Source organism: Cynocephalus volans, chromosome 13 (genome assembly GCF_027409185.1).
Source record: "Cynocephalus volans isolate mCynVol1 chromosome 13, mCynVol1.pri, whole genome shotgun sequence".
Classification (NCBI taxonomy): Eukaryota; Metazoa; Chordata; class Mammalia; order Dermoptera; family Cynocephalidae; genus Cynocephalus; species Cynocephalus volans.
Genome location: NC_084472.1, coordinates 57,607,393 through 57,810,393, shown reverse-complemented (window position 1 = coordinate 57,810,393; position 203,001 = coordinate 57,607,393). Strand labels below are relative to the sequence as shown.

Here is a 203,001-nt window from a genome sequence, read left to right as displayed (position 1 = left end):
TGTACAACTTGTTTTTCTGCTCAGGGGAAGAAAAAATGAAAAAAAAAAACCCTGAGTCTAATTGTTAAAGGAAACTATCAAATCTTTTTTTTTTTTAAGGATTACATTGATTCAACACTTACTGTACCCAAAAGGGGGTAAATCTTACCTATGGCTGTAGAAGTTTAATTATAATTCTGTTAAAATGTAGTATTTCTGTATATGACCAACAACAGCTTATTATATGAACTTCAGTTCTGAAGTGTCTGCTCTTTGTTTTAGTTGTACTATTTTATTATAAGGTATTTGTGAGTATATTTATTTAAAAATTAATGTCATTCAGCCATAGAAATTCCAAAATATGTTCAAGGACCCTTCATAACTGAAAAATGTATAGAAAACAATCCTCATTGCTTTTACAAAAACAAAATCACGGAATTGTTCTTTCGAATATATTTTTTAATTTAATAATTTGCATAGTTGAAAAGAAGAAAATTTTAAATGCAATTATGAACTCTTTACATTAATACATATATTTAGTTATAAATCTTTATCTGGATCTGTTAAACTATATATTACTGATACTTGCAAGTGAAACTTTGAGAGACTGTTTCTAATATTTAGGTGATAAAAGCATTTTGGTAATAGTTGCTTTAATTCAAAGAATTGTATGTCTTTGTCTTACCAGAAGAAGGCAATACCATAACTTTTTTTGCTGAATTATATCAACAGATTTAATTTTATTGCATCATGTTCTAATTTAAACATGTATTACTCACTTGTGGCCACTTTTAAATATTCATACTTTTTGACATAAAATGCTTTGTATCTTTCTCATTTCCTTTAGTTCTTAGTAATTCAGCTTTAAAAAGTACCTGCTAACCATAACCTTCCATATTCTGGACTAAGTTTCACTGTTCAGATTACAGTTCAGTTCAGTGACTGGATTTGAAATTTGGAAGAGGAGATAGTAGTTATTATATTTTACACTTCCTTGATGTGACAATTCTAAAGACATTTTTAAATTGATAAAAGTGCACATGGCTATTTTGATACCTATTAGAACTTGTGTTTGCTACTTTAGAAGCTTTTGTGGCAGAATTGTAACTGAATTTTCCTACCTTGTATTTCTGAATCACAACAAAAAATAAATGGGGAACGGACTTTATGATTTGAAAACTTATCTTTCCGGGAATTTGTATTTTTTAAGGGACCACTTAAGCAAAGCACAAACGTCTATACTGTTATCTTGACTTTGCATCCTAAGCATTTCAGAAGGCCTGATTTTTATTGTTTTTTAGAAAGTAATATTTTCAAAGTAAATACTTGCCTTGGTATTCTGAGCTGTTGTTTCGAATATGTTCTGTTTGTTCGACTCTGATATGGATATATGAGTAAAAGTTTAAGAAATGTTGAATTTAGTAAAATTTCTTAATTATGTTTTGTATACAAATAAATAGATTTTCCATACTTTAAATTAAACCTTCGTATTCCAACAATGAAGAATCTCCTAGACTCTGAATGGCAGCAAATTATACAAGATTGACATGTAAAAGAACATTTATTAGTTCTTTTGAGGGGGGGAGCAGCTGGCCTGGTGTGGTGAGCCCTTGACCTTGGTGTTACCAACACCCCGCCCTAAACAAGTGAGCTAATGGGCCAGCCCTCTTAGTTCCTAAATATAAAAATTTTGACCACACTGAGAAGAGAATTCTTGGGCATCTTGGTTTGCAAGCTTAAACTTTTTTAAAAATTGAGCAATTTATATATGTAAATGGCATGTGATAGCACTTCTATAATTTTTATGTTTGGACATTAAAAAGAAAAAAAATTATTTCTTGATTTATGTTCCATTCCTAACCTCCATTTTTCCTCATTCAGCAAATACTTTTGAGTACCAGTGAGGAGCTCAGTGTCTAGGTGCTGGGTGCACAGTTCTGCACAATCTGTCCCTCCCTTGTGGCAGTTACATTTCTTGTTTCTTCCCATCTTCGTCATCCCTCTGATGACCCCGTTGTATTCTTACAAGTCTTCCTGGAGAAAGACTTACAAGAACGGGAATCACTCCCCCGTTCCCTTCTTTGGCTTGGGGGCCTCTGAATTTTTTGCCACAAATATTTGAATGCCAGGCACTGGTCTAGGCTGAGAATTTACCAAGAATAAATATGGTTCCTGTCCTCAAATAGTACAGTCTAGTGAGAAAAACATATGTCAGAAATTACAGTGTGATCTGACAATAGCTATGATTAAGATATTATAACTAACATTGAAAATGTAACAAGTGCCAGTGCCTGTTGAGGGCTCTTTACATGTTTAACTCACTAAAATTCTACACTAACCCTGTGAGTAGCACTACTTATATCTGTGTTATAAATGAAGGAACAGACACAGAGAGGTTAAATTACTAGCTCAAGGATACAGCTACTGAGCAATGGAGCCAGGATTTTCTGGTTTCTGATTTCTAAACTCCTATCCTCTGTACTAAGCCTCTTCTAGCAGCGCAGATGGATTCCTAAGACTGCTTGGGCAAGTCAGGGATGGTTTCGCAGAGAAAGAAGTTCTGGAGTTGAGACTTGAGGAATGAGAATGAATTTGCCAGGTGAAAAGGTTGGGTGCATTTTGGGGAGACAAGCACATGTGCAAAGGCAAAAGGCGTGAGAGGTCTTGGCATATTGCAGAAACCACAAAAAGTTATTATACCTGCAAGAAGGGAAAGTGGAAGGGAAGGGTGGGCGCCGAGGTGGCAGGCTTGGGCTAATTGTGCTGTGCAAAGAGTTGAGATTTTAGCCTTTGAAGAACTTTGAGCAGAAATATGAAATAGCCAGATTTTAGCTTTAGAAAGTTCATGGGACCCATGAAATTCAGTTCTAATGTTGAATTTTTAATGTCTAAGGTGGACTTGGAGTAAACAATCCTTATTAAGTACATACTGTTATGGGTTGAATTGTGTCACCCCCAAAGGTGCTGAGTCCCTAACTCATAGTACCTGTGAATGTGACCTTATTAGGAAATAGGGTCTGTAGAGACGTAATCAAGTGAAGATGAGGTTCTCAGGACAGGCCATAATACAATATGACTGGTGACCCTTTAAATTAGGAGAAAATAATACTTACCTGGCAGGGGAGATACCATGATCATAAATTAGGAGAAAATAGAGATACTCAGGGAGAATACCATTTTATGACAGAGGCAGAGACGGGAGGGGTGCAGCTGAAAGCCAAGGGACATGCAAGTATTGCTGCTGCCACCAGAAGCTGGAAGAGACAAGGAAGGATTCTACCTACAGTCTCAGAGGGATCATGGCCCTGCTGGCATCTTGATTTTGGACCTCTAGTCTCCAGAACTGTGAGATAATAAATTTCTGTTGTTTTAAGCCACCTAGTTTATGGTACTTTGTCACAGCAGCCTTTGGAAACAAACACATAACCTTGAATTTTCTAATTGTGTCCATTAGCAATCAATATCAGGGAGAAAGTGTGCTCTGTGCTAAATAGTATAAGAGAATAAAATTTAGTTACTGCACATAAGAAAATTAATTCTTCACCTACTCCTCTTGATACCATAGTGTTAGACTTTGCTATGGATTGAATTGTGTCCCCCAAAGTTCCAGGTATTGAAAACTTAAAAACCCCCACTGTGACAGTGTTAAGAGGGTGGGAAATCCTATTATGGTAATAGAAAGGCGGGGTCTTGAAGAGGTGATTAGATTGTGAGGAGCATGCCCCAGTGAATGGATTAATCCATTGATCGTTTAATGGTGGTCATGGGCGTGGTTCTGAGGGATTTAAATGGAGAACCAGTGAGGAGGTTTAGTCTGTCTCTCTGCTTCTGCCATTTCGCCATGTGATACCCTATGGCACTGTAGAGTTACCATCAAGAAAACAAGGCCCTCCTCAGATGGGATCCTTGGACTTCAGACTTCCCAGCCTCCAAAATGGTAAGAAACAAATTTTATTTCTTTGTACATTACCCAGTTTCAGGTATTTTGTCATAAGCAACAGTAACGGACTAATACAGACCTTGTTTTGTTCTATTACTGCAGTTTCAATCCAACCAGAGCAGTAGGCATTTGTATAAGACAAGTTCCTACCTTTAGTTTATTTCACTTTAAATGCCAAGTCAATTTGAAAGGGGAAAAAAGTAGCCACAAGTTAATTTCCTATGCTGTCCTTTGAAAACCAAAACTAAACATTATCTGCCTATCACATTTGCACAACAGAGTTATTTGTAGTACATTGCCTAGTTTCAAAGGTTGTTGCCTAATTACTCTGAACATTTTTTGAGGTTTAGGACCTACAGCAGATTAGTCAGGTAAGTTTCTAAGTTGAACCAAAACTTGTTAGTTTAGATATGACAAAAGACTTTCCTGGTTATGACAAGACTGGTTTGCAAGCACAAAGCAGACAACTTGGATGGACCACTTACAGCAGAAGAAAGGCTCTGAAGCATAGATGAATTGGCAGCGGTATTCATGGGGCTTACATAATGTTTGCCTACAAAGTATTCAAACTATGTGAAAGAGTTTGGCACTATTCAGCATAAAAGTTTATAATGTATAAGATACTTGAAATTGGAAACTAGTATTTTTGATTGCTTATCTAGGTTTGTGAGATGTTATTTTTAAAGTAGTTCCTTTTCTGTTTTTTGTTTTTATGTAGGCTAAATGGACTACTTGTTTTTACTGTCTCTAGTCAGTTCATTCAATTAATGGATTTATTTCTGCTTCAGTCGGGTCATGGTTTATATTTTTAGCCTAAAATAACCTAAATGGTTTGGGGTCATCTTTTACATTTTTAACTCTTTTATCTTACTGTTATCAAATCTCTCTCAGTTAATGGTCTCTTTCTCCCCTCATTTTAAATAAAAAGTTTAATATCTGGGAAGATTTGATACATACCTTTTATTAAACATCAGTATCTTCAGATTAGAAAAATGTTCTTTTCGAACTTCATAAACTTAGGGAACAATATATTGATGATGGATGAAGAGAACTTACTGAATTATGCTGTTAAACATCAACCAGCAGGTGGCGAAAACTGGCAATAAAAAGCTTTTTGTTTAGCAGACTGGAGAATGAAGAACACAGGCCTTTCAGACTCTTGATACAGTCTCCATTACCTGCATCTCGTTCTTTTCTCTTCCTGGTTGGCACTCGTAGCATGCCAACTACTTGTAGAATCCAACTAGGCAAAGTTGGCAAAAGGGCCGCTCATTGCGTTGAAGAAGTGGAAGACATCTTGAAAAGTGAAAAGTCCGCTGTGCACACATTTGGAAGGTTGTTGGAAGGTGTCAAGCACAGATCTGGGATTGAAATCCAGGACTTCTGACTCAAGCCACTGTTTCACCACTACCTTCCCATTTCCTAAAGACAAACAGCTAATGTCACATACTTTCTACAAACACTCGCCCTTGTGCTTTAAAATGGAATCTAGTAAACATGGAATCTCAACAGAGGAATGATTTCATTCTTTAGACTGAAAGAGTATCCAGAACATTTTCAGGGAATGTATAATCTTAGTCAAAGACTGTAACATAGACCTCTCCTGAGGCTGGTTACGGCCAAAAAGCCACACAAGGAATTGGTCTGGGAAAATCCATAAAGTGAGGTTTTCTGGGAGCAGAAGAAGAGAAAAAATCAGGAAGCTTTTCTTTTTCTGGGAATAGAGGATCCGTTCTGGGTATTAGAAGCGCCTAAGGCTTTCAACTCCTCTTAAGTAATTTTGGGGTTTTAGGACAAGGTTCTGGGAAGATTCCTAAACTACAATGTTTTGGAATTAGTATAGATTTCTACTATTTCTTTTTTTATATATGTATAAAAGATGACCGGTGAGGGGATCTTAACCCTTGACTTGGTGGTGTCAGCACCACGCTCACCCAGTGAGCCAACCGGCCATCCCTATATAGGGATCCGAACCCGTGGCCTTGGTGTTATCAAAACTGCACTCTCCCGAGTGAGCCATGGGCTGACCCAGATTTCTACCATTTCTATGAGAACATATATCCCAGGTCAATCTACGCCTAGGGTCTATGCCAGAACACCTCCTCACTACTGTCCACGGATAAAAGGGGACTCTCGCAGCCATAAGATGGGCAGGAAGGGGCATGGAGCATCTTCCTTCATTCCCTCTTGCGTGGATAAGAAATTTGCATCTCGGCACCCATTCCTGCACGAGAGCGGTTGGCATGTTGGCTGATTGGATATGATAAATGAAGAAATAAAAGTAACTGGGTGTGCTTTTTTTTTTGCTTAAGAATAAATGCTTTGATTTTAGCCTAGGAATGAGACCAAATAAAGATGGTGTCAGAACATACTTGCCCACACTGCAGTATTCATTAGTTATGTTTCTGTGACCACAATAATCCAGCGTCCCTATATATTTGTCTTTGAGTCCTACTAAGTAAGCTGCTGTGCTTTTCAGTAAACTTTATTTTTTCTTGGCGCTTTGTCAAAGACTGTTAGACATAAAAATAAACACGTGCAACTTGTTTGTCCTCCTGTCTTTTTCTCCTAGGGACTGTTCCTGCTGATGAATTATAAAATATGTCTGCTTGTGTGTGCGTGTGTGTATGTATGATTTGAGAAAGTGCGGCCATCTAGGATTGGCTGCTGGGCAAAGGTGGAGACCTATCGAAGCCTACCCACCCCAGCGTTGGGACTGTGGGCCGCGAAGTTGCCATGTAGCACTCAGCGTCTAGCCCTAAGCCGTGTCGAAAGTGGCAGGGGCAGAGAAAGAACATTCGCTTGACTATTGCAAAAAGCCCGTGAGACCCCCTCGGCCCGCCCCTTCCCCGGCCCGCTGAGCTTTAGTGGGTCTGGCCTCGGTCACTGACTGGACGTTCAGGTTGCAACGGGCGGGGGGTTGTGCGCGCGCGTGTCCTGCGTGGACACCTAGGAAGCAACTTGAAAGTAAACACGGCGCTTGGGGCTTCCCTCGACATTTCCTAATGAATGTGCGCGGTCGCCTCCCTTCACGGCAGGGCCGCGCTGAGGTCCGCTGCTGGGGGTCAGCCTCGGCGGGGTCCTTCCCCCCGGCGGCCGAGCGCGCCGGCCACACACGCGCACACCCGGTTAGAAAGGGTCGAGGCGACTCCCGGCGCGCTTCCAGCCCTTGTTTTCATGGCGCACCACCCAGCGGCCGCCCCCCGCCCTGCGCTCGGCCGCTCGCCGGGCCGTGCCGCGTGCGGTTCCCCGGGCGCCGTCGGCCCCTCGCGGGCCCCGGCGACCCCCGAGCGCGCGCCGGGCCCACCGCAGGCCCGAGGAGGCCCCTCGCACACCCACCGCGCCGCGGCCGCGCGGGAGGCCTACGCGGCCCGCGCCACCCACCGGCGGGCCCCGCCGCGGGCGGAGCGGACCCGGCGGGTGGCCGCCCCGGGCGCGCCCTCCCCAGCCGCGGCCCTGCGCGCCATGTGTCCCCGGCGGGGTGCGCCGCTCCCGGACCGGCCGCGGCGCCTTTAACCGGGGAAGGGGAGCGGGGCGGAGGGGGCGCTCGGGCGGCTCAGAGGAGGGCTCTTTCTTTCTTCTTTTTTTGAATGAACGGTGTGACGTCGTACAGGAAATCAGTCGGTTTGAGAGGAGAATGAAGAGGCCAGACCCCCCCCCGCCCCGCGCCCGCCCCCTTCCTCCCCGCCCCCTTTTCCCCCGCTGCCCGCCCGCCCTCCGCGCTCCCGCCCGCCGCTCTCGGTGTCCCCGCCGAGCCGCCGCCGCCGCCGCCGCCGTTGCCGCTGCCGGAGAAGGTGCCTGGGCGCCGGGCCCTCCCCGCCGGCGGCAATCACCGCTCGGAGCGGGCTGCGCGGCGGGAGCTCGGGGAGGCGGCCGCCGCCAGCGCCGCCCGCTCAGGAGCAGGAGGAGGAGAAAGGGTGCGCAGCCCGGAGGCGGGGTGCGCCGGTGGGGTGCAGCGGAAGAGGGGGTCCAGGGGGGAGAACTTCGTAGCAGTCATCCTTTTTAGGAAAAGAGGGAAAAAATAAAACCCTCCCCCACCACCTCCTTCTCCCCACCCCTTGCCGCACCACACACAGCGCGGGCTTCTCGCGCGCGGCACCGGCGGGCCGGGCGCGTCCTGCCTTCATTTGTCAAGCTGCTTTTCGGAAAATGCATTTGCCGTTCGGAGTTTAATCAGAAGAGGATTCCTGCCCCCGTCCCCGGCTCTTCCATCGCGCCCCCGCCCCTGTCTCTCTCCCGTGGAGGCGTGAAGCGGTCTCGGGGATAGAGATCCATGTCTGTGCCCGCGCGTGTGTGTGCGTGTGTAAACTGCCGAGAGGGGGAGATCACAGGACTTCTGCAAATATTGGACTGAGAATTGTAATTCATCTGCCGCCGCCGCTGCCTTTTTTTTCCTCGTGCTCTTGAGATCTCCGGTTGGGATTCCTACGGATTGACATTTCTGGGAAGCAGAAGTCTGGGAATCGATCTGGAAATCCTCCTAATTTTTTACCCCCTCCGACCCCCAACTCCTGATTCATTTGGAAGTTTCAAAGCAGTTATAACCGGGGAGTTCTGAAGATTGACGGGATCGTCGCCTTATGCATTTGTTTTGGTTTTGCAAAAAAGGAAACTTGACAGAGGATCATGCTGTCCTTAAAAAATACAAGTAAGTTCTTTGCACAGCAGATTGGTTTAATGTAACTTTCAGTGGAAACATTTGAAATTTTAACTTTAAGTGCATTCGAGTAAATTTAATTTCCACGTAGTTTGATACGTTCTTTTTTAGCCGTGTAACTTGTAGTGTGTAATCCCTGCTTTCACCCAGTGTATAAAGGAAAATGCACCTGATTTTGACTTAGTTATTTTTTCTAACCTTTCAGCATCCCGGAGGAAGTAGACGGATATTAACGATACTTATTAATAATAATGTGCCTCATGAAATAAGAATCCGAAAGGAATTTGAGTAAAAATTTCCTGCATCCCATGCCAAGGGGGAGACACCGGAATCAAGTGTTCCGCGAGACTGAAGACACCCCCTCATCCAAGAATGCAAAGCACATCCAATAAAATCGCTGGATTATAACTATTCTTCTTTCTTTCGGGGCCGTGGGGTGGGAGCGGGGGCGAGAGGTGCTGTTGGTACCCGGCTGCTTTTCCTCGGGAGAAGGATGGCGCACGCTGGGAGAACAGGGTATGATAACCGGGAGATAGTGATGAAGTACATCCACTATAAGCTGTCGCAGAGGGGCTACGAGTGGGATGCCGGAGACGTGGGCGCCGCGTCCCCGGAGACCGCCCCCGCGCCGGGCATCTCCTCCTCCCAGCCCGGGCGCACGCCCCAGCCCGCTGCGCCCGCGGACCCGGCGGCCAGGACCTCTCCGCCGCCGCCCCCGGCCGCCCCTGCCGCCGCCGCCGCCGCCGCGGGGCCTGCGCTCAGCCCGGTGCCACCTGTGGTCCACCTGACCCTTCGCCAGGCCGGCGATGACTTCTCCCGTCGCTACCGCCGCGACTTCGCCGAGATGTCTAGCCAGCTGCACCTGACGCCCTTCACCGCGAGGGGACGCTTTGCCACGGTGGTGGAGGAGCTCTTCAGGGATGGGGTGAACTGGGGGAGGATTGTGGCCTTCTTTGAGTTCGGTGGGGTCATGTGTGTGGAGAGCGTCAACCGGGAGATGTCACCCCTGGTGGACAACATCGCCCTGTGGATGACTGAGTACCTGAACCGGCACCTGCATACCTGGATCCAGGATAACGGAGGCTGGGTAGGTGCATGTCTGGTTGAATGTGAGTCTGAGCTTGAGGTATCAGGTCTGAGGTGCGGTGGTTGGAGTGTGGCTGGACTCCTGGGGCAAGGGGAGGGAGGCTGTTGGGCCAGTGAAATAAAAGCAGGTTTGTGGACTCCCTACTTCCCTCCCTCTTCTTCGGACAAAGCGCTCCCTGCCAACCCGACTGTGATAACTCCTTCCCGCCAAAAGTGTTCAATTTGCTTGCCAGCCCTTGAGGTTCAAAGATCCAGCATTTTCGATCTGGTAGGATTTTGTGATAAATGGTATTCCTTCAGTATTTCTCAAACTTGGGGTCCAGGGGTTCCCAGTGTCACAGTTACCTGGCCTGAGTAGCTTCTTGAGATCGGAGGTTTCAGAGACTACTTATGAGCCAGACCCCTAAGGATTGGGTCCTGACAATTCTGCATCTTAAACAAGCTCCCCTGGGGGATTCTTCTGTATACTAAAATTTGAGAACCACCCACTTAGAAGAAGAGACTCCACCAGAGGACCATAGGGCATGCTTTTTCTGACTCTGTTGGTAGAATTTTCCCAAAGAGGAAAACCAATATAACTCCCTTCCCTAGAAAACTTAGCTGTGTTTTTAAAGAGGTAAGTTGACTTTCCAAAAGTTCATGGCCTTGAATCTACAGTGTGTGCCATATTCCCAGTGGCATGACTGTGTGTCTTGATGAACACTGGGCTATGGATGCTTTATCTTATCGGTGACAGAATTTGCATTGGCTGCATACTTTGTGTTCTGTAACTTGTGTATGATTTAAAAGTTTACTGGAATTTTAGTATCTTTTACTTTTCACCACTTAGAATCTGCATAATTTTATGGCCTCTGCTGAAAAAACTTGCATCTAGCATATCTACTGAAAGTGCAGAAGAATTTATTCTTAACTGTGGATTCTCTCATGCCCTGACTTTAGTTGCAGTGATTGATACCTGTAGCTTTGAAGAACACCTGTGAGATGATTTTGTCTGGTACTGTGCATTTCCATCATTTTACCATTCAGTTCTATTTTTCCGTGATTCTCTGGGGGAGGGGTGCAAATCCTAAGACTCAAGTATTATAATTAAGACCTACATCTTTTATCTAAAGTGATTAATTTATGAAAAAGTAGTAATTCTTATCTGGAGTCTTTTTTTAGACTTTTTGTTTTAATCTAAAGAGTTATCTTTGAAAAAAGGTGCAGTTCGGTGTTTCCTTTTATAGTCTCTTGGGAGAATGACTAATGTTATTATTTTATAGGACTTAACAGGAGCAAAAAGCCTAGAAATGACTGTAAGTGGATTAGCTGTCAAGAAGCACATTACATGTTTTTACTACAGTTTACAAAGTATGCTAATATTAAGAAGCCAAAAACAGAAAAGGCCAAGAAAAGTAGATGATTGACATGAACATCTGATCTTATTTGACCAAAGATGGCAAAATATTGATACCACTGTTCAATATTTAAAAGTAAAATGAACTAAAATATCCCAATTTAAATCTCTAAAATTTAAATGCTCTTTGTGAATTGTTTGTTGAGATCCCACATTATGAGATCTTTGATAATTCTGGAAGAATTTGCTAAAGAGTGAAAAGAATATTTTTGTTAAGTGTTTGGTTAAGTAGGTGGTTTGATTTTTAACCCCATAACCAAAGAGGTGGAGACTTCCAGATTCCATAAAGATCATTTTAAAGCCAGAGTAAAACTAATTTGATAATTTTGCTATTTTATATTTTTATGAAAAAAGGTCATATTTAAGTTTTTTCTTTCTATTTGAAAGAAATCTAAGGAGGTAATTGTCATCTATCAAGTAAGTTAATAAAAAGGTGGGAAACAGAGACACTTTTATGATAGAAATTGAGATATAACCTTGGTCTTTGTTGTTAAGTTGCAGTATGTTAATGGCTCATACAACTGAGGTTTCTTATTAAGTGAAGGTTCACTTTTTTTCTCCTTTTAAAACAGAGTTTTCATAGTAGAGCCTATCTTTGTGGTCAACAGGTATCTGAGGTTGATAAATGTAGAGGCTACGTTTTATGATGCCAAACCACAAGGCATACTGTAGAACATGATAACATGTTTTTTGACTAAATCTCTTATAGTAAAAATAAATCATATAGAAGCACAAATGGCTGATAGTAAAATGTGTAATAGTTTTCAGTACACACATAGAATGACTATATAAGAAAACAAAGGAATTTGAATTTGGCCAAAAAAAATCTCTCTATATATAGAGAGAGAGAAAGAGAGAGATACACACCAAGAAATGCAATCATATGTGGACACTTTGGAATAAAAGTGGTACTACTTCAGAGTTATAAATGATTTGCCTATCATTTCAAATGTACATTGTTAATCTAAATTTTTATTTTAGCTATTTGGCACAGACAGATTTTTCTTTAAGTTTGTTCCAGTCAGGGTTTCATCTCTAATAACATGTTGCATCTTACAGCGTGAAGTAGTTTTAATAGCAATGGTAAAGTTTCAGAAGAGAGCTAGCATATTTTCTTGATATGCGACAATAATCTGCACTGTTGCCAGGGCTCAGTGGATCAGCTCATCTACTGAATGCTATACTGAACATTCCAGGCTTTAGATTTGAAGTCACTTATTTTTCTTTGCTGCTGCTGTGAAATCAGAACCTTCTGAGGCTGAGGAACACTGTTTGCATTTCATGTTCCATGACATGGAGAAAGCAAGACCTTGGAATGATCAGCCTCTGATAGATGGTCCCAGAAGCCAACAAATTAAATAAAGACTAAAGAATTCATTGGGTGTAGAGTGGAATATGGCTTTATTTCTGCGTCTGATAAATGGTATCTGAATAAGGCAGTGTGTGGCATCCAGAGAAAGGCAGGACAGAGAGAACAGCAAGAAAGCAACAGTTCTAGAAAATGTCAAAGGCCTTGTGCTCAAAGTGGAGCTCACAGACCAGCTGCATGTGCGTCACCTGAGAGCTTCTTAGAGATGCAGACTTCCACCCCAGAGCTACAGAGTCAGAATCTGTGGTTTGTGTGCACATTAAAGCTAGAGTCGTTGGTTACCATGCTTGATTCTTGGGGGCATCTTTTAGGAAGAATCATAACCTGGGATGGATTTTGCCATGTGCCTTTCCAGTGGTCTTCCAGATGCATAGTATTACCTGGAGTACTGAATATTTCCCGGATGTCCACTAAAGTGATCTGACCCTAGGAAGAAATAGATTGGAGTGAAATAGAGATGGTAGGTAAATTACTATATGCCCAGTCTTCCTAAGAATGTTTCTCATGGTAATTTTACAATTGTATTAGCATCACTGGTCCCATTAAAGTAAGTTAGCTTTTCTACTTCAATTAAGGGAAGAGAGTTAGTTCGTTTAATAGCTCTATTCATTATTATTTTATCCCCTTGTAATGCACAGTTTAAATTCTTTAAATGAGTTCAGTGACCTTGTGACTGCTTTGAGACAAGTGGACTCTTGCAAGGAAAGGGCTGAGATATGGGCAAGGTGTTGGTGAGTGAGAATTGTTAGTGCCCTCTCAAACTGAGAAATGTGATGACACTCAGCTTCATGTCTTAGGAGAGAATGCAATGTGGACCACTAGAAGAATGAGATGATTCAAATGAGAGATTGTAGGAGATCGTTTGGCTTTATTCTGTTGGTGAGATGGTGGGCCGACTTTTTTTTTTTTTTTTTTTTTTTGTGGTGATGGTTTAGGAAGATAGGAACTTACTTCTCCACACTCAGTAGAGGTCAGCTTCCTTTTTATTAGTCGCCAAGCAGTTTCTTTTCTGAATGCTGTTCACATCCAGCACAACATTTGATTAGCTGGAAAGCAATACCGTTCTCATGCCAGTGTACAAATTATGTGAAAGAGCGTCGTTTTTCTAGTGGCTTAGTATCAGCTGTGTATGGCCAATTTTGGCAGCAAAATGATAAGATTAAAAATAGTATGAAGATGATCCAGTCTTAAATAATATATTTAATGATGAACTTTCCTTTGGAAAGTGAATCTTTCTGCCTGCTAGGAATCACATGACCCCTTTCAATAATTTATTTGGTAGGAAAAGAATACATTATTGCTCCTGGAGTTTTCAACCATGTGCTGTTGAGTGATTCTATTTCTGGACCTTCATTAAATGTTATAATTCACTCAGTTCTCTTTTCTGTTTTAGGGCCTTTGTTGCTGTTTAATGTCGTTGAAAACATGGCTTTCTTTTGTGCATCCTGTTACTTTTAGTTGTGCTTTCTAGTGAGAACTGATTGCTCTTTTTAGCAATCCTTGGTTGAACTGGTGCATTTCAGATTGCTTAAATGTCATTAGGCCACGCAGCATACCAGGTAACAGAAAGCCACAGATTAAAAAAAAAAAAAAAAAAAGCAAGCCAGATTCTTACAGTATAGTTTTAACTTATCTAGGCTCCCAGTCCCATTTTGCTTTTTGGAGGGATGATAAGCCAGCTCATAAGCAAGTGTGTGGGTGCTGCGTGTGTTAACAGTGGTGTCTCACACTCAGCACACCTACCCATCCGTTTCTAAGGTCACTCATCATGTTTTAGTAGTTTACCAAAGCAGTATTTCAGCAGAAGTGCATTTGTGCTAGAAAACAGCACAGTCTTTGTAGTGTACAAGTAGAAAGTTTTCTTTTTCCCCCAGAGATATATTATGTTTGAGGTTCAAAGGTTCTGTTACACCGTTTTAAGGTAATCTAATATCACCTTATTCAGGTATAACAGTAACCTCTCAATCTGGTCACCCTTTCCCCCAACTACATATAGGAGACCACTCAGGGAATTTACTTCACTACGAAGTTTCTTTTTCATTCCTCATGGTTTGGTCCAAGCAGCATTAGTGTTTGATGCCTAAGTAGGATTTATAATGAAAATCAGCCAGGGACTGGGGCAGTTATTTGACATGTGATTGCAAATCTTACGTGCATCGGCCCTGGGTTAGGTTGGGGGCACAAGAAGGAGATCTTTGCCCCTGTCCTGGCGAACAGGCTAGTGTTGTAGGTGTCTTAATAAACTTATGGTTACCGTGTGGCCCAATAAGTGTGATTGTAGACTCTGAGACTTAGAGGGGAAAAGAAAATAACTAAGTATGTGTTACCTTGCATAGACTTCAGTCTTTGTCTTAAAAAGTTGTTTCTCACCATATGGCTGTTCATGTATGCATTAGGCCTAATTTAAATAGGGGGTAAAATGTAGATCATTTTAAAAACGCTGTATAACACACATCTGCTTAAGATAACTGAAAGGCAGGGGCATTCCGTGTGTCAAATATTAACCCACTAAACACTCTTTATGCACATTAAGAGAACTTTACACCAAGTCTACAGTTCTTAAAGTATTTTATTATTTCTTTCAGAGTAAAAGACAATCAAGGCTCTGATTAGAATTATTGGAACAGGGTAATCTGAAGAACTATCTTCCTTAAATAACTCATACTTGTGTACAGAAAAATACAAGTAGGTTTTGAACCAGAACAGGGATTATTCCTTTGGGAGAAAAAAAAAAAAAGATTTTGTTTTGTTTTGTTTTTCGGTTATACTACCATTCTATTCGTCAAGATACTTCTCTTCTAAAATGCTGTTAACAGAAATTCATAGTCCACTGTCACATTTATGTTTCTAAAGAGCAGGTGTTTGCCTTCTGACTTCTTGAGCTTGTCCTTTTTCTTTACATGGAGACTGTAAAACTTCAACAAAGTTGTTTTCATTTTAAAAAGTATTTTTGTAGGTTGCCACTTGTTCTGATATATGCCCAATTTTATAGTGCTAGGACTATTTCTCTGCTCTTTTATTTGTCAGACAAAAGATAAACCCACCTGTCTTTCAGTGAGAATGAGGATTAAATGATTATTCCTGTCTTTCCAAAGCCAAACCAGGCTTTGTTGTAGGTAGCACCACCCCCCTGACCATCCCCTACCTGCCTGTCATTCCACCAAAGAAAGACCTCACAAGCCTAGCTAGCTCCTTGCTACATTCCAACACGTGAAAGTTAGGATTCACCTAGAGAAAATAGCAATATGCCTAAATACCGGTGAGAGGGAGCAGAAATGGGGATCTAACCAGAGCTAGAGTATAACCCCCTCTCTAATCTTGCTTTAGGCAGCTGGGCAAGTAAAAATTCTCTCCAGAGATCATAAATTCCAACCCTGTGCAGAGAAAAGATAGTATCTGCTGGCAAAATTTTTACTTACTCCAGTCCCTGTGGTGCAAAATTGTAGTGGGGTTATACTCGAGCCTTAGACAAATTTTGACAAAATGAACTAAAATAGCTTATGTAAAGACTACTTCCCCAAACACCCTCTTAAGCATGGTAGAAAGGGAATCTCCCTGACATGCTGATGTGGCTATTTGTAGCAATATGCTGTGAGCTACTTGGGTGATTTCTTGGCGACCAATCACATTCTGTGAGGTGGTTAACTATGGAAGGCACCTTCCCTTCCGCACTGCACATGGAGCACACACTTCGATGGGAAACTCTATACTGGGAAAATCTGCGTTTCCGTTCTGCTGCTTGTTTTGCCTTCAGAGTTTCAGGGATAGAACCATATTCCATTTTTAGTTAATAATCAGCTCTCTGGGGCTTCAACATAATGAGTCAGAAGCTTATGACTGACTCCACTCTGCTCTTTATTATGTCTCCCCAAAACAACTCGAGTGTCCATGTGTCAAGTGAAGTTTTAATTTTTCAAGGGAGATTTTTTTCCATTGAGACTAATACATCTTTTCTTGTGACAGTTCCAATTACTATGTTTCTCTATTTTTTACTATAGAAAAGACAGTTAAGCTGTAAAAGAGTATGGAGAGTTTACACATTTTAATGCATGATGCACCAAACAAGGGATCAATGTTGCAGGTTGTCTTGACTTCTTCCAGCTCTCCTTAGCAGATAACTAAGATTTCTTCTGCTTTGCAACACAATGAATGTTCTATCTATGTATTAACTCTGAAATTGAATTGTAGCCAAATATTCCTCTCAGCTGCGTTAGCATTTTCTGAGACTTTGGGACAAATACTCAGTCCTCTTAATTCACTGCCTGTCTGATACATACATTTATATATATATTTATGTATATATGAGTGTGTGTATGTGTATATATATCCTTCTTACACTTAGGATAGGGATACGATTAATTACAGATTATATCAGCATTAAATATTGATTTATTCTCTCTTTGAAAGAAAAAAGCAAGTCCATAAAGGATGGTAGTACTGGCACTTCTGGTCTAAAATTCCAGGGCTATCTTCTAGTCATTTCCTTTATGGATTCTGCCAGCATTTTTTTTTTTCTTTTAAACACTGAAAACACAGGAAGTTTTGAGGTATTTTATGACAAAATTATAAGTACAGTAAGACAGATGAACTTTCTAAATGTTGAAGTGACGGTACAAGAAGAAAATGATTTGAAGAAATCTTAACTGAGGAAAATGAGCAATTATCCACAAAATTTAACCCTGAGTTCCTAGTAACCAGGGCAGCGATGGAAATGGAAAGGGTTATAAGGATCGGGTTATTTAGGAAAACATTCACACTAACTTTTTTTGTTGAAAAAAACATTTATTAAGGCCCTACTATGTGCGAAGCTCTATGCTAGGTGTTTTAGTTAAGGGAAAAACCTTTGCCTTCAAGGGGTCTACCAACCCATAGGGGACTAAGACAAGTATGTAAGTTGCTGTAATCCTTGACAATCTTTAGCAGACAGAGAGCTCTGATCCAGCTAGACGGGTACCCGGAATAGTTTCAATAGGAGATAATTTTGAGACAAGCTTTGGAGAACAGTTAGGAGATGTGGGGGAAGGGCATTTCAGGTAGCAGGAATCGGAGGAGTCAAAGCAGTTGGGGATATATGAGGAGTGTTTGGGGAATTGTGAAGAGTCTGACTTGACTGGGCATAGGGGACTCTTATGAGGTAAGACTGTGGTTCAAGAATTTATCACTAGATCCTAAACTAAGAGGTTTGTGTCTAACTTGGTAGGTGTTAAACTGATATTGAAAGGATTCTGCGACACAGTGGGATGTGTGGGTTTGAGGAAGGTTGCCGATGATTGAGGCTGGACAGGGGGAGACCACGTAGGAGGGCTGACCCCCAGTGGAGGAGTGGGGGAAGGAGAAGCTGAGACAGGTGTGGGGAACACTGCAGAAGGAGAACCGAAGGCCTGACAGCAGACTGAATGTGACGATGAGGGAGGGAAAGAATCAGAGGACTCAAGTTTCATCCCAGCTGGCTCAAAAACTGATACTGCCTTTCAGACAGAAAGGAAAAGATAAGAACAGTTACTGTTTTGTGAGGTAAAAGTGATGAATTTAACTTTGGACATTTTCAACTTCAGCTTCCAATAGAATGTCCAAATGGAAATGCTCAGCCAGCAGGTGGACATCAGGATCTGGAGTTCAAGAGAGAAACTGAGTCTGCAATGTAAATAATATGCTTTTTCCCAAACCATGTGGATTTCCCTTTTTCTTTTATTTCCCAAAGTTGTCCTAACTGCTACTGCAGATTCTACCTTCTTTTATTATTGCTGTTTGCACACCACCTGTCCTCAGAAGTCTTCTGTGGACTTCTATGGATTGGGTTAAGGTAATTAACTTGAAGGTTTACTGTTCACAGCTTGGCTTCCCACTACCAGTTTGCCAATGTAAAAAATAACCCAACTTGAGTCAAATTTGTGTTGTTCCAAGTATCTTAATAGTACTCTCCATTTGTGGCTCTGTGTCTTACAAAATCAAGGTGTCCTCCTTCACCCAAACTTCCTCATTTAATGAAATATTTCTCCTATTAAATTCAACCCGGAGCATCACTCTCTCCCACAATCAACCAATTTACAACTATTAAAAAGCAACGACAGCCAAGCTGGGGCTGCTATAGCTCAGGGGAAGAAGAGAAGAGACCTACAGCATTCATGAAGGCAGGAGAAGCCATGATGAGAGAAAGAAAGGTCCATTCTGACCGTTTCAAGCCCTGAACACATCAAGCACATGGAGCAAGAGCTGGCAAAAGCCACAGTTGTGCCCTTCATATGAAGTTGCTTGGAGACTGCAGGGGAGAGCAGGGCCTTAGTAGCAAAACCACTGACAGTGTTCCTATGGACCCACATAGGAGTGAGAGGCCACAGGTGACTGAAAAAGGAGCCACTCAGAGGCCAGTGAGTCATCACAAGGGACTAGCACATGGCCTGCCCCATGGGAAGTGTTTGGAGGGTGGGCAGTGGGGGTGACAGGCCCACCAGGGGAACACTGGGGCACAGCAAGGACAGCTGATCTGCTCCCCAGTCAGCACAGGCCTGCTCAGTGGAGACTGGTCAGGAATATAGAACTGCAGTGGGTACAGTTTGCTGAAAAGACTCAGGCCGAGACCAGAGTTTCCACACAACCTGGGTGTACTGGACCTCACAAGACCTGGAAGTGCTTACAAGGTCAACAACAATTAAAACCTGAGCTGCACAAAAAGCCTTCCCCAGAGAATCAGCAGCAACACAGCAATTTAGCTCAACCACAGGGCTCCAGTGCTAGTTCCCACAGGAAGTTCCCCCATTTTAGAATAAGCAAAGAACAGCAAATTAGTTCCAGTGCAGAGTTTAAGTGGTGGGAATAGTGAAAAATCCAACACAGAACTGAAAGAAAAAACAAAACCCCCACAGATCAGAAATATTAACCAGTAAAGGTCTCAGTTCACCAAAGAACACCAGTAAAACCTAGAAGGACCAGAAGCCCCCAGGCTCCCAAGCCAGGGTGAGGGGAGGGCTGGGGGCCTCAACCATGTACCCCTGACGTCCACATCAGCCCAGCAATGACCACCAAGAGGCCACCAGAGGTGCCCCGGGATCCCAAGCTAGGGTGGTGTGGGGCCAAGGGCCTTAGCCATGCCGCTCATAATTCACATCTAGCCCAGCCACGACCTAGCTGCCACTGGAAGCCCTCTGGGCTCCCCAGCTGGAATGAGGGGGATGCCATGGGTCTCAACTGTGCCCCCCCTTCTTCCTCCTTCCACCCTATCCCACTCCTCTTCCCCCCTCTCAACTGTTCCACAACATCTTAGAATGTGAGGAAAAAAAAAAAAAAAAGGGGAGGATATCATTCTAAAAAAAAAGTTCAGCCTGACACCTAGCATAGTAGGTAGTGGGCACACACAGTGATTGCTTATTGAGTGAACTAATTAATAAAATGATTATATTTAGAGACACTTTGGGCATCTAATTCATCCTAACCAGCTAATGTTTTCCCACTTCTCTAATTATAGTATTTGTGTGTGTGTCCCAAATGTCTCATCCTATAAGTTCATTAATATTTAATATAAATAAAAAAGGAAAAATACCTATTAAGTGCTTTGATTTCATCCTTTTCATTGAATTGAAAAAATGTCATTCGTACCTAAAGAGAAATCTTCTACATTTTGCTTTATATTAAAGATTCAACATTTACTGGTCCTTACTGCTAATATTAGATACCAGCCTGCTGGTTGTCACATTATGTCTGCTTATACAAAGGTTGTATACACACAGTCTACATATATGTGCCTAGTTGTTCTCATTCTTTGTGTTTCATATCTCAAGCCTACCCCAGACTGTGAAGGACTTGAAGTCTGAGATTATTCATCACCTTATCATTAAAAAAAGTAGCACTTGGCCATGGTTCTCAGTGGCAGCAAGGTGGATTTTAATACTGGTCAGTGTTGTAACTCAATATAAAAAGAACTACAGTATAAAACTCACAAGGACAGATGATCCTAAGTTTTTCTTTCACAAAAACAAGCAGCTGGGCCAACCCCGTGGCGCACTCGGGAGAGTGTGGCGCTGGGAGCGCAGCGATGCTCCCGCCGCGGGTTCGGATCCTATATAGGAATGGCTGGGGCGCTCACTGGCTGAGCGCGGTGCGGACAGCACCAACGGTCACGAAAAAGACAAAAAAAAAAAAAAAAAAACAAGCAGCCAATTAAAGGTGGAAGTCAGTACAACTCAGCATCCCCAGGGGTGAGAGAATCTAAGATTTCATTTCTAAAGACACCAACCATCAAGACCACCAGGACTGTCTCAGATCAAACTATTGGTCTGGCAGCGTTTGGCTAAGTCTTCTGTTCTGGTTCAAGCAGCATCACAGGCTATCTGTGGTTTTAAGAACTGGTGGAATTTATATTTCGAGAAACCTCATCCTTTGGCATGAAGCAAATTCAAAGCATTGTTGCTCATCACTCGTCATCTGTTTGAGAAAGATTGTATGATTTGTTTACTTGTAATGAAGCTTGACCATACTTCTCCAGGGGCTTTTTAAATGATGGATGTGTCATCTTACAGATTTGTCCCCATGAATGAAACCACAAGCCAGTTCTCTTCTCTCTCCCATCCTCCTTTCCTCCCTCTTGTTTCTTCGGTGGCCATCTGCACATCATGTTCCCACTGCCAGCCGCTCTTCAAGTGGCTTATCTATGAGTGAATTCAGAAACTTCAAATTATAAAGGACACCCAGATAATTGGCCTGTTCTCCAAAGTATCTGTCCCCTGTGCTGCTGCCAGATTCCTTCTTAATGAATACATCCAGTGACAGTGGGATTCTTGAGCTTGTCCATATCCGTGAGAAAATGAGCTCCCCTGCTTTGTAACAGCTTGCGGCTCCGGGGAAAAAAATGACAGCCATTGCACAAGTTTTCTTTGAATGTAGTTTTCTTTCCCATAAATGATACTTTGAGAATATAGTTAAGGGGTTATTAGTTTTCTATTTCATGCTTGGCCTGTGTGTGAGAATAACACAAGCTGTCACTGCAAATCAGTAGCTAAATACGCTTTGTCTGGTTAATGTGAGCGTTTAATATTTGGCACAATTAAAAATTCACTGATGGAAGTACATGTCATTGGAATTCAAAGATACCTTTTGTAGGGGAATATTTAAAGGTCATGATCCATGAGTAAATTAGTAGTTTTAAAATATGAAGAATTTAGGGGAAATATAATATCAGTTGGGTCACTTGACTCTTCCTTAAAACCTCTCTACCTGTTTGGCATGGCAGGATATTGAAATGGAATGTTCTCGTTGTTACTGTTAAGGACCCATTTGCATCTCTGTGTTTTTTTTTGCTGTCCATCGTATGATTAAAACAGACAGAACAAGAGATCAGTTATTTGTTCATAACACATATTTTTGGGATTGACCCTGGCCCTGGAGAAGTGGGAATGGGGGCAAGATAGGCATGGCTTACGGTCTAAGGGCAGTGGGGGTCATTCAACAGCAACTGCAGTAGAGCATGCTTGGAGCTCTGAGAGAAGGAAGGCAACAGCAGGGGCATTTATTAGCATCAAGAAAGTCTTCCCATGGGCTGGCAGGTTAACTCAGTTGGTTAGAGTGCAGTCTTGCAATGCCAAGGTCAAAGATTCGGATCCTCATACCAGTCAGCCAAAAAAAAAAAAAAAAAAAAGACAGTCTTCCCAGGAAGTGGACTGAAGCCTGAAGGATGGGCAGGAGTTAACCTAGTGAAGTGGTGGGAGGAGCAAAGTGTGGCCAGCAGACAGAACTTCTGGAACAAAGGCCAGAGGCAAGAGACCACACGGTGGGTTGCGGGAACTGGAGTCCAGCCTGGCTGCAGTGGGGAGTACACGTGGGTGGGTCAGAAAGATGATGCTGGCGATGTGCCACTCTGGAAGGGCTAATTCCAGATAGGTCACTCTGACTCCACTTCAGACAATTAATGAGACTGGGGAGAAGTCCATGACCAGGTAGGAGGGTCTTTCAGTAAATGAGCAGGAGACCACGTGCCTGACCTAGAGGGACGGTAGTGGGAACGGCAAGAGATTGATAGCTCTGTGCAATGATGAGGACTGGAAGGAAGAGATTTTTAGGAAGATTTATTGACTGACTGAATGCTTCAAAACGTCACTTCTTTTTTCTTCCACTACAGTGGGTTTTTTTTCCTGTAATCATTTAAAAAGAATGTGGTCTTTATTCTGGTTATATATGAGTATTTTTTGTTTTCTTATTTCACATTCTCTTAAAATTAACACTGCCTGATTGAAAACATTATTTTGTTAGAATAGACATTGTAATAAATCTTCACTAACAACCGGTTAATGAAAGTGTGTTTGAAGGAAGAATTCAATTATCAGAGGCAGTTTTCATAGAATTTTCCTCCAGGTGAAAGAAATTACGGTGGTATGTTGCCTTTCTGTAGGATTTTAAAGTTTCCAAAGGAATTCCCTATGTGTTGGCCCATTTGATCTACACAACAACCCTAAGCAAGGCAGATTTCATGTTCCAGCTTCTCCCTGCCTTCCTCTCCCCACACGCTTTCTGTTATTTGTTTATTCCCCTGTGAAGAGAAAACTTTGGCTAACAAAGCTTCATGAGAGCCAGTAAGCAAAGGAGGAGCTTGTATTCATTCCCAGGCTTTGGAGACCAGGAGATATTTCTTCACACTGTACTGCTTCTTTGGGTATGTTTTTCATAAAGACACTAGACTGTCAATAGAACCTGTATCAAATATCCTTAATTTTGAAAAATAGTATGCTGTACTGCTTTCTATTCAAAAGTTTTCAGGAAAATTAAAATGTAGTCATTTGTTTCTGGTTATTGTCCCTCCTTTGATTCAGCTTTTGAAGAGTTTTTTAGGCTGGCAGCAGAGGGGTGTTTGATGCCCATGCATTAGCGTAAGACCCTGTGAGGATGTGCCTGTGAGCTGGTGGGCTTGGATGTGCACCTGCCACTAAAGGGACTGTGGTGAGGTTGATGCAAGAGTTCTCTATCTCTCATCGATGACATAGTTCTGTGACACAGCCCCTTTCAACAGGGGGAAAGTAGAATTACATGGACATAGATGATTGGTTTTGATTATAGGTATCTAAGTAGCAACTGTGTTATAATTTATTTTGAAAATTGGGCGCTTCTATTTGGGTGACCAAATGAAAGTTTGGTGAGTGTTTATTGAATTTAGAAAATGGAAAAAAATGGTGGAGTCTTTGTCAGTAGGTTTCCACAGTGTTAAAGGGCATGTTGTTCAACTTCATTCATTCAACAAATATTTATAAAGAACTTACTATGTGCCAAGGACAAGTCTAGAGGGCTGGAGCAGTAACTGAAAACGTGATGTCAAGTACTGTCACTCATATATGGTGAATCCAATGTCGTGGGTAAGTCAGAACAGTAAAAGGTAAACAAATAACAATATGATAGAAAGGCTACAAAGTAAAGGAAATGGCAATGTGATACTGGGGTGCTGATAGGGCAATATTAACTTCTTAACATTAGGCTTTGAGGTTCTTCTAGCAGTATTGCGATTTATACAGAGGAGATTTAATGGCTTTTCTGCATTAGCAGCTGAAAATAGTGTTCTACCTGAAAATTAATATATTAGTATAGTGTAGCCCTTTGATCAGTTTAAAATGAGTTACTATGCACAATATTGAATTAAAGAGACTTCTACTCTTTTGGGCTAACATGTTTGGAACATTTTTTTCCTTATGTACTTCCTTCTCATTTCCCCCATTTCCATTTATCACAACATTGGTTATTGGCCTTAGTCACCGAAAGCCAGGGGGAAGGAAGAAAACTAGCATTTATTAAATCCCAATATGTGCCAGACCCTGGGTACACTTTTATGGACAGGAGATTATTTAACCCCAATAACCTCCCCCTGAGGGTAGGAAGTGGAATTATAGATGAGGAAACAGATTCTGCAAAGTCAAGTAACTTCACCTAGTTAGAGGCAAAAGCCAGATCCTTTATTTAAGCAACCAAAATGATAATAAATGTCCTCTGGAATTTAAAGAAATTTTAAAAAATTAAAACATTAAAAAAATGAAAAAAAAAAAAAAGAAAACAGAAAGCTATTAAAAAGAACAACTTGATACATGTGACTCTTTGGTTTCTGTAGAACACCAATTAGTTATCTTTGTTTTAGTAACTAGGAAATCTTTTTCATGACCTAGATTTTTTGAAGTTCTTTTATAGTTGAAAAAATGAAACTTTTCTCTCTCTCCCCTTTGACTCCAAGAGTCTGTATAAATAGCCTTTGAAAAATAAGTAGTTATCACTGCTTCATACCAAGACCAGACACCTGATTCAGAAGCTCTCTCAGGGGTCAGAGTGTGTGTTGGAATAACAAACCCACAGTGCTTTCCTGGTTCCAGAGGAATGATCTCACTGTCAAATTGTAACCTGCCTAATGCCTTAATAAAAAGGTGGGAAAACTCTGTGGTTTTACCTCTGGTGTGATCTTCATCCCTTCACCGTTCTTATTTTAGGAATGACCTTAGTGTTTTTTCCAGAATCCAGAGGCGGAATGACATGTTACTCAAGTTTACAAGATGATGATGTATCTGTTTTTATATTTAGCTGTAAATTTTAATCTACTCATAAACAAACCCACCTTGAGCAACCACTGTGTATCAAGGGAGAGTTATTTCCATCCGCCTCGTTTAATTTGGATACATTTGGCCTAGAACAGCACAGTGTTTCCATAATAACATTTGAACAGGATGCCTTTGTGTTGATTTGCAAGGCTAAGGGAGTTTCAGCGTGGGCCAGGAAACTACTTTCTTAAAAGAAACTTAAACATTAAAATTCTGACAAGATAGGAAACTCTTATGCTTCCTTATTAAACCTTTTTTCCTGCTTTCGTGTTAATGTCTCTCTCTCTTTGTATTATTAAACACATATAGATGGAATATTTAACTAACTTTAAGTTCATGTGCAAAATCTGTAGCTAATTCAGAGGGAAAATAAAAGCTAGTGTTTTAAGTGGTTTGTTTAATAAAGCATATATAAATAAAAAAACATTTTTCCCAGGCACAACATGTTGTTATGGCTTTTTTAGAGTAGAACTTCATGGTATTTCATAAAGAAGCAAAAAAGGAAGGGAAATTATATTCGGGCAAGGGGACAATAGTAACCTTTCATTAAGTGAGGCAGAGTTCAATACCAGGCTTCCCAAACTCTGGGCTCTGTGTTAGTTGAACAAGCCACCAACTATTTCCTCTTTCTTTTATGGACCAGACTGCTTTAAAAATGTTGGTCCAATGTAATCTAAGATGTTTAGTTTATAAACTATAACCCAACAGTGTAATGTTTAAAAGGCTGCTTTATGTATTTTTGCAAATCCTTCAAATCCTAATGAATTCAGATAATCAGTATCTTTGTTCTTTTAACAGCTTTATATGTGACCTCCTAGTTAGAGAGCTGGATCTCAGGACAAGGCAAGAGGAGATCTGGATCCTGTGCTCTGGACAGGCTCCCTAGTTTCCCATTGAAAAGGAAAAAGCCCTGTCCTTCCCATGCCTCAGTTTTCTTTGCTATTATCCATAATGTCCACCAAAAAGTAAGGAGAGCATGTTTGTTACCAGTACTGTAATTTGGGAGTAAAAGACCTTTATGACTGCAAAGTGCATTACCTGCTTCAGATCATGTTTGGGGATGATGACCCTAAACACAGCTAGGAACTAGGAAGGAATTTCAACCCCTTCTGTGCAGAAGGATGTCACAAAGTTCACATGCTAACGTTCACACCCATTACTCATAAGAGCTCAGCCTTCATTCTTAACTTGTTTGCTTTAAAAAAATACATACCTATGTATGCAGTATGTGTGTGTGGTAAAATTTATGTCAAATAAAATTTACCATTTTTAAATGTGCACATTGTTATTGTGGTGCAGACATTATCACCATCTATATCCAGAACCTTTTCATCACACCAGACTGAAACTCTACCCACTAAACACTAACCCCCCTCCTTCCCTCCCCCAGCCCCAGGTAACCACTATTCTACTTTCTGTCCTTATGAATTTGACTCTTCTAGGTACCATATAAAGTGGAATCATACATTTATCCTTTCGTGTCTAGTTTATTTTGCCTAACATAACATTTTCAAAGCTCACCCTCGTAGCATGTGTCAGAATTTCATTCCTTTTTTTTTTTTTTAGAATGTCATTCCTTTTTAAGGCTGAATAATATCCCATTCAATTTGCTTTTGTTTTTTCTTTAAAAGACATTTTCTCACAAGATATTGTTTTTTTCCCCAGCCAATAAAAACAGCAACTATATTAAATTAGAATTCAGTCGGCAATAGAGGTAATGGAGGCCTGCAAATTATTAGAAAAATTATTTTAGAGTCTGACAACAAGGAAGGAGACAAAAATGTTATTAAAACCAGCTCAGGAACTAAAAAATAGCCATCTGGGGCTCTTCTGTGTGGGGCAGGCAGTAACGAGATCTCAGCAGCCCTTGAGGTTATCGCTGGATTGTAGCACATGACAATCTTAGTTACTCCTAATGATTCTGCTTAGTCATCAAGACAGGGTTATTTTCCATAGGAACAGTTGAAGAGTTCAAGGTAAGTGGGTAATAAGTTGCAGAAATATCTTCATTCCAAATGGTTAAAGTTTCTTAAAAGTTTAGGCTTCAGTCATCTGAAAAATTCACTTTATGTGAAATGATTCATTCCACAATGTAGTGAAAGAGAGGAAGTAGAGCAATAGCAATGTAAAAAAAACCCAAATCAACTAAGAGACCTTAACATGGCATTTGCTTACCCCTTACGTTCTTTTTCTTCTCCTACCTCACTTTTTTAGAGAGAATTAGTAACAACTTGACTCAAGTGGGTATGGATGTTGTTATTTCGGCGGGAGTTTTTGCTGTATCACTGTCTCTGAATGACTCTGTGCATAAATGAAATGGTGTGCTTCTTTGGACTAGCTGGCCTCCCCTGCTGCAGGATGCGTAGTGTGGCTTGTGTAGGAGCTGCTTTGCAACGCCTTCACTCAGAGGGGCTGCCTCATGACTTCATTTTGAAACCACCGTACAGTAGAATGTGGTCATTCAACATTCTCGTGCCTATTAGGTTTCTAGACATGATCTCTGGCCCTGTGGATGGCAGTCTCTTGGGGGAGATAGATACACAATCAGATATATCCAGCCCAGTGATTTTTTTCCTGGGAAAGTTAAGGATGGCATCACAGAGGCCATTTGGCCTGAGTCTTGAAGGATAAGTAAGAGCTTGCTTAAAAAGAAAAAAAGGAAAAGAGATCGCCTTGTGGAAAATGTGAAAGGGTACCATATTGCAAATAAACAGAGTAATCGAAGAGCCAGGCAAGCTTGGGAATGGCAAAAAGGTCAGAGTGACCAGAATGTAGGGGCTTGGGGTGGACAGGAAGGAGATGACGCTGGGAAGACAGTGAGGCTGACTCTCCACGGCTCTGTGTGCCACACTGAGGAGTTCAGATTCAATCTGTCATGCAGTGGAAAGCCAGTGACGGTTCCTTGCAGGGTAGTGAGTCATATGACCAGTTTTTTGATGAAGAGAATACTGCTGGCAGCAGCATGTTGGTGGGTAGAGAGGGCAGCAGGGAGGCCAGATGGGAAGATGGGGCAGGTGTCCAAGTGAAGACATGGGCAGTGGAGACAGCCAGGATGGGGCAACTTTACAAGGCATTTCTAAGGTAGAATCAACAAGGTTGTGCACAGGAGTTGAGGAATATGGATGTAATTTGATCATCACTGAATAGCACAAGACAGGCCTATAGTAGGTGCTCAATAAATATTGACTGAGTGACTGAATTAATGGACAGCTGGCTGTGAAGACATTACAAGTAGCCCTAGCAAGTGTTAAAGGGACACCCCAGTTATACTCATGACAATAATAAAGCGGGTATTTCTATGGTGTGTACTCCATGCTTGATGTCTTCTACACATTCTGCCTACGTTAAGGCATTTCTGCCTTACAATAGTCCGGGGAGGTTTTTGTGTGCGGTTTTTATCCTTGTCTTGCAGATGAGGACGCTACGGCTTAGAGAGGTGACTAATTACAGCTGCTTTGGTTGTGCTAAAATTCGAGCCCACGCAGTCTCAGAGTACTTGGTGTTCTTAATTACTGAGCTCTGTTGCCTCTCTACTTTTGGACTTTCCAGGATGCTGTTGGTATCAAGGCCCCAGAAGTGATGACTCGGGGCAAACATACCCAGCGGCAGGATGCAGAGAAGCCTGTTTAGGAAACCATTTATCTCATGCAGACATACCATCAGAGATGACCTCAGGAGAAACAACAATGGCAGTGATAACAGCACCACAGCCTTTTCCCTGGCATCAGAAACCAGTTTTGTAATGAAAATGGAATTTCTATGAGGAATAGTGCTAGAAAGAGCAAGGCAGTTGAGATAAAAATAACAAGATGTAAAATAATATTAAATTGTTTTCTGTGTGTTTTTCCTTCCACCCTTGGCCTTGTCCCATGTGTAATTTACCTTGTTCATTTGCCCTTTGGAGGTTGGGCCTTGCTGCAGTTTAACTCGCTTATCCCTTGGTCCAGAGCAAGAGACGAGTGTGTGTGTTTAGAGGCAGTTAGCTGCACCTACTTGGAGTCTGCCCTCAACATACCTGGCTAAACGGACAGGGGATCCTCTAGGGTAAACATTGCCTTAGGAATGGAAGCCTATGGCTTTCTGGAATGAAGGGTGGCAAATGTGGTTTCCCAGATGGCCCATGGGCCGGAATCTGAGCTCCTCAGCATTCAGGTGTGTGTGCTGTCACGGATCATTACAACCTCAACTGGAGCTGTGTTTTCATGCCATAGGTCAGAGTCATGTAAAATAAACTCTTGTCATAACAAAGGATGCAGCAGCCAGATTACATCTCAAAAGTTCCTTCACACATATACCCCAGAGGACACTGATTTTCAAGTCAGTAGAGGGAAGAGATTCCATTTTTATGCTGATTCTAATTGGGGTTCTGTCTTGCTCTACCATCCTCGTAAATGATGATTAATAGTGGTGGCCATAGCAGCATGGAGGAAGAGTGCCGGCCTGGAAACCCAGCCAAGCTATCTTGGCTCCAATTTTATGCAAATTTGCTCAACAGAATGCAAATGATTTTGCAGTAATATGGGTCCCAGGGACACGTGCTCATCTGTTTTCAGCAGTGTCCCTGGGCTTTTAGAAGCAAATACTTAAGAGGCAGGGCAAGTCTGCAGTGAGGCAGGTTAGAGGGTTTGGGAAGGGATGGCTCACACCACCAACAGACACGTGATGGAATTTCATCATGAGCAGTAGCTTTCCCTCGGCAGCCCACAAAGCCAAGACTAAGGTTTTGGGAACAGGAAAAGGTCAACACAGATTAATGCTTTTTCAAAGTCCTTTATTTCTCCTCTTATCCTAATGATTTTTCGTGATCACAGTATACGTATATCCAAACATTTATTCATTCCATGCGTGTTGATAATACAGTCCATCGAGAAGTATTTATGTGTGCATGTGTATATAACTGTACACAAACATCTCCTGCATCTGGCTAATATAACACATTAATCAAAGGTTGTAGGTGATATTCAATCTAAAGGTACAATTCCTGTTGAATTTTTAGGCCCACCAGGGTCAGGGTGGCAGGCATGTCGCCGCCACAATGGATGCTTTCTTCTGTTAGAAGTCAGCTGTTGCCATGTCAAATCTCTGGCAGCATGACGCAGGTTGGTGGATCCCACTGGTTGGAAAGTCCTGAGACTGGTTTTAGTCATTGACGGGATGGAAAGACAAGGCAGGTCTCCTGGACTAAAGGAGAAAGGGATCAGATCCAGGAAGTCACCCAATATGGGGCATGGCTTAGGACAAAGGGTGGGGAGGCACAGTTCTAGGGAATAGGAGAGAAGCTGTCAAGGCCAAGGATAGGAGGCAGATGTGGCAGGTGAGATCTGTGTCATAGTTGAGGGCACTTAGGGAAAGGGCCTTCGGTTGTGTCCTCCTCCTTGCTGTTTGGGCATGTCACATACTTTTCTTCTTTTATTGTGGTAAGCCATGTATAGCACAAGAATTTCCATTTTAAGCATATTAGGACAGACAATTGCATGGAATTAATTACATTCACCATGCTGTGTAACTACTATCTCTATTTCCAAAACTTTTTCATTATCCTGAACATAAACTCTGTACCCATTAAGCAATAACTTCCATTATTCTTTCTCCCCTACTTCTGGTAACCTCTAACCTACTGCTGTCTCTGAAATTTTTTTTTCTTTTAAATTTATTTTAATTGACCCATGATAATTGTATATATTTATGGAGTGCAATGTGATATTTGGGTACATTTATACAGTGTGCAATGATCATATCAGGGTGGTTAGTGTATCCATCACCTTCAACATTTGTCACCTCGTTTTGTTGAGAACATGTCACATACTTTTCTGAACTTCCGTTTCTTGATCTGCAGATGACGGGGGTAGGTGAGAGGGTCTCTCACTAACATTTTGTGATTCTATGGGTTTTGAAGGCCACAGAATCAGCAAGGATAGTTGTAATAAGCTATCAATTACAGCATTGAGGTTTTGGGCTTACTGCTGTTCTTTCTGTTGTCTAACATACTTGGGACACTGAGATCCCCGGTAAATGAGATCATTTGCCTGGACCATCCATTTGGCCTTGCCTGAGACACAGGTTGGGTCTGAGATTACTTTACAGCTGTAGCTGGTGCCCACAGGTTGTAATGTAATATCTAAAAACATGTATACCTACAGGTCTTTCTTGGTTCCCTTGTTCTTCTTATCCCTACACTTTCTATGAGTTATAATCATTTCTTATCTCCTGTATTTAGAGTCTCATTTTATGCAGGTAATAATTTCCCCACACTGATCCTATGCCTTAGTAAATCACTGCTTGTTCTCTGTCTAGAACTATTTTCTCAGTCTTACACTTGCTATGAATTAAAAAATCTTTGGGGCCCTGGATGAATGACATAAGATTTTAACTACTTGTTCTTTTTAAAGACATTATTTTAATTGGTTTTCATAAATACAGGGAGTCAAAAACCATTGGATCTTGAATAGCTTTGTATTTTTAGGTAACCATCCCTAGAGCACACCCCTTGCTGAGGGTTCCAGCCGCCTCTTCCGCCTCATTATACTTTGCTTAGCACTGAGGAGCCTGGCGCCGTTTCTGTCGGAATGAAAAGATTGGCAGAGCCGCCCTAGACAACAGCATTGCAAAACTCTGTGGCAGAAGGTTTGGTCTACATACCAAGGCAGCCAAAGTATTAATTGCATTCTCTGTGATCACAAAAAAGGTGCTGAATTATTCTCTTCATGTTTTAAGAATGACAGGCTTTTGCTTTGCCAGCTCTAAGCATAGTGCATCACGTGGAAAGGAGATGCTAGATTTGAAAAAAAAAAAAAAAAAGAAAAAGAAAAGGCATAGAAGTGAAGATCTCTGGTAGCCAGCTAGTTCTTAAACAAGGCCTAAAGATGAATTGTTTCGTGATTGGTACCTGTAAAAGATCAGGAGCAGGGTGAGGAGGTGTTTTCAGAAATTTACATGATCTATTAAAGCATTTTCCATTTTGAAATCTTGCTTTAAATTTTGAAATGGACTTTTCAAAGTCCAGCTACAGTTTGATCCTACTTCTCTCTGTGTTGGTGTGTGTACTGGAGAAAAACTGGTTACAATATTCCTATACGTACCTATCTTCCTCTAGCCCCTGAACACACACCCATGCATATCCCAAATGTCCAGGGTCCTCCTGACACAACATGCTCTTTTGGGGGCCTGTTGTTCCCTTGTCCAGGAATATACCCCTTCCAACCCACACTCACACATACACCACCCCAACACATACACATTTTCTTGCTGGTCATTCCTTTAATGTCTGTGAACCTGCAGAAGACAGTTCATAAAGACCTGTTTGTGATTATTTAACTTGCTAGGGAGGAGAACAGATAAAGCAGGTGTCAGGCTGTGTATTGGGGATTTTCCTATGCTGAAAATTGTTATTCTGTGCAGCACCTCACCCTCCCTTCACAACCCCCAAAAAAGAGAAGTACAAGCAGTGCTGATGTTCAGGGTTTGAGTATGTTTTGGTTTAAAATGTTCAGTGGATCAGAGAGAATTTCATTCTGGGCAGTGCAGTCAGGCTGGAGGAGTATTTTGATTTCATATGGTTAAACCTCATTTCCCCATCCCTGCTGCTTGTGCACTATCTTGCGGCGACTGGGGTGGCCACTGAGGACCTGTTTAGGCCAGCTGGGCAGGAGGACGTCTGTGTCGTAGAAGGGCTGAGTCCAGCTAGGGGTGAGGTGGTCTTGGTGTACCTCTTGCATGTTGCATGAGGCTTTGAGCCCATCTGAACTTCCCCTGCCAGAGCACACCCTCCAGCCATAGTGAGGGTCCAGCAGCCACCAGATCATGGTTATGGGAGTCATTGCTGAGATTACTTGTTGCCTGCAACAGGAGGAAGAGTGCCCAGCCATAAAAATCTTTTGTCTTTGGGCCTGTTTGCCTAGTGCAACCAGTAGAGAGCTTCCATGCTCCTTTTCTAATGCTTGGTGTGGAAGAGCTCTTTATTCAACACATTTTCTGCAGCAGAAACCTTTTCTGACACCCCTGCCCCCACATATGCCCTTTGCACCTCTTTTACCCACAGAATCAGGGAGAACTGCTCAACTATTCCTCAGTATTGCACCTCCCGGCTGAAGATCCATTCATTCAAGACATTGGTGATAATGGTTCTTTCATTGCCTTGAGACCATTTTATTTGTTATCCATTTACCCAGCACCCGGTTGATGTCACCAGCTAACCCATTTCCTTCTGTGCACAAACCCCCCTCTTTAGTCTTAGGATACAACTCCCCACCTAGAATTGTATACGTAAGTGCGTTATATAAACTCCAGAATATGTGTTAAACATATGGCACAGTTCAGAAGGAAAGCCTTTCTAAGAGTATTTTGTTTTGATGTTTACCTTATTCTGTTAGATTGCCGTTCTTTCATACTAAGATGACCATAAAATTTATTGTCCAAGCTGGGATACTTGTGAGAGTGAAAAGAGCTATTATTCATTATTATACAGGGACATCAGGGTAAACCATGATGGTCCCAGGCAAGCTGGCTGCTAAGGAAATAATCCTGAACATATCAATCTTTTTAAGGATTGCGCATAATTTTTTCGGGGGGGGGAGGATTTAGTGATGAGTCCTTCTAGTATTTTTCTGAAAGCCAATGAACTACTTTGTAGATTACTGTGTCATTATAAAAATATAGACATATCCACTAGAGCCACTTTAGTTGATTTATTAGGTCCCTTGCTAGGTCTTATCCAGACTCTCTTCAGTGACACCCGCATGATCTAGCCACATCGCTGGCCCTTTTTCTTATTATGGAGCTCTCCTGTGAGCTCAGCACTGCTTTAAAGTGGTTTCTAGCCTTCTTGGACTCTAATTGAACTTCTAATTCTTTCCTGTGGGATTTTTCTAACTATTTCCCTAAGCCACCTTCTAGACATTCATTTCTTTGTTTAGGATTCTAAGAACAGGAAGAAGAGACAGAAGCTAGATTCTGTGCCTGTTTCAGTGAGGTTGTCTTCCACCTTTCCAACATGAGAAAGTAATGTGTCTAAAAAATTCTTTCAACAAATTTTTCCATTTTATTCAGAGAAAAAACAAAAAAACAAAAAACACTCACGAGTACCCCAGGGCTCTGTTTGATAGTGTGACAAAAATAGTTGCTGCTGAACTAAATAAGTCAAGGCTATTTGTTTTACTTTTATCCCCTCTAATGTGCCCTTGCATGTGCTTTTACAGATTGGGATAGCACACCCTGGTTTAAATTGCAAACTCCAAGAGAGTGGCAGCTCTGTTAAACTTTCTCTGAATGATCCCTAGGAGCAGGGCTGAGGACCAGTTGACACTTGATGACGATTGATTTCCAGCTCTAATAATGATCTGTTGAAGAGCATCAAGCCAGATGGGGGTGGTAGCTCTCCAACTAGGGAATGTTCCTACCAACACTGTATTGTGACTTTTTGGTAAGAAGGGTGGTAACTTTTTGCAAAAGGTAGGTTTTTTATTTTTTATTTTTAATAACCATGAACTTCAAACTCTCCAGTCAAAATAATAATCTATTTTAGGAACAATTTAGGGATTCTTTCAACAAATACAGAAGAATGAAAACCAAGCATATGCGCTTTAAGAATTCGATATTGGAAAAAAATCAGCTTCATCTCACTAAGTAACTCTTGTGAAAACCTTATCCACTTTTTGCTTTTTTGCACTTTTCAATCTGCAGCTAAATTAGGCCACAGGAAAAGCATGGCATACCTTCAAAGAGCCCGTTGGGTTGGCTGTGTTCTTTCTATTCGTGGAAAACAGCTGTGGGTGCTGAGTGTAGAAGTCAGGCTTTTTGTTCCACGCAAAGGTGGGAAGGTGTCTTGAGACGCGTCACTCGACTGTGGAGGAGGAGTTCGCAGCTGTTGAGCTGCTCCACCAACCTCTCAGAGGCTTTTGAAATGTGTTGATAATGACCTGGGAAAGAAGCCGGGTGGGATGAGGGTGGGAGTAGGAAAGAAACATTCATCCCACACAGCCCTTGTATCTTCTCCTGTTTTTGTATCTGGGGTGACTGCAGATTAAATGAATTAGGTTATTCTTTTCCGTCGCCTTCTACCAAATAGAAGGACTTATTTAAGCCCTTGGTTGTTTTATTCTTTTCCTGCTGAGTGAAGCATGGACTCAGTCTTTGACAGAAGATCTGTACAAAGCAAGGGGTTGTGCTCACATTTCCTTCCTTCCATCATGTGTCTCTCTCAAGTGAGATTCCTGCAATGGAGTTTATTCTTAGCTCTGTCGTAAAGGATTACTGCTGTTGCCCTTGTTCTAAATGAGGTGTTGAGGTGTTTTCTTTAGCTCAAGTTGAAGACCAGTTTTGGAAATGCTCTTTTGCTATGAAAAAAATGTGTTCTGAGGGAACGGCGCTGGTCCTCATTTCGGTTTTTATGTTGAGTAAATGGTTTGGAAGGTCCTTTACACTGCTTGTCTTAACTCATCCTCTTTCCTTCCCTTTTTTCCTAGCTCTCTTGCAAGTGACCTTCTCCATCTCCACAGCTTCAACATCACCTGTGCGCAGCTGATTCTCGAATGGGTATTTCCACAGATTTTAGTTCTGCTCATATACTGTTTCCTGATGACCGTTTCTATCTGGATTTCCTGTGGACAACTCAAATTAAACCTATAATCAAAATATTTAATTCAGGACTGAACTTACATCAGCCCTCCAAAACCTTTCTTGGACTCAAAATTTTCTCTTCATGTCACCATCATTATCCTGATCATCCAGGCTGAAAATCTGCTTCTGCTCAGTGATCTGTCCTGGGACTCGTGAGGCCCTGTCAGGTGTTCCTTGATACTTCTCTGCCATGCATTCCTTCGTCCTTCATCTTGTGGCCACCATTCTTCTTAATTAAGTCTTGCCTCGGCGATGGCGTTAACCTGCTCCAGTTTCTCCTCACTCATTTACCTTATGCTTTGTAGCAGACTTGACTAAAATTCTCTGATAAAAAAAAAAAAGACTCCTCTTCTCCTACAAGGTGAAGTCTTCATTTTCTTTTAGCCACTGTTCAAGTTCCTCTCTGATCTTTCATTTCAACCCACAGGACCTTTTCAGCGTCATTCTTTAGCAAGATTGTTATTCCTTAAACACACCCTGTCTTCTCTGCTTTGGGGATCTTTTTCCTGCTATTTTGACATCCTGAATCACTCTCGTTCCATCCAAATTTTCCAAAATTCTCCATCCCTTACGGCTCAGATCTGGTCTCATCTCCTAGCTGAAAGTATCCCTTTTGGGAGTGACCCCGCTGACCTCTAAATCTTTATCACCCTTCCAGCTTCTTCTGTGCCACCCTTCCAAGCTTTGTCACATGCTCTCTGATATTGCTTTGATATACAAATGTTTGCTATATTTTTCTTTCTTCCTCTCCTAGAGTATAAAAATGTTGAGGCCCAGGGCCGTGTCTTCTGCATTTGTATATCCACCACTGTTTCTAAAAAAAGGTTTCACACTAGTAAGTGCTCAGTGTCATTTGCTGAGTGAGCAAATGAATGAATGAATGAATGAATGAATGAATGAATGAATGAAGTATAGTGGCTTTGCCATCCTTACTTTAAGTTCACTTGTTCACTTCTCTGACAGCTTCATTCATTTATTTGACAAGTATATATTGGGAGCCTATTGCGCGCTCACACTGTGCTAAGCAAAGGATTCATCATTGAGCAAAACAAGACCCCAGTCTAAAGGTGCTGACATTCTAGCTTCTTCCTAAGACTCGCCATCTTTGCATTCACCCTAGGCAGCTCTTGAGAAATAGTAGGCAATTATTTTAAATGTTATTAGCCTTATATTCTGTTATTCTGTGATTCAACTTTGCTTCCAAAACCATATGCCTTCTTGGTAGTTTGCAACTTAGAGGTTCTGGTTCTTAAAATTGGTTACATATCCCAGTGGCCATGAGGGTTTTAAAAACTCTTCTCCTTTTTCCTCCCTGACTAGTAAATCAAGTCATTTTCCTAACTGCTCAGAGATATTGACAAGTCTCCTTGAGTTCAACCCTACCTGCAGCACTGAAACTTTCACTAGGCTGGTGCCTGTTGACTAATAGCAAGTCAGTGCCCATCTTCCCTTGCTTATTTGCTACATATTATAAAACTAAAACAACAACAACAGCAAAAAAAAAAAAAAAAAAAAAAAAAACAGCAAAGAATATAACCTAGCATCAATAAGAATGGAAAACAACTGTTTTTCAAAGTTTGGTTTGTATTGTTATGGATAAGGAAGAAAAAGCTTTGCTGTATAGATCCTTGAAAATATGATAGTGTTAATGGCAATTGCATTAATGGAAAATGTGCCTAAAATCTTTATTGGATCAGTATCATTCCCTCTCCTTCTTTCTGATTTTGAGTGACATAAACAAAACAAGGTCATAAACAAAAACAACTCAGAATAATCTAATGTGCCATCTTCATGTAGGAATATATAGCCACAGTTCTTTTTTATTGTAGCTGCAATGAAACAGTATTTGTGGAAAGATATTGCATTCAATGCCAAAACTCAACAATTTTGTTTTCAAATTCCTGAAAACTGAAAAAAGGAATCTTGGTGACATAAATGTTCCAAATTCAGAATATCCAAAAGTGAACTCATCGACTTCCTCCTTAAACCCTCTCTTCCATGTCTGCTTTGTCTGGTTAATGACATCACCGTCCACCCAGACAGAGCCTCAAACTCTTAAATCATTTGCAACTCAGTTTTCTCATCTCTGAGATAGAGCTTTCCTGGATGCTCTCCTAAGGTGCTTTCCAGCCCTGAAAATCTGTGTGTCTGAAGTTCTTTACCCTCATTCCCAACATGCCTGAATCCCACTTCTAAACTCTGTCTCCCCTCGGTCCCTGATGATTATTTTTTTTAATCCTGCTACTTCTCTAACTCCACCTCTCATTACTTCTTCACTGTTCTGTAACTTCCCAGCTATGGTCTGCCTGACAGTTTCTAAAATTTATCTGTAAATTTATATACAGTAAAATATGCCATTTTTGTGCACAGTTTTGTGAGTTTTGATAGATGCATAGAGAATAACCTCCACCATAATCAGGATGCAGATCAGGTTCCTCACCTCTAATAAAATTCCCTTATGCTGCCCTTTGTACTCAGCCTCTCCCCACAACCTTAGTCCTTGGCAACTGCTAACTTCTACTCCATCCCTAGAGTTTGCATTTTCCAAAATGTAATAAGTTAGTCTCCCTCTTTTTAGCACCTGTCCCCAGCTCATCCACCCTCTTCATCAGTGCCATAATTTCCTCCTACAGCATATCTCTCTTGTGGACCTTGGAAATAATTTGTTTCTCTGAGCTTCAGTTTCCTTGTTAGCACATGACTTGGGAAGAGTATAAAGTTATGAGCATAAATAATTCTAATACTTTCTAAGGAGGTTAGTTCCTGAGGAGGACTCTTTGTCTTGCTCATTGGGATGACTGATAGGGAGACCAGAAGAGCAGTTAGTCACTCTGAGTAAGAAATGGTGGCCTGGAGCTACTGTGAAGAAAAAAGATCCAAGAAGGGGGTAGAAGAGAATGACAGGAGAGATGAGTATAACTACCACCAGGAGCAAACGGTTGGGGAGAGGGACAGATGTCTATAGAACATGTTTAAGGAGAGTTTTGCTATGGAATGTGCCAGTCATCCTTCCTTGATGGCCTCAGGAAATCTGCAACAGAGACCTACGTTGTACAGAGTGCCTTTTGAATGGGTCTTCATATTGAGAAGGGAGTCAGGAGCTCTATATCTGCAATGGGCATAATAACATCTACTCCATGGGGTTATCCTGAAGGTATCATGAGGAGCAAGCTGGTACAGAGCCTGGCAGAGTTTGGGTATGAAGGAAATGTTAACCCCCTTGCCACCATTCTATGCCATCTCCAACCTGTCTGTTTACATATGCTCCTCACCTGAAAACTGCCCCAAATCCCAACTCTTTAGCTTGGTATACAGGGGCTTTCAGGGCTGACCTTCAAAGCTGGCACCGCTCCAGCTTACCCCCACTAACACTCTTTGTCCTCTTTACTTCCTGCTCCCCATCCCACCCCTACCCCCACCCCAATCTCTTGTTCTGGTTACAATCAACATCTTTGTTGAATCCTCTTGTCTCCCCTTCAATCAAAATGAAAAAAACTTTTTCTGAGTTCTTTTTGCTTTTACATAGAGCACAATAGTTTCCGTATCACAATGATCTATACCTGTCTGTATCTCCTCCAACAGGTGTAATGTAAAAGGTGTTCAATTTATATTTGATGAAATGAAGTTAATTCCTAAATAATCATAGCAAGTTTGAGAACAGTAAAGGGAACATTAAGCCACCTCTTTTACATTGTGCTCCCATCTTTATATACAAGTAGCTTGCGGGCTCTGGGGCAGGTTGTACTCTACAGATTTCCTGCAGTTGCAAATGCATCAGGCAGTCTGTTTCCAAAGAGCTGTCGTATGGCCAGACTTCTTTAGGTGACCCTTAAATGTGCACAAGAATCGAACTCAGTCCAGATAGACCCAGGAGAAGGAAGGTTATCAAAAGCCAGGTAGGCTGCTGTTAGAGGAAGCAGGGGGAGAATGCCCCCTTCTGGAGGCAGGACCTGGGTGCCACCACACCCCACTTCTGCATCACCACCAAAAGGTTTGGGTGCTGTCAGGTGTAAGTTGCCAACAGAAAGCACCGAATGCAAAGACATGTTTGCTAAAACAAGTTGAGTGAGATGCCCTTCCACTTCCTTCCAAACCCATAAACCCATGCCGAGATGCAGAGCCCCCCACCCCTGCGCAAATGTGTTTGCCCTGCAGGTAAACTCAGTCACTTCACAGACCCATCTCTCCCTGGACACACTCGGAGACCAGAGGAGAGGAGCCTGTTGTGAAAGCCAGGCTCAGGATTGTGCTCTTGTGTAAGAGCCGTCCCACATGGCTGACATATGTTCACTGTGCGGCCCACACACGCCTCTAGAGCACGTCTCCCCTCCAGTACCTCACCAGCCATGACCCGTCTTGTATTTGCATATGTTAGCCTTTCGCAAGATTGTGGGAGGATGCAATCTGCAGCTGTCTCCTTCCCCAGATACGGCTCCAACGGTGGCTGTGCATCCTTGGGGCGATGTCACAGGGGCCCCTTCCTCTCCCTGGAACTGGGTCCCAGAGGTCAACCAGAGAGAGAAGGCATCAAGGACAGAGCCCCACTGACATTTTCCTTCCCCACCCTCAGCCCATCTCCAGGGCAGTGGTCTCCAGCAGGGAACAACAAGGCCTCCTCACTTGCCAGGGGAGCTGAGTGCACAGACTGTTGGACCAGTGAGAAGTTCATCAATGACTGTTACTTTTGCATTTAAAAAGAACCCCTGTTGCAGTCCCCTTCACTCCAGCTGCTGCCCGTAAGCCCTTCTCTGTCCCTCGGGTGGACAGCAGCAGGTGAGCAGCCCACGGGCACCCTGGAGGACAGCAAGGTGTGGAGCCCGGGTTGTGAGACCTCTGCTCCCTGGAGATGCTGTGCAGACCTTTGCCAGCAGGAAGGCTGAAACCTTCTATGCCTGACCCCCGCTCCTTTCCCTTTTTTTCCTGGCATCTACACTGGTTGGAGTGGAGCCTGGTGGGAGCCAGCCCTTGTGGCCTTCCAGGATTCTCAGTCTGGAGCCAGAGCTGCATTGGCCTGACCTGGGCCTGGGGGAGGGTGGTTTTGAGTAAAAACCACCAGTTTCTCTGTCTCCACTCCCCTGGAACACACTGCAACCAAAACTTTACTTGAGATGCCCCCATGCCATTTAAAATAAGATGCTCCTACTGCTGGTAAAGCCCAGAGTTCTCTGCTCTGAAATTTTGTCCTCTTGAATCACCAATTTGAAGGTTTATTTTTTCATTTGGATTTAAAATTTCAAAATAATGAACTTGATTAAAGTTCCTTGTTGAGCACTGGGATCCATCTGAGAATTGTTGCGTAAGTGTTGTAGAGGCTGAATGTGAAACACGTGTCCTGAACTCTCACATTGGGGAAGATGGGCTCAGGGAACACCCAGGTGAAGCCCATCTTGTCGTGAATGCTTCTCAGGAGGAATCTGTCCACCTTGGAGGCAACTCAGATCCTGGGAATATCGACTCATGGGGCCTTTAAATATGGGAGACTGTGCTTAGCACAACACTGGGATCCTTCCTTGCATGAGAGTGAGAAAAACTATCTGTGACCTTGCTTGGGTGATTCTTAGACTTCCTTATGGGGAGGAAGAGTAGCTGATCATGTGCTCAAATTCAGTTCTGTCTTCACTCTTCTATCTCATAGGGCTTCCATGAAAATCACCCAGGCAATGGTTATAAATCCTGATGGCCAGGCCACACAGACCAATTTAATTCGAATATCTGGGGGGCAGAAGGTGGGATCCAGGAATTGGTATTTTTTAAAGCTTCACAGAAGCTCTCCCAGGCCAAGGCTGCCAATACCATGCTCATCAGAACACTTAACAGCACACTGGTACCCTTGTGTTGACCTGTTGCAATTAGGGTGACAGAGGTTGGATTCTGATTGCCCAGAAAAGCAAATCTTCTTTTGTCACTGTAGAGTCTGAAGTCAGATTTTCCACTGGAATAGGAAACACACGCCAAGTTTATTTTACAAGTGCTCTTGATCTACCTAAAACTAGTAAGTATAAAGAATCCTCTGGGAGCAGTTTATTCTTACATTTGAATGTGTCTTTGCTTCCTTCGAACCACACCTTACGGCTGTGTGCATTACCAAAGGGGCCCTGTGACTTATGAGGAATATAATTGAACTGAGAATTCTGGGGTCATTCATGGGGTGACTGGGAAAGTGATTTAACCAGTTTCTCACCACACAGTGAAAAGTGATTTGGTGAGACAACAAATCTCCATAAATTGCACTCTTCTGTGTTATGGTTCTGGATTTTGATACGAATCTCACCCGCAGAGGATTATTCCTGGCTGATTATGTTAAATGATTATGTGTTTAAAATTGTAAAAGAAGAATAGCAGATACAGAACATTTGCACTCAGTTAATCACACAAATGTTGTTAGGCTAAGAAAATAAACAACTAAATTGGTGGTTTGTTTTATTACCAAACTGGTAGAACTTCCCAGACAGGAAGGAGTCTACTTCCCAGACTGGAAAAGGTTAAGTATCTTTGTCAAGGAAGATTAAAAACTCTAAAAGCTTTATTACTGGCTGAATTTTACTGAAATCAGAAAGTTATCCATTTAACAACTAGCCATCAAAGAGGTGACATGGAATGTTTTTAATTCTAAGAAATGGGCTTTTTAGAAGTCCACAAATGACATTTGTTTTGGCGTTTGGTATTTTTGTAGCCATATTTGTTGCCTTTAGTTCCTAGTGGGAGTAGTTTTCTGCTCCTAATTACCCAAAAGGCAAGAAAAAAAAAACCCTAGAATTTTAAAAAAGGAGAGGGGAAATATGTCTTGAAAGTTTCATTAATTGTAAAATGAAGTTAAATAGAGCATTCAGGAAAAGTACTTCTCAGAACCCATGTAGGATTTCTCAGAAAGGAGCCCATTAAAGCTGGATTCTCTAAAGCAGTGGAAATCCCAGGAACAAAAGCCAAATGCCTGGGAATTGAGTTTCAGAAGAATTTTTGAATTGGTACAGCTCAGTAATTTACAAAAGGGAATGAAATCATTGAATGTTCTAAAATCTGTTCAGCTAAAAAGAGATAATAAATTTAGCTTACATGGACCATGCACATTCAGCTCTTGTTGTTATTATATATTTTTTACTACCATTTATTAAGCATTTTCTGTGAGCTAGGGCCTGTGTTTTGACATTCATGATCTCACTTTAGATAATTACAAAGATTCAGGGCCTTTCACAGAAGACATTAGTTGATTGTGGAAGGGTCATAATCCTGACTCTTTGGTGTTTCGAGGAAGTAAAATCTGTAATGACATTTGAAATATTATTTAGATGTATGTTAAAGCTAACCTTGAAAATAAGATTTCCGTCTCATTGACTTTACAAATTGGACCTCCGTTCAGGAGGAAAAAGAAAAGTAAATGAAGTCAGCTTTCTTTATTGCTTAAACCATGGGCCAAATTGGGTCATTGGGCAGATCATTTTCAAGGCCACTGTAGACTAATGCTTGCAAATATGAGCTTTTGAAACTTGGAAGGAATTCTGATAAGCTTTCGGGGTAAATTCTGATCCTTTGGCACATGAGAGAAATAACTGCTAATTGGAACTCATGGATTAGAATTGCAGTTTAAACATAATCAGAATTGCAGCTTACATATCATCAAAGCGTGATGTGTAGCTTAACTTTTGTAATTGCGTATGTCAAGAACTACAGATAACAACCCTAACTGAAATGAGTTATTGAGTTAGGTAATATTATGCCCTTTTAATCAACTATAATCTTTAATTTACCTGATCATCATTAAGCTCTCACCTTAGCTAACAAGGACTATGGGCGACAGTCAAACAACAAGTAGAATACTCAATAAATTTGATAATGTTAAGACTAATTTTACCATGGAATTTTACAGGAATTACCATAAATTCCTGTTGGTATTTATGTTGAAAGATAAAATAGCTTTGGGAAATTGTTAATGGAATATTGGATAGGGTAATAAAAAAACCCCAAAAAACAACGACCAAAAGCCAAACAAATAAACAAACAGTCAGAATAAACAAACCATCAAACTGTGGTGGATGTGTTGTCTTCTCTCTATTCTGAACATGTTAAAATTAACTTCTCCAGTTTGCGGATGTATCTTACAATAACAGTTGCTACTATTTCTTTTCTTAAAGCATTTTTTAAAATTGTGGTAAAATACACATAACATATAAGTTACCATTTTAACCGTTTTTAAGTGTACAGTTCAGTGGCATTAAGTACATTCACATTGTTGTACAGCTGTCACCTCCATCCAGCTCCAGATATTTTGCATCTTCCCAAACAGAAACTTGGTCTGCATTGAACACTAGCTCCCCATTTCCCCCTGCCCCAGCCCCTGGAAACCACCATTCTACTTTCTGTCTCTATGCATCGGACTACTCTAGGGACCTCATATAAGTGGAATCACACTCATGACTGACTTGTTTCATTTAGCATTTGTCTTTAAGTTTAATCCATCTGTGGCATGTGTCAGAATTTCCTTCCTTTTTAAGGCCGAATAATATTCCATTGTATGTATATATCATGTACTGTTTATCTACTTATGCATTGATGGACACTTGAGTTGCTTCCACCTTTTCGCTACTGTGTATAACGCTGCTATGAATGGTGTACAAATATCTGTTCGAGTCCCTGCTTTCAGTTCTTTTGGGTATATACCCAGAACTGGAATTTCTGGACCATATGGTGATTCTATTTTTAATTTTTTGAGGAACTGCCATACTGTTTTCCATAGCAGCTGCACCATTTTATGTCCCCACCAGCAGTGGACAAATGTTTCAATTTCTCTGTTTCCTTACCAATCCTTATTATTTTCTGTTTTTTGATAGCAGCCATCCTAATGGGTGTGAAGTGGTAACTCATTGTGGTTTTGATTTGCATTTCCCTAATAATTAGTGATGTTGAGCATGGTTTTTATTGGCTTATTGGCCATTTGTTTAATCTTTTTAGGAGAAATATCTATTCAGTTTCTTTGCTCACTTTTTAATCAGGTTGTTTACTTGTTGTTGAGTTGTAGGAGTTCTTTGCATATTCCGGATATTAAGCCTTTATGATACATGATTTGCAAATGCCACCATTTCTTGGGCCTTATAATATGCCAGATGTTCTGCTAAGTGCTTTATATACAGGACCTAATCCATTCTATAACCCTGAGAGATAGATATTATCACCTTCATTCAATAGATGTAGAAAATGAGGCTTTGAGAGTTTAAGTAATTTATTCAGCATTGTATAGTTTAGTAAGTGATGGAGCCAGGATTGGAACTCAGATGTGTCTTTCCCCAAAACCTGTGATCTCATGCAATTTGGTGTGCATGCTCTTCTACTTCTTAGATTTATGATTTTCCTTCATTTAAAAAATCTTTTTTATTTAGAAATAAAATAAATATATCAAAATGTACATAAAATATAAATGTGCAGCCTAGTGGATAATTTTAAAGTAAACATTCTGTAACCATCATTCAGGTAAAAGAAATAGAGCATTGCCAGCACCCCAGAAGCTGTGCTGATGTCCCCAGACAATCACAGCCCCTTGCTTCTCACCAAGGGTAAAAATTGTGTTAACTTTCATAGCAGTCAATTCCTTGCTTTTCCTTATACTTTTGCCACCTAAGTATGTATCCCTAAATGATATAAATTAGTTGTTCTTGTTATTTAACTTTATGTATGTTAAATTATAGTATATATATTTTGTGTTTTTCATTTCTTTTGCTCATAGTTATGTTTGTGAGATTTAGTGAAACTAAAGTTTGTTTTTTTCCTTGTTGTATTCTGTTGTAAAAATTTCCCACTATTGTTTTATCCATTCTGTTGCTTTAGCTTTCATATATAAGGCTGCTATAAACACTACTGTACCTGCCATTTGGTGCATAATGCATACCTTTCTGTTGAGTACATATCAAGTAGCAAAATTGTCGCGTAGATGTAAGGCTGTGTATGAGAGTTTCTGTTGTTTTGCATATGGTCCAAACTTAGAATTGCCAGTCGCTTTAATTTTAGCCATTCTGGTGTGTTCATAGTAGTATCACATTGTGGGTTTAATTTACATTTCCCTGTTTACTAATAATCTTTGCATGTGTTTATTGGTTATCCTCTTTTACGACAGGCCTGTTCAAGTCTCTTGCCCACTTTTCAGCTGTATTGTCTGTCTTTTTCTATTGGATTTGTAAGAGTGCTTTACAGCTTCTGGCTATCAGCTCTTCATTAGTTATCTTTGTTACAAGTATCTTCTCCTGCTCTGTGAGTCTCCTCTTTACTCTCTTAACAGAATCTTGGAGGAAAAAAACTCTTGTTTTTAATGTAGTCTTATTTATCACTCTTGGATAGTGTTTTTTGTGTCTTGTTTGGAATTTTTCCTACCTTGAGGTTATGAAGACTTTCTCTTATGTTAACTTTTAAAAGGTGTATCATTTGTCTTTCACATTTACATCTAGATAATGCACCTGGAATTGAGTTATGTGAATGGTGTGATTTGGGGGGGAGGGGGTCAACTTGTTCTTTTTCCCCCACATGGATATCCAGTAGATTCAGCCACAATTATTGGGGAAAGTTTTTCAAATATTAGGTGTCTGTATGTGTGTGGGTCTGTTTATGGGCTCTCTATTCTATTGCACTGGTCTACTTGCTTTTACTTGTACCAATGCCACATTATCTTATTTATAGCTTTATAATAAGTCTTGATATCTTTAAAGAAGAAATTCTTTATAAAATTTGTTAAAAATGGCAAGGAAGACTTTATTCAAGGGGGTACCATACTGATTGGTCTAGGGGCCACTGCAATGGGGTCTTGCAGTGGAGGAGAGAGATTGAGCTAGAATCTAAATCCTAGAAGGACAAGTGGGGATTTATAGCCAAGGAGCAGGATGGGGTTCAGAGGGTGGAAAATTACTAAAAGGAAACCTTAGGGGTAAAGGGGATTCTTGCTAGACCAATTCAACCGAATTCTTGTTGAAGGCAGGCCAGGGTGATAAGATATCAAGGGTGGGGGATTTTTGCTAAATTGACTTAGTAGGATTTCTGCTTAAACTGGATTCTATTAGGACAGAGAAATAATCCCAAGGTCAGGGCTTAGTCGGAAAGAGACCTGACTCAAGTCTGGTCAAGATCTTTGTCAACATCCGGTAGAGTAAGTCATTCACCTCATTTTCCTCTTTTCCTCAAGTATATGCTTTGCTGTACTTGGCCCCTCAGGCTTCCATATGACTTTTAGAGTCAGTTTATCAAGATCCACAAGAATACCTATTGGGATTTTGATTTGAATAGGATTTCTTCCTGATAATTGCTGAATAAAATTTATTTCAAGGAAGCAAGTGGGGCAGTAGCATGATAAAAAACAAAAATGAAGCAAAGAATAAGGAAAGATACACTTTTGCCATCACCTGCCAGTACTTTAGCGATCTTAAAATGTCTGTTTTAGGTATTGATATTTAGCACTATACCCCACTGATATGTACAATCAATTATGTTTCAATAAAAAATAAATAAAGTATCGTTTTTGTTTTTTGAGTAGTATTTGTTGGGTATGGAATTGTAGACGTTGGTAATTTTTTATGGTCTTTGCCTTCAAGAATCTAATATTTGCTTCTATGGTGTGTTTCTGTATCGTGTAGAGAAGAAAGGTCGGGTGTCCTGAAGACTAGAGAAGTTCCCGTGTTAGAGCGTATCCCACACAGAGCTTGTCGTGAAAATATGGTTATTTATTTATTTTTTTAATTATCCCCCTGTTTTTCACTGGGCTTTTTCCCTTTTACTGCTCTTTTACCTGGCAAGGGTGGGCGCGAGAAGCATGGTCAGTGGAAGAAAGAGCACGTTTTGTAACATGGTTCTGGAAGTGAGGGTGGAATTTTCTGCTTCCCAGGGAAATCAAGCCCTTTTGTAGGACCAAATTTCAGTTTGTTGGTTTTCTCCTTTATTCATCAACTAATGTTCTTAAGTGCCTTTTATTTGTCAGGCTCTGTTCCTGGTGCTGTGAACAAGATAGAGTCCATCGTTTCACAGAGCTTAATTCTAGTAGTAGAGACAGTCAACAAACAAGTAAGTATAAAATGTAATGCCTGGCAATGATAAATTCTATAGAAAGAAAATGGAGGGGCAGGAGACAGTGGGAGGGAAACAAGGAAGGGACCTTGTGGGGGTCTGAGAGATGTGCCTTCTAGACAGAGGGCAAGTTGAAGGTCCTGGGGTAAGAGGCATGTTGAAAGAGTAGCAAAGAAATGTCACAGAGAGAGGGAGGGAAAGTGGTAGGAAATGAGATGGAGAGGAGTAGGCCTGGCCAGACCCAAAGCTCACTTTTTAAAATAGATATTTAGTAACACTCCTTTTACTCTTCTGCAATGAAATTTGTAGAAAATATAAAATACCTACTCACTTAATTACAAACTAAATATGATGTCTTAACTGTAACAGGAAGTACAAAAGAAGAGAAATTTGTAATAAAATTATAAGTACAGTATTTCAACATGCCAGTGTAGGCGTGGTGCTATGTTTTGCATCCACATGTAGAATCACTGCGAACGTGGCAGCTATAAACACAGACGGCTGCAGATGTGTTGATGACTCAGATGACATAATCACTGTCGCCTTTAGTGATGTGATATTTCTGAAGTGGCGAAGCCTTCTTAGTAAAGTTATAAACAAAACAAAGTACATTATTCCCTATGGCATTCCTAGAAATTCTGTGTTTATGAAAATAGTGAGAAGATCTGTGTGTTGACATAAAATGGTGTTAGATTTTTCACTCAAAGCCATGCCCAAAGGGCGCTGGAAAGTTACAGGGACATGGAACATTTCTGGCTTGTGCTGGACCATCATTTCAGTTGTTCAGACTGCTTGCCACTGCTCCCCAAATGCCACAAATGACCCCCCATTTGTCGCATGACAGCCAAATCAGCCCCTGCAGATTTCCAGAATGCTTTCAGGGGTTGTTCTGTTCCCATCCAGAACCACTGTAGGGACTGGTAGACCCTTGCTAGAATTTTGGATTGTACTTTGGGTGTGATAGGAAGCCAGTGGATAGTTTGGAGCAGGGATGTGATCTGACTTAGGTTTTAAAGGCATCTGCTGTCTATAAACAGAATGCAGCCGAGAATGAGGTTTCTTGTCCCTCAGCGAGGCCCAGGCCCCTGAGTGTGAGCTGCAGAGGTTCTAGGCTGGCCTCAGTCTTCCCCTGTCTCAAGCTGAGACTCACCCGGAAGTCTGTCGGTCTTCCCCAGAGCTGTCTAAATCACCTATGAGAGGGCTTCCTTCTGAAGTGGGGCATCCCCGTGGTGTCCTTTGACTGTGACCCAAACCATTTACAAGCACAGGTATGGCTGTCACCTCAAGCAAGTTTCAGCCATCACTCCCTTCCTACCTTACACACTCCCAATCCGTTTTTACTCCCTTTCCTACAATAAATAACAGATCCATGCACAGCGGTTAGAAGTTGTTTTGTAGTTAGACCTCACACTTGGGTTATTTTGCCAGGCGGCCTCCCTCTCTGACATCACCCCTTCCAACATGCAGGCACCCTGGTTGGATCTGCTGCCATCTGCTCCAGGGTTTGCTTTGGGCTTGCAGGGCCTGCAATCACAGAAGCATTTCCTGTAACTAGAATCCCCCATGCCAGGCCTTCCAGACAATAGATGGATAATGGGATAAACCCTAAACTGGAAACTGCAAACAATAACAAAACTATACGTAATGTAGTGTGCATGCTACTCGGAGCTGGTTTACATATGAAACTACTTAAGCAAGTCTTTTATTTTTTGACAACAATGAAGCTCCTTGAGTTGTGAAACTCAAGAGCACTCTCAAATTAAGAAAATGGTCGGGGGGTAGAATATTAAGCACCAGAATGGAAATTCACGTTCCAAGTTCTCTTCCACTCCGTGGCCACTGACAGGTTAAGGGGTATCGAGGAGGACAATAAGGGTCGTGCCACTGTAACTTGCCATGATTGGGTGAAGGTGTGGCAGGAGTGAAAAGCATTATTAAGCGTGTGTGTATGTTTGAATGAAATCTAACCTTAGTTAACACGGCCTCAGTAACTCAGTGGGTTTCAGGTCACACAAACTTTGTTGATCTCCCTTTTCTTTAATTTCCCAATTTTTTTGTATAAAAGGATATTAGAGCAAAATAGTGCATATGTATACCACACTGGCCAAATAAATACTTTCTTGGGGTCACACACAAAATGATGAAGGTGGAATCTTTTTCTGTCCTTAGATGTGTTGGTGAACCAATGTTTTGAGTCCCAGGACATAATAACAGCAGCCCTGTACTCCACAGCATGGACATAGCTGGGCCTAGAATTTTCTGTTAAAAAATGAAGCTTTTATTTATATTTACTAATTAGGTTGACAAGTACCTGTGTTCAGGCAAGTGATTGAAACTTTTTCTGTTGGGGGCAGTTGGGTTGGAGGCAGAAATCCTGGTACGTTCCCCGCTTGGTGACTTATCTCCTGAGTGGCAGGTTGAAGAAAACCTTGTTGTCCCATAGTCCATATGCTTCAAAAGAAAAAGTGGGAAAGAGTTCAGATATTGACCTTTGTGTATAGCCAGTGTAGGAAGGGTGTTATTTAAAGTATCTTTATAAAAGGTTGACTCCCATGGTAGATGGGTCTAATGAAAGTTTACCAGGAAGTCTCAGAAATCAGCATATGAAATTACAGTCATGCAGGAGTGATCCAAATCTGGCCAAATACAAGGTTAGACAGAAAAAAAAAATCTTTCCCTCCTTCTTAATCTCAAGGGAGATGGAAAATAAGAAGAATCAGAGCCTCAAGAACGAGGATGGAGGAAGTAGGGTATAAAAATGGCTTCCTAGATCCTTGTTTAAAAACTAAAGTCCGGAGAGTTTCCAAAAGTGGCTTTTTTCTTCTTTTTGAGGAATATGTGTTTTTCTTCCTTTTTGAGGAATATCATCTCAATAGTCTTAGTTTATTCTTTTATTCCCCTCTTTACTGTTTATTTGATCTGAGCTGCTTGTAAAATCAAGAAACAGGGAGCATCTTGATGACAAAGATCTCATGTCTTCTTTTGCTCTCGTTATCAGATAGGTCCAGAAAACACAGTGTAGACAGAGTCTTAGAAGAGGAGTCAGGTGCAAGGCTTTGAGGATCAGAGTCAGGGGCGTAGCCAGAGCTTTTGATCATAAACCGTGGATGGTTAGAGCTAGAAGGAACCTCAGAGTCGCCTTGTTCAACCCCTCATTTCATAGTTAGAAAAAGTAAGGTTTAAAGAGTTTAAGAGACTACCAGAAGTTGTGTAGCTAATTGGTCGCTGAGCTAGCAATCAAAGGAGGGATTTTTGATGAGGAACTTTCTGGAGTTCTTCAGATAAGCTCACATAACTGACACAAAGCGTAGACAGGACTCGAGTATGTTATTTTTTTGAAAGCATAGGGTGTTTTAATTCTCTATCATTGGTAATTAACTTTTTTTTTGCCTTTGAATTTTACCACCCTAGCTTGTAAGGATAATTTGTAGCTGTTAATTTGCTTTCCTTGACTTTTGCGTGAAGGACCTTCTTTAAAAGAGTCGGCAGGGTTTGGAGAGGGGAACATTTGTTTTACGTTGTATCCCTCTACTCTGAGATGCAGTTCAGAACGGCCTTGGAAGTTCTTAGTAGACTGACACAATACAAAGCACAGGCTCTGATCTGAAAGAGTTTGCATGATGCATTTTCCATGAGCATTGGTTGATTGGTCTTGCTGGGAAATCTAACCAAGAGAAAGCATTCTGACTCTGGAATTAACCTCTCTCTTCATGCATCTACTTTATACTTTCTACATTTTTTCTATCAAATTTGCCACTTAAGAACTATCCTTTCATAGAAAATGGACTTGATTTATATATCTCAATACGGAACTGTTAGTACATTACCAAGCCCTCCTAAAAGGTTAGGAAGCTTATTTTTATTTGATTCCTGTCTTTCCTGTGATTGTAGACTAGCTTGTAAACAAGCTTTAATGCAAAGGGGCTACCAAGAGATGTACAACAGAAGCAGCTTTAGAAATAGAAATTGAATTTACAGGCAGTGAGATAGGGTAATTAGTTTTTATATTTAAAAATATCCTCAAACCAGAGGAGTCTGCTATCTCAGATAGAGAATGGAATTGAGTTTGAATCCCAATACCTCAAATAATTTACTAGAAACTGCCTGCTTTGTATAAAATACATACATAAATCTGCTGTGGGGTGTGTGTATATATACACACACACACACAAAACATATGTACACACACAGCATATATATATATATATACATATATACATATGTACATATATATACAGAAATATATGTATATATATTTCTCTCTAAGCACATGAGTTATTTTATGTCAGTTTTTAAAGGTCCAAAATTTTCAAGTGCACAAATCATTTGTACTTATAATTCTTGGTCTTAAACGTTGTTGATATAGCTAAAGATAATCTGATTGGCTGACTATCTACCTTTTCCCTTTGAGTAGTTATTTGGAGTTCAAAATGAAACCAATTTAAAAACTTTTCTGCTTTTTACGTGGAGAGCAAGAACTGTATCTGATGTTTACCCTAACTTTTTGTTTTTTTATCCAACTGTTATTCACAACAGCGCATACATTTAAAACACTCTGTGGGTAAAACAATAAGAGGCATGAGAATATTAAGTGTCTGCTGTTGCTAAATATGTGTAAATTCAACCCACCTCCAGTAATGGCCAGTGTTTTGGCCACTGATCCCTGTCATTCTGAACTGGCAGAAACCAGATCCTGGTTTTGGATCTGGAACAGATTTTTTTTTCTGGGTTGCATCACGACTCTTGGGAGGGCATCCTGTCTAAAATGTGCTGTCTCCCCAGCCTGGGTCAATGGGGACAGAGAGAAATAGCATCTGTCAGCTGTGCTGAAGTCTCCCACATGTGGAATCAGTCACTGGTTCTTTGACGAGGGTTCAACTAATGAAACTGTCTCTGCTGTGGCATCCTTGTTTCCACAGAGAAAAGCCTAAGAATGGATGAACTTGAAAACATGAGAAAACCATGTTGTTCCTCCCTACTGCTTGCTCCTTAGATTGCTCAAAGTGAGGAGGAGCCAGAAGCTCGAACTCCTTAGTACCTGCTCTGGGAACCATACGAGGGTTTCATCAACCCTGGGATCTTTGCCCCTTACTCTGCCTCCTGTCATAAATCTCTGTTTCAAAGGAGAGAAAAGAGATGGTTGTTAAAGCATAAACCTCCAGGTCAGCTCTTGTTACATCAAACTCCAAGATGATGTCCAAAACCTTTTGTTGAGCTGAAATGCTAGATTGGTTTGAAATAACTGAGCCATTCATTGCCTGGGGATAGGAAATCTTTCTGTTGTAAAAAGGTGGCTGGTTGGTTGGTTTGGTGTGAGGGTGTGCTTGCATGTGTAGAAAGTGGGATGGGGTTTGGAATAGCATTTGCCTTGTGGGGACTGAACACAGAAAGCAACAATACTCAGAGCACCTAAAGGCTAGAGAAAGTTGGGGAAGTGAGTTCATCTGCACTTTTAGAGCCATTTCCATTCAGGTACAGTTTTCTTCAGCGGCTTGAAGTTTTCAGTGTTAGATCAAGATTTCTTTCTTGCTCCTTTAAGCCTGTTTGCCATCTGTTCATTTCCATTGCAAACTGCTCTTTACACAATGTTACTCGGTGTTAATTAGAACATGTGTCTCTTTGTCATTCATCTGGGGAAGGGGTTAATGATGATTTATGTCCCTTTAATTGGTTTTCCTCCAAGCAGTTATATTTATTATTTTATAAGAACTTCAAGAGACTAGGAAAGAGGAAGAGTACCTCATTTTTATCCTTCAGAGCTTTAATCACATGGCTTTTTTAAAAAACAACAATCTTGGACTAAATGTTTTATTAAATCTATATTAATGTTTTATTAAATGTTTAATTTAACAACAACAATAATAATAGTTTAAATGTTAAATTTAATGTTTTATTAAAATGATTTATTAGTTGTTTTATTAAATGGTAATACATGTGAGTATGTATTTACTGCTTGCCAGTGAGCAATTTATTAGTCACATTTGTTAATTTATGTTAATTTATTTTTGGATAAGTAATGTGTTCACATGGTTCAAAATGTCCAAAAAGGTAAGTGGTTCTTACCCTTATTACTATCTTAAGACACGTGGTTTCCTTTCCCAGAATCTGTGTTATCAGGGTCTTGTGTGTCTGTGTGTGTATTTGTACTTGTGTGTACACATATGTATATAGACAGGTATATGCAAATGTATGGGTATGTATGTGTATATGCTTACTTTCCCCTTTTTATGCAGAATGTAGCAAACACATATGTTGTTCTGCATATGCATTTTAAATACATTTTGGAACTCAGTGCATATCAGTAAGTTAAGAGCTTCCTCTTTCTTTGTGAAGGTGACATTGTATTACTGTACTGACTTGTTAACTAGACCCTTACTGATAGTCATTTAGGCTGTTTCCAGTTTTTGCTGAGACAAACAGTGATATAGAAAATAGCTTTGTGTTACATTATTTTGTATATTTTTAGAAAAATAGATCCTAGAAATATAAGTGCTGCAGCCAAAAGTGAGTATATACATCATTTTGAATGATTCTGTCAGATTGCCTCCACAGACGTTAACAGTTCACAGTTCCACCAGCAGTATGAATGGTCTTCAGTCTTTTTCATAATTCTGAAAATAACAGGTGAAATAACTATCTCAGCTTGTGATTTAATTTGTCTTTTCTCTAACTTTGAGTAATGTTGAGTATGATGAACACTTTAAAGTGAAAAGATAAATTATTGTAGTTAGATGTACATATACAAATTTCAAAGATGGAAACCTATTTGTACATTTTCCCCTTTACCCACTCAAACACTAGTCAATTATATGTGGATTCTAGTAAATTGGTCAGCTAATTTCTATACTGCTATGTTATTAATAGTAAGCACGCTACGAATATTAGAAGAAACCTAATATTCTCCTTCATACGATTATCAAAAACATTGCTGAAATCTGATTTCAACTGAAATTGTTTTTCAAAATAATGCATTTCAAACTAATCTAATCAGGTGTTTATTTATAAGGGTACATTACATGATATCTTTTACGATACAATATTTTAAATCAATTAAACTTTGACATATGTTGCTTTTTATTAAAAGTACACAGATTCTAGAGAAATCACAGTTTGACTGATATGGGAAAAAAAGTTTTTAGATAAAAATGGCCACCTTCTCCTTTATATATTTCTTTTGTTGAGCTTTAGATGAAAATCCCTTGTGGCTATTTTTAATGACCTGCTTTGCTATAATAACTGAATTCATCTGGATGATCCCATGGTCCCATCAGAGAAAAAAGTCAATGGGTCTGTTATTTGTGTGTGTTCTCTTTGTTCATATTCTCTACAAGTGGGAAAATACACTGCCCATATTTTACTGAACGTTTTGTCTCATTTTATTTTTTAACTTTATTTTAAAAACATTTTTTTTTGGTGGCTGGCCAGTACAGGGATTGAACCCCAGACCTTGGTGTTATCAGTACCACGCTCTAACCAACTGAGTAACAGGCCAGCTTTCTCTCCTATTTTAAAACTGTTAAGTCTATGCCTTACATAGTTAAAGACTGAATAATAATTCCATGGCGTGGATGCCGTTTTCTCCCTTTGTGAGTTCCCACCTGTGTTTTTTTCAGGCCATGAAAAGAGATAGCTTCTTTGGCAAACACAAAATTTGAATACTGAACATCTGCTGAATTATAATAGTAGGGATTTCCCTCTGGGATAAATATACTTCTCATTGCAACAAAGTTTGTGAATAGTAAAAATGATCATATTTCTATTGCCCAGTCAAGAAATCAACCAACCTCCAAAATAAAATTGCCTTGAATGTATCATGGTAGTTTCGAATTGTTGAAATATTCCACATTGTTGTGAAACCAATTTAAATCCTTTCTCACATCTAGACTCAAAATTTTAGAGCCAGAAGGAGATGGTCCAGCAGTTAATTCCAATTTTATAGGTGAGGAAACCGAAGCTGAGAGAGAGAGTTAGGATTACCTGAGTGAGTGACAAACTGGCATCCTTGAATCCTAGCCCCAGACCCTGCCTAGCTAAATTGTCCCAGAAATCTTGGTTAACCATGATTTTTTTTTTCTGGTATAAAAATACATGTCTTTTAGAAGTCAGTTCTAAGGTCTCTTAGTAAAACTCTTTGGTAAGTCATCCTTACATAGAGGTGGCTTTTGCTGGAGACCCTCAGCAGAAGAGAAAACCACTTAAGAGTCACAACGATTGATTATGGTTTGGAATCATGAATATACTAATTATCCTGATTTGATCACCATATATTGTACACATGTATTGATATTTGATTCTGTACCCCCCAAATATATAATCAATTATCTTTCAATAAAAAAACTGTCAAAAAAAAAGAAGGAATGATCTCGACAGCACACGAGGCAGGCACATGGTGTTCCTTCTCTCTCTTTTTAATTGGTAGCCAGTAAGTTACTTCCCTGCTGTAAAAATAAGGTCTTTGGGACCCTTCATGATGGTGTGGAGATGTGCTTACACAGCTTTAACAACTTCCAGTGACTTCTGCCATGCAAGAAGAGAGACGCAAAAGGAATGCAGTCATGTTGGAAAAACTAGAGGCGTTGACGCTGATTAACTGGGACTGGTCAGAAATGGGTTACTTCATGTGAAGCATTTAAGGAAACTTCTTGCAAAGACTTTTGTTTTATTTTTAGGAAGGCAGGGAAAGAAAAAGAGAGAGAAATGGAAAAAAGAAGGGACAGAGGGAAGCAGAGAAGGACAGAGGGAGGGAGAAAGGGAGCGGGGGTCTACCTGTGACACAGGTAATATACCTTCTCCAAAGTCTCTTGATTGGACCAGAGGGACCATTGGTGGCAGCTGTCTTAAACACAGTCTAGGACTCTAAGTATTAAAAACTTGTCTGATACCTCCCAAAGCTCTATTTCTAGCTCACATCTTTCATCGGAAATTTAGACTCCTATAGCTAACTATGGATTATCTATGAGACATTTGAATCTCTGTAAATTCAGGACTTGACCCATCATCTTATCCCTTCCCCTAACCAGGTCCCTTTTCTGAACTCCTTATCTCAGTCCTTCAAATTGGCCAAGTCAGAACTCTGGGAATTGTCCTCGATTCCATCTTCTTTGCCACCCCAACCCCCGTCCAGGTCAGCAAGCCCAGCTGATTCCACATCTCCTGAATCCTTCCTCTTGAACTTGCCCACTGCTGCTGGCTTAGGTCACAGCCTCATCATTTCTTGAGTTGCTATGATGATTTCCAACTGGTCTCTCTGGCCCCCTGTTTTTGCTTCTCTTCAACTTCTACAGACTGTAGCCAGAGAAATCTTTCTAGGAAAGCCTGTCCAACCATGGAATTCCCCTGTCTAAAATGCTCCATTGGCTGTCCACCCCCCGCAGAGGAACTGTCCTGACACGCCCCTGCTTGCTTTTTTGGCCACATCTCTTACTGTTCCCCACCCTCACAGGCTGCACTCCAGCCACCTCAGGCTTTCCTCAGCACCGGAGCATTTCCCAACCCTTGACCTTTTCACATGCGTCCCTCTTCCTAGTCTAATTCCTACTCATCTTTCTGATCTGACCTTAAATGGCACTTTTCAGAGACGTGTTTCTTGACCAACTGAGTAACCTTATTAAACAAACACCTGCATGTGTTTACTGTGTGCCAGGTACTGATGTCAGGGCTTTACGTATATTCACCCACTTACTCCCCAAAACCTTAGGAGCAAGGAAGGATTACTATCCCCACTGCATGGATGAGGAAACTGAGACCTTGTATGAGTGGTGAAGCCACTTGCCCAAGGTCACACAGCCTTGTGGGCCAGAGCCACTTTTGCCATTGTTTGGCATTTGATTTTGACTTGTATGTGGGATATATATTTATATAATACTTTGAATATATATGTAAATTTTATTTTTTGAATAGGTAATAGAAGCACATATAAAAACTCAGAAGATAGAAAGAGTGTACAGTGACAAGTGACAAGAAGTCACCTGCCTAACCTTGCATGCCTGCCACCTACTTCTCCCTAGAAGCATCTACGGTCACCAGTCTCTTGTGTGTCTTTTCAGAGGGTACATGCAGATATATATGTAGACACCATATGATTTTGTTTTTACATTTGTGATGGCATATTCTGCTTGCCGTTTTAAATTTGCTTTGTTTGCTTCACAGTACACCTCGGGGCTTGTTCCATATCAATATCTTAAGAGCTTCCTCTTCTCTGTTATGTTTAAATGATAGGCTATTATAGGGACATACCATAATTTATTTAATTGGTCTCCTTTTGTTGGATGTTTAGGTTGTTTTCAACAAGCTTTTGCTAGTATAAACAATGCTGCAAAGATTGGCTTCCTACAGACATCATTTTGTACACATAGGAGTTTATCTGCAGGATAAAATCCTGGAGTTGGAATTTTGGGTCAGAGAGGAAGTACATTTATAATTTTGATAGATAGTGCCATATTGTCTCTCATAGCGGATGTATCCATTTATTCTCTCATTAGTAATTTATGAGAGTGCCTCTGTCCACAGAGCCTCACCATTGTGCGTAATAATAAAACATTGTGATGTTTGCCATCCTAACGTGTTTAACCTGCATTTCTCTCACAATGAGTAAAGTTGAAAGTTGTCTTTTAATGTGTTTGTAAACTATTTCGATTTTCTTTTCTATTAGCTGACTGTTCATTGGGCTTTGTTGGATTTTTTCTTATTGATTAGTAGGCATTCTCTTTATATTAAGGAAATTAGCCTTTTGTGTGTGATTTATATTCCAAATAGTTTCCCAGTTTGTCATTTGTCTTTCGTCTTTGTTGATGGTGTTTTTTTCCCATGCAGAAAATTTTTATTTTCCTTCCTGTAATCAGATTTGTCAGTTTTCTCTTTTATGGCCTCCGGGGCTTGAATCATAGTTAGGCTGACCTTCTCCATGCCTAGATTATAAAATTCTCCTCTATGTGCATGCATGTATGTGTGACGTTGTTTCAGATAGGGAGTCAGTAGAGGGTAAGAGCTTAGAAAACAGATTCTGGAGTCAGGCTGACCTAACTGCCCTGACTTCATCTCTAACTGGTTCTATAATCTTGGCTGAAATTTTTGAATGGTTCTTTATATCAACATCCTAGAATTACAGGTTACTATGAAGATCAAACGTGACAATATAGGAAGGTGTCCAGTATTCAATTACCGATAGCTGTTTTTATTTCTCTGCAAACTTACTGATAATTCCACGAGAACAGAAGCCCTTTCTTCTATTTCTTTTGCATTCCTCTTGCCACGTTGGCCCTTCCCTTCCCCGGCCCCACTCCCAACAAGACCTCGGCCCGGTGCTCTGCTGGGAGCACTTGAGCACTCACTCGCTGCTTCACTGTTTATTTTAGTTTGAGACGGAAAGGCCTGGCCTTCTGGCTGGAGCCACCTGGAGTGCCACAAGTGCTTCTCCACCTGCCATGTGTCTGTTCTCCAAGTGCCTTGAGGACCCTGGTGCCTTGATACTTTGTTTCTTGCCATGGGTGGTCAGTGAGAGTCTGGGATCTTCCCTGGGAGCCATGCTGCAGCCCCTGGCCCCAGAGGTCCCCTTGCTTCCATGTGTTCTGCTCTGTGGACATTGTTGCTCTTGTCATTGCTGTGTCTCGAGGGACTGGTGCCTTCCCTTGCTCTCCGTCACATCCTGCGAGGGCTTGAGACAGTGCACTTGCACGTCGGTGTCCTGTGACACCGTCTTTACAGAGTTTGGGGCATAGGATTGACTGTATGATCCACGCATCACGTGGCTCTATCTTCATTCCCATTGACCACGTAGGGAGGAATTGTCCAAATTTCTACCACGTCAGCTTCTGTTCATATTTGTTAAAGTTTTAGTTGCCGTAGATGTTAACTCCTTAAAGATGTTTAATATTATGCAAGCTGTTCAGAAACACCAGTAATTTGGAGATAGCTGAGAATTAAGCCTTAATTTCCTCATCTTTATCTCTGTTACTCCCTCCTGGTCTCCTTTGCCTCTTTAAGTATTTCCTTTGTACACTTAATTGTCACAAAGGCCCCTTCAAATTCCAGGGGTAGGATATGCAATGGAGCAGTAAGTAAGGTCATCTCATATTTAATTTTGCCACTATCCCAGCCGTTAATTAAAATAATGCTTGGTCATAAGTGTGAAGTTTTACGGGAGATGTATAAAATGTTTATCATGACTAATCTGAAGCACACTAGTACCGTGCCAGGGTGAGAGTTTAGGGGCAAAGGCAGAGGACGTATTATCAGGGAAAAAAAAGTAGAGAAATAAAACATTTTACTATTTTGTTAAACTTAACATAAGCCCCTCCTCTGTGCAAGTACATTAGAGGTTGCAGACGGGAAGGCATGGTCCCTGAGCTCAGAGGCAGGAGCTCCTGTGTGCCGAGCATTTTCCTTATATTACTACGTTTAAAATTTGCAATAGTCCTGAAAGGTGGGCCCCTTTGTTCCAGTGCTCTGGGTGAGGAGACTGCATTGAAGAGAAGGTGAGGAACTTGGCATTGATCTCACAATGTAGGGGCGCCAGGATTAGCAGTGAACCTCATTTCAAAATCCCTGGGTCTTGGGCCATATTGCTTTGCCTTCAAGAAACTTACAGTCCAGGAAAGGTGAGAGGGTGTTAAATAGCAATGTGACTGTTTTCAGTGGAAAAGTAAAAATAATGGAATAAAAATAAGAGAAGTGTATTGATACCCTTGAGTTTTTTTTTTTCTGGTTTGGGCTTTCGGCTCTACATTCTGTAGTTCAGTTCAGTATTCAAGAGACAAAGGCCACTCATCGGCCGTTCTGCTCCCTCAGCCCCCGCCTGGATCAAAGAAGGCTCCTTATGACCTGACACACCTGCAGGTAACAGAACAGGTTCTTAAAATATGCAGTAAAGGAGCACTGCTTGTTCCTTCCTGGCAGTAATCCCAGGGGAAGCAGAACTATACCAGACTGCTGGAACCTTGGGCCCAAGGGGTTAATTTTTTAAAAATACTTGAGGTTTCTGAATTCCCATGGTGTTACCAGAATGTTCTGTAGCTTTAAAAATGCTCAGTCTTCGTTTCCCCGACTCCATACCTCTTCCACGTATTTGGGGATGGTTGGCTGACCATCCACCCTGGCTTTTCCCATGTGCTGATGCTCACTTATGAGCGTGAAGTTTTCTTGGAAGGATTTCAGCCCCTCTGAAAGACTTCAGTTATCTCCTCTCTTGTTTCCAGAAGTAGCTTCTTTACCCCAACTTGAAATCTTGCTGTACTCCTTAGTGTTTTGGAAACAAAATGTGCAGTGGGAGAATTCTGGCTTTGTGAATATGGGATCACTTTGTTCCCTGGCACAACAATCTCTCCTTTGTATTAAACATCTGAGAACAGAAGTTCTAAATAACATTTTTATATTCCCTGTTGAGATGAGTTCTTTATTTGGGGACAACAGTTTGGAGCTTGTTCCTCTGTCAAATTCTGATGTATTTACTCCTTCCTCTGTGACAAGGATGCCACTCATCTATAGCCTGGAAGTGTTCTCATATAGTAGTGGTGAGTGTTTGCTTACACCCTGGAACCTTCTGGTTGGGTCCCTCCAGTGGTCTGCAGTGGGTGGCCCATGTCACAGTGGGATGGCTGGACTGGTCAGAGCAAATGTACCTAATCCACTGGCCTGACCATGAGCTGAGTGGTTAAACTAGCCAGCCACAAAGAGACCAGATGGGTAGACAGACCAAAATAGCTACCTATCCACCTCCTTCCTGGAAATGCAGAAGGGCTGTTCTAGAGGTCCAAGAAGACCTAATATGGTTAGCAACCCAGCACTTACTCTGAACAGGAGGTTAGTTGTGACCCCAGTATGAGTTCCCTGCCTCCAGTTTTTGATTTCCACCAACCACATTTGCATATTCTCAGGAGGTGTTGCTGATGTTATCAGGCACATCAGCAACAACTAATTGGTAACAAATACCCTTAACATTAAAGCACTTCTGATTATTTTTCCTTACTTTGTGCTTATATTTTTACTCCAAAGAAAATAAGTGTATGTGCTGTCATCTGTAAACGAACCCAATATTATACAAATCCACTTTTATAAGACAAAGCAGGACATTTTTATTTATTTTTCAGAAAACCTATCCCCACATTTTTAAAATGTCAAAGTAGTATAATAAAAATATGATTTATCCCCCAAGAGTGTTTTTATGTCTATGCAAATTTCACAGCTATTCCTTTTTCTTTTTCATTCAACAAACACATGTTGCGTTGTCCTACAAAAAGCAAGGCTGCCCTGCATGGCTCTCTTATGGCTGAGCAAAGGAGCTTGTTGCCTGTAGTGTTTTATCACTTGGTGTCAGAGGTATATTTTTTGCTCCTCATTCCTTCAGTGAATGTTTATTTCGTGCTGGTTTTCTCCCTATCTGCCTTGTTCTCTCCAGGAGCAGCTGGATTGGTGTAGGAAGGGGCAATGCTCTGTCTCACTCACAACCAAGCAGCTGGTCCTTGGTTCTTTGAAAGCTGGTGCACCAACGGGAGGCCCAGTGAGCCTCAGGCACTGGGATCAATTGGATTATTTCCAAGCAGAATAACATTCTACTCCTATTTAACCTTTCCTTGCAAACCAAAATGGGAAAATCACTCTACAAACAGATAAGCTCAAGTGATGATAAAAAATACCCTCTACGGAGGCTGCCTAACAGTACCTGCATGAGTCAGCCAGTGTTTGGATAAGAAGCAGCCCCGCGGGGGCGGATGGAGCTCATCTCTGGACCTTAATTGATTTCTGTGTTCGTTCTGCTTCTTTTAATTCTTTGCGGAAAAGTGATTTGTAGTACAAAGTGGCTTTACATGTTACAGGGGTGCTGTATTATGTAATACCATTCTTATCAGAAGATCATTTCTCCTTGTTTTGCCCTTTTTTTTTCCTGATCCAGCTCATGTTTGTTTTTCTTTTTCATTTTATTTCTTCTTGTTTAGGCAGTTATTGTTCCTATTATTTCGCCCACTTCATCAAACCCCCGTCCTCTGCCAGAGGATGGAAGGAGATGGGAGCACTTTGTCCATTTTTTTTTTTTTTCATTTTTAAAATCAATTGGCTGGATATATTTGGAAATAGACACCTTTTCCCTAGTGAGTTTGTTTCATAATGCAGAGCCATATTAATTATAAATATGACCCTTAAGAAGTTGGGTTATGTTCATCCTAGGGATTAAGGAACTGTCCTGACCTGGTTGTCCCTTTGTGGTCTGTGCCATCTACCCCTGCTGACCAGGGCTACCCTAGCTCAGGAAGGGACAGCTGCTTACAGAGGTGTCCGGCAGTGTGAGAAAGGGCTGTAGACTAGTAGCTACTAAAATCTCTTTTGGTAAAATGAAGTCTTGAAGCCTTCAGTCGTATGACAAATAATTTACGTAATAAATCCAGAACTTGGAGATGCGAAGGATATTGCCATGTTTTCAGTTATGTTGCTAGAGAACTCTGTCTCTGTGCTCAAATGATACATTGCTGTGTATGAGTGCATGTGCGTGTGTGCATGCGTATGTGTATGTATGCAATGAGAAAAAGTATGAGATGTTTCATGTTTATGTACTATAGTGAAGGATTTGTTAGGCTGATATGATGATACCCTAACAAAAAATACAGGATTTGTTTAAAGCAATGTTAATGTGACCAAGAAAAAAAGCAGATGAGAAGTAGCCAGGCATGTTCAAAGCACAACTAATATATCAAGTTTCTGGAACATCTGAATCTTAGGGTTTGGTCTTCATCACAATATGTTGAGAGGTGATGTTTTAAAAACAACAAAGGAAGAGAGGCCAGTGGTGCAGAACAGTGACTGAGACAATTAGAAAGCAGATGTGCACAACTGAATGCAGTCAGCTTTAAATGAAGCCATGCTGTCCTCTGTATCAGGGGCTGGAAGGGAGAGTTCTGTGAAGATTACATAATGAAAATGGAGTCACTTTCTTCTTTCTGTTTGCTGTAGATTTACACATGCAGTGGGTTTTTCTAGTTGTGACTTGGTTTTTTATTAGCATAATTCCCACCTGCCTTTGGGAGTTCATTCTGGAGTGACCTTGCCCCCTGCAACGTGGGGCGGGAAAACACTGGCTGAGTCTAGACAGCTGATAACCAAGCAGGCAGGTAAGGTAATCATCTGGGTGTCTGGAAGGTTTTACCCAGGGAAGCTGAAGGCGAGGACGAAAATAAAAGCAAACAGTTTCCCCCTGGGCAAAGACTGCAATCAGGATTCTGCTGCTGATAAAATGCCGCTTCTTTGTTCCGCTTCCTGCGTGCTGTCCACATGATAGCTGTTAGACATTTCATTCAGGCTTCACTCACCTGGCACTGCATCAGCGCCGACACATGGCGAGGTGCTCCCCAGCTGCCACGGGGAGCCTGTACAGACAGACCTCGCCAAAGCCCTTCATGCACAGCAACCGTGCTCGCCTTTCACATCTCACTAGGAACCCTGTCACACTGCCCGAGCTCTTTCCGGGATGGGGGCTGGTGCCCTCACACTAGGTCCCTGTCGTCATCAATAGGCCTGTTCATGTGGGAGGTGACAACAACATTTTGCCACATTACAGGCTGCCGGACTCAATGTGAGCATTCTTCTTTGCATGAGCCAAGGGCATGGGACTTCTGACAGCTAGGAGAGTCACAGCTTGTAGCACACACTGAAAATGCTTGATCCAGGCCATGGGGGAGCACTTAGGATCTCTTTTTGTGGGTTCAGTAAAATGTGATGAGCAAACGTTGTGATGAAGCTCCATTGTGAGGTTTTCTAATAATGTACAACCTAATTGCCGAAATCTTTGTCAAGCATTGTCTCACATTTTTAATGTACAAAGAAAGCCAGTGACGAGCTCTTCTCCATTCTCTGTTTTCATTATAGTTAATTCTTAATCATCCAAGTCAATAGGAAAAATCATCATCATCGATGATACAAACCCACAGAAAGTCCAAAAATAATCTGTTTGATTACGAGATGGAGACAGCAGGCATGTGAGCGTGCACGTGCCTACTAAAAGTCTGGCCCTCCCAGCTCGGCTCTGCTCTGCCTGGAGATGGTGACAGTGTCTAGGGAACTGGGGCGCAGAGGGGCAAAGCCAGGGGACAGGTGGAGGAGGTGACCATCAGTCCTCAGAGTACATCATCAGATAGGGAGAAAGCTGACCAGTTTTTGCTCTGGTAACATCACATGGGTATTTTACTTATCCTTTTTTAAAAAGATTAACACATGGGTCTGGTTAAAAAGCCAAATAGTATGGAAGGCTCTCAATAAAAAATAACAGCCCTGCCCGGCTCCTCTCCTCCCTTCGGCCCACTTCCCAGAGGCAACACCTTTTAACCCTCCCACCCTTGTTTAAAGTCGTTTGGTGGTCGCCTTCATCTCTTCAAATAATGTATGTGTATCATTTGTACTAGTCTCCAGGGCTGCTGTAACAAAGTGCCACAAATGGGGTGGCTAAAAACAAGAGGAATTTGTTGTCTCACAGTTCTGGAGACTGGAAGTCGGAGCTCAAGTGTCAGCAGGACCTCGCTCCCTCTGAAGGCATGAGGAAAGATCCTTCCTGCCTCGTCCCAGCTTCTCGTGGTGGTCGTCGATCCTTGGTCTTCGTTAGCTATCCCTGTGTGTCTCCTCTGTCTTCACATGGAGTTTCCTTCTTCTTATATGGGCACAATTGTATTGGATTAGTGCCCACCCTAATGATCTCATCTTAACTTGATTACATCTGCAAAGATCCTCTTTCCAAATAAAGTCACATTCACAGGTACCGGGGACTTGACATCTTTGGAGGGGACACAATTCAACCCACTACACTACTGTTTCTCTGTTTATAAACATTTGACTTTGTTGGCTTACTTTTATGGAAAATGTGGTTTCTCTCCCTTATTAAGCCCATCTCTTCTCCCAAGCCTCTTCCCTTCATGGTATGTGCCTCCAGTTAAAGGACATTGCTTAAATCTTGAAGACATTCTTGAAACTGTGTTTCCTATCCTATTAACCGTAGAGAGCATCACTTAATTCCTATTAAAAAATGAGAACCTCATCTCTTTTAACTACCCTCTTCCACCTCCCAGCCCCTGTCAACTAATGCCGAGGTTGATGGCACCTGTGTTTCTTTTGGTTCCCTGAACTATTAAATCCTCTGTTATTTGTCTTCAGATGTAGAATCTACATTTTGTCTATAGCTTCTATAGATAGGATCTAAAAGTCGAAACCCAACAGTGGTTTTATTGTTTATTATTATGACTGTGTATACTGATTATAGTGCCTTTGCATGCCCTCTGGATTTTAATTAAAGTGCATTATACCATTTGAAGGATGATATAATTTCTGTTTGTATAGTACTTTAGAATCTTTCCAGCTCTGAATGTGGAAACTTTGTTTATTCATGCATCCTGAAATCCTTTTGCATTGCATATCAAAATGAGGCTTTGTGTCTTATCATAAACCATTTGATCACATAAAACAATAGCCACATGCTCTCTATCAGTTTTCAGCATCAGGTAACTCATTCTAAGGTAATGCTAGACTTATTTTTGGATGTAAAATCTTTTTTTCGGGCCGAGCCTGTGGCGCACTCGGGAGAGTGTGGCGCTAGGAGCGCGGCGACGCTCCCGCTGCGGGTTCGGATCCTATATAGGACTGGCCGGTGCACTCACTGGCTGAGTGCCGGTCACGAAAAAGACAAAAACAAACAAACAAATAAAATCTTTTTTTCTTTTTTTTTAATTTAAAGACCAATCTAGAGATGCTGACTTATTTTGCCAAATTGGGATATTAATAAATCAGCTATTATTTACTCTCACTGGTAAAATAAAGAACATTTAACATCCCCCCCCCCAAAAAAAAATAGGAAGGACATAATCGTGGAATAAATTGCACAATTTAAAAATTGAATGAATTTAACTTTCAAAAAAAAAAAAAAAACACTACTTTTCCTATTTTTTTGCATTTGGTATAGATTGGTGAAAATAGCCTGGATGGAGGTTGTCCTGGATTACCCTTATTTAATGGACATGTATTTGGTTTTAATAGATGTGAAACACAACTGTTAATTACTCTGCTAATTCTTGGATGGTTAAGTTGATTCATTAGAACCTGGTGTGGAAGATGCTGCGGACAAGGGATAGGTTTCATGTGGAGTAGGAGGATTGCTTCATCCTACTTTGTGACCCCAAGCTATAAAGAGACCTCTGTACCCGCTAACTATATACCCCTAGTCCATGCCAGCTGAGCTGGCTCACGAATATGTGGTGTTAGGTGTGAGTTTAAGTAGATACTTACAGACCTATCACTTTTATGTATGTAGCCCTTAAGTAAGTCACCCTTTAACTCTGTGTTAATTTTTCTTTCCATACAGTGGTCTGCCCATGTGTATTTTACCAGGGTCATTTTGTAACGCGCTAATATAACTGGCAAAACTTAAGCATTCAACCAATGCACAATGACAGTGTTTTCAATCTTCTCAAACTAAACTAAATCTAAAACGGAATGAGATTACTGACTATGTTTGTCCCATCAAATGTATTTGATTAATTAACGATATGGTTAAGTTCTTTCTGTCTTTGAAGAGCTTGTGATTAGGATATTACCATTTCTAAGTGTAGTATGTTCCCTTGCCACATTCAATTAAATGTAGTTTTTAGAATGTTTATGTTTTTAATATGACATCTTGGAAATCTCCCCAAATAAAAACAAAATTAATTTACCTTTTTCTTTTTTTTTGGTAAGAAATGTTGGTATATGTGCCTGCCCACAACCACAGATGATTGTAATGATGGTAATACATAGTGCATTGAACTTCCCTAGGACCATGTGGTTTAAAACATTAATTAGGAAATCTGTACAACACCCCTGAGAGGTAATTAGATTTGTCTACCCATGTTTTTTATACAGGGGAAATCTAAGACAGACGAAAGTTAAAAAGTGAGTAGTCCAGATTTACTCAGCAAGTCAATTGCAAAGTGAGAAAAAGAAGTCCAGGCTCTGAAAACCACACCACCAATCCCGGCTGATAAATGGCATCTTTCTGAGTCCATAGTCTCACCTTTTAGGATTTCACACTAGGCCACTTTGGTTTTTGAAGACATGAACATGAAGACATGATTCGAATGAATCAGATGTGGCTCTTCAGTTAGAGGCATAGACAGGAATGTCCCGCATGGTTTCAGTGCGCTGAAAATGAAGGTAGCCCCTGGGACACAGGCCAGCCTCCGTAGAAGAGGAAGGGGACTCTGAACTGGCAGCGTCACCGAGCTTGGTCTGTTTATCAGAAGTAATGTTTTGTATCAAGTTATCCACACTGCCATCCCATTTTATTGGTGACCAAGAAAATGTACTACAGAAAAGGTCAGGTTATAATTTATGGAACTGGGGAAGGTGGCATGTGCTGGCCTTATACCGCTCTAGCGTGTGGTGTCACTTAGCTCCTTCGGACCTCAGCTTGCCATCAGTAAAATGGAGATAATGATCTTAACCGCCAGACCCTTCTTACTGTATGCACTTTGATTCTTCTAACTGCCCTTAGTAGGGATCATACGCACAACCTTACGCTCTTTAGGTCTATGCACTCAGCTCCTGGGGTCCACAACCCAAGGACTAGATCCAGGTACAGGCAGGGCTCATGTTTTGCAGCTTTGCATTTTTTCTCCTCTACATTTCATCTCTGTCTGCATTCCACATGACCTTTGGAGGACCTCAGGCCTCACTGTCTTTATGTTCTCATGGAATGATTTTGCAAGACTCAGGGAGTACATTACGCATGTGCTGCCAGGGTGGTGGCTTGTGGGGATCCACCTGAAGATATGACCTTCCTTTAAGCTGAAATCTAATACTCAGTGTGAAGAACGAGGTCAGTACAGTTTAAAGGTTTGGACTGCTGCATATCTCTTCCATAGTCCATATTTTGAATTACATGTATTAATTTATAACACAAACACTTGCAAGTTTCAAATAACATTGGAATATAAAAAACCGGCATTGGTAACCATGACCCCAATAATGAGGAACACTCATCAAAAGAAGATGGAATTCAGTCCAAGCACATTTTAGTTTTTGTCCAGTCATGTTATACATGGTTATTGTTATAAAGTAGAAAAATCACCAGGCATCCCTTTATCTCCTGAGCAAACATTCTAAATAGTTGGGAGTTTGCTGTACATAAAAGGAAGCTTTCTCTCATGCTGAAGCTTTCCAAACAAATTGTCCCTCCTGAAAGTAAAGACCAAAGAAAGAATAACTTGAACAAGCTTTCGGTGGGTGGAAAACAAACACTAACTGTATGTATTTCAAGAATGTAAAAGACACAGGTGGGAAATGAATCCTCCTCGATAAGAGAAATGCTTAGTAGTGTGGAAAGAAAAAGAAAACATTCAGCAGTTTTTGGAACTGTGCAAGTCCAGAAAGTTTATTTTTTAAAAAAATTTTCCTGGTTAGCTGCTCATAGCCACAAATATGTATATTATTTCCTTCTTGCCCACAATTTACTGAGAATCATCTTTCTAACATACTGGGGAATCCCAAATAAAAATCTCATTTTCCTAAAAACAGACAAGTCTTTTAACTCTAGCAATTAAATTATTCAGTTATTCATATCCAGACTGTAAAAGAAATAATCGAATTGTTGTAATAGAAGTCTCTAATGTCCATCTCAAATAGTTTCCTCCCCAGATTTATACTGTAAATTGCTTCGGTTCTTTAGGGAGAAGCTTTGCCCTGGTCACTGTTTTAAAATAGGAGTCTCATGAAGCCTTTCCAGTGATTAGGTTGCCCTAGGTAAGCAATATAGAGATAGGATCACAGAACATTTTAACCCTTTTCTGAATGTTGTAATAGATTCTTTTATGGAAAATGATTATTAACCACTTTGAATAAGCTTCTTCTCTAAGCATGTCCGAATAGTAAGAATAGCTAACTTCATAATTGGTCAGTATAGTGTCAGGTGGGAGCAGTATGGACTCCAGCTAGCCAGCCCACCTGGGTTTCAAAGCTCTACCCTGCCCTTTTCTCTTCCTGAGGTGTTCCATGGTTCCTTTTCCTCATCTGCAAAGTGCCAAGTATACTAGCATCTTCCTCACAGGGTTGTTGTGAGCTTTAAACGAGTTAATATGACTCAGGTGCTCAGGACAGTGCCTGGAACATAATAAACTAGGTACGTGGCAGCTAGATAATGAGGAAACACAACCAAGGTGCAGGTACCCAGGGAATAATTTTAGTTACCATCAAAATATGTTTTTGTTTATGGAGTTGGTGTTTGTCATCTGCGCATTCACTTTTTAAAAACTCAGGTCTGAAGCAGCAGATGCTAGGAGCTGTTTCCTTTGCCCGTTCTTCCTCCTTACTTTTTGCCTGCGGACCGTTCTATTCTAGATCTAGATTCGATGTATTCTCTATGCAGAACTTCTATGCAGAAATGACCCTAACAAATTTACTTGGGTATGGGAGGAAGTAAAAGTTTTGTTTTGTTTTTTTGTTAAATAAGTGCTCTCCCACTAAGACATGAGGACATAGGCAGAAAGTGAGTAAATAAGGGGGTTTGGAATGTTAATAAAGCAAGTGATAAAGTCAAGTATGTGTTCACTCCTAATTTGCTTTTAATTAACTTGAAAGCAAATTGTCGATAAGTCATGACATGAATGTTCAAGATTTAGCAAATTCTGTTTCCTTATATTCACTTTATTTTATCTAATAATATTAGTGAATGAAAATCTCACTGATATCTGTTTTTGAGGTCTTAGAAAAATTCACATTACTTATATTTGAGGAATAAAAGATTGGTAGAGACATAAATTCACCCTTGTGACTTGTTTTTGTTTTTATTTTCCAGATGGTAAACCTAATGCTGAAGTAGTTCACTACTTAACACTGACTAGAACTTTTGTCTTGACAATCAAATGTAAAATACCCTTCTAAAAAGAGTGTTAGTCACTGTTTTTCTTAAGGTTATGCAGTTGTGGTTGACTTTTAAATACTAAAATTTTAAATTTCCCTTTTCACAACTATTGAAACTCCATGGTATCCATAAGCTGGTTTGCACATTAATTATTAATGAGAAATATAAATCCTCCCATGCCAGTATTCTACTTAATTTTATTATTCATGGATTTATGACCATTATGTTTGCTGTTTATTGGCTTATTGTCAACGTTTTTAATATTTTACTTGGACTTATGGACCACATGTTTGCTTCATAAATTCTCCAAAAGACCACAATTTTAATAGTAAGTGGAAGAAATCACTTACTAGTGTTCAAAGTACTTCAAAACATGCAAATAAAGAACTTTGACTTTCTAAATTTGAATTACAGACGGGTGGATGTGGATACGGTAAATAATACTCTCAGAGTTTATTGTTCGATTATCCCTGGAGAAAGTTTTTATTCCCCATTAGGACTACAGCAGTTTTGAACAGTACGTGTTTTTGTGTATAAAATGGAAAATACACTACCCCCACCACCACCACCACCACCACCACCACCATCATCATATTCACTGGTTAATTTCATGAAAAATAACCGAAGTGAGTTAACACGTGACAGAAGAAGCCAATAAACTCTAACATTAAATATATTATTTGTGATATTCATTAATACCATAATTTAGTTCTCATTATTTCATTAACTTGATTCATCTTTTGTGAATAGTAGAAAGTCACTATCTTCGCCCATTCACAAATGATAGAATATTTTGATGGAAAAACAAAGGCTCGCTTTGTATTCTTCTTTGCAACAGTGGTAGTAGTTGCTGCCCCCACTTCAGATATGCAGAATCCTAGTTTAATATGTAATATAACATGCTTTTATATCGAAGGTCTCTTTGTTGAGAGGGAGTATAAGACACTAGCAGGAGTATATGTTTTGGAGTCAAACTGTTTTTGGCTCAGATCCTGGCACAGCTACTTGCTTACTGTGTGGTCTTGAGCTTCCTGGTCTGTAAAATTACTGACCTGCAGAGTTGTTGAAGATTTAGATGGGAGGATGTATATGCCAGGGTATGGGACCGCATTTGGTGGTCTCCATTAGCATCGGCTTCCCTTCCCTTCCCCACTGGGGGCCTACTTTGGTAACCCCTGTTCACAGGTGGGGAGGCAAAGAGTAGGTGCTTGAGCCAGACGTATCATATTGTGACTTCTTAGGCAGTCCCTTCACATTGGGGGCCTTGGCTAACTCCTCTGTTAAGTTCAGGGGTTGACCTTTACTCTGTGATTATCTCTAAGATCACTTCGAGATCTGACCTTCTGAGAATCTATGATATTACAAAGCAATAAATGAAAGAATAGGAGACCAACAATAGGGTGTTAAGTGGGTCATACCGACCACAATAGTATATCATGAAGGAAGAATCAATTGGATTTAGTGACACATTGGATAAGATTAGACATGAATTAGAAACCATTCTAAAGTAGCAATCCCCAGTATGCCTTCTACAAAACGCTAATCTTGAGGATGGTAATAGTGTTAATTGAAAAAAAGGTTTCTGAAAATCATTTGGGAAGTGCTGACTTAAACAGGTTTCTTTTCTGCAGGACTTCTCAGGGCCTTTAACATGCTCACATGCATTATAAGTCTGAAACTGGGGTATGTAGTAATAGCATGAAGCATTTCCAAAACTTATTTTATCATGGAATTGGAATTATTTTGCATCCAAGTAGCATCTTGCAGGACCATTGTTTCATGGGAGGTGTTTTGTGAAATGCTGCTCTACAGTTTTAAACCAGGAATGAAGTAGAATATGGGTGCCATTGACTCAACCCACTGAATATACTGAGCACCAACCACTTGCAAGGTCCCATGGAAACCAGAGATGAATAAGATCCCGTCTTTGCAACAAGTCTGGCAACAAGTCGTCAAGTATGATGTTGTCCACGTGGCTAATGGCAGGGATGCTTTGGGGGAGACAATATCCCATCAGATTACTGATTCAGAATCGGTATAGGCAGTATCCTGAGGCTGCAGTACTGGTTTCTGCCTTAGATGTGTCTGTTCTCTGTCTTTCTATAAAGCTCTTATAATGGAATTAGCAACCTGTTCACCTCAGAGAAATTCTGCAGATAAAATGAACTTGCAGTGCCCAACCCCAGGTGGTTGGAGTTAAACCACTTGGAAGTCTCATCCAGGAGGAGACTTTACAAAATGGACTCTTTAAACTTGGCTTTGTAGCAGTATATGGTTATTTGACCATCATTTTTATACATGACCTTAAAGTCAAAATATCTAAGGAGAGGAGTCTGAAAAAACAAACTGCATGCATAGGCCACCTTCTTCTTTATGAGGGATGTGGTATCTCAGTGCTGTTGAGCATAGCAGTGTAATATATATTTTATTTCTCATTGATGACATATGAGCTAGAAGCCTGATGGCAGATTTCACTGGAAAGGACCTTCTCTTCTCACCGTTCAGATTTGTGGACTATGTAACCACTGGATTTTTCTGCCCGTTAGGCCTTCAGAAACGATTTGGCAGGTTGAGCAGTTATTTTGCTCATGTTGTGAGTAGCATTTCTCTGACCTTTTGTTATTTACTGAAATGGTCCAGGCTGTTTTCTTTTAAGAGAAGCGTGAAATGAAGGGGAGTCAGTCAGCACATGCTGAATTTGGTATCAGAAGACTAACTTTTGGGCTGCTTGGCTCCATGTATACTTTTAAAGTTAAGGGGTCATTAGCCTCCTTGTTTTTTATTCCCATGATTTTTAAGGAGTCTTTTGGGGGAATTTTTTTTCCTTGCTAAACAGATGCATGCAAGGTCAGTGATTTATTTAAAACATTTCACCAAATCTTAAAAACACAGCCTTCTAAGAGTTTTCTTAGGACATCTTGGATTTGGTGGGTTATCCGAAGCTTCACCTGTTTTGAGCAGTGATGTGAGGTGTGCCAGGGGAAGACTGGTCGGCAGTGGACTGGTCACCTGGTGACAGGGGAGCCCTCCCTTCTGACCTCTCATGACCTTCTGAGTCTGGACAGGGGAGGCGATGACACATTCAGGACACTCTCCACAAGCCACTAAAGCATGTCAGGGGGGCTCCTTTTCCCCCACTGTCTGCCTACCTGTGCCCAGAAAATCTGTCTCCCTGGTGATTTTTGCCTCTCCTCCTGGTAGAGGATTCCTCATTCATTGCAGGCTGACCTACAAGGGCAAAGGAAGCATCAAGATCTGATTACTGTTTGAAGATGAGAAGATCTGCATGTGTGTTTATATTTAGATATGTTTGTTCCTGTCTCCCATCTATCTACTTACCTACTGATCTCTTTCTATCTCACACATAAAATTCAACAGGAATCATGTCTTTTTGTTGGGATCACCATAGCACTTGAAGTCAGCTGCTAGCATTGAAGACATTACTCAAATTCGTCATGTATATTCTCTTAGCCAAACATAAAATGATCATCACATACATAAGCGAGCCTGGATGATCATTAATTAAGGCTATGCATGATTTAATAGTGATCTGTGTGTTTGAGGATTACCATAGCCAAATCATGGGCCGTGGTTTTGGACATATTTCATTCATTTCTTCAGTCATTCAGTCAACAAATACTTAACCATGTTGTCCTCAGCATTGGGAATACAATGATGAACAAAAGTCAAGCTTCTCATGGTGCTCATTTGTGAACACAGAGATACAGGCAATAAATAAGTAAACCCCAAAATAAGTAGAGGTAGACAACAAAAAGGTAGTGTAGGGAGTGACTAGTGAAGAGGAAGATCAGTTTGGATTGGACTGTCTATCTCTGATGTTGCTTTGGCACAAGACCTGGAAGATGAGGAGTCAGCCATGAGATGTCTTGGGGGAAACTTCTGGAGATGGAAGGAAGAGGGAAATTCCTGAACTAAGTTAGACTTCTTTCTCCTCCCTGTTCCTTACTGAATGACCTCATGTGTACGTTTGCCACTTGAAGCTATGACATGATTTCTCTTTAAACCTCTAAGTTATTGCAAATACTCAAGGAACAACAGAAAGATGCTGTTTGGTTAGAATGCTGGTTTTAATGCAGGATGCTGGTGATCTCAGTATGAACTTTTCACAGGCTTAGGTATCCCTCTGCACCCTATCACCATAGCTCTCAAAGTCAGAGAAGCTACATTTTACAGATCAGAAGTTATGTTGACTTCTCTTCTCAGAGGAAGGTTGTAGGAAATATTTTTAAATACTGTGAGTAAAAGAAAGAAACTGTGTAAAGCTTCAAACACAATCAGGCTAAGTTGGACAGGCCACTGCCAGACAGGCAGTAACTTTCTCATGCACTTTTCAAGCACCTTTCAAACTTTTTATTTTTTATTGTATTTTTTTTTTATTTTTATTGAATCAAAATTGATTATACAAATTTTGGGGGTTCAACATTGAGATATGTTGATCAAATCAATATTACTAGAATATATATTGTTACGAATCGTAATTATTATTTATGCCCCTTGTCTAATCCCTCCCCATCCCCTTTTCCCTTCCCCCTTCTAATCACCCTAGATTTCTTCTCACCCTCTGAAAGAATAATGGTTACTCTGTTGATTTGCTGCCCAAAAGATCTGTCTAATGCTGAGAGGTGTGTTCAGATCCCCCCATACTATCATAGAGCAGATGCGTCTTCCATCACTCTGAAATGGTCTCTGTGGAGACAGACATTCTCCTCTTTTCTTTATCTCTGCTGGTGACCCTCCTTGTGTTCAGGCACTCCAGTGGCTGGTGGACCATCTGTGTGGTGGTTGTGGCATTTAGCCGCCTTCATGGCAGCCATGGTTATCGTGGTGGCTGTAGTGGGCCACCCACATGGAGAAGATATTTTTGGCCTGCTCCATGGTGCTGGTGGTGTGCCTGGTTGTGGAGAATGTCCGATCCCCAGCTCCATACCCTAGGTACCCGAGTGGGTCCTGAGGCACTGGCACAGTGTGCCTGGTTGTGGGAGAGGGGTCCGGTCCCCTTCTCCATGTAAACTTTTTATTTTGAAATAGTTATAGACTCACAGGAAGAGGCAAAAATAGTACAGAGAAGTCCCATGTACTCTTCATCCAACTTCCCCCAGTGGTAACATCTTATATAACTAGAGTGTATAGTATCACATGTATGGCATATACATTATCAACACCCGGAAATTAACATTAGTTTAATCTCCAGACCTCATTCAGATTTCACCAGTTTTTACGTGCACTCTTTGTGTGTGTTTGTATATTTTCCTCCATGTCTAGATTCCTGTAACCACTTGTGCCATCAGTACACAGAGCTAGTCCATCACTACCAAGAAACTCCCTTGGCTCAGAGCACTTTTGTATATGAGAAATAGCAGCAGATACTATCCTGCTTCTAGTCTGGATCATGTTCTGGATGAATCTGTAGTGACAGAGGTTGGACAAGTGTCTGAAATTTATTGCTAGGTTTGGCCACCATGGAATCACCTCCATTGACATACAAATGGAGTTCCTTGGTCTGACTTATATGAAGACCATTTAGAGGCCCAGAACAAAAAAACACATGTTTGTATTAATAACCCTAACTATATCATGGGGGCCCATCAGTTGATACCCAGTTGATTTAAGAGGCTAATACCAGTTTTGTGGCCTCAGAAGTTTACTTCTAAGAAGAACAAAACCCTTTCTGGTGCCACAGAACATGAGGGCTTAATCATTTAAGTGGAGCATTTACTACGGTGTTTCTTGAAGATGGCTGAGAAAGCAAACACACCAGTAATGGCTTACGTTACATTGTTAAGAATGGGTGCCTTCCTTATAGAAAGCACGATAAATGATAGAAAAATACCCCTTTGTGGAGGTAAGAAACCTTTAGGACATGCCGTTAGCAGTGAGAACTCAAGGTGCAGGCTGAAATGGAAACACACTATAAACAGATTGAGAGAGAGACAACAGATTTAAGAGAAAACATCTGTCTGCTGGATCTGACATCCAAAAGCTGCATCTGTGGCCTAGGATCAATCTTGTAATGCTTAAAAAAGGAATGTGGAGGGGCCCAAAGCAGGCTCTGAACATTTCTTTTTTTTTTTTCCTCGAGATTTTCTGTTTGCTCTGCCCAGAATGCTGCCAGGGACTGATGAAATGAACTCATATGGTCCTATTTCTCAATGCTGAAATAGCATTCCTTAGAAGTTAACTTGAGAATGATTGATTGGAGAGACATTTTACCTGTATTGTTCTAGACACAGTAATCAGAGGGGCTCATTTACTTTGCCAAACAAAACCTCTGGAAATCTCAAGATGGACTCTTCGAATATTTCGTATTTCAAGTAGAAGTTTGCAGTAGTAAGGAAGTTGGAAGCCAGAAGAAAGGAGTAGATAACGTTCTCTTGAAGCCTAGGTGGAGATTAAGAGCATCTATCTCGATGTTAGGTTGAACTTAAAATTTGTTGCTTTAGTCCCTTTTCTCTTAGGCCATTTGTTTGTAGCCTGTAGACACAGCCTGAGAGGCTAATTTAAAGGAAGTAAGAGATCAAGTGTTCTCCATAGATATGCCAGTTCTCGATTTCTCTCAGTGGAAACAAAAGAGGATTATCAGTGAGGAGTTTTACCCTTCACCTTGGACTTCATCCTTCCTCCTCACGCAGTTCACAGCAGGAACTGGCATATCTATGGAGAAATCATTTTCAGTGATTTTTTTCCCTTGAAGAAGAACTTAAATGATCCAACCCCTGTTACCTATCTGAAGACCACCATAACCGAGATGTAGGAAGTTGTCCTAAATTACTGTAAACAACCTTTTGGGGATAATAATAATACTTCATAGCCTCAGAATTCCCTCTTACTGTCCTCACCACGTGAGCCCTCTTTTTAACTCTTGTCTTTATTTTTATATATCTTACCGCAAACCAAGATTGTAATAAGATTCCTAAGTGCCATTGCCGCATGTGTTTTAAGCAACGTGAAATTATATCTAACGTGAATTAAGCTTGTATAAATAATCACACGTTGTGTCCGCTGTGTTGTTTGTAGAACGCTGTTATGAATGACGGTGAAAATGCCCTCCTTGTTTTGTGGCAGGGGGGAGAAGGGGATGTTTCAATGAGGAGTGACTGATAATAAGGGATTGTGGTAAGACTAGAAGGGCAGGGCATTCAGTAAACAGAAGAGAGGAACCGAGGATGGTTGGGCACTGGAGTGCTGTAAAAAAAAACAAGGCCGCGCGTGATGATCTGCTAAGGAAATGCTCACCTGCTGTCTGTGCTCAAAATCTGAGGCACAGTGACTTTCCCCTCTCCAATGCAAGCACAAGATAGGCTCTCAGCATTTGTTGAAATAAATTGGGCCATATATCATGTGTGCTCTGTTTTCCTGATAATGTGTATATCCTAGCCCAGTGGTGAAAATTAGGACATCAAGTTACATTAAAGTCAGATAATTTGCCTCAAGTCTCATAGGTTGAATATGGCAGAGGTGAACTCAGGACTTTTGGCTCTCTAATGGTACCTTCCGTTTACAAGCCAGTGGCTTCTCATTGTCTTAAGGCACAGAATCTTTATAAGTTTTTTAACCTGGCCTGGTGTTGAGAAGCTTGGCATAAAGGAAAGCCTCAAATTTTATTTTTTTTCACAGAAGACATCTCTCCAACTGTTTCATTGCTCCTGATTTGAGCATCATATATTGCACACAGGTATTGATATTCAACTCTGTACCCCACAGATATGTACAATCAACTATGTTTCAATTAAAAATATATATATATCTAAAAAAAAAAACCAAACAACAAAAAAACTGTTTCATCACAACCTGGGGATGGTCGATGCAGTTTAAAGATCCCCATCTTAGAGTAGTTGTCGCAGAAAACATCAGCTCGGGTTGCTCATTGGTATGTTGTTTTGCTACATGCTTCCTCATACTCAGAAGGACTAGTTGGATTTTTCCAAACCAAGCAATTGACCTTAGGAGTTTGCATCCTTTTAGTGTCAACCACAATTAAAATCCAACTCCTTTTTTATGTTGTATTTTATACAAAAGGTGACCTGATAGTAAAGCAAGGAGTAATGACGGGTGAGGTGCTCTCAAATCAGGCCAGCAGGCTGGGACATCTTGTTTTCATCAGATTCTCACAGTTATCGTGTACTTCTCTGTCTGTTTGCTGAACTCTTGATATTTTGTTGTGCTCTTTGTAGCTGGATGTTTTCCAGAGAATCATCAAGAGAAAGGAGTATCTGCTGCATTAACAACATTGGGAAGGATTTTAGCAGTAAAATCAGAGAGCGAATGATCTGATGGAGATAGGGGAACATTTATTCCCCTTTCCCAGGAGAGTGTCCAGTTCAGCATGACCTCGCACCAGGTCCTTCACCCAATAACGCTGAAATCTTATCATATCCCATTATCTCAGTAATGATGATATAAATGGCAAAACTACTACCCTTATTTTTTTGGATATGAATTGTTCCTTTTAAAGGCATATGGTGCACAAAACAAGGGACCATGAAATATGCTTGATGGAACAGCTAATTTCATGTGTGCTTTTCTTCCTTTTTTAATGAATTCATTACTATGGAGTTCCAAAACAACTCTTTAATGCTTATATTTTCTGCATTTTATCTAATTACTGAAAAACATAAGTGTCACATGAAAATCTAAAGAATATACTGAGGTTTATGGCAAAGACAGATACCATAGATCAGAGGTCAGAAAGCCACTGTGGCCTCTGGGACAAGTCTTGCACACCACTTATTTTTGTAAATAAAGTTTTATTGGAGCATAGCTGTGCCCATTTACATATTGTCTATGTCTGCTTTCACATGACAACAGCAGAGTTGAGGAATTGTGATAGAGACCATAGGGCTTAAAATATTTACTATCTAGTCCTTCACTAAAAAATTTTCCAAGCCCTGCTGTAGATATTTGCATGATATTTCTTTACTCACTCATTCATTTATTCATTCTTTTAGTGGACACCACATCTGTTAATGACATTGGGGAATATAAAGATCAATAAAGCAGTCTCTAATGTCCAAAGACTTATAATTTAACAGAAACAAGTCATGTACTCTAATAACCATCTGACAAGGCAGAATACAACACAAACTGTAGACAAGGAATAACTAAATTGCTGATAGTTCAGAGATGGTGAGGGCCCTGACAGGGGGAAGGAATTGGGAAATGCACAAAGATATCGCTTTCATAACCATGGGTCACAGTGATTTCCCAGTAGGAACTTCATGAAAAATAAGAGTCATTTCCTTCATGGAATTTTATAAATTGTAGCATCCAAAGGGTGGAAATGATTTAGGATATTACTTTGTGTACAGATTTCTTTATCTGGAAGTGTATTTCCCCTGTAACTATGGGGATAATCATATTTATAGAAAATTTTTAAAGATTCGAAAGAAGGCTTTCTTCTTCAGGGTGGGCAGACAGAAGGAATTTCTTTTCTTTTTTACTGACTATTCACTGAAAAAGTAATATTAAATGCTATGGGCCTTAAAGAAAGAACCTTAAGAGAGAACCCCTCAAATATCAAATGGATTGTAAAAACAAGGTAAAATTATAGAACCCTGGCCATATAATAACATGACTCAATGACAGTTATATCTATTTTTTCTCCAGATTGCCATAGAGTTTAAGTGTGCACTGAGCTTTTGGTAAGTTCCTATTGGCGTATTGAAACCCTTTCAGAGTATATCCCCTAACCCTGAGAAAATTCCATGCATGCAGCCTGCCTGAATTCTCCCAGTTGGGATTAATTTCTATCTCTTCACTGTGACCTATTTGAGGGCTCATACCTTTTCAATTTTTGTATCACCAGTAGTGCCTAGTCCATTATGTTTTCCAAATATCTATTTTATTAACTTGAATTGGATGCAGACAGACACAGTGAATTCAAAATCTAGGTGGCTGATTGGGTAAAGAATTCAAGAATTTCGGGTTAGTTTAAGAGGGATATGAGTGAGACTCCTTTTCTACATCACCAGGGCATCAAAATTGTTGCCTAAATTCCAGACATCCATTCTTTATATTCGTAACAATAAAGGCACCAGAGTTAATGCAGTGTACTTTTGTTTTAAAATACGATCCTGTGGAGTTTTACCCACTGAAAGTATAATATTTTGACTGACAAAGTGAGTGTGTTAGGTGAGAAAGCTACTGAAAGAAAATAATACTGGACCCTCCAATTGGGTAATTTAAATGTTTTAGGGAACACAGAGCCCAAATATTTCACATTTCCTCCCTCTGAGTAGGAGAGCCCTGCAGTTAGACATGCGACAGTGTCCACTGGTCTTTGGTCTCTTGTTAACAGCCTGTCCCTCTGGGTACTGTCATGATGGACAGGGGGATGCCCAGATAGAGACCAGAAGAGGAAGGGAGGCTCAGTCTGGAAGCTCATCTTGCTGGTCTCCTTCCCTCCCTGAGCCAGAAGAAGAAAATCCAGCCCTCTGTGTGTGAAGAGCTCATTTCAGGGCATTTACTGACAAGTAGGTATAGTTACTGCCTTCGCATGTGAGGGCTGTATTATATCAAAACTGTCTAAATAAACATAGACTGTGCTGTCTCCTTCAAGCCCCACCATGTATTTATGAATGGGATTGCTTCATCATTTTCTTTTAATGTCAGTAGCAGGGAAGTCAGAAAGCATTACCCCTAAAATGGGGAGAACCTTGCAAATACCTACATTTCCAGCCAGCTGGAACAAAATTACTTCACCCGGTCGTCGTGGGCCCCATCCCGATGGGATTTTTCCCGAGTTCCTGATTTACAACGACCACTTTTAAAGGCCTAGAAACGCTGAGGTGAGAGTGAATGACTGATTATCCTAAAGTTCTGTTTTCACTGGAGTCTTTCTGGACGGCTGCTGATCCGGTCCCATTTAAAGCATTTGGTGGCATGAACTCACTCGGTTTCTGCCCACATCACTGCATTCCTGGGATGCCGTTCACAGGCCTTAGCAAGATCATCTGACAGCCGCCTGTGAGGTCAACGAACTTTATACATAATTAAACAGGCCCAGTTAGGAGAACTCATTTCTTTCTCCCCGAGAGGTGGAGGAAGACTACAGGTTCTGGTGCCCTCCATTACCAGATGAGCGTTCTGTCGGGTAATGGGGCAAGTTTCACATGATTTAATGCTGAACCGAATACGAAAGTGATTGCGTCCTGTGCTGGGCCTCACAGAACAGTCACCACCCACACTGTTTATTCAGACTGGGATCGTGGCCATTTGGGGTTTAAGCCAGAAAAGGGGGGGGGGGGAAGAGTCCAACCCTGGAATGAACGCTTTTGAAACTCTGTATTCTCGATGAAATGCTGCCAAGGATTTTTTCTTTTTTTAAATCTATTTAAAATCAATTACTGGGATCGTATTTTCATTTACAATGGATTGTTAGCAACAGCTAATTTTCAGCTTTCATCCAGATTTGGGGTTGAGGCTTCCATGTACGGGAATTGGAGTCATCGGTCTGGGTATCTGATGCCACCACCCAACTATGTGTGGGTAATTGGGCACCTCTGACCTCTGACCAGCTTTCCATAAAATGACAAGGAAAGGTGTGAGGAGGCGAGGGATTGAAGGAAAACAAGCCTGCGAGACTGCAGTAAGTGCGCGTCACAGGGGGAAGAGAACACAGCAGAGGCCCCGAGGATGTCCTGAAGGGTAAGAGACAGCAGGAGGCAGAATCCCAGGCCCGGGAGGAGGGTCGGTAAAACGCCTCCTCCGTCTCTAGTCAGGACTGCAAAAAATCATCTCAGACGTGTAAGATTGTCCCGCAGTTTTTAAAGAGCTGTCCAGGAGATTCCGGAACCTCCCTTGGTTACCCACCCTACTATTTAGCAATCTCTATAGCCAGGAAATGCTTTCTTATTTTCAGCCAGAAATGTGCATGTGGTGCTGCTTCAGGGATAACTTCAGGGGATAACTCCCACCTCCCCACAGCATGTTTGCTCCTGAGATGGCTGGAGAATATTCCTTGCTTCTACTTTAAAGCTGCAATCACTTGGACCTCCATACGGAAGAGTCCCCGGGCCACAGGAGAGGGAAGGCGGCGGGGGTGGGGTTGGGGGCTGGCAGGGTGGCATTTATGGAGATTAGCAGATACCAGGTAAGGTTGCTAGGCATTTCATGTATGTTACCACAGGGGGAAAGGACATCGCTGTGACATGTCCAGGAGTGAGCCTCAAAACCCTGCTCAAATGTTAAATGCAGAAGCTCCTGTTTCAGATTTTAAACGAAAAGAAAAAAAATCCTGAAAAACAGGAGAGTGTAGAATTCACTGGCCCTGAGATGGTAGTCTGCCTTCTCAGTTTTAAATAAGAGCTCAAAACCAGCGAGGAGGGTTAAGGGACCAGTCCCAGCCAGGATCTCAGGTCTAATGCCCCCAAACGCAGCGCCCTGTCCTTAACTTGGATAGTGTGCTCTGAAGACTGAATGGTGCTGGAACCGAGACCGCTTTTCTCACTTCCTCTGGCCCCTTCCTCCTCCTCAGCAGATGCAGAGAATGGCCAGACCCCCACCAGTGAATCACAGATTCACTGAAAAGCTGTCAGATGACCCGAGCAGCCTGGCTTCTTCCCTTTTTTTATCAAGTTATGTCATTGCCCTTCCTTGGGCTGGGGTTTGTTCCAGAGGGGAAGAGGTTGTCTTCTCCTTCACCCGACTGCCCTAGGTTTCGTCAAGCTCCAGTTCCCTGTGTTAAGTAAATGACTGAATGAGTAGAGTGGACATCTGCATGTGACCAGTAGGGCTTTGAGCCCTGTGACAATAAACCGTGGGCCCACTGTGCCTGCTCCCTGTCCCTCTGCTTCATCATCTGTCACATGATAATCTTAACACTGCCCTACCTACTTTAGGGGGTTCTTGAAAACACATGAGAGTATTTGTTGACATCTTCTAGGTGTTTTTTGCTATGAATTATTTCAAGCAACAGGAAACATAGAGAATAGTGAACGCATGTGCGTCCACCACTGCTTTGTGATATCATTATCTCTATTTGCTTCAGATCTTTCCACCGAGCTTTCTTCTGTAAAAAAAGGGAAACACACTTTCCAATTCCTGTCCCCTTCTTCCCAGAGCTTCACAGGAATCAATTAAATGTGGTGCTCATTACCACCTTGCATGATTTCATCTTTTGCCCATGTGTATCCATAAACAATATGTATATTGTGAAAGGTCTTTAAATTTTCTCTAAATGATGTCATGGGATTTGTGTTCTACATTCTATTTGTAAGATTTGTCTGTTGTGAAACATGGACCTCTGTCCATGTTCCATATTGTATCATTTTCTATTGTGTGAAGGGCATAACAGTAATTTCTAACTTTTAGAATGTCTTTTTGAAGGACATTGTAGTATCCTTAGATTAGAGACAGTGCTACAACATGTACATATTCTTTGTACACCATGTGTGGTCATTTCTCTTGGGCATGTAGCCAGTAGCAAAGTGATAAAGTTAGCACATCTTCAACTTTCCTGCATGTCACCAAATTGCTCTCCTTAGTGAAAGTAGCAATTCACCTTTCCACCGGTGGGGCTTGATAATCCACGTTGCTCCATTCCTATTCTCTCCAATACTTGTTCTAGTCGTATTTTCAAATTTTTTCTTTTGCCAATCTGATAGTCATTTAGGGTTTAGATTATAATATATCCTGATTACCAGTGAGGTTGAGCATCTTTTGTTTGTTTACTGAACAGTCAGGATTCCTCCTCCATGACTTATCTCTTTTTATCCTTTGCCCATTTTTCTTTTGGTTCATTTGTTTCCTTATTGGTTTATTGGAGTCTGTAATGTATGCTTGATGCCAGTCTCTTGTCCATTATGTGCATGGCACTTATCTTTTCCTGGTTTTGTAATCTTTGTTGATGGTGGCGTGTGAAGAGTTTTTCATTCTTCATTTTGTTTTATTCTCATAACAAGTCTGTGAGCTACATACTATCTCTCCAGTTTTACAGATGAAGATATTGCATCTTAGAAAGTGTAAGTAAATTGACTAAGGACTCAGAGCTGGTAAGTAGTGGGGCTGGGGATCAAGTCCGGATCGAATTCCAGAGCCCATGCTCTTAACTGCTATGCTCTCTGAGACATAAGCACTATAACTATCCCCATTTTACAGGTGGGCACAATGAGACCCAATTTTTTCTTTTTCTGCTTTATAGTTTATACGTTTGTGCCATTCCCTAGCCTGAAATCATAAAAATAATGTCTAAAAACATTTTTTAGTGTTTTAAAGTTAACTGTATTTCTCTTGGAATTCCTTTTGGGATTTAGTATGAGTTAGAGATGTTTTTTCCCCATATGGATAACAATCGTCCCAGAACCACCTATTAAATAGTTCAGTATTTCCCATTGTTTTGTAATGTTACCTTTGTTACATACCAAGTTCCCATACACTGGAGGGCTCGCTCTATTTCATTGGTTGAGTTATCTATACCTGCACTGGTACTATAGTGTCTTAGTTATACAGCTTTTGTATATATCAATGTCTTGATGTCCAGTAGAGCAAGACCCCATCTTATTCTTTTTCAAAATTATCTTGGCTGTTTTTGACCTTATTCTTCTATATGAATTTTAAAATCAGCTAAAAGTGTCCATGAAAAAACTTTCTGGGATTTTAATATGAATTTCATTCAATTTATATATTAACTTAATAGCAATTGATGTTGTTGGATCTTCTCACCCCTGAGCATGAAATATATGTGTTTATTTAGGTCTTATCTTATGACTTTAAGTGAAGTTTTACAGTTTTAAAAATACATCTTACACCTCTTTCTTTAGATTTACTACTAGGTACTTCACAGTTTATTGCTATTGCTAATGGGATCTTCCAAAAATTACATTTTCTAATTGGTTGTTGCTGATGTATAGGGATACCATGGATGTTTATGTATTAATCTTGTTTCCAGCATCATTGCCAAACTTTCTTATTACTTGTAATTGTTCATAGTTTTTCTATGTAGACAATCTTATAATCTGCAGATAATGTCACCTTTTTCTCTTCATTTCTAATCCTTATTCTCTGACTCCTTTCTCTTGTTTTTTTGCATCAGCTAGATATCCCACACAATAATGAATGAAGTGATGAGAGAGAAGGCATATTTGTATAGTTCCTGACTTAAAGGAAATATTCCGAAGTATACTGTAGATTCTTAGGAGAAACTACTTCTTGGTAAAAACTTCCTCTCTTGCTGGTTGGCTGGGCATTTTATTGTATTTTTAAATTGTGAATGCAGGTTAAGTTTTATTAAATCCTTTTTCTGAATCTAATAAATGATTATATGGTTTTTCCTTCCTAATCTGTCAATATGGTGAATTATGTTAAGATTTTCTAATGTCAAATCTTCCTTGAGCTTCTGGGTTGAACCCTACTGAATTATCTTTCATATACACACCGCATATATTAATTATGTGATAAATATGATATTTATGATATGTGTATCTATCACATCAAATATATATACTAAAGACACACTGTACATTTATGCACACACTACACTGCTGGAATGTTTGCTAATACAGTCGGCCCTCTGCTGTATTAGTAGATTCAACCAACTGTGGATTAAGAAAAATTTTTTTTAATTATAAAAAATAACAGTACAATAAAAAAAAGCAGATTAAAGAACCAATATAGTATAACAACTATTTACATAGCATTTACATTGTATTAGGTATTTTAAGTAATGTAGAGATGATTTAAACTATATAGGAGGATGTGTATAGGTTATATGCAAATACTATGCCGTTTATTTATTTATTTATTTAATTTTTTTATTTTTATTTTTATTTTTTTAAAGATGACCAGTAAGGGGATCTTAACCCTTGGCTTGATGTTGTCAGCACCATGCTCAGCCATTGAGGTGACCGGCCATCCCTATATAGGATCCAAACCCGTGGCCTTGGTGTTATCAGTACCACACTCTCCCAAGTGAGCCAAGGGCCGACCCTAAAATACTATGCCATTTATATAAGGGACTTGGGTATCCATGGATTTTGGTATTCATGGGAGGTACTGGAACCAATCCCCCATGGATACTGAGAGACTAATGTATTTAGGATTTTTGCACTGATATTTTTAACTGAGATTGCCCCATTGCTTTTCTTTTATGTTCTGTTTTAGTCTATTTCTAAAATCTAGGTTTAGACTGAACTCATAAAAATACACTCAGGAGCTTTTGTTCTTTTTCTATTTTTTGTGTGTCAGTTTTGGTAACATATTTTTCCAAGAGATTTTCCATTTCATCTGGTTTTAGATTTATTGCTTTAAGGTAGAGAATAGGATTCTCATACTTCAAAATCTTTACTATATTTAGTTCTGGCCTCTTTTCCTGCCTATAGTGTTTATTTGTGCCTTCTTTCTTTTTTCTTGTTCGATCTTGTTAAATATTTACCTATTTTATTCATGTTTTTAAAGAATCACCCTTTGTTTTGTTTCTACTCTCTATTATTTCTTTGTTTCTATTTTATTATTTGTTGAGTTTATTATTGCCTTACTACTACTTTATCTTTATTCATGTGGGGGAAAAAATGTTCTTTTATTGTTTTTGAATTTACTTTGTTCCTCTTCCTCTAACTTCTTATTTTCTGATATTGCATTTAATGCTGAACATTTTCTTCTACTGAAATCTAGGGCTTCAACTAATGTTCAATTCTAAATGTTTTTTACTTTCATTTTTATTTCATATTAATAATTTAGCAGTATGTTTCTGAAATTTCAAAATGTTCTTGGGTTTGGGGGTTGTGGTTTTCTTATTGATTTCAGATTTTATCGTATTTTGGTTAAGAATGTGGTCTGTATGATAGCTCTTTTTTGAAATTTGTTGAACCTTGTTCTGTGGCCTAGAACCTGGTCACTTTGTATAAACATTTCATGTGCATTCTCTATTTATGGGTGCAGAGTTCTCTTTCCATTTCCATTAGACGAAGCTTGTAATATTCTTTATTTAAATTTTCTATTTTTTTTGACTTGGTCTACTGATTTCATAGAAATGTGTGCTAAAATCTTCCACTATAATCTTGAATTTGTTACCTTCTAATAGTTAAATCGATTTTTGGTTTATAACATATTTGACACCATATTGTGAGGAAAACAAAAGAATTCTGGCAAATGTATCTTCTTATCATTAACTAATAATCCTCTTTATCCCCAAAATGCTTTAGGCTGTAAAGTCTATTTTATAAGATTAATTCATTTATTCATTCACTGATTGAATTAAAGCAAACGTTATTGAAGACATTGTAGAGAGTGTTCTAAACACAGGAGATTCAATAGTGAACAAAATGAGAAAGTATCTACTTGCTTAGATCTGACAGATCTTATATTTTATTTGGAGATCACAGACAATAAAGAAAAAAATGTAAAATTGGTTAGGTGGTATAGTGCTATAAAGAAAAACAAAGCAGGGTAAGGTGGAGAGAGTTATTATGCTGAGAGATGTTGTTATATTATATAAAGTCATCATGGGGCAGATCCTGGACTAGATGACATAAACAGAGGCCTGAAGGAAGTGAGCCACCTGATGTTAATGTTACTGTCATGGACTTCCCCAAGTTCATATGTAAAACTTCTAACCATCGATGCGAGGGTGTTTGGAGATGAGGCCTTTGGGAGGTAATCAGGGTTAGATAATGTCATAGGGTGGGGCCCTCAGTTAGTTGCCTTTTAAGAAAAGGAAGAGAGAGTTATCTCTCCCCACGTGCACCTGAAGAAAGACCACGTGAAGACAGTGAGAAGGCGGACATCTGCAAGCCAACAAGAGAACCCTCACCAGAAACCACATCTGCCGGCACCTTGATCTTGGACTTCCCAGTCACCAGAATTGTGAGAAATAAATTTCTGTTGTGTAAGCCACCCAGTCTGTGTTAGTTTGGTCTGGAGCCTGAGCTGATCAGTACACTTCTATATTCAGGTTCTTCTGGGTCTTTCCCCAGAGTGTTGCTTTCTTCCCCTTACATTTATCCTTGTTGTGACATTGTGTTTTATGCTTCTTTCTTGTAAACAGTTGGAGTTTGAAAAATCCAATCTGAGGATTTTAACAGGTTAGGTTAAGCCATTTACATTTATTATGAGTACTCATATGTATGTGTGTGTGTGTGTGTGTGTGTATATATATATATATTTTTTTTTTGTCTTTTTGTGACCAGTAAGGGGATAGCAACCCTTGGCTTGGTGTCGCCCGCACCACGCTCAGCCAGTGAGCACACCGGCCATTCCTATATAGGATCCAAACCTGCAGCGGGAGCGCCAGTGCGCTCCCAAGCGCTGCATTCTCCCGAGTGTGCCACGGGGCCGGCCCATATATTTGGAATTCACTAAGAATTCAGATGTTTTCTACATAACATGCTTCTTCTTGTTTTTTCTTATTTTTCTGTCTTCTATTAAATTATTTGAGTTTTCTTTATGCTGTGTACTATTGATTTGTAGTGTATATGCTTTGTCTTATTATTTTAGTTATTACCCTTAAACCTTAAGAATTATATCTGAATTAACAAAGCCTAAAATTAAGGTTTATCAGTATCTCTAATCACTTCCCAAACAATACAATGCAGATTCCTTGGAATACTTTAACCCAGATTTTCTCCTTCTCATATTCCATGATATGAGACTGTTGAGTATTTTGTTACCATCTATTATTTATTTCTATCTTCTACTTATTTCTATTTTGTCCCCATTCATTTTATTTGCATTGTGGTATCGAATCCAAAACCAGACTGCCTTGATTTGAATTTCACCTCTACCACTTACTAGCTGAGTGACTTTTAGACTAATAGAAAATCTTCTTTGTGCCCCAGTTTCCTTATCTGTAAAATACAGATAATAGTAGTATCTACCTCATAGGGTAGCCATGGAGTCTATATGAATTAATAATTATAAATCACTTAGAATAGTGGCTGATATGCAGTAATACACAGAGTAAACCCTCAATAAATGTTACTGATGTTGCTTCTTGGATTCTGTCCCTCTTTTCCTTCTTATTGAAGTACATCCTTGAGTAGGTATTTCATCAAGGATTTGGGAATGTTAAACTATCTCAGTGTATTAATCTGTTTCTGTTGCTTATAACAAAATACTTAAAAATGTGGAAGTGGCTTTGGAACTAGGTTTTGAGGAGAGGCTGGAGAAATTTGGAGGAACAGCCTAGAAAAGCCCTAGATACTTGTGAAAGTTTAGAAGACAAGAAAACCAGGGAAAGTTTGGAACATTTTAGAGACTGCTTAAATGGTCGTCATGGGCATGGTTCTGAGGGTTTTTGAAAAAGAGAGTGAATGAGGAGGTTAGTCTCTGTTCTCTCTGCTCTGCCATTTTGCAATGTGACACCCTGCCGTCACTGAAGTCACCATCAAAGAAAGCTTTCACCAGATGTGTTCTCTGGACTTTGGACTTCCCAGCCTTTGAAACTGTAAGCAATAAATTTCATTTTCCTTATAAATCACCCAGTTCTGTATATTTTGTAATAAGCAACAGAAATGGACTAATACACTCAGTCTCTGACTGAAGGTATCTTTAACTCTCACTCTTAATATTTTTTCTAGGGTATAGAATTCTGCATAGTTATTTTCCTTCAGCATTTGAAAGTGTTATTTTATTGCCTTTTGATGTCTATATTTGACAAGGTGTAGTCTGCTTCAGTCTGTCATTCATCTAGAGGTATTTTTTTTTTCTGTCTAATTGCTTTAAAGTTTTGTTTTGTCTTTGATGATCTGCAGTTTCGCCACAGTCCTGCTTGGGATTCAGTATGCCTGTTGACTGTAAGGATTCCCAACATTTATCAGTTCTGAAAAATTCTGTCCTAATCTCTAAATATTGTCTCTTCTCTTCATATATCTTTCTGAGCCGTCTGTTATATGTATATTGCACCTTGTTATTCTCTTCTTCATGTCTGTTAACCTGTTTTTCAGATTTCTCACGTCTCTAATTTTCTGTGTTCTAATTTTTTTCTTAATCTCCCCCTATCCTTCTCATTCCCATTCCTCCAAGGCAACCAGTGTTAACATTTGGTATGCATCTTTTCACATGTTTCTCCAAGCTCATTAAACACACCCACATGTGCATTTCTATAAATTAGAGTGTTTTGTTGTTGTTTGCAAAAAAAAAAAAAAAAGAAATCAATCATACTGAATGCATTTCTTTACAACTCATTTTTCTCTCTTAGTAGACCACATTAAGAGTATCCTTTCAGATAAGTGGATACAAACAACTCATTTTTTAAAAAGCTAAGTAAATTCCATAGTATGGCTATATACTACAATTTATTCAACCATCCTACTATTGATGAGCATTCAGGTTGATTTCAGTCTATGTCACCATACACTTTGTATCTAAAAACATCCTTGTGCATATCTACTTGAGTGGTAGTTCCTTAATTTCTAAGGAAGTCAGTTCTATCCTACCCTACTTCCCATATTTTACCCGTATCTTCTGGAATATATACATTGCCACACTCTAAATAATGGGTATACTGTTATCTTTTGTCTTACCAATTTTATTTATATTTTAACCTTCTATTATAGTAAGTAAAGATTTAGCTCCCTTACGTGACCACGTCCACTGCTTCCCTCCCTCTTTCCTCCAATATAGTTATGTTACAATTTGGGGGTAAATCAGTCATCAGTATTTTCACTATAAATAGCATTACCAGCTGAACCTTTTATTTTTATGACTGAAATTAATATCTGTCTTGTTTTTTTCATTTCTTTAGTGTTCTTTGTACCTGCTGTACATTTTTCCTATATCTTCTATAGTCTTACGGTAAACTTTTCTACAAGGCTGAGCACATCCATAATCTGTTAATTCTACTTCTTTTCTTAGTGATATCTCTCCTGGAAACTTCCATTTTCCTTCTATCTGGACTTCTTTCTAGGCCTACTACACAGCTGTCACCCTGGAATTTGTCTTCCCTGTTACTCCAGAAATTTCCTTATCCTTTTTTCTGAGTTAGACCCCCTTTTCTGAGTTACTCCATTTTTCGGGGAGCACACTGTCCAGCAGCCTATCAGAATTAAAACCGAGTGCAGCAGTGACAGCCCTCAGTGTTTCTTTCTTGGTTCACTGGCTGGGTCTGGATGACTGCTGTCCGTGCTCAGAGCCCGCTGTCGTCTGGGGTCTCACTTCAGTACCATTATCCCTCTGCTTTAGTCCTGTGTTGGATCTCATAAAATTCCCTTTTTTCACTCTTATTTTTGTGGCTTCCAGCTTGCAGTAGCCAAGTGAAAATGGATTTATGAGAGACACATTCACACTTTGAGTGTCTGAAAATGTCTTCATTCTATCTTTGCATTTAATGGCTTGCTCGTCTTCTTGTGCAAGAAAATCTAGGTCAAAAATCAGTTCTCTTCAGGACTTTGAAGACATTGCTCTATTGTGTGCTATCTCCCAGTGTTGCTGTTAGATTAAAATTGTTCTGATTTTTGATGCTTCATATCTGACCTTTGCTTTCTTTCTCCCTAAAACTTGTAGAATCTTTCCTTTTCTCCTGGATTCTAAATTTCTCAATGATTGTCCTAATTTGTGTGTGTTTTCTTTCTTTTTTTTTTTCGTGGCCGGCACTCAGCCAGTGAGTGCACAGGTCATTCCTATTAGGATCCGAACCCGCGGCGGGAGCGTCGCCGCGCTCCCAGCGCAGCACTCTACCGAATGCGCCACGGGCTCGGCCCTGTGTGTGTTTTCATCTATTGTGCTGAGCAATCACTGTGTTCTTTCAATCCGTCAAAATTTGCTTCTCTCCGTAAGCTCTAGTCTTTCTTTCCAGAACTTCTATTATTTGGGTGTTGTACTTCCTGGACCAGTCTTCAAATTTTCTCATATTTCTTCTCCTGTTTTCCATCTCTTTTTCTTTTGGCACTCTTTTCAGACTGTTTCTTTAACTTCAATTTGCAACCCATCTATTGGGTTTTCATTTCTGTCATTGTTTTAAATTCCCTCTTTTCTTCTAGAAATAGGGGATTTTTTTTGTTGGTTCTTTTGTTTGTTTGTTTTTAAGTATTCTGTTCCGTTTTCAGAATGTGTGACATTGTCTTGCTTTCTGAAATTTTATTTTTCTCTTTTGAAATTTTCTTCTCCCTCTGTGGTCTCTGTTTCCTCCCTGTTACCTTTTTCAAACTGTCTGTTTGAAATTCTGTCTTTCATGTAAAGGCTTTCCTTGCATGTCTGGCAATCTTGGCTCTCTGATCATACTTAAGAACAAAGAACTGTGAGGGGCTTGTCCATTTGGGGCATCACTGTGGATTAATATGTTGATGCTATTTGTTGGGGGAAGTTCTAATGTCAGCCCCTGAACTTTCCTAATGGTGAATCCAGGGATGGTCAGATTCTCCAGGGAATATTCTTCCAAACACCCACCTGCACAGTGAAGACCTACCTTTCCCAGTACTGGGCGCTGAGATGAGGAACAAGACTGGGGGTTCAGCCTTCAGTATGCATATTTTCTATTTTATCTGATGTATGACTTCTCTCAATCCAGGAATCCTCTCTCCAGAGACCAAATCTCTGGTATCACCATAGAGCAGAGGAGGAGAGGAAGAGGAGATCTAGGGATCTAGGGATCTATGGATCTAACTGGCACTTAAACAGCTTTCATCCCATTCTTATTTTAGTGACTCCTCCCTTCACCCCAGTCTGCAGTTCCAGAGGTAGCTGGTGCTATCTGGTCCTGAGCCTTTTGAATATCTGCTGGATGTTTCTAACTTTCCCTACTCCTAGCTTAAGGATTCAGCTTCCTTTAATCTGCCTGTTCTATTACCACTTGTCCAAAATCATCTTTCTATTATCCCCTCACCTGTTCTCCTTGAGCTTGTGGGTTTATATCTTTTAAAAGGTCAGTTTCCCTAGTTTTAGTGAAGTTTCAGGTGAAACCAATATTAGATTTGGTGTGTTCATTCTCCATTTTTACTTGGAAGTCCTATGTTACATTTTGGTTTAATTTCCACAAATCTGTCCTCCAGTTCACTGATTGTCTATTTTGTGCTACTCTACTGTCTCACCTTTCCATTGAATTATTTCTGGAAGTTCTATTCTGTTCTTTTTCACATCTGCTTATTTTTTTTTCTTTTTTATTTAATCCTGTTTTTTTTCCATTATGGTGTTTATTTTTTCTTTTATCATTTTAACAATTTTATAGTCCATTTAAGATTGCTATATTTTTCCAGTTCCTAGGATTTAATTTTTAAAATTTTTCCCTCTATGACCATCCCTCATGGCAGTTTATTCCGTGTGTGTGTGTGTGTGTGTGTGTGTGTGTGTGTGTGTGTGTTAGCAAGTTCAATTTCACAGAGATTTCTTTTCTTTGGGAATATGTGAGTCCTGAGTTGTGAAATTGTCCCTACAAAGGAACCACATATTTGTCTTTTCTGAAGATCTAAGGACTTTCAGTGGTCCTGAAATTATGTTTATGTTAATTTCCTGTCATGGAATTCCCATACCCAGATACACAGGTAATGTAAGTTCTGATCCCACAACTAAATGTGGTTCATACTTAGAGTTTTGATTTCACAAAGGTGTCCTGAGCTCTGGATATAGGGGAAGTTTCTGCTCTTCATCACTGGGCCAGGGGGCAGGGTGTTTTGAGTCCCCTTTTCATGGATAAGGTGATTTTTTTGAGGCTTTGCAATTAATAAAGAGGCTTAATTCTGACCCCCCTGCCTCATGCAGGACCTAGGTTATGTCCCTGCATGGGCATTAGAATCTAATCACTGTCCCCAGATCCCCAAACATCTGTGTGGGTCTGAAACTCCCTTGGACACCATGGAGTCCACTTTTTGCTAAAGTTCTATCTTCATTTTCTGTCTTCATTTCTGCGGCCTATGCTTCCCTCCCTCCCTTTTTTCCTTCCTTCTTTCTTTTCTTCCTTCTTTCCTGTCCTTCCTTCCTTCTTCTTTTCCGAGCTCGCTTCTCTTTTATTTTCCTGAGAATTTTGCATCTTTGTAGGGTGAAGGGATCTGTAGTATCAACCCATCATTTGCCATTTTGCTGGAAATGAACACTCACATCTACTTTTGAGCTAAACCTAGAATATTCTAAATAAAACCTGGAATTGATTGGAAAGGGTCATGGATTACCAGACATCAAAAGGTTCTTCGATATCACTTCGTCCAATCCTAGCATTTTCTTTAGGGAAACTGAAGCTCGAAATTGATGAAGCTGCTTGCCCACAGACACATGGCCAGTTAGTGGGAAAGCTGGGGTAGAATTCAAAGGGTGGCCACTTTTTTCTCACCACATCACAAGGAGGAGCCTGACACCTACCACCTGCACTTGTGGGTTGTCAGGCACCTAGATTCGATGCCTGTTGAGACTTTAATCATTGTGATATTTTGGGAAAGGCACACAGGCCACTCATTTTTTTGTTTTTCTCCCCTGGAATATAGAGTTAATAATGCTTGTAGAGTCACTTAAATGGTTTATTCCTGTCCCAGTTGTGTTTGTTTTCTACTTTTGTTTTTTCGTAGAAAAATACCTTTTTCTCTCCTTTCTGCCTTTTTCTTCCTTTAAGACCTAGTTCAGGATCCTTCATCTCCTGGAAACTTTCCCTAAAGTCTGAAGCCCATAGAGTTTTTCTTTTTTACCTTCCCTACCTCCTTTTGAGATTGTCATATGAACTACGTAATTAGCACCATATGATGAATTTATCTGACCCCCTTCAGTTATTGCATGTGCATGTGCTTTATCCCCCCAACAAGATTGTAAGTGCTAGTTTGCAGGAACTGTAGCTTATATATCTTTACCATTTCCCAACATGTTTTTCTGTTGATTAGTCGGTAAAGAAACAACCTAAAGGAAATATGTTCTTTTAGACAGAGCCTGGACTTGGTATCAGGAAGCCTGGATTCTGCCCTTTTTCTCTGGTGTTCATGAGCAAACCATCACACCTTGGATGAAGAGACTGCTGATGTCTGACAGTAGCACTCATAGTGTGGTCGCATCATTTATTATTCAAATTGGGACAGTTTTGAGAGTGAAGGGAGGGCACTATTAATATTTTTTCAGCGACAACAGGTGTAAACTGGGACTTTCCCTGACAAGCTGGGACGTATGGTTACCTTATGTTATAGATCACCTTGAGCTTTTCAGAAAAAATTTGCACAGCTGCTTTCAAGATACCAGTCTTTCAAGCAAAAAATTATCATCCCTTACAAAAGTTTTCACCCACCAGCCTGACGTTACAGGTAATATAATTTTTAGTTTTTCCTGACATTCTTGTTTTCTCAACTATTTTCAGGGTTTTAAATGCTCATTATACCCAAAGTTAAAGCAGATTATAGACTTGAGGATTAGTGCTGCTGAGCGACGAATGCCTTCATTTTATCTGTATCAACCTCCTCTCTGTCCTGGAAGGAAAAAAAATAATCCCAGATTTCTAGAGTTCTGAGCCCTCTTCTCCTGGGTGCTTTTTGAAACACAGGGATCTTATCCTTACAGTGAGGAGGGAAAATCTGTGAGTGATTGATGATCCACAAGACTGGATTTTGTCTTCTTAATAATGGTGTGTTTGGTGGCTTAGCATAGTAAGGTGAGGTAGGTCCTTAAACACCATCTCTTCCTAGTTTACTTGCCTCTGCAACTCCTGCCAGAGTGCTCTGTACATAGTAGGCACTTCATAAATGTTCATTAACTTTAAATTCCAAGGCATACTTGGAAGACAATGATGGCTGGCATTCACTGTCACTGCTAGTGACTTCGTTTCTGCTTACATTTATGGAGTGCTACCATGGTCAAGACATGTTGCTGGATTGCAGGAAAAAAAAGAGACTCTCTCTGCCCTCCAGGATTTTGTGATCTAGAGACAGCATTAAGACTGTCAACAACTAAGGCTTAGAACATTCAGGAGAAAGAGCAATCAGTTTGGGGGGAGTTGGTTGGCATTTGAGCTAGGTATGAAAGGAGGACTTTTCTTCAGGACAGGTGAGTGGCCATTACACAGTGGGAATGGCATGAACAAAAACCCACAGGAGTAAAATTGTGTGGCATGTTTGAAGAATCAGAAGAAGTTCCATATGTTGGGAAGATATGATTTAATAGGTGGTGGGATGGGAAGGTAGAAGTTCTTTAATGTCAAGTTAAGGAACTTGGGCTATATTATGTAGACAATGGGAATCCCATAAGTTTTGGATGAGTTCCGAGATATCACGCAACTCGTGCTTTAGAACAATAACCTGGTTGCAGGGAGACCAGTTATGAAGAGAGTTTAGTGTTCAGGAGGAATATAAAGGCAGGGGGTGAATAAAAAGGAGGAGCCAGATGTGAGATTCCAAAGTGGCAGTTGATTGGCTATAGGATGAGGTGGAGAGAAGAATCCCACATGTCACTGATGGACTGACCAGAAAGTGCTGAACAACTGTTTCAGTTGTTAATTCTTCGCCAAGAGAAATGTTCTTCAAATGAACACCTCTGATTTCAAAAACAATAAATAATTGTCAGCTTGTTTTTTGGACAGAAGTACCTTGGAATTTATCTTTTTCCTTCTGTGCATAAAGGTAAAGTAAAACTGACTTTTGTGCTCCTATGTTATCTTTTATAGTCTTCTATTATGATACTTAACCCAACAAAATGAAATTATGTGTTTATATGTTTCCCCGACTAGTATATGAATTCTTCCTGGATAAGGACCTGGTTTCATTCATCTTCACTTAGACTTTTTGAAATCGTAGCTTATGTTCAATAAATTTGGCTGAGTCAAAAAAAAAAAGAAAAAAGAAAGTGCTGAACAGATGGCAGTGCTGTGACATACGGAGAGGATCCGGATGTGATTGGCTGAAAATCCCATTTGTGGAGGGAGAAAATGAAATAGTATGCGAGGGAGCCTTGAACAGTGCTTCACATAAAGTAGGTGTTCAATAAAAAATAAATTGAAAGAAAGAGGAAAGGAAGAAAAGAAAGAAAGAAAAAAGAAGGGGAGAAAGGAGCTTTCCCCATTTCCCCACTGGGTTTCCCCAGGGGGAGATATTGAGGGTTTTAGAAGATCCAGTGGGAATTGTTCACAGGCTGTTCCTGTCAACAGACTTGCTAATGATGTCATGTTAAGTGAGTGTACAAACTAGGAGAGGACTGAGAAAGAAGGAACAATCAGAACTTGCTGGTGTCAGAGAGAGAAAAGGTGAGCTTGGAGCCACATCTGAAGGTTTGATGGAGGGGCCACACCAAGACCGTGGGAGTAGCAGTGGCGAAAGTCAGAAGGCAGAGCCAGCTGACATTGCAGGAACGTCGTGGGGACCCATGGGGTCATCTGGGGGAGGACGTCGCATACTTTCTGACCAGCCTATCCTGAAACTCTATCAGGAAAATCCTATCTCTCTAAGAAAACCAACCCAATTTGTCCTCATTTTTTTCTGACAACAGAGAATAATAGCAGAACAGCCTTCTTTGTACTTAGAAACCAAGTCACTTTCAATTTTTCTGATGAGCCACTTCAGGATGACCCTCCCTATATTCTTTTATTGGAAGTACTAGCCAGCACCTTGTCTTACAAAATGCCTTTTGGTTTCTTTGTCTCAGTGTTTGCTTATTTAGTAAACATTTTAGTTCTGTGATTATGTCTCATGAATTGTATTACTAAAATTGTTTTCCTTCAGTTATACCACATCTGCTTCAGGAATGCCAGAAAACATAAACATGGTTTATTTAGTAAACTGCCTCAGTTGGAGCATCTGAGAGAGAGAAGGCGTAAAATCTGGCGGTTGGCATGGCGTCTCGTCTTCAATCAGAGAACCCTGAAGCTGGGAGGTTCTTCAGAAGCCTTCCAGTGTCACTGTCTGCAGCTCGGTGTCACCATGCTCTCCCTGAATATTTCTAATGAAAGAGAGTTCTCAGAATGTGAAAACTTTTGGAGAAAGGCAAACCACAACTGAAGAGAAACAAATTAATATCTCCTAACACTGATCATGAACTTGTTATGTTGACTACAACGTAGAATGAATCAAGCCAGACGTTATCTTGGAATATTTTTATCTGATCTGCAAAATCCCAGTTGTGCGAGGCAATATTTCTCAATGATGCACATCTTTCCCATGTGGAGGAAAGAATTTTACAACATCTTATCACATAATTTCTGTCCATCTTCTATGGTTTTTTTTCCCACTTATTTTGTCTTTTCCTTTGGATATTTCACCTTTCCTTGATATGGGTTCCAAGATGTTGCTGTATTTACTGACTTACTATTTAAAGCGGGCCAATCTCTAAAACAATGATAATTCTCTGTAATTTTTTGATCAAATCATCTGATTTTAACATTTGGCTGAGTGTGTTGAGACTTAGCTGTTCTCCCTTGCAATGTTTCACTCTTCATCCCTTTATTTAGAAAATGTTTCGGGCCTACTATGTTCCTTTCATTTTCACTGTTTCTTCTTTATTTGGGGCCCTTATCAACTCACATTGATACCACTATTTCATAAATGTTTACCCACTCCCATTTAAAAAGCTTCACTGCATTGGTTTTTGCATAACACTTATGCTCTGATTACAAAAGCAAGATGTGTTTTTTATGGAAAATCTGAAAAATAGAGAAGAGCAAAAAGAAGGAAAAAACCACTCATAACCCACCACCAAAAAACCCCCCAAAACACAACCCTATTGTTACTGTGCTGATACCCATCCTACCAGCGGTTTTTCTCTTCTCTCTCCCTTGCACTTAGAACCTTCCCAGCTTCCCAGCCTGGTTCTAATTTGACTTTATAACGTCATCTTCCTGATCACTTCTGCTCTGGGTACCTATGTTCCCTTGCATAGCACTTTTCGTATTTCCCCCTGAATGATTTTTTTTTCTTATATAAGTGATACATGTGGTTGTAAATATTTCAAAAAATATTAAAAAGGATAAAGAAATAAAGTAAAAATTATCTTTAAAAATATCTCACCATCCTGAAATGAAAACCGCTTACATTTTGGAAACCATCCCATCATCTGTTTATACATGTGCACATAGGTCCACACACATATGATTTCTCCTAAGTGAGACTGTAGCACCCACATGGTTTTTATGGTTGATACTATCTTTCATTTTTCACTTCATTCTTTCTTTCCTCTCACTCCCTTCCCTCCCTCTACTCTAATCTCTCTCCCCCAGATTGCTAGTGTTAGCAACCTTATGTGTGTCCTTCCATGCCTTACTCCATGCTCATACAAATATACTAAACATTTTTAGTTAGATAGATAGTTAGATAGATAGATAGATAGATAGATAGATAGATAGATAGATAGATAGATAGACAGACAGACAGACAGACAGACAGGTATATAATCACACATATGTGTCATGATTTTGTCATCATTTTATAAAAACCAGATCACATCACATGTTCCTTTCTGCATCTTTCTTCTGTCTCACTTGGTGATAATATGTTGTTGATATCCCTCTATTTTTCTTTTTCATGACTGCATACTATTCCTTGGTTGACTGTAGCATGATTTATTGAACAGGTTTACTACAAACAATGTTGTAGTAAACATCCCTGTGCTAATATGGGCATGAGATGGCTTGATCAAGGACAATATGTATTTGTAAATTGGGATAGATATTTCTAGATTGGTTTCTAAATAGTATGGCAATTTATATTTTCACCAGCAGTGTATGCAAGTTCCTCTTTCTGCATCCTGACAGGGGGTGGTGCCTGCGCATTGTAGGAGAGGACAGGATGCCTTGTGCCTTTGAAATCCAGAACATGGAGACAAGTATGAAGACAAATAATCAGTCCATTGCAGTAACACATGTAAGATAACTCATTAAGAGATAATTATGCTTACTAGAGTTGGGTTCTGGGGAAGTATTGTTTATAGAAATGAGCCCTAGGACCTGAAGTGCTATTTTATTTTTAGGACTATTTTTTAATAACCCGTCATTATTCAGTTAGTGTGGCAGCTAGAAATTTCCCTCTTGGCTTTAATTTGCTTCTTGACATTTTTTGTCAAAAGCTCAGAAGGTAAAACACATCACACTTGACTTTTGAACGTGCAAGACCATCTTGAAAAAACGCAGATGGATGGATGGTCAAGGGGCGAGCCGACAGAGTTCCCATGAACATGGTTTGCATTTTAAACGCTTTAAAAATAACTGCATACGTGGTGTTAGAAGTCCCGAACAGGTGGAAGGGTTGGACCTTACAGGCTATCCTCTTCTGAGTTGTGCAGGGATGTTTGTGTCACCTCTTGTCCTCCTGTGATGGCAGCACGATCCCACTCCTTTCTCCTCGTTGCTGTGTGTCTTCCTTTCCATCCCGGACTGTCTGACACTTTCTGCGCCCATCCTTGCTGCCGATATCAGCCACCATTCATGCTGTCTTCATGCTTTCCCTCTCCCTTCCATTTCTCTCCCACCCTCAGCTGCCCTCTCGGGGGACTTGGCTTCACAGCCATCGCCTGCCATCGAGACTGCAGTTTGGGGCCAGCCAGCTCGCCTGTCCACATCATGTTGGCTGCAACCTCAAGGTCATTGGCCTGTCTTAGCTATTTTCATCCCTAATGTTTCTGTTGACAAGCTTTCTACCTGACAGAAATGCTTGTCCCAGCCCCCTTTTAATTTTTTTATCTGACACCATTTTGGGACCTTGAGGTCCCTGAGGGCCCAAGGCTTCCCTGTACTTTGAGGTAGGCCAAATAGATTCTGTCACTTAGGGAACTCTGACCAGCCTGTTCTGTGAAAGAATGTTGTGGGCAGTCAGTATCCCACCAAGTAAAGAACCTCTGCCTTGTAATGGGTCCCTAGAGCTGTAAGGAGAGCAAAGGGGGTAATCTGGGATGCTACTTCACCATGCTTCAGTATTTCTCAGTGTCAGGGAAGGTCACAAGTAGGATTCTGGCCTTAACTCCTTCATTCTGAACTTACTCACATTTGTGGGTGAGACAAAGCCTCAACTTCATTTTGGGAGAGAGAGAGAGAGAGAGAGGTTTAATGTGTACAACCCATCTGAACGCAGTAGCTCTGTGGTTTATCTTTTACTGAGAACTGCTTTTTTTTTCTTCCTTTTCTAAGAAAATGCTAGTTTCCTAAACTAAAATCTTTCTTGTGAGTTCATCAGCAGTGAGGGCTGTTGTGTGAGGCCCTGCTGGTGATGATAAGATCAAAAAATCACCCCCTTCAGGTAACTTTAACACAAATTATTTTGACTAAAAGAGTATTAACCACATGATGCTGATGTGATATTTGAATATTTGCCAGGAAATGCATGTAAGTGGTTGCGATTGGCTGCAAGTCTAAGAGATTTGCTTTGTTGTTTTTACAGTTTGTACATACATATTTATTTGAGACTCTGAAACCAACGTTTATAGTTTGGGGAGAGAAAGTACCATTTACAGCCAGCACAAATCTGTTTACCTCCTTTTCACTTTCACTCTTTGTAAGAATTCAGGTCCCTTCTAGCTTCAGCACTGAGCCCTAATCAAGAGCAATGCATAAATTAGGGGGCAGGTGTATTAGCAAATTTGGAATTTCTGTATGTTCTTTCTCTTGCATACTCCCTTCTTGCAATCCCTGCCCTACTTTTTCATTCTTCATGTAAAGGTAACAACTTTTATTTGAAAAAGCTTGGAATTCCAACCTAAGCGGTCTGGGTCCCAGTTGTGGCTTGCGGCCACTTATTACGATAAGGGTCACTCTCTAGCCTTGGTTTCCTAATCTTTAAAACAGACACCCTACTTCATGTGGCTGTTAAAATCATCATAACTTCCTTTCTTTCCTCTTTTCTTTTGGAGAAACTCAGAATTTTCAAAACTATTAAATGCAGTATTTTGGGAGCCACCTGGAAATTGCAACTGGAAATGCCATATTCTACTAATGTGGTCATTGAGCAAACAGGAGTCACATGATTACACTTCTGATAAAACCTGACTGCATTCTGATAAAACCTGTGCGAGCATCAGGAAAATCATAGATGATGTGTTCCCTGATTTTCATGACTGAAGAGTTTCACTCCGGTACCACTGTAGAGGGGCCTTTGCTTGGTGTGGCTCTGCTGTGTTGGCACGTGTCATTAGCTGTGCAGAGACAGAGACTGGAGCCAAGTTAGAACAATGCCGAATGCCATGCTATTTAACAGGCAGGAGAAGAAAGAACGACATACCAGCAGCATATATTTTCGTTAAGTACCTATTTCACTGTACATATCGGAAGGACTGACTTGAGGCCAGACACCCACGCCACCAAATAAAATGCAGAAAGTAAGGGGTACCAGAACTATACTGCTCCATCTAAGGGAATTTTAGTCATGGCTTAAAGGTAAAGACTTTAAAAATGTTGATGGCTTAAAACTGGAAATAAAGGATGCCGCACAGAGACTTTTGTGGGCTCAGAAAAAACCAGGAGAAGATTTGCGTTAAGAAGAAACAAGACCAGCCTCTCTCAAGTGGCAGTTTTCTGCGGGCTTTAGAAAGATGTGAAGAAATGAAAGCCGCGAAATGATGAATGGACAGATTCAGGGCAGAGCATGAGAACAGAGCAGTGTTTGAGCCTACGACTTGATATTTGGGATCGGGTGAAATGAAGTAAAGAACTGGAGCAGTCAGAAGTGGGTCAGAGAGCAACAAGGTCGTGAGTGAGGATGCAAAGTGTGGGTCCCCAGGACTGCCAGAAGAAGTGAATCTTCAGAGCAGGGCCGAACACAAAGCACCCAGAGGTATTCAGCAGAGTCCTACAGAAGTGGAAGGAAAGAAAATGAAAAACCTAGACCACCGTAGGAATGGCAGAAGGAAAAAAAGAACTGAGAGGAAAGCAGAAGGCTTATGAGCAGATAAGCTCGTTCTTAGACATGTGACTGAACTGAAACTCAGATAAAATATTATCTTTTAAGCCAGTGTCTTTCATTAGTTCAGTTTCTTGGAACTCCATTCATAAAAGCAATATCAATTTAAATTAGTACATTTGCTCATAGAATTGTGATAGAAACTCATCGCTGATTAGAATATTATGAACTAAGGAAATTTGAACAAAACGTACTTGGAAAGTGTCATTTGGGGATGAAATCTTAAGCCATTGATAAGATCATCAAGACTCAATGCAAATCTTACATTCACTATTTTGTTAAGAATAAAAGACTGCTCTTTATTTTGTTTTTTTTTTGTTGTTTGTTTGTTTGTTTGTTTTTTAACTTTTTATTTTGAAATGAATTTTGGCTCAGAAAAGATGCAAAAAAAGTAGAGTGCTCATGTACCCGTTGCTTGGCTTCCCTGAATGTTAATGTAAACATCTTAGATAAACATAGTATAGTGATCAAAACCATGAAATTGACATTTGTACAATTAATGTTATTATTACTGCCATTAATTACTATTAATTAAACTACAGGCCTAATCTGAATTTCATCCATGTTTTCACTAATGTGGATCTCATATTGCATTTAGTTGCCAAGTCCCCTACTCTCCTCAAATCTGTGACATTTCCTCAGTCTCCTTGTCTTTTGTGACCTTGCCACTTTTAAAGAATACTAGTCAGTTATATTGAGAGTAACTGTCAATTGGGATTTGTTTGATGAAAGACTATTCTTTCTCGAGCCTGAAGTCCACAGTACCCGCCTGACCAAGATGAAGTCACAGGGCTGAGCCCTGAAGTCTCCGTCCTCCCTCTCCCCAAGGCCTCCATGAAATGCCTTCTGCACCTTTGCTTTCCGTCTTCCTACCTCCAGGCCCTTCCAGCACCTTCAACGTCTCTCCTTCGCTGTCCACAGCATCCTCTCCTCCCCATGTTTTTAAGCTTCTTCAAGCTGGATCGTTTCTTTCTGACTCCACGTCTTCCCTCCCTCCTTCACCCTGCCTCCCCTCAACCACACCAGGGGGTCCTCTGTTTCCAGCCCATCATAGATGGGGATTACACCCCAGAGCCATGTTGTTTAACTTTTCTGTAGCAGTTGGAACCAGGGGGAATGTCTCTCTTTTCATATGAGACCTCCTTGCTTCTATTACACAAGCCTAATGCTTCCTCCAATCTCGCTGACCCACCCTTCTTGTCCAGCACATCAGCTTCTCTCTCTTCTCCCACTCAGATGAATTCAGACATTTGCCCCAGCCCAGGCCTTATGTTCTTCACTCTGTTTCTCTCTCGGAAATCTCACCTACTCCCCCTATTCCTTTCAGATTTTTTGCAGGTTGTTCCAAAACCCATATTTCCAGACCTCACATTCCTCCCATTTCCATCCCCATTTCCAACTTTCTGCTGGCCAAATCAACCTGGACAGTCCACCATCATTTCAAACCAAGCTCTGCCTCTTTCTCCCCAAACTAGCCCCTCCCTTAATGTTGCTAGTCAATGTGACCACCTGGTAATGGGAACATGTAGTCCTTGACCCTTGCATCTCAGCCATCTATCGTTCCGTTGTCTCACTTATGCATGTATCCAAACACTCACTAACACTTCATTTCCTCTGTTTCAAACTCTGTCCACATGGCATTCCTAGAAGTGTACTAGATGGGCAGTCTACTAAACTCTTACTTGACCTGTTTAAGTGAAAGACTTCTAGGTCAAGTGAACAAAAGTCTAACTTGAACCATAAAAAGAGAGAGTCACAGCCCCTCATCAATTCCCAGACCTGAGCCAGTTTGCAGACCTAGAACCCCTTGAATGATCGGGAGACCAGGTCCCCTTGAGGAAGATCCCCACTAGTCTCCCCAAAATTTATACTGTTAATCCTTCTCCCAGCCTTCCCCCAAAGGGACCTGTGGCCTATTACCAGGGTGACAGTACATTGAGGAAAAGAAAATAATCAGACCTTTTGGGGACTATGGACCCTGGCTCTGAACTGACATTAATTCCAGGAGAGCCGAAACCTCATGTGGCCCACCAGTCAGAACAGGGGCTTATGGAGGTCAAGGGATCGCTGAAGTTTTAGCTCCATTCTCCTGTCCATTCCCTAGCACTTGGCGCAGGCCAGTGTGGCTGTGTTCCCATGCTGCGGCAGCGGCTTCCTGCGGGTTTCCCTCTCCTCGGTGCTGCCTACAGCAGGGGTATTACTCTGTCCAAATCACCTCTGAGACGTTTGTATTCTCCAGCTCAAAGCTTCCTCTGGCACCTGGCTATCGGAAAAAGGCAGCCTTCCTTAGCCTGATAGCTAAAGCCCTCCACAAAGTATTCCTACCCTCTTTTTCCAGCCCTCTTGGCTATAAATCCTCAACCCAATACTGTGTCTCCCACCCCTGCTCCCCCCCAGATATACGATCCCCCAAACATGACACAGTTTCCCTCTTCCCAGTTCTGCTTTTACTCACTGTTCCCTGTGCCTGGTGCTTCTTTTTGTCGCCTTTCTCTGGATTTGTGTGCTGCCTGTTTGTAGCACAAATATATCATGTCCCCTTGTAAAACTTCATTTCTTCACGTGAGCCTGTAACAGCCAGGAAAATAAGCAAAAAACGTGTGGATAAATTAATTCACTGGCGGTGGAGAAGCGGGGGGTGGGGACGGAGGAGGTGTCTCTCACTAGGCAGGTCACTGACTATTTTCATAAACAAAAGATTGCCGTGTTTATACCTGTTCATCAGAGTCAGCATTTCTTAAATCTGCTTAGGGTGAAAGTGAATGCTTTGTGTTTTTTTAAAAATCATATGAAATGTTCACTTTGTTTAATGTGTACATATATTCCACGACAGGTGGCCTCTCAACTTGCACAAATAAAACAAAATTGTTTGGCTAAAACCCATCAGAGAAGAAGGAATAATGGCCAGGTGGTGGGACCAGGAGCAGATGGGAATATTTACTTAGATCTTCAGTTCTTCTTGTTAAGTGTCCCTCTAATTAAGTACCTTCCCTCGGATGTTAAATAAACTTCCAGTGTCTTTGAATGGCCTTTTTAAAAAGAAGGTGTGTTCCTGTGCCAGCTTCTCCTTTTTCCAAAGTCAAGGGTAGAATCCCCATACAGTGCCAATGGAGACTGTGCAAGCTTAAATATTCCAAGTTTCCTTTCAGACTTTTATTTGAAGTTTCCAAATTCCACAGTCAAAATAAAACCGTACAGATACTTCACTGAAAATATTACAAATCTTAGGGTTTTTTTTTTTCATACCAAATAAGACAGTGCCAGCCCTGGTGGTCCGTGTGGACTTATCACAGAACTTGCAGAGGCAGAACTTCCAGGTGGACTGTCCCCCGCCAAGCCAGCCCTCTGGTGCACCCAGGCAGTCTGAACCTTGTCTTTGGTCTTCAGGAAATCCTGTAATTCTCTATGCCACATTAGCCCTTGACCGTCTTTGGATTCTTCTCTTTTGACTTACATGACCTGCCTCTGTTGCTGGTTTCCTCCCACTGCTCTGGCAGTAGTGTGTGGTGGCATCTCCACTTCCTTCAGCAAACATTTTATGAAGCATTTATGGAGCATCTACTGGGGACCAGAGCCACACTCAGTCCCGTGGATTAGTACAAAGGTGAATTAGATGTGCCTGTGTCATTAGGGACTGGTGGGCCAATGCTCACCCTGCTCCCTGCACGGCGCATCTCCTGCCACCCCCACCTGTAACTCGAGTGGTCCCCAAGCCTCTTCTCTAGTCCTCTTCTCCCCTGTGCTCCTTCCGAAAGGCTATTTTATCAGATTGATTCATTTATTCATTCAGATTCAGTTAAAAGGGTTTTTTTCCTCATGGCTTCATTCATAAAACTGTATTCCCAGTTCTGCTTTCTCATCTGAAGTCAAGTAGTAAATCGCATCTTGTGTTCTCTGAAATTCAACGTGTCCCCATCCAACCAGCTCACCACGAGCCCTCTCTGCCTCTGTCAGCAGCCACACAAGCTTCCTTTTTTCCCCTACATTGCTGAATCTGGAAACCACCTTTAAGTCATCCTCCCTGTTTTTCTCTGTGTCTAAGAATCTGCTTCCGGGCTTCCTCTGCCTGCTCGTCATTCTTTCCTTCTTCCCCATTCCCACGGCCTCCGTCCTTCCCTGCTCCTAAGGCCACTCCCCGGGCTCACCTCATACAACATGCTCTTCATACCCAAGCCAGAATTCTCTTCTTTAAATCCCATCTGATCAATGTCACTCTCCTAATGTGACAGAGATGCTTCTCTTAACCTTTTATGTCTTCGGAAGCATCTAATCCAGCACTTTACACATAGAAGGCATATAGACAGTGCTTGTTGGTCTGTCACGGCAAATGCATACCTGCGTTTTAGATCATCAGTCCCTTTTTCCTACCATCTTTACCCTGCAGAACCTCCAGATGGTGAGCTCCACAGTGACAGAGTCTTCACTGTCTCCATTGTGGGAGGAATGCAGCATTGTAGGAAACAGTGAAACTGGTCAAACATTGGGAAATGGAATCTAAGAGGGAAATTAAAGAGTTGGAATTGTTTGATTTGGGAAAAAGAGACAAAGATGGTGAGAGCTTATAGGGAGAAGACTTAGTGCCCTGTCTCTGGGACAATTGCATGCAAATCCTGTTTCCACTCTTTCTTATACATCCTTGACATGTGCTTTACCACTAGCTATTGCCCGTGGCTTCTACCTTGAGTTGTGTTAATCTGTACATGGCATCAAGGCTGTGATGCTATTTGACGGTGCGGTCCAGGATGCACAGGGGTTAAGATGACTTTGCTCACTGAATGAGCGCATCCTCGAGGGAGAGATGTAGACATGACCATGAAGGTGACCCAGATTTCCTTCTCAAAGGGTTTGCAGTTTCATGGGAATCAGGCATGGAGCTAGTGACTTCTAGCTTAAGAGGAAGAGGCATTAAGGCACAGGAGGAAAGGTTCAAAGTGAGGGAAGATTTCCAGTGAGAGTTGTCAAACCCTCGAAATGGGTTACAGAGAAAGCTTGTGGTCTCCTCTTTCCTAGAAATGCTAAAGCCATAACAGACAAACTCCCCGCAATGGCTTGAGTGTCAGCTTCTTCAGAGGCCAGAGGCTGGGGCTGGGAGCCTCCTGGCGCTTCGTTCCCATAGTTCACTCATCTGGATTGCCTGGTTTCTCTGCAGGGGGACTGCTTCTTCCAACCATGTGTTACTTATGAGAAATAATAAAAGATCTTTCTTCCTTTCTTTTTCTAGACTCCCTCTGGTCAAATGTTGTTTTTAAATAGAAGAGCTTGTTTTGCATTTTTCCTTTTGTAGCATTCAAATTTAGCTTTCATATGTACTCTTCCTAGTAGTTCGGAGTGCATTTATGAAAAAAGCAAGCCCTAGATTCTATGAATGTTCACCGTTTTCCTGAAAGATGGTGTGTGGAGTGTGTGTATAGACGAAATTAGGCAGTTGAAGATTTTATAGAACTCAGCATAGGCGATGGGCACTTAGTGATGTCAGAATGCTTCTATTCATTTCTCTGACTCACAAGCATTTACTGAGCATTTACTCTGTGCCCTGACCATGCTTGCCAGTTGCTGAACAAGAAAAGATGCATGAGATGCAGTCCCTGTTTTTAAGGCACTTAGACCTGTAGGGGAGGTAAATATGCTCACAACCAACCATCTGTATTACAAAGGAAGGATTATTCTGGTTCAGAGGAAGGCTCTTGGTGATGAAGGATGGCTTCATAGTAGAATTATAATCATCACTATGACAATCAACTTTTTCAAGCTTTGTCATTTCTGTCTTGTATTAGCCTTGTTTTTCACTTTTTAAGAATTATTTCTGAGTAGGGAATATATTCACATGGTTCATATGCTGAAACAATTTAGAGAGGTATTTACTGATAAGTCTCACTTCCACTCCTGTTCCCGCCTGCCCAACTCACTACCCCTTCCACCAATGACACAAATAATCATGTTTATTAATTTCTGGAGTATATGTCCAGTATCTCTTCATGCAAAATGAAAAGTATGTATTTTAAATTTTTCCCTCTTTCTTACACAAAAGGCAGCATACTGTTTGCCCCGTTCTTCACTTGGCTGTGAGTGGAACGGTGCATTGTGAGATCTTACCACCATGTCAGTACACGGAATGCATCCTCTTCCTTTCTTTGTAGGTAGTGGACCACCTTCACAGTATTTAATTGTTTTGGAGATATCATGGTGTACCAGTTATCTATTGCTGCAGAACAAACTACTGCATAACATGGTGGCTTCAAACAACAATTGTTTCATTAGTTTGCAAGAAGGGTGAGCTGTTTGGACTGGGGACGGCCAGGTGGTTTTTCTGCTGGTTTTGCCTGGATTTACTCACACAGATGCAGTCATCTCGGGCTAGATGGATTAAGATGGCCACACTCACAGGTTGGGGGTAAGTTCTGACCAGAGCTGGAGTGTGTGTCTTCACCAGGCAGCCCAGTTGCTTCACATGGTGACTGGGTCCCAAAAGCAGAGAGGGGTTATGCCCCAGTGTAGAAGTATTTATTCAGCTTATGCTTGCATCACATTTTCTACTGTTCCATTGGCGAAAGCAAGCAATGGGGCCAAGCCCAGAGTCAATGTGGGAAGGAACGTCAGGAGGAGCAATTCACTGGAGGTCATTATGTAACTCCCTACTTACACATGGTGTAATTAACCAGCCCCTGCTGATGGATGGCTCGTTATTTCCAGTCTCTTGCTATTACAAATAATGCTTCAATAGATAACCTTGTCTATAAGTCAGTTCATATGTGAGCAGTGTAGATTACTGAAAGTAGGTTGCTGAATCAAAGGGTAAATGATTTTAAAATTATCTACCTATTCTATTTCTGTGGTGCTGTTGCTCTGGTTATTTTAAGCTGGTGTTTTTCTGTCATTTGTGCAGGAGCTTTGAAAATGTGAGAAGAGTTTAGATAGGAAATGCATATAAACTGAATTAATTAGAAACTCCTAAAATAAGAAAGAAGATGAAAGTGAGAATAGAAATTAAATAATTTTGAATAAGGTAACGTGTATATTACTTGAACAAATATGTCTGTTGTAACAATGCCTTACATTTCTATTGTTTACGGCATAGAAACACGTAATTTGTTTATAGTATCTCACTTAGTTCTCAGAACAATTCTGAGTTGAAGGTATAATTGGCCCCATTATATATACATGAATGAATTTAAAGACATAGAGAAGTTGCATGACTTGCCCCAACCAGCAAGTTATAGCCAGGTTATGTACAGAGCCCTGTGACAACAAACTTGACCTCGTCCCACCAATCGCATCTCATTGACAGGGATTTGTGTCTTGTGTTTGGCTTAGTTTCAAATACATAAATTTGATCATCTTGCTAGTTGCCATACTAATACATCACAATCACATGTGATATCTTCTCAGGAATCCCTTTTTTAAAAAATTAAAATTTATTTCTAATTTTTGAATACTTAGGGATCTTCTCTAAGATCTGCACATGACCTCTTCGTCCAAGTTGAGATCTCCAACTCCTGATCTTCATCACTAGTACATCTTGACAGAGAATTCTCTTTAAGCTCATATGCTTGCTTTCAGCATTCAGGAGAAAGGAATTCATTTTATATAAAACCTTGGACATAGAAAGTAGACTGTTTTCTTTTTTGTTGTTGTTCACACTGAGATGTTTTCAGAGGGGCTTGGTCCCAGCCAAGTGGCCTCCGAGTACAAAGCACCCACTTCATGGAGGCATGATTGATTAGCAAGGCTGTCCTGCCCAAGGGCAGCTTGTTTTCTTGAGTCTGGATGTTGACAGGTCCAACATGCACAGATTTTAAAACAGGTTGCCAGTCCCTGGGCTTCAGTCTGCGGACCAGGACTCTTATTCTTGAAGGAAGAGAATCCTCTTCAGGGAGCTGGGGAACTTACAGGGATCAGGAATCACCCCACATTCTAGAATTCCCAAAACATGGTGGCTCAGGCCAGCATCGTCCTTGCTGAGAGAGCTCCTGATCATGCCGGGTGCCAGGAAAACCATGGCTGCAGAAAACATGCAAAGTGAAGGTGAGTATAAAGATGTTTGGGCTAAGCCTGTGCAAATAGGAGTGAGCCCCATTTGACTAAGAGTCTCTAAACATCAAAGAAAGGCATAAATGTAAAGAAAGGTAGAAATATGATGCCTAATCAAAGTAGCCTGTGATGGAAGTTTGGAAATACAGCCAAGCAATGGCACTGTAAACAGGACGAGGTACCGATCATGTCTTTGCATGTTCGTCTCCTTCTTCTGGCAGAGTGTCTTTTACAGGGTAGAAGCTGCATAAATACAAAGTTACAAATGTTAGGGCTGAAAGTAACCTTAGAAACCATCTCGTCCAGGCCTATTTTAAAAATAAGTAAACTGAGGCACAGGCAGCTTAGTTTAATGGCCTTAGGTTGTTTTCCTGAGGCAGAACCAGGTCTTCTAAATCTTAGTAAAGTTAGTTGCCATAAAAGTGCGCTGCCAATATTCTAACAAATGTTAAGTGAATCAATGAATAAATTGATTTCCTTTTTAAAGAAACTGACTTGAAAACAACTCACACAGTAAAATCATGTATAATCATCTACTTAATTTACTTATATATTAACCACAGGCCATCAGCCTAGGTACATTCTGTTGGGGATGATGGGAAAAGAGGGGTTTATAAGGATGAATTGACTAGTGTCTTTTGAAGGACTTTCAGGCATCTGGGTCTTAAGACATTCTGGCCATCTTACAGAAAGTCTAAATGTCAGAGTGGGATGAAAAAATTGGACTTTTCTTACAATGATTTGTTATATGTTCTAATGCAGAAAGCCTGGTAGGGAAAATTCACCCCAAGGTGGAGAGTGGTCTTAAGTACACTTTGGTAAATTGGATCTCAATGTAGCAGGAGAAGCAGAAATCATTAAGGAGGGCCCAGCCTTTCACTTGACTTCTCTGTAGAGCAGCCTGCACATTGTCCAGTTAATACAGAAGGTGGCCAGCTTGTATTAAACATACCCTGCTTGATGGAGCTCAGGGAACAGCAGACCCAGTAGCTTCATAGGTATGCCACCCTTTCTTTCAAAGCTTGATTTTTTTTCCCAATCACGTGGTCTGACTGTCTTACTACCTGGAAGGTCAGGGAGAAATTTTTGCCAGTCAAATGCAAAGATACATGTGACAGAATCTATTGTCATGAATAAATTCAGACACCTGACAAAAGAGTATCTAGAATCTTACTTTCCTCTACGAGGGGTCAGGGGTCAGATGTTATCACCCCTTTCGGGATATAAATCAGTTATTGTTCAGCCAACCACTGAGAATATTTTAGAAGTCCATTTATCAGTATCTAGAACAGTGCCTTATATTTGGTTTCCTGTGTCATAAAGAAAAATCTGCAAATAACTAAAAGTAGGGATTCCAGTGAAATGTGGGTTCTACTTCGCCGTATCTGGTGTAGGAGGCTGTGTAACTCTAAGAATACCGGTAGTGGTATCTGTCTACATTCTAAGAATTTAGGGAGGCGAGGTTTGTACAGAACGAAATCACCTTGTCATATCTGTGAGGCTTCCTGCAGAATGAAGGCAAAAATTAACCCAAACAAACAAAACAGGAACGTGTCTGCAAACAGTAAGGTGTGTGCTTCTGGAACAGCTAAGAGCATGAACTGATCCTTGATAAGTTCATTAGAGACCTACTAGCTCAAAAAGATCCTTCTCTTGTTTGTTTTTTTGTTTTTAGTCCTTACTACCATATTTATCCCATGTGTGGGAGGAAATGTCAGGGTTTTCTTGATAAGAGTGGGGGAGGAGATAAGAGATTCTGCTACCCACACCACAGGAGAAGTGGGACGAGCCTGGCTATGATGTGTGTGTGTGGTGTGTGTGTGTGTCTGTGCATGTGTGTGTCTGTCTATCTTTGGGTGTATGTTGTTGTGTGTGTGTGTGTCTGTGTGTATCTTTGTGTGTGTCTGTACATGTGTGCCTGTGTGTGTGTTGTATGTATGTCTATGTCTGTGGGCATGAGTGTCTGTGTGTGTGTTGTGTGTCTGTATGTGTGTTTTGTGTGTCTCTGTGTCTGTGGATATGTGTGTCTTTGTGTGTCTATGTGTATGTCTCTGTATGTGTCTGTGTGTGTTGTGTGCGTCTGTATGTGTGTCTTCTGTGTCTCTGTGTCTGTGGGTATGTGTGTCTTTGTGTATCTGTGTATGTCTCCGTGTGTGTCTATGTGTGTCTGTCTCTGTGTGTGACTGGGTGTGTGACTGTGTGTCCGTGCATATGTTGTATATGTCTTTGTGTGTCTGTGTCTGTCTGTGTGTCTATGCGTGTGTTGTGTGAGTGTCTCTGTGTGAATGCCTGTACACATGTTGTGTGTGTCTGTGTCTGTGTGTGTGAAGGTACGTAGGACAGTCATGCTAAACCACTTCTTTTAGCATCACAGTTCTCTCCTTCCTCAACCTGAAGCTACTTTGCTTTGTTGGGGAAGCAAACATAACTACTTTCTTGCAAAATAAAGACCAAATAACCTGAAAAGCTCAAATGAAATCCACCTTGTGACACAATATTAGAAAACATAGAAATTTTCCATGGAGAAAATCCCCCACCAGACTGAGGAAGACAGACCAATGTAACTCGGGTTTTTTGTTTGTTTTGTGTTTCTTTTCTTCCCTCCACCCCACTTGCCAACAAAAGAATGCTCCCTCAGCCTACACTCTTCACCTCTCATAGCTGACAGATAATGGTTATCATTTGAATTTGAGATATTTGGTAATGATTGGAGAAGGATGAGGACAAGAGAACGAATAATTACATTGCCTTATGCAAGCCTCCTTCCTTCCTTCCTCCCTCCCTCCTTTCCTTTCCTTTTTTTCTCTTTTTCTCTGTTCCTGTTTGTGGGATTTCCCCTGATTTACCAGATGTGACCATGCAAAAAGCCAGCTGTAGAAGGGATTGACACCTCCCAGATAGTCTTCCCTTAAGGAACACCCGTTTGGTGTTCAATTGCATCCTGCACATCTCAAGCAGGACAACTGCAGCAGAAGACGGTGACAGAAACAGCCACCATGCAGTGAGTTCTCAATGCATGACAGACCCGCGCTGAGCTCTTGCTTGCACTGAGTCCTGCAAATCTCTGGCGAGTATGAGCATTTCCCCATTTTCAGAGGAGGAAGCAGAAGGCCAGAAGAGGTGAATGAACCATCAAGGATGAACCAGCTAGGAAGTGACAGGGTGGCCTTGAGCCAAGGCTGGACTCTGAAGGCCATGCTGCTGGTCACTTCAGATCCCAACAAGGACCCAAGCCCTGTGGTCCACATTAAAACCTATTTCAACCCATATGTGTCTGGCAGCCAATGTGAACAAGCCGTAACTTTCCTACCTATTTTCTCTCACCTGTGTTTGTAATCATCCCATTTTCTGTTTCAAGAAATTGAAACATATGAAGGAGATGCATTTGAAGAAGAATTTCTTGCCACATCTGGTGGTGAGATGCAGTCGGGGAGATGGAGTTTAGATGGTGAAATATTGAGATTTCTGATACATATTCATGGGTAGAGGAAAGTATGCGGATACTTTCATTAAAATTCATGTAAAAATATAATTAAAAGATAATATGAATCTTTCCATGAACTTTTTAAGGACCCCTCATAAGCTGCAATGTGGAATTAAGAAATCCAATAAATTCAGGAAATCTAAGCTGAGAAAAACCCATAGCTGTGATTCTTCCAGGTATAAGAAACTTCAGGTCCTTCTCTGCTTCCAGCCTTTCCGGAAGGCTTTCTTTTTAAAATTAAATATATTTTTTAATTTTTATTTATTTATTTATAATTGACAAACAAAAATTGCATATATGAGGGCTATTATATTTTATCCTGTGTGAAAGGGCCACATAACTGCCTGAGTTAAATAAGCCTGTTAACTGCATGCACTGTTCAGCTCTTGTTAATTTTCCATAGGCTCATTGGGCTTTGATCTTTAAATTTCAAAGCAAAAAAAAGACTGTATATAGAGAGAAACGTTCACATTTTATCTCCTCCTCCAATATGGGTAGTTCAACCTCTAATAACGCCTTTCAATGAGAAGAAAAATGCCTCTCAATTTTAGTAACCAAGTGACTAAATCACACAACTAAACTTCTTCCCGCCTTCTTTATCAGTACTTAATTAATATTGACTCTTTTCTTGGCTTAATCTCATTTCAGAACCTGCACAAATGAACTTTTTCTGCAAATGAACCTTTTAATGTATGTATTTGAAATATCTTTAAGCCTAAGAGAAGAGTTTTTAAACAAGTTATGCATTGATTTCCTCTTAGTATGAAGTATTTCTCAAGTGATTTTCCTGAAAGATTCTTTGTGGTTCATTGAACACAAGAAACAAATATGTTCCTTCCAGGTTTGGTAGAGGTTACAGGGATAGAGGAAACACAGCGTTTGTTCTCAGGGAGCTTAGATCTACCAGAGGCAATAAGACACTTCAACAAACAGCCATAAGGTAAAATAGGAAATTGTTCAGTGCTGTGATTTTAATGCTGATCACTACATACCTAAAAGCTGGTTAAATTATAGTTTTATTGAACGATAATGAACTCTTATTCTCTCCTGCACAGAATTTTTAAAACCTTTTATTTTCTCTAGGTTATAATTATGGTGACCACATTTTCCATACCAAAAATGAAGACACATGGTTTGACAAAGGACTCTTGTGCCACTTCTAGGTGTGAGACCACCCATAGTTAGTTTTTTTTAAAACAGGCTTTTTTAGGCAGGCCCTATAAAAATAAAGGTTCATTAAATAGGTGTGTTTTTAGACTTTTCATTAAAATCTACAATACAAACAGTATTTTATTCTGTATCTGAATCAACATGTTAAATCCTAAAGCACTATTTTACAGCCCACGGGTATGTGTTAGCCTATTCATAAAAACATACTGCTGCAGAGAGCAATAATACCCGCCATTATCCAGGTGTAATAAAAAGGTCCCAAGTGGTCTTCTCCAAGTCTTTAATTTTCCTTTTGAAGATAAAGCTCCTTATTTCACTTTCAAGGTTCAAGGTTTTTGAACCTTGCAAATGATTACCATTGAGGCGTGCCAGATGTGAGCAATCGTGAGTGGTAGTTCTTGAAAAGAGGGTGAAGGAGTGACTTTTTCTTTTTTATTTTCTCCTGCTGCTGTCATCTGCAGTTTCTACACATGTAATTTTTCAAAATTGCAAGGCCATAGGGATGGATACCAGCCAGGGCTGCCATAGTCCAGGCATGGGACTTTTGAGCTAAGGGGACCTTAGAGATAAAATAGGTCAGTGTTGATAATTTACAGATGATTAAATGAAGGCCTGCTTGACCAAAGATTAAATGACCTACCCAAAGCCATGCGACTCGTCAGTGGCAGAGCCAGCTGCTCCCCAGCTTTCTGACTGGGTAGGTTTCTATACCCTAGCCACGATGTTTCCTGTTCTGAGTCACTCTGGTTGATTCCCAACCACTCTGATGTTGCAGATAGCACCTAAATGTGATTATATCATTTTAGAACCATATTATTTGATATATGGACCTCCACACTATCATGAAAAAATTAGTTGGGAAACCTGGAGAAGTGGTGACAGCCACTGATGACTCCTTGGCAGAGGTGACATGCAGGCACCAGGACCTCCCCAGGCTGACTCAGCTAGCCCAAAGTTGAGTTCAAGGCAAGTGTTACGCTCTGGGGTTCCTGCTCTCCTGGGATCACTGACCTACTTACTACTGATAGATGAGACCTTGGGACCAGACCGTTCCCATTAGTGCTTTTTCTCGAGTTTGCTGTAGATTTGACGCCCCCCCCCACCCCACCCTCATTGAGGCTTAATCCCCACTGTTTCCCCAGAGTGGGAAATCCTATTATGGTAATTGAAAGGTGGGGCCTTGAAAAGGTGATTAGATTGTAGGACCATGCAGTAGTGAATGGATTAATAATGGTGGTCAGGGTTCTGAGGTTCTGAGGGCTTTAAAAAGGAGAGCACATGAGAAGTTAGTCTCTCTTCGCTCTGCCATTTTCTGCCATGTGAGACCCCTGGGTCATTGTTGCCACCACCAAGACCCTCACCAGATGTGTGACTGGACTTTGGACTTCCTAGCCTCTGAAATTGTAAGCAATAAATTTTGTTTTGTTTATAAATTACCCAGTTTCAGGTATTTTGTTATAAGCAACAGAAACTGACTAATACAGGATTGAAATATCACAGTATATAGTTGTACTACTGCTCTCTTTACAAATGGTTTTGATACTAAATTATTTTGTAAAATGGCTACATTTATAAATTGGTTATCTGAATGCACTTTCAGAATGTATCTCTTCCATCAAAAACATACCAAATAATTCAGCTAAGATTTTAAAATTCAACCTAATCTAACTATAACTTACCATTCATAAGTTCATTCATTCATTCAACAACTATCGAGCACCTACTTTATGGCAGGCACTTTTCTGCATGCTGAAGATACAGCAGTGAACAAACAGATAAAAATTCCAGCCCTTTTGTGGATTATATGTCATTGAATATATATAATTGTATCAAAAAAATAAAAACTATTAGCTTGTCAAAAATTTGGATTACCATGGGAGCAGAGAGCTAAAGGAAAAGAGAAATCACATTAACTGAATGACTGTGACTTGGTCATGTGCTGTGTTGGGTGCTTTATCTCATTTAATTGTCACTACAGCCCTGTGAACGATGAATATGATTATCTTTGTTTTTTACAGATGAGGAACCAAGGTTTAGGAATGTAAAATATCTCACTCAAAGTCATACTAGTAAGGAAATAAACCTACATCAGTCTTTTCAGTACTGTGCTAGATGTGATTATAACATCTTAGAACCATGTATGTGATATGTGGACCACCATATTATCACAGAAAATCAGTTGAAAAACATTAGGGCACATTTTTGCTAGTAACATATATCAAGAAATGTCATTTCATAGATGAATGGAGAAAATGTGGTATGTACATACGATGGAATATTTTTTAACCTTAAAAAAGAAGGGAATCCTGCCATATGCAACAACGTGGATGAACTTTTAGGGCATTATGCTAAGTGAAATAGGCCACTCACAGAAGGATGAATACTAATGATTTCACTTACTTGAGGTATCTATAACAGCCAAATTCGTAGACACAGAGAATAGGACAGTGGTTGCCAGTGGCTGCAGGGAGAGAAAATGTGGAGTTGCTATTCAACAGGTAGATCTAGTGTCAAATGTTCTTATCACACACACACAAATGTCATTTCATTGGACTTGTTTGAAACATCATTTGAAATTTAGTTATTAAGTTTGTGTTCCCTTTACCATTTATGTAGATTTATCTAAATTTCTGAATAGCAGTGATCACAATGGTACACTCTAGTTTCAGAACAAGCAACCTCCATAGGATACCTCGCCCCAGATTAGCTTCTTGATGACCATAATAACATGTGCTTCTCAAATAACACATGACCTTTCATTTGGCTCAGAACTTAGTGGTTGACTTCGCTAAAAATAGGTCTTTAATGGTTGAGTATGATGGGGTGCTGGTATTTGGGAGTTTTTCTCTTCATAACCTGAAACAAAGTATGGCTGCAGAATTGATTACTCCAGTTTCTTTGATGAGACACATTAAGAATTTCAAAGACATTGAAAATTCTGTCCCCAAAATTAGTTACACAAAAGAAGTATGGAATCTGCCTTTGCTTGGGGACCAGAACCCTCCTGTGTACCTAAAACATAGAGAGTAGACTGGGGCAGTGTTTCTGGAGGGAAGGGAGAGGCTGGATTAAGTCTGGATTAAAGGCATGTGCCATTGCCATCACTATGTGGTGATGTGATTCCAAGAATCCATCTACCATCAGCACTTCCCAGAGACTTGCTCATTGGGTGAGGGGGGCCAACCGAGGCATGCATGTGTATCCCAGCTAAACCTACCCACTCTCTTTGGTCATCTCTCTAGTTTGAGGTTTTTGCAGAGGGGTTGTGCAAGCCCTGCTTTTCAGTTTGCCTTACCAGTCCAAATACTTCCCATCACCCTTAGAATAATATCCAAACTCCTTGGTCTGATCCCCAGTCTTACATGGCCTTGACACCCTCTTCTCAAGCCTCATCTCTTACCACTTGCTCCTCACCCATTGCTCATGGGCCACTCAGACTGAATTCCATATCATCGAAATGCATCAGGTTTCTCCCTCCTTGGGGCCTTCTGCTACTTGTGACCTCTGCCTGCATTGCAGTGCCCCTAATTTCCCCAGAGCTGGCTCTTCTTAACTTTCAAATCTCAGCTTAGATGTCACTTCCTCAGAAAGGTTCCCTCTGACCACCTAGTCATTCTCTCTCCTATCACCCCACTTTATTTTCATATTATACAGTCAATGCATTGCTTGTTTATTCTTTCAGCATCATAACATGCTTGTGTTATTCTCCACAACAGCCCCAGTACCTAGAAGGGCACCAAGCACATGGTAGTTGAATGAATAGCTGTCAGATGAGGGAAGGAGGCACGCAAATTGTAGGTGATTTAAATGCAACAAATTTATTTGTAGGTTATTTTTTAATAATGCAAAGGAAATAAAGGCCAGGCCAATTTTGTTTTTGTTTTTTAATTTCACATTCCACCTCAATGTTTAGCTACTTCTGATTATTCAGAGATTAATCAATCACATATAACAGCCTGTCCTAAGGGGTTCCAAAAGCACCACTCTTTCCAGTGCTTTGCAAATGCACTGGCCTAAAACCTTACTCTCTGGCACTGATTTCAGAATCTTCACGCATCAGAGACTTTTAAGGCTCATCCTGAACTCCAAGTCTTGCTTTACTTCCTCCATACGCAGCTGCTGAATGGATACCCATAGTGAGTGATTTCCCCAGAAAGCCACCTCAGATACTTAAATAGAGTTTGATGTATGTCTCACACACAAAAAGCACTTTTTCACTTGAGAAGGTTAGTGACACTATTGAATACAAATGACTTGTTCTTGAGTATACTGGAAACTCACAAAATTTTTTCTGGCTAGAAAGTGGAATTCAGTTGAAGATAAATCTGTTTAGACAGACCAAGGGGATTTATAGTTACTAAAATAAAGACTCTCAAAAGTGGTGTCACTTGCTGGGGCAGCCCCAAGGTTTCTAGGGCTTCAGGACCATCTCCAGGAGTTTGGCCTTTAGAAAGGGAGATGGGAGAATCCCTCCTTCCCTCGTGGGCAGCAGGAAACAGGTGGCGGTTGAGTTCTGCTCTCTGACAGTAAGATGTGGCCTCTAAGTGTTGACTCAAATCTCACAATACTGTTGGTGTCCAGCTTCTGATGCTTTATGGGATGTGCCTTTATACTTGGGGATCTAACCTTATTAATTTTGGGGGAAAACATAGACTTGAGTTTCAAAAACCTGACTTTAGAAAAGATTTTTTTTTTAAATTAGGGGCTATCTTTATATTAGCAAATCACAGAGGATATACTGTAGCGTAAAATCATTGAGTCAAGCAGTGCATTCCAAATCAATTACTTATTTGCTCTAATCTCAATGACGTAACTGTTAAACTTGGAGATTATTATTAAGGGTGGATTTAACGGTCTCACACTGGATTCTTTCTAAGGAGAATGATGGGTGATACCTCTTTTTTCGGTTTTTACCCTGGGAAGGGGACATCTATTCTTTTGCTCAGTTTGACAGTAAGACTGAAATGAAGAGAGAGAACTGTTGATGGTGAGATCAGAGCTGAGTAATATGGAAAATCCCAGTTTATCTTAGTATAGGAAATTCTCAGTTAGCTAGAAGAAGTGAGGTATTCTGGTGAATTCAACATTCTGCTTTATCTAGAGATATCCAACAGACCACTTCTCTATGACCAATTTTAATAGAATTTAAACACAAGATATACTTGACACCAAAACTATACCAAGCACATGTTTATTTCTTTTAATGATGCAGAAGATATCTGAAGATCTCACTCAGCCTCAGGGTCATCAGAAAGAACATCAGCGATCTCAGAAATGGCAGTTAGGAGGGATTTGCAGAGAGTTAGTAGGGATGGGCGTCGTGTCGCTGATCGTAGCACTTCATTGGGTGCGGTGGGTGCGGGTCGGACACCAGTTCATATTTTCCCAGATATCATCGGGCAATCTGTGAGGCTTACTCAAGAATATACAGGCCTTAAAGTGAGATAATGTATGTGAAGCACTCAGCCTAACACGCAGAGAAACATCCAGTAAATACAAGGTAATTTTAATATGTTTATCTGTGATCGGTTTGCTTTATTTTCTTTGGTGGTGAGGGGGCTCTTCCTACAGCATTATGGGCTCCTCAGCTGGAGGAACTTGATATATCTAACCCAGGTTGAGCAGAAACTTTTTGACTTACAGTGTTGTTTACATTTAAAAAAATTTTTTTTCTTTATTATTAGCATATTCAGTCTTATAAATCATATTTCTTTATGCCCTTTGCCCAACCAATCACTTTCCCAAACCCCTCCCTTCCCCCATCTCTAGTGTCCTTAGGTTTGTTCTCTCCTTCTGAAAGTTCAACGTATTGTTGTGGTCTTTTCTTTCTTTCTTTCCTTCACTCCTTCCTTCCTCCCTCCTTCCCTCCATGCCTCCCTTCCTTCCTAGCAGCCAGCTATGAGTGAGAACATGTGGTATTTCTGTTTCTTTGTCTGGCTTATTTTACTTAAAATAATTTTCTCCAGACTCATCCATGTTGCTGCAAATAAGCAACTACAGAAAATAACTATAAGGAACTATCATTAATTAAATGTTGAAGGGTGAATACTTAAATCGATTATTACCGTGACTTCAGATTTCACTTTCTCCTCTGGGACGAGTCTGGAAAGAGAGTTAGGAGAAGCAAGAGTGGAAAAGTCTTTTCTAAGAGTTTTTCCTATATATGTGTAAGGACATTTATTGCAGCACTGTTTATTTTGTTTTTGCAGCAAAAACAAAAAATAAACAAGCTGGGAGAAAAAAGAAATGTCTTGTAAGGAACTGGCTAATTGGTAAATTGCTATTATGAAATAAAATGCAACTATTAAGAAACATGATACATATGAACTCACATTGAAAGATGCACAAGATCTATTGTAGAGTGAAAAAGTGAAGTCTGTGTGGATAATATGATCTCACTGATGAGAAAAAATTAGATACACATAGATGCATGTATATGCATAGCATTTTCTGGAAGGATATATAATATTCTGTTCAGTTAATATAATATAATATGTAATAATTGAGTATTATAAGCTAAGGTTAATAATTACAAATTAATAATTAAGATTAGTTGATATAAACATTGTTTATAGTAAAATGGGTATAATTAGATTATTTAAAATTTTGCTGCCTTACATTTGTTAAATATTTTCTAGTTTACATTCTAATTTGCTTATTCAAATCTTTATTCCTACCACTTATATAGTTAAATTTCAGTTCAGCTTAAAGTGGTTCATAATTTCCAAACTGATGATTTATTGTTCTCCAATAGTGTTGAAGATAATGGCGATCTCACTAGTCATTACTTATGAAACCCCTGTTATGTGCTAAATACTTGTACTTATGTTTTCTCTGAACCTCACAAATTCCTGAAACGTGATGAGGAAACAGAGGCTCTACCATCTTAAGGAACTTGCCAAAGTCATGCAGCCAGGAAGTTTTGATGCTAGCACTCAAACTCAGGTCTCACTCCAAAGACCACACTATTTCCATAAGTCATTCTGCCTGAGATAGGAGTTGCTGAATTAATTTCTCAGTCTGTTTTGCAGTTAAAACAGTTGTCTTAGTCTGTTTTCTGTTGCTATAACAGAATATCACAGGCAGGATAACTGATAAAGAGCAGTTTATTTAGCTCACAGTTCTAGAGGCTGGGGAGTCCAAGAGCATGCTGAAGGCATCTAGCGAGGGTCATCCCATGGCAGAAGGGCAGAAGCCAGAAGCAAGCACACAAGATAGAGAGGGAAGTGGGCTGAACTCATCCTTTTTATCAAGAACCTACTCCAGCATTAACTAACCCACTCCCACAATAATGGCATTAATCCATTCATGAGGGCAGAGCCCTCATGACCTAATCACCTCCTAAAGATCCCACCTCTCAAGGCTGTTACAATGGCAATCAAATTTCAACATGAATTTTGATGGGAACATTTAAACCATAGCAACAGATAATTTCAAAAAGAAGATATAACAGAAAACATGCTTTGGTTGGTTTGCTATTATTACTGCTTTCTAGCACTTTCCACTTATCAGTGTTATTAGTTATTCTGTGCTTCACATTTGTCTGAACTGTGATCATATACTTACAAAAGTTTATGGAAACTTCCCAAGCTTATTTGATTCTGCTGATATTTCCATAGTGCAAATGCCAACCCTATTAGCAGGGGCCAAGTGGAGTGTGCCATCTGAGAACTGCTCCACATTTCAAGACTGGACCTGATTCAGATGAGAACACCATACCATTGTTTATTTTCATGAGATAAAGAACAAAGAAAAATAAAAGAGAAAAATCTGCTTTTGAAAACATTCAAGTAATGTAAAATGTTATTAGCTGAACTAATTCTAGGCTTGGCCTCGTTTTGATTGAACAGATTTCCACAGTTCCATTGGGTACCCCCAGGGTGGCCATGGAGAAGTAACAATAACAATAATAGGACGTCCCTTCCAAGCCCCTATCTCTTTTCTTGCTTTTCTGGCATCCATTCATTCTTTCACTCAGCTCTCTACTGAGACATGGTCTTTATATGGAGTTGTTACTGGTGTTTTTAATCCTTTGGGATAAGTGGGGTGGGTATAGGGGGCTGTGACCTCAAAATAGATATTCGACCCAGCTTTAGGAAAAGCTTTTTAGAAGAAATGATAGCTAAACTGAGTCCTGAGAGATAATAGAGGTGCCCAGTTATCTAGGAAGAGAGAACAGCATGTGCAGAAGCCAGAAGTAAAAGAGAACACGGTACATCTGTACAGCTGTGAGTCTCCAAGTATCTGACCTTCTCTTTTGAATGAGAATATTGACTACAGATTAGTTACTTGACCTTGTTAAAGGCTCATCATATCAGTACTACTAGGATACAAAAACATTCCTAGAATAAATGACTTTGTTACTAAACACTATCCCAACACCATTATTGACATTCTGGGTATTTAAGACTTTTTTATTAGTCTCCTGTTCCTGGTTATACCTGTCCCATCTTTCTAAATTCACACTGGCAAATGACATACCTGGGCAAGTTGAAAACCTTAGGGACTCATGTAGAATGAAATGATAACTGTCTATTCTTAAAAAGGACTGTTGGTACACCATACCTTTTTGCAAAAACAGGGAAATGCTTAAGTCTGGAGAGTTTCTGTTTTCAATAATGAAGATGGATATTCACATGAGAGGAGGACAAAAGAAAACAGAATGCCCCAGCTGTAGGCTAAGCAGTTGGCTGTTTTTATTTGTTACTGACAGATACATCAAATGACGACTCTTTTTTTATTTCTCTTTATGCATCCAGCACCAAGGCATACTACTAAATCTTAAGTTCTGTTAACTCCTGACAATGTATAAAATTAGTTTACCAGTTTTTATCCACCATAGTTTTAGATTCTCATCTCCCTTCCAGCTAGTCAAGGAAGCCCTTCTTTGGAGTTCTTTTCCTTCTACTATTTCATTACCTAAATTAATTTTTTGCCTATGAAAACCAAAAAAAATGAAGATCAAATTTGGAAATTTATGTGTGCCAATGCACATAACCTGAAAAAAATAAAAATGTATGTATTGGACTTGGGAAAGTAAAATAACAGATCTATTTTGATTCAAGGTTGGCCATAAATGGAATTATGAAGACAGGATAAAAAATAATATATGGTTAATATTCAGGAACAAGAATGGTCATGTCATATACAAATGAATTTAGCTAAAAGATTAACAGTAATATGCTACCATTTTAATTGTCAGTAAACTTCCACTAGTTATAAATTAAAGGCAATCAGTAATACCCATAGATTAAAAAGCTAGTAGAAAACTGAGAATCCTGTAGTAAATATTAAGCATTGTAGTGTACATTACTCACATGTGTATAATAAAGACAATAAATCTACATAAGAATAGCTATGATGAAATGTGTATAAAGCACTTTGAACTCCACAGGAGTAAGCAAAGTATAAATAGATAGCGTGCTCAGGCACAGAGAAAATCAAGTGCTATTTTAGCACTTGGGCTAGTGATAATTTATTGTTCAGGCTCTCCAGTTGAGTCAATGTTTATATCATGCTGTATATTAACTTAGACAAAAATAGTCTGTGCACATTGCTGTCTTGGATAGATTACTGAGTGATCAGCAGAAATTTGTTTCAAACAGCCACTCCCCTACGAGAGAGGGATTTATAATATTTAAGATATTCATCCTAAAACTCCAAGCTGTTTTGACAGTTTTCTCTGTTAATAAACATGATTCAAAGAGAGGCAGCGTGGCATATGTAGTGGGAAAAGACAGTAAAGTGGCTGACACTCCAAACTCAGGACCCAAATTGTCTGGGATCAAATCCTGACTCTGTCACTTACTAGCTGTTTTGACCTCAGACAAGTTACTTAACCTCTCTGTACCTTGTTTTCCTCATCAGTAAATGGGGTTAATGATAGTCCCTACCTCCTAAGGTCATTGTGAAGCTGAAATGAATTAATGCAACAAAGCATTTAGATTAGTGTCTGACACAAAGTGAGGGTTAACTACCTAGACTGCCATGGATCCACGCAGTGACTTTAGACAAGCTGCTTAACCTTCTTAATCTTTGGTTTCTTCTTCATAAAATGCAAAGAATAATAAACACCTCACGGTGTGACTATGAGACTCAAATAAGATAGCATATGGAAAGCAGCCAGCCTTGAACTTGAAGGAATCATGCAAGGTTTTCTTCTTCCTGTCTTTCCTCAGCCTTTTCCCTGGCATGGATATTTTCTAATGGCGAGGACCCGTGCTTCCACCTGCTTAGCCTTGCCTATACCTTATCAAGTCACAGGAAGGCATTTGAACCCAAGCCTATTTGACTTTAAGACCTGTCCTCTTTATATGACACTAAGCTGCTTTTGCTTTGAAATACTTCTTTCAGAAAGCCTTTCGAGATGAACTCCACCCAATTCTGACTCACGCCTTTATCAGTTTGGCTATATTTTTATTTGTGACATTGAATATGTTTAACCATTCCATGTATATATTATGTCTCCTCAACCAAGCCTATGTTCTTTGAGGGCAAGCATCTCTCATAACTCCTTCTGGTAAACCTTTTTTGACTGGCTTTCAGCCTGATTACATCAAAATCAGCCGTGAACCTGGCCGTGTGTAGAGATGGACTCATAGGTGTACAGAGGAACAGAGATGCCCTCTGCTCCTGGGTCCTGCTGGTCATGCACAGGCATCCAAACCCAGGAAAACACAAGTCATTTCTGAGTCTACAGTCTTCATTCACAAAGGGTAGAAATTCAAGAAGTGAGCAGGGAAGACTTTCAACAATTTGTTGGAGGTGTTACCAGGGGAAAACTAAGAGCGTGATCTCCAAGAGGCCTCCAGGGGTGGCATTACTTGCAGAATTCACCATGGCCCAGGGTCTGCGTTTCACCCTGGCAGGCTTGAAATCCTGATTTGTCCACTCCCCGAACCCCCGAAGGACAGATCTTTCTCTTAGGGGCTGACTCTCATTAAGAGCCCACAGACTCTCTGTGGGCAGTTTTTCCTGGGAAGCCAGATGTGCTGCAGTGGCAGATTGGTGAGCACAGAATCTGAATAGAGGAAGTTAGAAGACAGAGTCAGTGTCAAGATGGTGTCACACACATACTCCTAAGATTGCCTTGGTGAGTTGGCCAAGGCCAACCGTGACCCACCCAGCCGACTGACCAACAGCCAACATGTCTCTGTTCTGATGAGCACAGCTCCCACCTGCTAACTGCGTTCAGCTTGGTTGTAATCAAACATTTCAGGATTGGGATCCGCTCTGTTTCTTTACAGTGCCCTTTTTCCCCTGTGCTGACCATCATGTGTCTGTGCCTGTGTGGTCCTGGATAGCGTGGGCGTTTGAGGGGACAGGGGATGGAGTGTCAGTGCTCCATGGCAAGCTGCCTCCCAAAGCAGTTCAAAGCAGGGTGGTGAGAAAGGAGTTCAGTTATTCTTGCTAAAATAAATTACACAGCTTAATGTACACAAGAGATAGGAAAGAGAAGAGAGCAAAGGAATTCTCTCCAGGCAAATGTTTACTGTTGAAACTGCATGGTTACAGAGGGCCATATCCAGTTCTCAGACACATTTACTCAGTCCCCTCCCCCCAGGGTGATGTCATGATTTCCCTTTCGTCTGAGCTCCTGCCACACATGTGATGATTCCGTTGCCACCCCGTGTCTTCAGTCACCTTTTTCAGAGTTGGTTTACTTCTTGATGTCTTTGAAACTTCTGTCATTTAGAAGCTGCTTCAGTTCTCTGAGGTACCCACAGGCACAGCTGAGCTGGTGGCCAGGCGTGGGGCCCCATTTGCAGCTGTCTCTCATGAGGAGCAGCTGTCCCGAGCCCCGCGAGCTAGCAAGGCCCGGGTCCCCGAACAACTCTGTGCCCAGCATCACCAGCCTTGCGTACTGGCTTGGCTAATGCGAGGCCTTGTGCAATCTGGGGCATGCCCCACGACACCAGCTTCTGCAGAAGCCTGTTTTCCTCACCTGGGGCAATGGGGGAGCCGACACCTTGCCTCTGCCCTTCTTCATTCTTTCTCTTCCTCATTCTCGGCCCACAGCCAAGGGGGGTGTCCAGAGGGGTCATTTCCTGCCCTGTAAGGTGGCTTGCCCTGGGGGGGTGCTGTTACCCTCTGCCCTCTCATCTGCCAGCTGTCTGCACCATGTGGAAAGCCTCGTATCTTTTACCCTTGCCCAGCATTTCCCTGTCCGTGGCGAGTCTTGGGCCTAAGCCCCACCATCATCATGACATGTGTTTGCTCATTTACGCATCAGCAGATTCACCGGTGACCTACCCGGGCCAGGCTCTGTGCTGAGCGTTCTAGGCAGTACCATGACTTCAGCAGGTTGCAGAAGCCTTCACATAGTTTAGTAAGAATCCGCTTCCATTCTGCTCTTCTCTAGTGGGCTACAGTCTGTATCATACATGGCATCCCTTTGCAGTGAGTCATTCTTGTGTTCAGGCGAATGCCCCAGGTAGGGACATGTGGTTTCATTACAGTCTGTAGTATTTCCTTAAGGAGATTGGTGCAAAGCAGAGCTCTATGCAAAATATTCTACGCAAGGTATGTGTGTTTGTGTGGGTAATAAAACTGGGGAGCTGGTTTGCAGAATGGGCCAATGAAGCCGGTTTTATGGTCTAGTTTATGGCATGGATCTCACTAGGGGAATGGAGTTTGCACGGCCACCCCTTGTTTCAGGCTGTTTAATATGCAGGGCAGCTGTGGTAGCTGCTCTTCCTCCTGTCACCCACCCATGGACATCCCCTGGTCCCAAGAGAGCAGTATGTGCTTCCTCAGAGTCCTCTGCAGATGCCGGCCCATCAGTGTTAGGTTCCTGACTCCATGAAGTCAGCTGGTGGTGGACCCGTGTTTTCTCAGCATGTGGCTGGTGTGGCTAGACTGTTGCTGGAACTGCCTGGTACTTCCCCATGGTGCTGTACTTAAAACAATAGCCTGGTGGCCAGCCACCTTTTCACCCTGAGTGTGTCTAGGTGGATCTCCTGATTCTGCAGGCTATGGCTGACAGGTCTCCATGAGGCATGGCTCCCAACTGTGGCTGTACACTAAAACCACCCTGGAGTATTTAAAAATTCTAATGCCCAGGCCATATTCCAAACCAATTCTGCTGCACTCCCTGGGGATGCAACCCAGCACTCCCTGAGTGTGTTCACTTAGCAAGAGTGAGAATAACTGCTCTAAGGGAAAGGGGAAAGGGTGAAGGCAAAGAGGAAAAGAGGAAAAGAATGGAACAGGAAGAAAGAAGAAACAAAGGGCTGCCCGGGTGTGTTGGAGTGGAGTGGTGCCATCAGCAGGGGCCGGACACTTCCCAGCAAAGGGCTACATGCTAGCCCAGCCCCTGCCCCCTGGTCTTGAACATGAGGAATGGCAGTGGTACTGGAAGGGGAAGGCAGGATTTCTGTTGTGGAATCTACATGCGTCTGGTCTTTCCATCCAATGAACTGCTTCCTTGCTGTGCATCCCTAGACTTAGAGTTCACTCACACCTCTCTGAGCTTCTGGTTCCTCATCGACCAAACAGGGATGCCAAATCCTACTTGCAGGTTGTTGTGTGGATTTAATAGGACGACAGTGAAGCTGGCACATGCCAGGCATTCTGCAAATGGAACCTTAATAATAATAAGCACTAGAAGAAGTTTACATCTCTGTTTCAGTAAAATGTTACCAACTTTTCTCATCAGTTATTTCTCTCAGAGGTCCTGAGAGGCAGTGGTTCTGAAATGTTGGTTTAAGAGTGCTAATAAAAAAACCCTGAGGCCTGGGCTCGTGGAAGGGCCCAGGCATCTGTCTTTTTCCCAAGCTCCCTGGGTGATTTGGAAACAGCCAAACACCTTAGATCCTCTCTACAGGTGAGACTTGGGCGGGCCAAACAGTGGTGGGACTGCCAAGCCCAGAGAGGAGTCTATGCAGCTGACGGAGCTCCCCACCTGCCACTGTCCCACCTCGACATGGGACAGAGGACTCTGCGAGGCGTGTTGGGGCCAGCAGCCACACAGCGGGGTACTTTTGGCTCCGTTCCACCTTTCATTACAAGTCAAACAGATAAACTCTAAAACTGGCACCCTCCAAATCAGTAACCCCTAGCCAAACAAGGCAAAACCTTTCCATTTCTGATGGCAGAAGCAAAAAATGAGTTATCTCTCTCTATTTCTACATGATTGCCCTGACAGCTTTTCATTTGCAGCCTCCATCATCAGCTATGAGAGTGCATAGTGAAACAAAGCACCTTCTCCACATTAATACTCGTATTTATTTTTAAAGGCATGAAAAGCCCCTTGGATCACAATGAATCAAAGGGTCTGCGCGTTGACACGTTTCCACTGGGCATTGTGAGAATGTTGGTCTGTGGGAGCCCACAGGACCCTTGGTGGATTTACTGCTTATTGTTTTGTTGGAACTATAATAGGAAAAAGGATGTGTCTGCCCATAGGATCAGCTACGGTAGGAGTCCTGCTCTAAAGGCTGGGAGCTGGAGAGTTGAGGTTCCTTGATGATAGAGGTTTGAGAGTCCCATTGCTAGAAGGGGTCTAGGAATGTTGGTTGGAGACCTACCCACCCTACACGGTGGCTTCGGCCCCACTGCTTCTCCAAGGCAGAGTCTCACTCCGTTGGCTGGCAGCGAATCGTTCACGTTGCCGGGGTGTGCCTGGGAAAGTGGAAAACGCCTTGGAGACTAAGCCTGGAGTGCAGCGGGCGGGCAGTCCCTGCCTCCCCCTTCTCACTCTGGGGGGAGGAATGCTGCCCAAGGAGCCCCTACAGAGTAAGGGAGCTGGAGCAAGCCATTTATTTTCCATTCACAAAAGGGGAGAGGGGATTCCTGTTGCAATTTTTGCTTAAGAACAAGAATTCCTAGCAACACCAAGGGCTTTTGCTTTATCACGGGATTTAAACCTCTCTCTTCCCTGCTCTTCACGATTTGTCTAGGATGCTGGTGTTTGACTCAGAAAAGTAACTTTACTAAGTGACCTTTATCTCCACACTACTAAAACTAACTTTCCCAGATATTACTAAATCTCATTTTAACCTGTCAGGGGTTAATAAAATATCTGCCAGGAATCTTTAGTGGATTTGGAAGAGAGAAAAAGGTAGAAAGGAGAAAGGAGATAAGGAATGCAGAAATATAAGATGTTTTAAAAAATCATGTCAAGCATTGTGCTTCATTGGTAGATAGCATAGGTTTGATAGGCTTATTTAACTGGGGACCCTGGAGTCTTTCATAAATGAAAGGACATGTGTTAAACATTCAACCATACCAATTTGACATGTCAAAATACAGAAATCTCCTGGAGTGAGAAAACAGAAAGTTAAATGAATGATCAATGAGAGAATAAGGACACTTAACGGTGATGACATCTAACATCTATTGAGCACCCACTGTACACATCGACTCATCTCATTGTCACAAGAACCTAACCTGTGAGTTGGGAACTATTATTATCCCCAACTTAGAAATGAGGATAAGCTGGCTTGATAAGACTCTCTTGACTTATCAGGACTATTCCTTCAATATGATTGTCCATTCCAAAGACTGGGTTAAGATCAGCCCCTAGCAGAGAAGTGCTGCCTCCCTAAGGGGAATTAAGGGGACTTTGCCTCCTGATCTCCCTCCCACACCCCAACATCTGGCTGTCTAGGAACAAAGGACATGGGATTAGAACTCCTTTGGTATCACCATCTTTCCTCACCTTTACAAATGGCACCGGGAGAAAACATGTGAAGGGGATCCTGTAGATAGCAGGCACAGTCCATTCCAAAGATATAGAACCAGATGAGAGACCCAGGGGCTCTGGAAGGATCCAGGGCTGTCTTTTGGAAAGCTGGTGTATACCATGTGTCTGAGAATCTGGCAATGCTGCCAACCCTGAGAAGCTTTTTACAGCCCATTTCAAACTCTAGACTTTTCTGCCCATTCCTCAAGAACTCACATAACTTTTCTTCTACCCCTACTCCAACAACTTTGCTGAGCACCTTACCGACTCTTGGGAACGTTCAGGGGGGTGTGGACCATTCATTCCTCTCTCATTGCAGAATGTTTGTGTGTTAATGGCAGGAAAGTAGGTACAACAGCCACTGAGCACCCATGCTGTGCTTCAGGAAGTCTGCTCTGAGATTCCCAAGCAGGCTCAAGAATGGAAGCAGAGGACAAGCCAGAATATCCTTGCCACTTTATTTCATTATTTTTTTTTAAATTGCTTATTGGTACTTTTCCAATAATTTTAATTGAGTCAAGTCCCATGACTTTTGTGATCCCCAAATCCTCCATTAATTCACTGCAACTGATTTTTTTCCCTTGAACCCTTTTCCCTTCCCCGCCTGGGAACCTGCCCTTTAAATTTGACATGGCTGGGATTTTAATCACTCCTCAAAGGCACAGTGACAATTTCACAACAAAGCAGGGAGGTTGGGTGGTGGGGAGGGGCAGGGAGTTTTGTTTTCTGGGTCGATTAAGAGAGCAACTGTTCTCTCTTTGTCCCTGGGGGCCACTTCTTGGCACCAGACAGGGGAGACCTTAAACTTGGTGTTGCAACATCCAGCAGGCCCTAGTGAGACTGGGGCTCCTCGAAGGTGAACTGCAGCTGTTTGGATAAAATTCTAAAATCTTGTTTGGGAGATTCTCAGCCCTTGTTTTACAATCGCTGTTTCTGGCAGAGAAACCAGGAAGTTTTACTTTCCCAGGATCTCGGGCAGGTAATTGTTTTCCCAAACTGTATTTTAATCTGATGGAAATGGACATTCTTCACCCTGAGAACCTTCGCCACATTTACAAACCGTCTGTATCCGCCTTGTGCATTGGAGACTTGGTTACAGAACGTGCCGCCTTCCCCCCAGACACATTTCCATCTCTGGTTATAATTTAGGGCCATTTTCATTTCTAAACAACAGTTATGAGCCTTTTGGTCTCTTGGCATCTTGGAGTGCTTTCCTGTTAAGTGGCTGGCCATGTCCAGGTGGTGGGTGATCTCTTGAGGATGAGAATTGGCAAAACCCCTTAGTGTCATTTTTAAGCAAATTAGCGTAAACTGTGACTAGCTGGTAGTTTCTGCCACAGCCAAGTCTCCTATTGATTTATTATGAGGCCTCTTGCTCAGGGGAGTGGACTCACCGTTAGAACCCCAGGGGCCCCCACGCTAGTCCCTACACTCATGCTGAGACTGTGAGTTTAGGGGAGTGCACATGACCACATGCTCTTTAGAGGTGCACACGTGGTCCACACATGCAAGGGCTGACTGGACCGTGCTGTTCTCGGGAGGTGGAGGGGTGAGTTAATTTCCACCACTGTGTCTTCCTGGAGATGGGGAGGGTGTACTCCAGAGAGCTGTAATCAGCCCCTTCCCCAGTTAACTCAGTGAATCTGCAAACAGAGTCAGCGTGGAAGCCTGAGATGGGTCCTGTCACCCACCCCTCCAGCCCCTCTGAGATTCCACCATTACTTACCTCTTGCTTGGACAGAATGATAGTCACTAAAAACATAAAAGGCAAAACATTTGAAGGGCAAAGTTTTATTTGCCAAAATGTCTTTGTTATTCATCAACAAATATTGATCTGTCAAGCCTTGGGCTAGGTTTGTAGACAATTTAAAACGTGAGCGAAGATTGCAGTCCGAGGCAGGAGGGGAACAATGAGACACCGCACAAGGGTGGCCAGGCGGAGGATTTGCCCCAAGTCAGGAAACTCACGTGGGTATTCCGACCGCAGTGGGACCCTCAGCATGTTGTCAGATAGCAGACCTGCCCCTGGAATCAGAGGCCCTGGGTCAGCTTTGGTTCTTTAAATGTTCTTTGTGCTGTTCTTCATTTTATGGGCAGGCATTTTTGGTGAAGGCGAATTTATAAACTATGAAAAGGTATGGCTGAATATTTAACCCTTTCCCTGCCTTTAGGAAAGACACATTTGGTGCATTCTGCCAGAGGGGTTCCAGCAATTGACTAAAGACTAAGGATCATGGCCCTTGTCCACTTACCAACATGCCTGCCCCTGAATCACTCATTTACTCACTTATTCACTAATTCATTCATTCATCACTTCATTTACTCATTCATCCACTCACTCACTCATTCACTCACTCGCTTATTCAATCAACAGACATTTCCTACACAAGCACTGACTATGCACTGGACGCTATGCTAGACAGACAAACATCCTATCCTGAGGTGACAGCAGGAAGAACCCTGGCCACCAGGTACCTGTCCACCCGCATCAGCCCCCAAGCTTCTCTCCACGCCCAGTGAATCTCTAGTCCCAGAAAGGTGTTGAGAGAGGAGAGAGACAGACCAGTTCCTGAGGCCGGGTCTCATCATTATAGAAAATACTGACTAGTCTGCAAGTGATTTTATCTCAAGCGTTCTCCAAACACTCATATTCCATCCTGCCACCGCTCCCCGTCCCAATCAAGTAATATCCTGTCGGTGGACCGTGCAGAATGCTGACCAAACAGGATAGCTCATCCGGGAAAGTACACAACCAAACAACGGCAGGAGTTCCAGCCGAGATCATTTTTTAGATTTACTTTTGCTTGGAAATGCTGTCCCCAATTTTCACCTACCTTACCCTCATCCTGAGTCAAATCTCTTTGTGTGAGTGCCTCCCGCAGCGCTGGCTGCCGAGAGTACAGTGAAGCTGTTCTGAGAGGTGCAAGTCCCACCAGAAGCTCGAGATCAGAGATCACCTGTCCTGCAGGCTCCTGGCACTCGTAAAAAGGTATCTAAATTGATCCTTTCCCTGAGTAGTCCCAATAGCTTCACTGTCTAAGGTGGCATGGGACTTGAAACAACCTAGCCTACCTGAAAACATTTTTGGGCACCTGCATAGTTGCAGAAGGATAGAGAAGGGGTCAGAAAATGTGGATTTGGTCCAGAACAACTGTTAACTTCCCTGAACCCAGGTTTCTTCACCTTTGGGTTTCTTCTTAAACCCATTATTAAAACAGTTTTAGCACCAATAGAGACATTAAGGGAAATAACCAGGGCTGAAATTCACCTGAGATGGCCCAGCACAGCTGTGCCAGTTGTTTACACCCAGCTGAAGCCTAGTCTGATTGGCTTGGGTGTGTGCCATGCTGGTTGTTAAATATTTTGAATATGACTCTTGCAAATAATTCATATGAAAGAGTTTATAGGCAGTATAATACACTCTTAGCTAATTTGACTATGGCATTTGGGTGGTTGTCACTTCCAAGTCTAACTTACAATACATTTCCTATATACATTTTTTTTTCATTAGCTGACAAATGTATGGTCTTCAGATTTGCTTGTATCTTTTTGTTGTTGTTGTTGTCGTCTTTTTTGTGACCGGCACTCAGCCAGTGAGTGCACCGGCCATTCCTATATAGGATCAGAACCCGCGGCGGGAGCGTCGCTGCACTCCCAGCGCCGCACTCTCCCGAGCGTGCCACGGGCTCGGCCCAGATTTGCTTGTATCTTTTGAGGCTCAACAAAAAAGAAGTGCTGCATTGTTTAGTTTTAAATCTTCTTTCCCTGTATTTTTTCATGACTGCTAATGAGTTGCCTCTCTGAGTTTTCAGGGATTGAAACTGTATCTGAGCCTTGGAAAGTGACTGAAAGACCACACATGGTGGTCTTGTGAATGAAGATAACATTTGAGGATGGTGATTTTGACAAAATATGATATCAAGTCAGATACCCTCAACTTTGATTTGTAGGTCAATATGACATCATAGGTGAAAATAGCGGACAATAAATGTTTTTAAAAGAGGATATGCTCTATGGTTTTTAATGGGATTCCATGAAATTCAGTGTTTAGGTGGAGATGACAGAGTGATGAAGTTACATTGAGGGAGGGTCCTAGAAACTCTTCAGGCTGCTTATAATGGAAAATGGATGTCCCATCTTTTAGTTGGGTCTCAGAAAAGTATGACTTGTGTTTAACTTTAGACTAGGATGTGAATTGACAGGAGACTCAGCCACATGCATCAGGAAAAAAGAAGAGTAGGGAGACAAAAACAAAAACAACCCCAAACATCCACTCATTCACCCATCTGTGCTCACTATGCACCTGCTGGAAATTCTAACTTGTAGTTTTCTCAGTGAGGAATGTTTTGGGTTCATAGTCTTGGCTGGGTCCCTAGTGTTTAGTGAAACAACTGCTAACCTGGAAAATAGGTAATATGGGTTCTAGAATGGACAATGCTACAAACTGACATATGACTCAGGACAAGTCATTTACCTTTTCTAGGCCTCAATTTATTATCTGCAAAATGGGGATCAAAATATTACTTATTTCATAAAGTTCTTAAAGAATTAAATATATGTGAATATATACGTATATGTGTATATATATATTTATATATATGTATAATATTATAGGGGTGTGTGTGTGTGTGTATCATTTGAGAATTAAGTTAAACCTATTACCTTCTCTCCAGAAAAATTCACAAACACAAGAAACAGCCTAAATTGTCAGGAACTTTATGGATTCCCCAAAGCCATATGCCTCCTAATAAAGGATTCTATTATCCAAGGTGGGGGGACAGCCCTTTCTATGATAAAATTATTATGTTTTCTTCACTTAACAGGAAAATACTAGTCAAATTGACTATAGTCAGTATTCTACAATAAATATTTCTTTATGATCACCACCCCTTTAGATTTCTAAGCTCAGTCATGTCAAGAATATACCAGGTGATAGAAAGCCTGGCACAAATAAGAGGTCTTATATAATTAGTTCATAGTAACAGGGTTTGATCTATAAGAACAAGAAAAATTATTATATGAACATACATTAATTTATTTCTAAGCTTAATTCCATATGAGGAATTTTCATTGCTCACTCGTACAGGGTGGAGATGTACTTTCTTCTTTCAATTTGTTTTTCCACATCTATTTAAAGCAACAAAAATAGGAAAACTACTACACAGGTCCCAAAATTCACTTCCTCCAATCATTTTCTGTACTCTGTTCCAGGTCTGATGACCATAACTTTTTAAACATATCATTTATTTTTATTTTTATTTTAGTCTAAATGTCCCTTCAGAAACACCAGGGAAAAACATTTTTAGCTTTGCTAAGAAAACAAACATGTTTAAACAAATAACACTCAAAATGTTCAGGTAGAGTTGGTGTTTTGGTGTGTGTGTGCACTTGGACAGGGAGCCCAGTAAAATATATGCTGAAAACAAAATTTTTCTTCATCTTAGATGTGCCAGTATCTTTCTGGAATAAAACAAAGAGGATAATTGATCACAAATTTTATATTGGAGCTCAACTTTTTGTTGTTTTGAAAGGTTATTTCAAGCTAGACAATATGATGCCTTTTTTTTCCCAGTTTTTAATCACTATTTACAGACATCCTGTGCAGGGTCAGTGGCAGTGCAGATGATGGTGCAAGTGAAGAAAAAGATGACCTACAAGAGGAATGAATGCTCAGTGGGGACCCATTTGTGCACCATAAACACACACTTTTCTGCCTTCATGACCTCAGAGCATATTTTGTAAATTTTCAGGTAGAATTGCAGTTTAAAACTCATCACTTCCCATTTCGATCCTTACTCACAGGGTATGATCCTTGATTCCCCAGAGACCTAAGATGGGAAAATAATTATGTCTTGATTACAAAGCAAGATCTGTCTCACCAGTTCTTCAGGGCCAAGCAGTCCCAGGACTTTCAGTGTCTGCATTGTTCTTAAACAGATAAACAGATAAGTAAGGAATAATACTCGTGAGTGAATAAATGTGTGAAAGGTGTATGAAGTAATTACCTGGTGGAGCGTTCCATCCATCTTTAGAAATTGTTCTTTGGGATTGTGTTCATTTACTGGGCTTTTAACTACGTAAGGTGTGGTAAACCAAAGACACTCTGTATTATGGGAGTCAGAATAATCTGTGCCTTGTATGTATTACCCAACTATATAGGTCAGAGTTTAAATCTCTCTTCTATCAAATACATTTATTATTTTTATCTCCGATAACTTAAAACATCTTCACCATATGTAATTGACTAGCTTTGTCCAAAAGGTTTTTCAATTTCATTTTACGCATGGTGTTGTATAGCTATTTTGTGAGTGCACTTAACCAGACTTTTACAAGAATAAATGCCGTTATCAACCTGTTAGTTATTGTCGGTAATCTTCCTTCTCATCTCATGATTATAAGTGCTTTGCTCTTGCAAGCCTTCTGAACACTGCTGGGCCACCAGTTGCTAAACGTTTTTATTACACTTTATCTGACTTTATCAGGATCTCCTAACCTCCCGAACTCTAGCAGTGAATCAGGCTCATTCACACCGTGCTAATAGAATTGCAGGGTAGACTAGGAAATGTATCAGCAGGCTATTTAAATCCTTTCATTTCCTAAAAGGTTAAAAGGCCAAATCTTAGAAATTAAGATGTTGGGTTTTTATCCATTAAGCTTGAACAGAAACTAAAACTTGAAAAGTATACAGTAAACTCTGACCACTATCAGGTGTTGGATACACTTCACACATGGCTTATGAATACTCAGGCAAAGCATGCATGGTTTTAGGACTCACACAAAAGAGTTCACTTTGAATTCAGAATAGAAGAAAACATTAATTATAACAGTGGGAAAATCCCATAGAAGCTCAATTTATAATATTTCACTAACATTATTTCAAAAATAAATTAATCCTTTTCCAATCTTCTCAAAAAAATCTGTTTATTAAGAATACCTAATGAAAGGATTATCTTCCATCTGATTCTAAGTTTTTGGAAGAAGGCACCAATGGGCGTAATTCTTTGTACTAATGCTCAGCCAGCTGTCAACAGCAACACGTGTGCGATGTGTGTCTTTGTAAGCACAGTGGACGTCTGTGACTAGCCCGATTGACTTCATTCTCCCTTTTCACGTTATCATTTGTGTTTCTTTATGTGCAAAATAGAAGTACTAGAGAATGAAGGTTTTAAGGCCCCAAGATTTGAAGACTCCAGTATAAAGAGAAGAATTGAGAGAAAACTTGTAGAAGGATGGTGAAACGGGAGAGGAACTCCAAAATGGGACCCATCTTACTGCATAGGCACGTGTCAGCATAGGACTCTGCATCTGTCAGTGTCAGCAGAGACTTCCCTCTGACCTAGGGCTAGGTCTGGGCCTTTTCTCTCTGAACACCGGAGATGAGAGAGAGGAAGTAAAAAGTAATGTGGTACCATAGAGCTTTGGAAGGGTAAAATCAAGGTCATAAAAAACAATTTGAAGTAAAAGTGGGGCCCAGGTGCTCAAGTTATTACTTGCTACCACTGAATGCTTACCATGCATGAGGCACTGTTCCAAGCTCTTTGCTGTACCATTGTATCCTATTTAACACCCAGGTTCCTAGATGCTGCCTCATCTGCTTGGTGTTGATTAGTTCAATGATTTATTCATTCGTCATTGTAATTGCTAACAGAGAGTGCTTACCACATACCTGTCACTGTTTTAAGCATGTTACATACAATAACTCCTTTAATACTTATAAGAACCTAATGAGGTACATATTATCATTATCCCCATTTTACAGATGAAGAAACTGAGGGACAGAGACATTTAGCAGCTTGCCCAAGATCATGCAGTAGTAAGTGTCTGAGCCAGAATTAAACCCATGTTTGAACGCTTAGCTGCCATGTGAGGCTTCCTCTCATATACTGATCACTGATTACAATCATAAGATAGCTATTGGTTATTTTCATTTGGCTGTTATAATTACAAAGAAAATATCAAAAAATGTAAAAGAATGTAATTAGATCATCTCTGTTCTTCCAAAAAGAGAAAAATTTAAAATAGCATTAAAATTACCTTGATGATAACCATTAGTATTTACCCCTTTAAAAAATGCAAAGAGAAAAAACTATTTTGTCTGCATTTAATTTAGAAAACCAGGACTGGTTGCTTCTGACAGTCCAAAAGTAGCCCTCGATGGAATCAATCAGGGAATGAATATCACCGGACATTATCAGGCGCCTACCTGCACCTGTAGACCTGTGAAGCCCTTGTTAGACTTTAAGAATCAGGGACTGGAGATTCTCCAAGAAAGTAAACCAGAATCTCAGAATTAGTCCTATTTATTCCATGCTGTTAGACCAATTAGCAACTTTTATCAAAAGTCAGTGAAGACCCCAAGATGAAGACGATGAACACTGAGTCTGGTAATATGTAGGACTTGGGTTGTTGCTGTTCATCTGCAGAGCTTGGCTGGCCCCATTGGTCTGGATTCTGGTAGGGAAAGTGTAGTAACCATTGGTCAGCAAAGCCTCCAGATACCACCCTCCGATTGCCTTTCCTCATCCCTCAACATGCAGATCACCCCAAAAGCTCTGGCATTCCAGGAGGACTTCATACCTAACAGAAGATGAGAGAACCTTTGGAAATTTGTGCTGCTGAGACTAAATTTACCAGTAAAGGAGCAGTCCACATTTCCCTCTGATTAGAAACCGATCAGAAGTTTTTGGACATTAGAAAATGACTATCTGACAAAATTCTGAGCTCATGTGTTTCATGAATTTGGGGCTCTTGACATCAGCTACGGCTGGTTAGAAGCCTGCTGTGGCTATGGTGTAGAGCTGGCAGTCTGTTAGGGCTGCAGCCAGCAGCAACGGTGACCTCTAAGACCAGGGGAATGTGCCCTCCAGGACCGTCGTTCCTCACCTCAGCTTTTGGCCTGGGCAGTCAGTACCAGTATCGACGGAGTAGCAGTTGCTTATGGTCCAGGGGGACTTACGGGTTCTTGACAATGGAGGAAACAAGGATGTATGTGAAAAGCCATCTAATAGCCCCACTGCTTTAGGCAGGACCACCCCACCATCTCAGCCAGATGAGAACAGTCTTGCTTTTAAAGATCTCCATGGAAGGCTGTCCACCCTACTTTGTCAGCTTTATACTTCGGCAAAATGATCTTTGGTAGCTAGGCTTTCCCTATAGCAAGAAGAGAAACCTGTCTTAGAAAGGAAAGTTAACATGTTTAACCTGTTTTAGATAGATAAATAGATAGACAGATAAAAAGGTAAATAGACAAGTTGATGATAGAGGAAGAGAGAGAGAGATGAGGTAGCTATAAGAGACAGCTAACCCCTTGCAATGAGACATATTCGTTAGAGAATTATATGCCAGAGGAGGCCTCTAAAACCCATTCCAAACAGAAGCCACCTGCCGTCATGCTCCCGTGCATTTTCCACATGCCTCTATCATGACACCTTATTATGTTGCAGCATTAGGATTTGTTAGCTGCGGGTCTCCCGGGCTGGAATGTGAGCTCATAAGGCAGGAATTGTGTCTTACTCTTCTGTATGTCTCAGCAATGAGCCCAGCGCCTAGCACCCGGTAAGTGCTCCATGGAAGGAAAGATGGGAGGAAAGAAGGGTGGAGGGAAGTCGACCAACATGATAAATGAACTCATGTAAGATGATAATGTCCCTTTTCAGGAGTGCTTCATTCCCAGTGCTGCAATTGTTAATGTTTTCCTACCAAAACTTAACCTATCTGATATCCCATTTCCCCTCGGTAAGCTGTCACACTCAAAGTCAATATGATTACGTAATCGACCTAGTGTAAAAGAAATTTGTTAATGCTTACCCCCATTTAACACCATTCTAAGGAGCAGCAATTTGTTATAATGCTATTTGTCATTAAAATAATTCCTAGACAATGTATTTCATTAGGGTTCATTTTTAATACATATGCATTTCCATGATCTGAGTACTGTTGTGTGGTCTGGGCTAGTGAGAGCCGGTGTGGAAAACCATAGGTACCTGCTCAGCCCAGGACAGGGGTGCACCTTATACAGACACCCCCATTTGGCAATAAGGATACACATGTATTATCCCTGCCCTTCCAGAGCACCTGCCAGCTTCTTTTGTCTGCAATGAGTCTCACCTTGCAAATCCAAATCCTCACCTCTTTGAAGGCCCACATCAAGTTGGCCAGGCTTCTCCCCCTCCACGGCATGTGCCTGCCTCTCCCTCCCTTGGTGCTGTCCTCCTCATTGCACCTCCTGGTGTCCCTCTTTTCCCTGATAACAAGCTCTCTCTGGGGCTTTGAATTGGGCAATCTATAAGGCCCTGAGCACCTGCCACACCCACAGTCCCCTTCCAAGCAGGACGGCCAACAGTTGTTCCCCATCCTGAGGGGTCTGCATCCCTGACCATAACCAACGTCGGATAAGGACCATGGTTTAACAAAAAGGCAACGGACTTGCTCTAAGGTTGACGGCACAGATTTAAGGCGATCTGGCACAAGAACTCTGCCTGTTTGGGGCATGTGATTTTCAACAATAACTGTCTGGCTCAATAAGACCCTCCCTGAGCGTTGTCTCTGTTTTCAACATTGTCATATAGCTTGTTTGTTATTTGGATGTTCCCTTGGGCTAAGATCTTTTTTTCCCTTTTCCTTCTCTAGCTCCTAAGGCCCTGGAAGACAGAGTTGTGCCTAATTCTCTTTGTCTTCCCTTCTGTATCTGGGTCCTTCACATTCAGTAAATGTCTGTTGTGCAAGTGAATGGAAAACACCTAGGCCTGATGCCTTAACCCAAAGGAGTGAAATTTCCCCTGTGGCTCCTTTTCAGGTTGTGCAGCCAAGTAGCATGGGAGAGATTTGGGATGGGAGCAATTTCTCCACCATGACCATGAGCATGGATTAGCTGCTGAGCAGGGCAGTGGAGGCTGAGCAGCCGTTGGCCCAGGATGTGGTTGGAAGGATAAACACAGAAGATGCCTGCGGGCTCCCCGGGCCAGGGAGGTCTGAGGCCAGGGCCCTGGCAGACAGGGATAAAACGGTCTGAGAACAATGAAGACAGAGCCAGAGACATGAAAAGGGACAGCAGCAAGCCCAAGGAGAGAGACGGACACACAGAGACAGAGTTACACCAAACAGTGCTCGTCCAAACCAAAACACTTCTCCCAGAGCTAGTCCGCCCCGAGCGCCTGTTTCCTCCCTGGGTTTTAAATTCTTCCTGAGCAGGGCCTCTGTTTTGTTCATCTTGGTGTCCTTGGGGCCTTGCAGGGAGCCACATGGAGGCTGGCACAAAGTAGGATCCCCATGATGGTTTCTAACCTGAACTGAACTAATAGATGAGGATTCCACAGCCTTCCTTGACGATCTCGCTAAAGGGCTACCTAGGTTTCAGTTATCCTGAGCATTGTGAAGTTCTCTCCCTGAAATCTAACTGTGCTTTCTTGACACAGATTAAGTCTATTTCTCCTCGAATGGTTTCAACTACATGGGATAATTTTTCAGCCATTCAGGAAGAAGGAATGCTGTGTATAAAGCCTGGATTCAATAAAACCAGATTTTAAAAAAAAACCAGCTCTTAGCATCTTCTACTACAGACACTGGTCTGGGCAGGGCTTTTTATTTTATTGAATCCAGCTGAAAGGCTTGACTACATTAATAATGGGGCTTCATTTCCAACCACTGCCTTCCAGTCTTTTTCCCCTAAAAGCCTTATGGTACTTAAGCAACTGCTAATACATGAATAATTGTTGTTGGCATCATTTCCTGCTGTGATTTGACCACCAGGATGAGGTTTTTCTTCTTGTACATAATCTGGAGTTCTCAAGCATGCCATGTGTGGGTCTGCAGATCATATTCAAAATATACTAAACAAATCTAACTACAGCTATGAATTAGGTTGTATTAAGTTTCTTTATGTTGAGAAGTTAAGGATTTGGGAAGATTCCGTTGGGTGCATAGTAATATTTGTCTGGAGTGAGCCTACCTAAAGATTGCCCAGAGGATCAAATCTGGAATTTCTATAGAGAGTGTATGGATAATGCCATTTTGCAGGGTCCTGAGGGTGGACTGGCACATTTTGCCCCCAGCATTTCAAAGAAAACTATTTAATTAGCTCCCATACTGTCATACTTCTTTCTGAAGCTTCCCTGGAAGACTATATCTCACTGTCAGTTTTCTACACTGGACTTGAGTGATGTGGGTTTAAGATACATAACTGTGACAAGATGTCCATGTGTAAGACAGGCTCCTCCTTGCTGCCGTGAAAGAAGTCATATAAAAATACATACCTGTGAACAGGAATGTAGCGTGGCCTCTAAGAGCACAGTCTCTGGAGCCAGATTGCCTGAGTTTGAATCCGGTTCAGCCACTTTCTACCTATGTGACTTTGGACAAGTCACCTACTATAGTTCAGTCTCCTCTTAAGTGAGGATAATAATAGTACCTTCTGTGTTGGGTCGAATGAAGTTTAGATGAGTTGATATTAGTTAAACACTTAGATCAATGCATGTACGTGGTGCTACATTAGTGACTATTATTGCCTGTTTTGTCATTTTGTTGAATATTCATTCAATGCATTTATTCCTCTCTACATAGCCTCCTACTAGGATAAAAAATAAAGTTTATCTTTCAGGTCATGTGCAATCAAACTTAACAGAAGGCTAAAAGTTTGGTAAGACCTTGCATATTACATCTTTTTGGCAAAAATAAGATATTTCATTTACTCTGAAACTTGACTTGCCCATTGCTGTGGGTCTATACGGGAGTAAAATATGTGAATAGCCCTCCTGAAAGGACTTGCCATCAAACATGATTCTCACATATCAAGTAGCAAAACAAAACTAGAGAGCAGAGACCGTGAGGTCTTGGAGAAGCTTAGGAGATGTAGACATTAAAGACAGCTTGAGTGGATGGGAAGGAAGGCTTCTTGGAAGATTTTCAGGTGGGATGAGCTGGGTTGGAGGAACGGGTTAAGATTTGGGTGATGAAGGTAGGAGGCCCCAGGAAGGTAAGATACGGAGAGTGGCAGAGAAGGGGGTGGGGGTTTCAGAGAAAATGTATAAAAAGTTCTGGGATGGGAATGAAGGCTCTGGTGTCTTATGTGGAGGGGACAGGGCAGTGGAGACGCTGCCCTGGTGGTTGCCAAGGATAAACTGCACAATGCACATAGTACTAGAAAATAAGGTGAGAGAGGCCAGATGATGATAGTCTTCACCCAGGAGGCAAATGAGTTCAGCTTTGGTTTAATAGAAAATGGGAAGTGAGAAAGAAGTAGGAAACACTATCTAGAGTGTTTGGCAGCGATGTCACCCTCGTGCCGTCCTGCAAAAGCAGTCTCAGCGAGCTGGGACTGACACCACCATTCTCTAGTGATGGAGGAATAAAGACAAGTTGGAGAAATAGACCCATCTGAACATGTGTGAGTTATACCAAGTCAGACCACAGCAGACCCCAGAAATGTGCTTCTGATTTAGAAATGAAGAAACATTCGTGGGGTTTTGGTTGGTGTGGGTGTCATCTCTTCTGCATTAGGTCTGAGTATCTAGACCAGGGGGCAGAAAGAGACAGAACTCAGAGTCATTTTTTTGTTTATATGGATCCTCCCTGTATTAGCTTTTTGTGGGTTTTTCTCAGAGCTTCCTGATGGCCTAAAGCTGAAATAAGTGTATTAGGCCTTTCGCTCGTCTCTTACTTTCTGTCGCTGGGTGCCCTGCTTTGTTTTTCCTCGCGGGCACATTCCAGGGCTGCGCGGGAGCAGGCGTCCCCCGCAGCTCATCTCTCTCATTGCTCCCTCCCTGCGAAGTGAAGGGAAATAAACAGCACGTGGGCGGGGGATTCTGTGTTCTAAGAACTGCTTTGGTTTACACATCTATAGATACACTCAACCAGCACTGTCGGGTCACATGTACCGGCTGGTGAAGCTGAGGATGAGTCACTTTTAAATTACTCATAGAGAAAGAAATATGTTTCTGAAAGCCAGCACCGTTGGCTGACACATGAGCCAGGGGAGTGTGCAGGCAGCTTGTTGCGCACTCAGGCCTCCCGTGACAGCTGGCAGGCACCAGGCTTCAGGTGGGAAGAAGGGGCCCTGGGGCCTGGGCACTCTTTGCTGTGTGGTCTGTTTGGAGGTGAGGCTCTCCACCAGTGGGAACCCCACACTGGGAATTGGGTGCTTGGGATGAATTTCCCATCTAGCCAGTGTTTCTCTAACAGTCTCATTTTGTGCTTGGCACTAGAACTCTTAAGACCTTCTATAACACAGTCCAGTGGTGAAGACCAAACCATCTAAGCATGAAATATGGTGAAGGATGTCAGTTCAAAAGGAGGTCAGGTAGGAAAGGCCGAGGGAGCGAGTTCTCAGCATCTTGCAGTATAAGGACTTCAGCTGAGCCTGGAAGGTCTTAGCTTACTGCAAAGGAGATGGAATTCCATCCCAAGAGAGAAGAAAAGATCGTCTGAGCAAAAGGAAAGCATAGATGACAAAGTCTGCAACTTCATTTCATTGGTTTGGAGTCTAAAATTTTTTGACAGAAAAAGAAAAATACATAGAAGTCAAGAGAACAATCACCAAGGAAGCCCAAGGCTCTTCTTACTAAATTGGTCCAAGGGAGGGATTTCACCAAATGCAAATGAACAAAGAACAATACATGTGACTCAAAATATCCGTTATGCTCGTACTGTGGAGGGTGTGAGGCAGGGAGGTGACCTTTTCAAGGGCTGAAATTTGTAAACTTTTCAACCACATTGTTTTGGTTGCTGGGAGATTTAAGAAAGGATCACCTCAGGGTACCATTTTGGAAAAGTGATTTTAAAAAAAAAACTACTTCCTGCATAATATTTTGGGACATTTTTCATTTTGTTTTGAAGATACGTAACTCAGATGTCCACAAAGTATTTCAACCTTGTATGAGAAACTAATGCCCTGAAGTCTAGAGGTGCCTGGCTCCTGCCCCTTCCAGAGTTCCACTTCCGGATGGTGAGGAGTCTAGGCCCCCTGGAGCAGCGGTGTCCTCACCCCCACCCCAAAGGAAGCACATATGGCCACGGTTTTCCTCCCAGCCTTGCCCCCTCCGGTTTGACAGGCCACTAGGCAACATAGGGCCAAAGTGGAGACACGGTTACGTGCAGCTGCAGGGGACCCAAAAGTAACCTTTTTCCCTCATCCAGAATGCGCTACCCTGGGCCAGACATTCCCTGAAGGGCTCCTCTAAAATCTGGAAAACATAAATGCCAAGAAAATTTCTAAATAGCCCAGTCATGTGAACTCCTCTTTCAGTGTTGCAACAGAACTTTGCAAAAGACGACTCTGAGCTATAGTTGAACCCAAATAATCAGACAGCATTTGCTCCTATGAGAATATGGTAGATTTGACTATTCGGCCTCAACTTCCCTCTTTCTAAACATGTACACCCTGATGCCTAAAGAACAAAACCTACTTAAAAAGAAAACTTAATTTTGGGCTGGCCGGTTAGTTCAGTTGGTTAGAGTACAGTGCTATAACACGAAGGTCAAGGGTTCCGTACTGGCTAGCCACCAAAAAAAAAAAGAAAAGAAAACTTAGTCTTGAGGGGCCTGTGTGCCTGTCCCTAAAAATCCCCGTTGGCGTTTCATAAAAGGACCTATCCCTGCAGACCTGTCTGTGCAGGCTTATGTACAAGCTTCAAAACCTTAACTACCTGTGTTTGTAGTAAATGATGAATGATTAGGCTTTCTTCCCACACGTTTGGCTTTTGATAATCTCCTCTCAAAAACATGCAGATACAAATAATTTAAAAACAAAGTGGCTTCCAGGGATCTTTCTGAGAGGATGGAAATGCTCCCTATCTTGATAGAGGGGTGGGTGACCGGGGCGTGTGCACTGGCTAGTATTCGTCAAACTGTGCACATGAGATCCATTCATTTTGTTGCATGTAAATGATACCTCCTTGAAAAATTTTAACATAATAAAGTGAGTTGAGTTTAAAGGGATTTAGAAACATAAGAGTTGGCCAGCAGAATCTAAGAAATGTGTACATATGCCCATGGTACAGAAAATCTTCATAAGGAGAGCAGATTCAGCCCAGCTCATAGAAACTACAGCTGGTTCTACACATTCACCTGTGGTTTTGTAGGTGTTTTTGTATCTTTATTTTCGTTTGACTCATTTTTCCATTTAATTGGATTTTGACTTCTAGTTCCTTAAAACAACTCCCCCACAGAATATTCCAGTCCTGTAAAAAGTGAACAACCAATAAATGTCCACTCATCCCCGGAGATGGAGGGTTTCCCCTCTCTCTGGAACATTCTATTGAAATTAGCTGGTGCATATTGGCCTTAAATGCATACATAAAAATGGAAAGTGAAAGGAGAAACATACATACTTTCACTTGTTTTGAGAAAATTCCCAGATATCTCTTCTTTTAAAAAATCCATTTCAGAACCTTTACTTTGGAAAAACTATTTTTGCCCAACAGGAAAAATAAAAACATGTATGCAGTATGTAGTGATATTCACTATAAAGTAAGAAAACAGAGTTGGAGATTATGCCTTTGTGGGGGCAAGTGGGAGCAGAAGTCCCCTTCCTTTCTTGCTCTTTCTTTACTCCCATTCAAGGCAAATCAGAAGAGCAGGTGCGGAAATTCCCACCAGTTTCTGTGTGTCATTTGCACGTTTGTATATGGAGTTTCATGTTTTTTCTGACAAGTCAGTCTTTTCGTCATCATCTCATCTTGAAACCAGAGAGGAAGGGAATGGAAGGGCGAACTACTAATATCAGAAGCTTCTGGAAATTCCCCTTTTATGGTACATGAATCTTTAAGAATAGTTCTCTTTCAGTTGTGTTTTTGTGATTTGGGTGACAGTCAGCGTGCCCAGCCCTACCTCTGGTTGGGCCCCAGTTTGCTTAAGCACAACCCCAGCTCTCTTTAGGGCATAAGGTGGAGCAGGTGGGAAGGGAGGATAACTTGAATTGCACGGTTTGGCAGAAAACAGCTCAATATAGAGCCTTTTTCATAAGTAGATAACCTGAGCATAAATCTACACTCGCATGATTTTAAATAATTAACTTATCCAGTATCTTTCATAAACTGATAAATCTCACATGAATTAATGACTCACTGCTGCCTATATGGTGGGCAGACAGGCAGCTCTATAAATTTTTATTGGTGTTTTGTGTGTTAATATATATGATCAGTTCCAGTAATCACCTGGCTTCTTGGAAGCTGTTTTCAAGTCAGTACTGTGCAAGGCTATTTGAAAGAAAAAAGCTTTTGTCCCACACAGTTTCAAGAGATGCCTTATTGAAGATGAACATAGGCCTTGGATTCTGGTGCTAGGACAGGTTTGTGATCGCTGTGCGTGCAGGTAGACAGGTAAATAGGTAGACAGGGCCAGCACGGCTTGGGCAGGCACCCCTGAAGGAGGAGGCTCCTGGAGGAAGGCAGGTCTTGCTGCTCACTGGCTGGCAGGCTGCGGGGGGGTCTCCAAGGGCCCAGCAAGGACCGACGGCTGGAATGTAGGAGCATACGACAGCCAGTCCCAAGGCTGGGCTATGAGGGGCTAGGCTAATTAGCAAAGTCCCTGCAAGGGTCAAGTCACTTGGTGGCCAGGTGAACATTGTCAGGGCATTTCTATGTTGGCAGAGGTAGACGGTGGGCTGAATGCCTCCCCTGCGGAGTTGCCCTGGGCAGCGACTTATTAATTCCACCTCGAGGCATCACTCAGACAAAAAACGATACCTTCTTCATCCCCTCTCCCTATTACTTCCTCACTCCCCACAACATGCTCACATCTACTCCTCCAGCTTGGGAAACTGGGAGAATCTCCTACTTGGGGACACCCCTCAGGAATGTGTAGCCCCCCCAGGCCTCTGGGGTCCAGTCTGTGCCCGTCTGCAACCAAAGAAATCACGGGTTCTAGGCCAGGTGAGTTTGACCTAGTCGGAGCTTTTCTTTTGAAATGTCTTAACTTTTGAGTTTCTTTTTCCTGCTACATTGAGTCCTGTATGTGTTTGTTTTCGTTCTAATTTTGGCTTAAGAAAAAAAAAAAAAAGAAAGAAAGAAAAGAAAAAGAATGTTTGGGTACAGTGTAAAAGTTTTCTCATATCCAGACTGGAAACTCCCTAGTCACCCTGAAACCGGACAGGTGCTGAGCTGAATTTGTTTTTCTGTCAATACATAGTACGTGCTTGGAAGTCAACGCCACAGCCGCAGCAGTAGACACGGCACATTTCGTGTTTGGGAAGCACTGAGAGGCCCGGAGTTAGGAGGAAGGCCTGCCTCTCACCCCTTCTTTTTTGATCTCCTGATAGAGACCACATAGTGTTCTCTTCATGGTATTTTGATGGCATATGGCGTATAAACACAGGTGTGACCTTTACACGGTGCACTGCGTTACAATTATAATAAGTGAGAGAAGATAAAGCCAGCTGGAGTTTAAGGTTAAAGCTGAAAACAGCTAATGCTAATTTTCACTGAAAACAATGTCACAGAGCAATGCCCGGTGCCCCTTTCGGGGACTCTTTTCAATTGCTGTTTGCATAGTTTTATGAACTAGCCCCAAGTGAAGGGTTTCATGAAAGAAGTCATCTCTTGAGGTACAGAAATGTTTGGTGACACATGCTCTGAGGACATGCTTCAGGCTGCCCTCCTAGGTGGCACGTCCTTCATCTCTGCTGGATGGGAGGGGAGGATTAGGTAATTTCACTTAGAACAGGGAATCCTGATATGTCTGGTCCTGGCTGGCATTTCACTGCTCTGGGACTCAGAATCCTTGTTTAAAATAAGGGACTTTGACCATATTCCTGCAACTTCTTGCATTCTGGTTTTTCCAAGCTCAGCCTGGAAGCCTAACCCCAAATGGGTACTTAATTCCTCAGGAAAAAAAATATTTGTCAGACCCACAATTAACCTTAATTGTTTATTTGTGCAAAGGCTTTCTTGTTTAGCTCCAGGACCTGCTGTCTAAATTTGAGGGAGGGTGGCCCCAGATTCATGTTCACATGAATAGCTGCTGTGGCTTTTACTACTGAACGCCAGCTCCAGGGGAGAAAAAGGAGGAGAAAATGAGGGAAGGAAATGGACAGCAAGTTCTCCAAGGTTTCTCCCTCAGCCTATGAGTCGCCTTCTGGGCAGTGCTTCTACCTGAATCTCTGGCTGCCAGGAAACTGGGGAGTCAGGGCTCTGGGGGTGGAGCCCCTCAGTGGTTTTGCAGTTGATTGGGTTGCAGTCACTGAGCAAGAGATGGCCACCCAAATCTGGACTTGGAAAGAGATTCCTGGGCTTCTGAAAGATGCTTCTGTTTGTGTTGACGTGAACATCCAGTGGATGGGGATGAGGAGGCCAGCACACGCCTTCTTGTAGTGTTCAGGTAAGGGCGAGATTGGAGGGGGACGCCAGCTGTGGGCATTTAGGTAGACCTGACAATAATCCAAAGCAGTGGTTCTCAACAGGTGCTATTTTGCCTCCCAGGGGACATTAGGCAAGGTCTGGAGATGTTTTTGGTTGTCACAACGAGACAAGGGCTCCGACTGGCATTTCGTGAGTGGAGGCCAGGGGTGCTGCTAAACATCCTACAGCGCACAGGACAGCCCTCCCTCCCCGCACCCCAACAAAGAATTATCTGACCTAAAATGTCAATTGATCTAAGTTCTAAAGACTGTAATATTTTATAAGTTGAAAGCACTGGGCTGACACAAATGGGAAAAGTTATTTGCAATTTTATTTTTCTCCCCTGGGGGACAGTCCACTGCCACCCTATTCCCACCCCATTGCTGGATAAGACTTTGTGTCAACTTTTGCTTCCTTTGCCCCCTTAGCCATTTTTTTTTTTTTTTTTTTTTTTTTGGCTTCTCAACAAACCATGAATATTAACTGAGGCGTTCAGGGCTAAAATGGTTTCTGACCTTACTTGATAAATGCCCTCGAGCGAGAAAAAGAACAAGAGTCCCAAGAAGGTTAAGGGCACCTCATCTGGGTCACATCCAGATGAGCCTCTGACCTGCGAAGAGAGATGGGGGAGGAGGGACGTGTGAGGGAGAGAGTGTGACAAGCGTTTCAGGGAAAGAAAGGAGGGAGGGCTCAAGGTGACCCTGGGCTCTGGACTAGGCTTGCAGGCCTGCAGCTGGCGAAGTGCCCAGCATCTGGCCAAGAAGCCCTCCCCAGCCGACCCGCCTCCACACCTGCCTGGCTGCGCTCTGGCTCCTCTGCCTGCCCCTTCCCTACCTGCACCTGCTTTCCCTCCGCCGCAGCCAGCAGTCCTGCCCTTCCCTCCCCAAGCCCCCAGGGGACGGCAGAGAGCAGCAGACCAGTCTTCGCACCACTGAATTACCTGTGCTCCAGGGCTCCCTGTGGCCTCCACCCCAGTAGGGTGACCCTCTGAGACCCTCCTTTTCCACCAAGCCCACCCCCCGTGGCAGAGAGACCTCCCCACTCAATGCATAGCTCATCTCCCACCGACCTGGCTGTGGTCATGTTCTGCCTCGTGACTCATCTGATATTGTTGACTTGCTGTATGGTTCCTCATGTTTTCAGGTGAGGATATGACTGTCATCCTTTGAGGCAGCAGCTTTCTGTACCCTGCTGTGTCCTGGTCCAGCGCCTTTCCCAGAGTCTATGTTCAGCTCAGTTCTGTTGACTTAGGGAGGACGACACTGCCTCCCACCCTGCCGTTTGCAGCCTACCCACTCTGTGCCAACCCCCACTGGACACTGGCACACAGTCGTGCATGCAACGCTCACCCCAGCCTTTGTGGTGGATGCTGTATTAGCTTCCTATTTTTATAGATGAATAATCTGAGGCTCAGAGATGTTAGATATCTTGGTCCAGGTAAAGCTATGAGATAGTAGACTTGGGAACCTAACTCAGCATTCTAGACTCTAACCCACACTGTGTTGCCATCCCAGTCCCAGACAGTCCTGAGGTTCTTTTAAAGTGTGTTATGAGTCCATCCGCCTCGCATAACACAGCCTTTATGGACCAGTTCAGATAGTTTTCATTTCAATTCATTTATTCATTCATTCTGCAAACACTTGCACAGCTTTTACCGGATGCCACTGTTAGAACCTAAAAAGACAGAGGTAAATAAAATTGCCGGTGCTTCCCTCAAGGAGGAGAAAGATGGGTAGTAGTGAGCTCAAAAGCAGGCCAAGACAGGGCAGAGTAAGCAAAGGGTGTAGGGAGGAGGTAGGGATTGGTCAAGAAAGGCTTCACAGGGAAGGCGGTGGTTGAGCTGAGTCTTGAGAGGCGTACAAAAGGCAGAATGGCATGCCAGCTCAGGGGCGCGGCGTGGTGGAGGGATGATGTTTCAGGATGGTGCTTAAGGCTTGGGGTGGGTGTGGGGAGAGGTGAGGCTGGAGGCTTGGGCTAGGGCCAGCTTGCCCTGTGGATGACGGGGCCACTCAGGGTGTTTGGATAAGAGAGAGGGATGCAATTGCTTTGTAGTTTCAGGGGAACGCCCTGGGAGCAGCATGGAAGGAGCTGTTGGGCAAGATGAGGGAAGACCAGTTAGGAGCTTCCTGCCATCATCTAGGTGAGTGAGGCAGTGGGGTGAACAGAGCTGGCATCAGTAGGACTGGAAAGAGGAGACATCCATTCGAGACATTCTGGAGGGAGGGGTGACAGCGATGTGGCGTGTCTGTGGGAAGGAACGAGGGAGGAGTCGGGGATTGCTCTCGGTTTTCCAGCTAAGCTGTAGGCTGTCAAAGGGGCTGATTGGACTCTTAGAGGCAGCTTTTGGGAAAGCCTAATGAGTTTCTTTTGGAGTGTGTTGGGTTTGAGTTACCTGATGTATATGCAGATATATGAGGGTACTTCCAAAAGTTCATAGAGAAACAGAATTGAAAGACAATACGAATCTTTCCATGAACTTTTTGAAATACCTTCGTATTTGGTTGCAAACTACGGCTTGAGGCTTGTAAGAAATTTGGGAGCTATCAGCCTAAAGATCTCATAACTAGGTTTCAGCTGAAGTCAGGGAATGGTGTGAGGACCCTACTTCATGGAGTGTAACAGTTTCCGTAAATCTCTCCCCCTGTGTGGAATAGTATTCCCTCTACCTTTGTCCCTAAACTACCTACTCCAGGTTGACTGAAGTGGCCTAGATTTGGAAGGTTCAGGTATGTGATGAATAAATGATGTTGATCCTATATCATTAAGAGTTCATGAATATCCCCAACATCCACATTCAGGCTTCCCCTTTCCAGGGCCACACCCGATTTTTAATATCATTGTCTTATGGAGCCTCCTTTCCCCTCAATGATTGCGGCTGTCCATCATCCCCTAGACCTGCCACTGGCTTTTTGGAGTAGCCAGCTCTGCATAGCACATTCCAGGTGGAGACCTCATGGCTTAGTGCAAGGTCCGATGTTCTTTCTGTTGGGTTGGAAACCCATTCCTGATGAAGTGTAGGATTTGTCTGGCCTTGCTGCACTGAAGTCTTTAAGAAATCCTTTCTATTGATTCCACAATTCTTCTTCCAGGCTCATAGCTGATAGCTCACAGGTACCTAGTTCAAATTTTCTTTAAGAACTTACCTTGACTAATGATGTGGGAAATAAGATCCTAAGAGCTTTACCAGCTTCGAACATTTCACATTGCTCTTTTTATGTATGCATTCCCTATAACCTCCTTGTAAATAAAGGAGGTCCCCAGGAAAGGGAAATTGAGAGCTCTGACAGATCAATGGAAAAATAAAAGGGAAATGGGAAGGAATCGCAGTTAACAAATGCCGGTCCCTGTGCTAGACACTTCACAGCCCTGGTTTTTGTTTTTGATTTTGTTTTTTGGTTGTTTTTGTGGGGTTTTTTTAACCAGACAAATTGAATGGGAAATATTTTCCGTTTCATGAATTAAGAACTTGAAGCTCAGAGATGTTAAAGAACTCTTCTCACATGAGTTAGATTTAAGCATTCCAGGGAAGGAAAGAACAGATGACTCCACCAACTCACTGACACAGCTGGTAATCTGCAGAGTCGAGGTTCAAGCTCAGATCTGCCTGATTCTGACATCTGTGCTTTCTTCTTCATCCTGCTGCCTCCTGGCAGTGAACCGAGTGCTCTGGAGAGGGTGGAAGTGGAGATGCAGAGTCTAAGGCCAAGTCTGATAGTTTCTCAGATCAGAGGCAGCAGGCAGCAGGTACTCATGCCAGCGAACCGGATGCCATCTGAAATCTGAACTCAAGTTGTATGGGTACACGACCCTCTTGTAGCCTCTGCTGAAGGAGCCATTATCACATAGGTAGAAAATAACTAAAGTTAAAGGAATGGTGAAGGGTTATCACCTGACCAATACACCATCCTGTGATAGTGGGTATCCTACAGTTTCACCAAACCCAAGTAATTACATCTTACAGGAAGAAAGGAACATCTAGGCTAGTAGGCACTGAGGATGGGCACATGATTTTGTTTTCCTGCTGGGAATACTTGGCACTTTATTTTTTAGTCATAAGAACATTTAAGGGTAGCACTGTAGGTAGGTTGGTAGGTTAGTTTTGTGCACAAACATTAGAAAATTAAAGAACAGAGTTATCATTGCCATGTCTTTTTGCCCTCATTTTTGACTTGACTTAGGAATAGTCTGGTAAAATCTCAACCATTTTAGACTAACATTGGGGAAGGTTTTTACGAATTAATGAGAAAATTTTTTCATTTTAGAATTATCTTAAAAGAGATATGTTTTTTAAATGTATAGTACCTAGAATTGGGCAAACAAGGTGTTGCCAAGCAGAGGCTCATAGTGCAAATAGTGACCACATCAAAACACCAGCCTCTGTGAGCTGAGCTCCCGTGCCGCGCTCACAGCAGGCACATCAGTTTGGTTTCAAATGCACATTTCTAAAGAACTCGAACATTTGTTTGCTCTTAGCTAGATAAACAAACTCCTTGATGTCTATTTGTGACAATTTGTTAGTGAGTCTCTCGTAAGCTGTGCAAAGCAGTAAGAACGTGAAGGAGGTGTCTTGCAAGTTGGCTGTTGATAAAAGACTGTCCGTTTTGATCAGGGTCTCGGTATCCCCTACCCAAGCCCCTACTTGAAGTTCTGAATTAGTATTTCTTTGATTGGCATCCAAAGTTGCCCTGCCAACCACTGTAGATTATATACATAGGGAGCAGCAACAAAGTTTGCTCCTTCCTGTGAAGTGGCCCAGCCTTGAGAATTAGCCAATAGACCCATTTACCTCCTATTTTCTAGCTCCTTTATCCAAGGGCTCAATGCATCACCGAAAACCTCCATATAACAGAAAGCCAGTGTTTGGGGGGCATTTGGTTTCAACTTGCTTGTGTTTGAACATTTATATTTATAATAGTGCTAATCTCTAAGGGATTCAAATCACATTAAGAGCTTTATCTTAGGCTGCCAAGGAAATTAGCATGTATCCACATGACTGGGAACTATGAGAAATTGGGTTGGGCCGGCCTACAGAAATCTAATAAGCGCCGGTTTTCATTTCAATTATCTTTTCCATGAGATTTTGTTTTGAAACCCACAAAGTCAGGCCAGGCCCTTAGCATTCACTCTGCACACATAACCCCCCACCCCCTCCAGCCTGTGCTATGCCCCTGCTTGGCTGCCCTCCCTCGCCCCAGCCCCTCACGCATTTTCACCCCCTTGCATGAATGAACTGGCCCTTCTCTGAACCCTCATGGCCGTGTGTCTCTGCCTCCTGTTCAGCCAGTAAGACGTTCCTTCTTGTATTGCTCCCTCCTGACTTCACACGTATTTGTGTCCAACTAGAGGGGGAAGAATGGTTTTGTTACTCTCTGAGTTCATCCCAGAGCCTTGTGGGTCCTGCTGGGATGGGTGTTAGTCGGGGGTGGATTGGTGTGGGCAGAGGAAGATGGGCCTTAGGCAAAAGTAGTGTAGGGTCATGACAGCCACTGTCAGTGTGAGGAAGGGAATTTTGGGGGGAAATCTGAACAGGTTAATTGGACCAATCTATATGACTAATTTACAGAAAAAGCGCAAGAAGGGGAAAAATCCCTTTTGGCAATTAGAGAGATGAAAGACTCACAGGGAATGCCCCTGATTGCATTACAGGAGAGGAAACCAAAATGACTTAAGTAATTTGGTTAAGGTACAATGAGAGCTCACCAAAGTCAGGATGAAACGAGGCCCATTTGCCTGCTCGGTAAGGCACAGTTTCTTATTCTTTGAGGAGTGTTGCCATTCAAACTAGAAAAATATGACAGGAGTTGCCCTGTGGAGGTTGGAGATCCAACACCCCTCCCACCCCCAACTTGGATAACTCTTAAGCATCAAATTGTATGTTGCAGTCCAACATTCCTAGAAATTTTACTGCCAGAAGGTCTCCAAAATGTGTTAGCTAAGCTTCAGCATTTTTAGGAATTCATATTTAAATCTACTTCCTTGTCCCTACACGGAGACTGCTGGCGTATCAGACTGAAACAGCTTGTCAGAAGGCTGAGCACAAAGAGCCTAGTTCTGGGATTGGTAGCAGGTTTGTGGGGCACAGGGAAGACGTGGTGGGGATGGTTTTACAGGGTAGAGAGAATGTAACTCGAGAAAAGTCTGATGGCAGCGAAGAAAAATGCTAAGAGAAGGTGGGCATGGAAGACTAAGAGGGATGAGGAAAGAAAAAAAAAGAATAGCTACACATAGCAACAGAAGAGTAAAAATCATTACAATGCCGAACGGGCAGAAAAGTGATTTTTCTGTTTTTCTTCGGGCCCTGCTGGGCCCACAACTGTTGCTGCAAGGTGAAGGCGAGTGCTTTCTCTGCAGTTCATTCTTGAAGTGGGTGTTCCTGAAGGGAGGGGAGAGAAACCTTAGCAATCTTTCTACCAGATCTCCATTTCTTTCATTTTCAGGCTGACCCAAGCAACATGGGGAAAAATTGCATCTGGACAAAGGAAACTTCTCTTCCCAAATCTAAAAGCCTTATGTCAAGAGAACCCTTTCTGAAAAAGCCATATAGCTAGCTGTTGCACTTGATTCCAAACAAAAACTAGATAAAGGGTTAGAAATCAATATTATTAGTGACATCTCCTCTCTTCTTCACTTCACTATCACAACAGTGTTATTTTTCATGCCTGAAAGGAAAATTGGAGATTCCATCAAGAAAAGGCTTTTAAGGGAAGGCTGAGTTATTGCATTATTATTTGGAATTTCACTGTAAATATATAAATGATTTCAATTTCTTTTATCATGAAGTGAAGGTGACAGAATTACATCTCCTGGGCTAGAAGGGGGACATGGGCAGAAACAAGTCAAAGTCCTCTAATATCAGCCAACGTTTAATATAAATGAGCCTGATGTTTTTCTCATAATTTGAACTTTATTGAAGAGACAGAGATGTTGCAAATAAGCAAGTCACTGCTGCATTCAAGCTTACGACATCTTGGCTCTGGGCAAGCCCATTTAGCTTCATGATAGGAAGGAAGGGCAGGATGTTTTAGGTTGGAATTTGGAGCTTGAGTTCTGGTGCCACCATTGATTAACTATGTGTCCTTGAAAAGTTATATATTCTTGGTCATCTGTAAAATAGGGGTGAGAACCTCTAATAACTTACCTGCAAGTTGTTGGAGGGATACACCAACTGATAGATACAGAAGCACTTGGTCCACTACAGTGGCCACGGGAATATTCGTTCTCACTTATAATAGGCACCTCTGTAATAGTGGGAAAGAGAAGGTTATTGTTTCATCCTCAATGTATGTTTGCTCTTTTTATTTAACAAACATTCTTTGTCCCACTACATCCTCAGGCAGCAGGCAGAGGCCAGGAAGATCTGTTGTCACTTCAGGGTACTGCATTGTGTCATCGTGAGGTTTACTCCTTATCCAGCAACACAGGATAATTTTTGGCCTCTAAAAATAAGAATAAAAGTCTGAGAGTCAGAAAGATTAAGGATTAAGTTAATTTTTAAAATAGCAAATCTTTTTTTTTTTTTGTATTTTCTTCCCATTTATATGTTGCTGGTAATTTTTAAAATTAGATTTTACTCTGGGCATTTTATACAAAAAATGATACAGTTGTCTCTTGTAATTGCATTTCTTTTGATTTTCTTTTATTATGACTTGCATATCACTGACACTTTTTTCCTGGAAGGTTAAAAGTATACATCATCCAACTAAAAGGAAAAAATATTGTCTTAATAAAACTGGAAAAGAGAGAGAGAGAAAGTGGATATTCGTCTTTCGGTTCCAAACAAGGCAAAGTCCTCATTCCTTCATACATGCCAAGGTTGATGTAATGGATCCAAACCAGTTTTGAGTTATCTGAAAAGAAAAAAAAAAAAGTTCAACAGTCTTCTGAAGCTTGAAAAAACAAATTTTGCACAGTCTGATAACCCAAAAATGACTGGTGGATTTGTTCTGCAATTTCTAAGGCAGGGGGTGGGGAGGGCAGGCCTAGAGAAAGAAACTTTCTGAGAAAAGACTTAAAGATGGAAATTTTCAGTTCAAGAGGGTGCTTTAGGAGATACAAGAAATATCACCTAGAGGAGCCGAAAGGGAATAACATGGTAATGTTGAGTAACACATGGTTTGATTATCTGAGGAAGAGGGATAAAAACCATAAAACTCCTATGGTTGATGTATTAACTTATCATCAAAAGTTACCACTAATGAATATTATTTATGACTGATGAGTAGAACACATCTAGGGAAGGCATCCCTTAATTTTTCATAATTTTTCAGTGTTACCGAAATATGCCTTCCATTCCATTTGAACTGTGGTCTTAATTAGCTATTGCATGGATTTTTAAGCAGAAATAGGTAGTTGGGACTTAGGAAACCCTACCCGGGATTCTAATTTCTGGTGCCTTGAAGGTTTTGGCAGGCGTTTCTTTTGATAGCTAGAATATCAAGCACATTATCAGCTTCTGTATTACAGCAGGTCATATCCGGATTTCCTCGAGTGAAACCAAATCTAGGATTCAAGCTTCTTCTGGCACCAATAGTAGATATGATGGCAACTCTGTGGCTTTCAGTGAGAACCAAAAAGGCTATAGTAGCCTGTTTCTCCCAGTCTTCCAAGTGCTTAACCCTTTTCATTCTCACTGCTTGTAGTGCATAAATATAAACCAGAGTCCTAGAATCTAAAAGTTGTGTCATCTTAGAATCTCCAGGGGCATTTGGAGGACCGTAGGGCATTCTCTCCCTGTTACAAATGAGGCTCTCAAAACCTGGAGAGGTGAATTCCTGGAACTAGAGGATCTAAGAAGGGAGTCCTTGACCCTCAGAGCCCACATCTTGTCATTGCATGGATTGTGACGTAACCGAGGGCACCAGAACAGCTTACAACAGCTCATGCAATGAGCTTCTGAGCCAGGGGTAACAGCTTTGCTCAGACTGCTGTGTGCTCCATCGCCAAACATTAAAACCTTGTAATTTTTGTTTTCTCACTCAAAGCTATTGTAGACATCATGGCAGTGAAATTACCATTGTTTAACATTTAAAACTACCCTTAATAAAATTACCTTTCGCAAGTAATATACCAAATTAATAAATAATACCTGATTGAGTCTATAATCCATAAACTATGAACTTGTGCTGTGGGGTCAAATATCTCTTAAAACCCTCCAGGTGTGTGTATGTGGATAACCCTAATTTTTTTTGCAGCTTTTCAGAGTGTTTCAGTAGGTTAGGATTACCTCAAAGGACATTTAAATGATGTTTCACATCCAAATGAAAATGAAAAGCACATAAAATTGTAAGACTTAAGAATTCCAAGAATTTGGCAGAGGTGAAAACATAAAATTTAGACATTGTGTTCTGCTCATTTATCCGACACAAGTCCCTCCCCAGTTGTGCATAACGACAATGCCAGTGTTTAACTCTGCAAAGGTTGAAGGAGGCTTATAGAAAAACCTCTAGCCGACTTCAGCCTGGACAGCAGGCCTGGTATCCTGTCAGACTTCAGGGTCAGAGAGTAATAGCAATACCTCCCGTACCATTTCCTGGGGGGCTCAGGTATGGCCCAAGTTCTCTCATCAGCACCCAGAACAGAGAAATGAACTTCAGCTGATAAAATTCGCGACAACGAGGGAGCAGAAGAGCAAAGCAAAAAACAAAGCCAAAGGAGAAAAAAAAAGGGAACTGCAGGGGAAAGGGATTTGGGATGTAGGACAGGCATCCTGTCTGAATTACATTGGAGGCAAGGGAAGCCGGGGTGAGAGGTCTCAGGGACCTGGACCACGTTCAGCCTTTTTTGTCTCCCACCAACACCTTGCTTTTCAGTAAGCCTGCACAGCACGGTTTACAGTGTCCCGCGTGCTAAGGGTGGAGCTGAGCTTCTTTCTAGCCATTGTATGTGTGACAGTGTGTGACACACTCCACAGTTCTGCTTTTGTTTGTTTTTCTTTAATTTATCATATTAGAGACATTGCACTGAGCACATTCTCTCTCGGTGTGCATCTCCTGAAATTTTGAAAGAAAGTGTTTCTGTTGTTGGGTCTGACTGCAACAATCACAAACTTGCCCCACAAACTTCCAGCCTACCAGAAACAAACCTAACATTAAAGGATTAAATACTCAGTGAGCATAGATAGATTCTTGTAAGATGCTTGGCGGGCAGGTTCCTAGAAATGTAAAGGTCTCCGCCTTTGTTAAGTTACGAAAATTTTAAAAATTTAAGTCAGTAGAGAAGACTGTTAGTAGTCATGGACCAATGAGCGATGTCTGCAGGACCTGTGAGCAGGAGCTGGGGCGTGTGGTGGGGTGGCACAGTGATGCCCTCGGCCCATGTGTCTCTTCTCTGAATGCTTGTGCTCCCCCCATGGTGGGAGCTGCTCTCGTGCACACACGTTGCTGATGCAACTGCTTTTGATTCAACAAGAACAGTTGAGCTGATCTCTTGAAAGGATGGAAATCCAGTTGCCACTGTGGAGGCTCTTGGGCTACATATTTTAATATTCTAAATAGGCCTCAAGTTGAGTTTGTTTTTGTGACTCAAGGAAATGTTATTCTCTTTCACATTCCAGAACTCCCTGTGAAGCAGCCCCGTACGTAGGAGGGCTTTTCCTAAATAACATGGAAAGAATCTCGTCTTTGGGATTTGTGTCTACATCATACAGCATTTTTTAATTCTCTTGAGGTGGCGCGTGCAGCGTCAGCCCACAGGGCCAGACCACAGGCTGAGGGGATTCCAGAATGTGCCGCACACGTTCCATGGGATCAAGCTCTGCAGAGCCCCCAGGGCAAGTGGAGGGGGAGGTCCTCGTGACTTGTGGTTTCTCTGCAGCCGCAGGGTCTTCTTTCTGCTCATTCAGGCCTGTCTGCAAACACCAGCTCACTTTAGGACGAGCCACGATGTGGCCCCAAACTCCCTTGCTAAGTCCATGCCCTGAAATGGCACCCCCAGTTTTCTTCCTTTATTCAAAGTCTTTAAGGCTCAGCTCCTGCTGACCTGTCCCCTCCAGCTCATCTTAAACACTCGATTCATTTACTGAGCCTTCCTTCGTCACTCTTCAGGACTTCCTTTGAACCTCTCATATTTATTGCTTGTCTCCCCCAGACTGGATCTTGTACGTCTTTTCTGACTCCAACAGGAGTAGCAAAGTATAACTGAAAAAGCACACATGTCTAGGAGTTGTACTGTCCTAGATTCAAATCTCAGTTTTGCTCCTGTGAGCTGTGCAACTTTGGGCAAGTTGTGTGACCTCTCTGGTGACAGTCTCTTCTGTCTAATGTTGTTTATAAAAGCCACCTTAAAGGGTTTGGCATAATAGTTATTTCTCCTCATCCCAGATTGGCCTGGCCAGAAGTAGACCCTAAGTAAATACTTGGATAAGTGGTTTGACTGTGATTGGATTGCTTGATTCAGATATGTCCAAAGAATAGATCAAAGCAAGAGGAACTAGAGCCACACTTATGAAAAAAGACCCATGCAATGCTAGGAAGAGCCATCCAAAGTTTGAACCAATTATATTATGAAAAGCATGTTGCACGTGGGTCCAAGACTGGCCAAGGTGTTCCCTTGGTGGATATAACAGTTTGCTTGAACTAAAGTCCCTCTTGAAGCCTTTGCCAGCCCAAAGTGATCTTCTTATGACCTTAGGGGTGAACATCTCTGAGTCATCCACTGGAAGAGCAGTCACTGAGAACTTGTTCTGGGTAATGAGTATGACATCATCCCCGCCTTGAGGAGTTCCTTGTCATAACAGCCATGGTCACCTGACTTCCCCTGCAGCATGTAGCACAATGCTGTGCACAGAGGTGTTCAATATTTGCATCATTGAATTCAACTTGAGCTGACTGCTCCATGGTTTCAGCTATGGCAGGTGCTGCAAGACCACACACAGAGGCAAGGACATGACCACTAAACAGCCGTCCCTCCTGTGATGTCTGTCCCTGCCCTTCAGCCTGAGTAGTTGGTGTGTGAAGTTCCAGTGGCATGGTTCAAACTGCATTTCCGATCCAGCCTGCAAATACTTGAGTACCTTCTGCAGGCAGGGTCCCGCAGGCTCCATGCGTGCTGAGAGCTGCAAATGTGTCTGACCCCTGCTGAGCACAGGATGGGAAGTGACGGTTGCCTTGGAAGTTGAGCTCCCAGGGGCACGACTTGTCTCGTTTTAAGTGCCCACTGCCAACGACACTGTCGGGACTTGTACGATGGGCACATGCAACTTTCTGACCTTGCTTATGTCCAGAGCAGGCTCACTTCCCTGTGAGAGGGTGTCCTTGTGTCAGGTTAGACAGCTGTCAGCTGTGTCCCTGGAGGTTCTGCTGGTGGAAGATTTTTCAGTCCCCCTACTGGTGAAGCTCATCCGTGATTGCTTTCAGCATCTCTTTCTTCTCTCCTCTCTCTCTTTGTCTGTCTGCATCTGTCTTTCTCTTTTTCTCTTTGTCTCAGTCTGTCTATCTCTCTCTGTATATATGGCCACAATGTTATGGTAACAGAAAGCACAGTGGCCAAGGTCCTTCCCGGTAAATATCTCTGCAACACAGGCCACACGATGTACTCGTCCCTGTGTTAATGAGCCTGCATTTAGACCCCCAGCCCTGGCCTTGCCGAGCGTGTGCATGTCCTGGTCCCAGCAGCTGCTGCCATTGACAGAGACTTTGTGCTGCCCTTGTGATGACAGAGAGCTCTGCTGTCCTGCCCAGGAACAGGAAGATTGCCTGATGAGGAAGGAAGAGGATTGTCAAAGAGCCAGGTGATGTGCCTTGAAATACATCTGGTTTTATTCATATTGAATCTTTCCAGGTGAACTGAACTAAATCATAAACTACAAAATGAAAGCACATTTTTCTTAGCACGCCCAAATGGCACACACTGAGAGAGTAACCACTATCCGTCAGCCCCTAGCCCCCGGAGCACAGAGGATATAATTGTTCTTCTCTTACTGATGGGTGGATTGATGGTGTCGGTAAGAAGCTTCTCCCATGGGCTACTCAGAGGACCATCATGGTCATTTTGATCATCACAGAATGACTCACCAGGATGAGGAATTGGGGAGCTTGGAAGAGGGTAAGACCTGTTATATCTCAGGGTGCTTTTAAGTGGGATGTTAGCAGATTGTGAGGTTTAAGCAGAGTTTGCGGCTTATTTGCCCCAGACCAAGAACAGGACCAGCACCATCCGGAGACAGATCTGGTCCTCATCGGCAGATATTGTCTGAGCCTGCAGTAGGTTGTCAAGACGGGAGCGCTGGAACCAATGCTTCCAGAAAAGACACCCAGGCTGATTTCTTAACCAGCCCTGAAGCTGGCAGTGCCCAGCCAGCTGAGGACGCCACCCACTCAAACTCGTTCTCCTCTGCTCTTTTCACTCTGCCATACCCTGCCTCCAAGTCTGAGGCCACTTTCAGCAAGTTCCTATTAGGAAATGCAGGTTCTTTGTACTCCCCACCACCAGCAGCCTCAGTCAACACTTGCTGATATAAACAAGTGAGAATCAAGCATTCAGCCCCCAACTCTGATCTTCCACATTTAATAAATGAAGACCCCTCTCCCTACTGTCCCCCAGCAGCAGCGTCCTGAAGACAGTGATTAGGCCAAGCTGCAGAACTTAGCAACCATCTGCTTTCAGTTCCCATTTTTGGCATATTTTCATAAATTAACTCTTGAAGCAGCAGGGATAGAGGTAGGTGGCCTTGGCCATGCCGGATGTTCACAGGCCACACGGCAGGCACAGTGGAGCACCGCATGCTTGGCCCAAATGATGACCTACAGATGGAGCTCATTCACCTGCCACTAAGCCCGTGGAGTGCACAGGGATCCTGCCCACATACCATACAGTGTTCATGCCCCCGGACACTGAGACAAGCATGGATGCTGGCCAGGGGGCAGGGAGGGGAGACACACCTGTAGCTCCAGATCCTAAGAAAAAAGAAGTTGGTGGATCTACTCCAAACTCTAGTCTGGAAGGAGGTTCTGTGGCCAGGTGCAGGTTTGGGGCAGAGGAAAGATCTAGAATCGGAGTGTGGCAGAGACGGACCACTTGGAGAGGAACCAGGAGATACATTGTCTGCAGTGGTTCCGGTAACATGTTCTGATATGCATTAGCATATACCAGTCACACCCCGCCGGGTGCATGGAAAGGGTGAAGACACAGTTCATTTTGTTTTCTTGTTTTGGGGGGTTTTTTTGGAGGATGACAATGGTGCAAAGTTTCTAGCCAAAAATAGTCCCATTCCCCCAAATACTTGTGAGTAAGGGTTACAGAACAAGCTAGTACTTTCTTCTGTCAAATTCCATATGGTAGAAAATAGTTGAGTTCCCCTCTTCCTATAATGTAAGAAATACACATTTTAAAATTCATATGCCATAAAAGTCCTTTTAAAGAGATCGATTCTTTGGTTTTTACCATATTCACAAAGTTGTGCAACCATCACCAGAATCTAACTCCAGAATTTTTTCATCACTCTGTACCCATTAGCGGTCATTCCAATCTACTTTCTGTCTCTATGGACTTGTCTATTTTGGACATTCCATATAAATGGAATCATATAATATGTGTCCTTTATCTGCCTGACTTCTTTCATTCAGCACGGTGTTTTCAAGGTTCATTCATGTTGGTAGCAGGTATCAGTGCTTCATTCCTTTTTGTAGCTGAATAATATTCCATTGTGTGGGTATAGTACATTTTTGTTTATCTGTTCATCCGCTAATGAACATTTGGGTCATTCCCACTTTTTGACTATTATGAATAATGCTGATGAGAATATTTATGTACAAGTTTTTCTTTGAACATATATTTTCAGTTACTTTGGGCATATATCTAGAGTTGAATTGCTGGGTCATGTGGTAACTCTGTTTAACTTTTTGAGGAACCACCAAAATGTTTTACATTCCCACCACCGATGTGTGAGAGTTTCAGTTTTTCTACATCCTTGCCAACAATTGTTACTGTCCATTTTTTAATTATAGCCATGGTTATGAAGTGGTGATATCTCATTGTGGTTTCAATTTGCATTTCTATAACAACAAATGATGTCGAGCATCTTTTTGTACACTTACTGGCCATTTGTGTATCTTCTTTGATAAAAAGTCCCTTCAAATCCTTTGCCCATTTTTAAATTAGGTTAGTTATCTTTTTATTGTTGGGTTGTAATAATTAAGTTTTTTTGCTCAACATACTTTCATGCCCAACACAATATCGTAATGTGATATTTCCTCCCGAAACAGTGAAATAGCATAAGCCCAAAGCAAGGAAGGGCTGAGCACCAGAAAGTGCAGGCACTCAGAGGCTTTGGCCAAAAGAAGGTTATGGAAAGAGGAAGGTAAGGAATAAAAATAAAGACACTTTGTTTTAAAGCCCAAACACTGGAAGGCAGTTACTCTGTGCATGTGAGATCCTGAGGAAGGCACTTCCTTTGGGGCCTCCAGAGACATGCTATAAAATGAGGATAACAGCATCAGTCTCTTCTCTCCCAGCCAGGGCACTACAGGAAAAATGTGCCTACATGAACAAAGTGCTTTAAATATATCGAGAAAACTCTCATGCCCATTAAAGCTTCTGTGAAGGTGTTAGAATATTACCGAGCAGTTATTAGAGGGCAGGGTCTATGTCTAAATTAGCTTTAAGACTCCTCAGCACCTTGCAAAATTGTGTTTGGTTGCTAAACAAATAAGTGAACTAAAGATGAGATTTCAGGGTTTAGGATGGATATGGCCTTTAGTTTCTCTTGTTATGGTTTATTGCATGAACATCATGAATCAAATAGCACACTTGTTAACATATTTTAGCACATTTTGCTATAAATGCATTTCTTTGCTCATTTCCCTGTCCATCTTTTGAAGCACTGGGCCAATCATACCTCGTTGCAGGAAGGACCTGAGCCTCCAGGTTGCCGCTGAGCTACTCCCTGAAGTATTTGCATAGCTAGTGTTTGTCTCTGTGCTTCCCTCTTGATAGCACCTCCTACCCCAGCCCAGATAATTAGACTAACGAGTGCTCTGAGATCTCCGCCAGCAGGTGGACGTGGCCAACATCCCTTGCCCTGGCTGCAGGGCTGCACGTTCTCTGCAATATCAGACACCTTTGCAAATTATTTTCAAACTGTGCCCTATTCAAGAAAGAAAGCGACCATTTGGGCTTCTCATTTTTCAGTCTCCCTAGCTCCTAAGGGCCTCTGCCTTATTTGCATCCTCAGCTAAATTTGCATGAGAAAATACGCCAAAACTTCCCTGGACCAACCACGGTAGGCGGGCAAGTTTTGTTTTTGTTTTATTTGGGTTTTTCATCTCCAGCCATTTCTCTAGCAGGTTTCTAGTTACATACAAATGATGCTTAGATTAGGTTTCATTGTATGTCGTTGGCCTGTGATTCAACTAATTCCTCCCCCGGGCCCAAAGTTCCTCCAAGATCACCCCCATTCCCTGGCCATGGCTTTGGGGAGTGGCCCTTGAAAACCCGTAGGAAGGAGCGTGGCCGTGCTTCTCATGCTTAGCGTGTCTTTCACAGTCTCCAGGCCAGACAGCTGCGTGTCCTTCACTATATGTTTGAGGGTTATTCTTTTCCCTTTCCTCTTCCCCCAAACCCGGAATCAATATTTTGGGAGCAAAAGGAGGGTGAGAGAGGAAGAGTCACAGGGGACAGACGGGTGCAACTGCCAGAGCCACTCTTTTCTGCAGGCGGAACCCTCCAGACTCATTCAGCACAATGTGGCTGCAGAGGAAATCCTGCCGAACCAATGATAAGGGGGGAAATAGAGTCACTTCCTCAACAGCTGCTTTATTCAGGTAGAAACAAGTCTTCACTTCCTCGCGTGTGCTCTGCTGGTCACTGACAGCAGCCCAGGGCTGCCTGCTTCCCCTTTTGCTCCTGGCCAAGTCTAGGGTCAGGAGAGTCGCCACTTCCTTGGCTTCATGGAGACCTCTGCTGTGCATGTCTCTCCCTCCCTTGCTCCTTCACTTCCTTCCTTCTCCTTCTCCCAACATTCTTTCTCGCCTGATAGTTGTGTATGAGTGGACTCTGGGTTTGCAGCAGTCACAGATAGTATTGGGAATGAGTCTCACATCCCCTTAGCAGAGTCTAGGCTGAGGAACCATTCAGTGGTCTTTATGTTTACATGGATGTCCAGAAACAGCATTTGACCTCTGGTCACCTCCCCCTGTGCAATGGACACCAACGCTGCCCCTCTTGCCAATGTCCCAGATTATTGTTCCTTTACCTCTAGGCAGCATTTTTCAAAGTATGTCTTCATAACACTCATAACATAGCAGGAGTCACAAGTGAGCTTGGACATGCTGCTCAGCTTTTTCCTCTCTTGGAGATTTACAGTGCATATGGGAGGGGGTAATATTCAAAATATTTAGCAACCAGTATGGCATGGACACCAACCAGTCAGACATGATGCTGATGAGTACATCATGCCCTTGTGAACTGGCTGAATGTCAGTCGCAGGAAGGAAGACGCTAGAGGGTGCTGAAAACAAACAAACAAATAAAAAAGCCCACTGAATTTGGTGCAAGCCTGTCATTTACTTAGCCTTTAAATATTGCCCTCTTAAAAAATTTCACCTATTAGGATATGTTTGGAAAACCTGCCATGTAGTAAAAGAAATCAGTTTCAGTTCCACAAATATTTGTGAGTGCCTAATATATGACAGACACATGCTCCAGAGATCCAAAGATAGAGATAAAACATGGTCCTGCACCTCCAGGTGCTAACAGTTGAATAGAGAAGATAGACATGTAAACAGATGATCTTCATGCAATACCATGAACAGAAAACAGCCAAGGCTTATTTAGCTCAACCTAGGGATTTAGAGAAAGTTGCCTGCAGAAAACAATTGCACTATATGAACAAAAGTTAACTTAAAAGTGACAGAAGCCAGGCAGAAAAGCTAGGTAGGGACCAGAGTGTTGGGACGCTTGGACTTTAAAAATTTGTATATAAGCATGGAAGTGATACATTTGATTCTGAATGGAACACTCTGGCTGCAATACAAAGTGCAGACTTAAGGGCAGGGCACAAGACTGAAGACAGAGATCAGACTGGAAATCACAGCAGTAATCCTGGGGAGAGAAGGTATTAGGCATAGAGAAATATTTACGTGGTGTATAAACTGCCCTGTCCTATCTGCTTGCCCTTACCACTTCAGTGCTCACTAACTTTACCTCCAGCTACAAGAGACACAGCATCTGCATCTCTTTCCCTGAGGGCCTCCTGTGGCCTCTAGAGCCCACTTTTGCCTGTGTGTGGAACCGGCTGGAAATGCTGGTGTATTGACACCTCCATAGGAGCAACCTTCAACCAACGAATGGCAAGAGGTGGTGTATAAATACCCCAGTCCCAATCCCCTCAATGCGATAACAAGAGGGGCATGTTCACTGGCCCCTAGATTTCCCCAGCACGATTAAGCTCCAGTTGCTTCAACAGTAACTTGCTTGGAAAGGTAATTCGCGCAGGGCTGCTTTCCCTTTTCTCTCTCACTTCTCCACTTCTCTACTAGAGTTTCCTGGCATCATGTCCCAAATAAACTGCTTACACTCAAATCTTTGTCTTAGGGTCTGCTTCTGGGGAACCCAACCTAAGGCAGTAGGATTTACTGATGAATGAATGTAGGGGATGAGGAAGAGGAAAATATCTAGGAGACTCTCGAGGCATAGGTTTCCTTGAAGGCACAAGCACAAGGAAGGCAAGAAGAGGGCACGCTTGGTGGAGGAAGTGATGAGAGCTTCAGTTCTGGGCAGGTTGATTGTAACTTCCTGTGGGACATCTCACAAAGCAATTGGAATAGAAATCTGGCCATTAGAGGAGAAAGTGAGGCTGGATATAAAGATTTCAGAGACATCATCTTAGGGATGGTATTTAAGATGAGAAGAGTGAAGAAGATTGACCAAAGAGAGAGAAAATGGTCAGTACGGAATCCTGCGAGGCTTCAAGTACACACCAAGTCAGGCAGAGGAGGAGGTGCCCATGAAGGAGACAGAGGAAGTTCTCCGGGAGGCAGGAGGAAGACCAAAGAGAGCAGAGTCGTGGAAAACTCAGCAATCTGGGTACCTAGTGCATAAAAGGACCTAGGAAGATACAACCTGAAAAGCATACAATGATTTTAGCCACATGGAGGGCATTGGTGGTTTCTGTAGGGGTAGTTTCAGAGACACAATAGAGGAGGAAACCGGACCTGAGCAGGTTAAAACACGGATGGGAAGTGGGCCAATGAGTGTGGGTTAGTGGCTTGTCTGGGAGGCAACAGAGAGAGATCGTGGTTAGGGTGGAGCACGCATCAGCATGGACATTTTGAGGAAATCTGAATGTTTATATGCCAAGGAAAATCAGACAGAAAGACGGATGAGGCTGAAATTGTAGTCAAGAGCAGGGACAACTGATGAAGGAAGGTTCCAGAAGCAATGGGAGACAGAATCAGGATGAAGGGTGAGAAGGGCAGAAGACGGGTAGAGATGGAAGTTAGTAGTGTAGTGAGTCTTGGCCAGGGACCCCAATTTTCTCAGAGAAGGGAAGGGTGGCATTAGCTGCTAAATGGTGAGCAGGACGTGTGAGGAAAGTGGTGGCTCTTTGGAAGTCATCAGGAGGAATAGAGAAAGGATCTGACAAAGGGTAAAGAATTGCTAAGTGGTTTCAAGAACTCATTGAGTTTCCAGTAGGAATCTGGCCATTAGAGGAGAAAGTGGGGCTGGATATAAAGATTTCAGAGACCTCATCATAGGGATGTTATTTAAGATGAGAAGAGTGAAGGAGATTGGCCAAAGAGAGAGAAGAAGGTCCAGACAGAGTCCTGGGGGGCTTCTAGTACACACCAAGGCAGGCAGAAGAGGAGGTGCCCATGAAGGAGTCAGAGAGGAAGTTCTCCAAAGCCCATGAATTTAGAGCAGCACCAGTCTGCAAGGTGAGGTGACTTTCTCCAGCAGTACCTGGAAGCCCAGATGAGGCTCATTGTGGATGGAGTCAAGGGTGGGGCACAGAGGCAAGTTGGGGGTGGGAGGAAGCAAGTACAGGGAGGCAAAGAGGAGCTGCTGGGGAGACAGGAGAACCAGCTGTTTGCCAGCGGTCTACCCGTGAAGTGCAGAAGGCAAGCAAAACCCCACCTTTACAGTCCCTGTCCACCATGTATTTGCTTATTAGTACGTACTGTGTGTAAATTGCTTTACTTGTCAAGATTTCATTTACCTCACCTATTAAAAAAAGGTGGGGGGTTGGTGCCTAATGTCGTTATTAGGCATTATTAAAGCAGTGTAGGAAATCTGAACTTGCTTTAAGATTCCTTCCAGCTGAAAGTTCTGATACTGTGCTTTGCACTTTCCTTCCTCTTTTCCTTCCCTAACCTTCAGGTTGTCATGAGATAGGAGATCCCCATGGAGACAAAATTACAACGCTATAAAAAATAGAAAATACCAAAGGTGTCTGATAGCAGTGTTTGATTTCCTATTGGCACCTTCTGATTTTCTTTTTACTTTCTTCTTCCTCCTGATGGGAACTTCCACTCTGTGCAGGATACAAAATGGCATCACACTGGTTTAATTTAGTTCAAATGTGCAGAGGAGGCATTCTCTCTCTCTAGATTGTGAGCTCTTTGTGGGCAGGATGGTACCTACCCCTTAGGATCTCCCATTGACTGCATAATGCCTGCATTCACCGTCAGTTCAAAGATTGTGGAATGTAGCTGGATTTCTAATTTGTTTATAGCCAGCCAACCCATATTAAATTTCCCCAGTGTGTAAAGATAGCGGAGGACCAACATGGAGCTAAGGGGCCTGGACCTCGTATTGCAGAGATTGGGTTCGATGGGCAGAGCTCTTGACAACTCTTCTGGGCCTGGGTCTGAGGAGGATTCCACTTCCACCAGGGATGGCTTGCTGGATGTCAGCCATGGTCGATGCTTACTACCTCGCTACCGGAGGCAATACTTTTGTCTGTAGAATTATAGAGTCTATTTGTTTTTTTTTATTTTCAGATTCAATAAACACTTAGCATGTGTCATTGTTATATATTGTAATACATATTTTTGTGTAAAAATTAGAAAAGGACAAAGTAATAACTTATAAATGCCATCTCTTTGCACCCATTCCTGCCCTAAAAGATAATCACCATTAACATCTTGGCATTTTTCCTTATATTCTTTTTTTCTATGTGTATACCCACACATACAACGATACCTCAAAAAGTTTGTGGAGAAATAGGATTAAGAGATAGTATGAATCTTCCCATGACCTTTTGAAGACACCTCGCATATATGTTAGGCTTTTATGAAAATGGAATCATGTTTTGCTTACTGTTTCGTTACCTGCTTCACTCGATATTGTGTTAGGAACATCTTTCCTTGCCAATGAATATATGTTATCACTTTTGATGGCTGATCAGTATTCCATTGTAAGGATGTGCTATAAGTTATTTAACTGATCATTTGTCAGACTTTGAGTTGTTTCTAGGTTTTGGCTATTATAAACAACCTGAGTGTTGTATTATTTTTTCAAGATAAATAATTAGAAGGAATTGCTAATAAAAGGATAATATTTTTAAGGCTTTTGGTACGCGTGGCCAAATTCACAAGGTCTCTACACTTACCTTCATGTGGGAGTCCATCAATTTTGGAGGGTGTCCGGGGTGTGTGTGTGTGTGTGTGTGTGTGTGTGTGTGTGTGTGTGTGACAGAGACAGAGAGACAGAGAGGGAGAAGGGAGAGAGGGGAGAGATGCAATGCAAGAGGAATGAGGATACTTTTGCTGAGTGTAGGAGTCTTGGCTCTGGTCTTTTCTCGTCCACACCTCCCTGGCTCACTTCTCACCCTGCAGCAAGGGCCTGGGGTGGGGAGTTTGGCCATCCGGCCACCTTGGGCCAGCCCTGGGTGGAGCTCAGACTCAGACCTTCTGTGGCCTCAGAACTTAAAATTGCAGAGAAGCTGTGGTCAAAACAGCAACCGGAGTGGGGCCCTGTCTGCCTCCTCCCTGCTGTGAGGGGCTGGCAAAGGGCACCTGGCGTTGGGATCTGTGCACGTCTCTAAAGCCGGGTAAGCCCTTGCCAGTCCTGACATGAGCGAGGGATGCAAAGCCTCCTAAATATATAGAGTGGGATCTTGTCTGGATCACAGGATGACGGCCCAGGTTTTCTTTTTCCCTCTTTGTTGCTTTTAATACATAAAATGAGCATGTGTTTATTTAAAACAGCTTTCAAACTTAAACAAATAATGACAGACTGTTCATACAGACTTCGGAAATCACCCTAATCGGGATGTTTGAAAAAGCAAGAAGACTGTGTGAAAGCAGCTTTTAGGACGTGCAGCCCTGGAACCACAGAGCATCCTTTGCTCTTTGGAATCATAGAAGACAAAGCTTAGGGACCAGAGTCAACCTCAGGACAGTTCAGTGATTCGCCCCCCACCTTTCTTACCTGCCTAATCATTTATGAAGAAGTATAAATGGGCATGGTATTCTTGATTCCCATCTTTGACCAGAACATGAACACGTACACTTTAATTCATAATTTCTACAGAAATCACCAACCATCTTCAGAACCAATAGCTGGCTCCTTAGAGGGAGCTGGGAAACTGCTTCTGCAGAACAGCAGGCTCGGTGGGACCTCTGCAGGGAAGGGTAAGTTGAGTAGGTACGAAGTAGGTCTGCAAGAGGGCTGACTAGAGAACAGTTGTCAGCACTTTACTAGTTCCCATTCTGGACCACATTTACACATGACTTTGAGTGACCTACGTTCATCTTCAGAACAACCAAGTTTATGGTTATGAGTGAAGTAAATGAGGTTCAGGGTTGGGTACTTTGCTCAAGATCATAAATTAATAAAACCTCAGAGCTGGGGTTTCACGCAGCTGTCTCCTCCAAGCCCAGGGCCCTTCCCAGACCCCCGGGAAGGGGGGGTCTCATTCTTCAGGTCAAGAGATGCTAGTTGAGCTCATCGCACGCTAGAAATGATGTTTTTCTTTACAGTGTACATCAGATATGGCCCATCAGGTCCTTTAGAAGCACTGTTATTTGTGTGAGGGGGTGAGGACAGCAAGAGGGCGTGATTCCAGCCTAGGCAGGTAGGGCTATTTGGGAAGGCATTTCTTCTGCCTCATTGCTCTGTACCAGGTGCACTGGGAGCAAATGCCAGCTGGAGTTTGCCCTGACTCCCTCCACTTTCACGGGATGGCTCCATGTCCAGAAACTCCAAAAGGCTGGGGACTTCGTCTGTTTCAGATTTTGCCACAGAAAACTGTTTGTAAAGGAATCTGGGGCCCAGCCAAGAGCAGACAGCCCCATGCCATGGCCTGAAGAATTCGGAGTGACCTTTGGCTGGGCTGCTGGGGGCTTCAGTTTGCCTGTCTCTCGGAGAAAGATGCGTGGAGTGGGGGCTGTTAGGCATGTGCAGCTGTGTCTGTGGGATCCTGGGATGCTCATTGCAAGAGGCAATTTCTCCTGCTCATAAATAAGTCCTTCTCCTTCCCGCTCCGTTTATCCCTCATTATAGAGAGAAGGTATGTTTCTTGACAAATAATCGTGATTGTACCTCAGCTTTGCACCAAGCACACTAAACACACATTTCATGTATGTCTATTGCCTTGCTTTTCTAAGACTCAAGTTTAGAAATTTTTAATGATAAAGAAAAAAGAAGAGGAAAACCCTTGCGCCCTCTCCTGGTAAAGGTTAATCTAATACCTCCGAAGACATGGAGCACCCGCTGGCCGGCAAGCAGTTATTTGGCTGGCCTGCCTCATCAGCCTTGTCCTGATTCCATCAATGCTGTGGACACACTGGATGAGCATTCGTTCTTCTGGGGTCTGTGACCACAGAGTGTCTTTTTAACTAGAGTTTCTCAGACTTGGCTCTATTGGTATTTGGGAGCTGGATAATTCTTTGTGGTGGGGGCCATCCTGTGCATGGTGGGATGTTGAACAACATCCCTGGCCTCTATCCATTAGATGCGAGTAGAACCCCCACCCCAAATCATGACTACCCAAAATGCTTCCAGACATTGCCAAATGCCCCGAGGTGCAGGATCCCCCCCTCAGTGTGAACCACTGCCCTAAGCCGTTGCCTCCTTTTGTGAAAGGTGCCATGGGTCACAGGGCAACCCATGAACTAGTGCAAACGACTTGGCACAAGACATTCATGACTGCAGGAAGCAGTTTTGATAACGGGTCAACTGAGTTCACATCCAGACATTTACCTCAAAAAATCAACTGAACAAATAGGCAAGAATTTATTAACGAGAATTTAGTATCATAATATTGCTTATAATAGCAAATATTTAAAACACCCAAAATAAGAAATGAGTTAAAGTATGGCATGTGTGTGTGTGTGTGTGTGTGTGTGTGTGTGTGTGTGTGTGTGTGTGTGTGTGTGTGATGGAATACTATGCACTCATGAAAAATAATCGTGCAAATCTATAATCATGTGGGACATTCCCCTAACAATGCCTGAAACCCTAACTTCAAAACAACCTCAGGATTCCCAGAGATTGTTACATATAGAAGGAATAATTTCAAACAAACACATTAATAAGCATCTGGATGAAGCATGAGGCCAAAGACAGAATTCAAACCGTAACCAAATTCAGAAAACTTTAATCATTAATTATAAAAACATTTGCTAAGCACCTACAATGTACCGAGACCATGCACAGCGTTGGAGAGACAAAGATAATACCAGGGCCTTCTATGACATTCCCTGCCCTGGATAGACAGAAACACTCTGAACAGTGTTAGAAACTCCTCACAGCAATGCCCAAAGTCGTGGTATGTTACCCGTAATAAAATCACGTGCTTTGATTCAAAGTTGTTGAAAGTACTATGGAACTATGTCTTTTTTCCTCTTCATACATGAATAAATCACACCAAGTAAAAAGAATTTATTTACTGAATTATATATTCAAATATTCATTCTGGGAGCAGTCCAAATATGTGATACATAATCTCCCCAAAATCTAGGAAATGAGCATTCAATGATTTGTTCAGTCTAAGACAATCCAGAGAGTGAGCTTTGCTACAACACACTACAGACACAATTTCAGAGGCAGCGATAGGAATGGAAAACAGAAGCCCTAGTCTTCTTGCAAGGACATGTGTGTCCAATGGCACCTCACTGACCACATGCTTTGTGAATTTCACAACTCGAGTCAAATGCAGAATTGTGGTCGTCCAGACTAGCCACTACCAAGAGAAAACCTCCAACAGGTTCCCTTCCCAGGGGGTACCCTTCTCACACCCTCAGAGGCGAGGCATCCCACTGGTCAGGCCACCCTTCCTGTGTCTACCCACTGAGCACCCCTGTGGGACCAAGAGTTCTCACAGAGCCACTGTTAGCCGCACGAGGACATTAGCAGAGTGTGGGGCACTGGTTTAGATCTGGGTTCAAATCCTAGCTTGGCCATTTATTAGACAAGTCCCCAAGTTCTGTGAGTCTCCTTTTTTTCAGCTTCAGAACAGGAACAAATAAAATGACTTCATAAGATTGGTATAAGGAATAAACAAAATAATGCATGTTAGGCATCTGGTACAGTGCCTAGCATACAGCAAGCACTCCATAAAGGAGCATGTAGTCATCATCGTTGCTACATTTTATTTTTGAATGGCCATGCTGGCTAAAATTGCAAAACCTCCAGTATTTTAAAACTGCCTTTGCCGTTTTATTTCTCTCCTTAGCACTTACTGCTCTCTAGTCAACTATAGGATACATTCATTTTGTTTACTGTCTATCCTGCTCCACTAGATAAAAAGCTTCACAAGGTGGGAACTTTTCATCTATTTTATGCATTGCTGTAGGTCTAAGGTGCCTAGTTCCTCCTAAATAGTTTCTCAATAAATATTTCTCGAACGAATGAAAAAAAGCGGTTCCCAAATCATTGCCTCCAAAAAGCCTTTTTCTTTTCCCTTCTCGCCCTTCTGAAGTTGCCCAAGCTGCTCTGGCAGGAAGCCTGTCTCCTGGTGGGGTGGCATTCTGTGCTGTGTCTAATACTCTTTCTTTTTCTTGCCTCTCTCCCCCCACTGCAGGACGCCTTTGTGGAGCTGTACGGCCCCAGTATGCGGCCCCTGTTTGATTTCTCCTGGCTGTCTCTGAAAACTCTGCTCAGCCTGGCCCTGGTGGGAGCTTGCATCACCCTGGGTGCCTACCTGGGCCACAAGTGAAGTCAGCAGGCCCACCCCAAACAAATATGCAAAAGGTTCACTAAAGCAGTAGGGATAATATGCAGTCAGTAAGATACCATGCACCCATGCTGTGGTCTCTTTAAAAACAAACAAAAATAAAAAACACAAACACACACACAAAAAACAGCTTTCAGGCAAAACGTCGAATCAGCTATTTACTGCCAAAGGAAAATAGCATTTATTTTTTACATAATTAAAAAAAAAGATTTATTTATTTAAGACAGTCCCGTCGAAACTCCTGTCTTTGGAAACCCTACCATTAATTGCCAACCACCGCTTTGCGCAGCTCCACCTGGATGTCCTGTGCCTGTAACAGGGACTTGTGGTCCGTGTTGCTGGCTGGACTAACTCACCATCTGAAGGGCAAAGGGACAAAGGGCCTGGCTGTTGGGGAAGCTGGTTTTCTGGCTGCTTGAGCTTAGAAAGAAGTGTTCATTTTCCTTGTTGCCCTGGGGGCCGTGAGATTAATAGAAGGTGCTTGGAGGGAAGTCCATTCTTCTCTGGCCTGAGGAGCAGACACTCTGCATATGACTCGCATGGTACATACCTGGTTGGAGGAAAAAAGCTGGGAACCTCAGATGGACGTGGTACCTGCCAAGATTTCCATGCTGAAGGACAGCGATGGGAAAAATGCCGTTAAACTACAGGAAAGTATTTTTTTAAGCTACCAATTGTGCCGAGAAGCATTTTAGCAATTTAGACAATATCATCCAGTACCTTAAGCCTTGACTGTGTATATTCATATATTTTGGATACGCACCCTCACCCCCCCACCACCACCCCCAAAATACTGGCTCTGTCTGAGTGGAAGCAGAATCCTCTGGAATACGAGGAAGGGAACGTTTGGTGACCTCTTTGGGCATCGGGAAGGCGCGTTACCCAGAGCGTCAGGCCGCCACAAGTGCCTGCCTTTAGGAGACCCAAGTCTGCAGAACCTGCCTTGTGTCCCCACCTCGGAGGCCTGGCCCTGGAACTGAGCCTGGACACTCGCTGGCCTCCTCGAGGGTTTCAGCAGAACGCTGTGGTCTCGGCGCGTTTGGAAGCTGAGCGAGCCCGGAATCCGCCGTTTCTGTTCGGGGAGCGCAGCGCGGGGCTCGGCCTGGACTCGGCCTGCGGCGCCCCGGGAGGCCCATCTTCACGTGCGGCCTGGAAGCCGAGGCTCTTCTTAAGACGTTTCTCACTGTGGAGGGAAGGAAAAGAGGCAGAGGGGCGGGGGCGGGGAGGCTGCGAAGCTGTCACCGAAAGGAAACGCCAGCGAAGGAGACCACCGCGCGTATTTTGTGTTTTTTTGGTTTGGGGGCCGCAGCGCATGCGCGTTGGCTGCGCGGCCCTGGCCCATCTGCACAGCTTAAAGCAAGTCTTTAAATGACTTTTGGGAGGGTCATAAGTCCTCAAGGAAGCGTCGAAATGAGGTGTCATGGGTTAATTGACCTATGTCTGTGTAATTACATGTAAAACATTATCTTGTCATTGTAGTTTGGTTTATTTGAAAACCTGCGAGAGAGAGAAAAAAAAGTTCCAGGAGTGTGGGTATTACCTGTCCATCCTGGGGCACTAAAAGAAAAAAAAAAAAAAAGTGAAATCAATGGTGGAAAACTAAAGAAATGGAATCTCCTGCTAATAAACTAGAAAATATTTTTCAAGTTTAGAAACAGGCTTGAGACATTTGTGGAATAATTTTGTGGCATTATCACATTATGTACCATTTACCTGTATTATCTTTAGAATGTACTATGTTTGATGTTTAATGCTGTGGTTGATATTTCAAAAGCTGCTTTAAAAATACATGCATCTCAGATTTTTTAAAAATTGTATTTAGTTATGGCCTCTACACTATTAGCTTGCAAAATTGATCATTTTCCATTTGAGATTTTTGTCTCCTGATTCTTCAAAAGCATTTCTGAGAAGGTAAGATAAGCCCTGAGTTTCAGCTACCTGAGAAACCCTGGATTTCGGGAGCCACTGAGGAGCTTTGTTTTAACCAAGTTCTGTGCATTTCCATGTCAACAGAATTGTTGACTCCTGCTATTTAGGATTACATGCATGTTTGGTTAAACTCATAAGGTTCATTTAGTTGGAAATCTAGATGGGAAATGATCACAGGATTAAAATCTGGCTAGGTGGTTAGACCTTTAGACAGTTGCTTTACGTGGACTGTTTCGGCACAGACCCACCTAGAGACCTCCTGCCTTCCTTTCGCAGGGCCCTTTTCTGTGGCTATCCTTCAGGTCCTTCCTGAAATGCAGTGGCCCTTATGCTGCACTGAGAAAGCAGGAAACCTGTGGTATGAAGCCAGACCTCCCTGGCAGGTCTCAGGGAACAGGATGATCAGACCTTTGAATGATTCTAATTTTTAATCAAAATATTATTTTATGAAAGGTTTACATTGTCAAAGTGATGAATATGGAATATCAAATCCTGTGCTGCTATCCTGCCAAGATCATTTTAATGGAGTCAGTTTGCAGTACACTCCAAGGGGTGAGATCCTCCAAGCTGCTTCAGAAGTAACAATGAAGAACATGGACATTTTTAATATAAAGCCTGTTTGTCTTTCATTGTTACTGTTGTTATTCAAACTGAGATTCGCAGAGTATTTGAAAAATGTATATATATTAAAAAAAAGGTCATGGAGGCTGTTTTGGCTGGTTTCCTTTTGCTGTGGAGTTTTGTTATTATCTGTTTTTTACAGTAAATTTAAATGTGCACGGCCGCCTGACCCCAGAACTGTACAGTATTGTGGCTGCACTTGCTCTAAGAGTAGTCGATATTGCATTTTTCTTCTTGTTAAGAACATGTTAGAAGCAATGAATGTATATAAAAGCCTCAACTGGTCGTTTTTTCTCTGCCTTTTTTTTTATGGTGTCAAAATCTTTTGTGATCTGGCAACAGACAACCATCCCTACCTATGTCAGGTTGCAAAGGGATTCACACCTGAATCTTAACTCCTCTTTATGAATGACACGGAGTCCTCTTAAGTACTCCCCTTTACGTTGGCCAAGGTCCAATAGAACACACATATTCTCCAAATTTGGGTCAACGGCTCTAAAAAGAGCCCACAAGAGAAGAGCATCCAAGGACCTCCTTGGTCCTCCCAAGCTCTCACTGCACAAGTATCTGAAAGAGGGACCAAAATGACAACTGACATATTCTTCAGCAAACAGTTCATCCCAGAAGATTTTGCAGGGGCTGAAAATTCCTGTAGGTTTAAGATTTGGATTAAAGTCACATTGATAATTAAGGAAGTACCTTGATTTAGCTCAAGCAAAAAATCAACATCCTCTTTCCCAGCTCACTAATCTCTGTATATTCAGATGTGGTCTTCCATTTATATGTGACTTTCATTTCATTAGTAAATGTGTACTGCTTGTCATCTAAAGACCCAGCTTGGGCCCAGTGTGAAAAATTACGAAGTGATTATAAATCAAGAGGAGTTAAAGTAATCAGGATTACATGTAAATAGTCAAGGCAATCCCAACACCTGTCTAGCCTTCACATCAAAGATCTACTGAATGAACAGAATTGCAAATAGTCCATATTTGTGATTAAACTTATACTAAAATAATTTATAAATGTGAACTTGAACTCTGATTCCAATTGTACTTGTAAGGCAGTGACTGTTTTTATACTTTCTTATCTATCACTTATAGTTAGTAACATACACCTACTCAATCAGAGAAAAAAACAGGAAGGGCTTGAAATATAAGCCATTCTGAGGAAATTAGGGAGTCAGTTGAAATTCTATTCTGATCTTATTCTGTGGTGTCTTTTGCAGCCCAGACAAATGTGGTCACACACTTTTTCAGAAATACAATTCTACATTGTCAGGCTAATGAAGGTTCCAATCAGATCTTTATTGTTATTCAATTTGCATCTTCCAGGGATTTTTTTTTTTTTTTTTTTTTTAAATTATTGTAGGACAAAGGACATTTGTTGCAAGGAGGGAGGAAGAATTTTCAAATGAGTAAAATATTTCGAAGATTGGATCAGGGCGTGGAGGTTTTCAGAATAGCCAGAACTGTGGAGTATGAAGGCCCTTTACTAAGGCCAATGTGATGCTTCTGAGAAGGACCTTATGTGACCAATGAAAATCATTTTTAAGTTCTATGGTACGTTTAGATTCCAGAGACATTGGCACAGCCCAATTCCCAGCTCAGTTTGGCAGTGCAATAAATTCTAAACTGGATATGTCTAAAGGGCATTGAAATAATAAATTTGCCAGTTTTAACCAACAGGATATTTAATGGCAATATTCTGGTTGGTAGGGACCTGTTTCTAAATGTTTATTATGCACAACACAGAAAAAAACTGTAATTATATTAAACAATGTGAAGCTGAATTGGGTAAGTGAGAACACAGGTCCCTTAGCCTTACCTAATGAATTATTCTGTTCCATGTCTTTGGACAATCATGAAATATAAATGTCACTGGGCACAAAGAAAACCAGATGGAGTATGAATGGTACTGCACCAATTCATCACAACTACCCCAGAAAAATAACTTAAAGCCTACGTCCTATTGATGTCAAAGTTGTTCTGTATACCAAGCTTAGCACAGAAGACAAAAATATTGTGGAAGAGGGAAAGGCTAGCTCACACAAAAAATCCTGGGATGGTTGTTAATAAATATGACTGTGGTAGAGATAGTCAGTAATTCCATGCACCTAAGCCTTTTGGGAAATCTGCAGTGGGCTCCCCCAGCTAGCTCATTTCATTACATTTTTCTCTCCAAGGTAGCATTTGAAGTTGTGACCACTGATTAATTTTTTTAGTGGGAAGCTTTCTTTTGGTGGTTGTGTTTTTTATGATATCTTTCTTTTCAGCCAAGGTTTGCCTTTGTTTTGAGTTACTGGGGTTATTTTTGTTTTAAATAAAATAAATGTACAATAAATGTTTCCGTATTAAAAGCTTTTGTTATCAAGATTTTCATACTTTTACCTTCCATGGCTGTTTTTAAGATTGATACTTTTTAGGGGTGGCTGATGTCCTGCAACACTGTACACACACAAAAAGTGTGTGGTAAGCATACTTTACATAGCAAGGTAAAGTAAGTCTCCAGTTGACCACTGTTAAATATAATAGCACCTTGTGTTGTTGGAAAAAATCGCATTGCTATTAAACTTTTCTTGTCTGTCCAGTTAATACAATGAAAAAAAAAAATAAAGTACAGTGTGAGATATTGGTTGTGCCCTGGAATTGTTTATAATGTGTTAACATGATTTTGCCCTGCCATTCATCGTCATTAAATAGACTTTGAAAAGCCTTCTTAACAAGCCAGCAGAACCACCATGAACCCCACTCTAATGAAGCCCTCAGGGACCAGGTAAGGGATTGTCTTACAGGTGAAACTACCTTAGAAAGAGGCTCTTTTGTTTCTTAGTAACTAACCCTCCTGGTTTGGTCCAAAATGGACATCTTAAGAGAGCCACTGTTGCTGTTGGGTGTGTTCTGTCATATAGACTGGAGATCCCAGCCTCTGCATTTTATGAGATGAAGGATTGTATAAAAGGGAAGGAAAGGAGCCAAAGTTCTATTTTGAAGTTAAGATAACCAAAGCAGCCACTTGCTTTGGAGCAACCCTAGGGTGCAAGGAATCCAGTGATCCCACTTGTATTTGGGTCTTGATAGCCTAAGCCTCGACCCCCCAAGTCTCTTCTCTTTGATTCAGTTAAAACAACTCTGATAGTAACATCCACGTGCTGAGCATCTGCTGGACACAACATCATACACATACTACCATCTGTTCTCATATCTTGGAAGGCGGGTTCTAGCTTCTCCTATTTTAAAGGAGAAAACTGAGACACAGAAGTTAAACAATATGCCCAAGTTCTCAAACATCATGAGTTACAAAGACAGGCTCTGAGCCCTGGTTTGACTAACTCCAAAGCTCCTGCTTTATCCTTACAATCAGTGGTCTTTAAGCTGCTGCACATGGAACCATAGCTAGCACAGCCTTTCCAAGGGGTGCACGGGCACAGGAATATTTAAAATAACCAATGTTCTCAACATCCGGGGGTACTCCTTCATAAACCAATCTCCCTGAGAACACCCCTGAGATCAGATCAGTTCTCACCCACCTCCCCTTTTGCAATCATCTGTCAAACTCCTCAGAAGAGAGGCACACTGCTCGCCCTTTCTGATCCTACTCTGAGCACTGCAGTAGTGTGCTGGAGCTGTCTCATACAGGCTGGAACAGATGACTGTGGGCATCTCTCCCCAACTCCATGTCAGTGAAGTCAAGTTGGTAGCTTGAAATTGGACATGGTGGAAGTATTCACACCATAGAGATGAGCAAAAGCTACAAAGCAAAGCTTTTTTGCTTTTCTTTTCTTTCTTTTCCTCTTTTTTTTTTTCCCCCAAGAGAGCCAACTTACTTGCACACCACTGGGCATGACACTGGGGTATCAAAACTCTTGGGTTACCAACAGGCATGATTTGAAATGCTGGGGGTATACTAGATTCTAATGACTAGGAAGCAAATCATTTTGCAAATGGTTTTTCCAATTCTTTCCTTTTAACAAAGTTGAAAGAGTACTAGTCAGGACAGCTGATAGATTTCTTTAAATGTGATTATAGAATATAACTCAGAAATTCAGTTGAGTGGTGTCACTATAACAAAACTCCTTTCAGTACCAATGGACTTGTTAAATGAACAACACTCCTCAGGGCTTACAGCCATAAAAATGAAAAACAAGAATAGACTTGATAGTGAACCCTAGCTCTTTCTAACAATAAAGTAATTTCTACTTATGTATGCATGTCCCTCTGGGTGGGAGGGAATAAAGTAGCCCCATTCATCGAGTTAAGAGGCATATTTCCAATAAAATTTAAGTTTAACATTTAATAATTATTTATCAAAACTGTAATGTATTGTGCATTTTTATCAATTGGTTAATAACAATAACGGTAATAATTACTCAACCCAGGAACAAAAAAGTCAAGCTTCATGGGCAGAAAAATTCAGACTTACTTTTGTTGTAGAAAATTATGAGAAGTTAATCAATTGTAAACTGTCAGTCGTAGGAAATATCATGTTATGATAAAGTGGTGGGGTAGAATCATGAATTTGAGGAGAAAAAGGAAACATGTAAAATTTTCAGGTGTCAAAAATAACTTCTGTATATTTTTCATGTAGATAATGTTGAGTCTCACTTCATTATTGTATTTAGATTCCATTCTATAGAATTAAAAAGTGATGTAAAAATTTTATTTTAAAATATCAGTTGTTAAAATAACTTAGACAAACTTATAATCAGCATGTGTCAAAATTCTATTTCAAACTGTCCTCAAGGGAAGAGGTTCCCAGCCAAGCCAGCCAATCCAGCAATTCTTTCTTGTTTTTTTCTGTTTGTTTTTTTGGGTGTGTGTGTGTGTGTGTGTGTGTGTGTGTGTGTGTGTGTGTGTGTGTGTGTGTGTGTGTGTGTGTGTCTGTGTGTGTCTGTGTGTGTCTGTGTCTGTGTGTGTGTGTGTGTGTCTGTGTGTGGTTCTGAGGGCTTTTTTTTTTTTAGCAATTCTTTATTAGAAGTGAAAAAAAAAAGTGGTGCCACAACAAAAGAATGGTGAGAGTCTGGGTGACATGTTTTGAGATAGCTGGGTGGGAACCCTAACTTCTCAGCAGTTCTTAATCCCATTAAAGTTTATCTGGAAATTACCCAAGAATTTTATCAGGAATCACAATTACTTCATGGAACGGGTTATAAATTACATCATACAAAAAAGTTCTGCCACAGACAGTTTGGGGACTGTTTTCTTTCTCATACTATTAACAATGGATTGGCAGTTATATCCTCAGCAACTATTTACATTTGAATTATAAAAATTAAATGTCAACTTAAACATGTGCAGGTATGATACATGTCTTTCAAACCTCTTGTAGGTGGCACACCAGCCAACTTGTTGGAAGACCCTTTCCCTGTAAGCCCCTCTCAGCACTCCTCTGGACTTTACTGGAAACTCAAGGGCAAATATGCAGTGAGGCAGAAGGGATTTTGTATGTAAATTAATCTTTCTGTCAGCATCAAGGGAACAGGTAATTGGGTAATAATAATCATTATCATAATATTACTCCATCCAGGAACAAAAAACTAAAGTCGTAAGGTCACTAAAATTCATTTAAGTACACAGATTTAGCTTTTGATGTAGAAAAGTATGAGAGCTAATCAATTTTAAACATTAAGTTTAAGAAATATCATCTGTGATAAAATGGGAGGTGTGAAAATATAGATATGAAGACTAAAAAGAACAATGCCAAATTTCCAAGTTTTAAAAAAAAAAATTGTTTTCTGTATTTTTTTCTGTAGATGGCATTTGAATGACAAATCATTATGGTACATGGATTCTATTGTACCCATTTTTAAAGTGATGAAACAGATTTGGTTGGTATTCCCACTCCATGTTTATGGGAAAAGGAGAGAAAGCAATGAATGTATTTAGAGTGACGGCATTTTTTGGTGTCCCACCACACACTGCCACCAAGTGGAGGATTGCATCTCAGGTCTCTGTCAACCTTATACCAAGAACAGGGGACTTGCCAACAGGATCATTCCAAGGCAGTGTTTGGCCCCTAACACCACCCTGCAGGGACCTTCTCTAGAAAGGCATGGTCCATCTGCCCTGGTGAGTTCAAAGATGACTGCTGGGTTTTTAGCCTGAATAACTGTGTCTATAGTGGCGTCATTTATTGAACTGAAGAAGGATTGAGAAAGTGAGGTGGGTGAGGATCAGATCTGGTAAAGGAGAATCAAGAGAAAACTACCTATGTTGGCAACCCCATCCTGTATCTTTCTCCTGAGCACCAAACTCATGTTCAACTGAATATTCAGCATCTCCTCTTGTATGATTCATGTCTCGGTCTCAATTTAATATGGCCAAAACATAACTTTGAGCAGAGTCATCAGCATGTAGATGGTATGTAGACATGGACATAAATGAGGTCACCGGGGGAAGGAGGGAAAAGATGAGGATAGAATCCTGGAACACTTCAACACATAGAACATAAAGGAACCAGCACCAAAAGAAAGAGAAGGTATGGCCAGAGAGGTAGGAGGCAAACATTTTATTATGATTATGGTGTCATCATCTTATTGAAACCTCAGAAAAATCCCATGAAGTAGGTGTTATTATCCCCATGTTACTGATGTAGAAAATGAGGACAAGAGAGGTAGGGGCATTAGTTAAGGTAGGCTAAAGTAGGCTACAATAACAGACCTCCAAACGTAAGTACCTTAACAAAAAGATTTATGCTCATGCCATAATCTGAAGCAGCTTGGGCAACTCTACCTGAGCTCCTCTTATCCAAGCAGGGACTCGGGAACCAGCCTCTTTCTATCTGTGATGCTGTTGTCTTCAACAAGAAATTCACAAACACCGGAAGATGTAAAAACAGCAAGAAGGAACAGTCTTCTCCTTCTGGATGTCAGATCCTCAGGTGTGAAGATGGAGAGCTGTCTCTGAGGACGTTGCTCCTTCAGTCTGAATGTCAAAGCCATTCTCAAGCCCTCACCCTCCTAGTTGCTCCACTTGAATGCACTTTATTTTTCACGATCCCTTTAGAAGATTACACCAAACTGGAATATTGTTTTCCGGTCAGCAACTGTCCTGTCCCAAGCAACTACCTTCCCGATCTGGAAACCACAGCTCTAGCAGTGCAGATCAGAACCACATTTGTGTTCCAGCCAGTGTTCTATACTTTTGTCTGTTGAGATGGGCATTAATGCCAGCTTTTTTTCCCATGAACTACTAGGAAGCCTATGAAAGCTTCTGCAATTGGTTTCTTTTAGTACACACTCAAGTCTTGACATTTCTGTAGAACTTCATTTTCTTGGTCTCTGCCCTGCATTCCAAGCCATACAAACATCCCAACCTTTGATTCTTACCTCTGTCTTAATACCTAGCCCTCCAAGCTTGTGCTATCCACAGATTTGACAAGAGAGCCTTCTATACCTCTAAGTCTTTCATAAAATTATAAAACAGGTCAAGACCAAAAATAGGGTCCTGTGCTGCTGTCTTAATATCTCTCCATCAAAAGTAGATTATAATGCCTTCTTTTTAATTTTGCTCTTCATAATTCGCTGAATAAAGGCAAAGAGTTGAGGTTTCTTCCTTCTCCATATCATCTGTAAGTATTACTCTATCTGTGCCTACTTGTATTCTTTTCGTTGAAGACATAATCCCTTTTTTTATTTTGCATTTTTAAAAAAACTGTAGCTCATTGCACACCTCACCCCACCTGTCATTAGTTTGCCTGTCTTTCTGTATCCTTAACCACATGCTACCTTAGCACACATTTCATACATAATGAAAAGTGTATCCCCGAAGCAAGCAGGCCCTGTTCATTTCTTCTCTCTTCTCTCACTTCCTAGAGGAAAACTCTTTCTGACTTTAATTACAGACTCTAGGTCTCCTATAGCTTCTCCATAGACCCCAGAATGGGAATCTCTGAAGATAGCTGTCAAAAACTCTGAAGGGCCTGAGTATTTTTTCTACTTGCAAGCTAGCAAGGTAGTCTGCCACAATTCTATGGATGTTGGTTGAAAACATGAGACTCCTGGGTCAGAGACAAAGGACAGTTTATTACTCACAGTAATTGCGATTGCCAGAGTTACCAGCATTTTAATTCAGGGTCCCAGCCCCCATTCCCACAGGGCAATTTGAAGAAGTGTCACCTGCAGACACAGGAGAGGAACTCTGAGTTTAGGGAACTTGAATCTTTTTGATTGGGCAGTAAGCATGTCTGTCTTCCAAAGCTGTCCACTATACAAACATTCCTGAAAAGATAGTCTGGAGCAAAAAGCAATCAGTGCCTTACTGACAACATGAACGATCCATGGAGAATGGTCTCCCAGCAGTGACAGAACAAGTCTACCCCTGCTGCATGGCAGGTCACCAAATGCAAAGACAGCAAAATATATCCCCATAGGCTTTGCTCCTCAAAGCTGAGTGTTCTAGCCACAACCCTAAACCATCCTATTTCCTCCATGTGGACACATCCCATATATCGCCATCTCTTAAAAGGATTACAGCAAATATGGCCATGGTTCCCTAGCTAAGAGATGGCTCTATGCTGCTGATCATCACAGATAACCTTGAGTCCTCTCTTTTCAGCTACCTCCTGGAGCGCTTCTCGGCCTTTTGGCTAAGATCAAGTGTAGTATCTGTTCTTTCAGCTACCTCCTGATATTTACTGTCATTTCAACTATGGCCAACAATGGGCCAAATCAAATTTACAATCCCCTCCAAAGACCAGGCCCTTCCTGAGCTGCCCTTTTCTATCAGTGGTGTCCTCACCTCCTCAGTTTTCCTGGTTATACACCTTGGGCACATTAGTTCACACTCAGTGCTCATTTTGTGGATTGATTAATAGATTCAGTCATTCTACAAACATTTTTTGAACTCTGTGCAGAAGATAGGTATAGACTGGGCTTTAGGCTTTAGGAATTATTAAGACCCAGTCCTTCGCCTCAGGAACTCTCATTCTAGTGTCTTGCCTGTTTTTAAAAATATTTATCAGGAGTAACTTGCTATTTTCATTACTAAATGTTGTCTTTCAAACTGGGTGGTTTGGGGGCAGGTTCCCACAGGTAAACCATAAATAGATCTCTCTCTCTCTCTCTCTCTCTCTCTCTCTCTCTCTCTCTCTCAGCAAGTCTTGGACCTTCTGTTTGAAACAACCCACTTGGGTGCTGTGTAGCTGTGGATTTTTCTCCATATCCTTTGTCTGGTTTTCCACAGTTTTGAGCTCGCTCTGTCTCAGAGCCCTGCAGGCGGGTGGGGATAGAAGCCGCAGCAAGTAGGCCCAGGATGGCTTTGATCCTCTTTCCCAAGGGGAACATCCTCTCCTATATCCATGTGGAAACTCTCAGCTGGAGAACAAAAGAAAAAAAGGAGGAATGAAATATTTATAGGAAAATTATTTCTCACGAGCAAGCAAGCATTTGTTCTAAAAGCTTTTAGAAATATAATTATTTTTCTCCTACTTGGGTTTTTCGGTTTTTAATATGAAACACTTTAAAGTCCCCTGGTTCAATTTCCAGGAAGTAATAATCCATTTTGCCTTGGGCAGAGTTTAGGAAAGAAACTAGGTTTCAGAATTGGAAATGTTTCCATTGAAATTGCCCCATGGAGCTCCGCTGCTTCTTTAATGTTCTTGCATAATAAGGGCCCCATTCCCAGGGGAGGGCAGACCAGCCTGCTTTCCTCTGCCCTCTGCTGCAAGAGTCTCTGTCCTACTTGAACCACAGCTGGACCCCTGGCCTCACTTACCCTCACCTACCAAGAGACCACTGCATCCAAATGGAGAAGCTCTGGACAAGCATTGTCCAACAGAAAAAAAATGTAAGCCACAAATATGAGCCACACATGCAACTTTTGATTTTCTAGTAGCCACATTAAAAAATGTTAAATAATCTCATGAAATTAATTTAAATATTTTATTTACCCCAATATATCATGTTGACATATAATAAATATAAAAACTGTTGAGATAATTTGCATTCTCTTCTTATATTAAGTCTTCAAAATCAGCGTGTGTCAAGCTCTTTTACCTGCCCATAATCCTGCCGACTGGGACAATTGTCAAGCTAGGGCTGGGTCTGGAGCTCACAGACCCCTCAAGTCCATTGTCCAGACTGGGTCACAAACCCTTCACATACCAGGCTGGGTCACCAGACCCCTCACACACAGGTCTCTGAGCTAGGTAACCAGCCAAAAGGTCCTTGGAAGCCGTAGGTTGGAGAGTATGGCTGATGCCAGCCAAGTCGTGGCACTGTGCATGTGCACTAACTCCACCCACACACAACTTGCTTACAAAGAATGTGCCACACCACCCCCAACTGGACCTAAGGTGAGGGGGCCTGATTAAATTATTCTATTTTCTCAACAGCATGGGATTGGCAGTTACAGCACCTCTCAATTTGAATGAACCACGTCTCAAGTGCTCAACAGCCACATGTGATTGGTGGCCACCATGCTAGACAGCACAGCTCTAGACTCCATGTACATCTCACAAAAGAGCATGTCCGTAAAATGCCTTCCTGGGCATATCCCTGTTTCCTCCCACCTCCCACTTGCTAAGGAAGTCGCTAAGGCAGCAAAACTTTCTCTCCAATTCCCTCAACTCCTCTTTTCTAGGCTTACCTGAAAAAGTTCTTTTGAAACTTTTGCTGTCAGTTCAAAGGGGAAACCAGATCTGGATTGTGTCCCGTGAAACTACTGCAAATCCTACTGGCAGGCAGTGAGCTCTTGATACCGGAAGATCAGGGTTTGAATCTGGACTTGCTAAAAGTATGACTTTGGGCAAAACATTTGGCCTCTTTGGATCTGTGCTTTCTCACCAGTTCAATGGGGGTGTAACTTTTGTTTTACCACGTCCTACCAGCCTTAGGGAACTGTAGGTAAGGGAGATCAAAATGGCAAATGTGAAGGGGTCTTGATGCCACATAAAATGGAAAATAACATTATTTATTATGTCAAACAATTAAAAGCTGTGCAGCTACGGGAAATAATACCCCGTATCTCCAAAGACGGCATAAGGATTCAAGTTAAGAAATCAAATCAAAGAAGCAAATTTGTGTGATTACCTACAATGTCAACAATCTTCTTCACCACTATGGAAACTTGACTTGTCATTTCTATTTACAGACAGAGAGGAAGAGGGAGGGAGAGAATGACAAATGACCCCCAGGATAATAATCAACTGTGGTCCTTGGAGCCAGGCACACACCACGAGAATGAATCTTAATAATGCCTTGCAGTAAACTTAGTTACAATCTTGACAGTGACACTGCCGAGAACACTGCACGTGGACCTTATTTTCAAAGAGCAACAATTTGAGATGTCTACAGAGAATCCCTGCAGTATCTCTGTCCCATAACCACCTGGATATTTCCTTGCACTGATAGCTTTTAGATTAGTAACATTAGCTTCTAGCATTCCCTACTACACCACTGAAACTTACCGTCTCATTGTTTTCCTTAAAATGAGATCTGTGTGCAGGGGAATAGGGAAATGCATTGTCTTCACTCCTAAATTGTTCTCTCCCAAGTGTTACTTAAAAACAAAATTCCAATTTTGGACTTTTCCCATTTGCCTTCACTAATTACTTTCATTACATTCCACCCAGTTGTGCCATAACTGATTCAAGTTCAAATAGAATTTAGTCACGATTTTATCACATGCATCTCTTGCTCCTAGGGAAGCCGTGCACACTCCAAAATGACAAGAACCAAGAGGGGTCTTGGGCTTCCTGAGGCCACAATTGTCACTCTGGTCCAATCACATGAAACCAAACTTGTCAGGGCCCAAAAGCATAGAATATGTTCTCACCCCAAATCCACACTCACTAGTTGCATGGTATGCAGAAATGCGAACAAGCAAATTCTATTTATTCTGAGCTTGCTATGTAGCAAGGGAGTCAGACACCCACCATCACTTGCATCTTGGCAGAAATCAAAGGCAGGCAGAGGAGTGGGAAAGCCCACTGGAAAACAGGGAGGGCTTCAGGTACACCCTGACTGGACGTCATTGGCGTGGGGAAGCTGTAGGGGGGTGACTAGAAACTAAGCATCCTATGTGATTAGTTAGAGGTACATATTTGGCATTCTCTGGTTGGTCCTAAACTGGAAGCAGAAGGAAAAATCAAGGACACTGTCAGTTATTAATCAAATTCTGGCCATTTGGGGCCTATTGTTATAGGGGTTATTGTGTGGCTTCTTGGATTGTTACTGGAGAGAGTGCTCTGACTCCCTACAAGTCTGACACAGCAAGCTGGCTTTCCGGGCTGCTTACTGTAGATAATGGGCTGGTTTCCTGAGCTGGTTACTGCAGGTTGTGGGTCTGAGTTCTATTCTTATATACAGTCTGGCCATTATCTGTTTATATATTCAGTCTCTCAGGTAAAAAGCAAAGCCGGTGAGGATGACAGGAACCTAGAAAGGAACAAACACAAATGATCAGGAAATTATCAAATGAAGTCACCAGACTTATACAACACTCTGGCAGCCACCCAGCAATTTGTTAATGACCTCCTCTGAGTCCTTCTCACCCACGTCATAGCCACACAGCTTGGTGATATTTTTCATCTCCACTGCCACAGTATCCTAGAGAGAGAGCCTGAAGTGCACAAGCAGTCCTGCAAAATGCCACCAAGGACCTGGATGTGTGGAGCGCAGGTGCAGGATTCAGTCACGTCCACAAGACTAAGAATGCAACAGGTTATCAGGGGGGGGAGGGGGCTCTGAAGTCTCAAAAGTTTTCTGAGACTTGAAAACATCTCCTTGGGTTCCAGCTGTCCTAAAATGTTTTACCAAGGATTCTTTGAAAGAGCTGCATCCACTTCTAACTACCCTAAGTTGTCTTCAGTACAGTGCAGTGCATGGGCTGTACGTCAGATGGAGCCAACCCTGGCTCTGATAATATAATTTCTACAAACAAAGGATAAAATCATCTGCCATTTTCCTGGCACCTAGTGGATGGCAGATACCATACTAAGTGCTTTAGATATATTGTCTCATTTAACCTGTCACAACAGCCCTAGGAGGTGGAATTTTATACATCTCTCTGGACTAAAATCAGGTTGTGGGTAGAGCTGTGTCCCTTCTTCAAGGGGAGAAACATTTCCTTGCCTTTTCTTGCTTCTACTGGTCACCCACGTTCCTTGGCTGGTGACCCTTCCCCACATCACTCCAACCTCAGCTCTGTCTTTAGACCTTCTCAGTCTCACCTGATGCCCCGCTCCCTCTTATAAGAACCCCATGATTAGGTTGGGCCTACCCAGACAACCCAGGGTAATCTCTCCATCTCAAGATCCTCAACTTAACCACATCTGCCAAGTCCATTTTACCATTGAAGGTAACATATTGACAAGTTCCAGAGATTAGGATGTGGACATCTTTGGAGGGGCCATTATTCAGCCTACCACAAAAGATAAAGAGTCTGAGGTTCAGAGAGGTTAATTTATTTTCACAGAGCCTCAAAACAAGTACTAATGGAGCTGAGGTTTGAATTTTCCAGCTGCATCAAGCTTCCCTTTCTGAGTTCTCCAGTTTGGCTCTTGAGGCCAACTCAGCATCGTGCCATGTATGTAAAGCATAACCTTCACCACTGCCCTGCCGGGGATGTTGGTCCCCACCACCAGGTAGCAGTTAGCTTCCCTCCATCCTCGTCCTCTTGACCCAGAAACTCCAGCCTTCAGGGGGACCCTCATGTGCAGGGGAGAAGGGCCTCTCTTCAAAGCTCAGCCTCCTCTAATTCACAGCCACAGCCCAGAAACTTCCTCTGGGTCCATCTCGTCTTGCTTCCTATGCATCTCCATGCTCTACCCTCCCCCACTCTGGACCACTTAAAATTCTTCCCAAGCTCTATCCTCAAAGCATCCAGGGATAAGGCTTTCCCTACAGTTGTGCCTGTCCCCATTTCCTCCTCATAACAGGTCAAACATTAGAAACAATATCTGGTTTGACCAATATCTAGTATATTCAATATCTGGTATATTGAATATAATCATTCAATATATAATCAGTATATAACATATTCAGTATATAATCATTTCCAAGAAACACGAATATACCAGCACCTGAATGGTCAGGGTGCTGTGGACCAGAGGACCCATCAAGGAAACTGCACAACACATTCCCAGGCTAAGTCCCAAGTGGGATAAGGGCTCACCTTGAGGGGGATCTACCACAATAGATAAAGAGACCGAGGTTCAGAGATGCTCTCTGTATGGCCATGAAGGCCCCAACTTCTGCCCCACCTTAACCCTCTCTCTTGATGATAAGAAAACTCAGGCAGCCCTTCCTTAGTCATACTGGGCAGAATGATTAAAGAGAGCAGCCTACTAGTGTTGGATTTACTAATTCTCTGACCTTCTGGGCTCTGGACCTCACTTTCCCAGACCTGTGGTATTTAATGGATGCTCTATGCCTCATCTACCCTTCCTGGACCTGGTCTCTTGTCTTCTGGGTCCTTACAAGTTGGTTTGCTATTCTGGAATGTAACCTCTTATGGTGCAATTCACCCAAAACACTAGCCAGAACTACTTCTGCTTCAATTCTCAGGGTCTGTTCAATAAAATCATATCCATGAGGGTGTTTTCTCCAACAAGTCACAGCCCCAAAGTTAGAAACACAACCTGTTGCACCAAGAGGAGACGCTCCGCTGCTCCCTTTTATGTTTCCTTATTGCACGTGGGTGGGTGAGGGCTTGGAAGAACATAGGAGAGGTATTCATGATAGAGAAGAAATTAATAAAGATCACAGTGAGCCCAGATTCTGCCTTTTATCTCCTCTCTACACCAAGGTTCAGTTACCTGTAAGAATAATTGCAGATCAATTTCATTTAGTTAATAACTGAAAACAATTGCCCAGAATTCCCTTTGATCTCTCTCCATGGGGAAAAATTGTATACAAGGAAGCCAAGCAGGAAAGGTGACTTTCAGAGGAAGTTTCTGGGCCCTTTCTATGGGAGGACCTTTTTTGAGAATTCCCCATCTTGAACACTCTATGTGTTCAATTTCTGCAACTGAGCAAGGCTTCAGTCCACCCACCCATAGTGAATTCTGGCCCTCCGTGAGGCCTTGCGTGAGGCCCTGCATGAGGCCCTGCATAAATCCTGGACATGGGTGAGTGAGGGAGACATTTATTGTCTGTCTTGGCTCTAAGTGAGGCTAAGTGTTTATGAAATGTGTTCTGGACATACATGTCATGGTAAATGTGTACCACTGTCCTCCTATCCTGCATCCGACCAATGACATTGACCAACTGTGGATATTATAATGGTGTTTCCTGTGACTCAGGGCACAGCTGACCTGCTGGCCTTCTCATATAACTGCTCCCAGTTTTCCAGGTGCATTTAGGAGCATAACAGTACTACTATCATACTCCCGGATAGGGAATAAATCCAGCAATGTGTTCTGGTCTCCAAAAATAAACCCAGACTTCTTTTTTCTTGTAAATTTGCACAGGCCACCAAAAATAGGAAAATAATTTAAACAGAATTGAATACACCATGGAGAGCCTCTTTAAAAAGGATCCAGTGTTTTTATATTTCAAGACCATTGTTATATTGTATTACTTATAAAAATCAAATATATATTTGATATGGAAAATTTCTCTCAAAAATCAAGATTGAAATATAGGATATCTGCCCCCCCCCCGCCCCCCCGGATTCCAAAATGGCCAAGAAATATATTCTTATAAGCTTCTGGATCCTTGGAAAAGTCATTTAGGCTTTATGAGTCTCCGTTTCTTAAAATTCTGCAAAAAATCAAGGCCTTGGTGGGTGATCTCTGAGGCAGCGTAGTCCAATAGAAGTTTCTGCAATGTCAGAAATGTGTATCTGCACTGTCTGATGTGGTAGTCACCTGCCACATGTGGCTATTGAGCATTTGAATGTAGCTAGTGTGACAGAGGAACAAAATTTTAGATCGAGTTAATTTAACTTTAAACAGCACATGTGGCTAATGGTTATGTATTGGACAGGGCAGCTCTAAGGGCTCCCTTACATCAAAATGAAAAGAAAGTCAAGAACGGTGGAGGGTGATGACATAGGACTGAGCGGGCCTTGGGACTCAGCTACGGAGAGCTACTCCTCTGCTAAAAGTCTTCCTTCAGACACTCTTAGCTGGGTGACACAGGGCCCGTTAAACCACATGCCTGCTTATGATTTGCAAGGACACTTAGAACCCAGAGGAGAAAGGAGTGAGCAACTCAGTGAGCACTTTTCAGCTACAACTAACTAGCAGCGTCAGACAAGAAAACAGAGCAACCTCTTCATGTTCTGTTTGGCCTTCCTGGAAGTCCTGGGTCTGACTCCAACCAGCTGCAGACACCATGCCTCAGCCACTGCAGAGAAAGCAGGAACTTAGTCCAGTTAGACAAGGGAGCTGGCTCCCCGCCGCCAATCAATCAGAAAGCTTTTAAGATGGGAGTCTATGAAATATGTATTAAATACCAAAAAAAAAAAAAAAAAGTTCAAATGCAACGAAGTTTTCAACTTACAAGCACTCCTGGGAGCCAGGGCCAGGTTCTCACAACATAAAACCTGCATTAAGACCTCATTCCTGATTGGATTCATATCCATCTTCCTAAGGGATTGGTGAGGTCCATCAGGATATTTCTCCTTTTGGGGGGAGGGGGGCATGAGCTTTGGTGCTCTTCTGTGCTCCCCCAAAGGTGATTTCCTTTCTGAAAGAAATAAAAGCAACAGAAACACTCATTTATACCATTGTGTTTTGCACAATCACAAGCCTTTAAATTGCCACATTAAAAACTCTTTCTGAGGCCCTGTGGAGTTAGGTGATTATGTTTAATATAACCTTCTGGATTTTGGTTTCATGCAGATCAACAAAGAATATGGAAACATGTAATTCCATACTGCCCAAAGTACTTCTACAGTTTGAGCCTCAATTAAAATGTTTGTTTACTTATCTGCTAATCTCATTATTTTTTCTAAATCCGTTCGCAGTAAGTGAGAGTGCAGAATCTGACGTTCAGCCATTTCTGAAATACAGCCAAAATGGAAACCTGGAGAGAGAGCTATTCAACAAGGGAAAGGAAATACATAAACTCCCAAATGAATGACTTGGAGTGTCCTTTAATTTTCCCCTAACAGAAAACCATTTTCTGCAGAGAAGGTATGTGCACAAAGAAGTAACTTTTTAGAAATTTACCAGTGATTTTTATCATGGTAAATTGAGCCACAATCCCAATGAGAATACTTGCTATTAATGCTAGAAATGCATAAAGCCTGTATTTATTTTCAGAGGGGTTTGGTATCATTTTTATTAGTTGCTCTTCACAAAAAGCAAAACAGAAACCACCCTGAACCTCTAAGAGGTAGATCAGATTTTATCTCTCTCCTTCTCTCTCTCTCTTTTTTTTTCCAAAGGAGGAAGCCACACAAAGTGATTTGCCCTGGGGTCAGCCAGCCCACTGGTGCTGTGCTGGGGTTAGAAATTCTGGTCTCTAAACACCCAACCTGCTCAATCGCCCCTGGAGCCTGATCCTTATGTCCCTCCTCCCACCGTCCCTTCTAGAGGTGCTGTGTAGCTAGTAACTATGCCGACAGACAAGTGTTTCTCCCTAAATACTCCCATCTAGATGTCCCCATCTAGCTGTCCCTGAAGGCTCAAAACTGCCTCACCAGTGAGACCTTCTAAGGTGGTTCTTTGGTTTCTTTATAACTAACACCCTCTGCATGGAGTCTATTAGGTCATATGAGAACCCTTTCCGCCACGCCCCATCATGGCGCTGGCTACCCTTCTCTTCCGCCTTCTCCTTCCCGCCGGCGCGAATCGCACGCCAATCAGCACAGGCTCCCTGCTCCTGGCCCCTTAGCAACGCAATCCATCCAATCCCCGAACGCCCAGTGTCCTCAGCAAACCTATCAGCTCTCTTCTAACCCTATAAAAGCAGATGTGCCCGCTGAATAAAAAAAATCTTCTCCGGCGAGCTGCCTTGCGTTTGTGTCTCATCCTTTAACTGGTGCTGAATTTTAGTCCTTTCATAGTCCAATTTCCATCTTATTCTGAATTCTGTAGCAAATAAGTCATGTTATTATTTTTATTATATTCTGGCCATGCTCCTCAGGCTGTTTTGAAGTCCCTCTTGATGTCTCTCTGAGGCAGAATGTTCTTCAGACAGAGCATGGATCTCCTGTGCCTACCTGCGCACGTGTGTGGTGGGGAGAACACTTTCCAAGACCAGCCGGAATCACCAGGCAGGTTAAGCTCATCACATCCTCAGGAAAGGCTGGGAGAAAGGTCATTGTCAAGGTGAGTCCACTCCCTCCTGCAGGCCAGGCACCATGAGAGCGAATGCATGTCCCAAGGCTCTGCTCAGCAGCAGACGCTGGGGAAGAGATCCCAGCTGCTAGAGGGGACAAAGCCAGATTAAAAAAACAGAACCAGCAAACAGGAAAACTCCATAGTTCAGTGAAATAAGAGCCACAGCTCTGCACCAAGTTTTTAAGTGAACATATTACCCACATTATGCATGACACAAAAGGAACTGGGCACCACGGTGTTTCCCAGAGAGGATTCTGTGGAATACCAGGTCGGGGAGGTGCTTGCAGAAAGGGGGTTTCACTGGCTTTCAAGTAAGCTTGAGAAATACCGCATATTCTGTTTTCCTCTTTTACGGTCATTTTGGCATATCAAAGGCCATGAGTTCCACAATAAAGAACCCTGGCTGAGTCCTGTCACCTTCTGAGCTGTCTGTCTTCTCCATCCTCTTCCTTCTCTTGCTGCCCCTCCACCTTGGTCTGGGCCCACATCGCCCACTCCTGAGTGGTCTCCCCACCCTCTGGCATCTTCCAGTAAACAGCAACCAGCTCACTTGTTCTAAGCACCCCTTTCTCCTCATCCCTCCCATGGTCAAAGACCTACCATGACTTCCCATGGCCTCCTGCAGTAAGACTGGAATCTTCTGCCCCCCTCTCGTATCTCCTGCATGTATTACCCCTCTCTAACAAGGCCCCTTTTCCCACTCAGCTCCACACTGGGGTCTTCTGTCAGGCAGGTCCCATGAGAGGTTTGATCAAGAGTAAGGACTCTGGAGGTGAACATGAGTTTGGATCCTGTTTCCTTCCCTGTGACCTCTCAGAATCTTGGTTTTTCGTCTACAAAATGAACATATTAATGACTCTCCGGGCTGTTGCAAGGCTGGAGTGAGAGAGATGTCGCGCGTCAATGTGTGGCCTGGAACATGGGAAGCTCAACAAATATTCATCATCCCCTGCTCACCCCGCTGCCAGATTGTGCTGATTCTGACACACACTCACACACACGTGCACCTTCTGGAATTCCTCCCCCTTTCCCACTTCCCAGACCTTACTCATCCTTCTGATCCCAGCTCATTCCCACCTCCCCATGATCCTTCCCTGAAAATCCCTGTGCAGCTCTGCCCCGGCTCTTGAAGAGCCTGATTAGTTCTCAATTTGCTGTAACCTTTGAAACTTCACCTTGATGGCATATTATAGGGAAGAAGGAAAAACTCAAAGGACTGTTCTTTTTTTTTACATCCCCAACACCACAAGGGAGATCAGCGAATTGATTTGGGGGATTATCAGCGGCACACATGTGTCCTGCACCTTCTCTGGGGCTGTGGTAAAAACTCATGCTGGAAGAAGCCCTAACTAAAAGGACCCAGGTGAGGGGAACTGAATAAGCAGCCAGCCTTGGTTCAGCTAACCTATCCCCACCATTGCTCCGGGTCATGTGTGGGGAGAGAAGGGAAGGGGGGCAGGAGAGGAGGCACGGAGAGAAAGTGACCAGGAGAATATTCCAGAAATCTCACCCTATGGGGGCCCATGCTAGAAAGCGAGGTGTGACCCCCTTGTTCTACCTGCTTGTCCCCAACAAAGGGCATCAAGTGGTCCAGGAGCTGAGCCCTGGCCCCCTCCCCTCCTCCCCTCCATGCTGCGGTAGAGAGGGCGGCCGTCTGGCAGAAGACTTGGGGACCACCCTGCAGGCCACTGGTTCTTCACACAGCAGATGGGGGCCTTGGTTTCACTGGGCTTCACAGCAGGAATCCTCTCTCTTCCTGCTCCCTACACACAGACACAATCACAGTCCTAGGGACAGAGACACTCTTGGTGCTGCCACCTACTGGCCCATGTCTCAGAAGAACAGCAAAGTCCAAAGGCCAAGGATTTTCTTCTCCATAACAGGACAACATTTGATGTCTCTTTTTCCGGTGTTGTTCCACTTAGAAACATGCTTCCCAGCTGCTATCAGCGAGGGACACAACCCAATGGAAGATTTTCCTCCTTCCGGGGGCTCCCTTTGGACCTCCCAGCCACTATCCCCACCCTGAGGGCAGTGGGCGACTCGCCCCCTTCCCTGGCTGGGGTCTTTCAGAGCTGCTGCTGTGGTTCTGCTGGTGTGGACCTGGGTTTGCCCCACTCAGAGAGGAGCCTGACTCTTCTGGCCCCTTTCACCCAATAGGGTCTTTTTTCTAACTTCTGTTTTAGGAATCTGCACCAGCATTTCTGAGCCAGGTTCTAGTCAAAGCAAAGAGACTTCCTGTTCTCTTTCTTGTTCTCAGTCCTCCACTCCTGCTCAACAGACCCTTGTCCCTTTCCCTTCTCCCCCATCTCCTCCTGATCACTAGCCAAGGTCTTTTCAAATAATTACTTCAGCCCTCTCCAGCAATAACCTACTGCATTCTTCTTCCCTGAATATTTCTCTCACGCACACGCACACACACACACACGCACACACACACACACGCACACACACATGCATGCATGCACGGCCTCCCACCAAGTCCCCACTTCAATCTGTGACACCATCCTCCTTCCAACCTTGTATGCTAGGTGTAGACAACTTCACACAGTATGAGTTGGAATGCCAAGTGAGAAGGGTTGGGATTTCCTTATCTATCTGTCAGCACCTCTTCATTATGGCTGAGCTAACTCGAGACAAGGAGATTCCTTGCCTCCCACCTCCATGCCCGCGGAGGATCTTCTTACTCAGCAGATGTTCATCTACTTGTCCACAGTGTGGTGACAAGTGGCTGTGACTTCCCAAGTGGGCTCAGTTGGGAGAGCTCCCTTTAGTGACCTCAGCACATTAGGAGCAATGACGGGGAATGGAGGAGCAGACCAGGCTCAATGCCCCAAAAGGAGCCAGAAACACAAAAAGAAAAAGACAGCCTGAGGATAAAGGAAACGCGGACAGTGGAGAAGTGCTTGTTGTGGCGTCCAGTGCCAGGATGAAGAGCAGGTTTCCAGGAATCCTTTTGGAGATTCCCAGTGAATTCTGCCATTATCAATATTCACTCTCTCAGAATTTCTTTTTTTACACTTCAATTCTTAGAATCATGCATAGCAGATAAACTGCTGACACTTTTTGTCTCTGTCACAAAAGACAGTTTTGAATTATTGGTGAGCAACTGGTGGTCCCAGAGGAGGGGGGAGAGGTGGCGAGACAAGAGGATGATCGATCGGGGGTGGAGAGGGTGAGGGTTAGATATTCTTAGCAGAGCCAGGGAGGTCAGACTGGGGACCCGCCATCCTTGACCACATCTGTTTAAATTCAGCAATGGTAAACCATTAGCGCACAGGAAGGCTGAACCACTGTGCAGGGCAAGGGGGCGACTCCTCCACCCCCATCTCCACCCCCTACCCCAGGGCAACAGGCACAGCACAGAACAGGAATGAGAGATGATCTCTTTAGGAGGCTGTAGCCGAGGTGGGAGACCCAAAACTAGGCAGTCAGGGACACAGGCTAGCTCACCTGTGGCCCCAGGTGGGATGTGGGATAAATCCAGACTCTCCACCTTGCCAGGAGAAGTACGAGCTCAACGTTTGTCCACACACGCATTCCCCCCACAGAGGCTTATTTTAAAGCATTATGTGGTCCTCACAGCCTTTATTCGGGTTGGTGCTTTAACATCCTTGAATGTGCGACACAATCTGTCAAGCTGCATTTCTTTAGGGACTTGGGCTTCTTTGAGCCTCCCCTGTGATGTCTGAGAGAGCAGTGGCGAGACCACCAAGGACTCCGGGCTTCCCAGAAGCCAAATCTGCCCTCAAAGCTGAGCCTGGAGGAGCAGAGAGCAAGGAGCCGCATGTCCTCGAGCTGGTCGTTCCCATCTGCTTAGCACCCGTGACCGCAGAGGGCCCCCGCTGGCTGGCTGGGTCTAAGACGGCTGGGACGGCCGTGCACCAGGAGCTGCTGCTCCAGGTCAGCAACCCATGGTGCTGGGACGGCACCTGCGCCAACCGGGGTGGGCCTCTGTCCTCCCCTCACTCTATCTGCTCTCTGCTGCTTTTTCTCCCTTTTTTTGGTCATTTATGGGTTTGTTTGCCTCCCTTGTTCTTTTTTCTTGAGCCGTAAGCCTATTGATGCACTCACAGCTTTGGTTTATCCTACCTTGGAATTTAAAAAGAAAATTGTTGCCACCTGTCCTGGGTGGTCCTGATACTGCCTTGAGATCTACAGTACTTGCATGGGTGAGACTTCCATGTCGCCCAAGCTTGCATGGCTGAATAAGCTCATAATCAGTTAAAAACACGTTTTTTAAGTTTATTTATTTATTAATGTATGTATTTTTACATTCTGTGATGTTGTGGAGCACTTGTGGGGGGAAGAGGGAGAGAGGAAGGGGAGAGAGGAAAGAGGAAGGAAATAGGATGGGAGAGGAGGAAGGAGGGGGGTGGGATTGAGGCCTGTGGCACCCCCCTCATTCCTGCAGGGGAGACCAGGGGGCTGCCAGCAGTGGCTTTGGCATTGCTAGGCTGGCCACAGATGTCAGGGGTGTGTGGCTGAAGCCCTCACCCCCCACCACCCTAGCTCAGGAGCCTGGGATGCTTCTTGCTGGGGCTCAGTGGTTGTTGCTGCGCTGGCTGTGGGTGTTGGGGGGGCATGGCCAAGACCCTCAGCCCCTCACACTCAGGACTGATTGTGGGTGTCAGGAGGCATGTCTGAAGACATCCCTCCTCCCTCCCTGGCTTGGTAGTCCAGGGGACTTCATGTCCTTCTAGCTTTTATAGGTGTTCTTTGGTGATGTGAGACCTATACTAGTTAATATCAGACTTTGTCTCTGATCTGTGGGTATTTTGTTTTTTCTTTCAGTTTTGTGTTGGCTTATTTGCTGTTCCTACCAATTAAACCCTGCACTGGAACTAATTTGTTATCCTTTGCTTACTTCTAAAATGGGGGAACTTCCTACCGGGACCAGCAATTGAGCCCTGTGGTTGAGCTAAATTCTTGCTTTGCTGCTGATTCCCTGGGGAAGCTTTTCATGCAGCTCAGGTTTCAATGGTTGACTTTATAGGTACTTCCAGGTCTCGTGAGATCTGGTACACCTGGGTTGTGTAGAAACTCTGGTCTGGGTCTGTCTTTTCAGCAAACTGCACCCCCTGAAGTTCTATATTCCTGACCAGTCTTCACTGAGTGGTTCTGCGCTGATTGAGGTGCAGATCAGCTGTCCTTGCTGTGCCCCAGTGTTCTCCATTATTTTAATGGAGATGAAATAAACGAATAGT

At 41.9% G+C, this 203,001-nt stretch overlaps 1 protein-coding gene, 1 long non-coding RNA gene and 1 pseudogene across 3 annotated transcripts; all 3 read left to right on the top strand.

Moving 5' to 3' along the window:
- The first annotated feature begins 7,443 nt into the window (after positions 1-7,443).
- BCL2 (BCL2 apoptosis regulator) lies at positions 7,444-182,191 on the top strand. Of its 2 annotated transcripts, none has more exons than XM_063076807.1 (3): positions 7,444-8,567; positions 8,782-9,663; positions 176,861-182,191. In XM_063076807.1, exons 2-3 carry the CDS (start codon positions 9,070-9,072, stop codon positions 176,993-176,995), a joined length of 729 nt encoding a protein of 242 aa, XP_062932877.1. In that variant the 5' UTR covers positions 7,444-8,567; positions 8,782-9,069; the 3' UTR covers positions 176,996-182,191. The 2 variants fall into 2 exon arrangements, with proteins under 2 accessions (XP_062932877.1, XP_062932878.1); XM_063076808.1 differs by lacking the exon at positions 176,861-182,191 and adding an exon at positions 163,322-163,545.
- Positions 82,044-98,817, top strand: LOC134361791 (uncharacterized). Its single transcript, XR_010021480.1, has 3 exons — positions 82,044-82,150; positions 95,272-95,643; positions 98,047-98,817. It is a non-coding gene; the product is annotated as an uncharacterized LOC134361791 (long non-coding RNA).
- A 5,935-nt stretch (positions 182,192-188,126) lies between the features above and the next one.
- LOC134362333 (U2 spliceosomal RNA) lies at positions 188,127-188,246 on the top strand (annotated as a pseudogene).
- The last annotated feature ends 14,755 nt before the right edge of the window (positions 188,247-203,001 follow it).

What these genes read in the sequence shown, in the direction of transcription:
- BCL2 (XM_063076807.1), top strand. Translation starts at nt 9,070, where the DNA reads ATGGCGCACGCTGGGAGAACAGGGTATGATAACCGGGAGATAGTGATG. An exon ending in TCCAGGATAACGGAGGCTGG is followed by an intron (nt 9,664 to 176,860) that starts GTAGGTGCATGT and finishes CCCCCACTGCAG; the next exon opens with GACGCCTTTGTGGAGCTGTA.